General features: G+C 41.7%; 1 protein-coding gene across 4 annotated transcripts; it reads left to right on the forward strand.

The window, feature by feature from the left end:
• Window positions 1-9,665: 9,665 nt before the first annotated feature.
• rad50 (RAD50 homolog, double strand break repair protein) lies at window positions 9,666-170,002 on the forward strand. Of its 4 annotated transcripts, none has more exons than XM_072590429.1 (26): window positions 9,666-9,776; window positions 33,115-33,299; window positions 35,768-35,851; window positions 44,560-44,711; window positions 46,714-46,899; window positions 50,991-51,195; window positions 60,731-60,859; window positions 65,898-66,063; window positions 67,074-67,267; window positions 68,296-68,502; window positions 72,995-73,177; window positions 78,086-78,243; window positions 100,749-100,924; window positions 102,895-103,132; window positions 103,331-103,520; window positions 109,344-109,470; window positions 119,701-119,894; window positions 121,027-121,137; window positions 121,585-121,677; window positions 121,765-121,878; window positions 133,238-133,365; window positions 136,017-136,241; window positions 149,759-149,844; window positions 152,970-153,112; window positions 158,684-158,817; window positions 169,425-170,002. In XM_072590429.1, exons 2-26 carry the CDS (start codon window positions 33,171-33,173, stop codon window positions 169,609-169,611), a joined length of 3,939 nt encoding a protein of 1,312 aa, XP_072446530.1. In that variant the 5' UTR covers window positions 9,666-9,776; window positions 33,115-33,170; the 3' UTR covers window positions 169,612-170,002. The 4 variants fall into 4 exon arrangements, with proteins under 4 accessions (XP_072446530.1, XP_072446531.1, XP_072446528.1 ...); XM_072590430.1 differs by having other exon boundaries at window positions 9,684-9,776; window positions 33,095-33,299; XM_072590427.1 differs by lacking the exon at window positions 9,666-9,776 and adding an exon at window positions 9,980-9,996 and having other exon boundaries at window positions 33,095-33,299.
• Window positions 170,003-288,358: the final 118,356 nt, after the last annotated feature.

Consider the following 288,358-nt stretch of genomic DNA (forward strand, 5'->3'; position numbering starts at 1 on the left):
CAAACCAACGGAACACCCATGGGATTTCCAGTAACAGGGTTCTTAGCAGAGGCAGTAATGCAGAGACTTGAATAAACATTCAACCATTCAACCCAAACTTTGGGTCCACTACGTGGATGACACCTTTGTCATCACTAAACAAAACAAATTAGACGAAACCTTCAAGACCATCAATAAAACCCTTACTGGCATAAAATTCACTAAAGAGGAGGAAGACAACAACAAACTGCTGTTCGTAGATGTCACAGTAGAGCAAATAGTCAATGAGCAACTTCAAACTAGCGTCTACAGGAAAACAATGCATACGGACCAAATATTGTACTAGAGAAGCAATCATCTCAACATCCACAAAGGAAGCTTCATCAGAACATTATTTTAATGAGCCAACACACATTGCAGCACAGAGGAACTATGCAGAGCAGAGAAAATCAGAGCAGAGGAATGGGTACCCAATGAACACAGTCCACCGATTTCTCAGCAACAAACCCAAACAAGCAAGCAAAACATGTCCAGAAATCCTAGTCACTCTCCCCTACATCAAAGACATCTCAGAAATGACTGACAGACTATTCAGACCCCTTGGCATCATGGTACCCCACAAATCCATCAACACACTAAAACAGCAGCTAATGAACTTGAAAGACCCTATACAGACAACAAGCAAAACTAATGTCATTTACAAAATACTGTGCAAGAACTATAACAAACACTACATTGGACAAACAGGCAGAAAACTAACCACCAGGATACATGAACACCAACCTGCCTCAAAACAACATAACTCTCTCTCACTCGTATCCTTACATACTGATAAGGAAGAACACCACTTCGACTGGGACAACACATCCATCTTAGGATAAGCCAAACAGAGACACATACGAGAATTCCTAGAAGTATAGCATTCCAACTGGAACTCTATCAACAAACACACTGAGTTAGACCCCATCTACCACCCCCTGAGAAAAAGAACAGGAAATGACATCACCACAGGAAATAACAACACCAACCCAAAGAAACCCAAACATATAAGTAGAAAGCAGGAATCATGTACAGTGCTTCACCTGAGGCCCACTGAAGATGTTACCTAGTAGGGTGATGAAACATCTGGAAATGAACCTTCCAGCTCAGTGAGTAAACCTATATCCAGCTTATGGACTAAAATATCAATGTGCCGCACACAGATTATACCTGCATGTAACATAAATTTGAACACATATAGCCCAAAGATAATGAACAAAGATTCTTTGCTCCACTGGCATCATGGCAACATAAACAGGAAGGGAAATTAAGGATAAACAAGCATTATACCAGAAGAACCTGAGGGATGAGTTACCTCAGGTTAGTGCATTGTGGAGTTTAACAAGTAATTTACCTTCTAGTGAGAGAATGAGGAAGTTCCTGTTTCACACTCAGCATTCACGCTTGGCTCAATCTGCATTTCAATGCACTGAAGGTCTGACTGAGGGAAGTTCTTGGTGATGGCACTGCAGAAAGTCAGGATTAACATCAAGGCATGAAACATCTGCAGACAGCTCTGGTTCAGAAACTGACAAACACTAACTATTGTAATTCTCACAGAAAAACCTCAATCAAAATTTACAAAAAAACAGCCAGCTGTCGAATCTTCTCTTTGTATCTTCTTCTCCAGATTTTCCTCTGATGACTTTTCCTCAGTATTCTGCTTCACAGGTCTTTCATGTGGTCAGGTACCTTTCAGAGAGCTATTTGGCTAGCAGTCTATACTTGTTGATTTTCTTGGCAGTTTTCCCCCAACTGTTCAAAATGTCTGGTCTTATACCCCAAAACTTTGGATCATTTCAGTGGTTTGATGTCATCCAAAAAAATAAAATTCAATTTCGATTGGATTTTGTTATCTGGGGCACAATTTAAACTGATCGGCTGAATTTGAATTTATTTTTGTTCCATGGCAGCACAGCACCAGCAATCTGTGTTAACCAAATGTTACATTTTCACAATATTCAGGACACTCTGCACTTTCAATCAGTCCCTTCTAGCTTCCTGTCTCTACTCCTCCTTCATGACATAATGATGATGAGGATGTGCCAGTGTTGAACTGGGGTGGACAAAAGTTAAAATTCACACAACACCAGGTTATAGTCCAACAGGTTTATTTGGAAGTATTAGCTTTTGAGTGTTGCTCCTTCATCAGGTACAGCTACTTGATGAAGGAGCAGCACTCCGAAAGCTAGTACTTCCAAATAAACCTTTTGGACTACAACCTGTTGTTGAGTACTCTTAATAAATATCAATATAAATACACAAAGCACATGGAAGCATCATGTAGGTGACATTGGGCTGAGGAATTCCATTATGTGCGTACCCTGCCTTCTCATTAACCTTCTTCCCAATAAAAAAACACTCTTTTATTTCCAGTTATCACATAACTGGTTCCTTTTCTCTAAAAGCTGTTCCCTTTCTCAAGGTTACTATGTCCTTGGTTTTTGTTTCAGAAGGGTCATAAACCACTCCCTGTGCTGATTAGACTGTTTTGGTACAGAAATTAAAGGGTTTTTAGAGGCCTTTTTGATTTATATGTAAAAAAAGACACTTCAGGCCAAAGTGTTCATGTTTTAGAAGTGACCTGTATAATGAACGGGGAGTGGTTAGCTCTCTAGCTGAGCTGTTCAGTTCACTCCAGAACTAGTTGAAAGTTCAACAGTGAGCTGTGTAGAAATTCTCTCTCTCCTTCTGCTCTTCTGACTCAACCTGTAACATCTGTTCCTTTTTTTTACTGTGTTTTAAGGGGTTTGCTTATTTGAACTGTTATATATATTCAGAACAGCATAATTAGTTTGGATAGACTGAGTTCTGTAGGGGTTCTTTATTCTGTTCTTTGTGTTTCATTGTGTAATTTTGTGAATAAATTTTGTGTCTTGTAAAACCTGGTAGTCAACCTAGCTACCTCACTCCAGTTAATTTTCACTGTACACTTACTGAAACAAATTGCAAAGTTATGGCCTGGGCTGCCTGCTTAAGAATGTTTTGAGTGGCCTGGCCTAGTCCATAACAGATTGGGGGCTCCTTTGTGGGATTTTAAACAGTGAGTTGTAGGTGCTAATGTCTTTATTTTGGTTTTGGTTTGGTTGGGTAGACAAAGCTTGGGATAGTAATGGCTCTTTCAGTCGCCAAATGTTTTCTGGATGTGGATGCGGTGACTTTGGATGTTTTGCAAAAAGGTGAATAAGGCCAAGCTGCAGGAATTTGCAGACCAACTGGGATTGGATCTGCCTGATTCTGTGAGGAAAGGATAGATAATTACAGCAGTAACTCAGCACTTAAACTTGCTGGAGAAATCATCAGAATCTATAGAAATGGCAAGAAATCAATTGCAAATAAAGCAGCCTGAGTTGGAGGTGAGAGATAAGGAAATGGCAGTAGAAATGAGACAGTTTGAGTTCTGATTAAATGTAGAAGAGAGGGAAAAAGAGAGAGCAGAGAAAGAAAAAGAGAGAGCTTTTGAACTTCAGAAACTGACACTTAAAGAGGAAAGTCAGCTTAAAAGGCTGCAGATAAAAGGTGAAGGTAACCTTAGCGAAGAAGTAATGCAAAGTCATGTGAAAGAGCAGAGAGTTAAAATGACAAGGTTAGCAGCTGAAGTGACTGATAATTATGAGCTTGTCCATAAAACAGTATTTGGCTTCCAGAATGAATTTCAGTCATGAGGGATAGAAATTGGGGGCAAAGAGAAATCCTCATATGGAAAAGGAAAGGTAGATCTCAATGAAGATCGTAAGGATAACTTACCACAGGGTGAAAAAAGAAACCATTGAGGGGGGACAAAGAAATTAAAAAGCGTCGGTGTTTTATTTGTAATAAAGTGGGTTATACGAAATCGGAGAAAGCCAGATGTAGGAAAACCAGGCAAGTCTGGTAGTTTTGTTCGAATGGTAACAAAAGGCACAAGGGAAGTTAGACAACTGCCTCAGAGTTTACAAGATGATCAGAGGTTGGTTAAGGAGAAAGTGCCAGATCTGCTTAAGAAATATACATGCAATGTCAACTTTATTCACATAGGCCAGGAGTTGTAGGTAAGGAAGTTATAATATTAAGGGACACAGGATCCTCTCAGTCTCTAAAGCTGAAAGCTGAGGACATATGTACTCCTGAGGGACTATTGCCAGAAAAGGTATCGGTAACAGAATTCATGGTGAGACAAAAAGTGCTCAATTATGTAAAGTGAAGCTAGAGAGTCCAGACAAAAGTGGAGAATTTGTGGTAGGAGTACTGGACAAACTCTCAGCTCCATGAATACCAATTTGTCCTTGCAAATGATATAGCTTATTCACCAGTAGGCGTGCTGCCTACTCTAGTTGAGAAGCCAGTAGAGACGCAGGCAACTGAAGACATGGAGAGTGTTTATCCAGGAATTTTCCCTGACTGTGTGATCACAAGATCACAGAGGCACAAGGTGAAGCAGGAGGGATCAATAGGTACAGATAAGGAAGCTGACATAGTGTTACCCAAATCTTTTTTGATCAGAGAAGTGGCACAGAACAGGAGCAAATAGGTAAACATGCCAGTATCTTTAGCTCTACTAAGCTTGTCGAATTACAGCAGAAAGATGAGATCTTAAAACACTCATATCAAAAGACATTTACAGAGAAGGAGAGTGAATGCATTCCTGTGCATTATTACTTAACAAATGATGTCTTAATGAGGAAATGGAGGCCATCACACATTCAAGTAGATGAGAAATGGGCAGAAATTCATCAAATTGTTTTGTCAGTAGGGTATAGAAAAGAGATGCTGCGAGTGGTGCATGAGATACCACTTGGAGGTTAGAGGTGAGGAAAACACAGGCAAAAATACAAAGGCATTTGTACTGGCCTGGACTGCATAAGGATGTGGTTGAATTTTTCCAGATGTGTCATACATGTCAGCTAATTGGAAGACCACAGGCAGTAATAAAACCTGCACCTTCAATACTTATTCCAGCATTTGAGGAACCTTTTACAAATGTCTTGACTGATTGCTTAGGTCCCCTATTTCAAACAAAAAGTGGGAATAAGTATTTATTAACAATAATGGATGTGTCGACTAGATTTCCAGAGGCACATCACAGTTAAAAGGATTGTAGAAGAATTACTTAATTTGTTTTTACTAGATACGGACTACTAACAGAGATCTAGTCAGATCAGGGATCAAACTTCACATCCAAACTATTCACGGAGGTTATGGATAACTTGGGAATAAAGCAATTCAAATCTACTGCATACCATCCGGAATCACAGGGAGCACCAGAGAGATGGCACCAAACACCAAGGACTAGGTTGATGGCTTATGGTCAGGATTATTAAAATGATTGGGATAAGGGAGTTCCATTTGTACTTTTAGCGATCAGAAATGAATCAACAAAATTCACTCCATTTGAATTAATTTTTGGGCATGAAGTAAGAGGACCATTAAAATTTATTAAGGAGACCACCTATTTGGACTATGTGTAAAATTTTAGAGAACAATTAAATAGAGCTGGAGAGTTGGCTAGACAGCATTTAAAAGTATCACAATGAAACAGGAAGCAGAGAAGAAATCACAAATTTGCAATTTTGCAATTGGGGATAAGGTATTTGTGTAAGGTCCAGTATCAGTGAGCCTTTAAAAGCCAGGTTTAGTGTCAAATCGAGAGGAAATTGAGTGAAATGAACTACTTGATAAGGACTCCAGACAGGAAGCAATCTCACAGAGTGTGTCATGAGAATATGCTCATAGGTATTTTGACAGGGAAGGAAAGCAAGAAGAGAAGATGTTACTGATTACAACACAGAAGGAAGAACCAAGTTCAGAGGACATTCCTCAAATCAAATTGGACAATGAGAAAGTTGTCAAAAATTGGGATAAATTATTGAGTTACTTTTCACAAGAAAATCAAAATGACCTGAAAGAGTTATTACTATCACATGGGGGGATATGCGGAAATAAACTGGGAAGTACTTATGTAATTATGCATGAAGTAGAGATAGGAGATGCTGTTCTGATGAAGCAACATCCTGATAGGCACAACCCTCTAAAGTTGGCACAGGTTCAGAAGGAGATAGAGCTCATGCTCCAAGATGGAATGAAGTAAGTTACAGAGACTGGAGCTCACCCATAGTCATGGTGCCAAAGCCAGATGGTCCTCAACAGCTATGTGTGAACTATCGCAAAGTCAACGCTGTTACAAAGGCTGATGCATATCCAATTCCACGGTTGGAGGACTGTGTCAAAAAAATGAGACAAGCAACTTACATTTCAAAGTTGGACTTGCTCAGAGGCTTGCGGCAAGTACCTCTGTCAGAGAGAGCAGAGGCAGTTTAGGCTTTCATGACGCCAGATGGACTATATCAGTTCGTAATGATACCATTTGGTATGAAAAATGCTCCAGCTACATTTCAGAGACTGACTAATAAGTTCATTGCTAGATTACCCAACTATGTGGTGCATATTGATGAGCTGGTGATTCGTAGTCACTCATGGAAGGAACATTTGCAGCATTTATCGGACTTGTTTGATTGACTTCGGAAGGCAGGCTTGGTGGGTAAACCTAGCTAAAAGTGAATTTGCCAAAGCACCAGTCACCTTCCTGGGCCATGTTATTGGACCTGGACAAATGGCCTCATGGGATGTGACAACGAAAGTAATTGGGGAATTTCCCACACCATTGATGAAAAAAACAGTACTATGGTTCCTGGGGTTGAGTGGATTTTACTGAAAGTTTGTGCCAAACCTTAGCAATGTGGCTGCATCGCTCACCAAATTGTTAAAAAAGGACAAGAAGTTTCAGTGGACTGGCATTTGACAGCCTAAAACCAGTGTTAACCCCTGCCCCAGTATTAGCCACACCGGACTACACAAAGCCTTTCAACGTGGCTATCGTTGCCAGTGATATGGGTGTCAGTGTTGGTGCTCCTGCATAAGGATGATGAGGGAACAGAAAGACCCATCAGTTAATTTTCCAGGAAGTTGAACATCATAAACAGAAATATCCAATAGATGAGAAAGAGACTTTAAGCTTTACATCATTTCAGTGTTTATATTACCAGCAATGATTCTGAGACAATTGTATAAACTGATCATAGCCCATTGACATTTGTGGAAAAATTTAAGGACAAAAATGCCAGACTGTTTTAATGGAGCTTGTTGCTGCAATCATTCAAGTTGGCAATTGTGCATGGAGCAGATCGCGAAAATGTGATTGCCAATGTGTTATCAAGATTCAAATGGTTTCCAGAGTTGTGCAGTGGTGGGTGTGCCACAGTCTGAATTTCCATGTGGTTATACATATTTGCATGTTTATAGTTAGTATAGTGTACATGTGTTTAAAGTACTAACCGGGATTTTGAAGGGTTTTAAAAATGAGGCCATCTTTTGGTATTGATAGTTCATTTTTTTAATGGAGCAATGTCACAAAGCTGGTCTCTTTTTTAGCTGTTCCTTTTCTCAAGGATATTATGTCCTTGGTTTTTTTTTCAGAGGGGTCGTATTAGACTGGTGCCAATTAGACTGATTTGGTACAGAGATTAAAGGGTATTGAGAGGCCTATTTGTTAATCTGCAAACAGATGAGATTCCAGGCCAAAGTGGTCATGTTTTAGAAGTAATGAAAGGGGAGTGGTCAGCTCTGTAGCTGGACAGTTAATGTCAGTTCAGAACTAGTTGGGAGTTCAACAGTGAGCTGTTTAAAAACTCTCTCTCTCCTTCTGCCCTTCTAAATTTAACCTGTAAGCATCTTTTCCTTTTTTCTTAACTGTGTTTTAAGGGAGTTTGCTTATTGAGACTTTTGTATATTTGGAACAGCATAATTAAGTTTAGTTTGGATAGATAGACTGAGTTCTGTAGGGGTTCTTTATTCTGTTCTTTGTGTTTCATTGTGTAATTTTGTGAATAAATTATTTATCTGTTTTAAAACCTGGTCATCAACCTCACTAATTTACTCCGGGTACTTTCACTGAACACTTACTGAAACAAATTATGGTCTGGGCTGCCTGCTGAAGAACGTTTTGAGTGGTCCGGCCTAGTCCATAACACAGTCCATTCAATTGCTCCAGCTGCCCTCCCTCGCCATTGCCAGGTGCTAATAGAAGTCCCACAAAACTGCTCAGATCCCTGCTCAGTGCCCTCCATCACTGTCACCATCTGGAGGTCCCATTACAGTAGAAAGGATGCATCAATGAGACAAAGCATGAATTTTTATGAGCCAAATAGCATGCTCTTATTATTATCTTGAACAATTAATAGCATTTAACAAGGCATTTCCGTGAGTTTAACCAAACAAATAAAAAGTTTACTGTGTGTGAACCTCTTCATGAGATAGTTGCTGAGAATGTATGCAAGTGTTTAATTGGTTTGGTTAATTGGACTGTCAGCAAATTTCTGAATGAGAATGGAGCTAGAAATCTATCTTCCATTTCCCATTAATACTTATAGCCCAGAAGTGAACAGAGACACATCAATGTTTTAAAGACCACCTTTTTTAATCCATAATTGTGGACTAAAAGAGAAAAAAGACTGTTTTGAAACCAATGACCGTGAAATAATTTGTTACACTTTTAAAAGCAATTTACTGGAAATTATTGTGAGTAGTGTTTACATGACTGTCTTGCAGGAGAGATAAGACGTCATGGTGCCATGAAATGTATGCAGACTGAGATTTATCCAGCAACAGATTGTTGATTGGTTTGTGCAATTGTAACCATTTGTTAATGTTAAAGATCATCATTCTTGATAACAACTCTCTATATGGTTCCTGGGCAAGTGAGCAGATTGGAATTGTTTTACAATCGAGTGGGGATGAACCTCCTGACTTCTGTGGTACCAGTTCTGTGGCTCTACTCCTGCATCAGACTAACTAAAGCCTAAAAAAAGCCCATTAACTGCTGCAGGCTATTGCCATTCCCCACTAGCTCATAGACTTCACAATTAGCGTACCAGTCACCCCCTGCCTCCTGCAAGCTACTGAAAGAATTGAGAAAGGAGGTCAGACAACAGAAAGCCTTGGAAAACACAAGGAATATCGCAACAAATGCCGTAACACCAATATTTTTTGTTTGTGTCTGTGTGTAGCAGTTTTAAAAATGGTTTTCTTTTGGTTTTCTTCTACTGTTTCTCATTGCGTATCCTTTATCATTCTTACAGAAGGCACAGGCAATACGAAATGCCAGGAAAACTTGTGAATGCTGCACACTGGTCTCCCTTATTTTGTATATCTCAAAACAGATCTGCAGTATGGCCAGTGCAAGTATGATTTTATCTTTGTCGTTGTATGTCCCCCGACCCCGAGACATCAATTAAAATTGGAGATTCATCAGAGAGCAGAATTAGAGAAGCACGGCCAAAAATACAAGTCTCCACGTATCAGAGCTATTCTGGTTCATTGGTAATGCTGTTAGGCTTGGGTTCTAAACCCATCTGCTCCGGAGGTGTGTTACATCTGAAAAAGTTGAGTAGAAATTTCTCAGTGCAGATGTTGCAGCATTTTATTACAAGATTTTGCAATATCAATATTTGTAAAGAAGACGCTGCAAAAAGGTAGCCAATATGAATAGATAGGAAATTCTGCAACATTAACCTGAGAAATGGTAAGCGGGTTCGCTGTATTTGGGAGGTAAAAGTAGGTTGATTGACAGGGAGAGCCAGAACTGGAAGCGCCGCCCTCTTTCTCGGGTGGCACGCCTGCGCAGTGTGGCTGAATGTAGCAGTTTGAGCGGAATCAGCTGGACTTAGGGTTCCATTGGAGTGGGTGTAGCGGGTTTCGGACTGGTACTAACCTCTATGATTGGTGTAAGTTCTGGACTTTGGCTTTTTCTCTTCCTCTATAGCCCCTTTTCCCGCAGCCTGCTCTTCGCTCCCATCCCTGATGTTTTATCTTGTTGCCTGATATCAAGGATTCCATTTCCAATGTTGAACAACAGTGTCACTTTCACTTTACATTGCGCGTCTGAGCGGGAGTCGTTATCTCGCACATGGGTCACAGCTCCCTGCTAAAACATTTACTGTACAGGTAACGCTGACTTCCTGAAAACAGGTCAACTGAAATTCTGAGTAATTTTATACTTTAGCCGAGGGTTTGAGGGGAGATTTACAGCATCGCAGTTTGTTTTTTAGAAGAAGGCCTCCCGATGTGTATGCCGGGTTTGTTTTGAACGGGAATGTTTTTGAAAGAGAATTTATGAAAATGAATGGATTTGACACGATGCATCGATTTTAACGTCCTTAAAAATGCCACAGTACATCATGACCAATTCATCACTTGTGGTTTGTCGTAACTTTTTTTTTGCAAAGTGTGATTTAACAGATTACATTCAGAAAGCATGTAGTAACGAGGGGTAGTTTTTTGTTCAGCTTGTTTCCCGGAAGTGACCATTTATGATAAGGCTGGCAATTATTGCCCACCCATACTTACCCTAATTGGTGATCCGTTGTGCCTTTCAGTGCTGCACTGTTGAACGTCTGCAGCAGTAGTGGCTGATAAACAGGATGTTTAAGAAGGGCATCTCTTGGCTTTGGAGGGAGTACAATGTAGGTTTACAAGAATGCTGCCTAGACTTCAAGGGTTAAGATATAAAAAGAGATTATACAAGTTAAGCCTGTTTTCTAGAATTTAGAATTTTAAAGGGTGATCTGATCGAAGACTTCAAGACGTTAATAGGAAAACAGGGAGTAGATAAATACACTATTTCCACTGGTTGGGGATTTTAGAACAAGGTGATTCATAGAGTCATAGAGATGTACAGCATGGAAACAGACCCTTCGGTCCAACTCATCCACGCTGACCAGATATCCCAACCCAATCTAGTCCGACCTGCCAGCACCTGGCCCATATCCCTCCAAACCCTTCCTACTCATATACCTATCCAAATTTTCTTAAATGTTGCAATTGTACCAGCCTCCACCACATCCTCTGGCAGCTCATTCCATACACTTACCACCCTCTGCGTGAAAAGGTTGCCCCTTACATCTCTTTTATAGCTTTCCCCTCTCACTTTAAACCTATGCCCTCTAGTTCTGGACTCCCCGACCCCAGGGAAAAGACTTTGCCTATTTATCCTATCCATGCCCCTCATAATTTTGTAAACCTCTATAAGGTCACCCCTCAGCCTCCGATGCTCCAGGGAAAACAGCCCCAGCCTGTTCAGCCTCTCCCTATAGCTCAATTCCTCCAACCCTGGCAACATCCTTGTAAATCTTTTCTGAACCCTTTCAAGTTTCACAACATCTTTCCGATAGGAAGGAGACCAGAATTGCACACAATATTCCAACAGTGGCCTGACCAATGTCCTGTACAGCCGCAACATGACCTCCCAACTCCTGTACTCAATACTCTGACCAATAAAGGAAAGCATACCAAACGCCTTCTTCACTATCCTATCTACCTGCAACTCCACTTTCAATGAGCTATGAACCTGCACTCCAAGGTCTCTTTGTTCAGCAACACTCCCTCAGACCTTACCATTAAGTGTATAAGTCCTGCTAAGATTTGCTTTCCCAAAATGCAGCACCTCGCATTTATCTGAATTAAATTCCATCTGTCACTTCTCAGCCCATTGGCCCATCTGGTCCAGATCCTGTTGTAATCTGAGGTAACCCTCTTTGCTGTCCACTGCACTTCCAATTTTGGTGTCATCTGCAAACTTACAAACTGTACCTCTTATGCTCACATCCAAATCATTTATTTAAATGACAAAAAGTAGAGGACCCAACACCGATCCTTGTGGCACTCCACTGGTCACAGGCCTCCAGGCTGAAAAACAACCCTCCACCACCACCCTCTGTCTTCTACCTTTGAGCCAGTTCTGTATCCAAATGGCTAGTTCTCCCTGTATTCCATGAGATCTAACCTTGCTAATCAGTCTCCCATGAGGAACCTTGTCGAACGCCTTACTGAAGTCCATATAGATCACATCTACCGCTCTGTCCTCATCAATCCTCTTTGTTACTTCATCAAAAAACTCAATAAAGAGTTTGTGAGACATGATTTCCCAGGCACAAAGCCATGTTGACTATCCCGAATCAGTCCTTGCCTTTCCAAATACATGTACATCCTGTCCCTCAGGATTCCCTCCAACAACTTGCCCACCACCGAGGTCAGGCTCACTGGTCTATAGTTCCCTGGCTTGTCCTTACCGCCCTCCTTAAACAGTGGCACCACGTTTGCCACCCTCCAGTCTTCCGGCACTTCACCTGTGACTATCGATGATACAAATATCTCCGCAAAAGGCCCAGCAATCACTTCTCTAGCTTCCCACAGAGTTCTCTGGTACACCTGATCAGGTCCTGGGGATTTATCCACCTTTAACCGTTTCAAGACATCCAGCACTTCCTCCTCTGTAATCTGGACATTTTGCAAGATGTCACCATCTATTTACCAACAGTCTATATCTTCCATATCCTTTTCCACAGTAAATACTGATGCAAAATATTCATTTAGTTTTCTCCCCCATTTTCTGTGGCTCCACACAAAAGCTGCCTTGCTGATCTTTGAGGGGCCCTATTCTCTCCCCAGTTCCCCTTTTGTCCTTAATATATTTGTAAAAACCCTTTGGCTTCTCCTTAATTCTATTTACCATGCTATCTCATGTCCCCGTTTTGCCCTCCTGATTTCCCTCTTAAGTATACTCCTACTTTCTTTATACTCTTCTAAGGATTCACTCGATCTATCCTGTCGTTACCTGACATATGCTTCCTTCAATTTCTTAAGTCATCCAGCATTCCCTATACCTACCAGCCTTCCCTTTCACCCTGACAGGAATATACTTTTTCTGGATTCTTGCTACCTCATTTCTGAAGGCTTCCCATTTTCCAGCCGTCCCTTTACCTGCGAACATCTGCCTCCAATCAGCTTTTGAACGTTCTTGCCTAATACCATCAAAATTGGCCTTTCTCCAATTTAGAACGTCAACTTTTAGATCTGGTCTATCTTTTTACATCACTATTTTAAAATGAATAGAATTATGGTCGCTGGCCCTAAAGTGCTCCCCCACTGACACCTCAGTCACCTGCCCTGCCTTATTTCCCAAGAGTAGGTCAAGTTTTGCACCTTCTCTCGTCAGTACATCCACATACTGAATCAGAAAATTGTCTTGTACACACTTAAGAAATTCCTCTCCATCTAAACCTTTAACACTATGGCAGTCCCAATCCGTGTTTGGAAAGTTAAAATCCCCTACCATAACTACCGTATTATTCTTACAGATAGCTGAGATCTCCTTACAAGTTTGTTTCTCAATTTACCTCTGACTATTGGGGGGTCTGTAATACACTCCCAATAAGGTGATCATCCCTTTCTTATTTCTCAGTTCCACCCAAATAACTTCCCTGTATGTATTTCCAGGAATATCCTCCCTTAGCACAGCTGTAATGCTATGCCTTATCAAAAATGCCACTCCCCCTCCTCTTTTGCCTCCCTTTCTATCCTTCCTGTAGCATTTGTATCCTGGAACATTCCGCTGCCAGTCCTGAGCCATGTTTCCGTAATTGCTGTGATATCCCAGTCCCGTGTTCCTAAGCATGCCCTGAGTTCATCTGCCTTCCCTGTTAGGCCCCTTGCATTGAAATAAATGCAGTTTAATTTATTAGTCATACCTTGTCCCTGCCTGCCTTGACTGTTTGACTCATGTCAGTTCTCAGCTGTACCCGTCTCAGATCGATCTCTTTCCTCACTATCTCCCTGGATCTTACTAGTTTAAATCCTCCTAAGCAGTTCTAGCAAATTTCCCTGCCAGTATATTTGTCCACTTCCAACTTAGATGCAATCCGTCCATCTTGTACAGGTTGCTTCTACCCCAAAACAGATTCCAATGATCCAAAAACGTGAATCCTTCTCCCATACACCAGCTCCTCAGCCATGCATTCATCTGCTCTACCCTCCTATTCCTGTCCTCACTAGCTCGTAGCACTGGGAGTAATCCAGATATTACTACCCTTGAGGACCTCCTTTTTAAATTTCTACCTAACTCTCTGTAATCTCCCTTCAGAGTCTCAACCTTTTCCCTTTCAATGTCGTTGGTTCCAATGTGGACAATGACCTCCTGCTCGCCCCTCTCCCCGTGAGAACATTCTGTACCCTCTCTGAGACAATCTTGATCCTGGCACCAGGGAAACAACACACCATTCTGCTTTTTCTCTGCTGGCAACAGAAACGTCTGTCTGTACCTCTGACTACAGAATCCCCTAACACAATTGATCTCTTGGAAGCCGACATACCCCTTGTTGCATTAGAGCCAGTCTCAATACCAGAAACCTGGCTGTTCATGCTACGTTCTCCTGAGAATCCATCACTCCCTTCATTTTCCAAAGCAGCATTGCTGTGTAAAGTGAGTATATCCACAAAAGACTCCTGCTGTAGTTGCCTACCTCTCTTACCCTTCCTGGAGTTAACCCGTCTATGTGACTGTATCTGAGACTTCCCCCCCTTTCTATAACTGCCATCCATCACATACTGTTGCTGTTGCAAATTCCTCATTGCTTCTATCTGTCTCTCCAACTGATCCACTTGATCTGATAAGATTCGCATCCAACAGCATTTATGGCAGATATAATCCGCAGTAACCCTTAAACTCTCTTTAAATTCCCACATCTGACAAGAAGTACATATCACTGCAAAGGCCATTTTTGCTCCTTCACAATCTACAGACCCAGAAAATTACACTGTCTTATTCCTCTACAAACACTGCCCCAAGTTAAATTAATAGCTATGGCTTATATTTTAAGTTTAATCAAGAGACTTATCTCCAAAAACATATAATCAAGAAAGAATCCACTGTACCCACTACTGCAGCCTTTCTCTTGGACAGACTTAAAACAACAATTAACTTATCTGATTCTGTGCTGTGAACTTCGCCCAACAGTTCCTCCAAGATAAGTTGTGAATTTCACTGTTAATTTTCCCAGATGCACTCCGATATCCAGCGATACACGAATTCAAACAGCAAAGGCAGTAACTGTGCAGGTTTTCTCTCTCTCCCCTGCACTGTCCTCACCATGTGCTTCCTTTGCCTGCTCTTCTCCATTTTAAACTGCTGTTGTTTTGACTTTTTTTTTCCAAAGTTCCAAAACAATGCAACAGCATATAAACAGTAATTGCTGCTCCTGGAATTCGAGGAAATCACTTCCAAAACCTAAAATACCTCAAAAAAAGGAGCAGCTCTGACAGCCAGAAATTTTTCCTGTCCTCCTGTACTTGAAGAATTAGGGTCAGCCATTCAGGAGGGATGTTAGGAAGCACTTCTACGCAAAGCAAAGGGTGGTAGATGTTGAGAACCCTCTTCCATAAATGGCAGTGGATGCTGGATCATTCACTAATTTTAAATCCAACATAGACAAATTTTTGATAAGCAAAGGTATATGATAATGCATTATCTGGGCCGACATAACACTAATTGTTAAAGTTCACTTGAGGATATAACTTTAAGAATGTTCTGCGATTTACGTATGAAAGAACTGAAACCAACATGGTCATTCTAAAAGATGAGAGACTTAACAAACAATCCAGGTATTTTTCGATATATAACTTCAGTTACATCACACTGTAAACTTTGCTATAAATTCTGCATCTTATGACCTTATACTCCACAACCACCTGATGAACGAGCAGCGCTCCGAAAGCTAGTGTTTCCAAATAACTATAACCTGGTGTTATGTGATTTTTAATCAGGTTTGTGAAGTTAGGCCACAGGTCAGCCATGATCTCATTGAATGGTGGAACAGGTTCAAGGACCTGAATGGTCTACTTCTGTTCCAGTTTTGCTGCTCGTTGAGTATCGTCATTTTCAATCACATGAAGATCCCTGGCAGGAACAATCAACCCTGAGTAGATGTCTTTGTTGAATTGGTGGCAAGCAAACAGAGACTCCATTAATGGCAGGTGTAGTTAGTACCACTGATCAGTCATTTTTACAGCACTGTTCCACCTAACACAGCTATTTTTGCATTCTGTTACCTCATCTGTTGTTTCTGATATCTGTCTCCAATTGTTGAGCCTGGAGCTTGACTGGATACACTCCCTGACAAGTTGTATTGCAGATAAACTTTGAGGTTTAAAATTTCAATGGGATTTGTGCAGCAAAAAGCAAAATGTTTTGTGCTACTGTATAAAGTCAATAAGAGGAAACTGTTGGAAGTATCAGAAGGGTCCAGTACCAAAAAAAACAAATATTTAGGGTAAAGAAAAAGTGATAACATGAAGAATTTTCAGTGCAGCCAGTTGCTGAGATCTGCAATGTGCTGCCTAAAAGATTACTCGATGGAAACTGGACATTAACTTTCAGAAAGAGATTAGATAAGTACTTGAAAGGAATTTACTTAACACTGCTATTGAGACAGAGCAGAGGAGTATGATTAGTTGGATAAATCTGTCAAGGAGATTACACAGGCACATTGACCTTCAGTGGTATAATGATGCAAGTGACTCACAATGTGGAATAAGTTGATTATATTAAAAGGCAATAATGGAATTCTCAGAAGTCTGAGTTACAGGAGGAAACCTTAGAAGACTTTTCTAAAATAGTTGGAATAGTGAGGTTCAGTAATTCCTAACATATTTATGTTCTTTGTTTTGGGTTTAACAGATTTTGCAGTAATGATGCCAATTGTTGCTACTTGTCTTATCTACTTGTGACCATGGCTGTACCTTTGTGCCTTTGTGATTTGCCATTGCAGCACTTATGCTGGTTCGTTCACAACAAGCTGGTGAGGTGGGAGGTACAGAGAGCCAGGAGCCCATCTGTGGGGAAAGGAAACCAGATGAAAAAGAGGGGATAACAAATGTAGAGGAGAGAAATTGGTCTAGAGCAGGACTTTGAATTCACCTTTAATTAATAATAGTTTTCTATCAGTCTAGTTTTACATTATTTTGCTAAAAGACAAAAGCTATACCTTGGAAATGTACCAATGGTATTATCACTAGAGTGGAGTTAAGACCATCATCAAATGTGTTGTGATCTTTTTGAATGATGGGGCACATCCAAAGGGTGGAATTGCCTAACTGTCCCTGTGTCCTATGCATCTACGTTCCAGTGTGAAAATATTTGCTAATTTTCAGCTTGGAAGTGGAGGTGGCCAGTGGAAATCTATGATATACCACTCCATCTGTCTGTATGATGATGTATATCCAACTCCTAAGTCAGCACTAGGCCAACCAAAGCAGAAAATGCTTTAGGTAAGTCAGTCAGTAAGGTGCAGAGAAAAGACCTGGGCAGAACGGTGGCTCAGTGGTTAGCACTGCTGCCTCACAGCGCCAGGGAACCGGGTTCAATTCCAACCTCAGGTGACTGTCTGTGTGGAGTTTGCACATTCTCCCTGTGTCTGCATGGATTTCCTCCGGGTGCTCTGATTGCCTCCCACAGTCCAAAGATGTGCAGTTTAGGTGAATTGGCCATGCTAAATTGCCCATAGTGTACAGGGATGTGTAGGTTAGGTGTATTAGTCAGGGGTAAATATAGGGTGGGGGGGGGGGAATGGGCCTGGGTGGGTTACTTTTTGGAGTGCAGAATTGGGCTGAAGGGCCTGTTTCCACACTGTAGGGACTCTATGAAGACAAGTTTGAAATGTCAGAAATGAAAGGAAAAAGGATCTGGGGAAGGAAATGTAACAAGAAACATTGATGTCTTCTATTTTTGCATCAAAAGTTTTAAATGTGAAGAACGCCAAAGTCTATCTTGTTCATCTATTTCCTTGGTAACGCACACACAGAATGATAATAGCAAACAACTCTTCCGTTAATCTGCAACCAAACTAGAAATGACTTGAGAAACCCCAAAATGCACAGAACTTAGTGACCCACAGCTCCAAAGCCGCATGCCCTAAGTTACTCATATGTTGCATCCACAAATGTTATTTTCTGGAAAAGATGTGTCTACTTTGTATTTGAATGAATCAACACTAACTGCTCCTATTGTCTCTCTTAGGAAGGAGTCTGTCTCATTGATTGAATATTTGATTACTGAAATGTTGCTTTACACCAGGGTATTTCTGTGATATTTCCTCTTCTGGGCAAGTTGGAATAATCTTTCATTGTCAACACTATCTCTGTAATGTAATCCCTTTTAGAATCTGAAATACAAGCATTGCTTTACTTTATGCAGTGCTATTGAACAGTAGTGAGATCAATTTGTTATTGATTGGAATCTCCAAATCACATTCTTTCACTAGTTACACCTCACCCCACCACCATTTTCCTAAAGTACTAATTTGATTATCTGTTGAGGATTCTGAAGTGTTTTGATGAAACATTAACCAGACCTGTCAGGTGCGCACCTATTGTATGATCTTATCCAGTAAGGAAATCATACCATCGCTTCTCTCCTACTTATGAAAACATTTCCACATCCACTTTATCCAGGCCTCTTAGTATTCTGTTAGATGACGGTGATCTGATTGAAACTATCTAGACTTTGCATACAGACCCAAAGTCCTCAATCGCTCCTCATATGACAAGCCTTTCATCCCTGGGATCATTTTTGTAAACCTCCTCTGAACCCATTCCTGATGCTAGCATATCCTTCCTTAGAAACCCAAAATATAGGGGTCCAAATTACTCACAATATTCCAAATGTGTTCTGACCAGAACTTTATACAGTTTCAGTAGTACATCCCTGCTGTTGTATTCTAAACCTCTTGAAACCAGTTGTAACATTGAATTTGCCTACCTCACTGCCAGCTGAATCTACATGTTAACCTTAAGAGAATCCTGAATTAGGACTCCTAAGTCTTTTGTGCTTCACATTTCCAAAGCCTTTCCTGAATTACAAAATAGTCTTTTTTTTTCTATGAAAGTGCAAAACCTCTCACTTTCCCATATTTTATTCCATGTGCTTTCTTTGTCCACTTTCTTAGCCTGTACCAGTCTTTCTGAAGCCTCCCATTCCCTCAACACTACCTGTCTCTCCCTTTGGATACATATCAGATCTCCTTTGAGAAGATCAATTTGATATTGATCAAGCAGTTTTCTTTAACCATGTACACCTCACCTTACCTCCAATTGACTAAAATGCTCGTTTGATTATCTATTTAGGATTCTGAAGTGTTTTACTGAAACATCTGCCTATCTCATCAGATGCTCATTTATCGTGCATTCTGCTGGTAATTTTATTCTTCTCTATTACTGTTTGCATAAAAGTGGGCGGCACGGTGGCACAGTGGTTAGCACTGCTGCCTCACAGCGCCAGAGACCTGGGTTCAATTCCTGCCTCAGGCAACTGTCTGTGTGGAGTTTGCACATTTTCCCCGTGTCTGCGTGGGTTTCCTCCCACAGTCCAAAGATGTGCAAGTTAGGTGAATTGGCCATGCTAAATTGCCAATAATGTTAGGTGAAGGGTCAATAGGTCTGGGTGGGTTGCGCTTCGGCAGGTTGATGTGGACTTGTTGGGACGAAGGGCCTGTTTCCACACTAAGTAATCTAATCCAATCTAAAAAATTCAACATAAGCAGACCATTTCTCCCATCCAAGTCAGACCAGTGTTAATGCACCTGTTCGGACATCTTTGGAGATGGCCTTGAATCCAGATCTTATGGCCGAAAGATAGAAACAAGATTGCTGTGCTACAGCCAAGCTTCCCCGTAAATCCTATGGAATTAAAGGATTGAGTAGTAGCCACTCTGTTCACCTCAAACAATTACTATGGTAGCACACTCCACATTCTTGCTGCTCTCTGGGCTAAGCTATTCCTTCTGTGTACACTGACTATTTTTTGATGACACTGACATTGACAGTCTGCTCTTTTTCACTTCTGGAAATGTCCTCTCTGCTGTATCAAGATGTTTCCTAGTTTTTAAAAGCTCTCGTGGAAGAGGAAACCAAAAGATCCCGCTTGATCATTTTCAAACATTTTTTTGTTTTCCTCTGTGGCAAATGGCTGTGATGGGTTTCTTCAGTGCTTTCCACCAAAGATTCTTTATCAGTGGAAAATCAGCACCTTTAGTATGGACTTTAAGAAAATTGTTCCAAGTCTAGATACTTCCCATGTTAGCACTAGTTACATCACAGGATTATTACAGCAATTTCTATCCAAATAATAATCCAATGCTGTTTTGAATGTCTCAGCTGAACCTGGCTCCACCACATTTACTGGGCAGCGCTTTGCACCCCCTAACTGTTCACTGTGTGAAAGTGTTATTCTTACAGTACCCTTGCTTCGTTTCCGCATAACTTCAAGTCTTTGCTCTCCTGCCCGTGTTCTTATACATGCGGGGACTGCTTCTCCCATTCCACCCATGATTTTGAAGACCTCTATTATATCTCCTTTCAGCCTTTCAAAATTATGAGGGGCATGGATAGGATAAATAGACAAAGTCTTTTCCCTGGGGTCGGGAAGTCCAGAACTAGAGGGCATAGGTTTAGGGTGAGAGGGGAAAGATATAAAAGAGACCAAAGGGGCAACTTTTTCACGCAGAGGGTGGTACGTGTATGGAATGAGCTGCCAGAAGATGTGGTGGAGGCTGGTACAATTGCAACATTTAAGAGGCATTTGGATGGGTATATGAATAGGAAGGGTTTGGAGGGAAATGGGCCGGGTGCTGGCAGGTGGGACTAGATTGGGTTGGGATATCTGGTCGGCGTGGACGGGTTGGACTGAAGGGTCTGTTTCCATGCTGTACATCTCTATGACTCTCTCCAAGGAGTGTAGTCCTAATTTCTTCAGTCTATTCTCATATCTGGAATTGTTCATGTCAATTGCTTCTGCAATCTCTCCAATGCATTTTGAGTGGGAGCAGCGGCCGAGGAAAAACGAACCCGGGAGACTACAGCTAAGTGTACAGTCATGGCAGCGCAGGCGGTGGAATGTTCCTCCTGCAGGATGTTTGAGGTAGGGGTGACCACCGATACTCCTGCCGACTTCGTGTGCAGGAAATGCAGTCAGATCCTGATCCTCACCGAACGAGTTAGGGAACTGGAACTGGAGCTGGATGAGCTGAGGATTATTCGAGAGGCTGAGAGGGTGATCGATAGAAGCTACAGGGACATAGTTACACCGGAGAACAGAGGTAGCTGGGTAACAGTTAGAGGTGGGAAGGGGAAGAAGCAGGCAGTGCAGGGTTCCCCTGTGGTCGTACCCCTAAAAAATAAGTATGCAGCTTTGGAAACTGTTGGGGGGGACAGCCTTGCAGGTGTAAGCTGCAGTGAAGGGGTCTGTGGCTCTGAGATTCAGAAGGGAAAGGGGGAGAAGAGGAGAGCGCTAGTTATAGGGGACTCTCTAGTTAGAGGGACGGACAGGCGGTTCTGTGGACATGGGCGAGACTCTCGGATGGTTTGTTGCCTCCCGGGTGCTAGGGTCCGAGACGTCTCGGACCGTGTCTTCAGAATCCTTAAGGGGGAGGGTGTGCAGCCAGAAGTCGTGGTACACATTGGCACCAACGACATAGGTAGGAAGAGGGGTGGGGAGGTCATTCAAGAGCTCAAGGAGTTAGGCTGGAAGCTAAAAGCTAGGACAGACAGAGTCGTCATCTCTGGGTTGTTGCCGGTGCCACGTGACAGAGAGGCAAAGAATAGGGAGAGAGTGCAGTTGAACACGTGGCTGCAAGGATGGTGTAGGAGGGAGGGCTTCAGATATTTGGACAATTGGACTGCATTCTGGGGAAGGTGGGACCTGTATAAACAGGACGGGTTGCACCTGAACCAGAAGGGCACCAATATCCTGGGGGGTAGGTTTGCTAGCACTCTTCGGGGGGGTTTAAACTAATTTGGCAGGGGGATGGGATCCGGACTTGTAGTCCAGCAAGTAAGCTAGCTGTGTGTCAGGATGCCCAAGACTGTAGGGAGGCTGTGGAGAAGGTAGCACTGACAGGGACTACTTGCGGACACAGAGATGGGCTCAAGTGCGTATACTTCAATGCAAGGAGTATCAGAAATAAGGTGGGTGAACTTAAGGCGTGGATCGGTACCTGGGACTACGATGTTGTGGCCATCACGGAAACATGGATAGATGAGGGACAGGAATGGCTGTTGGAGGTTCCTGGTTACAGATGTTTCAGTAAGATTAGGGAGGGTGGTAAAAAAGGAGGGGGGGGGGGTGGCATTGCTAATTAGAAATGGTATAACGGCTGCAGAAAGGAAGTTTGAGGGGGATCTGCCTCTGGAGGTAGTATGGGCTGAAGTCAGAAATAGGAAAGGTGCAGTCACCTTGTTGGGTGTTTATTATAGGCCCCCCAATAGCAGCAGAGATGTGGAGAAACAGATTGGGAAACAGATTTTGGAAAGGTGCAGAAGTCACAGGGTCGTAGTCATGGGCGACTTCAACTTCCCAAATATTGATTGGAAGCTCTTTAGATCAAATAGATTGGATGGGGCGGTGTTTGTGCAGTGTGTCCAGGAAGCTTTTCTAACGCAGTATGTAGATTGTCCAACCAGAGGGGAGGCCATATTGGATTTGGTACTCGGTAATGAACCGGGACAAGTGGTGGGCTTGTTAGTGGGTGAACATTTTGGTGATGGTGACCACAATTCTGTGACTTTCACCTTGGTTATGGAGAGAGATAGGTGCGCACAACAAGGAAGTTTTTACAATTGGGGGAAGGGAAATTACGATGCTGTAAGACAGGATTTGAGGAGCATACGTTGGGAGCATAGGCTGTCAGGGAAGGATGTGGTGGAAATGTGGAACTTTTTCAAGGAGCAGATACGACGTGTCCTTGATATGTATGTACCGATCAGGCAGGAAAGAAATGGTCGTGTGAGGGAGCCTTGGTTGACGAGGGAGGTTGAATGTCTAGTAAAGAGGAAGAAGGAGGCTTACATAAGGTTGAGGAAACAAGGTTCAGACAGAGCAGTGGAGGGATACAGGATAGCCAGAAGGGACCTGAAGAAAGGGATTAGGAGAGCTAAGAGAGGGCATGAAAAATCCCTGGCGGATAGGATCAAGGATAACCCCAAGGCATTCTATGTGTATGTGAGAAACCTGAGAATGACGAGAACGAGGGTAGGTCCGATCAAGGACAGTGGTGGGAGACTGTGTATTGAGTCGGAAGAGATAGGAGAGGTCTTGAACAAGTACTTCTCTTCAGTATTTACGAACGAGAGGGACCGTATTGTTGAAGAGGAGAGTGTGAAACGGACTGATAAGCTAGAAGAGATACCTGTTAGGAAGGAAGATGTGTTGGACATTTTGAACAACTTGAGGATAGACAAGTCCCCCGGGCCTGACGGGATATATCCTAGGATTATGTGGGAAGCAAGAGAGGAAATTGCAGTACCGTTGGCAATGATCTTCTCGTCTTCACTGGCAACTGGGGTGGTACCAGGGGACTGGAGAGTAGCGAATGTTGTGCCCCTGTTCAAAAAAGGGAATAGGGATAACCCCGGGAATTACAGGCCAGTTAGTCTTACTTCTGTGGTAGGCAAAGTAATGGAAGGGGTACTGAGGGATAGGATTTACGAGTATCTGGAAAGACACTGCTTGATTAGGGACAGCCAGCACGGATTTGTGAAGGGTCGGTCTTGCCTTACAAGTCTTATTGAATTCTTCGAGGAGGTGACCACGCATGTGGATGAGGGTAGAGCAGTGGATGTAGTGTACATGGATTTTAGTAAGGCATTTGATAAGGTTCCCCATGGTAGGCTTATGCGGAAAGTCAGGAGGCATGGGATAGAGGGAAATTTGGCCAATTGGATAGAAAACTGGCTAACCGGTCGAAGTCAGAGAGTGGTGGTAGATGGTAAATATTCAGCATGGAGTCCAGTTACAAGTGGAGTTCCGCAGGGATCAGTTCTGGGTCCTCTGCTGTTTGTAATTTTTATTAATGACTTAGATGAGGGAGTCGAAGGGTGGGTCAGTAAATTTGCAGACGATACGAAGATTGGTGGAGTTGTGGACAGTGAGGAGGGCTGTTGTCGGCTGCAGAGGGACTTAGATATGATGCAGAGCTGGGCTGAGGAGTGGCAGATGGAGTTCAACCCTGCCAAGTGTGAGGTTGTCCATTTTGGAAGAACAAATAAGAATGCGGAATACAGGGTTAATGGTAGGGTACTTGGTCAGGTGGAGGAACAGAGGGATCTTGGGGTCTATGTACATAGATCTTTGAAGGTTGCCACTCAGGTGGATAGAGTTTGTAAGAAGGCCTATGGAGTATTATCGTTCATTAGCAGAGGGATTGAATTCAAGAGTCGTGAGGTGATGTTGCAGCTGTACAGGACTTTGGTTAGGCCACATTTGGAGTACTGTGTGCAGTTCTGGTCGCCTCACTTTAGGAAAGATGTGGAAGCTTTGGAGAGGGTGCAGAGAAGATTTACCAGGATGTTGCCTGGAATGGAGAGTAGGTCGTACGAGGATAGGTTGAGAGTTCTCGGCCTTTTCTCGTTGGAACGGCGAAGGATGAGGGGTGACTTGATAGAGGTTTATAAGATGATCAGAGGAATAGATAGAGTAGACAGTCAGAAACTTTTTCCCCGGGTACAACAGAGTGTTACAAGGGGACATAAATTTAAGGTGAAGGGTGGAAGGTATAGGGGAGATGTCAGGGGTGGGTTCTTTAACCAGAGAGTGGTGGGGGCATGGAATGCGCTGCCCGTGGGAGTGGTAGAGTCAGATTCATTGGCGACCTTTAAGCGGCATTTGGATAGGTACATGGATGGGTGCTTAATCTAGGATAGAAGTTCGGCACAACATCGTGGGCCGAAGGGCCTGTTCTGTGCTGTATTGTTCTATGTTCTATGTTCTAATGCATTTGCAGCCTTCCTATAAAATGGCACCCACAACTGAACACAGTACTCCGGCTGAGGACGAACAAGTTGCTTGTACAAATTCAACAACACCTTTTTGCTCTTATATTCTATGTCCTTCTTAATAAATCTGAGAACACTGCTTTATTAACTTTTCTCTCAAACAGTCCTGTTACGTTCAATGATCTGTGCACATATACACCCAGGACTCTCACTTCCTGCACTCCTTGTAGAATTAAACTCCCTATTTTATATTGTCTTTCAGTGTTCTTCCAAACAAAGTGCGTCACCTCACACTTCTCTGCTTTGACCATCATCTGCCACCTATCCACCCACTCTACCAGTTTCAGTGACCTTTTTAGCGATTCACTCTGTCCTCCTCGGTTTACGTTCATCCAAATTTAATGTTATCAGTAGACTTTGAAATTATCTCTTGTACACTAAGATCCAGTTAACGAAAACCAGGAGTCCCAATACCAACCTCTTGGGAACTCCACTACGAAATGCCATCCAGTCTGAAAAATATCTTTTGACTATTGCTCTCTCTTTCCTAGTTCTCAGCCAGTTTGTGTCCACTTTGCTACTGATCTTCTATATTATGACCTACAACTTTCCCCACAAGTCTGTTGTGTGACAATATGTCAAACATCTTCTGGAAATCTATGGATACCACTTCAGCAGTGGTTCTCGTGGAACTTTGCTGTTACCTCTTCAAAAAAAAGCTCCAGCAAGTTAGTTAAATATAATTCTCCTAATAAAAGTCCAAGCTGACTCTTGCTAATTAATCTACCTTTATCCATGTGACAATTAATTCTATCTTGAATAGTTGTTCATAGAAGTTTCTCCTACCAGCAAAGTTAGACTAACTGCTCTGTAACTGTTGGGGTTATCCTTGCAATCTTTCTTGAACAGTGTCATAATGTTTGCAATCTTTCAGTCTTCTGGCACCTCCCTCAGTCCAGGAAAGATGAAATGATTATGGCCCTACAATGTCTAATGTAACTTCCTTCAGAATGTTTGATTGCACCTCATCAGGTGTTTTTGACTTGCGGTGTCATCAATCTACCCAAGACTTGTTCCTTATTCATTTATCTCTTCCTCTATCACTGTGCTCTGGGCAGTATTATCTTCCTTTGTAAAGATAGAGCAAGGTATGCATTTAACACCTCACCATGCCCACTGCCTCCACGTGTAAATCCCCTTCTCTATCAATCTTACTCCTTCCTTTAACTACTTTTTCTTATATGCTTATAGCTTGACTTTGGGATTTCCCTTTATTAGTTGCTAGTCTTTTACAGTTCTTTGTTTCTCTTGTATGCTTTTTCATGTACTCCAAATGTTCGGTATTCCTGTTCGTTCTGCCTTGCATTGACATCAGCACACTTTATCTTTCTAATACTAACTTCTACCTCCTCCATCATCCAGGGAACGTTGGATTTGTTTGTCCTACCTTTTCCATGAGAGGGAATGTCCCTTGACTGTACCTAAACAAAGGTGGCCAATTGACCAGAAACACACTCTTCTCCCAACCTCTTCCTTCAATCAATTCTGCTCAGCTATACTTTTACCTCATTAATCAGCATTAGCATTTCGGATCCAGTGACCCTTCCTCAGAACTGAAGAAGTTCAGAAGAAGAGTCACTGGACCTGAAACGTTAACTCTGATTTCTCTTCACAGATGCTGCCAGACCTGCTGAGCTTTTCTAGCAATTTCTGTTTTTGTCCTCATTATAAATACTTTGGTCAGAATGACCCAGTTGAATTGTTGATTTAAGGTTATTTATTTGATTTAAAAAAAAATAAATACAAGGTAAAGGTTATCAGACTATTCAACCTGTATTCTCATTGTGACAATTGTTATTCTCACTCCTATTTTTCAGTAGTAATTGGTGCTTTCTGAATGCCTTTGCCGAGACTCCGATGTAGTTATGGATCTTTGTGGTCACAAAAGCATCAGTCCTCTCATCAGAACGTGGGCAGTGTTGTGAGGTGGGGCTAATCAGTAACTGGCATCATTGATATGCCGGCATCATTGATATGCCAACATCATTACATAAAAATTCCCTTTTCCTTGCCAAAACTATTCAGTATGCCCCTGTTATAACCATCAGATGGTGGGTGGGGGGTGGCACGGGGAAGGGGTGGGGGGAGGGAAAGAACAGCCAAATGACAGTTTATAATATCCTAGGACAAGCCAAACAGAGACATGCATGAGAATTCCTAGAAGCATGGCATTCCAACTGGAACTCTATCAACAAACGCATTAACTTGGACCCCATTTGTCACCCTTTGATATATAAAAAAGAAAATGACATCACCAATACAGGAAATGACACCGCCAACCCAAGGACACCTAAACACATAAATAGAAAGCGGACTATAATACCAGTGCTTCACTGGACGCTCACTGATGATGTTACCTGGTATGGTGGTGAAATGTCTGAAAACTACCTTCAGCTCAGTGAGCAAACTTATATCCACAAATCCAACAACTTACTGATTTTTAAAAAATAACTCTTTGTTCCTCTCGATTTTTCAAGCCCTCGGTTACCGAGTGTCCTGCAACTGGAAACAGTTTCTCCCTATGTAATCTGTGAAAACGCCTCAATTTTGAGCACCTCTATGAAATCTTCCTCTAATCCTCTTTATCCTCCCACAGATAATCTGATTTTTGCTAGTCTCTTCAACTAACAGGAAAATGTCATTGCTGGTGCCATCTGATTAATCGTCTCTGCACGCTTCCCAAGGCCTTAATGTTCTTTCTAAAGTTTAGAAGCCTAGACTCAGACTCCAATCCCAGCAAAACTACTATCAGTGTCTTGAAAATTCAACATAACGTTCTCAAAGGATATTTTTAAAAATAAAACATTATCAGCCTGTCCTTCCACCATCAAAGATGTAGCTTAAGCTGTTCCAGGTCTTTGTTAGTGTATCCATTTAAAATGTTTTTGTATTTAGTTTTTTTTAAATTCACTCATGGAATACTGACATGCCTGGCTGGGCCTGTATTTTCTTGCCTGTCTTGGGTTGCCCTTGAGAAGATGGGCGGTGAGCTACTGCCTTGAACTACTACAGTCCACGTGCTCATAAACAAAAACAAAGAGCTGGAAAAACCCAGCAGGTTTGTCAGCGTCTGTGGAGAGAAATCAGAGTTTTCGTTTCAGATCCAATATCCCTTTTTTAGAACACGTGATAGCTGGGGTAAGGTTGATATTCATGCACAAGGTGAGGTGGGGTGGGAGGGTAAATAATAGGTGGAAATAGAGTACTAAGAGAGAGAACAACAGATGGACAGGCGATTAGTAGCTGACAATGGGTATAAAGTCAGGGTTGGATCGGAGAGCACAGTGCAGTCAATTCAGAGTGATAGTCCTGATGAGGAATTATACCTGAAACGTCGACTCTCCTGCTCCTTGAATGCTGCTTGACTTACTATGCTTTTCCAGCGCCACACTTTTTGACTCTGAGGAGGAGAAAGTGAGGAGATCAGAGGGAAATATGTTTGAATGGGTAAAGTGAGGGACCGTGCAGAGAAATTGAGGCTACCAATGACATGTTGACAGTTTTCAATGGACAGGTCAAGTGCAAGTAAAAGGGGCTGGATGGAAGGATCTAATTGGAGGGAGAAGTTTGGAGGAAGCTGTAGGTGTCTATGGGATAGGAAGAGGACTCTTGCCCAAAGAAATGGATTCAGAGGCAAAGGTGACAGAAGGGGAGTTCAATGTCATGTTGTGTCTGAAATTCACTAAGGTGGGTGCTCTGAGATACAACTGAGACTTTCACTGAATACAGAGCCTTCTGCATCAGAATGGAAGGTCAGAAGTGGAAAAGAGTGGATGCTTATATTGCCACTTGACATTTTTTTCTTCCAGAGTACGCTATTTGACTTATGCCCATGTAAGATTTCATATATTCTCATTTCACTAGTTGCTGCTGCCCTGAAGATTATTACCCTTACCATGTCAACTCTTAACCAAGAGCATGAGCATCTCCTCCCAGTCAGAGAGAGATGGTTTTATGATATGGTGCTCCTCAACCTTCCATAAGCATGAGGTACAAGAGGAAGCGGACCTCCATGAGTTACCAATGTCACTATAGGATTGAACCAGCATCACCCTTATCACTTTGCCCCACAACGTTAGCTACCGAGCAAACTGAGCTAATCGATGCCCACCTTTGTGTCATTCAGCTTTGTGTCATTTGAAAGCTGAAATTCTTTGATCCATATCCAAATCAAGTTCCTCGTGTACATGATCAAACCCCTTCCTCAGTGCCTGCCTATGGAACCGACTGATCCCGCACGGACTACAGACTACATTCAGACCATCCTTCACCACAAAACTCTAGCCACCCGACACCTGGAGGAAGAGCGCCTCATCTTCCGCCTTGGGACCCTCCAACCACAAGGGATCAATGTTGATTTCATCAGTTTCCTCATTACTCCTCCACCCACCTTATCCCAGATCCAACTTTTTCAACTCGGCACCACCCTCTTGAACAGTCATACTTATCCATCTTCCTCCCCACTTATTCGCTCCACCCTCCTCTCCGACCTGTCACCATCATCCCCCCCACCTTCATCTACCTATACATTCTCAGCTACATCCCACCCCACTTCCAAGCCCCCCACTTCCCCCATCTATCTCTAAGCCCCCTTGGGCCAACCCCTCATTCCTAATGAAGAGCTCATGCTCAAAACGTCGACTGTCCTGCTCCTTGGATGTTGGCTGACGGTAAATGGAAAAGCCCTGGGGAAAATTGGTGTACAGAGAGATCTGGTTGTTCAGGTCCATTGTACCCTCAAGATGGCAACGCAGGTCAAAAGTGTGTTCAAGAAGGCATCTGGCACACTTTCCTTCATCAGACAGGGTATTGAGTACAAGAGTTGGCAGCACACATTACAGTTGTAAAGGACTTTGGTTCATCCACGTTTGGAATACTGTACTGCATACAGTTCTGGTCGCCACATTACCAAAAGGATGTGGATGCTTTGGAGAGGGTGCAGAGGAAGTTCGCCAGGATGTTGCCTGGTATCGAGGGTGCTAACTATGAAGAGAGGTTGAGTAGTTTAGGATTATTTTCATTAGAAAGGCGGAGGTTGAGGGGGGACCTGATCGAGGTCGACAAAATCATGAGAGGTATAGGCAGAGTGGATAGCAAGAAGATTTTTTTCCCAGAATGGGGGACTCAATTACCAGGGCTCATGAGTTCAAGGTGTGAAGGCAAAAGTTTTAGGGAGATATGGAAAGTTCTTTACGCAGAGGGTGGTGGGTGCCTGGAATGCATTGCCAGCAGAGGTGATAGAAGTGGGCACTATAGCATCATTTAAGATACTTCTAGACAGATACAGAAATGAGCAGGGAGCAGAGGGGTACAGATCCTTAGAAAATAGATGACAGGTTTAGATAGAGAATATGGATTGGTGTAGGCTTGGAAGGCTGAAGGGCCTGTTCCTGTGTTGTAATTTTCTTTGTTCTTTGTAGGCAAGATATAGCATAAAGGGGCATCACTTTGTTTGGTGTCCTGTCAGTAGTTGTAAGTACATCCTATCCTTCTAGTTATGTGCTTTCTGCTCTTTTAAACAAACCTGTAATCAGGTTAAGATTCTGAGTTTGCCTTTCATCTACAGTGTTAAAGATCTTCTGCAATTAAGTTCCCCAATTAATGAAAATAGCTTCACTTTTAAAGAATGAGATGTCAGTGAGTTTTAAACTCTTAACCTCATTTGGGTTTGGAGTGTCTCCTCAATGTTTTGAGGTGCAACAGTTTCTGAGGGTCACATGCTCTCCAGTAAATTGAATGACAAAGGTGTGAGATGAGAAATTCCTCCTTTTACACCCTACTGCATGTTTTAACACTGACTTTCACAGCTATGAATCAACTTAAGCCTTTTTTGACACATTTTGCCAAAGTTTTCACACATCAAGTATAGAGTATTGTGTGACCTGCAGTACAACTGAGAGTTCCTGGAGCTAAAAGGAAGGAAATGCACCTTTTCAATAAGAGAACTTTCTTTGAGTCCACCCACAAAGTTGTTTCCTCATAGCGAAGAAAGGCTGATGTTTCATTGTAAGGTCTTAGTTGGTCTAGTTGCTGGCTATGGGAAGACGATGGGAAATTTTCCCTCTGGTCAAGTATCAGTACTCTGCTGAGGTAAAAACAATGACTGCAGATGCTGGAAAGCAAATACTGGATTAGTGGTGCTGGAAGAGCACAGCAGTTCAGGCAGCATCCAACGAGCAGCGAAATCGACGTTTCGGACAAAAGCCCTGATGAAGGGCTTTTGTCCGAAACGTCGATTTCGCTGCTCGTTGGATGCTGCCTGAACTGCTGTGCTCTTCCAGCACCACTAATCCAGTATCAGTACTCTCCTGTCCACTGTCAGTGTAAATTTAAGTGTGTACTGTATATAGTGACTTTCCCCTTTCATGTGACATTTGGGGGGACGAAAACTAGTGACTGATGCAAATAGGTATTGGTTACAATGATGCTGTTAGATTCACATTGATGATGAATAGTGACTAAATGGACTTCCTAGCATTGAATGAGAAGACAGTCTGATGAGCCACAGAGGGGAATTATAATAGTTGTACATTTCCCAATAAGGTTTGTGTAAAACGTAATTAGCTAAATCTTTACTGTTGCGTGCACATGTTCTAGTTTCAGATCTGGGAATCCCTGGGAAATGTTTCCTTTGATCTAGGAGCTCCCTCTTTGTTTTCCCCAGCCGATATCAGCTAATGGATCATGTAGGACAGACTCCCTGGGCTTCCACTTACTCCAGTCAGTCAGTCAGTCGAATCATGCTTGATCTTTTGTAGCACCATCTACCAATGTGGTTGGACATTCCTTTAAAGTGCTTGCCAATTAATCTTATGTTTTTAAAAACTTGCAAATGACTGGTGTCCATCTCCCCTACCGTAGGGAAAAGTTGACTGCTGTTTACCTTATCAATGCCTCTCACAACTTAAATCCATCTATAAGGCCACTGTTCGGTCTCCTACGCACCAGGGAAAGGAGTCCCAGCCTAGCCAACTTCTCCTTCTAACACAAACCTCCCAGTCCTGGTAGCATCCTTTGTAAATCTTTTCTGCACTCTTTTTCTAGTTTAATAGTATCATTTTTTAATAGTAGGGCTATCAAAAAAATTAGAACTCTATGCACTACTCTGAATGTGGCTTTGCCAACGTCTTGTACAGCTGCAACAAGATTTTCCATCTTCTATACTTAGTGCTCTGATCAATGAAAGCTCGCATATTGAAAGCTGTCTTCACTGGTCTGTCTATCTGTGACTCCATTTTCAAGAAGCTATGAACCTGTAGCCCTAGATCTCTTTCTTCTGTAACACTGTCGAAAGCCTGACCATTGACTGTGTAAGTCCTAATGCAGTTTGCTTCACCAAAATGAAACACTTTGCATTTATCTAAATTAAACTCCATCTGCCATTCCTCAGCACATTGGGCCAGTTGATTAAGACCTCGAGCATTCCCAGATAACCTCCTTTATTTTTCACTATACCACACAAACTTACTAACCACACCCTAAATTCGCATCCAATGACATTCATTGCTGTTCAGGAGGGAGTTCGAAGATTTTGAGCAAGTGACGGTGAAGGAACAACAATCTTTTATGCAATCAGTGCCTGTTGAATCCTTCAATCATTTAACCATATGAATTCAATCCCTCCCTGAATCTGCATCCTCAAGGGGTTGCAAACCTGGAATGTGGAACCTGTCTTTTTTCAGCCCTTTCTTCCAAGATGGGGATGGATTCTATGACTTTTTGTGTTCTCTTTGTCTTTTGGTATCCTGACAATTTACTGGTGAATTGTTGTGGGAGGAGCTGGAGTTTTCTTTCCTTCTGAATACTGTCACTGATTTGCTCTCAAGGAAATGTTTTGACACCTTTTATAAAGTAGCATTTGGCCCAGTGTCTCTGAATATTGCTAAAGCCTTTTGCCCAAATTGAAAAAATGGTGCTTTAGTCAATTGTATTCAGTCCATTTTTCCCATCTATTTCATGGCTAGAATAATGGGCTAGATCAAAAGATTTAAAAGTAAGGGGTGTTCCATTTGAGATGGGAAAGAAAGGAAAACATTTCCCTTTGTGGATTGCTGGTCCTTGGAATTTCTTTCCCCAGTACATCTTCCAGTGGAGGCATAGCCATTGAATAATTTTAAGGCTCTGTTGCTTGGCAAAGGCATGGAAGGGTATAGGGACTTGGAGAATTGAGCTGAGGCCACATCAGATCAACTATTGGAAAAGGCTCTTGCGATCAATTGGACTGCCCCTAATTTGTATGTTCCCAATGTGAGGGAGCTTTGTGACATGTAGTATGCCTCAATTAACTGCACTACAGACCATATTGATACTCTCATCAAGAGAGGTCTCTTGGTGCTCATTTGAATGAAAATTGGCAACAAATTGTGGTTCTTTTTTTTCTGTCAAGTGAATTACCCCTCATTTTAGGTGCTGCATCATTTATTTACGAGATCAGAAGTGATAGAAAATTGAAGACCGCCAAGATGTCTAAAATTGAGAAGATGAGTATTCAAGGTGTGAGGAGCTTTGGGATAGATGACAAGAGCAAGCAGGTTATCGCCTTCTACACTCCATTAACTGTTCTGGTGGGACCAAATGGCGCTGGCAAAACGGTAAGTTCTACAGCAGGAATATAACAAATTGAATTTGGGCCACGCAACAAATGCAGGAATTTAATCCAATGTGAGTTATTCAAGCTGAAACAGGGTAGCCTAAACTGATGAAATAAGTGATCTCCTGGAGGGTAAACTAAAATCCAGCCTAGATTGGTAGATAACTGAATCCATGTCACATACCTTTCTTTTCCAGGGGTGAGAATGACCCTGCTTGCACTGAATTTACATTGTCACATTATGGTGCCAGCTACCAGTGAGTTGGGAATCCCCTCTTCAACCCGCAACAATAGTTGATGTGAGAAAAGAAAAATAGTGTAGTGCAGTCTATTCTTCATCTTCTGTACGACTTAGTTTACTGAAATTGGATAACGTGGAAATAAATAACTGAATTCTTTTGCATTTTGGACAGAGTTTCATGTTTTGAGCTGTTCCATTTTGTAACAAGCGTGCAGAATATGATTTGTTTGCTGTTCTGTGAGCTTGTTTAAAGTAATAGTCGAATGCCAAATTGAGATTTCCAGCATAAGGAATGTTGAATAGGAGTAGGCCATTCAGCCTCTCTAGCCTGTACTGCCATTCAGCCTCTCTAGCCTGTACTGCCATTCAGCCCCTCTAGCCTGTACTGTCATTCAATGGGATCATGGCTGATCTGTGGCTCAATTCCATATACCTGCCTTTTGGTTCGTATCCTTTAATACCCTTGCTTAATAGAAAAATTACCTATCTCAAATATAAAATTAACAATTGATCCAGCATCCACTTCAGTTTTTGGAAGTGTGTTCAAGCATCTACCACCCTTTGTATATAGAAGTGCTTTTCAACTTCGCTCTTGAAGAGTCTACCCCTAACTTTTAACTATGTCCCCTAGTTCTGGAATCCCTAACCAGTGAAAATAGGTTATCTTTATCTATCCTGTCTTTTCCTGTTAATATCTTGCAGATCTCAATCAGGTCACCCCTTAATCTTCTGAATTCCAGAGAAAATAGATTTAATTTGTGTAAGTTCTCCTCATTACTTAACTCTTGACATTCTTGCAAATGTACATTCTACCACCACCATGGTCCCTTTATTCTTCCCAAGGTCTGACACCCAGATCTGCTCTCAGTACTCTAAATGGACTCCAGTCAGGGTCTTCTGCAACTGCGGTATAATGTCAGGATCCTTGTACTCCAATTCTCTCCATATAAAGGCCAGTGTTCCATTTGATCTCTTGATTATTTTCCACACCTGCTCGTGACATTTTAAAGATCTATGTACCTGCACATTGTCTCCTGTAAGTGATGTTCTTAACTACTTACCAAAATACTTACTTTTTATCACTTGTTAGTACACCATTTCAGTGTTGCTGAGGAAAGGGACATCCTGTCAAAGCAGTCATTAGGGAGTTGTAGATTCATAGATAAGCCATGATCACATTGAATGGCAGAGCCAACCTGATGGGCAGAATGGGAGAAAGTGAGGACCGCAGATGCTCGAGATCAGAGCTGAAAATGCGTTGCTGGAAAAGCGCAGCAGGTCAGGCAGCATCCAAAGAGCAGGAGAATAGACGTTTCGGGCATGAGCCCGAAGAAGGGCTTATGCCTGAAACGTCGATTCTCCTGCTCCTTGGATGCTGCCTGACCTGCTGCGCTTTTCCAGCAACACATTTTCAGCTCTGATGGGCAGGATGGCCTACTTCTGCTCCTACCTCACAATATTACTACTTTAATTTTGCTTTCAGCAGGACCGATGCAAGAATGCCAAATTTCAAAGGCAGCCAGAATTTATATTGCATGAGAAAAGGACACTGATTGGTTGAGATGTTGGGAACTATTGCTAGGGAACTATTGCCCCCACAATTGTTTAATACAAAATGGTTCCTTTCTTTTCCACCAGACAGGTTCCTGAATATGAATGTCTGTAGCTTTTACTAAGAGGAAGTGAACTACGTTCTGGGAGTTCCTGGATTGAAGGCGTGCAGCAAATGGGAGCCATGTTGAGTGTAATAAGAGGATACGGTTGCAGAAGTTACTGAGAGGAAAATGAAGGCTGTAGATTTTGAGTGTTGGCAATGAACGAAAGAAGAAGTGATTGCAATTCAGTGGAAGCAGAGGAACTGAGGGGAGAGAGGAGAGCATTGGGGTCACTTAATCACTTTGACCATTGTTAAAGTAGGGGCTTCAGGATTGGATCAGTGTCAAGCCAGCAATTAAACACCCTTGGAAACCAATTTGTCCACAGAGCATGCAACCAAACCATTGTGGATTACAATAGTGATGTAATCAGTTAATTTCAACATAATTGAAGAGTTTCTGATGGAGAAACAAACCTGTAGACTTTCCTCTAAATAGCAGCACTTGTTTGACTCTTTTTGTCTTGAATGCTAATTTATCAGAAAAATACTTTGAAGAATTGTCTTAAAATGACTTCGTCTTATAGAATAAGACATTCATTTTATATTGTTTTACCCTTTTCAAATGTTGCAGACAATAATCGAGTGCCTGAAGTATATTTGTACAGGTGACTTCCCTCCTGGAACTAAAGGACAAACGTTTGTGCATGACCCAAAGGTAGGGTGGATTTATTAAGATGCATATAATATCTTTAATTGATTAGTTTATTTGAAGTATTCCTTTTTCATTTAATTATTTTTTCAGTTCAGACATTTAAGTAGAAATCGTATATTTCCACCTAATTCCAGACACACTCATTTCGAATCACAAACTACACTTCACAGCTGTAGTTAACCTTGTGGCAAATTACTTCCCTTCAATGTATTCATTTTGAAAAAAAAACTTAACCTGGATTATCGCATTGTTTTAAATGCTCTCTTGTTGTGGTTTTGAAATTCTCTGAAATTACCTGGTTATCAGCTGTGTTTGCTTTGATTTCGTTGGTGTTTAAGTAAGGCCGATATTAGGCTTGCTCTGTTTGATAGAGAGTGCAATTTGGGAATCCTGATGATGAAAGCTTTGATTCAAGACTGCTTTCCTTCTTATCATCAACCACAGCCCAACAGTTTGCTGATAACAGCGGAGACAAAAAATATATTGTTATTTTTAATCAGTTGTAGCTTGAGTGCTCGTTGTTGTGGTTCTGTTCGCCGAGCTGGAAATTTGTGTTGCAGACGTTTCGTCCCCTGTCTAGGTGACATCCTCAGTGCTTGGGAGCCTTCTGTGAAGTGCTAATCATGCCCTAATTCTCATCTCTCTGTAAAAATCATCCTGCAATTCGAAGAGCTACATTGTTTTTATGGAGGATCATAAGACGATTGTTTTTCTGATATACATTAAAATAACAATCATTGTACTAGCGTCATAAATTGATTTAAATCTACAGTATTCAGAGTATGTAGTATTCAAGTTTTACTGGAGTATTTTAAGCAATCCGATTTCAATTAAAATTGGATTGGTTCAGTTGTGAACAGCCTGTGCTAGAATTTTGCCAGTGACTTTACTTTCCATATTCAGCTTGAGCTAGTCTCTGACAGCTGAAGGTACACTGATCTTGCTATTGCATGTAACTGCAGTGATGAGGAGATTCCCTCCACGAGGGAATTGATTTGCGAAAGCATGAAGTGTGAAAGAAGGAAATAACCTGTATGATATCCTAAAATGCCCGCTGCAGATGTATTAGTTTTGAAGAGTCATGTGTGTGAACATGGCGTATTTCAGAAATGGCAAGCTCCCACGTGTAGCAAAGGTGATGAGTTAATATATTCTAATGTTGGTTCAGCCAAAATTGTGGAGGCATTATCTGCTCTGCTCAAAAGACAAGAACTTGGTTTAGTACCATAGCTCAAAGGTCAACAATGAGTCAGTCTATTCATATTGCACTGATGTAGCATCAGATTATACACTTTTGTGTTTGAATCGTAATCCAGGCCATGATCTTTTTTTGACTAGGTTCAGAGTACTTGCATTGATCAAACTGATGATAGAAGAAATTTTACTTAAGTTTTGGTATTCATTTTACTTCATTTGATGTCAAAGTCTTTTGTGCACATTAAAGATGTGATCTGTTTGCCAATAGTGTTATAGAACATAGAACATAGAACAACACAGCACAGAACAGGCCCTTCGGCCCACGATGTTGTGCCGAACTTCTAACCTAGATTAAGCACCCATCCAAATGCCGCATAAAGGTTGCCAATGATTCTGACTCTACCACTCCCACGGGCAGCGCATTCCATGCCCCCACCACTCTCTGGGTAAAGAACCCACCCCTGACATCTCCCCTATACCTTCCACCCTTCACCTTAAATTTATGTCCCCTTGTAACACTCTTTTGTACCCGGGGAAAAAGTTTCTGACTGTCTACTCTATCTATTCCTCTGATCATCTTATAAACCTCTATCAAGTCACCCCTCATCCTTCGCCGTTCCAACGAGAAAAGGCCGAGAACTCTCAACCTATTCTCGTACGACCTATTCTCCATTCCAGGAAACATCCTGGTAAATCTCCTCTGCACCCTCTCCAAAGCTTCCACATCTTTCCTAAAGTGAGGCGACCAGAACTGCACACAGTACTCCAACTGTGGCCTAACCAAAGTCCTGTACAGCTGCAACATCACCTCACGACTCTTGAATTCAATCCCTCTGCTAATGAACGATAATACTCCATAGGCCTTCTTACAAACTCTATCCACCTGAGTGGCAACTTTCAAAGATCTATGTACATAGACCCCAAGATCCCTCTGTTCCTCCACCTGACTAAGAACCCTACCATTAACCCTATATTCCGCATTCTTATTTGTTCTTCCAAAATGGACAACCTCACACTTGGCAGGGTTGAACTCCATCTGCCACTCCTCAGCCCAGCTCTGCAACATATCTAAGTCCCTTTGCAAACGACAAATGCTCTTATCACTGTCCACAACTCCACCTATCTTCGTATCATCTGCAAATTTACCCTTCGACTCCCTCATCTAAGTCATTAATAAAAATTACAAACAGCAGAGGACCCAGAACTGATCCCTGCGGAACTCCACTTGTAACCGGGCTCCAGGCTGAATATTTACCATCTACCACCACTCTCTGACTTCGACTGGTTAGCCAGTTTTCTATCCAATTGGCCAAATTTCCCTCTATCCCATGCCTCCTGACTTTCCGCATAAGCCTACCATGGGGAACCTTATCAAATGCCTTACTAAAATCCATGTACACTACATCCACTGCTCTACCTTCATCCACATGCTTGGTCACCTCCTCGAAGAATTCAATAAGACTTGTAAGGCAAGACCAACCCTTCACAATTCCGTGCTGGCTGTCCCTAATCAAGCAGTGTCTTTCCAGATACTCGTAAATCCTATCCCTCAGTACCCTTTCCATTACTTTGCCTACCACAGAAGTTAGACTAACTAGCCTGTAATTCCCGGGGTTATCCCTATTCCCTTTTTTGAACAGGGGCACAACATTCACTACTCTCCAGTCCCCTGGTACCAACCCCGTTGTCAGTGAAGACGAGAAGATCATTGCCAACGGTACTGCAATTTCCTCTCTTGCTTCCCACATAATCCTAGGATATATCCCGTCAGGCCCGGGGGACTTGTCTATCCTCAAGTTGTTCAAAATGTCCAACACATCTTCCTTCCTAACAAGTATCTCTTCTAGCTTACCAGTCCGTTTCACACTCTCCTCTTCAACAATATGGTCCCTCTCGTTCGTAAATACTGAAGAGAAGTATTTGTTCAAGACCTCTCCTATCTCTTCCGACTCAATACACAGTCTCCCACTACTGTCCTTGATCGGACCTACCCTCGTTCTCGTCATTCTCAGGTTTCTCACATACGCATAAAATGCCTTGGGGTTATCCTTGATCCTATCCGCCAAGGATTTTTCATGCCCTCTCTTAGCTCTCCTAATCCCTTTCTTCAGGTCCCTTCTGGCTATCCTGTATCCCTCCACTGCTCTGTCTGAACCCTGTTTCCTCAACCTTATGTAAGCATCCTTCTTCCTCTTTACTAGACATTCAACTTCGCTCGTCAACCAAGGCTCCCTCACACGACCATTTCTTTCCTGCCTGATAGGTACGTACATATCAAGGACACGTCGTATCTGCTTCTTGAAAAAGTTCCACATTTCCACCACATCCTTCCCTGACAGCCTATGCTCCCAACGTATGCTCCTCAAATCCTGTCTTACAGCATCGTAATTTCCCTTCCCCCAATTGTAAAATCTACCTTGTTGTGTGCACCTATCTCTCTCCGTAACCAAGGTGAAAGTCACAGAATTGTGGTCACCATCACCAAAATGTTCACCCACTAACAAGCCCACCACTTGTCCCGGTTCATTATCGAGTACCAAATCCAATATGGCCTCCCCTCTGGTTGGACAATCTACATACTGCGTTAGAAAAGCTTCCTGGACACACTGCACAAACACCGCCCCATCCAATCTACTTGATCTAAAGAGCTTCCAATCAATATTTGGGAAGTTGAAGTCGCCCATGACTACGACCCTGTGACATCTGCACCTTTCCAAAATCTGTTTCCCAATCTGTTTCTCCACATCTCTGCTGCTATTGGGGGGCCTATAGTAAACACCCAACAAGGTGACTGCACCTTTCCTATTTCTGACTTCAGCCCATACTACCTCCAGAGGCAGATCCCCCTCAAACTTCCTTTCTGCAGCCGTTATACCATTTCTAATTAGCAATGCCACCCCCCCTCCTTTTTTACCACCCTCCCTAATCTTACTGAAAGATCTGTAACCAGGAACCTCCAACAGCCATTCCTGTCCCTCATCTATCCACGTTTCCGTGATGGCCACAACATTGTAGTCCCAGGTACCGATCCACGCCTTAAGTTCACCCACCTTATTTCTGATACTCCTTGCGTTGAAGTATACGCACTTGATCCCATCTCCGTGTCCGCAAGTAGACCCTGTCAGTGCTACCTTCTCCACAGCCTCCCTACAGTCTTGGGCATCCTGACACACAGCTAGCTTACTTGCTGGACTACAAGTCCGGATCCCATCCCCCTGCCAAATTAGTTTAAACCCCCCCGAAGAGTGCTAGCAAACCTACCCCCCAGGATATTGGTGCCCTTCTGGTTCAGGTGCAACCCGTCCTGTTTGTACAGGTCCCACCTTCCCCAGAATGCAGTCCAATTGTCCAAATATCTGAAGCCCTCCCTCCTACACCATCTTCATAGCAGAATGGTGGTATCCAAAGCAGCTTGGGTCTCCATTCTTGGAAGCCTTTGTCCTTCCAGCTAATGTTTTATTTAACTTCATCAGGTTTCTGCATTCCTGGCCAGACTACCATTTATTGCCCATCCTTGATTCACCGCTAGGAGGCGGTGGTGAGCTGTTGCCTTGAATTGTTGTGGTTTGTGTGTGGATACATCACAGTGCTGTTGGAAGTGCATTCCAGGATTTTGACCCAGTAAAAATTACCATTTACAATCATGGCGGCCTAATCTTGATCAATAAAATGATGGAATGGTTGTCGAGAGTAATATCAAGTGGCTTTTCCAAAGCAAGTAACCTGCTCACTGAAACTTACTTTGAGCTTCTCCAGGACAACTCAATGTCTGACCTTTTTACTACAGCTTTGGTCCAAATGTGGACAAAATGTTGAGTTCCAAAAGTGAGATAAGAGTGACTGCCCTTGACTTCGCTGCCATATTAGGTCAAATGCTGCTTCAAGGAGTCAGTGGGATTCAGCAATACTGTCTGTTCATTGCAGTTATACTGAGCACAAAATAGTACTGGTTGCTGGAGGTCAATCATCTCAGCTCCAGCACAGCTCTGTAGGAATTCCTCAGGGCAGTGTCCTAGGCCCAACCATCTTCAGCTGGGGTGGCATGGTGGCACAGTGAGCTGCTGCCTCACAGCGCCAGGGACCCAGGTTCAATTCCCACCACTTTCTGGATTAGTGGTGCACAGCAGTTCAGGCAGCATCCAAGGAGCTTCGAAATCAGCGTTTCGGGCAAAGAAGGGCTTTTGCCCGAAACGTCGATTTCGAAGCTCCTTGGATGCTGCCTGAACTGCTGTGCTCTTCAAGCACCACTAATCCAGAATCTGGTTTCCAGCATCTGCAGTCATTGTTTTTACCTCAATTCCCACCACTGGTGACTGTCTTTGTGGAGTTTGCACATTCTCCCCATGTCTGCATGGATTTCCTCTGGGTTTCCTCCCACAATCCAAAGATGTGCAGGTTAGGTAAATTGGCCATGCTAAACTGCCCATAGTGTTCAGGCATGTGTAGGTTAGGTATATGAGTCAGGGGTAAATATAAGATAATAGGATAGGGTAGTAGGTCTGGATGGGTTGCTCTTTGGTGGGTCGGTGTGGACTTGTTGGGCTGAATGGGCCTGTTTCCACACTGTAGGGATTCTGTATTTCCAGCACCTTCATCAATGATCTTTCCACTATCCTAAGGTGAGTGGTGGGAATGTTTGACGATGGTTTCACTAAGTTCAACAACGTTCGCAACATCTTAGACATTGAAGCAGTCAATGTTGAATTGCAGCAAGAAATTGACAGCATCTGAGAGAAGAAATTGCTAATCATCTCTGTCTTAAATAGGCAATACCTCATTATGCGATTGTGTCCTCTGATCCTAGCCTCTCCCACAAGGGGAAATAACCCCTTTGTACCTACCTTGTCACACCCTCTAAATCTTTTATGTTTCATTAAGGTCTTCTTGCATTCTTCTAAATGCCAGTGAGTACAAATAAACCTCTCCTCATAAGAACAAAACCCTTCATGCCTCAAAACAACCCAGTGAACTGTCTCCCAATGCCAGTATATCTTTTCTTTGATGAAGCAATCAAAATTGTTCACTTTTGGGAAGAGTTTATACCCAAAGGGGTCTGAGTATCCTTGTTCTTAGATTACTGAATGCTAATGTGGAAGTGCAGCAAGAAATTAGAAAGGCAAAAGGTATGTTGGCCTTAATTGCAAATGTATTTGAGAACAAGTGCAAAGATGTCTTGCTTCAGTTATATACAACCTATGGAGACCCAACCTGAAATATTGTGTCCTTACCCAAAGGAAAAGATACTCTTTAAGATGGGGGGTAATGAAGGTTCACAGGCTGATCCCTAGGATGGTTGGGTTGACCTACAAGGAGAAACTAAGGAGATTGTGCTTATATTCTGTAGAATTAAGAATGAGGAAGAATCTAAGGTGATCACGCTGAAGTGTACAAAATCATTACAAAGTCTAAGAGGGCAGCTATCATGAAAGACATTTCTCCCGGATGCGGGTGGTTATAGAACTAAGGAATGCAATTTCAGAATAAAAATTGAATTGAGAGGTGGAGGAATCTCTTCACTCAGAATTGTCAAGCTTTGGAATCAACAACCCCAGAGGAAATTGCGGAGGCTTAGTCATTGAGTCACATGAAGACAGAGGTTGACAGATGTCTAGGTATTAAAGATATCAAGGGATTATGAGAATAAAACGAGAAATGGTATTGAAGTTGATCAGCTGTGATCTAGTTGAAGGAAGCCTGAGAGCCCAAATGGTTTACTCCTATTTCCATTTGTTCTAAAACTACTTTTGGTATTTAACCATGAATAGCTGTTAGTTGATCATGTAACCAGTTGCCTGGATCGTATTTTGCTTGCCCCTTTTAATTTTTGCTGGCTTCTGAATTTTCTAAACTGTAGAGCTGAAGTTCAGTATCTTTTGTGACAGTTGTGACTCATTTGGTAGCGCACTCATGTCTGGTTCCAAAAGTTCTTGGTTCAAATCTGATGTCAGGCGTTGTGTAGCGCAGTCCAGTTTGACACTTCTCTGCAACTCTGCATCATTGAAGATGTTGCTTTTCAAGTAAAATATTAAACCTGAGGCTGTGTGTGGACATAACAGCACTGACAGCATTGCTTTGAAGAAGAGTCAGGAAAGTTATCTCCAGTAACTTGGCTAATATTTATCAAAAACACAAAAACATTATTTCATCATGATGACGTTGCTGTTTTGGGGATTTGTTGTCTGCAATTCACTGCAGCAATTCTTACAGTAACAAGATTGACTTTATTTCTAAAGTAACTAAATTGTCTGCAGAGCACTTTGGGGCATCTAATTGTTTGTGAGGCACTACGTAATTTCAAGCCTTATTTAAAAGTTTTTGAATGAGAACCAAACGCCCCTCCTTCCCTTCAGTCCGGGGTCCCTGCTTTTGTTTGCAAGTCTATGAAATGGTAATGAACCTCATACAGATTTCAATTTTATGCATGTAACAATTATTAACAGACTTTATGCGTGTTGTGGTTCTGTTCGCCGAGCTGGGAATTTGTGTTGCAGACGTTTTGTCCCCTGTCTAGGTGACATCCTCAGTGCTTGGGAGCCTCCTGTGAAGCACTTCTGTGTTGTTTCCTCCGGCATTTATAGTGATTTGTATCTGCCGCTTGCGGTTGTCAGTTCCAGCTGTCCGCTGCAGTGGCCGGTATATTGGGTCCAGGTCGATGTGCTTATTGATTGAATCTGTGGATGAGTGCCATGCCTCTAGGAATTCCTTGGCTGTTCTCTGTTTGGCTTGTCCTATAATAGTAGTGTTGTCCCAGTCGAACTCATGTTGCTTGTCATCTGTGTGTGTGGCTACTAAGGATAGCTGGTCGTGTCGTTTAGTGGCTAGTTGGTGTTCATGGATGTGGATCGTTAGCTGTCTTCCTGTTTGTCCGATGTAGTGTTTTGTGCAGTCCTTGCGTGGGATTTTGTACACTACATTGGTTTTGCTCATGTAGTGTACCAATGTAGTGTACAAAACCCCATGCAAGGACTGCACAAAACACTACATAGGACAAACAGGAATACAGCTAACGATCCGCATCCATGAACACCAACTAGCCACTAAACGACACGACCAGCTATCCTTAGTAGCCACACATACAGATGACAAGCAACATGAGTTCGACTGGGACAACACTACTATTATAGGACAAGCCAAACAGAGAACAGCCAAGGAATTCCTAGAGGCATGGCACTCATCCACAGATTCAATCAATAAGCACATCGACCTGGACCCAACATACCGGCCACTACAGCGGACAGCTGGAACTGACAACCGGAAGCGGCAGATACAAATCACTATAAATGCCAAAGGAAACAACACAGAAGCGCTTCACAGGAGGCTCCCAAGCACTGAGGATGTCACCTAGACAGGGGACAAAACGTCTGCAACACAAATTCCCAGCTCGGCGAACAGAACCACAACAACGAGCACCCGAGCTGCAAATCTTCTCCCAAACTTTGAAGACTTTATGCATGTGTTTTTATTGGTATCTCTATTAGCTCTAACCATAAAATGAATGATTTTCTTTAATGAAGGTTGCCCATGAGACTGATGTGCGAGCACAAATCCGCCTACAATTTCGAGATGTGAATGGAGGAGTTGTGGCTGTGCAGAGGTCAATGCTTTGCACGCAAAAAGGAAAAAAGACTGAGTTTAAAACACTGGAGGGGGTGATCACACGAATGAAGTGAGTGCAACTGAACAAGAATAACTTGATTCAACCAGACGATCATTCATTCCAATTTATTTATTTATCTTTTGTACATTGCTGAAGACTTAAGAGGATGCAAACTGTAGTGATCCCAGACAAGGCTACCAAATTTACGTTACTAACTGGTTAAGTAGCAGTAATTTTTTGGTTTTGTTTAAAGTTAGACCACGTTTAATATATCAGGTGTGTACTACGAAAGTAAAGCTTAAAAACCTCATGGTCTTGAACAAGTAAAACTAACTTTGTCAGACAAGGTTAGGAAAGTAAAACAATCCACTGCAGTATATACAATAGTTACAGAGTGATCGAGAGAAATTCAGCATTTCTGGCAGTGTCTGAGGAGAGAGAAGCAAAGTTAAAGTTTCGAGTCCAGTATGACTCTGCACACATAATATGTATATACATTACATCTTTGTGTTTATATATCATAGAGTGTGTGTGTATATAAGTTAAACTCCAACATCCAATTTTCATATGAGGTAAAGATCAATTAACAGACAAATTGTGATTGACCACCCCTTGGGCGAATATTATTGAAAGCTACACCAAGACGTGATTTGCAGGAGCCTGTGTTGGACTGGGTTATAGTCCAACAAGTTTAACTGGAAGCACTGGCTTTCGGAGCACTGCTCCTTCCTCAGATGGTTGTGCCACAACCACCTGATGAAGGAGTAGCACTCCGAAAGCTAGTGCTTCCAAATAAACCTGTCAGACTATAACCTGGTGGTATGTGATTTTTAACTTTACACCAAGATACATCCTTTGAATTTCTTAGCAACATATCCAGACAAGAATGATCACTTTGAGCCACAAAAGAGCTTTTAAAGCTTTGTCTCCCTCAAGAGGAATTTTATCTTCTTTCTTCATTGCACTAGTTCAATCCTTAGTCGACAACATCCTCACCCAAAAGGCACACTCTTCCAGATCTACCTCTAATCTGTTGCCAGATCCAGTTTCTACTGATCTGACCTACTTCTGAGATTGCTCCCCTCCTGGTTACTCGATCTCTTCTGAAACTGCATCGCACTGAGCTTTACAGGGCTGAACTCCCATGTTGAATTATTAGCCCACCTTTACTCTAGCTCCATTGCTAATAACCACATTTTAACAACATGGAATCTTCTTTTCCGAGTCTCCCCCATTCACTTTTTAGAACTGGCTGTTAAACTGCCGTTCAATGACCCTTGAAGTGATTGGAGTGACCCATTAAAAACCTCAGTAACAGTCTGCCCTTGCTCCTAGGCAGAATTAAGTATAACCAGCATTGGAGTATCTTGTGTTGAAATGTTACAATTTTGACAGGCTACCAGTCAATACAGTACAAATGGATGTAAAAAGAAATAGATTATATCACACGTTGATGTCTAGATAGGCCTTTGGGCATTGTCAGATGAAAGAGACCACATCAAGGAGAGAGAAAGACTCTTCACTTCCCTCTGCTGGTTGGAGGATGACAGCCAATACTTTCAAGTTTTGACTGCCATTTCTATCTTTAATTTGGAAATTTAGGATTGTCCCTGTGTGGGGTCAGTTTCTTGCAAACTGCAAATGTTTTGGAGCATATCTGTGTTAAATGTGGAAGAACAGCAACTTAAGGAAGGGTAAATAGTATCCCTTACTATCCTGTTGGGAAGAGGAGGAAAATAATAATAGTCGTCACCATAGTCAGGAGCAAAACTGGTGTGGGATTTGAACCCTTGGCTGTTAGCATAATCCTGCATCACAAACTAGCTGTCTAGCTAACTGATTTTCCTCTCCTCCTCAACCCCTCCAGCCCATAAGCAGTGATTGTCCTTTACAATCCAGTTCGGAGTAAATAGTGAGGATCCCTAAAGTTCAGTTGCCTGTAGATGTCATGGTGCTCAGCCACTTTGGACTGAGAAATATGGATTTTTTTTGGGGTGGAAAGAGAAAGATGGTGTTCTGTACAGGAGGAGAGAGTAAGAAAAATCATTGAGAGTCTTTTTTGATTTTAAAGGCATGGGGAGAAGGTCAGCTTGAGCTCAAAATGCGCAGAGATGGACCGTGAGATGATCAGTGCATTGGGTGTCTCGAAAGCTGTGTTAAACAATGTCATTTTCTGTCATCAAGAAGACTCAAACTGGCCTTTGAGTGAAGGAAAAGCTCTGAAACAGAAATTTGATGAAATTTTCTCAGCCACCAGGTGAGTTATTTTCTGTTCCGATTTCCAGAGAAGACTTGCATGGCACCGTGGCTGGCTCTGTGGTACAGAATGGTGGGAAAAGAGTGGAAGGGCTATAGTCAGAAGGGATTCAATTGTAAGGGGACGAGATAGGCGGTTCTGTGGTCAACAACGAGATTCCTGAATGGTATGTTGCTTCCCAGGTGCACGGGTCAGGGATACCTCCGTGCATTCTGAAGGAGGAGGGTGAACAGCCAACTGTTGTGGTGCATATAGACACCAATGATATAGGTTAAAAAAGGGATGAGGTCCTAAAAGCAGAATTTAGGGAGTTAGGAGCCAAGTTTTAAAAAAAGTAGGACCCCAGAAGTAGTAATCTTAGGATTGCTACCAGTGCCACATGCTAGTCAGAGTCGAAGTGAAAGAATAGGCAGGATGAATGCGTGCCTTGAGACATGATGCAGGAGGGAGAGGTTCAGATTTTTGGGACATTGGGATCAGTTCTTGGGGAGGTGGGACTATTACAAGTTGGACAGTCTATACCTGGGCCAGACTGGAACCAATGTCCTACGGGGTGCTTTTGCTAACACTGTTGCGGAAGGTTTAAACTAATGTGGCATGGGGATGGGAACCAAATGAGGAGATTAGTGGACAGTAAAGAGTTAGGAACTAAAGCCTGTAAGGAACTAGATAATGATGTCAGTGTGACAATGGGGAAGACTAAGCAGGGAGCAGGCGATGAATGTAGAGGGACAGGTGGTCTTATGTTCATTTGTTTTAATGCGAGAAGTGTAGTAGGTAAGGCTTGGATTAGTACCTGGGAGTATGGTTTTATTGCTATTACTGAGACTTGGTTGAGGGAAGGACAACTAAATGCCCTAGAATATAGATGCTTTAAGCGGGATAGAGAGAGGTAGAAGGATGTCACAGCTGTGCTGAAGGAGGGCACTATGGAGGGCTTGTGCAGTGAGGCAATATGGGCAGAGCTTAGAAATACGAGGGGTGCAGTAACTATATTGGGGCTGTACTACAAGCCTCCCAACAGCAAGCGTGAGATAGAGGTACAAATATGTAAACAGATTATGAAGAGATGTAAGAGCAACAGCATAGTGGTGATGGGAGATTTTCATTCTCCCAACATTGACTGGGATTCACTTAGTGATAGAGGTCAAGATAGAGCAGAATTTGTAAGGAGCATCCTGAAAATACTTCAACCCGGGAAGGGGCCATACAGGACCTGGTATTGGGGAATGACTAGGTGGTTAAAGCTTCAGTAGGGGATTACTTGGGGAATAGTGATCACAATTCCATAAGTTTTAGAATGCTCATGGGCAAAGAGGTAGAGTGCTAAATTGGAAGAAGATCAACTATAGCAAAATTCAGCAGGAGCTGGGGGATGTGGATTGGGAGCAGCTGTTTGAAGGTAAATCCACATTTGATATATGGGAGGCTTTTGAAGAGCATTTGATTAGCATGCAGGACACACATGCCTTTGTGAAAGTGAAGGATAGAAAGGGCAAGATTAGGGAAACATGGATGAAAGGTGAAATTGTGAGACGAACTAAGAGGAAAAAGGAAGCATACATAATGTCCAGGTGACTGAAAACACAGGAAGCTTTTGTCCTACTTTCTTGATATTCTTCCAATCTAAAATGAGGAATTAAGAGGGCAAAAAGAGGTCATGAAATATGTTTGGTAAACAGAGTTAAGGGCTATAAAAGGAGCAAGAGAGTAACTAGACAAAGGGTTGGCCCATTCAAGGAGAAAGGAGGGAAGTTATGCCTGGAGTCAGAGAAAATGGGTGAGATTCTTAATGAGTACTTTGCGCTGGCAATTCACCGAGGAGAGGGACATGATGGTTGCTGAGGTTAGCGATAGATGTTTGATTACTCTGAGTCAGGTCAGCTTAAGGAGGGAGGAAGTGTTGGTATTCTAAAAAGCATTAAGGTGGACAAATTCCCAGGACTGGATGGGATTTATCCCAGGTTACTGAGGGCAATGAAAGTGAAAATAGGTGGGGCCTTAACCGATATCTTTGAGGCATCCTTGAACACTGATGAGGTCCCGGAGGATTGGACAATTCCTAATGTTGTCCACTTGTTTAAGAAGGGAGCAGGGATACTTCAGTAACTATAGACTGGTGAGCCTGACATCAGTGTTAAGGAAGCTGCTGGAGAAGATCCTGAGGGATAGGATCTATTTATATTTGGAAGAAAGTGGGCTTATCAGTGATAGGCAACATGGTTTTGTGCAGGGAAGGTTGTGCCTTACCAACTTAATAGAATCCTTTGAGGAAGTGGCAAAGTTGATTAATGAGGGAAGGGCTGTAGATGTCATATACATGGACTTCAGTAAGGCATTTGATAAGGTTCCCCATGGTAGGGTGATGGATAAAGTGAAGTCGCATGGGGTCCAGGATGTACTAGCTAGACGGATAGAGAACTGACTGGGCAACAGGAGACAGAGTAGTAGTATAAAGGAGTTTCTCAGTGGAGAACTGTGACCAATGGTGTTCAACAGGGATCGTGCTAGGACCACTGTTGTATATGATATACACAAGTGGTCTGATTTAGCAAGTTTGCCGATGACACTAAGATTGATAGAGTAGCAGATAGCTAAAGAAGCTGAAGGAAAATGCAGCAGAATATAGATAGATTGGAGAGTTGGGCAGAGAAATGGCAGGTGGTGTTCAATCCAGGCAAGTGTAAAGAGATGCATTTTGAAAGATCCAATTCAAGAGCGAACTGTACAGTAAATGGAAATGGGTGTTCAGGTCCATTGTACCCTGAATGTGGCAATGCAGGTCGATAGAGTGGTCAAGAAGGCATGCGGCATGCTTTTCTTCATCGGGGTGGGGGGAGGGGCGCATTGTGTACAAATGTGGCAGATTATGTTACAGTTGTGTAGGACTTTGGTACAGCCACATTTGGAATACTGTATACAGTTCTGGTTGCCAAATTACCAAAAGGATGTGGATGCTTTGAAGAGGGTGCAGAGGAGTTTCATTAGGATATTGCCTGGTATGGAGAACGCTAGCAATGAAGAAAGGTTGAGTAGATCAGAATTATTTTCATTAGAAATATGGAGGTTGAAGGGGAACCTGATTGAGATCGACAAAATCATGAGAGGTATATACAGGGAGGATAGCAAGAAGCGTTTTCCCAGAGTGGGGGACTCAATTACTCGGGGTCATGAGTTTAAAGTGAGAAGGGAAAAGTTTGAGAGATATGTGTGGAAAGGTCTTTACGCAGAGGGTGGTGGTTGCCTAGAATGCATTGTCAGCGGAGGTGGTAGAGGTGAGCATGATAGTGTCAGTTAAGATGCATCTAGACAGATACATGAATAGGCAGGGAGCAGAGGGGTACAGATCCTTTGAAAATAAGTAACAGGTTTAGATAGAGGATCTGGATCAGCGTAGGCTTGGAGGGCTGAAGGGCCTGTTCCTGTGCTGTAATTTTTTGTTCTTGTTCTTGTCCTTATTGGAATGGGTGGAATGTGGTTTTCCTGCGATGATGTGCGCAAGTGAAAGTCTAGACTCTTATTTTCTCAAGACCGTATTGAGCTTCTTGAAGGAGGCATATTGATCTACAAGTGTCAAGGAGGATCTGTCAGAATTCATATCTTCCCGTCACACTGGTATTATCCTAAATTTTGCTCCACATCAAAAATACTAATTTAGATCTATTCTTGATTTTTTTTTTTGTTAAAGTTTCAGTAACAAGGCTGTGCAATGTCTGATGAGAAACCTGACCTGAATATGCAAAGTATCTAAGATGTAATAACATGAATAAGAACCATTTAACTTCCAGCAGAAACTGCATATAAAGCAGTGAATTTCATTGTTATTGGTCCAAGTTAATTTTATTTTTAACAATGTTATATCACTAAATAGGTTTCTTTCTGAATGCTAAAGGAAAATGTGGCAGATGCTGGAAATCTGAAATAAATGTAAAAAATGTTAACTTGTAATGAAAATGCATCCTTTATCTCTGTTTGCGTGTTCGCTGTTGCAGTTTCAATCAGTGTTACCATGTTGAAGTTGTCTTCAGAGCTTTACTGTGAACAATGAGGTTAAATCCATGTATAGCCGCAATGTTGCCGTTCTGCTTTAGATATATTAAAGCCCTGGAAACGTTACGGCAAGTCCGTCTGAAACAGTCACAGTCAGTCCGGGAGTACCAAGCAGAGCTCAAGTACCTGAAACAGAACAAAGAGAAAGCCCACACGATTCGGGGTCAACTGGAAGACAAAGAAACCCAGCTGGCTGCTTCGAAGGAGAATGTCCACGCGATTGAAAATCAGATAGCCCCTTTGGAGGTAATACACTTTATATGTAATGGCTTTTCACCTTGTATATGTTGTGTAAAAATAAAGCAGGTAACTGTTGAAGCTTATTGTGATCTTGAATTACAGGCTTTGTCTTCCCTAGTTAGTGTGAAAGCAACTATAGTAGATGTTAATAATCAGTTCTCCTGTTTCTGACTGATGCAGTTGTCCTCCCTAATCCTTTTCTTTTTATATACTTGATTCCTATTTGGATCTCATACTGTGCTTAATTACTTCTGTTATCCACGATTGGGCCTTTTCTCCTGGTGTGTTTTTACACCAGAAGGCAGTCTTCTGAGTGACTTTCTTTTGTTCTGAATGTTTTATAGGACAATTTCACAAACACTTCAATATAAATAGAAGGTTATCTTCTTGTCCTAAGCTTTTTGCAGAGAGGTTCTTTTGTAACTGTATTCCAATCTTAAATATTTCTTCTTAAGAAGGAGGAGGAATATTTCAATCAGAATGTTGCCATGTTGAGGTTATCTTCAGACCTTATGATTCAACCCGATTGTTCATAGTAATGTGTAGCCACTATGTTGCCGTCCTGCTTCAGGTACATTAAAGCTTTGGAAATGTTACGGCATGTCTGACTGCAACAGTCACAGTCAGTCCGAGAGTACCAAGCAAAGCTCAAGTACCTGAAGCAGAACAAAGAGACAAAAATACTGCTTGTGCTAGAAGTAATTTCCATGAAAATGTGACATTTATGTCCTCTGTGCTGACCACCCAAGGTCTCAAACGGTCCTTCCAAATGGAGCAGCGACTTGTGTGGACTTGTTTCAGTTAAATCTACTGTATTTGCTGCTCACTCTGCAGTACCTTGTAAGTTGAGGAGACCAAACGCAGATCCGGTGATCACAGTGTGAAACACCTGCTTTTAGACCACAGTCATGACTCCAATTTTACAGTGCCTTGTTATTTTAATTTACCACCTTGCCCTCGCTCTGATATTTCTGCCCTGAGCAGATTGCAATGTTTAAAGGAAGCTCAACTTAAGCTTCAGGAACAGCCCCATATCTATGTTCGACAGCTTACAGCCTCCAGACTCGACACAGAGTTTAGACTGTAAACTCAGACCTCCCACTTTTGTTTTCCTTTTTTTTAATGTTTAACTTTTTTTCTGGCTCCTTTCCTTCCTGAATCATGTCAGTTGTGTCTTTTCTTGCCTCCATCTGGTTCATTTAATGTGATTTTAGGGAAGGAAATCTGATTTATAATAGTCTGCCAAATAAATCAGAAAGTAAGTGAGGACTGCAGATGCTGGAGATCAGTGTTGAAGAGTGTGGTGCTAGAAAGGCACAGCCAGTCAGGCAGCATCTGAAGAGCAGGAGAATCAATATTTCGGGCATAATTCCTGATGAAGGGCTCATGCCCAAAGTGTTGATTCTCCTGCTCCTCAGATGCTGCCTGACCGGCTGTGCTTTTCCAGCACCACACTCTTCAACTGTCTAGCAAGTCATTTGGCCCATGGGCCATTCGAGATGAGAAGTAAAATCCAGCCCTAATTTGTGAAATCCAGAGTCCCCTCCAGGCTGGGCAGTTGCTTGGAGGTTGTGTGCACATCATTCGAAGGGCCTGCGTGTTAGTTTCTGCTTCCAGACATGGCTGCCACGCTTGGACCTCAGAGCTCCGTGAAGTGGAGAAAACTAACTGGAGGGAACGTTGGGGTTAGACCTTTCATAAGCTACAACAAATACCCTATGCTTGTTGTTGCTGAATTGACCAATATTGAGTTTGTTTGTGTCACACGTGCCTAATATTTGCTTTTCCAATGTGAGTGCTTTCTCTTTCCTGTTCTGACAGTTGATGAACTGATATTGTCGTCAGTGAAGCAAAACCATTGTTTTTCAGTCCAGCCTTGACATTACAGTTTCTTATGAAGAATACTACAGAATGCTGAGTATAGACAAGCCATAAAATTATAATGAACCCAACAGGTAGCAGAAGTGTGGAATATTGACAGGTACTGTCAAGGTACATTAATTCACATTCAATACTATGTAGGGTTCCCATTGCTGGTCTCTAGAAAGCCTGGAATGGGGATTACAGCAGCATGTACAATGACTTCGCACCTGTTCCTGTTATTCCCATTCATTGAGGTGGGTACCACATCTCCCCTCTTGTGTTAACCCACAATCTGTCAGTTGCAACAAATATTTCCCATTTTCAAAGCATCTGGCTATCACACTACAGTTAAAATTCGTTGTGAGGCAGATTCAAAAATGAAGTGGAGTTAATTCCAACTTAATTGTGAAAGAGAGTCAAGTTGTAAGAGCCAAAAGAAACACGTACAGATACAGGTGACAAACTCTGAAAGAAAGGGGTAAGTTGCCCTAATACATCAAGGAAGGCAAAGACCGTTTCAGTCCACCTTTTTGATTTTAAAGATCTTTGAGTTGCAATAATGAAATCGCCCAAATGTAAATGTTGCACTGCTGCCTGGTTTCTTCTGTAATGGTGAAGCTGAATGTTCTGTATTTCTCAGTGAATTGTTCTGAGTTGTCTTTCATCAGTAAGTTTCTGAGTTTGAAGGAGATTGTGTGCCTGTGTTAGAGATGATGAGAAAGAAGAGCTTTTCAGTTTCTTTGCTATTATCAGTCTATGTTTCCTTTTGTTCCTGTTTGTTTATAGGTTCCCTTTAATATCCTGCTCCTCTCTGGATTTTGATTAGATTGCTTGTTTCATTTCAAGCTGGATAGTTGCAAACAACATTTCATCTCTTTATGATCAGCTATCATACAAGTTTGGGGAAAACAAGAACTGCAAATTGTTTGACACCTCTGAGTTTCGATGCCTCTGGTAGTAGTCGTTGAGGCAACTGGTTTCATATATTCCATGTGGGTTGCCTGAGGCTGTCAGGTGATCTCAGCTGCCATTTTAGGTCAGCAGTATCCTTTTTAAAACCACTTTTAGTCCGTGAAGATCTTAGGTAAAATGATGAAAGTTGAACATTAACGGTCCATTTTCACAGTAGTGATGACACCATCGCTCCCTCAGCTGGCAGTTCCAATGTCTATTGAAGGTGCAGCAGGTAGCTTCCTTTTGTGGCATGAACTCAGATTGAATGCTGCAACTTGTCCATGGTATCCATGTGAAAGTTTCCTTCATTTGGGAAGACGAGGCTTCCTGGTGGATGATCCAGTTAGATAATTCATGTGGTTCACGTTGGCAGGTTGCAACTGATCTCAGGTCATAGAAAATTACACCTCTTTAGTGCTTCTTCTTCCCCATTCACATGAGAATAAAAGCATTAATGAATGACCCACTTTGGAGAACAGTAAGGCACTTTAAAAGCAGGGTAAAAAGCAGGCCATGTCAGCGCTGTTCAAAATGCCACAGCATTGGAGTGCTTTCGACTGTAAGTAAGCCATTGCCACAACTTTGATCATCCAACTTGCTTTAGACTGCACCCACCACAACTTCACACCTTTCGAAGAGATTGAAATCAAATGTAACTGTAAAATGCAAAAGGCCCACAGAAAGCAAACATGTCAGGCTATTTCATGCTGAAAGTGTGCAAGTTAAATACGACAAGCTTGATGTTTATCGGGGGAGAGGCTATAAAATATTCATCATTTTAGCATTCGTTGAGTTTTGATGTAATCTAAAGCTGCTGGTGTGCAACGCTGCACTCCAAAATTCATTTTTTCAGGCCTTTTGGAATTGTGGCCAAATTCTTCATGACAATGGAGACCCCTTTCAAACTTAAAAATTACACAACACTAGATTATAGTCATACAGGTTTATTTGAAAGCGCTAGCTTTCTGAGCGCTCAGAAACCTAGTGCTTCCAAATAAACCTGTTTGACTATAACCTGGTGTTGTTGATTTTTAACTTTGTACACCCCAGTCCAACACCGGCATCTCCAAATCATGCCTTTCAAATTTAGCAGCGTCTCCCAGTAACAGGGCTGAGCTGCAGTAGCCTAAACACTCTAGTAAAGTTGCCTTTGGCCAATGGAACCATAGCACTTCAGTCTCATTAGAGAGAGATGGTGGTTTAACCTGAGGGTCACCATACTTCAGGAAAGAGGAGAGAGGTTGAGAAGAAGAGTATTTCATTGTAATCTCATTCAGTGCGGGAATTAAACTCATGCTGTTGGCATCTCTCTGCATCACAAACCAACCAACTGAGCTGGTTGGTGCTGATGCAGCTACTAGAACCAGTTTCTGGGGCCAGTTGATCAATTGGTTTTTCTGTTTCCCTGCCAGCACTTATGATACTGAATCCCAATTGTTGTGAGTTCCAAACCCCGCCCCATAGTAAGGAGCATAAACACTGGCTTTGAGTTTAGCATAGAGGCATGTTTCTACTGTAGGTTCTTTATCTTTCTGTTGTTGGACTTGGTGAAATTTGGATGGAGGCTTTAGTTGGAACTCGTGGTAGAGGGAGAATTTTTTGGGTTTAATCACAAAGACAGTTAGGCTCCATTTTAGATGTCGCTTGGAGTTGAACACCACTTACACTGGTGAAAGTACTGTGTCACCAGTAGTATCATGCCTTTCCAGCTAAAAAGAAAAATTCCACACTTATACATTGTTGTCCAGTGGTTGGAATTGGCTAGTGTGTCAATATTGTGTGTCTGCAATAACATTTGCATTAATTTTAATGTAAAATATCTCTATATATACACAACACATACAAGTAATGCCCTTCACATGTTTATATTTACCCTTATTCAGTAACCAAGGAAATAAGGAACTCTTAATGGTCAAATAAATGCTTGAACATTGCTTTTCACTTTTTCACTTTTTTTGAACGAATGCACTACAATATTCACATCATTGTGCATACTTTTTGCGCATGTATTGAATTTGTATTACCAGGAACGGTGCCCATCATTCATTTTCTATTTGTCAATTAGAAGAATGATTAGCTGCATCTGAATTTCCAGTTCACCTCAAATGAACAATATTGCATTCAGGTGTCATTCAAAAATGCTCCTGTTATTTATTTGAACTTGTACTGCAAAAATCAGTGGAATTATTATTCAAATTGAATGGTGCAGTGCAGCGAATGGGGTGCTACAATGGGATTGGCACTGTACCTTTCATTTTTTTAGTGTTGTGGACTAGACCAACCCCCTCAAAATATGCTCAGAGAGCCTTGACCCAACTTTTTCTTATTGTAAAGTTCATTATAAGGTGTTGTAATCCAGATGAAATTCAATTGCTCCAACCACTGTACTTGATCAAAGCATGCTTTATATTTACACTATATTTAAAATACAGACAAAATAGAAAAGAAAATAATTGGCTTAACTGTAACTGTATGGATCTGCTTAACAATATACTACCAATCAACAGTTCTAATACAGTAACATCCCATAAACACACCCTTGGCAAAGACAAATTCAGTAAAATAGATTGTCTGATGTGCAATTCTAGCAGCTTTTAGCTGTAACAGAGAGAGAGAGAAGTAAGAGTTTTCACATCTAGTTTCAAGACCCTAGTATCTGCAGAGAGCTAAAGTTAACAATCCTAGTTCTGTGGGAGCTTGACTCACCTATTCAGGCTGTTTCTGTTATAATTTTTAAAAAAAACAAGGTTTCACAAGCTGTTTGTTGGCTATGAGCAGAGTGCCTGTCACTTCTCTCTCAACCTTTTCTTCATTTAAAGAAAAGAATGAAATATGCTGCTTGAGGGCATACCGTCGTCACACAAGGTGTTTCTAATGCATTCACGTAGTGTGGGCTGTGCTAGCATTTATTGTCTGTGAGATGCTCGTAGTGAGCTACCTTTCTCAGTTGCTGCAGTATATTTGATGTGGGTGCATGCATATTAGGAGGAAATTTCTGAATTTGGACCCAGTGCCACTATGGAAAGGCAACATATTTCCAAGTCTGGGTAGTGACAGTCTTGGATGGGAATGTGAGCTGGTAGTGTTCCCTTGTACCTGGTGTCCTTTCTACGACCATGGAAACAGTTATACTGACCCACTTCCTCACATCCTGCTTCCTGCAAGATTGGATTCGATTCCATTCCATTCTCCTAGTTTCTCTGTCACCATTCCCCACCCACCATGGCGGACAGAGCCCTTAGCTCTTCCCTTTTCATTGCCCAGGGCCCCAGATGAACTAGCATTTTTCTTGTACTTCTGTACTTTTCTACCCTGTTCCACCCATACAAACACACACCACACCTTCACCCTTTCTTGTTTGGGTCTTGTCGACTTTGCTGTCAGCGTTTTCTATTTTTCATATCCTCATCTACACCCATTTTACGTCTCTATCATTCCTTCATCACTATTAGCACTCCTGTTTGTCTTGTGTCCATCTGGAGCATTGTGGTACTGGGTTTGATTTGCTGCTTCTGTCAAATTGGCACTCAGCCAAGGAAGCATCAGGTACATCACCGTTGGTGCATTAATCGACTGAACTAACCATTGTCAGAAGTCTGTTTTAACTCCTCTAGGCTCACAATCTGTTCCACTCGCTGCTGTTCCCTCTTTGTCTGGCAACATAAAATTTGCTATTTTCCAGCCCACCCCCACAGTTCTGAAGTGGAGACAATGTCTGATTCAAAACGTTGACTCTCTGTCTGTCTCCGCAGATGCTGAGTTTCTTCACTACTTTCTGTTTTGATACCTGCTGCCTTTGTCCTTCCAGATAGTGATGGTTGTGAGTTTGAAAGGTGCAGTTACAGGGGCTTTGGTGGATTTTTGCATCTTGTAGGTGGTACACCTGCTACTACTGAGCACCTGACCCTGTTGTATTCAAACTGCTGATAGCTTGCGTTGAGTTAACAGTTTTACTTACACTACAAAGGCTGTAAGCTGCACATATGCCTTTTTGAGAATGCATTTAAGAGGTGACATTAGGCTCCGTGCAGTTGGATGCATTTTTTCCTCACCCGTGTACACTAAGACCAGCTACACCTTTAAAAAGTGTAAGGAAAGAAACACATTCCACTCCTAAAACTTTGATTTTAAAAGAAAATGTGATGAGCTTGATTCATTTTGGTGCTATGAAATGTAAACTAGCTCTCTTTTGGTTAAAACATGTCGCCAAAAGAGAAACTATGTGCAATGATTGTATTTATTTTTGATAGTTCATAGCTAATTATCACTGATGTTAATCCTTTGAATAATTAATCCTTCTACAATGCTATTGATTCCTGAGCCAAGAAAATGACAAAGCGTGGAATACATTTCCCACCAACTTTGTGGAATATAAAAACTGAACGTGTTCAAAATATTTCATGCCAGGCTGAGTAGTTACTGTAGTGAAAGGATAGACTTGATGGGCTAAATACTCAATTTTCTCTCCTCCTTCATTACACGATCGCACTATTTTGGATTCCTTTATAAATCCTCACTGCCGTGAGCATCGAGGAGTTTCAGCAGGCTTTTGGCAATGGTTCGTGCACCAATGATGACGTACTTGATGTTTCTTTAACTGAACTTTAATTTGGCAGAAGCACCAAATCAGTCCCAGTGTCACTATGCTGTGCACGGCTGTGTATGCGGTAATGTATTGCAGTCAGGCCATCAATGCTGTAAAGTCTGTCTATTAGTAATTCTTTAGCCAGCTACTTGAATGTACAAGAGTATTCAAGGATTACTCACCCAACCTGTTTTTCCTTCTTTTCATTTGCAAAATGATTAAAACACTTTTCAAGAGAGACCTGATGTGTACAAAAGAGAGAAAAGTGGAGATATAGGGTGACGGGAATCTCAAACTATAGATTAATAAATTCTTTGCAAATTAATGTAGAATCTTTCATTTAAAGCTGCAAGTGTTTGAGAGCTACTTTGATGGAAAAAAGAAATTGGATGCTATTATAATGAACATCATGGCTATTAATTCCCGCCTCAGGCGACTGACTGTGTGGAGTTTGCATGTTCTCCCCGTGTCTGCGTGGGTTTCCTCCGGGTGCTCCGGTTTCCTCCCACAGTCCAAAGATGTGCAGGTCAGGTGAATTGGCCATGCTAAATTGCCCGTAGTGTTAGGTAAGGGGTAGATGTAGGGGTATGGGTGGGTTGCGCTTCGGCTGGGCGGTGTGGACTTGTTGGGCCGAAGGGCCTGTTTCCACACTGTAAATAATCTAATCTAATCTAATCTAATTGCTTAAATTTAAAATCGGGATTGAAATTGAAGGTGCAGGATAAAGAATAGTAACCACATAGTTTAAAATCTTCCAACCTTTTTACACATTTGATGGAAATATATTAGTTGTGATCTCAGTTTGGGTAGGTTGTGTATAGTGATCAGGTTTTATATTTAGAAGCATGTGTCTAAATAGCATAACATTTTTGAAAAAAGGCTGTTTCTAACTTACACCTGTTGAGTACAAATTTAAATATTGTGGTGTCAGGAAAACAAATCTTTCCTTGCATGTTGTAGCTTTAAGGTTAATGAAGGTTGATGATTATTGAGGGTATTGCTGAATTCTTCTAATGTTACTTCATTATAAATGTCAGTCTGCTGCCTAACCAACACTCCCAGGGACCCAGAAGTCTCTCACCATACTGTTTTGAGACAAACCAATACACAACCAATGAAGAGAAGTCTCCCCTTTTATGTATTCAAGGTACTTAATCACTTGTGTAAGTCCTTTTAATAAGATAATTAACATGTTATTAACATTGAGGAGTGAGGAGAAATCTCTTTACTCATAGAATTTTGGATCTTTAGAATTCCCTTCTTGCAGAGGGCTGGGGATTTTCGATTGTTGATCACATTAGACTAAGATTAGTACATTTATTCGAATCTGATTTCTTGCACATGGGGATAAGGTTGGCGAATAGAATTGGGGTGGAAGATCAGGCACAACCTTGCCAATTAGTGGAGTTTTACCTAGTTTTAATTATGTCCTTGTTGATGACTAGTCTAGCCGTGTAATCATCATGCTACTGTACCTATAGGATCTCTGGTGGTTCCTTTCCAATTATTGTAGGTAATTCCATTGGCTAAGAGCTCTCACGGCATAGAGGTAATATCCCTACCACTGGACCAGAAGATCCAGGTTCATGACCCACCTGCCTCAAAAGTGTTTCAAAACATAGAATCACTACAGTATGAATAGAGGCCATTTGGCTCATCAATTTGCACCAACTCTTCGAAGAGCACCCCCCCACCCCCATTCGTGTAACCCTGCATTTACCATAGCTAGCCACCTAGTCTGCACATCCTTGGTCACTACAGGGTAATTTAGCATGGCCAATCTACCTAACCTGCACATCTTTGGACTGTGGGAGGAAATCAGAGCACCCGGCAGAAACCCCCACACACACGTTGAGAACGTCCAAACTCTGTGCAGACAGTCATCCAAGGCTGGAATCGAACATGGATCCTTGGTGCTGCGAGGCAGTAGTGCTAACCACTGAGCCACCATGCCATCCTGAATCGGTGTCATTCTTTTGTTCTATATTTTAATTGAGAAGATTTAGGTACGGTCTCAAAAGTGAGCATTACTGCATGCCCAAATGGGTTGATTTAAACAACCTGTGCATTGGCTGGATATGACATATAATGGCCTTGTTTTAATTGCTTTGATGTGAACTGGACTGCTGGCTTTTGCAGGAACACTTGTCTCAAATTGACCGGAACCTGGGTAAAGTGATGAAGCTTGACAATGACATCAAAGCCCTTGAAAGCAGGAGAAAACAAATGGAGGAGGACAACCATGAACTGGAGGAGAAAATGGAGCAGGTTTGTTCCTGTTCTGCTTTTTAAAAAAAAGTGCCGATATTCTGTTGACTTTGATTTTGAGGAAGAAAATCGTCCCAAGTATGTTTGAATTCAACCAGTTTCCTAGGCTTGTTCTTCCTGGTGTGGTGTGGGGAGGACAGAGCTGGTTTTGTCTGCCAATCAGTGAGAGCAAGTCTCATCCCTAAGAGCTACCACCCAATCTGATTGGCTGCCAGCTCAAACTCGAATAATCCCAACAGCGTCAAAGCTGGGCGGTGGTTGCCACTGGGACTTTGAGCAGTTTGAGTAAGAAGTGTGGATGGATGTCAGAGCCAAGAATATAGAGCCTTTTGTAGGGCTGGAAGGGATCAGGCAGCCTGGGGTATGGGGTATGGTGTTTTAGAGACCAAGAAATTAAAAGCAGATGTGTGGGTGGTGTCCTGAAAGCTCCTAACCCCAACATTTCCAAAATATGTTTTCTGTGAACGTGCTGCCCACCTTGTTCTAAGAAACATGAGTAGGTCGGATTGTTCGAAGGCTCAGTTAGTTATCGATTATTGATTTAAGATGCGGGTAGCTGAACCCAGAACCTGTTAGCCGATACTGCTGGGATTGTGGGCCAGTTCATGAAGGAGGCATCACGGAACAAGGAGGGGCAGGGAGCATTAGGCAGTGGCACTTTGCTGTCCTCTTGACTGTGTTTAAAGAACCCTGTAACAGAAAAGCAAGTAAGGAAGAAATGGGAGGGGAAGTTGTTGTCTTTTCAGGGGGATGTCCTCCTTGGGCCAAGATCATCCTCCAATAAGTTGAACATCTATGAATCTGGCTCTGTACTGATCAATTTAATAGAGAGAAACTTGGCCAAAGAGATGAAAATAAAATTTTTGTTCGGAAATTCTACAGATTCTTGAAGCATTGTTTTGTTTATCAAGGCCACTGTGATTTGCTAAGAAAAGCCACCTTTTTACTCGTGAGGCCATTTTAACCAGCGGTATCTGACAAAAAGTACAGCACTGTCTCTGCTAATCGGAAACAGTGTGGCTGAAAAATGTTTGCTGTATCTAAAAATGCACAAAACCGCGCTGTTATATGTGTCAACATTTATAGCACGCATTTCTGCTGTGTTTACTGGTGGGGGGACAACTGAACTGATCTGTTTGTTACACACTAAACAAAGTAGAACAGTATTTTTGTATGCAGGAGGCTATAGGTAGATTAATAATGTGTATAATAAATAATTTATGTGCAGTGAAACTTGCTCGACATTCACCTGATATTTTAATGGGAACATTAGGTGCATATTGGACCATGTCAGTATTTGCATTTCTTGCAAGATTGAATGCATGAGAGTTTAATTGCGGTGCAATAATTTCACATCAGATATAGATCAAAGTAGATTTTTCACATCATGTAACAGTACTATTCCTTGAAACTGTTTCCTTGAATAGGAATAGTACTGTTACATGATGTGAAAACTCTAGTTAGATCTATATCTGGTGTGAAATAATTGCATTTCCAATAGTTTTTAACTTAATTGGCACTGTTGGGTGTAAAAACAGAAGGGTATTATTCATCTGGATAGAAACATAAGACCTTTATAAAATAATTGCCTTGCTAAGTGTTTTATTTGTGGTTGAAATACTTAGTTCATATCTAGGTTGATGCTGGGTTAAATTACTTAAGGTTAGATTGATATCATTGATTATAAGATCACATTACATGGATGCCATGAAGCAATTAAGAAATTGCTTTTTTTGTTGGAGAAGGACTACCTTGTTTCACTTTTTGAAGATGTCTGTTAGCTTCACCTCTCTTACCACCACCACCTTCTGGTCCACCAGTGCAAAGTGGTTAAAAGGACAACACATGATAATGTTTCCCAGTGTTATAGAACAGAATAGACCTTCAGTTCAACTGATCCATGCTGACCAAGTTTCCCAAACTAAATTTGTCTCACTTGCCTGCGTTTGGCCCATATGCCACCAAATATTTGCTTTTCATGTACGTATCTAGATGTCTTTGGAATGTTGTAACTGTACCTGCATCAAATGGTGGTTCATTTCACATCCGAGCGACCCTCTGTTGAAAATGTCCCTCAGATCCCTTTTAAATCTTTCCCGTCTCACCTTAAGAACATGCCCCGGGGATTTGAACTCACCAACCCTAGGAAAGAAACCTTGGCTATTCACCTTATCTATGCCATTCATGATTTTATAATCCTCTATAAGGTCATCCTCAACTTCCCATGCTCCAGGGAGGGAAGTCCCAGCTTATTGATCATGGTGCTTCTCCTCATCTGAGCACTTTAACCTGCACACTCAAGATTACTGGCATGAATATTAAGGAGAGACCAGGAGTAGGTCTGTTTGCTGCAGCAGTAAGACCGTTCTTTGCTCCTTAAATTAAATTACACCAGCAAAATTTGAAGAGCCTCTGATGACGAACTTTGTCACTGTCACTATATTATCAATAAGGCTAGTTGAAGTGACTTGCATAGGTGCATTTCAGGAGAAGCTAGATAGCCTTGGGATATGAAAAAGTAAGGAGTCATGCTGTAAACGGGTGAAAAGGTGCAGAGGTCGGCTTTTTAAAAGTTAGCTCTTGAGAACATGGTGGCTCAATGGTCAGCACTGCTGCATCAGCACCAGGAAACCGGATTTGAATCTAGCCTTGGATGACTGTATGGTGTATGCATGTTCCCCACCACCCCCAACCACTCCGTTGTGTCTCCCATGGGTTTCCTTTGGGTGCTCTGCTTTCCTGCCATATCCAAAGATACATAGGTTAGGTGGCTTTGCCATGGTAAGTTGCCCTGTAGTATAAAGGGATATGCAAGCTAGGTGAATGAGATTTAGATATGAGCATAGGAGGTATGGTTAGTAAGTTTGCAGATGAGACCAAATTTGAAGGTGTAGTGGACAGAGAAGAAGGTTGACTCAGAGTACAACAGGATCTTGATCAGATGAGCCAATAGCTGAGGAATGGCAGATGCAGTTTAATTTGGATAAATATGAGGTGCTGCATTTTGGGAAGGCAAATTGGGATTGGACTTGTGCAATTCACAGTACGGTCCTGGGGAGTGTTGCTGAACAAAGAGACCTTGGAGTGCACTTTTATAGTTCAGCGAAAGTGGAGTCGCTGATAGATAGGATAATGAAGAAGGCTTTTGCTATGCTTTCTTTTATTGATCAGAGTATTGAGAGTACAGGGGTTGGGAGGTCATGTTGCGTGTGTACAGGACATTGGTTAGGCCACTTTTGGAATGTTTTGTGTGATTCTGGTCTCCCTCCTATCAGAAGGATGTTGTGAAACTTGAAAGGGTTCAGAAAAGATTTACAAGCATGTTACCAGGGTTGGAGGATGTGAGCTATAGGGGGAGGCTGTTTACCCTGGAGCATCAGAGGCTGAGGGGTGATTTCTAAAATCATGAGGGACATGGGTAGGGTGAATAGCCAAGGTCTTTTCGCTGGGTTGGGAGAATCCAGAACTAGAGGACATCGGTTTAAGGTTAGAGGGGAAAAATTTAAAAGACCAAGGGGGAGCGTTTTCATGCAGAGGATGGTGTGTTAACGGAACAAACTGCCAGATAAAGTGGTGGAGGCTGGTACAGTCACAACATTTAAAAGGCATATAAATGAGTATATGACTAGGAAGGATTTTGAGAGATATGGACTAAATGCTTGCAGAAGATATCTGGTCAGCTTGGACGAGTTGGACCGAAGGGTCTGTTTCTTTGCTGTACATCTCTATAAATGGGTGTTGGCTGCATGGGATGCACTTCATAGGATCGCTGGAGAAATGATGGGCTGAATGGCCTCTTTCTGTCAAACAGAGTTCTGTGATTCTGTAGCATCATTCTCAAAACCAGGGTGTTTGGTGTCCATCTGTAGTTACCCTTAAAACAAAAGTAAACTGCCTCCATGTAGCCCATTCAGCGAGGTTAGATTGAAGCTTTTGGTCTGAATGGCCTTTTTGCTACCTACATTGTGCAGTAACTATCTCTAATCATTGAAACTGTCAGTTACTGTGTTTTCTCTCTTTAGTACTCACCTGCAAATATATTGTACTGTTGAAGAATTTATGTAGCTTTTGAGGAATCTGTATTGTATCAGACAGTTTAAGATCCATGAGCCTGGAGTGTCAAAAACACAGGATCCTTTGAGGGAAATCCATATTAGATGACTGAAATGTTTGCTATGAAGGAAATAAATAATCTGTACTGATAACAAATTTTATTTCAAATATATCCACTACAGCGGCCAGTCTCACTAGGAATACTGACTGAGGATGCAGCAAACTTGGAAGTTAAAGGCTGACTGTTGAAATTTTGTAAAATGCATGTTCCTGTTTGAATTAACACTGTGTGTCATTCTATGCTGTTTCTTTGAACGTTGTAATCTGTTAGTCAGCTCTTGCTCCCTGTACACCTTCATGTTTTTCCCTCTGCTAACTGACTCTTCAGAACATCAGAGGAGCTCTGATCTGTGCTCAATATCTTATGCAATGCCCTTTGTGCAAATGGTTTGTGTGCATGCAGAGCTCCTCCACTCCTTCTGTTTTGTCCCCCCCACTTTTTGCTCTTTTTCTATCCCCGCTTTGGTCACTCGGCAGCTCCCAACCTGGTCAGAAGACTCATCAAAGACTGTTGAACTTTAAACTTATTCCTTTATTTTCCTAGTTTAAACTGCAAAAGATTTCAATGTAAGCTGTTACCTATTTCTTTACTTTTCTACTATTGTGAAGTAATGCTGAACTTTTTAACTCATGTTTTTCTCATACTTTGAACATAAGCTGTTTTTGTTACCTAGGCACCTAAGATGGCACCATGTCTGGTGGCATTATACACTTTTCACTGTATTCTTGCACTCAAGTACACTTGACGATAAAATCTAAAAAAGAATCCAAACATATACACATCACTGTCTTACTATCCTTCTGGATATTGCACACACTTTAAAGTTGGAACAAGAGTTTTCCACATTTAAGTTGCATCACTCCTCTAGCAGTAAAGGAATTCTCACATTTAATAATGATCTATTACATTTGTCTTGAATTTCAGCTATTCCAGGGAACTGATGAGCAGCTTCGGGACAAGTACCTCAATCACCAGAGGACAGTGATTGAAAAAGAGAGACTACTGACTGATCGTCAGCGTGAACTTGATCGGGTAAACCAGAGGTGCCAGAAACTCAACCGACAGAAGTCCGAGATGCTGGTTGAACAGGGTACCAGAAAAGTCATTTTCACTTTTGTAGTTTGCACAAAATGTCTCAATTTTACAAATTCTACACTAAACTTATTCTGGATATGCGTACACATTATTGATTACCTCCAATAGTCAGTTTTGCACATTTTACTGTTTCACTTTTTGTATCATTGACATAAGCTTGCTAGTGAATTGCAAACCATCCTTTTGTCTTCCCTGATGTGGAATGCAGAAATCCTTTGTTATAATAGGAAATCAAGTTGTATTTCTGAGTGTCTCGATTGGAAAATAGGACAATTGACAACTCCTCTATTAAAGTACAATAGTGGTCTGTGCATTGTCGAAATCAAACCAGTAATTAGTTGCAATCTTGTGCACGTATTTAAATGATTGTTAGTTGATATATTGCCTGTTTCTTTCACTTGTTCCTTCCTGAGATTCAGATATTGGAGGTGAGGTTTGTTGCGCATCCGAAGTTACCTTTACACTTCATAGGGAAGTTGGGAGTCAACCACATTATTGTGGGTCTGGAATCACCATGTAGACCAGACCACTTAAAGATGGTAGATTTCTCTCTCAAAGGACATTGACAAACTAGATGGATTTTTAATGGCAATTACTGATTATGTTATTGTCCCTTACATGCAAACACTGCCAGCACTCCCATCTCATGAACGAATAATTTAATAATATAAATTTAGCAGTTGGTGGGAATTTAAAAACTAGTGTGTGGTGGGATTTGAATCCGTGTCCCCAGAACATTAGCCTTGGAGCCTCTGGATTACTGGTCAAGTGACATTACCACTAAATCATCATCTTTTCCATATATGAGGTGGCAGAGGAAGGAAATCAAGAATCAACTCCTAATGTTCTGATTACTGTTCATTTTAATTATAGATGCTTGAAAAATGTGCCTGTTGGTAAGTTCTCAATCAATGCAGTGACTTGCAAAGAGTTGCATGACTTTACTCCTGTAAGTAAATGATATTTTGAATACGTCTGATTCTCCTTCATTTTCCTTGTGTTTAGGACGACTTCAGCTCCAGGCAGATCGGCAGCAGGAGAACATCAAAAAACGCGATTCTTTAGTCCACTCTCTAGCAAGGCATCTTGAACTGGATGGTTATGAAAGGGCACCATTCAGCGATCGCCAGTATGATAGTTTCTGTCGTCAAATTGCAGCTAGATTAGGCAGTGAGGAAGAATCGGCCAGCCAACTGATGGTGAGAACTTTCTTTTTAAACAAAATTATATGGCTCACCTAACAGTTCTCTGGTTTGCACCGATGGTGTTAAATGGGACTGTTTTGGGAAAATGTTACACAACACCAGGTGATAGTCCAAAAGTTTTATTTGGAAACACTAGTTTTTGGAGCTCTGCTCCTTCATGACAAACTAGATGGATTTTTTATGGCAATTACTGATGATTTTATTGTCCCATATGAAGCTTGTTAGTGAATTGCAAACCATCCTTCTGTGTACCCTGATGATGAATGCAGAAATCCTTTGCTCCATCATGAAGGAGCCACGCTCCAAAAGCTAGTGCTTCCAAATAAACCTGTTGGACTATATTCTGGTGTTGTGAATTTTAATTTTGTCCACCCCAGTCCAGCACAGGCTCCTCCACATCATGGTGCAAATGTGAGCAAACCTGTGCTGTGATTGGCTTCTGGATCTGCTTTTGGAAGACAGGGTCCTAGTTTTATTGAACTTACCAACTGTATAACTGTATTCGGTTGTGGTCAGGCAGTTGAGCCCCCCACCAATTTGTAGACAACATTGAGCTAAGAAAGTACAAATTGAAAGCTTACAATTTTCTTCGAATCATTTCGCTTTAGAACAACCACAACCAAACTTATGTTTTTTAAAATTTAAGTTGAATGTCTTGCAGAATGTTTACTCTTTCACCCATTATCACTCAAGTAGATTATCTGCTTCATTATCATGCGCATCTATTGATTGCGTTACATTACATTAAATTACAAACAACTGCATTTGAAAAGTAAAACATTAGCTATGAATTGGCGAGGAGTCCCTTAACATTGTACAAAGTGTATTTTTTAACGTAAAATATGTTATAGTCTAATTTTGAGCCAGATTGTAAAATAGCGTTCAACCTGTGGACCTTTTAGGATTTTCAGATTTGCAGATGTGGCAAGGTATTTGTCTACAATTTGATCCTGAGTCCGTTGCTGCCTTCATACATCCAACATGAATTACTGCAAACATTCAAAACATGCTTGTTTTAATAGGGAGAATATGCAGCAAAAGAAGCAACCAAGCAGCGGCAGATTGATGAGCTTAGAGATACAAAGACAGGACTGGAGCGAACAATTGAACTTAAGTCGGGCATTCAGCGAAAGAGACAGGATGAGCTGAAGAACGTTAAGTTGGAACTCCAGCAACTGGAAGGGTCTTCCACTAGATTGCAAGAATTGGACCAGGAGCTCAACAAAGCGGTAAGGGAGCAAAGGAACTCCAACTTTCACATTGTTCCTTCCACTATATGCACTCCAACCATCCAGATAAACATTGTGGGGTTATAGATTCCTGAATTTAGCAATGCTTGAGGCAGGACTGTGGGAGTTTTACACTGCCAGCAATACCTTTGTTTCAATGAGACTTTAAGCTGAGGTCTTGTGTGGCATCTGAGGTACAAATAAGATTTCCTGGTACCACATTGAAAGTGAGCAGGGGAATTATCTCCTGTTCTGTGGACTATGTAGCCCTGAATCATATTATAAAAGCAGAACATCTGGTCGTTGTTATTATAGTTGTTTGATGGATTAATGCAGTCTGCAACTTTGCTGTATCCTCGATTGAAATAATGATTGCACTTCCCAAGTGCATAATTTGCACATCCAATTGTGGTGGAAGGTGCTATATAAACGCATTATTTTCTATATAGGATACAAATATGATCCTATGTGTGAATTCCCTTGCTGGTAGGAAGGCAGGTACAGACAGTGGCATGGTGATTTGAATGAGAGGTAGTTAAAATCCTGAAAAGAACAACCAAAAGATCTTGAATAGATGTGCAACAACTTTTGCCAAGAAACATTGTTGAATGAGAGGATTAATTTGACTGAACTGTTATCTGTTCATTATCTGATAGTTCCAGCTCAAGGATTTAAACAAACAGCAGACAGCAGTGTGGTAATCTGCTGATAATGATCAAAATTAATCAATGGGCAATCCATATATTTATGTTTTGAGTGTTGAACTATAATACTCCCACTTAGTACTGCCTCAGAAGTTTCTAAGTTGAACAATCTGTAATACTAATATCCAGATGCATTCGCTCCCTTGTGGTTATATGACTTACAAACTTGTTCTTCAGTCAAACATATGGCAAGCTTTACATTATGCAGTTATCTCTGGTGGAAGTCTGTATTCATAGCAAGAAGATTCAAATTGAATTACAACAAAGAACAGTACAGCACAGGAACAGGCCCTCTAAGACTCCTCCGACACATTTTGTCCTTGCATACTAAAAATGTCTTCACCTACAGGATGTGTAACCCTCTGTTCCCTTCCTATTCATGTGTTTGTCCAGGTGCTTCTTGAATGCTGCTATTGTGTTAGCATCCACCATCATCTCTGGCAGTGCACTCTGGGCACTCACCCTCGGTGTGAAAAACTTGCCTGACACCTCTATTTTAAAGTCCCCCCCCACTCTGGAACTGGTCTCCCCTAATAATTGATCCCTCCTCCCTGGGGAAAAGATCACACTTTCCACACTATCCATGCCATTTATAACCTGATAAACTTCTTTCTGGTTGCCCCCTCAACTCTTGCATCAAAGTGAAAACAAACCTGGTCTATCCAACCTTTCTCCATAGCTAAAGATCCCCCATACCAAGCAACATCCTGGCAAACCTTTTGTGTACCCTCTCCAAAGCATTCACATCATACTTCATCATTTCATAGTAATAGAAGCAGAAGTAGGCCATTTGGCCTGTTGAGCCTGCTCCACCATTCATTAAGGTCACGCTGATCTATCCATCGTGTCAATTTCTCCTACCTGCATTATTCCCATAATCCTTCGTTCCCCTAGAATGCAAAAACACATCCAGCTTTGTCTTGAGTATATTTAATGAAGCTGCCTCTACTGCTTCCTTGGGCAGAGAATTCCATATATTCAGTACTCTCTGGGAAAAGCAGTTCCTCCTCATCTTTGGCTGAAATCTACTCCCTACTAATTTTGAGGCCGTGTCCCCTCATCCTAGTCTCACCCACCAGCGGAAACAACTTTCCTGCCTCTAATTTATCGATCTCTTCCATAACTTTATGTCTCTGCATGATACCCTCTCATTCTTCTCAATTCCTAGCGAGTACAGTCCCAGGCGGCACAACCTCTCCCCATAGGGTAACCCCCTTATATCTGGAATCAGCTTGGTGAACCTCCTCTGCACCACCTCTAAAGCCAGTATATCCTTCCTCAAGTAAGGAGACCAGAGCTGCACACAATACTCGATGTGTGGCCTCACCAACACCTCGTACGATTGCAGCAGAAGCCGCCCCCCCTTCCCTGAAACCCACCCTCTTTTGAAAGCCAATATTCTGTTTGCCTTTCTGATTATCTGTTGCACCTGCAAATCAACTTGCAGCGATTCATGTACGAGCGCTCTTCAGTCCCTCTGCACAATATCATGTCGCAATCTTTCACCTTTTAAATAATATTCTGATCTACTACTTTTACTTCCAAAGTGGATAACCTCACTTTTACCAACATTCTTCTCCATCTGCCAGACCTTTGCACACTCACTTAACCTGTCTGAACCTCTCTGCAAACCGTCCACATCCTCTACACAGTTTGCTTTTCCATTCAAGTTAGTGTCATCAGCAAACTTGGATACGTTACACTCGGTCCCTTCTTCCAGATCATTTGTATATTATCATGAACAGTTGCGGGCCCAACACCGACCCCTGTTGCACCCTGCTCATCACTGATCTCCAACCAGAGAAACACCCATTTATCCCAACTCATTGCTTTCTGTTGGTTATCCAGTTCCTCGATTCCATGCTAATATATTCCCCACAACTCTGTGCATTCTTACCTTATGGAGGAGTCTTTTATGTGGCACTTTATCAAAAGCCTTCTGGAAATCCAAGTATACAACATCCTCTTGTTCTCCTCCCATCCTCCCATCAGCACTTGTTACATCTTCAAAGATTCCTGAATCCATGCTGCATCTGCCTGATGGAACCCTTTCCATCCAGATGTCTCACTGTTTCTTTTTTAATGATAGCCTCCAGCATTTTCCCAACTACAGATGTTAAGTACTGTGGTGACCAGAACTGTATGCAATATTCCAAGTGTGGCCTAAATAAAGTTCTTTAAAGCTGCAGCATAACTTGCCCTTCCTTATACTCAATACCCCTTCCAATGAAGACAAGCATGCCATGGACCTTTTTTTTTACTGCCTCATCTACCTGCGCTGCCACCTTCAGTGCTCTGTGGATCTGCACACCCAGATCCCTCTGCTTATCAATACTCCTAAGGGTTCTGCATTCACTGAATAATTTCCACCTGCACCTGACCTTCCAAAATGCATCACCTCACATGTGTCCGGATTAAACTCCATCTGCCATTTTTCTGCTCATACCTCCAACTGATCTATTTCCTGCTGTATCCTCTGGCAATCCTGCTCATTATCTGCAACTCCACCAATCTTTGTATTTTCTGCAAACTTACCAATTAGACCAGCTCCATTTTCCTCCAAATCCTTCATATAGACCACGAACAGCAGAGGTCCCAGCACTGATCCTTGTGGAACACAGCTAGTCACAATCTCCATTCTGAAAAGCATCCTTCCACCGCTACCCTCTGTTTCCTATTACTAAGCCAGTTCTATCTCCATCTTGCCAGCTCACCTTGATATCATGTGACTTCACCTTTTGTACCAATCTGCCATGAATGCTGACTGGATCAGACATCTCTCGTGCTATTTTGTTCAGGAAAACAATTAGAAAAAAGGTTTAATAAACCTTAGAAAGGTACTGACTGAGCAACTTGTTGTGTAGACCTTGTGGTGTGGTTTGAGGAGGCAGCAGGGTCCTTGGTGAGTTCATCACTAACAGAATGGCAAGGTGTAAGAGTTCAGTCAAGGCTTGACATTTACTGATCTTCCCTACAGCTGTGTGACTCAGGTTATTGACTAAGTGATATACTGACAGATTATTGCCTTTAAGCCAATTTTATTCCATGACGTTCATGTGAAGTGGGATGATTTATTGAAAGTGCAATATAAAAGTATGTTGTTAGAAAGAATTATCCTGACCTACCTCTGTCTGCCAAAGATCCTGAATAAATTTTCATTTTGACTAAGCTATGTCAGCTATAGCCTGTTGGACTAATGCCAGTGACCCTGATGTATGTAAGATTTGAGTACATACCTCTGTGTGTCCCACAAACATTACATTGAAAACGGCATCAACAGAGTTCAATGGAAATGTATCCGCCTGGAGGCTGGAAGGCAAGACTTGGAGCATCTCCACTGAAACATCTTTAACATGGTAGGGCTCACTGGAAATGACCGATGAATGTATGTTTTAGAGAGGGTTAGAATTTGAAGTGAAAAATGTGAAACAGCAGGGAAATAGTTAAAGCTGAGGAACGCAATATCTAGGTTTACACCTGTTTCGACACCCATTCATAGAATGCAACTGTCATTTATGGGAAAGGAAGTATAGAATTAAATAGTGACGCCAAAGTTGCAAATAATAGAAACAAAAACAGAAGTTGCTGGAAAAGCTCAGCAGATCTGGCATCATCGGTGTAGAGAAATCAGAATTAATGTTTTGGGTCCAGTGACCCTCCTTCAGAATGGCTTGCGGATAATAGTTTGCTTTCTGGTCCTTTTTCTAACATCTCCAGTGAACAGACTCCTAACTGTTTCTGGTGCCTTTGTGACTTCTCACTTGTTCCTGAATTTATTGGCTCTTCAGGAGCATGACCTCGACCGTGCAGAAAGAGGCAGCAATGTGGAGAGCCTGAAGGCTGAACTGGTGAATCTGCTAAATGAGAAGGGAGCACTAGACAAGTCCTTGAGGAAACTCGATCAGGAAATGGAGATGTTAAACTTGCACACTACGGCCAGAACTCAGATGGAAATGCTGAAAAAAGACAAGGTAAATGGATGTGTACCTTTTGTCCATCTGTTTCACTTTTGCTGTGTAGATATTTTTAATTAACCCCTGTTGTGGGTTGTAATGACTCACCTCTGGAGCAGATGGAGCTTAAACCCAAGACTCCTAGCTCAGACGTAGAGACATTACAGCTGCACCACAAGTGTTTTCTGCTTTGTATGGTTATTTAATTGTTCTACAGTTAACATTGTAGTAATCCAGGAATGTGTCTATCATGTGTCTGTAGAGCTATAGAAGATGGATGAGATCAGAAGCAAATATTTCTCATCAGTATTTACTGTAGAGAAAGACATGAAAGTTAGGGAACTCAGACGTAAATATTGATGTCTTGAAAATAATCTGTATTACAGAACAGGAGGTGTTGTTCTTAAAATGTATAAAGGTAGATAAATCCCCAGGATCTGCTCAAATGTATTCCAAGATATCGTGGGAGGCTAGGGAAGAAATCACTAGCAGAGATAGTTGGATCATTGATAGCCACAGGTGAGATGATGGAGGATGGTTAAAGTTGTGCCATTATTTAACAAAGGCTGCAAGGAAAACCCAAGGAACTACAGGCTGTCAGTAGTGTTTAAGTTGTTGGAGGAGATTTCAAAACATGGGATTTACATGCTTTTGAAAAGGCAAGGACAGAATAGGGATAGTCAGCATGGCTTTGACGGAAGGAAGTTATATCTCTCAAACTTTAAGGTTTTGAAGAGGTGACAAAAAAAATCGAAGGCAGAACTGTAGATGTTGTGAACAAGGGCTTTTGCAAGGTCTTCAACAATGTTCCACATGGTAGACTGGACAGGACTTAAACAGTTAATGGTAGGGCCCTAGGGAGTGTCATCGAACACAGAGACCTGGGAGTACAGGTGCATAGTTCCTTTAAAGTGGTGTCACAGGTAGACAGGGTGGTGAAGAATGCATTTAGCATGTTTGCTTTCATTGGTCCAAACACTGAGTACAAGAGTTTGGTTGTCATGTTACAAATGTGCAAGATATTGGTAAGATCACACTTAGAGTACTGAATACAATTCTGTTCGCCCTGCTGTAGGAAGGATGCTTATTAAATTGGGAAGAGTACAGAGAAGACTTAGAGGGAAGTTTCCAACTCTGGAGGGCTTGAGTTATAAGGAGAGGCTGGATGAGCTTTCTTCGCTGGAGCATAAAAAACTGAGGGGTGACCAATTAGAGGTTTATTCGCAACACGGTGGCTCAGTGGTTATCACTACTGCCTTACAGTGCCAGGGACTCCAGTTTAATTCCAACCTCGGGCTACTGTCTGTGTGGAGTTTGCATGTTCTTCCTGTCAGTTTCCCCCCATAGTCCAAAATGTGCACAACCATGCTAAATTGCCCTAAGTGTCCAAGGATGTGTAAGTTAGGTAGACCATGAATGGGATATAAAGAGTTGACAGGGATAGGGCAGGGGGGGTGACTCTAGGAGGGACGCTCTTCGGAGAGTCAGTTTTGGGCCTAATAATCTGTTTCCACACTGTAGGGATTCTATGAAAATCATGAGGGGCATGGATAAGGTGAATAGCCAAGGGCTTTTTTACTATGGCGGGAATGTCCAAAACTAGAGGGCATCGGCTTATGGTGAGAGGGGAAAAGTTTTAAAGGAACCTGAGGGGCAACATTTTCAACACAGGGTATGGTGCACATGTGCAGAATGAGTTACCAAAGGAAGTGGTAGAGGCAGGTACAGTTATAACTTATAAATGACATTTAGACAAGTACATGGATAGGAAAGGTTGAGTCGGGTATGGGCCAGACGCAAGCAGATGAGACTAATTACGTTTGGGAAACCATGTCTGCAATAATGTGTCAAAGGAACCTGTTGTGTTGTGAAACAGTTGAAACACATGTGACAGACAACTAAGAAACGTCATGGTCTTTGATCATCATCTGAATACTATTGTGGTTTCTGACACTCTCAGGTACTACTTGTATTGTTTGAATGACTTAACTTATATTAAATACAAAGGTTTGCTGAGCTCTGCATCAATCAGGGCATTTGCCCTTACAAATTTAAGGAGTGATTTCATTAATATTTTCAAGATATTAAGGTGAGCAAATAGGATCCAAAGAAACTGTTTCCACTTGTTTTTGAGTCCTTAACTATGCAACATTTATTTTTCTTTGAGCACTCCTGTGGTGCAGTATTTGTGTCCCTTCTTCTGAGCTAGGAGACCCAGGTTTAAGGCTCGCCAGTTCTAGTGGCGTGCATTAACACATCTGAACAGATTATTTCTAGCCAGACCCTTTGGGAGTGAAACAGGGGAAACATCATACAGCAGTTATAGATGTCTGGAACCTTTTCTGCAAATGACATTTGGTACTAGATCGATTTGTTAATTTTAAAACTGAGATTGATAGGAATGTGTCAATGAAAGGTATAAAGTGAGCTAAGAAAAGGTAAGTGTTTGGAATTCTATCTCAGAGGAGCCATGTTATGATTTTGTGGTGTAGCAGGCTGGAGATGAGAAATAAACATTGACTTAGATAGCAACAAGTATGAGCAAAAATCAAAGTTGCTGGAAAAGCTTAGCAGGTCTGGCAGCATCAGTGAAGAGAAATCAGAGTTAATGTTTCAGATCTGGTGACCCTTCCTCAGAACTGATGGTAGCTAGGAATAATGTTGGTTTAAATGCAGAAGACAGGAGGGGACAAGGAGTAAACAATACACAGGGACAGAGCCCCCAGAGAAAGAGAGAAAAGAATAGTCGGTCAGACAAAGGAACAGATAACGATCTGGCTGGGCGGGTGAATGGAAACTGTTAGTGGCCAACAATAGGTAGTGTGTAATGGCAGACTATGTGATAACAAGGCCTGGTGTGTGGGGTTGGGGGCCAGGACATAGGGAGTCCAGGCCTTAAAATTATTGAACTCTGAATTGAGTCTGGAGGGCTGCAGGGTCCCCAGTTGGAAAATTAGATGTTGTTCTTTCAGCTTACACTGAGCTTCACTGGAACACTGCAGCAAGCCTGAGACAGATGTTGGCCAGAGAATTGGGTGATTTGTTAAAGTAGCAGGCAACTGGAAGCTCAGGGCCTTTTTTGCGGGCAGAACATAGGTGTTCCTCTACATTGGGGAAACCAAGTGTAGACTGAGTGACCGCTTCACAGAACACACGTACATTCTGTCTGCAACAAAGACCCTGAGCTTCCAGTTGCCTGCTACTTTAACACACCATGGTGTTCTCTGGTCAACATCTCGGTCTCAGGCTTGCTGTAGTGCTCTAGCAAAGCTCAGTACAAACTGGAAGAACAATACCTTGTGCCCCACTTGGGGACCCTGCAGCCCTCCAGACTCCTATATTGAGTTCAATAATTTTAGAGCCTGAACTCTCCAATGTATCCCCCCCCCCTCCATCTGCACCAGGCCTTGTTATCACACAGTCTACCATTACACACTACCTATTGTTAGCCATTAATAGCTATCACACTTCTATCCACTCCTTTGGCTGTGCCAACTGTTCTTCTTTCTCTTCGAGGGGGCTCCATGTTTACTCCTTACCCCCCAACCCTGTCTTGCTATAAACCAACATTTTCCTAGCTACCATCAGTTCTAAGGAAGGGTCACCAGACCAGGGACATTAACTCTGATCTCTCTTCACAGATGCTGCCTGACCTGAGTTTTTCCAGCAATTTCTAATTTTGTTTCTGAATTATATCATTCGCAGTTCTTCTGTTTCTTTTTAAATCAAGCCTTGTTAGTAAGTGAAATTTACTGTTGTTGCAATACCTAAAGGTAAGCATATTTCCTTCAATAACATACTTTAAAAATAGAGAACCTTCAAGTTGAGTCACTCACTACTTTTGTGATTATGGGTCTGTTGAAAATCTCTCTCTGGACTCTAATTGATGCTAATCTCATAAATCGTCTGTTAAAAGAGCCGCAAAGAGTCAGACTTCTTCTCCTTTCATGGCCTCACTTCTGTCTTCACTTGGAATTCGGCTGTTAGTGAAATAGGTTATTTTAGTAGGTTTCCTGGGATATTGAAGATTTCAGCAGTTTAAATTGATGGAACTCAACAAAGAGCTGGAATGTTATTTTTCGGGGTCAATGGCTTTCTTGCTTGGTCTGCCAAGAACTCATGGTTTCTTCACTTTGGTTCACTAAGACCTGTCTTGGTGCATCCTTACTCAGTCTTTCCTCAGAGTCCCCTCTTTGTTTTAAGCTATCTCCCAGAGGCCAATGTACTCAAGTTGTTTTAATCAGAAATTGCTGGAAAAAAGCTTGGCAGATCAGGCAGCATCTGCGGAGAAAAAGCAGAATTAATAAAACTGGTCATTGGACCAAAATGTTAATTCTGCTTTCCCTCCACAGATGCTATCACACCTGCTAAGTTTTTCCAGCACTTTCAGATTTCCAGCATTCTCAGTTCTTTGGGGTTTTTTTTGCATTAGTTGTTTTAATCAGCGTTAAATTGGCAGGTGTGGAGGCCAGGCGAAAGTGAGGACTGCAGATCCTGGAGATTAGAGTCGAGAGTGCGGTGCTGGAAAAGCACAGCAAGTCAGGCAACATCCGAGGAGCAGGAAAATCGATGTTTCGGGCAAAAACCTTTCAAGCTTGAGTTGAGCACTGAGCTAAATTATTTTTTCTGTATTGATGCCCAAGCTTAAAAGTCTGGGATAAATTCTAGTGAAAAATAGTATGTTGATCAAAAAAGAATTGGGAAAAAGAATATTATTGACTTTTTTTAATTTCAGCAACTTGACGCCACGTTATTTGATCGGACCATTGAACCTTTTCCCCTTGTTTTACAGATGAACTGAATCTCCGAAGCTATGGCTTTTTAGTTATTCTCTCTGCATTACGTTTGCACAAATTACTACTGGTGAATTTTTTTTTAATGTTTCCTCATGCTTATGCAAACTGGAAATCCATTTGTTTCTGTCAGGCTGACAAAGAAGAACAGATCAGGAAGATTAAGTCAAGGCACAATGAGGAATTGGTTTTGCTGTTGGGGCATTTCCCAAACAAGAGACAACTGGAAGATTGGCTTCATACAAAAGCCACAGAGATCAATCAGACCAGAGATAAACTGTTTAAGATGAAGTAAGTACTGACATTTGAAGCTACAGTTAGTTTGCATTTGTCAAGTTGGGTGCAGATATCATGTAACTGTATAGGTTCATTATATATATCACAGTATTTCCCACTGTCTTGAAGGGTGGTTATATCTCATGGGCATATGTGACTATTTGCTTTGAATGTGACTTTGAATATTTGAGGTATAACTCTTATTCTCATTGAAATTGTCTTCAACTTGACAGTTCCACACCAGTTCAACCTTTGTTGAATCTAGAATCTAAATTGTGGGAGATGATAGCATAGTGTTAATGTCACTGGACTAGTGATCAAGAGACATGGGCTAATGTTCTGAGGACCTGGGTTCAAACTACAGCATCTGTTCAAAGTTGACTTCAATCAATAAAGATCTGGAATATGAAGCAAGTCTTATTGTTGGTGACCATGAAGCTATCATTGTTTCTTCTAAAAGCCTGTTTGCTTCATGAATGCCCCTACAGGGAGGGAAATCTGTCATCCTTACCTGGTCTGACCTACATGTGATTCCAGACTCGTAAGTGCCCCCTGAAATGGCCAAACAAACTAGTCGGTTCAGTCCAGTCCATAAAAGAACAAAAAAAATCTTGCAATTGTACAACTGCTAGTTCCATCATTAGCCAAATGCTAATGTCCAATTATTGCTGCTTCCAAAGCTCAAGTTTGTTTCCAACACAATATGTTTCTTTGGGACCATTTTGAAAAGATACTGGATTTTTTTTAAATCTGAAGCAAACTCTAGTTTGAGAAAGTACTTAAAGTAATTTATTAATGGGATTCCTACACTTCAAATGATGGGATTCATCAGGAAGCATTAAATGCTTCCTGCAATGATAATAGCAGATTTTTCTTCTTAAGTAATTTTCATTCTCTCAGTGGGTGAGGTGTTGCCTACCACTGTCCCATAAGAGCCCTCTAAAATCAACCTTGTAACAGGTGAGAGAGATTGATCACCTGGGAATATTAATCCCATCTCGTCTCTTCTGAAATGCATTTGTTGTCAAAGGTCATGAGTGCTGCCATTGTGTTTTATACAGCATTGTCAATCATGGCTGCCTTCCCTCGAATGAACTGCTGTAATTTCAACTCTTAAGTAGTCGGTGAATTGTTTAAACGCATTTCACAGGCCATCCAATGAGCTTAGGGCCTGATTGTTTCATTGAAAAATTGGAGTTCTGAACTGACCTCGAAAGCATGCCAATTGATGGCAGTGTCAAATCTGGTGGTTTTGGTGATGCATTCTTGAATTTTGACTACTTTAAAGTGTATTTGAAGATTTATTCTTTAATTATGTGGTATAATTCATCCTCTGGTGAAAACGAAGTGATCCATGGCCAAATGTCCTGGCCCTTGTGAAAAATATTGAGCAAAATGAGGAGTTGAGGAATTATTGCCTCAGATCTTGTATTTCAAAGGATCCTTTGATTATCCGCTCCCTCCCAAATAAACAATCTCTGGAAGCTTAACAGTGGAGAATGTTAGTGGAAAGCTGTACATTGTCAATATTTCGTATGTATTTCCAAAGCTGTTATATTAATAATTCCTGTATTTGACCAACGAAAAAGTTCCGCTGATGTTACTGGGGGAAATGGAGACCATATTGGAACTGTGACCTGAAGAAATGTAGTGGTATTGCAATCCTTTGCATTAAAATAAATGAAATGCAACTGTTGAGAAGATACTTCCAATTCTTCATGAAGTCCAGATAATTTTCTGTAGTGTAGTGAGACAGTTATTGTTTTGCAGAAGTAGAGGCTTAATGCCATGTAACGTGTTCTATATTACCAGGGCCACCAGTTTGCAGCGATGTGAATTAATTCGGTTTTTAACCTGGTGACATGTGAGACTTTGTGGATCAACTACCATAGAATTTGGGAACGATTCTGAGCTATGTCCACACAGAGAGGGTGGATGGTTGGATTTGGATGGGTACTTGGGTTTGGTAACAGTGGGGCAGTGGGAGTCTGGGAGTTTTATGGGAGACATGCCAGAAGGCTCATAAATTCTCAGTTCTGGAGAGGAATCATCATGGACTCAACATTCACCCTGTTTCTCTTTCCACAGATGCTGCCAGATCTGCAGTTTCTCCAGCACTTCAGGTGTTTGTTTTAGATTTCCAGCATTCATAGTATTTTGTTTTCACTTAGCTCGTGGTTCCCCACCCATGTCCTCCTGGGAGGTGAGGGTCTGAGGTTTAATGATAAAGTCATAGAGATGTACAGCACAGAAACAGACCCTTCGGTCCAACTCGTCCATGCCAACCGGAAAACTATCCTAATCTAGTCCATTTGCCAGCACTTGACCCGTATCCCTCTAAACACTTCCTATTCATATACCCATCCAGATGCTTTTTAAATGTTGTCATTGTACCAGCCTCCACCACTTCCTGTGTCTGCTCATTCCATACACTCACGGCCCTGTAGTTCTGGACTCCTCCGCCCCAAGGAAAAAAGCTCGTCTATTTATCCTATTTATGCCCTTCATGATTTTATAAACCTCTATAAGGTCACCCCTCAGCCTCCACCGCTCCAGGGAAAACAGCCCAGGCCAATTCAGCCTTTCCCTTTAGCTCAAATCCTCCAACCCTGGCAACATCCATGTAAATTTTTTCTGAACCCTTTCAAGTTTCACAACATCCTTCTGATAGGAGAGAGACCAGAATTGCATGCAATACTCCAAAGGTGGCCTAACCAATGTCCCATACAGCTGCAATATGACCTCCCAGCTCCTGTACTCAATACTCTGACCAATAAAGGAAAGCATACCAAATGCCTCCTTCACTATCCTATCTACCTCTGACTCCCCTTTCGAGGAACTATGAACCTGCACTCCAAGGTCTCTTTGTTCAGCAACACGCCTCAGTACCTTACCATTAAGTGTACAAGTCCTGCTCTGATTTGCCTTTCCAAAATGTAACACCTCACATTTAACTAAATTAAACGCCATCTGCCACTCCTCAGCCTATTGACCCATCTGATCAAGATCCCATTTTACTCTGAGGTAATCTTTTTCGCTGTCCACTACACCTCCAATTTTAGTGTCATCTGCAAACTTACTAACTATATCTCCTATATTCACATGCAAGTCATTTATATAAATGACAAAAAGCAGTGAACCCAGCACCGATCCCCATGGCACACCACTGTTCATAGGCCTCCAGTCTGAAAAACAACCCTCCACCACCACCACCCTCTGTCCTCTACCTTCAAGCCAGTTCTGTGTCCAAATAGCTACTTCTCCCTGTATTCCATAAGATCTAACCTTGCAAACAAGTATACTATGAGGAACCTTAAAGCATTGTGAGCAAGTTTGGCCCCCATACCTCAAGAAGGATGTACTGGTCCTGGAGCGGTTCCAGAGGAGGTTTATAAGAATGATTCCAGTAATGAAAGGCTTAACATATGAGAAACATTTGAGGACTCTTTCTACACTCGATGGAGTTTAGAATTTCTAATTGAAACTTATAGAATACTGAATGGCCTGGACAGAGTGGATATTAAGAAGATGTTTCCATTGATAGGAGAGGCTAGGACCCAAGAGCTCAACCTTAGAATAAAGGGAAGACTCTTTAGAACTGGGAAGACCCTTTAGAACAGAGATAAGGAGAAACATTTTCAGCCAGAGAGTGGTGAATTTATGGAAATCATTGCCACAAAGACTATGGAGGCCAGGTCATTGAGTATATTTAAGACAGAGATACGTTCTTGATTGTCAAGAAGATCAAAGGTTATGGGGAGAAAGCCAGAGAATGGGTTTGAAAAATGTATCAGCCACAATTGAATGGTGGAGCAGACTCGACGGGCCAAATGGCTTAATTTCTGCTCCTTTTGTCTCATGGTCAAAGACCATAAGACATAGGACCATGGTAGGCCATTCAATGAGATCATGGCTATCTGAAAACCTTGAAATTCCACTTTCCTGTCTTTTCTCCATAACGTTAATTTCCTTCCTTAATTAAAAGCTGTCTGTCTTAGCATTGAATACGTTATTGATTCAGTCTTAACAGCTCTCTGTGGTAAAGAATTTCACAGATATGCAAACCTCTTGAACGAAAAAATTCCTCCTCATCCCTGTCCTAAATGTGTGACTCCTTTTCTTGAGAATATGATCTGTGGTTCGAGACTCTCCCAAAAGAGGTAACAACCTTTCTGTAACTACCATCTCAAGTCCTCGAAGAATCTTGTGTTTTTCTGAAAAGTCACCTGTTATTCGTCTATATTCCAAAGATGTGAGCAAGCTTCTGGATTCTGGGCAACAATCTGATTACTTGAAAAGTATACAGGAGAGCATTTTATGTCAATATGTAGATGACTCTACAAGGAACTATGCAGTGCTAGATCTAATTCTAGGGAATGAAGCCAGACAGGTGCTCGAGGTGACAGTGGGGTGGGGGCATTTTAGTGATAGTGACTACAACACTATGTTATGTTTTTTGTGGAAAAAGAAGAAGATAGCCTGCAACAAAGGGTTCTGCATTGAGATAAGACAGACTATGTTAAAATAAGCTGAAAATGTGTTGCTGGAAAAGTGCAGCAGGTCAGGCAGCATCCAAGGAGCAGGAGAATCGACGTTTCGGGCATGAGCCCTTCTTCAGGAATAAGGCAGGATTTGGCTAAAATAGACTGGGAACACGCTACATGACAGTAAGTCTACAGCGGAAAAAGTGGAAGGCTTTCAAAAAGGGGAGTACAAGCCTTAGGATGAAATGTAGGAGCTTCAAGCCCAGAGAGTCATGGATGTCTGGGACGATATAAAAAGGAAAAGGGAGACATATAATCGATACAAAAGGAACAAAACAACAGAGGCACGAAGGAGAATAAGAAGTGCAGGGGGAATCTCAAGAAACCATTTAGGAGAGCAAAAAGGAAGGCATGAGAAAACATTGGTGTGAGAATTAGGGAGAATCCGAAAATATTCTCCAAGTGTATCAAGAGGACGATAATAAGCAGGGAAAGAATACAGCCCATTAAGGTGGGCAATCTTTTCATGAAACTGGAGAACGCAGTGTTAAAGGAGTACTTCACATCTGTCTTTACTCAGGAGAAGAGGTATGTAAGTACAGCATTTGAGATAAGAGACTGTGAAATTCTTGGAACAGATTTATGAGAGAACCGAGGATGTATTGGAGGTTTTAGGGAATTTAAGAGTGGACAAATCTCCAGGTCCAAATGAGTTGTATCTCAGGCTGTTGTGGGAGATGAAGGAGGAATTTAGGGAGCTAACCAAATTTTCAAATCGTCTGTGACCACGAGGGAGGTGCCAGATGACTGGCACTTTATAAGAAGTGTGGGAGGAGATAGGCCAGAGAGCTATAGACCAATAAGTCTAACATTAGTATCCCACTGGAGAAAATAGTGAAGGAGAAAAATAATCTCCATTTAGCAAAGCATGATTTGATTGGGGATAGTCGACATGGCTTTGAAAGAGTGAGGTGATGCATCTGGAGCAATGATCTGTCCCATATGGGAAAATTGCCAGGTCAGAAACAGATCACTGTAGGTCAGTGAGACATGAGTTTCATCCCTGTATTACCCGAAGGCCAGTGGAATTTTTTGAGATGACTAAGAGTTTGGATGAAGGTAGAGCAGTTTATGTAGTTTATATGGATTCCGACAAGGCCTTTGCCAAGATCCTACCTGGGAAACTGATAAAGAAGGTAAATGCTCATGGGATCCAGGGTAATTTGGCAAGATTGATCCAAAATTGGCATAGTGAAAGGAGTTAGATTAGATTAGATTACTTACAGTGTGGAAACAGGCCCTTCGGCCCAACAAGTCCACACCGACCCTCCAAAGAGCAACCCACCCAGACCCATTCCCCTACATTTACCCCTTCACCTAACACTACAGGCAATTTAGCATGGCCAATTCACCTAACCTGCACATATTTGGACTGTGGGAGGAAACCGGAGCACCTGGAGGAAACCCACGCAGACATTGGGAGAATGTGCAAATTCCACGCAGACAGTTGCCTGAGGCGGGAATTGAACCCAGTCTCTGATGCTGTGAGACAGCAGTGCTAACCACTGTGCCACCTGGAGGGTGGTGGTGAAGCTTGTTTATGTCAATGGAGCCAGATGTGCCACAGCATGCCACAGGGATCCGTGCTGGTTCCATTATTGTTTGTGATCCTCATAAATCAATTCAATGAGAATCTGGAAGGATGATAATTAAGTTTACGGATGACAAAGATTGACTGCCTGGTTGACAGAAGAGGAGGGTGTTAGGTGACAGGAAGTTATAAATGGATTGATCAAGTGGACCCTGATAAATATGAGGACTTTGGAAGGAGGAAGAAGACAAGGGTGTATTCCATGAAGAGCAAAAACACTAGGAAGGTCAGAAGAACAGAAGGATGTTAGGGTGCTTGTTCACACATTCGTGAAGGTGGCAAGATAGGTTAATAGGTCTGGTAAGAAGGCATATAGAACAATTTGCCAGAGGAGGTGGAGGAGCTTGGTACAATTACAACATTTGAAAGGCATCTGGATGGGCACATGAATGGGAAGAATTTAGAGGGATACAGGCCAAACACTGGCAAATGGGACAAGAACAGTTTAGGATGTCTGGTCAGCATGAACAAGTTGGACCAAAGGGTCTGTTTCTGTGTTGTATTACTCTATCACTGTACTTTCTATATTCCTCTAAGCTTCCTAAAGTATTACTTTCTTTGAAATGGTCATAGCTACGTTTTTCTATTTTATCTTACGCTGATGTTACTTGATAAACAGCAGACTTTAGATTTGGCAGTACCATCGTTTTTCTTTGTGGGGAACGTATCTAAACTGTTCCAGTAGAAAACCGTTTCAGTTGTCACTGTCCAAAGTGAATTGAAGATTGTTCTAGGGGAGAGTCTGCAGCAAGTTTTTATGGGGCAGTAATAATCTCCCTCCCTCTGGCCTTGAGACTGGGTTCAAATCCCCATTGGTATCAGAGGTGTGCTGTAACATGACTGAGCTCATTAATTAAAAATGAGTCTGCAGAGTCCTTGTGGGTAGGAGTAGTGTCACTACTTCTGAGCCAGGGCCCTAGGCTTAAATCCCAGGTATGTTATAACATCTGTGAACAAGTAGATTATAAATTTCTAGACAATCTGCAGAATAATAACTCTCCCATCATCATCTTAAAATTTGACTGTGATCTCTGAGCATCCTGTACAGGCTGTGAACATGATGAGGAATTGGATGTACATTCCTCAAAAGGAATAGCACAGGAAAGCTAATGATTAGATTAGATTACTTACAGTGTGGAAACAGGCCCTTCGGCCCAACAAGTCCACACCGACCCGCCGAAGCGCACCCACCCAGACCCATTCCCCTGCACCTAACACTACAGGCAATTTAGCATGGCCAATTCACCTAACCTGCACATTTTTGGACTGTGGGAGGAAGCCAGAGCACCCGGAGGAAACCCACACAGACACGGGGAGAATGTGCAAACTCCACACAGTCAGCTGCCTGAGGCGGGCATTGAACCCAGGTCTCTGGCACTGTGAGACAGCAGTGCTAACCACTGTGCCACCGTGCCTCCCTAATGAATTGGGGAAACCAGCAGAACATCACAGAAGTGCTACAGGACATGAAAGTAATTCTATCCTACTTCATTAGAATTTCACATAGCAATGAGAAAGGAATACCACAAGGCAAAGATAATTATGAAGTATTTAGTTAATCTGTTTGAGTGTACACACAAGGACAGTTTGACAAGAATGACACTTGCAGGTAATGGGCACCTGAAGCACGTATCTTAGGTGTCCCTAATTTGCATGTTTCACATTATCAAAGTAAATTTGAGTGACAAGTAGGTGTAGCAGAGGTACCATGACTTTAAGGTGTATACAATGTGTGTTTTTAAACAAGAATTACACATGAGCTTGTGATAATGGTCAGAAGTGTATATTATTGAATCCTGATCTCATTCCTTCATGTGCTTTGTGAGCAATGTGGATCTAAAAAAACTGTGTTACCAAGGGAATGTGCAGCATTGCTAGTCCAGCAGACAGAGAGAGGAGGAGAACCCTTTTAGCCTGTTAGGGGCATAATCTCAGTTACTATGGATAAGACGCCACACTCCCTAATGGTGAGTGACCTTCATTCCTGATGAAGGGCTCTTGCCCGATGCTGCCTGACCTGCTATGCTTTTCCAGCACCCCACCCAACCACACTTACTAATCTCATGTGTGATGATTGAGAAAGAAGAAAAGTAGGAGAAAGTGAGGACTGCAGATGCTGGAGATCAGAGCTGAAAATGTGTTTTCAGGAAGAAGGGCTCATGCCCAAAACGTCGCTTCTCCTGCTCCTTGGATGCTGCCTGACCTGCTGTGCTTTTCCAAAGAAGAAAAGTAGACAACCCAGAGGGAAAACTAGTTTAAAAGAAAAGTAAGACTTGGGACTGAATGTACTGGTCACACAGGAGTTCCATTTTGCGGTTTAGAGTAATTTGAGGACTTCAAAGGTCAGACTGGATCCCTGCCCTTTCCTCAGTCCTCAATGCCACTCAGAGCTGGTACATCTGAACCTTCACTCTGTGCTGACATGTGGAAGATAAATCGACTAACTTAAATCACTGAAAAATTGTTGCAAGATTAAATTTTTTCAATGTGAATAACTGATCACTGGAAACTCAAAACTGAGGTTAGATGCTGTTGATAGATCAAGATAGTTATGACATAATTTTAAGCCATTTTGAAGCTCACCCTGTCCCAAGGGAACCAAATTACTGTCACCAAAATAAAACAAAGTGCCAGAAAAGCTCAGCGGTTCTAACAGCATCTGTGGTGAGAAAAACTGAGTTAACATTTTGAGGTACAACATGGCCCTCCTCAAAAGCCAATTGTCAGAATCGTCACTGAGTTGGTTTAATGCTGTGTTTCTGTGGCTTTACTTTCAGGTTTGATCACTTTCCTCATTGGAAGCCCTCTTGACTGTTCCATTTTAATTTGAAATGACTTACAAGCTGCAATAGAAAACAAGTAGGTGGTGAGTTGAAGCCTTCTAAATTAGATACGCAGGAAAAGATCTGTAGTTCCATCAGGCTGGCCCCAGCCTTGATGATGGAAGTATCGTGACTGGAAGCTTCTACATCTGGAACCCCCCGCCAACCCAAACCCTGCAAAACCTGTGGCATTGGACATTCCCACAGTACCTCTAGGCAGCCATGTGATCAGTCAGGAGAAGGTGAAATAACTTGAGGGGTGGGGGAAATTACCCTGTGAAATCCCGACCTGAGCCCTCTCAGATAATTGAAACCAGTGGAGGGCGGTCACATGGGTCAGGTGTTATCTAGAAAGATACTTATCTTCTGTCCAAATCTTTTGTAATCATGTGCTTATCCAAATGAAACCACATTGAAGAAGGTGATATTTTTTAAGAAAATGCTTCTTTAATCTTGAAAAAGAGTAGAAAATATCATGGCAATTTGTATTTAAAATAAAATTGGTTTGGCCTCCATTGGAGTCTTATGTTCACTTATGAGCATCGCACCTTTGAAAGAGCATCACAGCAGTGGGAAGGATGCAGAAGGTCGAGTGACTATTCTCCTACTGGACCAAACAGCTGTTCTTTCAGTAGACTGGTGATGGTTTAACCTGAGGGTCACCACACCTGAGGCAAGGGCAGAGGTTGAGAAGGAGAGTCCTTCATGGTGTCCTTGGCCTGTGTGGGAATTGAACCCATGCCATTGGCGTCACTCTGCATCACAGACTAGAAGAGTGCCAATGATGAGGGAATTCAGATAGAAGGGGAGACCAGAGAAGCTGCACTTAGTCTCCTTTGAGCAAAGAAGGTTTGAAAGACCAGAAAATATGCTTAGTGTTCAAAGCTGTGGTAACCAATATTCACAGACTACTGATGACTGGGGACGACTCTGGGTGGGATCCCCTTCGAGGCTCAGTGCAGACTCAAGGGGCTGAATAGCCTCTCTGTACTAGGGACTCTGATTGAAATGAGGGCAGGTGGCAAAATACTTAAAAGAAGAATAATTTGCCAGGTTATGGGAATGAGCAGGAAGTGGAATTATTTGGATATTTCAAAAAGCCAGCATGTACACAGTGGGATGAATGGACAGCTTCTGTACTGTATCATTCTGTGATTTTAAGTGGGTTCTGTTGCAAGCTTTGATTCATTAACAAATTTAATTAAGGACTTTGTGACGTATGTAACTACAAGCTTACTTTGTGTACTTCGTGGAAAGGTTTGCTCAGTAACCCCAAGGTTGTTGGCTGAACAAGTTATTAGACCACTGTGAAATTCTAAATAGTGCACAAGTTTCTGTAGCTCTGTAATTTCTCTTGGGATTTTTAGATGGGGTGATTCCTTTGTGCAACTACTTAACTGATAGATTTTCTCACAAGCACTTGGGAACTATTTGCATCTTATCAAGTGTGAAATGGAAAGCAGGGCTGTACATGTTAGGGGTGCCAACCACAAAATGGCAGCAGAGTTCAAGAACCGTCTCCCTGCAAAGATTAAGTGATAAATAATGCTCTGTGCTTTACCCTGATGTATCTTCTTAGAATCGTGACAAATGAGGTGGAGGGGTTGGAAACAGCGATGACTGTGTATCCAGTGTTGTACATTTATTCTGAGATTATCAAAGTTAGCATCTTGCTAGAATGTGATAATTGACCTACTGCACTCGGCCGCTGTTGCTGTAACTCTTTCCGATTTATTTTCTGCCATGACTTTGAGGTATTTCAGATGTAATGGATACTTTCCAGAGAAATGTACAATCCCGCTCTGAGGGAAGCAAAGAAGTGATATGTGCATAGAGCTGTGACCAGCAATAAAGAGCAAATTCATGTTGGATTGGTTGCTTTTCTACAAAGAAAATTTGTAGAGGCAATGCATAAGACCATGTCAAATTTAAACTGTTTATTAAAATGCAGTTGTGATGAACTTATTTTTCACTATGTGACACACTTGAGGCGTCTTGCCACATTTGAAATTACAGATTATATTTGCTGTATCATATCAGTGCAATTAAGAAGGAATTTCCAGGGTTTTGACCCAGAAGGCGGAAGGATGTTGTGAAACCTGAAAAGGTTCAGAAAAGATTTACAAGGATGTTGCCAGTTTTGGAGCGTTTGAGCGACAGGGAGAAGCTGAATAGGCTGGGGCTGCTCTCCCTGGAGCTTCGGAGGCTGAGGGGTGACCTTATAGAGGTTTATAAAATCAAGAGGGGCGTGGATAGGATAAATAGACAAGGTATTTTCCCTGGAATGGGCAGTCCAGAACTAGAGGGCATAGGTTTAGTGTGAGAGGGTAAAGATATAAAAGGGGCCTAAGGGGCAACTTTTTCACACACAATGTGGTGCGTGTATAGAATGAGCTGCCAGAGGAAATAGTGGCGGCTGGTACAATTACAATATTTAAAAGGCATCTGAATGGGTCTATGAATAAGAAGGGTTTGGGGGGATATGGTCTGAGTGTTGGCAAATGGGTCTAGGTTAGGTTGGGATATCTGGTCAGTATGGACAAGTTGGACTAAAGAGTTTGTTTCTGTGCTGTACATCTCTATGACTCTAAATAGTGAGTGGCAATATAGTTCCAAGCCAGAATGGTATATGAGTTCGAGGGAAACTTGCAGATAGTGGTATTCCCACCTCCTCTGCAGCTCTTGTCCTCCTTAATGGATTAGGACTATGTTGTGGAAGGAGCCTTTGTGAAATGCTGGAGTGCATTTTGCTGCCACTCTGCACCAGTGATGGAACATGTGAACAAACATAGCTCAGCGTGTCTGCCCCACCATTCTGGATTATATCTGATCACTGTGTCACTGCCACTTTCCTGCAATATCTCTACTTTGCTCAGTGTTATCAGTCTCCAAAGGCATTGTGATTTCTCTCTCAAACTTGCTAAATGATAGGGCTTCCATAGCCCTTAAGAATTCCCCATTCAAAGATTCACCACCATAGAAATTTCTACTCTTCTTCGTATTAAATAACTTTCCTTTTATCCTGAAATTATGTCCCCTAGTTTGAGTCACCTGTCTGGGAAATTTCCTAAATATTTCCACCCTGCCACCCATAGAGAATTTTTGAGACTCTAGAAAATACAGGTTCTGTTTCATTCACCTCTCCTCAGAACATAATCCCACTACCTTGGGGATTAATTTAATGAAACCCTTTTATGGTGAGTATATCCTTCTTCAGAAAACAGTCTTATGACATAGTGGTATTGTCCTCATATATGGGCTAAAAAACATCGAGTTCAAGTCTCAGGTGCCCCAGAGGTGCCCATATAACTTGTTTTAACAGGTTGATTAAAATGACTATCTTTCTTTAAATAAGAATAACATTGCACATAATACAAATGGTGAAGGTAGTGGATAGGACAATAATCAAGCACATTGCTTTGTTTTTTTTTAATTGAATCATTCATGGGATGAGAGTGTTCCTGGCTAGGCCCAATGGGGAGTTAAGAGTCAACGACATTGCTGGAGGTCTGGGGTCATGGGTAGGCCAGACCAGATAAGGATGGCAGTTTCCTTTCCTGAAGGATATGGGTGAGCTTGATGGATTTTCCAGATAATCAGCAATGGATTCATGGTCGTCATTATACTCATAGTTCTAGATGTTTATTGAAGATATTCCAAATATTTATTGAACCTTGGCAGGATTTTCACCCAGGTTCCCAGAACATTACCTGGGTCTCTGAATCAACAGCCCACTGATACCACTAGGCCACTGATTTGGATGGTGTCGAGTTACTCGGGTGTCATTGGAGGTGCCTGGCTGAGTGCAGGTAGGGAGTGTTCCATTCCACTTCTGAGTTGATCTTTGTAGATGGTGGACAGGCTTTGACAAGTCTGGAGGTGAGTTATTAACTGCAGGATTCCTAACCTCTGACCTACTCTGGTAGCCACAGTATTTATATGGCAAATCTATCTCTGTTTCTGATCAATCGCAATCCCAAAGATGTTACAAATGTTTGCAAATGCCTGAGATGGGCTTTAGGTAAAGACACTGAAAATGAAATTTTCTGCAGTTCAGTTTCCTGTCTGTGAATGGGAACTGCACTGTTAAGACATTGAGATATTTGTTTGCTATTGGTGTGTGCATGACTACTCTGGAAGGTCTTTGCTTGTGTGTCACGATCTTTCCAGTTCATCTCTGCTCTGCGTACTCTTCAGGATCCTTTTCACAGGACTTTTGCCCCCATATCGAGACTGGCTCAAGTTCAAACTAAATGCTTTGTCAGCCTGTGTGCAGGAACAAAGAGGCCAGCTGATGGCAGTATTGAACAACGTGCAACACAAATGTCCCAGTGGCTACCCCTGCTGGCATTTAGTGCTCCCTGCATGAAGAAGGAAGTCAAATGAACAGGATAGAGTCATAAAGTAATACAGCATGGAAACAGATCCATTGGTCATTTCACACAGTTGTACCTATTGAGACAAAATGTGTTTATGTTCATTACCATGCTGAAATATTCCTGGTAACATTTTAAGTTATTGATTTAAGAGTTTCAAAAAATAGGCTAGGTGGTATATTGGAATAGACCAATGCTCTTCTATCTAAGTTCAGATCCTGCACAGACACATTGAACACATATTGCGTTTGACCCAATCCAAGTAGACATGGATCTGTGTGCGAAAAAAAATCATTATTGGCATGAATTGATAATGTCAGTTTAGACAGGCATCTAGTTGTGGGAAATGGGAAAGGTGGACACTCGTCCATTTATGCTGCCATTTTACGCTTAATTTCATGGCACTTAATCTTTGAGTTTTAAGTTTGGTTTATTATGGTCACATGTATTGAGATACAGTGGAGAGTGTTGTTTTGAGTGCCATACAGGCAAATTGTACCATACAAAGCGCATCAGGACAATAAGAGAGCGCAGAATACAGTGTTATAGTTGCAGAGAAGGGAGAGTGTGAGATCACCATTAACATGGAAGAGGTCCATGCAAAAGTCAATCAACAGCAGGGAAGAAGCTGCTTTTAAATCTGTTCATACATGTATTCAGAGTTTTATCTTTTACCAACAGAAGTGGGTGGGAGTGAGTATAACCAGGGGTGGGAGGGGTCTTTGATATTGGTTACTTTCCCAAGGCAGCAAGACGTATAGATGAAGTCAATGGATGGAAGGCTAGTTTGCATGATGCACTGGGCCATGTTCTCCACTTCTCTAGTTTCTTGCCGTCTTGGCAAGAGCAGTTGCCATACTATACTGTGGTGCATTCAGATAAGATGCTTTATGTGACACATGTATAAAAATTAGTAAGAGTTCTTGTAGACATGAGGTCTCCTTAGTCTCTTGAGGAAGTAGAGACGTGGTTGTGCTTTCTTGACCATCAGTTCGACGTGGGTGCACCAGGACAGATTGCTGGTGACCATCACTCCTAGGAGCTTTGTGTTTTTGACCTCAGCACCTTTGATGCAGACAGTGGCATGCCCTCCATTCCACTTCCTGAAGTCAATGACCAGCTCCTTTGTTTTGCTGACATTGGAGAGATTGGTGTCTTTGCACCATGCTGCTAAGCACTCCATCTCTTTCCTGTATTCTGTCTCATTGTTGTTGAGATTCAACCTACAATAATGGTGTCGTCAGCAAACTTGTAAATGGCGTTGGAGTGGAATTTGGCCACATAATTGACGGAGTGTGGTAGGGAGCTGTGGACAAAGCCATGCAGAGCACCCGTGTCGTGGATTATAGTGGAGGAGGTGTTATCCCCTATTCTTTACTGGTTGTGATTTATTTAGCAAAAGGTCAAGGATCTCCTTAGAGGGGGGATCTAAGACCTAGGTCTGAGTTTGAGTTTTTGGAATTATGGTGTTGAAAATATTGACTACAGCGCAAAGTAGGATCCTGATGTAGGTATCCTTGTTATCTAGTTATTCCAGGGCTGAGTGTAAGGCCATGGAGATGGTGTCTGCCATAGACCTATTTTGCTGGTAGGTGAATTGCAAGGAACGGAGGCAATCTGGGAGGCTGGAGTTCATACAAGTCATGACTAACATCTTGAAACATTTCATAATTATGGAGGTCAAAGCCACTGGGCTACAGGCATTGAGGCATGCTGCATGATTCTTCTTTGGCGCAGGGACGATGGTGGTCGTCTTGAAGCAGGTAGGGACTTCAGAACATGGTAAGGAGAGTAAAGATATCTGTGAATACCCCCAGTTGTGCCACACAGATCTGAGTACACAGGTCAGTCACTTTGTGGATTCACTCTCAAGGCCAAGCTAATATCTGTGATGTGGGTACTGCTGCATACAAGACTGTTGGGAAAGAGGGCATCGTTTCACATGAACCTTCTGTCAAACGAATATATTAAACCCTGATAGGATGAACTGTTGTCTGTGATTCTGCTAGGCTCTGCTTTGTAACCTGTTATGTCATGTAAACCTTGCCGCAAATGACAGGGTGTCCATGTGATTGGTCTGGGTCTTAAGCTTAGTTTGGTATCGCCTGTGATGATCTTACAAAGGTCAAACCTGGATTTCCTGATTAGGTCAGGTTTGCCCGACCTGCACACTTTAGACCCGGACTTCAGTAGGGAGTGGATCTCCTGGATCATCCATGGTTTCTGGTTGGGGAACATTCAGATTCACTTGCTTGGCACGCAGTCTTCCATTTACTTACTTATGAAGTCTGTATGGTAGTGGCTTACTTGTTTGGGGTGCGCTGAGTTTTTGAATTTGGATCATAGAGTGATAGAGATGTACAGCATGGAAACAGACCCTTCGGTCCAACCCATCCATGCCGACCAGATATCCCAACCCAATCAAGTCCCACCTGCCAGCGCCCGGCCCATATCCCTCCAAACCCTTCCTATTCATATACCCATCCAAATGCCTCTTAAATGTTGCAATTATACCAGCCTCCGCCACATCCTCTGGCAGCTCATTCCATACACGTACCACCCTCTGCTTGAAAAAGTTGCCCCTTAGGGTCTCTTTTATATCTTTCCCCTCTCACCCTAAACCTATGCCCTCTAGTTCTGGACTCTCTGACCCCAGGGATAAGACTTTGTCTATTTATCCTATCCGTGCCCCTCATAATTTTATAAACCTCTATAAGGTCACCCGTGAGCCTCTGACGCTCCAGGGAAAACAGCCCCAGCCTGTTCAGCCTCTCTCAGTAGCTCAGATCCTCCAACCCTGGCAATATCCTTGTAAATCCTTTCTGAACCTTTTCAAGTTTCACAACATCTTTCCGATAGGAAGGAGACCAGAATTGCACGCGATATTCCAACAGTGGCCTAACCAATGTCCTGTACAGCGCAATATGACCCCCCAACTCCTGTACTCCATACTCTGACCAATAAAGGAAAGCATACCAAACGTCTTCTTCACTATCCTATCTACCTGCCACTCCACTTTCAAGGAGCTATGAACCTGCACTCCAAGGTCTCTTTGTTCAGCAACACTCCCTAGGTCCTTACCATTAAGTGTATAAGTTCTGCTAAGATTTGCTTTTCCAAAATGCAGCACCTCGCATTTATCTGAATTAAACTCCATCTGCCACTTCTCAGCCCACTGGCCCATCTGGACCAGATCCTGTTGTAATCTGAGATAACCCTCTTCACTGTCCACTACACCTCCAATTTTTGTGTCATCTGCAAACTTACTAACTGTACCTCTTATGCTCGCATCCAAATCATTTATGTAAATGACAAAAAGAAGAGGACCCAGCACCGATCCTTGTGGCACTCCACTGGCCACAGGCCTCCAGTCTGAAAAACAACCCTCCATCACCACCCTCTGTCTTCTTCCTTTGAGCCAGTTCTGTATTCAAATGGCTAGTTGTCCCTGTATTCCATGAGATCTAACCTTGCTAATCGGTCTCCCATGCTGACCAACTCTTAAGCAGTCCCCGAAAAGCCCTTCCAATGCCTCAGAGCAGCACTACCCTACTTCCTGTACTGTGTCCCTCACAAGTCTCTCAGGCACATTTTTTCCAGTGTTTCTCAAAAGCCGCATAAATCACATCCACTGCCTCTGCCTGTCCAAGTGCTCAACATTACCTTGAAGATTGGTTATGTGGACAGCACAAACCTATCCTCCTGTGAGTCCAGGTGGGTGGACCCAGAGAGGCTTCCGCTTTTGTAAAGTGATTTCTTCCTAATTTTGCCTCCTGCAAATTTCCAAAATTGTCAACCATTCTAAACTTTAATTTGGAATCGTGGATTTTTTCTCTATTGAAAAAGGCGGTGTGTCATTCAATAGTCAATAATATTCAGAATCACATCAATAGATCTTTTGCTTTGTTTCTAACTACTCAGAATGTTCAAATATTAAATTATGTTTTTCCTTGTATTGCAATAATTGTCTTTGTTAAAGCCTTATTAGTGAAGAACATAAAATCTCTAACTTATAGACAGGAATACTTCTTCTTCACCATGACATACTGCAGGTTTCTGCCAAATGTTACTTTTTCCAAATTAAACTTTGCAGGTTAGATTGCAAAGAAAGCAAGTAATTAAGAAGGCTACCAAAAGATGATCCTAAGAAATAGGAATGAGATTTATCCATTCAGCCCCTCAAGCCTGCTCCACCATTCAATAGTAACATGGTTGATCAGATATTCTTCATGTCGTCTTTCCTGCATTTTCCCTACTGATTCCCCAACTGATCAAAGAAATATACACAAGGACTTGCCCCCAGAGCTGTCTGTGGCAAGGAATTTCAAAGACACTCCACCCTCAAGAAATTCCCTGTCATCTCAGTCTTAAATTGGTGTCCCTTTATTCTGAGACCATGTTCTCTGGTCTTCGAATCTTCCATGAAGAGAAACAACTTCAACATTTACCCTGTCAAGGCCCTTAATCCTGTATGCTTCAATGAGTTCACCTCATTCTTCTAAACTCCAGTGAGTAGAGTCCTAACCTGTTTACTCTTTGCTGATATGATATCTTCATACCAGGGATCAGACCTGGAATGCTGGACAATTACACTTCAATGAAAAGCTCTGAACCTCAGGAGCGATAGAAATAGGAGCGTGTAAGTGTAGGAGACAATAAAATTAGGGGGATTGATGCAATTCCCTGAAGCCGTAAATGAGAGTCCTGAAACCTGTACTACCTGCTTGGTGCCAGAGTTAAGGAAATATCCTCAGAGCTGGAGATGAATTGGAGTGGGGGTTGTCAAAGTCCATGTTGGTGCCAGCGACATTGAAGGGACTAGAAGAGATCCTGTTTAATCCAGTTGACCCTGTGCCAACTTGCTTGTGGTTTAGGTAGTAATCTTAAGATTACCTTTTTGATTCTGCCTTTTAATTTAGTCCCTAGCTGTGTTCATTCCCTCAGCAGAACCTCTTCCCTCCTCCAGATGTATGTTGATACCTTCATGGACCACCACAACTGGATGTTCACCCTCTCACTCCAAGTTAGTCTTCAGCCCAGGTGAGATATCCTGAACTCAGGTACCAGGAAGGCAGCACAGCCTTTGGGACTCTCGAACCTGGCCATAGAGAACAATGTCTATTCCTCTGACTATACTATCTCCAGTTACAAGTATAGATTCCCAACTCCTCCACACACCCCCACCCCCTCAAAATAGCTCCCTTTACCACCGTGCTGTGGTCAGTTTAGTCATTCTCCCGATAGCCCCCATTGTCATCCACACCGAGCAAATATCTGTTAGACAAGCTCAAAGGCTGAGGTTCCTTCAGCACTATCTCCCAGATGCCTCTACCTTCCTCACTCAGTCCCACATTCATCGTGCCACCCTCCTGTACCTGACCACTGATTGAATTCAAGGCAGTTAATCCAAGGGTTGGTGACTGCCTTTTGAAACAGTGTGCAGATAACTCTCTCCCACCCTGGTGTGTCATAGTTTTCAAAGCTCAGACTCCAGCACATCAACTCTGAGCCAGAGTTTCTCAAGCAATGAACAAACACATCGACCTGGACCCAATATACCGGCCACTACAGCGGACAGCTGGAACTGACAACCGGAAGCGGCAGAGACAGGCCACTATAAATGCCGGAGGAAATAGCACAGAAGCGCTTCACAGGAGGCACCCAAGCACTGAGGATGTCACCTAGACAGGGGATGAAACGTTTGCAAGACAAATTCCCAGCTCGGCGAACAGAACCACAACAACGAGCACCCGAGCTACAAATCTTCTCCCAAACAATGAACACTTGCTACAGATGTGGTCACTATGAACCACAATGGAGTCCACCAGCTCCCACGTGTGTTATAACGCATCCCTTTTAACTGCTTGGTTCTTACTTTAGTTCTTAAAATTTCCTCCTTTTTTTTGGTTTGTAATCTGTAAATATTTCTCCTATTTAGCCTCAAACTGAAGATAACAGTCAAATTAGCAGCTTTACTAACCAATGTGGTTTTCCTGTGATATCACTCTTTTGTGCTGGGTCCCTGATCCTGGACTTAAGGTTATCCCATTAAAACAAAATCCTGACAAACAATGAGTCAAAAAAAGCCGAGCAAGAACCACTTCCCTTCTGCACCAAATTCCGATACTGCCTCCAAAGTGCCTGAACCATATACTCTGACAGACTGTATCTCACTCCAGATGTGATCTTTCCTTCTTGACCATGTGAAGTTTTCTGATCACATGCTTTCAATAGGCCCTCTCTGAGGTAGAGCTGACTCTCACCAGTAAAGCTTCAATGACTATTTACACCTATTGAGGCCCTGTTCAGGGTTCAGATGATTGACTGATAACTATCCCCCAGTCAGCTACCTTATTAATCTATTAACTAAATTTTAAACTCTTATAATGGAGAAAGGAAAATTTACCTTTATTTGTCAGAGTATTGAGTGCAGGAGTTGGGAAGTCATGTTGCAGCGTACAGGATGTTGGTTCGGCCACTTTTAGAATATTGTATGCAATTCTGGTGTCCTTCCTATTGGAAGGATGTTGTGAAACTTGAAAGGGTTCAGAAAAGATTTACAAAGATGTTGCCTGGGTTGGAGGATTTGAGCCATAGAGAGAGGCTGAATGGGGTGGGGCTGTTTTCCCTGGAGCACAGAGGCTGAGGGGTGACCTTTATAGAGGTTTATAAAATCATGAAGGGCATGGATAGGGTACAGGCAACTTTTTCATGCAAAGGGTGGTGTGAGTATGGAATGGGCTGCCAGAGGAAGTGGTGGAGGCTGGTACAATTGCAACATTTAAAAGGCCTCTGGATGGGTATATGAATAGGAAGGGTTTGGAGGGATATGGTCCGGGTGCTGGCAGGGGGACTAGGTTGGGTTAGGATATCTGGTCAGCATGGACGAGTTGGACCAAAGAGTCGGTTTCCGTGCTGTACATCTCTATGACTCTATGACCAGTTCTGTTCCCACACTGCCTCCAAAGTCCCCAAATTATGTGCTCAGTCAGGTTGCATCTCACTCTAGATGTGATTTCTCCTCTTTCCCCCTGCCCCCCCCCCATCATGTGAAACTTGCTAATATTTGGAATAGTTTGTGAAAAACAATGCTGTGGATGCATCAGGGATCAGGCTATTTTGGATCAATAACGCAGGTATAATAAATGATCTGAGTAAAGTATCCTGGAGGAAACATAATATAGTAACATTTAGCATTCAGTCTGAGTGAGAAACTTGGGTCAGAAGCAACTGTGCTAAAATAAACAATGGAGGTATTTCGAAAAGGAGTGAAGACAGAGTTGACTCTAGTGGACAGGGAAAAGAGGTAGTGAGGACTGCAGATGCTAGAGAAGTCAGAGTCAAGAAAGTGTGGCTCTGGAAAAAGCACAGCAGGTCAGGCAGCATTTGAGGAGCAAGAGAATCGATGTTTCCAGATTAATACTTTGTCAGGGCCCTGCTGAAGGGTTAAACCTGAAACATCGATTCTCTTGCTCCTCAGGTGCTACCTGACCTCCTGTGCTTTTTCTTGTTCTACATTTTATCACCTCTGGATTGTGAAAGGTTTAACAGGAAAGTCGATTAAGGAAAAATGGAAAATGTTTAAGAAATAGTTATTAGCTCACAGCAAAGATGTGTCTGTGAGGAAGGGGGCAAGATAACCATGGTTAACCAGGTTTATAAATTATATATCACCATACTTTATAATCAAATCCAATTGATATTTAGTATCAAATTTAAACTAACAAAAACATACAATGTCGTGAGGATTAATGTTAAGACAGAAGATGCCAAAACTTCTAAAAACCAACCAAAGGTGACTAAATAATAATAAGGGTGGGAGGGGAAATCTTTGTGGTTAAACAATCAGGTATATAAAAAAAGAGTGTAAGAGTTTATTTAATTGTATAAAATGGGAGTGAGAGGCCAAAGTGAACATAGGCCCTTTAGAGAATGAGGAGGAAATAGTAATGGGGAGCCAAGAAATGGAAGAGTAGTTGACTTAGACTTTACATGATCTTCATAGTAGGAATCACTAATAGCAGTCCAAAAATGCTAAATAAAGGGCAAAGTAAGGGAGAAAGTAAATGCAATACCTAAAACTAAAGATAAAATACTAGGGAAGTTAATGAGCCAAAGACCAGTGAGTCTCCTGGACCTGATGCCGTGTATCCAAGGAAGTTAAAGGAAGTAGCTGCAGAGATAGTGGATCCACTCGTAATCTTCCAAGAATCCTTATTGTTGCAAAAAGTCCCAGAAGGTTGGAAAACTGCAAACAAAACACTCTCAATCCAAAAGTGAGGTAGACAAAAAGAGGTAACGCCTGTAGGCCAGTTAGCTTAATATCTGTTACTGGAAAACATTAGAGTCTGTTATAAAGAATGTAATAGCAGACTATTCTAACTATGTACCATAATCCAGCATTGTGAACATGACTTCATGAAGGAGAAATCCTATCTGATAAATCTGTTAGTATTCTTTGAAGACAGAGGAGAATCAGTAAAAGTAATATTGTTGGATTTCGAAATACATTTAATGAAGAACTGCATATGACACTTCTTAAAGAGATAAGAGTTATGGTGTTGGGTTATTACATTATTGTGGATAAATGATTGGTTAACCAATAAAAGAAAGAGGTTTGGATTAAGGAAGACATTTTGGGATGACACCTGTAACTGTGGAATGCCACAGGAATCCATGTTGGGCCACAATTATTTACAATGCGTGCCAGTGACTTGGAGGAGGGAGGTGAATGTACTATATCACCAAGTTGGCAGATGACACAAGAAGAGGAAGGGAGGCGACTAGTGAGGATGACCGTGTCTACTGAGGGTGTTAGACAGGTTAGGTGAGTGGGGAGAACTTGGCAAGTAGGACTTAGTGTGGGAAAATGAGTCTTGCACTTTGACAGGGAGAGTAGATGATCTGAATATTTTTAAACAGAGAAAAACTGCAAAAAGCTGAAGCACAGAGGGATTTGGAGTGTCCTTGTGCATAAATCACAAAAAGCTAGCTTTCAAATTCAGCAGATAATAGGGAAATAAATGGACTGTTGGCCTTTATTTCAAAGGGGATGGAGTATAAATATAGAGAAGGTTATGAACGCACCCGTTGGACGAGATCTAGAATATTGTGAACAGTTTTGACCACACTGAGACTGTAATTTCCTGTAAGGTTTAATGTGAACTTTACTTTCTGAAACTTTTAGTAAGGATTTGGCATCAGCAGATCAGAACAAAAATCACACAAGTAGTGCACTGAAAACAAAAGAACAGCAACTCTCTACCTACGAGGAAAAACTTTTCGACTTGTGCGGAGGCCAGGATTTTGAGAGTGACCTGTATAAACTTCAGGATGACATCGAAAAGACATCAAAGCAAAGAGGTGAGGCTAGAATCTGACTCTGTGCACCCTTGTTGATTGGCTTTCTGCATCAGAAGGAAATTGGGTGAATTTTCGGTAAGCTACATTTTTTAGCAGTTCTGACTGCCGTGCCACAATTTCTCACCAAATTGCATCTTTATTTCCCTTACTTCTTGCCCAACATCCATCCTTAGCATTTACACAGCAGCACCAAGGTCAGAAACTGTAATCAATGTAATCTGACCATCCTTTGTCCCTTCCTTTTCCACTTGGACACCTGGTGAGATGATTAAACCACCCAATCTTGTTCAGTGCTTCTCTTCTGCTCTTCACATTTTCAAGCTCACCTTATTTAGCTCCATTCATGCCTAACCAGTAGCAGTGAGATTATTTTGACCAGTAGCTCCCCTCAGACCAACTTCTTGAGCACTCCCCTCATCCCCTGCCCCCACCATCCTTGCACTAGTGCACCTTTTTATTTATTTTTGTTCATTGGTGGGAAGTGGACCTTGTGAGGTAAGCCAGCATTTATTGACCATTCATAATTGCCTTTGAGAAAGTGGTGGTGAACTGCTTTCTTGAGCTGTTGCAGTCCATTTGTTGCCGGTCTATTCCCATTTTCTTTTGAAGAAGAAGACTCACCTGTACATACAAATTCAATGCTGTGTTCCACATTTGTGGAGACATTTTGTTAAATGCTTGGCAGGCAGGAACACACAGCAAATGGAACTGGTTTAATTGTGCAAACTGGGCAGCATGGACAAGTTGGGCAGAAAGGCCTGTTCCCATGCTGGAGACCTCTAACACCCTATAACTTGCAGAACCTTGGCAAATTGCTTCAGTACAAGTTTGTTTTTAGTTCATTCATGGGATGTGAGTTTTGCTGGCCAGCGTTTTTTTTTGTCTGTCCCTAATTTAGGTATAAACAATGACTGCAGATGCTGGAAACCAGATTCTGGATTAGTGGTCCTGGAAAAGCACAGCAGTTCAGGCAGCATCCGAGGAGCAGTAAAATCAATGCATTAGGTATTCCTGATGAAGGGCTTTTGCCCGATATGTCGATTTTACTGCTCCTCGGATGCTATCTGAACTGCTGTGGTTTTCCAGCACCACTAATTGTGGGTGGCACAGTGGTTAGCACTGCTGCCTCACAGCGCCGGAGACCTGGGTTCAATTCCCGCCTCAGGCGACTGACTGTGTGGAGTTTGCACGTTCTCCCCGTGTCTGCGTGGGTTTCCTCCGGGTGCTCCGGTTTCCTCCCACAGTCCAAAGATGTGCAGGTCAGGTGAATTGGCCATGCTAAATTGCCCGTAGTGTTAGGTAAGGGGTAGATATAGATGTAGGGGTATGGGTGGGTTACGCTTCAGCGGGGCGGTGTGGAATTGTTGGGCCGAAGGGCCTGTTTCCACACTGTAAGTAATCAAATCTAATCTAATCTAATCTAATCTAATCCAGAGTCTGTCCCTAATTGCTCAGAGGGCAGTTAAGTGTCAGCCATCTTGCTGTGGGTCTGGAGCCACACAGAGGCCAGACTAGGTAAGAATGGCAGATTCTCTCCTTCAAGGGCATCAGTGAACCAGATGGGATTTTCAGCCAATGGAACTGACTCTTAATACCAGATTTTTATTGAATTCATATTCCAGTCTCCTCTGGCGGGATTTGAATACAGGTGCCCAGAACATTACTTGGGTCTCTAGATTACTAGTCCACCTTGCCGTCAGCTCCTTTCAAAGAAAGGTTACTCTTGAGGGGCTGCAAATAAAGATTTGATTTTAAATGTTGTATTTATAACATTACGAGTGTCAAGCTGTGCAAGGAGGCTTTGAGCGTTGGCCACGTCAACGTGCATTCTTTTCACTGCTGATCAAACGTGTCGCATGATGAGGGGAATTAACTTCTCTCTTGTTCAGCTGGTCTTCAGTCCACGCCCTACCTGAGAAAGCTAAACCCTGTTTTTTTTCCCCCTTTGCCTAATCTCTCCGTTTTCCCAGCTATGCTTTCTGGAGCGACGGCTGTCTACAGTCAATTTATTAGCCAGTTAACAGAGGAAACTGAGCCCTGCTGTCCTGTCTGTCAGCGCGTTTTCCCCTCCGAGGCTGAGTTACAGGACATCATCAATGATCTACAGTCAAAACTGCGGCTTGTCCCGGATAAACTTAAATCGGCTGAGTCTGAGCTGAAGAAGAAAGAGAAACGTCGTGATGAGATGATGGGACTGAAACCAATCAGGTATGAAACAAACCAGAGCTGGATTCACTGGTCTCCATTTCCATTTCTGACCTCCATGAATATTAATTTACTGGTTGCTTACTCGGTTCAACAATTAGAGTCCTTGTTTTTCGATCTAGATTTAATGCTCAGTCTGACAGGCTAATTTTTGTTGTGTCTTAAATAGTGAAGTGACCCCTTGGAGTTTTTGTTCTGTAGGGAAACTGTTATTGAACTTAAGGAAAAGGATTTGCCAGAACTACGCAATAAACTCCAGAGCATCAATCGAGATATTCAGCACCTGAAGAAGGATGTGGAGGAACAGGAGACTCTTCTTGCTGCCTTCCTGTCTGAGGAAGGCACTGCAAAAGCATGTCTGCAAGATATATCGCTCATGGAGAGATACCAGGTAACTGTTTGCAAATTATTTTCACAAGCTCATTGAAACATTCTGTGGATTCCAAGTGGAGTCTGTGGGATGACAGCATTTCTCAAAGGTCTTGCTGGGACTGCAGTACTTCAGCAATCCTGAAGCTTTCTGCATGTGTCGACTTGGTAGCATGTTGCTTCTCTTGCATGATATTGAAAACCTCTGTTGTCAGAACTCTGATGTCCTTTTGGTATTGGGCATTGTCTTTTGAAAGGTTGAGGTCCCCAGAGCTGTGAATATGGAGGAAGGTCACACAGACCAAGTCCAGCACACAACCTACATCACTTCCATCTGCAGAGCAGGTCATATGTATGTGCCTTACATGGTATACAATTACAGCAATATAACTGGAAATGAGTGACTCTTTGAGGTCATGTTCTTTGACAAGAAGAATAGGGGAGCTGAATACTATTTAAATCAAGAAAGACCACAGAAAGGAGGGATTTGTCCATGAATCTCAAAAAAACAGGCTTTCAGGTTCAATGGGTTGTAGTCGGTAAAGTGTGGTGCTGGAAAAAGCACAGCAGGTCAGGGCAGCATCTGAGGAGCAAGAGAGTCGACATTTTGGACAGAATCCTTCATCCGGACTGAAGGGTTATACCCAAAATGTCGACTCTCCTGCTCCTCAGATGCTGCCCTGACCTGCTGTGCTTTTTCCAGCACCACACCATATCGACTCTGACTTTCTCCAGCACTTACAGTTCTATCTCTCAGTGGGTTGTAGGGAAGACAAATGGAATGTTGACCTTTTTTTTCAAAGGGGATGGAACATTAAAGTCGGAAGGTTTTGCTAAAACTGTATAAGATTTGACAGATCATAGTTAGAATACTGTGATCTATTTTATTCTCTTTAGCTGAGAAAAGATATACTGGCATTGAAGGTTCACTAGATGTAACACCATGTATGAAGAAACCCTCTGATGAGGAGAGGTTGAGTAAATTTGATCAATACTTATATTGCAAGACTGTGCTCTGGAATTATATCACTCAGCTGAACTTCTGACCCATAATATGTCCACAGCTGACTAGGTCTTGATTTCTGAAATTGAGAAGAATGTGGGGCAGCCTTGTTGAAACATTCAAGATTCTTCTGAGACTTGAACTGGCAGATGCAGAGAGCTTCCTTCCCGATGTGACGGATTCCAGAGGGTGTAATCTCAGAATAAGATTACATCCATTTCAGACTGATGAAGAGGAATTTCTTCAGAAGGTTCTGAATTCTTTACTGCAGAGAGCAGTTGAGGCTGGGCCATTAAGACAGATTTTTAATCAGTAAAGGAATTGAGGATTATGGGGAAAAGGCAAGAAAGTGATGTTGGAAATTATTGGATCAGCCATAATCTCATTGAATGGCAGAGTTGACTCTGGGCTGGATGGCTTGCTTCTACTACATTGTATAGTCTTATTTTCTACTCACTCAGCTCACAATTCCAGCATTCTTTCTCAGTATGACATTCATGTTTTGAACAAATGCTCCAAGTAATATCTAAAGAGAGTTCAAAGGAAGCAGCTATTCATTTTTTGTTGGTGCAGTTTCACCCAGTTATGATGTTGAGTATTCTGCAAGAAATAGTTAATTATTTAACAATTAAATCAGCAGCATTATTCATTCAGTGTGAATGATATCATGGTGCTGAGCACACAGAAGTTGCAGAATTTGTAAGAACATCTACTGTTGAAAGACATGATTTAGAGATGCCGGTGTTGGACTGGGGTGTACAAAGTTAAAAATCACACAACACTAGGTCAAAGTCCAACAGGTTTAATTGGAAGCACTAGCTTTTGGAGCACTGCTCCTTCGTCAGAAATTGAACGAACCAGGCAATACATATATTGCAAGGCATGTGCTCTGGAATTACATCACTGAGCTGAATTTCTGACCCATAATATCTCTACAGCTGAGTAGGTCTTGATTTTTGAAATTCCTTCTCTGAATCTCCCTGCGTTCCACCTTGCCTCCTTGAATTCCCTGAAAATTACCTTGTTAACCCAGCCTTTGACCGCATCACCTGATGTCATCGTCTTTGATGTTTGTGTGATTACTGTGATGAGTGTATATATTGGAGGCAAATCAAAGAAAATTGTATTGAGTTTGTAGCCATTTGGAGACCACAGTCTTATCTAGACACATATGTCAGTGATACCCACTGATCTGCACACTCATGATTTCTCATTGTAGCTCCTCTTGAATTATTGCTTTGTCATGACTCCCATTTATTATCAAATGAGCCATGATCTCATTGAATAGCAGAGCAGACTCAGTGGGCTGAATTTCCTACATCTTATGATCCTATGGTTATGATGTTTATATTGCCTTTACAATAATTGGTGTAAGTGAATGGTCAGGTTAGATTCCTTTGTATTGTTTTGTCATTGTGTATTGTGGAACATTGCAGTTCTAGACATTGCACTCACCCACTCTGGGATTGTCCACAGCACATTTTAGTGGGTCATTTTTGGCAGAATGTTTGGATCAGATCACCTGCCTGTCCCTTCAGCTGACATGTGATATGCAGCCCTGGCTGAATTCCTGCAAGAGATTACAGAGGGCTGCTGTCTCATTAATAGGTGACTGGGGGTTTAAGCTGAGGGTCATCATGCCCAGGCGAGGGGAGAGGTTGAGAAGGAGAATCCTTCATGGTGACCTCAGCCTGTGTGAGAATTGAACCCATACCTTTAATGTCCCTTTGTTTTGCAAACCAGCTGTCCAGCCATCTGAGCTAACCAGTCCCCAAAGAGTAAAGAGGAGTGACTCTGTGGAATACAGTGCCTGCTGATGTAGTGACTATGGACTCCCTGCGTGTCATTGTGAAGGGGTTGGATAGGAAGGCTTATGTGAAGAGCACTCATCTAGTTCAGACTCGAGTGAATATTACCATTGGACTCTCGAATGATCCTCTCCTATAATTAGATTCTCCGCACACTCCTAAACCAAAGATGTGCTATTGAGAGTAATCAGCACCTGTGTATGCACTTGTGAAAATTCAAAGCAGGGCCTAGATTTTGTAACAATTCCATATTGTGCACTGTGGAAATTCTGCCCCTTGGTTACTCATTGTGAAAAGCAATATGTATTATGTTGCTTTTCATTTGAAGAGATGTTTTGGCCCTGGAATAGATAACAAAAAATGTTTTCTTAATGCTTTCTTAAAGAGGGATGTGCTGTGTCATCCACCTTTTAAAAGTCAAATCTTTTAGACAAGAAGCAAGATTAGTTTGAATTCTTTTCCCCTTTTGCTGTCCATTCTTCCAGTTTCTGTTGCATTTTTAACATTTTGTTGAAACTGAGCCCAGTCAGTATCTGATGAATTGATGTAGTTAACTTACAAAACATGACCACATGAGGGCACTATGTTGACACGCATCATTAAATTTGCCTGATCCGATGTCTTTATTTATGCTATCTCCTTTTGTAACTTTGCTACCTTACACAATTGTGCTCAGAAGATATTATAACCAAAGTCCTCTCAATAAGCTCGTCACTTAAGCAGATTCTTTTTGAACGATGTGGCTGGTTATGATCATTTGCGGGGAGATTGAAATTTGTGCCAGTATAATCTCCAGCTACTGTGTCAATGTTGTGTTCTTGAAGTGATCCTGACACCTGACTTTCTGACCTGCAAGCCAGGTTTTCTGAGGAGACCAAGGTGAAGGCCATTAATGTGTAGCTACGCATAATTCGCAACATTTCACAAATCATTGTACACAAAATGCTACAAATAATGAAAATCTAAGATAAGACCAAAAAAAAGGTTTTGGAAAAATGCAGGTCAGGCAACATCTGTGGAGACAGAAACAGAGTTAATAGCCTGAATTTTCATGAAGGCAGGAGGACTGCAGAATTGTTTAAAAATGGCAGGTGGGTCGCTGATACCATACCTGGGATGTCTGATTTTCAGTAGTGCCTTTTAGGGTGTATCCTGAGAATCTTGGCTGACATTCCAGAAATCCATTAGGCTGTTGAAACATCTGAGCTCCAAGAGAAATGTTGCTTGATTAACAGCTTTGGTTCTCTGATCTCTGCTGTCGATGCCGCAATGTCTATTAATACAAGGTTAAGAGATTTCACGTGCTTGCAATTTCTGCCATTAATACTTTCAAAGGTCTGGATGATTAACACTTTTATTGTCCAGTAGTAATGGGGCATTTTACAGCACAGTGGAAAGTAATTAATAATTTTTTTTTTACACAACCTATTATCATTTAGGATAAATTAACCTTCAGTGGGCATGGAGATGGTATGGTTTTATATAGCAGGGTATGGGGAGGAAAAACTGAGCATAGTGATGGGTACAGGGGCATTTCGCAGCATGTGAGGCATCAGGACAGGGTGTAACCTGGCACTGGGGATGTGAGGAGCAAAGAGGCTCTGAGTGGATGGAGGGGTATAAGCAAGCATTATGGGCATGAACATCCATGGGAAGGGATTGGGAGATATGGACTGGCATAGGCATATGCGATAGCCTCAATAAGACATAGAGGTTTGAGGGGTAGAGGTCCACCATTGTCATGGTCATGCCCAATCAAGCTCAGTATTTCAGGTTGATCTATGCTTCTAGTTATTTCCCATTCCGTTTCCTCCTTCATCCATTTGAATTAGCAAATGCAAGAACAGTTGCTATGGAGCTCAATGTGAAATTTGAACTGGTGATGGTTTTTAAATTTCATAAAAGCAAGTTTGAAGAAGTTTCCAGGATGGTTCAGTTGTGTGATGCCAGCTAGTACAGTCCTGGTGGTTGCTGGTTTGGAAGTCCTATATGGTTTTCAGTTTCTTTCCTATCAAAAAAAGTAGCAGTTTACCAGGTTTTCCACTCTGCTCACTGGCAGTGACCCTTGAACTAACTTGCAGTTGGGGGCACTTTAGAAACATAGACAATAGGAGTTAGAATAGGCCATTCAGTCCCTTGAGCCTGCTCCACCAGCCATTCAAAATGATCACGACCGATCATCCAAGTCTGTGCCCTGTTCCACCTTTTCTCCCCCATACTCTTCAAGCTTTTTAGCCTTAAGAACTGTATCTAACTCTTCCTGAAAACAATGTTTGGTCTCAGCTGCTTTCTGTGGCAGAGAATTCCATGGGCTCACGACACTGAGTGAAGACATTTTTCTCATCTGAGTTTTTAATGCCTCATATCTCACAGCGCTTTGACTAACCATTTAGACTAAACACAGAAGAGTGTGCACTTGCGAAAATAAAACCTTGCCAGTGTCTCTCTCACCCCTGATTTAGTGAGAGCCGTCACATATCAGGGTGTGGGGTTAACAAACAGCTTGAACTCAGCAAACGACTGACCAATGCCAAAGCACCTTGATGTTACAAAAGGTTTTTCAAAAAAAAATATGAAAAGTTTTTCTTTTCAGAAGGTTATAGGGGGTTAGGGTTTAGAGTCATACCGCACAGAAACAGACCCTTCAGTCCTACTCGTTCACGTCAACCAGACATCCCAATCTGACCCAGTGCCATTTACCCTTCCTATTCATATATTATCCAGATGCCTTTTAAATGTTGTAATTGTACCAGCCTCCACCATTTCCTCTGGCAGCTTGTTCATACATTCACCACCCTCTGTGTGAAGAAGTTACTTGAAAGCACAGAAGAATCCGATTCAGGAGTAATGGTCAAAATTGAATTGTATTTGAACCTGAAGGGAAAATAATGGCAGGGCTACAGAAAACAATGCAAGGGCATGGAATGAGTTGGATTGCTCTTTCAAAATGTCAGAAAAGGCTCAATGGACCAAATGGTCTTGTGATGCATGATTTGTTTCCATTGTAATGGTCATCCATGGGTTTTTTTGTCAGATGGAATTGAAAGACGTTGAACGAAAGATTGCCCAGCAGGCTGCCAAGCTTCAGGGAATAGATGTGAACCGAACCATGCAGCAGGTCAACCAGGAGAAGCAAGAGATGCAACTTCAAGTGGAGACCGGTAAGAAAGAGCAAAGGTGGTTGTGAATGTGCGAATGTTTGCATTTCCACACGGGGGTCACATACCTGCCTTCGACTCAGGTAGACAGCACCCTCCTTGTCATTTTCTGAACAAAGAGAAACCAAGTGCCCACTTACCCAAGTTCAAAGGCATTTTTGTAGGTCACCCTAAACATCAGCACCTTCCAATGTGTAGCAATGCTGGATGAGTTTAACTGGCTAGATTAGATTAGATTTCCTACAGTATGGAAACAGACCATTCAGCCCAACAAGTCCACACTCGCCCTCCGAAGAGTAACAAACTCAGATCCATTTACCGACATTTACCTCTGATTAATGCACCCAACACTATATGGACAATTTAGTGTGGCCAATTTAGCTAACCTGCACATCTTTGGACTGTGGGAGGAAACCCACACAGACACTGAGAGAATGTGTAAACTCCACACAGACAGTCGCCCAAGGCTGAAATCGAACACGCGTCCCTGGCGCTGTGAGGCAGCAGTACTAATCACTGAGCCACCATGCCGCCCCAAGACTATACACTCACCAGTTCATAGCGTGGGTAAGCTTTCTGTTCACCCGATTCACAAATAGGTCATTAGCTTGCAGAAATATATGCAGTTAAATGGCAAAAGTTCTAATCCAGAAATGAGTCTATCGTGCAGGTTACGTAAGTAACCAACCACCTTGGCCCACTTACTTATTATGTTGGCTTGCAGTATTGCAATCCTAAACAAAAGCAGTTGTGTGGCTGAGGTTTCAGATCACAAGGTTGGTAGGTTGGAATCTAAATCCTGGCTATCATCATCATACAATGTTGGAGACAGGTCTTCACCATAGATAGCACAACTACTCCCTAGGCCAGCCCCATAACTTCATGGGAAACCTCACTGAATTTAATTTATTGATTAATTGGTAACTGAGGAGGTCTTAGCCTTTGCCAAGCAAAATACCACAATTCCCACAAGTGGCAGAGTGAATCATACATTCCCTAAAGTGTGGAAACAGGCCCTTCTGCCCAACCCTCCACACCGACCCTCCAAAGAGTAACCCATTTCACTCTGACTAATGCACCAAACACTATGGGCAATTTAGTATGGCCAATTCACCAGGCCCACACATCTTTGGACTGTGGGAGGAAACCGGAGCACCCGGAGGAAACCCATGCAGGCATGGGGAGAATGTGCAAACTCCACACAGACAGCCACCTGAGGCTGGAATTGAACTTGGGACCCTGGTGCTGTGAGGCTGCAGTGCTAACCACTGAGCCACCGTGCCACCCTAATCTTTTAATTTGAGTTAAATATGAATCAGCAGTTTACAGTTGGGTCATCCTTCCATCAGAATCTCTGAAGCGGGGATGTTCACTCTCAATCTCGCAATGTTCCATCTCTTCAGATAGTGGTTGCAGTGGCAAGTAACATTTGTGCCACCTAAGTGTTAGACAAAGATTAACTCTAACAAGAGCAAAGCTAACCATTGTCCTTTGACGTTCAGTGGTTTTAAAGTCTCTGAAACCCCTAATATTAAGATCCTACGGGTAACTTTGCTTCTCAGCTGCACAGTTGTTCTGAGGGCCAACATGCTGATTACATCGCAATATATTGACTTCCACATTTGGAAGTCACTGCAGTACAAGGGCCTTTAATTTCTGAACAGAATAAAAAAATAATTAGCAGGAATATAGTTTTTGGGATTATCATTGGCCAGAAATTGAACTGGATCAGCCAAATAAATATGGTGGCTACAAGAACAGGTCAGATGCTAGGAATCTTGCATCGAATAACTCGCTTCCTGTCACCCCAGTACTTGTGTGCTATCTACCAGGCATACTTCAGGTGTGTCAAATTCAGTTCAGCACACTCTCCACTTGCCTGGATGAGTATAACTCCTACAACACTGGAAGCTTGACACCATCCAAGACAAAGCAGCTGCTTGATTAGCATCCCATTTACTGCCTTTTACTCTCCTCACCACCAATGCACAGTGATAGCAGTGTGTACCATCCAAAAGATGCACGGCAGAAACTTGCTGAGCTTTCAAATCTGTAACTTCAGCTTCCTGGAGGAACAAGGGTATCAGATACGCTGGAACTCTATATTATGCAATTCCCCTCCAAGTCACATTCCATCCTCACTTAGAACTGTATTGTCACTCTTGCTGGGTTAAAACCCTGGACCGCCCTAATGACATTGCATAATATGGATTGCAGCTGTCTCTACCACCATCTCGAGGGAAATTTGGTTGGGAACTAAATACTTACATCATTTGCTTAAAAAAAAGAAAAATGGAATAAGGCAGCAAGTCCTGTAAATTTGGTGCTTATTTAAAGGCAGAGCTTACGATGGTAAAATGAGTGTATCAGATATAGTTCTCTTGATTTGTGTGCAATTACCAGTCGCCAATTCCTCCTCTTTTCATCATTCACGCAATGTCAGTGTTGTTGACTGAACCAGTATTTTTTTTGCCCCATCCCAGTTGCCCTTGAGAAGGCGGTGGTGAGCTGCCTTCTTGAATTACATCAGCGCATTTGCAGGAGGTAGACCCACAATGCTGTTAGGGAGGGAATTCGAGGATTTTGATTAGTGAAAGTGAAGGAACGGCTATACATTTTCAAATCAGAATGGAAAGGGGCTTGGAGTAGAACTTGCAGTTGGTGGTGTGCACATGTATCTGCTGCCCTCGCACTTCTAGATGATAGTGGTTGTGGGTTTGGAAGGGCATGCAGTTTGATTTAATTTTCGATAACCATAAACTGGACAGTAACTAGTCATTGTAATTTTCTCCACATTATGATAAGTAGCTGGTATGCTGGATATGATTTAGTAAGATAAAACTGCTTTAATGTTAACTTTTTCAAGAGATCTTGCTGTGCAGCTGTTACACGTGTAGAGATAACCATGATGTGGGAATTTATTGAGAGCGTCAACTGGGGAAAGTCTTTTCTTTTATTATAAAAAGCAGCTCTATGGACAGGGAAAATGTGGCAAAAGGTATATTGTTGGATGTGTTTTAATTCAGTCTGTTGCTTGCATGGCATGACAACTTGAACAGTCTTCCACGTTAAAGGCAGTTGGATTTGAGTCTATTTTCATTTTTTAAAATATCTGCTAAGTTTCAGCTAGCAGCATTTGTGCCAAACATTATTGTGCTCAAGTCCTGCTTGAGGCATTCTCCGCTCGCTATCCACTGGCACTGAGCATCATTCAAGGTCATCCCTTCGGAGTAGGTTATTAAATGATGGTGGGGATTTCCAGTGTCCCATGGCATTGTTCAAGAAGATGATCGACATTCTCCCAGAACCTAAGCACCACCGAAAGAATCAACTGTAGTCACTTCTCTCATTTTCTGTTTGCTTTGTCAGATTGCCAGCTGTTATTACAAAGCAAGTAACTTGTGACTCATCTCTATGAATTGCTTAGGGATATCCTGTGGATGCAGTGTTGATAATGAAACAGACTATATTTCTAATTTAGATGAAGGGCAGATTAAACTGAACATTGAACCAAATTCCTGCTAGTGACTTGACATCCAAATGTTTCAAGTAGACATTTTGCACAGTGCGTTTTTATTCAAATAAATGCTTTATGTGATTTTAAAAAAGGCCCAGTTTGTTCACCTTCTGGATTGTAATGTACTTTGTAGGCTAAAGACGCATACATTGTCACGTGTTTGACTTTGCCTACTGTTGAATGATTCATTGCATGGCCATTGGGATTATGTATGCAAGTTTGTATCATTGTGTGTTTTGGAAATGAAAGCTAAATAGAAAGATGGCAAGATGAAAAAAACTTCTCTGTTGACCAGAGGAAGTTTGGTCTGTGTTGGAAATGAAGGCAGTCAATTTATGCATTGTATCAATACTTTCTAGTCCTGTGATATCTCTGATTGTGGCTTTGTATATCTTCCAAGGAAAATGCCACCACAAAGACTGAAATAATCTTTTTGGAACCTAAAACCACCTTCCTTACTATTAATATCTGACTGATCTTAGTGTCATCCACAAACTTTTGTATCAGCCTCTCCACATTTTCTTTGATCCCATTCATTTATGTACAGCTTCTGCTACCACACTGTCTTCTGCCAATGGACCTAATTTTGGATCAATGTTGCCAGTTTACCTTGGATCCCCATTTGCTTTTCCTTCCTTTATCAGTCTCCCATGTCGGGACTTTGCTGAAATCCATATAAATTAATCAATTGCACTACCCTCACCTACACACCTGATGCCACTTCAAAAAATTCAGTCGATTTGTGAGACATGATCTCCCTCTGAAAAAGGCATGCTGATTATTCCTGGTCAAGCCCTATCTCTCCATGTGGAAATTAATATTCTCCTTCAGAATTTTCTTCAATAGTTTTCCTGCCACTGATGTGAAACTCATTGGTCTGTAATTTCCTGGTACAACGCTATCACCCTTAAAAAGAACAAGGAACAGTACAGCACATGAACAGGCCCTTCAGCCCACCAAACCTGTGCCAACACATAACACCTTTCTAAACTAAAAACCTATTGCTTCTATATGGCCTGTATCCCTGCCTGTACATGTATCTGTCAAGATTTCACTTAAACATTGCTAATGTGACTGCTTCTACTACCTACTCTAACAGCACATTCCAGGCACTTAGCACTACTCTATATCACTTGCCCCTCACATCATCCTTAAACTTTCTCCCTTTTAAATTAAATCTCTGTCCTCTCGTAATTGACATTGGTGGGCGGCACGGTGGCGCAGTGGTTAGTACTGCTGCCTCACAGCGCCAGTGACCCGGGTTCAATTCCCGCCTCAGGCGACTGACTGTGTGGAGTTTGCACATCTCTCCGTGTCTGCATGGGTTTCCTCCGGGTGCTCCGGTTTCCTCCCACAGTCCAAAGATGTGCAGGTCAGGTGAATTGGCCATGCTAAATTGCCCGTAGTGTTAGGTAAGGGGTAGATGTAGGGGTATGGGTGGGTTGCGCTTCGGCGGGTCGGTGTGGACTTGTTGGGCCGAAGGACCTGTTTCCACACTGTAAGTAATCTAATCTAATTTCTACCCCAGGTAAAAGACTCCAGTTATCCATTTTATCCATGACTCTCACTAATTTGCAAATTTGGATGTTCGAGTGAAAATAAGCCAAGTTAGTCTCATCTCTCCTCATAGCTAATACCTTCCAAACCAGGCAATATCCTGATAAGTTTTTTCTGTGCTCTTTCCAAAACCTCCATATCCTTCTGGTAGTATTGTGAGCAGAATTGTACACAATGTTCCAAATGTGGCCTGACTAAATTGCTAAACAGCTGCAATGTGATTTTTGAGTGTTTCTGCTTTATACTGTTTTGACCACCTTTATCCACTTGCATTGCCACTTTCAGGGAACAGTGGACCTGTCCACCTCGATCCCTGTATATATTAATGTGTCTAAGGGTTCTGCCATTTATTGCATACTTCCCTCCTGCATTAGAACTTCCAAAATGCATCACCTCACATTTGTCAAGATTAAATTCCATCTGCCATTTTTTCACCCAAGTTTCCAGCCTGTCTATATCTTGCTGTATCCTTTGGCAATCCTCCTCACTATTTGCAGCTCCTCCAATCTTTGTGTCAGCTGCAAACCTACTAAACATAGCACCTACATTCTCTTTCAAATCACTTATACATATATATTTTACAAACAACAGAGATCCCAGCCCTGATCCCTGTGGAACACTACTGGTCACAAATCTCCAGTCAGAAAAACACACTCTACAGCTACTTTGTGTTCTGTGACAAAGCCAGTTCAGCATTCATCGTAACAGTTCACCCCAGATCCCATGTGACTTCCTCATGGCAGGCTGTCACAGAAGATGGACTTTGACAAAGGCCTTGGTAAAATTCATGTAGACAAGACCCCCACTGCTCTACCCTCATCAATCACCTTCGTCACTTTTGACAGTTCCTCAAAAACCTCATTCCAATTTGAGAGATATAACTGCCCCCACACAAAGTCATGTTTGCTTTTTACGAATAAGTCCATATTTTATCAAATGTGAATAGATCTTTTCCGTAAGAATCCTCTCCAAAAATTCCCCTCTCACTGACATAAAGCTCACTGACCTGTAATTTCCTGGATTATCCCAGTTGCCCTTCTTAAACCAAGAGAACAACATTGTTACTCTCCAGGCCTATGGGACCTTCCCTGTGACAAAAGAGAATACAAAGATTTTGTACAAGGGTGGTGCCAATAATTTTCATGCCCAGTCTTTGCTCATCTAATTGCTTCCTTGTGTTCCGCCCACACTTTCTATACTCCACAGGGCTTCCCTTTGCACTTGCTAAAGGCCGCTCTCTGCCTTTTTGTCCGGCCCTGAATATTCCTAGACATCCAGGGTTCTCTGGGCTTGCTGCTGCTACATTTCAGTCAAGAGTGTGGTGCTGGAAGAGCACAGCAGGTCAGGCAGCATTTGAGGAGCAGGAGAATTGAGGTTGTGAGCCGAGGGGGTGGTGAGACAAATGGGATGGGGGATGGGACTGGGGCAGGGTAGCTGGGAGTGTGATAGGTAGATGGAGGAGTTCCGACATTTCACCCTAAAGGGAATATGTTTGATTTGCGTCCTCCCCAATTCCCTTTTGAATGGCTCCCACTGTTCTGCTACAGACATTACCACAACCAGCTGTTCCCAGACCACCTTGCCTACATTCTACCTTATTTTAATAAAATCTGCCTTGCCCAAATCCAAAAAAAACACCCTTTTTACCGACCACCTTTCTCTTTTGCCATAACTAACTTAAATCGGACTGTTTTGTGGTCGCTTACACTAAAATGCACCCCCACTGCGACTTCAACTGACTGTTCAGCTTCCTTCCCCAAAGTTAGGGCCAGCATTGCACCAACCCGTTTAGGACCTTCTACATGTTTTCAAAAAATGTTTTCCTGAATGCATTTCAAGGGATCTGCAACCTCTCAACCCTTTAACCTCTGTCTATCCCAATAAATATTGGGAAACTTTAAACTTCCTAATATATTACATACCTAAGTGAATTGTCTATATATTTGCTCCTGTCTTACTCGCTGAATGACTGGGAGGCCCATAATGCGCTCCCAGCACTCTTATTGCTCCTTTTTTATTTCTATGCATAAAGCCTCATTTGACATTCCATCAATGATAGTTACTCTCCATGTTGCTGGATCTGGCTCCTTCCTTAAAAATGCAATACCACCTCCTCTTTTACACCCTCCCCATCTCACCTGACGATCCTATTCCCCAGAATGTTGAGTTGCCAAGCCCTTAACCACATCTCTGTAATGGCAACAATATCACACTTCTACATGTCAATCCATGCCCTTAACTCATCTGTGTTAACTATTATACTGTGAACATAAGAAACCTTCTAGCCTCATCTTACATCCTTGAATCTCAAACATAGCTGAACTCTCTCTGTCTCATTTCCTTTAATAAGGTATGCTGTGTCCCTATTGTACTAATGCTCTGTGAACCGTCTCACTGCTGAACTAGTTTGAATTCCTTCCAACAGCCCTAGTGAAACTACCCACAAGGATCTCATTCTAGATCAAGTGCACACTGCCATATCTACAGGTCCCAAGAAATAGTCTATAAGTGATCCAGGAATCTAAAACTCTCCTTCCTGCACCAGTGTTTGAGCCATGTATCCATCTTGCCTGATTCTCTTATTTCTGCACTTGCTAGCACATGGCACAGGGAGTAATTGCAACCTCTCGCAGTCCTGCTTTTTCATCTGCTGCTTAACTGTCTGAATTCTTAATGTGAGTTGGCACCAATTATGGCTTGAATTCAGGACATTCTGCCCCAGAAGCATGGGTCCTGCATGATTTGCAGGTTGCATTTGAATTAGATTAAGAATTGATTGCATTCTGGTGGGCAGAATGTATTGGCAGCTTATCAGTGTGGGGGCCAGATATTGATTGTGCACTGCAGACTTGAACTGCTTTTTTTTTAAACAATCTATATTACTGATCTATATTAATGTGTTGAGAGCCCAGTCTGCAAGCCTGCAGAGGATACAAAGGTTTGTGTGGGTGGTAGTACTTTGAACAAGAAAAATAGATGAGATTTAGATTTCGGCGCAATGAGGAAACAGTCGTGTATCTGGCAGTGGCCATTGAGAAGAGATAAACGTGTTACTTGGGTTGTGCTGATGGATAATCTTCACCATGTATAAACCAAGCAAAGTTCAGAGCGAAGGTCTGTTGAGAAGGAAATGGGCTGAGGTGTTCCAGTACCGTAATGACTAAAGATTTATAACCATTGTCAAGAAGCTTTTGTGAAAGAAAGCGAGCATTAACCTTATTGTGTAGAAGCTCCAAAATAAAACAAAGCCATCACATTACCCTATGTGTACGAAAGCAGTGGTTAGGCCCCATCTAGAACAAAGCGGGATTTTATGCTGCCTCTCATGGCGTGCTTGGACACACGGGGACTATTCACTCAGATGGAAGTGGGGTGTGCGAGCATCCCAATCGCTCCCTGCCTCCACCAGAGGCTCAGTTGACAATTAAGGTTTGTAAATGGCCAGTTCATGACCACGTAAGGCTTTCACCCAGCCGCTGCTGGTATTCAAAAGCACTCCGTGCCTCTTCGAGAGACCTGGCATCAAAAGGAGATCGACCCACCGAGAATGACTTCTCCCTGCCTGCCCCCAAAACCTTGGTGATGACCCCTGTCTCTGCACGAAACCCCTCCTGCCAACACCTACCTCAGGCCTGGATCACTCCTTGGTCAAGGGCCTTCTGTGATTGTTTACGGTAATGAATTTGGGAAGGGTAGATTTCTAATTTTGAAATCAATCCAGGAAAAGGACATTTGGTGGCCACATAAAGAACCTTAACGTGGGCCTTACAGGTAGAGTCATTGAGGGCATCAGAGGCCTCCATAAAAGCCCTCCCAGACTGAGGGAAATATAGATTTCTTGAATAAGATTTGGAGGAGGATTGTTAGTATGTCATTATAAAGACCCTAAATAGTAAAGGTACAATTTAGACTTAGAGAGCTGGTACTTTTAAACTTCACTAACATTTGATTGTGATATTTAAGATAAATCCATAATGTTTAGAAGCAAACTAGGTTAAATTCTCATTGAAGCTAGCATTGCAGTGTGTAAAAAATAGATGGGGTTTTGGGGAGTTGCTCACTGTGGTTAATTGCCAGAGGGAAGTTTCCTAGATGCCGTTCTCTTATCCAACGCCTTTGACACCCTAAACTAACCAACAGATTTTACCTCTTCTATATTTGCAATGCCTAAGAAATTTATTACGCCAGCTGAACTTTTCCTGCATCTTGTTTTCACATCAGTATGGCATGCTTGTACTGCTGATCGGGCAATACTTCAACTTTAAAGTTCTTTTCCATGGCTTCAGACTCCATGACCTCTCCCCTCCCTAGCTGTGTAATCACCCCCAGTTCAGCAACCTTCCAGATTCTCAGCGTCCCTTCAGTTCTGGCCTACTCTACACCATTCCAGTCCACTTGCTTTGCTCTGCCATTGGTGGCTGTTCCTTCAGCTACCTCAGCACTTCCTTTCTGGAATCTGTTCCTTAAACATCTCCACTGAGGTACTATTCTCTGAATAAGTTACTCCTTGGGATTTGTCTCTTTGCCAGTCTTAAAACCACCTCTCACTGCTCAGTTGGATTTTGTTTAATAATATTCATGTTGTACCTTGGGATGTTCTATTCCGTGCAATGCACTTTTATAAGTATAAGTTTAGATTACCTTCAGTGTGGCCATTCGGCCCAACAAGTCTACACCGACCCTCTGAATAGTAACCCACCTAGACCCATCTCCCTCTGACTAATGCATCTAACATTATGGGCAATTTTTGCATGGCCAGTTCACCTAACCTGCATATCTTTGGATTGTAGGAGGAAACCGGAGCACCTGGACAATACTCAGATACTGGGAGAATGTGCAGACTTGACACAGACAGTCTCCCATGGCAGGAATCGAACTTGGGTCCCTGGTGCTCTGAGGCAGCAGTGCTAACCACTGAGCCCCCTTGCTACCCAAAGTCGTTGATTTCACACTAGAATTGCTTAACTGATAATTCTGCAAGGCAGGCGTCTGCTCTGAGGACTTCCTGATAGGTGAGCCTGTCAGATGGAACACAAATCAGTTTCAAAGCGAAACTGTTATTTGAATATTCATATAAAGGCCTGATGAAAGTCCGCAGCTCTTGTTGGAGCCATGACCTTTGACATGTGTGTACTGTGATATTGCTGTTTCCATTGTAGTGTGTAATAAAATAGAACTGAAGCGGAAAATGATTCAAGATCACCAAGAGCAGATCCAGCTTCTGAAGAGCATTGTCAATGAGGTCCGGGCAGAAAAACTCCAAATCGCCAGCAACATGCAGCGACGTCAGCAGCTGGAAGAGCAGAGTGCTGAATTTTCCACAGAGGTTCAGTCCCTACACCGAGAAATAAAAGTACGTAGTTTTTCACTTGGTTCATATCTTTCATGAGCAAACAATTTAGCCCTCAATTAGATATCCTGCAGTCTCCATTACAATGCACCCACTTGTTGCATGCTCAGATGCTATTGTACATTGTCCAACTTGTCTCAGTTCTTAACACTTGAGGTGGGCTTTCATGGAATCCATCCGTGAAAATTAAAAGCTGAGGTTCAGTAGCATTTTTTTACACATGCGTTTAAAAATATGGTGGAAATCATTTGTAGAACCAGACCTCTTGGAAGCAACACTGAGAGGTTCCCTGTAGATATCTGCAGTTCAAACATCACATAAGTAAATGTATCTGCTCTGGCTAGGTTCAGAGACTTCCATACGTGTTTCTTTATTCCACCCCATCATCTGGACACTCCTCCTGATTTTGTTGTCAACTCCCAATGAAAAGTAGATGGGGGCGGAGTTGCACTTGGCTTTTGATAACCCTCTGTCCTGTTCTGCCAAGGGCCCCCAACCCGAAATGGTCTGTCACCTTGCATGAAGTTTTTTTTTGGGAGAGGTGATGGTCTAGTGGTATTGTCAATGGATTGTTAATCCAGAGACTTGGATAATGTTTTGGGGACCCAGGATTGAATCCTGCCACGGCAGATAGTGAAATTTGAATTCACTATAAATCTGGACTTAAGGGTCTAATGATGACCATGAATTCATTGTTGGAAAACCCCATCTGGTTCAGTAATGCCTTTCCAGGAAGGAAACTGCCATCCTTACATGCGACTCCAGACCCACAGCAATGTGGTTGACTTTTAAGCTGCTCTCTGGGCAATTAACGATGGGCAATAAATGTTGCCTAGCCAATGACGCCCTCATCCCACAACCTAAAAAAAAAAGTCTGACCAGTCAGGGACATGAGAACTACTGGTGCCTATAGCATAGCATCTTACCTATGTGGCTATCGGGAGGTCACATTGGAGCGAGGTATTGAGCATAACCTCAACTGAGAAACCATTTAATCAACTTAGTTACAGCAGAGACCCTCGGGAAATGCATGAATCCAAATTAAAATTGGAATAAGTAAACAGTGTACGATTTTTATCCAGTCAAGTATGAAACTAAGGAGATGTTCATTAAATATGAGTTTGCTCTCTTGCAGGAATCTAAGGAACAGCTACCTCCACTAGCTGCAGCTCTGGATAAACTACAGCAAGAAAGGCAAGATCTGATAGAAAGGAAAAATACGAGCTACAAGGAGATACAAGATAAGGTCAGGCATAACATGCTTGAATTCCAACCAGAAGGTTTTGAATTGCAGTTCCAGAAATGGTATGAAATATGCATACATCTGTTTGGTGGCTATTTGTGGAGAAGGTTTGGCACAGATACAGGCCATTTGGCCTGACTGGTCAAGGCATCTCATGCACCTCCCCTCACTATTCCAATCTCAAACATAAGGTTCTACTCCTTTTTCCATTGAGTTTGACAAGTTCCCACTTAAATGTACCAATTCTACGTGTCACAGTTGCAAGATCCTCACTAGGGTTTTTTTTAATGCACTGGTACTAAAGGAACAAACATTGACAAATTTTAATTATGCCTTTCATCAGCTGATTGTGTCTTTTTTTGAAGAAAATACAAGCATCCCTTTTGATAGAAGAAGCAGTGCCAATACATTTGACAGCATACTCTTAAATTGTAACTGTCTTTTGTCTAGATAAATGAAATAAAAGAAAAAATCAAAAATATTGATGCTTATGCAAGAGAAATTGAGAAGTACATCAAGGACAGAAGAGATGAACACAAAGAGGTAAACTCAGTGGTTTACAGGTGAGCAGTTGTTGTCTGAAGTGTTCTTGATTTGTTTTAAATCTGTGCATTTCTGTTACTTTCCAAGCAAAAAGAGTCCGAGCTTCAAGATACCATTACTCAGCTCAGTGAAGCTGAAAAGCAACGAGACAAGATCCATAAAGATATGGAGGCTACACGGAAGGACATCGATACGCAGAAAGTAAGGGAAGCGATTCACTTTTGCAAACTGCTTCTGAAACAATGTGACCTGTGTAACTTGAACTCATGTCCAAAGACAAAATTATTGTGAATGCTGGAGATCTTACAAAAAACAGAAGCAGTTTTGGTGCAACTCAATAGGTCTGGCAGCATCAGTAAAGAGAGAAACAGAGTTAACATAGAAAGTGGAGCAGGAGTAGGCCAGCTGACCCTCTGAGACTGTAATACCATTTAATACGATCATGGCTGCTCCTCTATCTCAAAGCTACCTCTCCATATCCCTTGATGCCTTTAATATCTAAAAATCACTCTTTGGAACACTGTCAATGATACAGTCTTCTGTGTTATAGAATCATAGAGGTATATAGTACAGAAACACGCTCTTCGGTCCATCTCTTCCATACCGACCAGGTTTCTCAAACTAAACTAGTCTCAGTTACCTGTGTTTGGCCCATATCCCTCTAAACATTTCCTATTCACGTATCTGTTCAAATGTCTTCTAAATGTGGTCACTGTACCTGCACCTATCACTTCCTCAGGCAGTTAATTCCATAATCGAACCATCCTGTGTGAAAACGTCACCCTTCAGGTCTCTTTTAAAACTTTCCTCTGTCACTTAAAACAATACCCTCTAGTCTCAAACTCCCCTACCGAAGGGAAAGGACTTTGGCTATTCACCTTATCTATGCCTGTCATGATTTTATTAGCTGCTCGCACATTCCACAAGATGACCATCCTCTGTGTAAAAGAAATGCACTACTCTGTATCCTGAGATTATGTCCCCAGGTGATACATGCTCCCTGAATCTAGTCTGTCTAGCCTTGATCGAATTTTTAAAATGTTTATGGTTTAGATCACTGACCTTTCATCAGTTTATAGTTTCTTTAGAGCAACAATATATCCCAAAATGATGGCATTTGGAACTGAGAATAAATGAGAAGATCCTGGGGAAAAGATAGTAGGAAACATGGCCAATTGATATGGTCAATGGCACAGGTTTCAAGTAAGCTTTTGAAGGAGTGATGTGCTAATGATGAAGAGTTGGGAAATAATGTTAGGAGCAAGATGATTGTTAGCAGAAGATAGCACAATGGAAACCGGATTCAGTTAATGTGAGCAAGCATATTTGTTTGGAAGAGTTGCAGGGCTAAGGCAAAATAAAGGAGAATTATGATCAAATCAATGGGGTGGGTTCAGGGAATAATTAAGGATTATAAGGACAGGTGATAAAGGAGCAGGACATTGTAAACATGGGATACAAGCTATGAAATTGTGGATTTTTTAAAAAAATACAGACTCGCGCTTTTGTACCTCCGTTCACCCCTTCAGGATGTCTGTGTTTTTCTGCTAATGATATATTTATCGCTTAAATTGTTACAGCCACAGAAGTTCCATTGGTTTGGCTTTGATCTTGTTTAGTTGATGTGTTTTTGATGCAGTCAATGAAGCATGTCCTCCAAATGTTCGGAATAGATGGAGTGAACCAGCTCTTTTCAACAGCGAGATCCTTCCTGTACAGGTCTTTGGCATTTTACACAGATGTTGTTGGGTTCAAACTGCTCATTGCCCTGCCCGAAACCCAAGTCTTCACCCTTCACCACCTCCTTTCCCCAACACATGACTTGACCTGCAATTGCAAGCTCAACTTCAGTTGAAATAGAGAAGGTTGCCTTCATTTGGTGCTACTCAAGATATCCAAGAATTGTGACAAGATTAGGGCTAAATGAACTAGTAGTACATTGTATCAGCGTATGTTTATTGTAAGATTGTACCTTGAAACCATTATCCAGTCTGATAACTCTGTGCTGATATCAAAAAGGAGGATTTCCAGTGGTAAAGTTAAAAACTAGAATATCTTACATATTTGTTTTAAGGAAAGAATTAGCGTGGATCACATTGTCAGATATCTAACAAGAATTCTGATTAAAATTATGTTTTGAAGTGAGTAGTGGGACTATATTGCGTTTTATCATGAGGCTTCTCTCTCTTCCCTTTTTTCACTCTGTCAGGTCTTCGTTCAATCTGCAAAGCTTCACATAATCTTTCTTGAATATCTTGGATCTCGATTAAAGATAAATGAAACTGTTCCTAGTCCACATCAAGACTTGTGCTGAATTATCTGTCTAATGCTTGCTAAGTGCTTTGCAAATCTCAAAGACCTGTAACAGAGCCTCATAAACACAAATCCATTTTTATGACAAAATACAATCCTGTTACATAAAATCTAATTTAAAAGTCAATGCTTTAAAAAGAATGTGAAGTACAAAGTAACTCCCATGTCGTAGTGGTAATCATCTCATGATAGTAGGAGAAAAGTCTTCGTTCAGAAAGTGGTTAGAATATAGAATGCACCACCACAGACTGGTTGAATATTGAATAAATAGAATAGATTTTTTACAGAGAAGCTACAGAAGGAAAGAAGGAATAAAAGGATAAATTGCTCAGGTTAGATGTAAAAGAATGGGAGGAGGTGACCTAGTGCTAGACTATTAATCCAGAAACCTGGGTAATGTACTAAGGATAAGGTTCAAATCTCGCTACAGCAAGTGGAGGAATTTGGATTCAATAAAAATCTGAAATTAAGAATCTAATGATTACCATGAAATCATGATCAACTGTTGGAATAAAAAACATCTAGTTTGCTAATATCCTTCAGAGAAGAAGGTTTATTGTTGTTGCCTGGCCTTCAGACTCTCAGCAATGTGTTTTACTCTTAGCTGCCTTTTAACTCCCCAGTAAGGGATGGACAGTAAAGGTTGACCACAACCAGTGAGTAAAAAGTATTTCAAAAAAAGTAGTTGCAAAGACCATCAGGGCCAAATTACCTACTCATGTTCTTTAATCATAGAATCACAGAATCCCTACAGTGTCGAAACAGGCCATTCGCCTCATCAGGTCTATACTGACCCTCTGAAGACATACTTTCCCTACGCTATCCCTGTAACTCTGCATTACCTATGGCTAATCCGCCTGTACATCCCTGGTCTCTATGGGCAATTTAGCGTGGCCAGTCCACCTAACTTGCACACCTTTGGACTGTGGGAGGAGACAGACACAGGGAGAATGTGAAAACTCCACACAGACAGTCCCCCAAGGGTGGAATCGAACACACGTCCCTGGTCACCAAGTCGTATATATATGTACCCACTAATTATTTCTGTATAAAATGTAATTGGAAGTTTTGGCCACATTCCTTGAAGAAGATGAAAATGGCTTTGTTGAATCTATATTCCTCTAAACTCAGCTTCACATGTTCTTGTCAAAATAAATTTCTTTGAAAAATATAAAAACTCTGCAGCATGGGGCATGTGGCAGTGCAGTGGCTGCCACTGGGTTTCAGAACTGCAAGCCACCTGGTAGGCTGTCATTCATGGTATTAGATACTTGAGAGTATACCCAATTTGTAATTATTTAAGATTGATTGCATTAATTAGGTTGCACATTCCTTACTGAGTGCAGAGGTTCTTATTACCTAATTTATAACCAGTTTCTTGCTGTGGCATATGAGCAGGGTACAATGATATTGATATCCATGTAGCATCTGCTAACTAGGAAAGAAATAGTTGGACAAAATTGCCAAGTGGTAGCGCACAGCAAACCTGTTGTATAGAGCAAATGCAAAATTTATATTTTGCAGTGACTTTAATTTGAGATGGGATAGCCACAACCTGAGAAATGTAAATCCCTTTTTAAAGCAGTGTGTTCTTATTGTAATGTAATAAGAGAAATGAGAACAGAACAAAGAAGCTGCTTTATAGTGAGCTAGCAGTACCATCACTAAATAACCTACCAATGCTCTAAGCTTTGAACTTCTGGAGGTTGGATGGTGATATCTTTGTCATCCAGTAAATGAAAGAAAATGGTAACGTGTGAACATGGATAGACCATTGAATTCCTGATGACCCTAATTCCTGATGAAAGGCTTATGCCCGAAATGTGGATTCTCCTCCTCGGATGTTGCCTGACCTGCTGTGCTTTTCCAGCACCACACTCTTGACTCTGATCCCCAGCATCTGCAATCCTCACTTTCTCCTGGACCATTCAATAGACCATCTCATCATTATGGCCAAAACTTCAGTAGAAGACTAATAAATTGATAAACAGATCACCAATAGTGCATCTAGCACCTAGCAATAACCTGAAGAGAGACAGAGTGAGAGATATATTACAACATACAAAAACACAGAGCAGTTTTAATGTCATTAACTGTCCCAAAGTGTTCAAAGGGATGTTACCTGACCAAAGTACAACAACACCCAATCGCGTAAGGAGATAATGAGTCAGCTAACCAAAAACTTGGTTAAAGAGCTAGATTTTGAGACATGTCATTAAGAGCAAGAGTGGAGCAGAGAGGCTGATTGATATAGAAAAGGAATTCCTGAGTTTGATATAGAAAAGGAATTCCTAGGCTGTTACATAATTATGGAATGATTAAGGTTAGGGGTAATCAAGAGGGCAGAAGGAAATGAGTGCAGCTATCTCAGGGGGTTGTTGGGCAGGAAGAGGTTGCTTTACTTTACAGGAGCTGATGTTGGTCAGTGAGTACAGGGATAATGGGGAAATTGACTTGCCACACAAGTAGGAGAGTTTCGGATCACCTTGAGTGCAGAAGGTAGAATGTGAGAGATGAGCTCGAATGTGTGAGAGATATCGGAGCTGTAAATGGAGCATGAATAGCAACAAATGACCAATCCAGAAGTGCCCTTTTGGACTCTGGAATATGTTGGAGATGCTGCAATCTCCTATTGGTTTCTGTCATTATTTGGTTGGTATCTGGTATGAAAGACCACTGCTACTGCCTTATCTTTAAAGCTGAATTTCAAGTTATGACCTTTTAGGTATTAAAAAAGGGAAGGGGTTGATACTGACTGGACTGGTAAAGTTGCTATAGTCCTACTGGACCATTGAGCCGCTGTCTCATTGGAGAGTATTGACTGGTGGTGGTTTAACCTGAGGCTCACCATGTTTCAGTCAAGGGGAGAGGTTGTGAAGGTGGGAACCTTCATGGTGACCTCAGTTGGTGCAGGAATTGAACCCACGCTATTGGTGTCGCTCCCCTTCACAAACCAGCCGTCCAGCTAACTGACAGAGACTAGAACATAATGCTCTCAGGTCACAGGTTCACATCCAACAGCTGGCAATATTTAAATTCAGTCAATAGAATGGAATATAAAGCTGGTGATCATGACAAATATCCATCTGTTGTAATTTTTCTTCGATCAAGCTCCCTAGTATTTTTTTTAAGGGATGGAAATCTGCCATCCTTCCCCATGCTGGTCTGGATGTGATGCCAGATCCTCAGCAGCATTGTTAACTCATAACTGCCCTTGGAATGGCCAATAAGCACTCTGTTCAGGGGAATTAGGGATGGGCAATAAATGGTGTGATGCTTGTATCCTGTAAAAGAATAAAGATTTAAAAAATCAATTTTCAAACTTCTGCTGAAATTCTCAGTGTAAGAGGTAATGATGTGACTTTAGGCTGGCCTTAGGCTTTACAAGACCTGCTATTATAGTTTAGAAAACATTTTACTGTTGCAAAATGTGGAAATTACATTCATCCTTTCAAGCTTCACTTTCAGTAAGCAAATTGATGGGACTTTTGAAGATTCATTGTACTTTATCTGTGTGGCTAGATAGATCTCGCTGATAAGTGTTTCTTTATGACACTTTTATTTAACTCACTATGGCAGAACTCGGAGGTTTTATCAACAAAGCAAATCCTTCAAGATGCAAGATAAAAGATTTTTTCTGTGTTTAAAACAAATTGAGTGGGCCTGGGATTGAAGGGGAGAGAAAGGGGTTATACGTTCCTGCAAGTAGCTTATTATCAGTTTCCAAAATAATTCAATTGGAAATTCAAAAAGTTATGGCTGACAGTCATCTGTTTATTTGAAAAGTAAGGCAGGTCAAGATTTCATATTTATTTGAGAGAGCAGCAATTTTGTGTGACCCAAAAATAAGAATGTATTTCTGTTTTGCTTCATTATCCAGTAACTACCTGCACTTCCTGCTTCAAGTCAGGGTAAAACTGCTACACTAACCAACAGACAACTAAAATCAAGCTTAAAGTGTCTTCTTTACCAACTGGCTGCACTGCTGGGATGCCTCCATTTCTCACACTTACTGTCCATATTTGTCAGTTTGAACATAGCCATTAACAAATCTGAATTAGAGAATGCTTTAGGATTGTGAACTCTACTCCACAATGGTCAAGACTGCGTTGCTGGAAAAGCACAGCAGGTCAGGCAGCATCCAAGGAGCAAAAGAATGGATGTTTCAGGCATAAGCCCTTCATCAGGAATGAAGTTTGTGGGCCGGGGGCTGAGAGATAAATGGGAAGGGGTGGGGGGCGGTGGGGAAAGGTAGCTGAGAAAGCAAATAGGTGAATGAAGGTGAGGGAGAAGGTGGTGGGGCAGAGGGTGATGGACATGTCAGGAGGACGGTGCTGAGTTGGAGGCTTTGAACTGGGATAATGTGGGGGTAGGGCGGAAGAAATGAGGAAGCTGTTAAAATCCACATTTTTCCCGTGTGGTCCCAAGGTCCCAAAGCGGAATATGAGACGTTCTTCCTCCAGACGTCTGGTGGTAACGGTTTGACAGTGGAGGAGGCCCAGGACATGCATGTCCTTGACAGAGTGGGATAGGGAGTTGAAGTTCAGCCATGGGGTGGTGGGGTTGGTAGGTGCAGGTGTCCCATAGATGTTCTCCAGCATCTGCAGTCCTAACTTTCTCCCAATCTAATCCATGAGGGAGTGATGTGATTGGGAAGCTTGCCTCTGAGAAAAGTGGCCAAGATTCCATTTGACAGGAGAAGCAATGATTAACGTACCCTTATCTCAGTCGAGAATATGGTGATGGAAAAGCACAGCTGATCAGGCAGCATCCGAGGAGGAGGAGGAGCATTGACATTTTGAGCATAAGCTCTCATTTCTGATGAAGAGCTTATGCTCGAAACGTCAATTCTCCTGCTCCTTGGATGCTGACTGACCAGCTGTGCTTTTCCATCACCACATTATTCGACTCTGATCTCCAGCATCTGCAGTCCTTTACTTTCTCCCTTTCCCTTATCTTAATGTAGACAAGTGCTCACAATCTAGCACACCGCACTGGGGAAATCACCTGCAGTTTTTGTGACCACTTTTCAAGGCACCTCCACATAGTCGGCAAACAGGACCCAGAATTTCACAGCCTGCCATCTTAATTCACTGCCTTGCTCTCTCAGGCTGATGTCTCTGTCCTCATGAGCCTTTCCACGGAAGCCCCAGGTACATTTGAGGGATATCTTTCGTAGCAGCCCTGCAGATTCCAATTTGAGTTCGACAAATTCAGACAGTACTCTCAAAGCCTGTTTTGTTTTCTTTGCATTTTTGATTTTTCTTCTCTCTTGCCTTTCTTCTTGCAGTCAACAGCACCTTCTGATGTAGGTGCATCCTTGCCTCATCTCCATTTTCTTGATCCCGGAGGACGAAGTCAGACTCACTGGGCCAAATGACCTTTTTCCACACTGTAGGGATTCTACAATTATATCCGAGTGGCACGGTTGCTCAGTGGTTAGCACTGCTGCTCACAATGCCAGGGACCCAGGTTGGATTCCAGCCTCGGGCGACTGTCTGTGTGGAGTTTGTACGTTCTCCCCGTGTCTGCGTGGGTTTCATCCAGGTGCTCTGGTTTCTTCCCACATCCAAGGATATGCAGGTTAGGTGGGTTAACCATGCTAAATTGCCCATAGTGCTCAGGAATGTTTGGGCTAGCTGTGGTAAATGTGGGTTACGGAATACAAGTTTTGAGAAGATTTGTAGCTCAGGTTGAGGTTCTGGATGTAGATTTGTTCGCTGAGCTGGAAGGTTCATTTCTAGACATTTTGTCACCCTACGAGGTAACATCTTCAGTGAGCCTCCAGGCAAATTCCTGCGTTCAATTTATATGTTTGGGTTTCTTTGGGTTGGTGATGTAATTTCCTATTCTTAGGATAGATGTGTTGTCTCAGTCGAAGTGGTGTCCTTCCTTATCTATATGTAAGGATACTAGTGAGAGAGGGTCATGTCGTTTTGTGGCTAGTTGATGTTCATGTATCCTGGTGGCTAGTTTTTTCGTGTTCGTCCAATGTAGTGTTGTTACAGTTTTTGCATGGTATTTTGTAAATGACATTAGTTTTGCTTGTTGTCTGTATAGGGTCTTTCAAGTTCATTAGCTGCTGTTTTAGTGTGTTGGTAGGTTTGTGGGCTACCATGATGCCAAGGGGGTCTAAGTAGTCTGGCAGTCATTCCCGAGATGTCTTTGATGTAGAGGAGAGTGGCTAGGGTTTCTGGACACTTTTTGTCTGCTTGTTTGGGTTTGTTGCTGAGAAATCAGCGGACTGTGTTCATTGGGTACCCATTCTTTTTGAATACACTGTACAGGTGATTTTCCTCTGCTCTGTGTAGTTCCTCTGTGCTGCTCATTGAAATAATGTTCTGATGCAGCCTCATTTGTGGATGTTAGGATAATTGCTTCTGTAGTTCAATATTTGGTCCGTATGTGTTGTTTTCCTGCAGACGCTGGTTTGAAGTTGCCCATTGGCTGTTCACTCTACTGCGACATCTAGGACTGGCAGTTTGTTGCTTTCCTCCTCTTTAGTGAATTTTATTCCAGTAATGGTATTATTGATGGTCTTGAAGGTTTTCTCTAATTGTTTCGTTTAGTGATGACAAAGGTGTCATCCTCATAGCGAACCCAAAGCTTGGGTTGGATGGTTGGCAAAGCTGTTTGTTAGAGTCTCTGTATTACTGCCTCTGCTATGGGGATATGGTAGGGGGTTGGCTCTGGCTCTTCAGGGTGTCTGTGCAGACTTGATGGGCCAAATGGCCACTTTCTGCACTGTAGGGATTCTATTATTCTTCAACTTCTCCTGTCATCCACCTTTGCCACCTCTATTCTGGACCTTCTTTTAGTTCCTGTCGCACCAATCCCTTGGTCAAAACCTGTTACATTTCTACATTTTCAGGCATATGACTGTCATCGGAATTGGTTGTGGTTATCTGTGCAGCTGTTTCTGTAACCTTCTGCTTATTGCCAGGAATTTCTGGTTTTATTTAGTTTTTCACTAGATTCACATCTAAGCTTCAGACAAAGAGATGAATGATATTCCGTTTGGCAACTGCCCAATCAGGCAATGAATCTGCGGCCTCATTTCAGTGTGCGCTGCTGATGTAATTTTGCAATGTCTATTTTATGAACACTTTCTTGGAGTAAGTGCCCAAAACCTTTACTGACTTGCACCTCCTTTCCAGAAGATACTGATCGATGCAAGCTTCATAAATCAGACAGGTTAGGTTGTCTGATTCAGTGTAAACAGCCAATGTGTAGCAGAGCTCAGTTCTGGTCTGGCTGTCATGCAAAGCTTCGAACAGAAATCTAAGCTGAATGAGTGAGTCTGCAGGCATTCTTTGACCCCAGTCCAGCAGTGACTGCAACCTTGTGTAATGCTATAATCATTCTAAATGGCATTACCTAATCCGATTGAAACACGAGGCCGAGTTGTGTATCACTGCCTGCGTTTGATCCAGCTTAGCAGCTGGGGAGTCTGGGTGCTAACTCCATCATGGAAGTTAATGATGTTTGGCTGCATCTGCTTTGGGTTGTATTCTGAAGTGCTGTATTTAGCTGGCAAAGCTATAGTGCTTCACACAAAGCAAAGTGTGTGAACTCCTTCACTCTCTGCAAATGTTGATGTAGCCAAAATCATAAGAAATAAGAGCAGGAGTGCATGTGACTGAGGGTGGTGGGGGCAGGAGTGCATGTGACTGAGGGTGGTGGGGGCAGGAGTGCACGTGACGGTAGTGGAGGGGGAAGGAATGCACGTGACGGAGTTGATGATGGGTGCAGAGATGCACATGACGGGGTTGGTGGGTGTAGAGGTGCACATGACAGGCATGAGTGCACGGGGCGGGGCACGGGTGCACGTGACGATGGGGTGGGTGCAGGAATGCACGTGACAATGGGGGGCAGTGGGTGCAGGAGTGCTTATGACGGAGGGGGCATAGGAGTGCACATGACGGGGGGGGCGCAGGGGTACACGTGACGGGGGTGGGCGCAGGGGTGCACGTGACGGGGGGGGTGCAGGGGTGCATGTGATGGGGGGGCGCAAGGGTGCACGTGACAGTGGGGGGGCGGTGGATACAGAAGTGCTTATGACGGAGGGGGCACAGGAGTACACATGGCAGGGGTGCATGTGACCGGGGGGCGAAGGGGTGCACGTGACAGGAGCACAAGGATCGAGCGTTTAGCCCCTTGACCCTTCTCCAGAAAAAAGTTCATGGCTGATCTGATTGGAACCTCAAATCCCCTTCCCTACCTGACCCCGATGACTCATAATACCCTTGGTTACTAAAAAGCTGCCTTATAAATATTCAAGGACTCTCCTGAAAAGATGGTAGAAGCAGAGGTCCAAAAACTCAGCCTGCTGAGATGAGCATCGAGTCTGTTTTAAATGAATGAACCCTGATTTTTAAGCAGTGACCTTTCGTCCTAGGCTCTCCCATAAGGCAAAACATCCTCTTCCCGTCTACCCCCTCAAGCCCCTCAGGATCTTACATGTTTCAACCAAGTCCCTCCTGTTGTTCTAAACTCAGATGAATACAAACTCAGCCTGTCCAACATTTCCTCATAATACAACCCATTCATTCCAGATATCAGTTTGGTAAGCCCTCTATGAACTCTTCTTTCCTTACATCAGGTAACAAATACAATGCAAGGTTTGCCAGATGTGCTCTCACCAGTGCCCTGTATAACTGAAGTATAACTTTCCTACTTCTGGATTCTGTTGCCCTTGCAGTAAATGATCAAAATCTATTAGCTTTTTTAGTCACTTGGCTGTACCTGCTTAACTTTTTCCACATTATGCTGCAATTGCCACACTTTTGCCCATTCATTTAACCTTTTTTTTTGAGCTTTTTATGTGCTGTGGGTATCTTATTTTCAACTTCGTGTCATCAGCAAACTGGATCATCAAACCTTCTGTCCTCTCAACCAAAAATTGTTACTGGTTTGAATAGGCCATTGGGCCCCTTGAGTCTTCCTGCCACTTGTTAAGGTGATTGGATTGTGGCCTTTTTTTCCCCACCTTTTCCGTATTCTCCCACCCTAATCTCTGACATCCTTGTCAGTTAAAAACCAACATTCAGCCTTGATTGTATTTATTGAGCCAGTCTCCACTGCTTGTCTGGGAAGAGAATTCTTAAAAAAGAGTGACCCCCTCAAGTAAGTTTCTCTTCACTTTGCAAGTGTACGTTTGTAGTTTTTGTATGTTTTTATATGTCAACCTGGTGAATGAAGGCTGCACAAAATGATCATGGTTGTGTTATATTGCTGCCTCTTACAGCTTGAGGAGCGCTGGTTGCAGGATAACTTGACATTACGGAAGAGAATGGAAGAATTGAATGTCGTGGAGAGCAAGAGGAAGGAGCTTTTAAAAGAGATGGGAGAGATGAAAGTAATGCATCTCAGAAAGTACGACAAAGCTTAAAATACACAGTACAGTCAGTGATGCTGTAACATGATGCTTGCGTTTTAGTGTAATCCCACATTATAGAAGAATTGCAATTTAGAAATAGAGTTTAAAGTGTTGGCAATGGAATCGCGTTTTAAAACATACATTTTAAAAGTTTGTTCTTTAGAAACAACCTTCCCAGTTCGTCGATCGCATTACTATGAATTTGCATTGACGCAATATGAGTTATAGCAGAACAACCTGTGTTTCCGCATATGTTGAATTGTTGCTGACAATATTTAATGCCAGGGATCTTCAAAGCATCCTTAAATTATGGTCAGAGCTTTATGTGAGTAGGCTGCCCCTGAGTAAATGGGAGCTGGTGTTTCTTTTTGGAGAGCATGTAAATAACAATTGAGCTTTAAAGCTGGATGGGTGCAGCTCCAACAACACTCAAGAAAATACCATCCGGGATAAAGTAACTGGCTTGATTGGTATCCCATCCACCACCTTAAACACTCAGTCTTCACCATGACCACACAGTGGCAGCACTGTGTATCATTTACAAGATGCACTGCAGGAACTTGGTCTATAAGAGCACCAACAAAGCCCATGACTTTGACCACCTAGAAGAATGAGAGTTGCAGATCCATGGGAATACCATTACCTGCAAGTTCGCCCACCCCAACACCATTCTGATTTGGCAATGTGCAGGGGTTCCCTGATTTCCGAGCGTTTGATCAATGACCGCTTATCCTTTCAAATGCGATCTCATATACGATTATAACTTTAAAGACCTGGCATACAAACATTTCTTGTGCTTACTAATGGCTACTTTATATTGTCCTGTGACTCGCAATTGAACACCAGAACAGAACCTGTTTGCAACCCATGGACTTCCTGTATCACTGTTCCTTCAGTGTCACTGGGTCAAAATCCTGGAACTCCCTCCCCTAACAGCTCAAGGATGTATCTACACCTCAAGAACTGCAGAGGTTCAAACAGACAATTTATCAATGCCTTCAGAAGAGCAATTAGGAATATAGCTTCCCACCACAAAGGTTGTCCCAGGATTGTCTCCAAAAGTGTGACTCCTGTTTGTTAGCGAAGATCTGGGTCCTAGTGTTAACTTTTTTTTTGGTCAACAGTTTTTTACCCTGGCAGACACAACTGAAAGCAACAAAAGTTGAATCTGTTTTAAAACAACGATAAAATGCAAAAAAGCTTAAGAGATATTTTGTCAGCCTCGCCTTTCACTGACAGGATTCTCTTTATCATGAAGACTGTGCCTGTTCAATCTTCCACTGCAGCCAATCAATCATAAGTAAAAAAAAATTCTTCAGGAAATATAAAATTTCTCCAGAAGTTGAGGCAATTGTGCCTCCAAGATGGAAGATGATGTTGGGATTCCTAGGGATAATTTTGAGATTTTTTTTTGTTTCCAAAAATTAGCAAGTTGGACTTGCTTAATGGGGACAAGAACAAATAGAACAGTATTTTGTTTTGTATATTTTTTTCCTGGATTCTAGGGAGCCCATGAGGAATTGTCAATTTTTAATAAAAAAGTGAAGCCGTATGTGACATTATAATTAGCTCTCAGAAATCGTTAAGAAGGAGCTTGCAGTCATATTGTCAGTTTCCCATCCTTGTAACATTCCAAAAAACAGAACAAATATTTGAGTTTTGGAGTGCAGTCATTGCTTTGCGTTGGCAGAATTTGCCAGCTGATTTGTGCACAGCAAGCTCACAGAAATATTGACATGGATGTAATGGGAGCTACCTGGCTTTTTACACGTTTTACCTTGTACTTGCATCTGAGATTGCTCAGGGTCAAAGGTTAACATCTCACAGGAAATTAGACTCCTCCAGCAGGGTAGCACCCCTTCAGAACTGCACTAACATTTCGGCCTAACCTGCATACTGAAATCTTAGACTGATGTTTCCATCCATTAGGTTGGATTCAGACAAATATACACATGCTGCATGTGAGCAAACCCTGGTAGAAACAATTCGCATTAAGAGAGAAGCTTTTTCTAAATTGTGATGGGATGAAGACATCTCTGGCATTTGTTGCCAACGTTAATTGCCCTTGAAATGAGTGGCTTACTAGGACCTTACCAGAGGGCAATTCGGGCCACATTACTTATGGTCTAGAATCGCATGTAGGCCAGTCTAGGTAAGGATGGCAGATTTCCTTCCCTAAGTGACATTAGTGATCCAGGTGGGTTTCTACAGCAGTTGACAATAATTTGACAGTCTCCATTACTTAGGTTTATATTTATATTTAAGTATTTGTCATATATTTAGGAATATATATTTATATTATGTTTACAATTTTTCAGATGTTTTAGTAATGGAGTTCAAGTTCCACCATTGTCAGATTTGAATTAGTGTTGACAGAGCATTAGCCTGGACCCCTGGATTGCTAGTCCAGTGATATTATCACTCTGCCTCCATCTCCGTACCTCTCTGTACATCTCTGCAGCCTCATGAACCAATAAATAGCTCCATTTTCCGTTTCTTCCGATTAAAATCGTTCATTTATTTATTCCTGAAATCTGATGTAGATAGCCATTCAGCACTTTGATATGTTCCTGCCCACTCAGATTCATAAAAGTGTTATTTTTTTTCCATTCGTTTTGTACAACAAGTGTTTTTTTTAAACTGGCAGTGAGCGGAAACAGCTGGAAGAACGACTGGACGACTTCAAGAAAAATCGCAACCTGGCTCAAGGGCGGCAGAAAGGTTTTGAGGAGGAAATACTTCATTTCAGAAGGGAGCTGAGAGAACCTCAGTATAGAGACGCTGAGGAAAAGTTCCGAGAAATGATGATCGTAATGAGAACGACGGAACTGGCTAACAAAGACCTGGATATTTATTACAAGGCACTAGACCAGTAAGTAAAATCCTGTATTCCAGAATCTCCCAGACTTGCATGTTCTGTCCAGTGAAGGAAGTGTAATTATGAACCTTCTACCTCAGCTCATAGTTTATAATATTATATGATGTGCTGTTCTTGCTTAGGTTAATGATATCCTAGTTTTCGAAAGAGACTTTGGAGAAAGTCCTGGAAAGGATATGATTCCACTCCTGTTTCAATATTTATTTCAGCAACAACTTGCATTTATGAAGCACCTTTCCAGGTCGTGAAATGAACCGAGTCATCAGCAGAGATGGCTATTTCAATGCAGTGGCCTGGAATTGCACCTTCCGGGATACAGATTTGAGGGCTCATTAAACTGGCCCCCTTTTAAAATTGTTGCTGATACATTTTTGCTGCTGTCATGAATGATCTTTATGTAGCTTTATCATTTATGCTACTTTCAACTTCCAAGATTTTCCGGTACCAGTTTTGTCTGTGTAACATTGAAAAATCATCACCCCTGAGGGATGAACTGTCATGGGTGGGGTGGATGCTGCAGTTTTAGAACCAGGGGACAGCTTCAGAATAAGAGGAAGCCACTTAGGACTGAATTAAGGAGAAATCGAGGGTGGCAAATCTATACTGGCTCAGTCGTTGTGTATATTTGAGAGAGAGATTGACTGATAGATTTCCAAAGGTTAATGATACCAAGGAATATTGGCATAGTGCGGGCAAATGGCATTGGGTTAGAAGAGCCACCTGTGATCCTATTGAATGCTGGAGCAGGCTCAAGGCACCAATGAATGACGACTGCTCCTGTTCTCTGCATTCCTGTCTTAGTGGGAATTTGGACTGGAGGAGGTTACGGTGATAGTGAGAGATTTGAAACCATGCGCAAGATTGGAAAATAAAAACACTTTTATTTTGCTGTCCAACTTTCTGACATATGGCATGACCAATACTTCAGAAAGAAATCTTTCACCCAGTCCGACCTGGTTTTAACATTGAGGACAATGGCAAAATGAGAATAAACTGTTAGTGCAGCCCATGTCATATTTGCTCAATGATTCCTAAATCCAATTAATTTAGGTTGGGCGTGAAGCATGTTGGCCTTCCAACAAGTTACATTTAAATGTTAGTTCTGTGCAATGTTCTAACATTAAAAAAGCATGCAAAAATTAAGGAGGTTTCCAGAGAAATCAAAAACAAGAAAGGAAATTTAGCAGGTTAGGCAGCATCTGTGGAGAGAGAAAAAGAGAGAGACAGTTAATGTTTTGAGTCCATTCACTCTGTGGCAGAACATGTCTTTCCTTTTTGAGTTATTTCCTAAGTCTGCAGTTTTTGTGGTCATCAGCAGAAACATAACATTCAGGCAGAAGACCTGGCCATTCTCATTTTGGCTGCAAAGCGATCAGGGTTCACACAGCAAGAGAGTATTGAGATTTTCCTTACTGACATCGGAGATTGTGACGTGGTGGATTTGTGTGAACGGAAATGCTTTGTCACTGATGCCACTGAAGGTTTACTTTAATCAGTGGAGATGGTACGGCAGGAAAAAAGAAACCATTGTGGTGATTGTAAGGTCCCGCAGGAAGAAATGAAAGATTTCTTATAAATTTTTTTTAACTCTATCACATTTGTCACCTGGTCTTTCTCATCATGATCATGCAGATATGCTTCTCAAATTCAGCATAATTCAGAACAGGAAAGTACACGACTAGATATGTCACATGGTGCTAATCAATTCATCTGCGTAGGCAACCACACGAAATCATAGAATGGCACAGAACTGAAGGAGACAATTTGTTATGTTGGCTTTTTAGATAAAGCTGTCCAATTAGACTGCAATTTTCCTGCAAATGTTCTCCTGTGCCTCTTCTGCACTGTTTGGTAGCCTGTAGTATATATCCAGCAGCATAACCCCTCCTTTAATGTTCCTTTATTCTAATAAACTAGGATCTTTCTTTGACCGTCAACTCAATCATCCCACTTTAGCTCTCCAATGTAGTCATCAGTAAATTCTGCCTTCACCAGCCACTCACCTCCAAGTCACTCCCTCTTTAAACTTGTACATGGTCTCTAAACCTGTGTTAGACTACTTCATGTTTGTCTACTATGCATTCCCTCCTGTTTCCAAATCTATATGCAAGCTTTTTGTCTCTTCTAATCTCTCTGCACTTTTATTCCTGGTGGCTTTTCCCTGACAGGCCAACTTAAACTGCATCCCTGGTTAATCTCTCATGTCACAGGTTAATCTTCCTACAAAGATATTAAAGTCAAAAAGTGTGTTGCTGGAAAAGCGCAGCCAGTCAGGCAGCATCCAAGGAGCAGGAGAGTCGACATTTTGAGCATAAGCATTTCATCAGGAATTCTGCATTCCTGATGAAGAGCTAGTTATGCTCGAAATGTCGACTCGCCTGCTCCTCGGATGCTGCCTGACTGGCTATGCTTTTCCAGCACACAGTGTGTGCAGTGATCACTTTCGCCTACAACAATGTTACCCCAGGGATGCTGAGATGCAACTTGTTTAACTTGAGCAACTCCTTCCTGTCCCAGTCAAATTCCAATGCTTCAAGCATCTGAAGTCTATCCTCCTGCATCAATTCTGTAGAAACATGTTTTACCCTACCTACTCTTGTATTCAGTAGGTCATGCCATAGAGTCATAGAGATGTACAGCATGGAAACAGACCCTTCAGTCCAACTTGTAACTAACCTGCCAATTATTATATTTCAGGTCTTGTACCTTCATTACCCTCCCAGCTCCTGAAACTGAATACAGGATCTCTACACATGCCCTTCTTCTGTCATCAGTTCCCATGTGGACAATGACTTCTGGATATTCCCTTGTACCCTTCCACACACAACATAGCCAGCACACTCTCAGAATACAGCATCTTCCAAACTTGTAAACACTACCATCTAGAAGGACAAGGGCAGCAGATATTTAGGAACACCACAACCTGCAAGTTCCCCTTCAAGCCACTCAGCATCCTGTCTTGAAAATATATTGTTGTTCCTTCATTGTCGCTAGGTCAAAACCCTGGAGTTCCCTCCCTAATGGCATTGTGGATCTACTTACACCAAATGGTTTGCAGTAGATCATGAAGGCAGCTCACCACCACCTTCACAAGGGATTAATCTAGAGATTAGCAGTAAATATGAGATCAGCCAGCCATGAAAACATAATCAAAAAGTGCATGGTTCTTCTGCACCCTCTGAATTTATTAATGGGTGCGTTGCTGGTGCAAATTGATGTGTTCCTACAAACAGCAGTGACTAACCATGAAAAGATGTTCATTGGCCATGTAGCATTTTGGACTGTCCTGAGGCCATCAAAGGCAGTCAATTAGTACAAATCCATCTTGCAGCCTCTTTTCTCTCGCATTGCCTGGAATCAGTCCAGTTCATAAAACAACAATGTTGGGTTTACCACTTGATTGACATAAGCATTTGCAGTTTGGTGAAGTGCTCCATTAAAACAGATTGCTGGTGTCTATCAGACACCCTGGGCATGTTGCGATTCACTGGAGTGTTCAGCAATGTGAGCAGACAAGATGGAGATGCCCTATAAAGGCTGTGGTAATATCCGCATTATTGAGGCCTGGACCTGGGCAGTGAGGAGTCCACTGGCAGCCAAGACTACCCACGCCCTAACCTCCTGAGACCTTTCTTTCGCTGCCCATATCAACCCTCACCTGGATGATCCCCCTCTCACTTTCTGCCCTCTGCAAGAATCTTTTATAATTATAAAGGATTCTCCCTTATTCTTTCAGAGTATCCAGCTGGTTCATTCTCTCCTGGTAGATGTGACTTCGCAGTGCTCATGTCATTTCTGTAGCTTTTCTACACCTTTTACAATCTTTTTTTGAATGCCTTTGTGTAATCCAGTGATCAGCACTGCACACATTAGGCTCAACCATAGAAGCCTCACACACTGGTCCAATCCTCTGTTGACTCCGCAATGCTGCCTCTCCAACTCCACCCCACCCTCCCCGCCCCCAAAACTATGTCCCCACAGATTTTCTGCAGTTAGTAGATAATGAGAAAAAGTAGGTGTTGATGTTACTCATCTTCCTTGTCACAGGAGCTAAAACTGATCATAATGCCCCAACTTGTTTGAGATCTTTGCTGCTAATTTTCTGGGAGAGGAACCTGAGGATTTGACAAGGTGGTGCACAATACATTGATCCAGCCATTGACCATTAGAAATCACTGACTAAACGCAGGTGTGGCTGTGGTGACAGTTGTTTAGTCACCCAGTTCAGGTGCATTATTGCAACAGGTGACCCAGAAGGTCAGAGTGCACCAGCATATGCCATATGAATGAGTATTGCTATCACGTGCTCAATAATTCTGTCAAACACAACTTATTTTACTGTTCAGGAATACAGTTAGCCGCATATGGTTGCTGACTAATGTATTGGACAACATTGTGTTGAATCATAGGAGAATTATGAAAATGCACTCTTTTGTACAAGATTCCACAAATTACATTGAGTATTGAGAATGATACTGTCAACTGTTGAGAGAGAGAGAGAGAGAGAGAAAGGCAATGCGAAGATAATGTTTTGTACTTTTAAAACCGAGTAAAACACATTTGAAAGAAAATTGTGTTTTTCAAGATTCCTAACTGAGGAAACACATTTTAAAATGGACTTTGTATATTTTTGAAAACTCAATTGATTATTCACAGCAATTTTGAGTCAAGGTTTGATTAATCAGTGAGATCTGTCAAAACAGGAAATGATAGCTGGTTTATGTAATTTTTTTCAAATTTAAAGAACTGATAAAGCATCCTGATCATTAATCTTGTATTAAAATCTGCATTTAAACAGTTGTGAAATGCTGAATGATCAGAAATTATGCATCCATTGATGGCACGAGAAGGCAAAGTCATCAATTTAAGTTTAAAAAAAGCTTCCTTTTCCTATTCATAATAGGTTTAATGGCAGGTCTCCTTTCCCAAGAGGATTTCAGGATTTAGGGAGCATATCTTTAAGGAAACAGATTTTTTAAAAAGACATGAGAGGCAAATTTCTAACACAGAGGGTGGTTCGCATGTGAAATGAACTTCCTGATGAAGTGGTGGATGTGGGCACAGTTACAGTTTTGAAAGACATTTGGATATGTAAATGAAGAGGAAAGATTTGGAGGGAAATGGGCCAAGAGCAGGCAGGTGGGACTAGTTTAGTTTGGGATTATGTTCAACATGGCCTGGTTGGACCAAAGGGTCCATTTCCATGCTGCATGATTCTATAATCTTGAGTCCAAGTCTGGAGCAGCTTCTTTTTGAAAGGCAGAGTAGACTTGGGGGCCTACTCCTGCTTCTTTTGTTCTTGTGTTGTATAAAAGATAGCACAGTTACCAAAGATTACATATATGCATATTATTAGATCTTTTTTATTCAAAATCTGTAAAGACATTTTTATTAATTTATGATGAATAAATCTCCTATACTGTTTCCAAACTGGGATCATGGAAGAACCTGAACTGATGCAAATGATGTTGAATGGTACAAATTCAAAAATTAGTAAGTTTAAATAAAATTATACATTAATACATTTAGTACTAAGGCTAGAGTCTCCCATTGAAATCCAGTGGGTAATTGTGACTTGAATGAATTCCAAGCACAGTCTTCAGGTCAAATATTAAGCAAGCATTATTTGTTTGTCTACTGACAACCACGTGCACACTGATCAGTTCAACTGGTTTCAGACTAGATACCCTGCAGTATGGAAACACGCCCTTCGACCCAACAAGTCCACACCAACCCTCCGAAGAGCAACCCACCCAGACCCATTCTCCCACCTATTTACCCCTGACTAATGCATCTAACACTATGGGCGATTTAGCATGGCCAGTTCACCTGGCCTGCACATCTTTGGATTGTGGGAGGAAACCGGAGCATCCAGAGGAAACCCACGCAGAACTGGGAGAATGTATAAACTCCATGTCGACGGTCGCCTGAGGCAGGAATCGAACCCACTTCCCTGGCGCTGTCAGGCAAGAGTGCTAGCCACTGAGCCACCATGCTGCCCACAAACTTACTTTTACTTACCTTAGTTCCATGTATCTCAATACCTTTACATAGCAAAAAATTATTGATCTCAGTTATTATATTACCAATTGACCCGCAGATCAACTGCTTTTCAGTTTCACTGTTTTACATGCAAAAGCTTTTAGTGCCTCTGTGTCTCTGAACTGAATTTAAAGGTTGTGATCCTTGTTCTGGCTGCCCCAGTAAAGAAAATCGTTTCTCTGCATCTCCCCTTTCAAATCCTTGACACTATTGTCATTGTCCTTTAATGAAAGGCCATGTTGCATCTTGTTTTAATTTGGGACTAATCAACAAGGCAATTCTGTTCAAAATATAAACAATCTTTTCCAAGTGAAGGGCAAACAAATGAAGGGGTTACGTGAGAAAAAAACTTTGTCACACAGCAGGTTGTTAGGATAAGGGGTGTGCAGCCTTGAAAGGCGGGCTCAATTGAGGCATTGAAAGAGTTTTTATTAGATTACTTAGTGTGGAAACAGGCCCTTCGGCCCAACAAGTCCACAACGACCCGCTGAAGCACAACCCATCCAGACCCATTCACCTACATTTACCCCTTCGCCTAACACTGCGAGCAATTTAGCATGGCCAATTCACCTGACCTGCACATCTTTGGATTGTGGGAGGAAACCGGAGCACCCGGAGGAAACCCACGCAGACACGGGGAGAATGTGCAAACTCCACACAGTCAGTCACCTGAGGCGGGAATTGAACCCGGTCTCTGGCGCTGTGAGGTAGCAGTGCTAACCACTGCCACTGTGCCGCCCATTAAAAATTTTCTTTTTTGCAAGGTTACTTGGATGTTAATGGTGTGTAGTGATATGGAGAATGGTTTAGGTAAGTGAGCCAGTGCAGGCACAGTGAAGGCCACCTTCTGTAATAAATCAATGTTTCTGCAGAAACCATCTAAGTGACAGCTGAATTTATGTTCACAGTGACTCAAATACTGATCTTGGAAAGTTAGCATTTAAAGTTCATCTGCAATATCTCTGAAGGAAATTGCAGTTGTATCTAAAATTGTATGAATGTCAGAGAGAATAAGACATTGGTAGTTGCTGTACTTGCAGCGTAACTCTAGTATTTCAAAGATAATTTGTTTTTATATGTTTGTCCAAGAAAAGCATCTTTGTTTTTGGCTTTGCAATAGATATGCAGGTTGTGCTGAATACTGTTTGTTTACCTTTTGTACTGTTAAATGACTTTATCTAGTGATTCATGCATTAACCATAGATTGCAAAGGATGAGATGATCAAAGCAGGTAATGTGTGGTATTTTATCAGGAGTTCTTTATTTGATCTCTTGTGTGTCACTTCATTTACTTTTTTATTTGAAAGGTAATTGCCTGATCTGCTTTGCTATTGGTGTAGGATAATCTTATTTGTAATGTTCCATTCATTCTTGTGGTTTGGGCAATGTTGGCAGGGCTGGCTTTTGTTACCAAAAAACAAAATGCTGGAAAATCTCAGCAGGTCTGGCAGCATTTGTAAGGAGAGAAAAGAGCTGACGTTTCGAGTCTAACTGACCTTTGTCAAAGCTGGCATTTGTTATCCATTCCTAATTGCCCTTGAAGTAACCAGCACGAGCAGCATGGTGGCACAGTGGTGGCACTGCTGCCTCATAGCGCCAGAAACCGGGGTTCAATTCCCGCCTCAGGCAACTGTCTAAGTGGAGTTTGCCCATTCTCCCCATGTCTGCGTGTGTTTCCTCCCACAGTCCAAAGATGTGCAGGTCAGGTGAATTGGCCATGGTAAATTGCCCGTAGTGTTAGGTGAAGGGGTAAATGTAGAGGAATAGATCTGGGTGGGTTGCTCTTCGGAGGGTCGGTGTGGACTTGTTGGGCCGAAGAGCCTGTTTCCACACTAATTAATCTAATCTAGTCTAACCAGTTTTGCTAGTGCACCTGAGCAACAGTTAAGAGTCACTCACGTGGTTGTGGGTCTGTAGTCACTTTTATGCAGATTGGGTAAGGTTGGCAGATTTCCTTCCCCAAAGGGCAAACAAAGAAAATAGGAGCGGGAGTAGGCCATTTGGCCTATTGAGCCTCCTCTGCTACTCACGATGATAATGGCTGGAACTCCACTCCATACTTTTGTTCTCTTCCCATACTTGGTGAAGCTTTATCGACAATCAGGCAAGTGGAGGGTATTCCAATACACTCTTGATTTGTGTCTTGTTGCTGGTAGGCAAGCACTGGGGCTACAGAAGGTGGGTTAATCATCATAGACATCCTAGCCTTTGACCTCCTCTTACAGCCATGTTATTTATGTGACTGTCTTAGTTCATTTTCTGGTCGTCCAAGATGATGATAGTGGGGGATTCAGTGCTGGTATTGTCACTAAACATCAAGGGTATACGATTAGATTCTGGCTTGCTGGAGCTGGTCATTGTCTTGAACTTATGTGGTGCAAATGTTACTTTCCACTTATCATTCCAAACCCTGGGTATGTCCAGGTTTTGTTTCATATGGATACGACCTGCTTCAGTATCTGAGAAATAGTAAATGATGCTGAATATCATGCGATTATCCATGAACGTCCCCACTTCTGAGTTTATGAAGTTTGATTGTGTTTGCCAAGCTGGGAATTTGTGTTGCAGACATTTCGTCCCCTGTCTAGGTGACATCCTCAGTGCTTGGGAGCCTCCTGTGAAGCGCTTCTGTGATCTTTTCTTCGGCATTTATAGTGGTTTGAATCTGCTGCTTCCGGTATAAATGCTGGAGAAAAGATCACAGGAGGCTCCCAAGCACTGAGGATGTCACCTAGACAGGGGACGAAACATCTGCAACACGAATTCCCAGCTCAGTGAACACAACCACAACAACGAGCTACAAATCTTCACACAAATTATGAAGTTTGAGATTGAGACACTACAGTGAGGAGTTCCTGCAGTCACACATCCTCAGGCTGAGATGATTGATCTCCAACAACCATGACCAATCCTTTGTGCTGTCTCTTACAGTTGCAACTGTCAGTTTTCCGCCAATTCCTATTGGGTCCAGATTTTTTAGAAATCCTTAATCTCGCATTGCCAAGATGTCACCCCACCTGTGGAGTTCAGCAGTCTATCTATAACCTGGAGCAAGTTTAATACTGAGGTCCGTAATCCTGGCAGAAACAAAACTGAGCAACAGTGAATAGGTTATTGCTTCATTGTCCTGTTGACAATCCATTCCGTTCCTTTGGTGATGATTGAGACTGTCAAGGAATACTCTTAAAAGTGTAGGATTTGTCTTGCATGACTGATTACACAAAGGCATCCCATTGTGAAAATGGCATCTATCAGGTGAGCGTACAGTTCCGACTGCTTTTCGATCGGGACTGTTTGTTTACAAATATTTGAAGGAATTTAATGTACAGTTTCGTACCAGTGAGTGTGCTGTTCAATGTCAGCAATAGATAGAGAGCTTTATTCATTGTCAGCATGTGAATTGGGTCGTGGGCAAATTGGAGAGGTAATGGCAAAGAGTGGCAGTTGAGTTGACACTGAGTTGGCAGAGTGGCTGCACCTGGTGGGAGATATAGCAAGTATGAGGATTGATGGAGGATGTTAAAATGGGTATAGGTTGACATAGGAATCTATCAAAGACATACAAATGGACTGTAAAAGCTTCAAAGGTAAATTCTGAAAAACATGCATTAAGATGAATGTGGGTTCATTATAAGTAGTTAGGAGAATTTATAATGAGGAATAGAAAAATGGTAAAGAACCAATATGATTACCTTATGTCTGTCTAAGTTGAGGAAGTTTCAACAAATCTCCCAGTATTAGAGATCCAAGTGACGAGGGAGAGTGAGGAATTAAAGGAAATAAGTATAAGTAACAAGGTTGTACTGGAGAAATTAATCGCGCTGTAATTTGATAGATTCCCCAGAAGTAAGTGGTTATAGTGATAATGGGCTGAGTGTCAATACATCCCCCAGTAAAAGTCGGCTGTAGAGATAGTTGATGCATTGGTAATCATCTGCAGAAATTCCATTGATTCTGGACTGAATCCTGCGGACTGGAAGCTTGCAAATATCAAACCAATATATTTTTAAAAAAGCAAGGGAAAAAAACAGGAAACTACAAACCTTCAGTCAGTTTTGGGAAAAATGCTGAAGTCAATTATAAATGGCATGATAAATGGACATTTGGATAAAAATGATGTGGTTGAGTACAGTCAGCATGGAAATGAAAATTTATTTTTAAAAGGCCTGTTGGAATTTTCTGAAAATCTTCCTAACAAAATTGTTAAAGGAGAATTTGATGATATAGTATATTTGGATTTTCAGAAGGCTTTTGATACAGCATCCAACAGGAGGTACTGTCAAGTACTGTGGCTGGAATGTTAGAGTCATACAGCACGGAAATAGACCCTTCGGTCCAACCAGTCCACGCCGAACATGTTCCCAAACGAAACTAGTCCCACCCGCCTGTGCTCGGCCCATATCCCTGCAAACATTTCTTATTCGTGTACTCATCTAAATGTCTTTTAAATGTTGTAGCTGTACTGGCAAGCACCACTTCCTTTGGAAGTTCATTCCACACACAAACCACTCTCTGTAAAAACAAAATGTCGCCCCTCAAGTCCTCTTCTCACCTTAAAAATATACCCCCTAGTCTTGAAACTCTATCCTAGGGAAGGACACCTTCAATTCACCTTATCAATGCCTCTTATGATTTTATAAACCTCTATAAGATTACCCCTCAACCTCCTACACTCCAGTCGAAAAAGAAGCCCAGCTTCTCCTTTATAACTCAAACCTTCCATTCCTGGCAATGCCCTGGTAAATCTTTTCTGAACCCTCTCCAGCTTAAAAGTAGTCTTCCAATAACAGAGTGACGAGAATCTCCCAGTAATAGAGATCCAAGTGACGAGGGAGAGTGAGGAATTAAAGGAAATGAGTATTAGTAACAAGGTTGTACTGGAGAAATTAATCGCGCTGTAATTTGATAATTTGACAGAGTTGGCCTCACCAATGTTCTGTACACCCTTGACATGACGTCCCAACTCTGTTAGTCAAAAGTCTGAGGAATGAAGGCAAGCATGCTAAATGCATTCTTAAACAACCTGTCTACCTGTGACACAAACTTCAAAGAATTATATTGTCAAGGTCTACAGTCGTTTGCAGTATCTGGTGCTTCGAGCTGTTTCTTTCAGTTCTCCAAGGTGCCCTTCAATAAACTGTGGATATTACCCCAACTCCAATCCTTTATCTTTAAAGACCATGTACTTAATCTGTCTCCAAAACCCACCACTGCATCTCCAGTCTCCTTAGGCATGTCTTATCAGCCAGATATCCTCCTAGTATGGTATAAAAGTAAAGTGGTATTTTACAAAAGCAATGTTTCAGTCACTTCATATACACACAGCTCCTGTATGAGACTACTTCCATTGTAAAACTGTCACTGCATCAACACTAATCTACAGTTACACTTCTAGAGCCACTGCCTGAATTTTCCTGCTTTATTTTTCACAATGCGTTGTTAGATTTTACGAGGCCCGCCAGTTTTCAAAGGTTTAGAGCATAATAGGAACAAAGTACCTTCAAGGAATGAAGAGTAACAACCTTTTTTTCAAAAGAAAAGTTGCAATGTCAGATATTCTTTGTGCATAATTAAGTTTGGAAAAGTTGTATGACTCATTTCTGTCAGCTCTCAAAAACTACTTGAGTTTGGTTAAGAAGAAAACACATTGATTGCATCTTTTTGTTTGAATCAGATAAATATTCTGTCGACGATGTCAGGTTATTATGTTCAGTATTTTGAGTCATCTCACAACCTCCAAAGAGCTGAACAGTAAATGCAGGAAGTGTTAACACCTTTTAATCATGCGAGCTGCATCCACTAAAAGGTGGCCTTTGCATGATTTTCATTCTTTTGTTCATGAAAGTGGCACATCCTGATCTTAAGTTATTTCAAAACCAATCCTGTATCGGTGTGCAAAAAGCACTGCCAGGAATGTAAAGTGAATAAGAATGTACAAAATCGGAGTGGAAGACCCCTGCCTGCACCTTGCCAAGTGTAGCAGCATCGGAAAGATGTCTTCTATAATCATCTCAATTGTCCTTTTTTTAGAACCAATTTCCTTGCCTCAAGACTTTCCCTCTAATTTCCCAGTACAATTGCTTCCACTGAACCTGCAACCACTTCCTCACCTCTGACTGCCTACATCATACATTTGTCAAATTTTGCATAAATGAGCATGTTCAATCTAGATGGTATTTACTCAATCCTCTTTCACTTGTAAATGACAGTGACTATTCCATGCTATCAGGGAACTGCCGCTCCAGCTGAAAGCTATGAAACTGAAAGTTTGCCAACTTAGGCAAACCATCACTGTGCATGAATATATTGCATTAGGTCATTCATTGCCTGTTGGTCTAGATGGTAGACTTTATGGAAACACAAATTTCTATTGCTCATATGCATTGTCAGTCTAAAAACATGGTCCATACGAGATGAATCAAACTTACCTTTTGCTTTAAAAATGTTTGAATGCATTGTCAGTGAAGCCTGCCAGGCACAGTTCAAAGTCTTAATTATTCAGTAATTTGAATGTGTGATGCATGGCTCATACAGTAGATCAGTGATGACTCTATCCATGTTTCTATAACTAATGAGGCTGATTGCCCTTCAGGAAATAATTCATTTGAATGCAAGAGCTTCAAGCTTAGGATTAGTTTAGAGGCCATACAGTGTCACTTGCCTCTCCACCTGCCCTTTATCTGCCTTCATATTTGGGGATTGTAGTTTTCAATTCACTCATGGAAATTGTAAAGGAAGGTTATAGCGATTGGTCAAACATTCATTGGGAAGAAAGGATACTTCAGACTGACCTATTGGAATCCAGCTCGATAGTATTCTCAGTTTCTGAAGCAAGTGGGAATGGGTCATTTTTATGCAGATCCTGTTGTGTTGCTTGAGCAGCATGAGTGGGCTGATGCGCTGTAACAGCACGTTCAATCCATTTTTGTGGGTGGTTATGTAAATCTGAAGTGGGATTGAAACTCAACACTGAAGTTTAAAAGTGTTAGTTTCAGCACTAAGTACATTTTCAGTGTAGTAAGTGATTTGCTATGTATCAGGGCCACTAGAATGTTAGCATATAGAAATAACAATTTCATCTTGCAGCAGTTGTAACAGAACAGGGGTAGTATGGTGGCTTCCTGGTGTCTAGCACTGCTATGGACCCAGGTTTGACTCCAGGTGTCTGTGTGGAGTTTACACATTCTCACTGTATCTATGTGGACTTCCTCGGGTGCTCTGGTTTCTTCCCGCACTCCAAAGATGTGCAAGTTAGATGGATTAGCCATAGGAAATGCAAGGTTGTAGGGCATGGGTCTAGGTGGGATGCTCTTCAGAGGGACAGTGTGGAATCAGTGGGCTGAATGGCCTGCTTCCACACTGTAAGCATTCTATGATTCTAGAAGGACAAGTTTGAGGGCTACAAATAAAGTTTGGTTGGTTCCTGTGGTAATAATTTTGCTTTCCTCTCGTTTTCATTTCTCCTTCAGAGCTATAATGCGATTCCACAGCATGAAGATGGAAGAAATCAACAAAATTATCCGTGACCTGTGGCGAAGCACTTATAGAGGTCAAGGTACAACCTATAAGATGCCCTGCAGGTGGCGCTCATGGTTTCTTTTCCTAACATTGAATCTCAAAAAAAAATCGACAGGGAAGACAAATAAACATGATTTTTGTCTATGGTCAAGAGAAAAAATTAAAAGAATTTGAACTCTTTTGAGGTGAAAGGAAGAGTTCAGCATACTTTTAAACCCAGCCAGAGACACTGATGAGTTACTTTTTATGCCTCACTGAGATACACACTGGAGATAAAACTCTGCTAGACTCCAGTGTCACAAAAGTTAAATATTTTAGAAAAGCACTCAAATTTCCCCAATTTATCTTTCGTTTAGACCTAGTTTAAAAGAAAGCCCATACCACCTTTCTGTCCTTGACAAGAACTTACTTGAAATGAATAGATTCTACCTACAAGAGACAACTATAAGATGTCATAGGGTCATAGAGATGTACAGCATGGAAACAGACCCTTCGGTCCAACCTGTCCATGCCAACCAGATATCCCAACCCAATCTAGTCCCACCTGCCAGCGCCCGGCCCATATCCCTCCAAACCCTTCCGATTCATATACCCATCCAAATGCCTCTTAAATATTACAATTGTACCAGCCTCCACCACATCCTCTGGCAGCTCATTCCATACACATACCACCCTCTGCGTGAAAAAGTTGCCCATTAGGTCTCTTTTATATCTTTACCCTCTCACCCTAAACCTATGCCCTCTAGTTCTGGACTCCCTGATCCCAGGGACTTTGTCTATTTATCCTATCCATGCCCCTCATAATTTTGTAAACCTCTATAAGGTCACCCCTCAGCCTCCGACGCTCCAGGGAAAACAGCCCCAACCTGTTCAGCCTCTTCCTGTAGCTCAGATGCACCAACCCTGGCAACATCCTTGTAAATCTTTTCTGAACCCTTTCAAGTTTCACAACATCTTTCCGATGGGAAGGAGACCAGAATTGCACGCAATATTCCAACAGTGGCCTGACCAATGTCCTGTACAGCCGCAGCATTCAATACTCAATGTATACTCCTGTACTCAATACTGTGACCAATAAAGGAAAGCATACCAAACACTGCCTTCACTATCCTATCTACCTGCGACTCCACTTTCAAGGAGCTATGAATCTGCACTCCAAGGTCTCTTTGTTCAGCAACACTCCCTAGGACTTTACCATTAAGTGTATAAGTCCTGCTAAGATTTGCTTTCCCAAAATGCAGCACCTCGCATTTACCTAAATTATACTCCACCTGCCACTTCTCAGCCCATTGGCCCATCTGGTCCAGATCCTATTGTAATCTGCGGTAACCCTCTTCGCTGTCCATAACACCTCCAATTTTGGTGTCATCTGCAAACTTACTAACTATACTTCTTATGCTCTCATCCAAATCATTTATGTAAACAACAAAAATATAGAGGGCCCAGCACCGATCCTTGTGGCACTCCACTGGTCACAGGCCTCCAGTCTGAAAAACAACCCTCCACCACCACCCTCTGTCTTCTACCTTTGAGCCAGTTCTGTATCCAAATGGCCAGTTCTCCCTGTATTCCATGAGATCTAACCTTGCTAATCAGTCTCCCATGGGGAACCTTGTTGAACGCCTTACTGAAGTGTATTTAGATCACATCTAGCACTCTGCCCTCATCAATCCTCTTTGTTACTTCTTCAAAAAACTCAATCAAGTTTGTGAGACATGATTTCCCATGCACAAAGCCGTGTTGACTATCCCGAATTAGTCCTTGCATTTCCAAATACATGTACATCCTGTCCCTCAGGATTCCCTCCAACAACTTGCCCACCACCGAGGTCAGGCTCACCGGTCTATAGTTCACTGGCTTATCTTTACCGCCTTTCTTAAACAGTGGCACCACGTTTGCCAACCTCCAGTCTTTCGGCACCTCACCTGTGACTATCGATGATACAAATATCTCAGCAAGAGGCCCAGCAATCACTTCTCTAGCTTCCCACAGAGTTCTCGGGTCTGATCAGGTCCTGAGGATTTATCCACTTTTAACCGTTTCAAGACATCCAGCACTTCCTCCTCTGTAATATGGACATTTTGCAAGATGTCACCATCTATTTCCCGACAGTCTATATCTTCCATATCCTTTTCCACAGTAAATATATTAGTCAACATATTACTCTACTTGATATTCTAGCCCCCTTATCAAACTGCTCCCTGCTTTCATGCATAAACAGACAAAACAAAATTGTTGTGATGAGTGAAGGGGAAAACTGGGAAGTTCAATGGTCACTGTTTACATGATTTGCCGAGATGGTCTTCATGCTTGGTTGGACTTGTTGCTCCTAGATCTTTCCGTATCCACGAATTTTGATTTACTTCCAAGAGGTTCAGAGTGACTGGTTCGCAATTTATGGGTCAGAAGCAGAGCTTAAAGCAACTGGTGAGGGGACATATATCTCCTTCATGCTTTAAGTGTGTTTCACTGCAGAGTCAAAGACAGCAGCTTCCTTTTCTCCATGGTTTAAAGATGCCCATGTCTTGATTGGCCAGCAAGACATCTTGTCATGAGGTCCTCAGGGAGGGCAACTTGCCAGTGTTCTCTCAAGTGCCTGATGGGCAGCAGATATGATGCGCCTTCCTTCTAAGAGTTAGCAAAGTTGTCTTGCTCCTTTTTCAGGCAGCACATGAGCTACTCTTCAAAACCAGAAGGTTCTATCATGACCCTCTTACATTCACTGACTACCATCATCTGTTTCCTGCTATACCAGCTGCCATTCTTAATCTCAACTGATCCTCAACAAACCAGAAGTGAGCACTGGCAAGAACAGGATTTATTGCAAATTAATCATTTTGCTTGAGAAGGTGGTCATAGTCATCTGCCATCTTGAGCCACCACAGTTATAAATAATTAGTTGCAATATAAATGTAGAGCTTTCACTTAGATTTAATACACTAATTTGATCAGCTTTAGATACCGGGACTAAATATTTTATAACCGAGCAGTACTTTTATGTAACACAATTTTCAAAGAATAATTCATATTTTTCTCTCCACATTTTACATTTGTGGTCCTTAACCACGGTGTCTCTCACACTGCTTTGAATAGTAAGGACACAATGTGATCTTTGACTTTTCTTTGGGTAACCAAGGCCAGATTTGGGCTTTCTTTCAATAGATATTGAATATATTGAGATCCGTTCTGATGCTGATGAAAATGTGTCGGCCAGTGACAAAAGGAGGAATTATAATTACCGTGTAGTAATGGTGAAGGGAGACACAGCACTGGACATGAGAGGAAGGTACAGCGCTGGACAAAAGGTATGTCATTGATTTTTGTCTGTATTACTGCATCTTTGTGTTACAGGTACTTCAGAACATGTAGGTCATTCTGTGAAACAAAGGTCAATAATCTCATGTTTCCTGTCTGAGGTGTTGAATGGGCAATACCTGATGGATTAGCTAAACAAGTTTTCTGTCAAAAGTGCAGTGAGGATGTTCTGATTTTTGTTTCCTCAAAGTTTTTGTCTTGCACTTTTTAAAAATTCATAAGATACAATCATAGCATCCCTAGAGTGTGGGAGTAGGCCATTCGGCCCATCGAGTCCACATGGACCCTCAGAATAACATCCCGCCCAGACCTACCTTTTTACCCTCGCTCTGTACCCTGTATTTCCCATGGCTCGCCCACAGAAGCCTGCACATCTCGGGACAGTATGGGCAATTTAGCATGGCCAGTCCACCAAACCTGCATATCTTTGGACTGTGGGAAGAAACTGGAGCACCCAGAGGAAACTTGTGCAGACAAGGGGAGCATGTGCAACTGCATACAGACAGTCGCCCGAGGGTGAAATCGAACCCCAAGTTCTATCTTTGTTGTGAGCATCAGTTTCTTCCCAGCAATCTTTCTTTTTAATACTACTGCTATCATCTTTCCAACAACATTTGTTTCTTTCATATGGTCTTTCTTCCTTATTGGCTAGCTTCTTATGTGCATTTTTTTTAATCAGACAAAAAGACAAGGTGTGAAGTAACTTTTTCACTTGTGGAATATAAGTGTTACTGGCTGGCCAGCATTTATTTCCTCTCTTGTTGCCCTTGGTGAGCTGCCTACATGAAATGCTGCAAGCTACCCCCACACGCAGACCCCCACACGCAGACCCCCACACGCAGACCCCCACACGCAGACCCCCACACGCAGACCCCCACACGCAGACCCCCACACACACACAGACACACACACCTCCAGTTTCCTCCCACAGTCCAAAGATGTGCAACTCAGGTGAATTGGCCATGCTAACTCGCCCGTAGTGTTGGGTACATGAGTCACAAGGAAATGGGACTGGGTGGGTTACTCTTCGGAGGGTCTGTGTGGACTTGTTGGGCTGAAGGACCAGTTTCCACACAGTAGGGAATAAACAAACCTGGTGGACTATAACCTAGTATTGTGCGATTTTTTTTATTATTAACTTCATCCACCCCAGTCCAACACCAGCACCCCTACATATAAAACATAGAACAATATAGCACAATACAGGACCTTCGGCCCTCGATGTAGCACTGACCTGTGAAACCGATCTGAAGCCTATCTAACCTACACTATTCCATTATTATCCATATATTTATCCATCATGGTTCCAATTTTGGCACTAGCCCTCAGATACTAGTAAGGATAACTTCTCAGGGTCGGCAAGGCTGTTTCTGCCGTTGTTTGTTCCAGTGTCTGGGTTAATGCCAGATGATCCTTTCAGTTTCATTTCTGAGATTTTGTAGCTATTGATACATCTGAATGGCTTGCTAGGCCATTTCAATGGGCAGTTGCAAGTCGTCCACATAACTTATGTCTGGAGTCTCACGTGGGCCAGACTAGGGTGAGGATGACAGATTTCTTTACCGAAGGAAATTATTCACCCCAATGGGTTTTTCGGCAATGACAGTTTCAGCCCTATTCTTTCTCTGGCTATTCCTTTCCCCTTGTGATACTTGTAGAACACCTCAGGATTCCTCCTAATCTTGCCTGCCAGTGATTTGTTTTTTCATGTCCCCTTTTTGATCTCCTAATTGCTATCCTCGTGATTGAATTACAGAATGTTGGCTTGCAGGTGCAGCAGGTAATTAAGATGGTAAAAGGATATTGTTGGAGGGATTGAGTTTGAAAACAGGGAGGGTGTGCTGCAGCTGTATAGGGTGCTGCTGAGGCCACATCTGGTGAATAGTTTTGGTCTCCTCATTCGAGAAAAGAAGTAGTGGCACTGGAGTGGATGCAGAGGGAGGTTCGCTAGGTTAATTCCGAAGTTGAGAAGATTGGCTTTTAAGGAGAGATTGAGTAGACTGGGACTACACTGATTGGAATTTAGAATAATGAGGGGGATCTTGTGGAAACATATAAAATTACAAAGGATTAGATAATATGGAAGCAGGGAGGCTGTTTCCCTTGGCAGGTGAAACTAGAACTAGGGGGCATCACCTCAAAATAAGGGGTGCAGATTTCTGATTGAATTGAGGAGAAATGCCTTTAACCAAAGTTGTGAATCTTTGGAATTCCCTGCCCCTTGAAAGCAGTTCAGGCCACCTCATTGAATGTTTTTAAGGGCAACGATAGATGTTTGAATAGTAAAGGAATTAAGGGTTATGGTGAACGGGCAGATAAGTGGAGGCTGAGTTCACAAAATGAACAGCCATGGTCTTATGTTCTGAAGACCCTCCTGGACTTACTGTACTCCACTGGGGCTTTCCATGATTTGCTCTCTTTGCTTCCAGTTCTGTATATTCCTCGACATCCAGGCCTGTCTTGGCTTGTTGCTCCTATATTTCACCCTAAAGGGAATATTTTGGGTCTATACTTGCCACTCCACCCACCCACCACCCCCCCCCCCCCCCCCCCCCCCCGCCATTTCTTTTCAAACACCTTTCACTGTTCTGCTGTAGACTTACCCACAAGTAGCTGTTCCTCGTCACCTTTGGCCAGATCCTTCCTTGTCTTAATAATGATATGGAGGTGCTGATTTTGGAGTGGGGTGGACAAAGTCAGAAGTCACACAACAGCAGCTTATAGACCAACAGGTTCATTTGAAATATAAGCTTTCGGAGCGCTGTTCCTTCGTCCGTGAAGTAACATGTGACTTCTGACTTTGTCCACCCCACTCCAAAATCAGCACCTCCATATCATTATTTTAACCCCCACCCCACCACCAATCCAAAAAGCATTTTGGCAGACTATTTCTTTCCTTTTCCAGAACAAAGTTAAAATCTATGGTGTTGTGGTCACTATAATTAAAATGCTCCCACTGCCACCTCGAACACTTGTTCAGCTTTATTCCCCAGAATTAAGTACAGCCCTGCACCATAGATCCTTGTTAGGATCTTCCACGTGTTGATATAAAAAGCTGTCCTGAATATATTTCAAGTAATTTGCCCCTTCTAAACCCTTTAGACTATGTTTATCCCAATTAAAGTTGATAATTGAAATTCCCTCATACAGTTAATCGATTATACACCTCAGTGAATTGTCAACACATCTGCTGCTCTATTGCCCACTGCTTGTGGCCTATAGTACACTCCTATCAGTATGACTGTCCCCTTTTAACATTTGCTACCCTTTTCAAGATATATGTTCTCCTCACTGCAGTAACTGACCCCTTCATTCATCAGATAACACCAGCTCCACTTTTACACACTTTCCTTGTCTTGCCTGAAGATTCCACACCCTGGCATGTTGATTTGCCAATCCTGTCCCTCCGTCAACCACATCACTGTGATGGCAACGACATTGCAATCCCTCGAGTCAACCACACCCTTAACTCATCTGTTTTACCTATAATACGCCTGTCACGAAAATAGAGACCATCTAGCCTCACCTTACTTGCTTGAGACTTAAATGTCTGTTCTCCCTGTGCCTGGGTTCCTTTTCTGAGGAAAAAGTGAGGACTGCAGATGCTGGAGATCAGAGCTTACAAATGTGTTGCTGAAAAAGCGCAGCAGGTCAGGCGGCATCAAAGGAGTAGAAGAAGAAGGGCTAATGCCCGAAACGACGATTCTCCTGTTCCTTTGATGCTGCCTGACCTGCTGCGCTTTTCCAGCAAAACATTTTTAAGCTTCCTTTTCTAAGGTATGCTGTATCTCTATTGAACTAACACACTGTGTCCCCTTCCCCTGCTAAACTAGTTTAAACTCCTCCCAACAGCACTTGCAAACCGTCCCACAAGAATGTTGGTCCCTCAATAGTCAAATTGTGATTGATAATCATAAAAAGCAATTTGGTTCACTTCTGCCCTTTTAAGAAGGGTATCTGCCATCTTGAACTGATCTGGTCTATGGGTGACGCCAGGTCCACAGTAATTTGGTTGACTCACAACTGTCCTCTGAAATGACTGAACACTATGTTCAAAGGATGGGCAACAAACACCTTGCTCCTAAAACACTCGTTCCCCAGAAAGAATTGTTTTTAAAATACCCAGAAACCAGGGGTTAACAGGCCAAATATTTAGCTTCTTTTAAACCCAGACTGGCATTTCTCAAACACTTCCTTTGAGAAGCAAGAATACAGAAATTTATTAAAGTGACGGACTCACTTATTGCTATGTTTTCTGTGCTGTATTTCTTATTTAATAATTAAACTTTAGTTTGAAGTTAACAAAATTGCTGTTCGGATTTTCTTGTGCGTTTTGCTGAAGGTACGTTCAGATCAAATTGGCTGAAGCATGTATTGGTACAAGTTCTACAGAATAGAGATTGAGGGCTGAATATGATGTGTCAAACTGATAATGGCATTGCTCTAATAACTGGATTGACACCATTAACAAGTAATGAATTAAAAGTGTTCAGAAAACTAGCTTAATGAAGCGTTAAGTTTCTTATTGTAATTATTAGAATCAAAATGCTTTAAAAAATGAGAAATAAACGAAGGTGAAATATTCATTTCTTGTCACAATCGCCTTGCTGAAGTTAATTTTAATAAAGTAGTAAATAGATATTGTAAAGTGTGTAAAGCACCCTGACCAACAGGTTCATGCCAGTGTTTATACCCAATCAAGCTGAGAGAAAAGTGTTGAGTAGGATTTGATACTATAGTCTCTGACTTACAGTCATTTTAAAAATGTTTCTTGGGATGTGAGCATCTCAATATTTATTGCTCATCCCTAATTGCCCTAGAGAAGGTGTTGTTGAGTTGGCACCTTAAATCACTGCAGTCCATCAGCTGTAGAGAGACACAGTGACGCAAGTAAGGGAATTCCAATGTGAGTACCCAGTAACCCACAACTAACATCCATATGGTGGTTACTTCATTGTCGAGACTAGACAGTCAAGTAAATCTTTCAAAAACACAAGCTACTTCAACCCCAACAAAAATTGCAAAAGTAAAATACTACAGATGATGGAAGTTTGAAAGAAGAATCTTCCAAAGAGTTAGACTGGTTCAGAACATTAGCTCTTTTTCTCTGTCTGTAGATACTACCATGTCTACTGGATTTCTCCAGGATGGTATGTGTTTGGAACTCTCTTCCACAAATTGCAATGGAAGAGAGTTCCAAACCTGAATTGTAAATCTGAGATTTTTTCTTTTTCTTTAGCAAAGGTATTGAGGGATATAGGCCAAAAGCAGATATATGTAGTTAGACCAACAGATCAGCCATGATGTCATTAAATAGTGGAATAGGCTTGAAGGGCTGAATGGTCTGCTCCTGTTTTTATGTTCCTATTTTCTGACTTACTAGTGGCGTTACGTATTCATTAATATCATTGTAAGATTAGTTTATCCAGTAGTACAAGTTTAATGTAAATTGCTGATAGTTTTGCACCAAATCAGATAGTTAAAGGCATTCGTAGGAAACTGTTCAGCCCATCATCTCTGTGCTGGTCTATTTAATGATCTCTTGTCATACGCCGTTTCAGGTCCTTGCCTCACTCATTATCCGTCTGGCTCTGGCTGAGACCTTCTGCCTGAATTGTGGAATCCTTGCACTGGATGAACCAACCACAAACTTAGACCGAGAGAACATTGAATCCTTGGCTCACGCCCTGGTCGAGTAAGTTTTCCAAATTCTGTGACCTCTTGGAAAAATTTAATTTGCAGGGACCTGAGGCACTCTGTATCATGTTGAACTTGCATATCACTTCGTCAATTCATTATCTTTCCTTCCATATGCTAATTAACTGTGTAACTGCATCACCCAGTACTCAGCCACACTGCCCAGGACTCCACTGAAGTGTCTTTTGAGATTGTGTGCTGAAAGTTCTAACATGAGACTTGAACCCAAGATCTTTGGGTTCAGAAGCAGGGCCACTGAGCCAAAACTGACGCTTTCAGTTTGGATGTTTCCATCTTTTTTTATTTTCAAATTTCATGTGAACCAGTCTTCGAAACCACTCTTACAGTCCCCCATTATCTCGAGCTTCTCAGGTTGCTTACCAAACATCCAATTTTGGGTGAACTGCAATTTCCTCTGACTAATCGTTGATAAGATGAGAGTCATTATCTTAGAATGTCGGACAATACCCTTGCCAGCAATTCTATCGCTTTCCCTGGGCACTGTGTCAGGTTAAACCTGACGGTGACCCTGTACTGAGGTTTCGATTGCTTGCCCTGTTTTATTGCACTGAGGCTGCCCAATTCCACTTTCACAGCATCATTCACTATCATACCCCGGTCTGTCCACTGCTGAAAACCCTCATCTGTGTCATAGTGCCCTCCAAGCACAGCAATTCTGATGCCTCTTAAGCTGGCCTCCTTCATCTCACCCATTCAAGATCACAGCATTTTTCCAGCACAGCAGAAGGCCATTTGGATTGCTGTATTTGCCAACTGTCCAAGTGAGCATCTCCCTCCCCAACTCTTATCCATTTATCATAATCGTAGTCTCAGAATGAGAGGTAAGCCATTCAGAACTGCGATGAGGAAGAGTTTCTTCACTCTGAGTTGTGGACCTATGGAATTCTCTCCCACAGGAAGCTGTTGGGGCCAGTTCATTAGATATGTCCAGAAGGGAGCTGGACGTGGCCCTTGCAGCTACAGGGATCAAGGCGTGTGGGGAGACAGAAGGAATGGGACATTGAGATTGCCTGATCAGCCATAATCATATTGAATAGCAGTGCAGGCTGAAAGGGCCAAATGGCCTACTCCTGCAGAGATTTTCTATGTTTCTAATCAAATTCCCTTTTGAGTACCTCAGTTGAGCTTATCTCCACCACAATTTCAGGCAGTGCATTGGCTATATGAAGAAGTCTCTCTTAGTGTTTTTATTTGGAGTACTGTATGCAGTTCTGGTCACCTCACTTTAGGAAAGATGTGGAAGCTTTGGAGAGTGTGCAGAGAAGATTTACCAGGATGTTGCCCGGAATGGAGAATAGGTCGTACGAGGATAGGTTGAGAGTGCTAGGCCTTTTCTCATTGGAACGGCGCAGGATGAGGGGTGACTTGATAGAGGTTTATAAGATGATCAGAGGAATAGATAGAGTAGACAGTCAGAAACTTTTTTCCCGGGTACAACAGTGTGTTACAAGGGGACATAAATTTAAGGTGAAGGGTGGAAGGTATAGGGGGGATATCAGGGGTAGGTTCTTTACCCAGAGAGTGGTGGGGGCATGGAATGCGCTGCCTGTGGGAGTGGCAGAGTCAGAATCATTGGTGACCTTTAAGCGGCAATTGGATAGGTACATGGATGGGTGCTTAAGCTAGGACAAATGTTCAGCACAACATCGTGGGCCGAAGGGCCTGTTCTGTGCTGTATTGTTCTATGTTCTATTGCTTGTCTTGTTCATTACCTTAAATCTGTGCTCCCTCATTCTTGATCCTTTTATCAATGTGAACAGCTTTTGCCTTTCTGCTCTGTCCAAACTCCTCATGATCTGAGTACATTGATAAAATCTTCATCTCAATGTACTCTTGTCTAAGCTTCTCCAGTCTTTCTGTGCAACTGAAGTTGTTGATCACTGGGACTTTCTAAACTCTCTCTTTCTCTCACATCTTTTCCAAACTGTGGTACCCCAGAGCTAGATCTAAACACCCCAATTGAGACCAACCCACATCTGACAAGTGGAAGCAAAACACTGTGGAGGCTGGGAATGTGAAATAAAAACAGAAAAGTACTGGAGAAATCAATCAGATGTGTGGAGAGAGAAACAAAGTTAACCATTGAGTCCAATGGTTTCTTCAGATTTAGAGTTCTGAAGAAGAGTCGTTAGACTTGAAGCATTAAGTTGTTTCTGTCTATACAGATACAGCCAGACCTGCTGAGTTTCTCTGGCAGTTTTCTGTTCTGACATCACACAAGTTCCAGGCAAAGCCCATTTCCAAAAAGAGAGGATTTAATCACTTCCCCTAACTAGTTATTTATTTCTGATGATGTGAAGATCTTCGGCAGATTTGTAGCCACATGGATCATTCACTTCGTCTACTCTCCTGACATCTTTCAGGGATATTCAGAAGCAGCTTATTCCCCTTGCATAAGAACAGGAGCAGGCCATTCAGCCCCTCAAGCCAGTTCCACCATTCACTGCGATCATGGCTGATCTGTGGCCTAACTTTGTATAACGGCCTTTGGCCCTTATCCCTTGATACGTTTGTTTAGCAAAAATGAGTCTATCTCAGATTTAAAATTAACAACTGATCTAGCATCAGTTCCTGATTGTGAACGAGTGTTCCAAACCTCTACCACCCTTTGTGTGTAGAAATGCTTCCTTACAGCGCACCTGAATGGCCTGTCCCTAATTCTCAGACTATGCCCCCTAATTCCAGAATCCCCAGCCGATAGGAATAGTTTCTCTTTATTTTCTTGTTAATATCTTGAAGATTTCAATCAGATTACCTTTTAACCTTCTAAATTCTAGAGAAAACAGGCCTAGTTTGTATAATGTCTCCTCATAACTTCTGAAGTCCAGGTATCGCTCTTGGGAGCTATGTTTTACTTTCTTCAGAACCAGTACATCCATAATAAGATGTATTTCTTTCAAAGATTAATCTAGTTTATTCATCATTGACGTGCAAGATTTACAATGAGATTTTTACCAAACAGCTACTGATTAGATTGAATTCGAGCACCTTTCCCCTTACTAAGTTGTGCCAGTTTGATGGTAACATGTGTGAAGGATGCTTATAAAGAAACTTGGATTATCTAGTTGATAAGATAATATTCAGGGAGGCTATTCACAATATATATGAACGAGGGAGATTACTTGGTGACGGAATAAAATTAAACATTTCCTACTTTGCTGATGACACGAAGCTCAATGAGGTCATGAGAAGGATGCTGAGAGGCTTTAAGGTGATTTCGACAAATTGATTGTGTGAACAAACACGTCAGATGCAGTATAATATGAATAAATGTAAAGTCGTACACTTCAGTGCGAAAAACAGAAATACAGAGTATTATTTAAATGGTGTTATATTGGGAAATGTGCGTGTGTAATGGTGTCTTGGAAATACCAGACAATAAAAGACAGACATCCGCAGTAAACAATCAGAAAGTTTGATTGCATGTTGGCCTCGTTATCGAGAGGATTCAAGTGCCCGAGCAGGAATGCCTTACTGCAGTTGTACAGGGCCATGGTGAGATCACACCTGGAGTATGGTGTGCATTTGTGGCCTCTCTGCCAATGAGAGGCTATTCTTCTTCAGTGAGAGAGAGTGCAGTAGAGGTTCACTCGGCTGGTGTCTGGGGTAGCAGGAAGCTCATAAGAGGACAGATTGGTTCAACCAGCCTTGTATTCACTAGAATGTAAAAGAATGAGAAGGGATCTGATGGAAATGTATGAAATGATAAAATGTCTCAAAAGACAAGCTGCAGAGGTGGATGTTTCCCCTTGTTGGGCAGTCTAGAACCAGGGATCACTGTCTCAGGATATGGGAAATGGGGTAGGCCATTTAGATCTGAGACAAAGAAATAATTCTGCACTCAAAAGGGAGGCCATCAGCCTCGAACACCAGATTATTAACCGAGAAACTCAACTAATGTTGGAGAAACCCAGGTTCAAATCCCATCATGGCTTTTATTGAATTCAAATTCCAAAGTTTTAATTCAATTTTTAAAAATCTAGAATTAAGAATCTACTGAGGGCTATGAAACCATTGTGGACTGTCAGAAAAACTCATCTGGCTCATTTCAAGGAACGAAATCTGCTATCCTCACCTAGTCCGGCCTACATGTGACACCAGACCTACAACAATTTGGTTGATTCTCAACTGCTGTCTGAAATGGTCCAGTGAGCCACTCGGTTATATCAACCACTACAAAGTCTTGACATAAAACTGGACTGACCAGAAGTGAGATGAGAGTGACAGCCCTTGATGTCAAAGCTGCATTCAACTGAGTGTGGCAAAACTGGAATCAATAGATATCAGAGGATAAAATCTCTGCTCATAGGTGTACCTGACACATAGAAAGATGACTGTGGTTGTTGAAGGTCAATCATCTCAGCTCTAGGTGTCTCTGCAGGTGTTCCTGAGGGTAGCATTCTATGCCCAATCATCAGCTGCTTCATCAATGACTTTCTGTCCAGCACAAGGTCAGAAGTGGGTGCCAACAATTGCACAATGTTCAGCACCATTCGTGACTTCTCATACTGAAGCAGTCCATGTTCAAATGTAACAAGATCTGGACAATATCCAGACTTATGCTGACAAATGGCAAGTAACTTTTGCACCACACAAATGTCAGGCAACAATCCTCTCCAATAATCACTGCCCCATGACATTCAACAGTATTGCCATCACTGAATCCCCCACTAATAACATCCTTGGGTTACCATGACCAGAAGCTCAACTGGACATGCCATATCAATACACTGGCTACAAGTCAGAGGCTAGGTAAGTAACACACCTGACTCCCCAAAACCTGTCCACCATGTGGACAAGGCAGGAGTGAATGGAATACTTCCCACTTGTCTGGATGAGTGCAGCCTTAACAGCACTCAAGAAACTTGACACGATCCAGGACAAAGCAGTCTACTTGATTGACGTCACATCCACAAGCATCCACTCCCTCCACCGCAGACACTCAGTAACAGCAGCTTGTGCTATCTACAAGATGCACTGCAGAAGTTCACCAAAGATCCTTTTACAGCACCTTCTAAACCTGTGACCACTTCCATCGAGAAGGACAAGGACAGCAGATGCATGGGAAGACCACTAACCACAAGTTCACCTCCAAACCACTCACCATCCTAACTTAGAAACATATCATTGTTCCTTCACTTTCATTGTGTCAAAATCCTGGAATTCCCAGTCTAAGAGCATTGTGGGTTAGCCTACAGCAACAATTCAAGAAGGCAGCTCACCATCATCTTCTGAAGGGAATAGAGATAGGCAATAAATGCTGGCCAGCCAGTGACGCCCATGCCACATAGGAATAATAAACAATAGTGAACTTGTGAAATTTAATACTAGAGAAGGCTATTAGGGCCTGTTACTGAGTATGTTCAAGAAAGAGATTGATAAATCTTTAGATATTAAAGCCATCAAGAGACCTGGAAATAGAGTGGGAATATTCTGTTGAGATAGAGGATCGACTGTGATCATGTTGAACAGCGAGGTAAAAACAATGACTGGAGATGCTGGAAACCAGATTCTGGATTAATGGTGCTGGAAGAGCACAGCAGTTCAGGCAGCATCCGAGGAGCTTCGAAATCAACGTTTCCTGATGAAGGGCTTTTGCCCGAAACGTTGATTTCGAAGCTCCTTGGATGCTGCCTGAACTGCTGTGCTCTTCCAGCACCACTAATCCAGAATCATGTTGAACAGTGGCCTACTCCTGCTTCAAGTTTCATTCTTAAAATAATATGTATCTTCCCCATCTACCCATCCTGGTAAGAGTACATGTCTAGTGTGGTGTCCAATGTTTTGGTTCCATTTATCTTCAGATCAGGTCGATATATTTTATATCAGTGCTATTTCATCCAGAACTGACCAAATTAATTAAACTAGTTTACAAAGAATAATCATTCAGTAAAAAAGGAACTCCTTACAAGATGCACATTTGTACTCTGACAGCAAATTACATCTTTGGTCACAGGCAGTATTATTTTTGTCGTTTTGCAGGTGTCTTGCATTGTGCAATTTATTTCAAACTCTGGTGGTTAGATTAACCCAAGCAAAATGAAAGTTCAGTCTTAATTCAGGATATTCGACAATTGTACTAATACTAATGAATGTACTTTTATGATTTAGAAGATTGAACACACATTTTTATTACTCATATTAAAGGTCCTCAAAAGGTCACTCAGACTTTTAAGCACAATTTTATTGGCTGTCTCATCATCCTCATATTTTCTAATCCGCAATTTGAGGTGTTCCTTCTGAACATATTGCATTGCTGACATTAATTCTAAATTGTGAAGGTGTCTGTCATCAGAGGAGAGGGATGGTAGCCACTACTCAGTATACTGGGAGAATTCTTCCATTCATTCACTGAATTAATTCATAAACAGCCAGTTTAAAGTTGAGCCTTGGTCATATACGGTAGGATTTGTCACAAGTTGCATTAGAACAGGCATGGTCATGCATCCACAATGTAAAACATAGAAAATAGGAACAGGAGTAGGCTATTTGGTCCTTCAAGTCTGCCCCACCTTTCAATATGACCATGGCTGATCATCCAGCTTACGAGGCGGAGGTGGGGTACTGCAGATGCTGGAGATTAGAGTCATGATTAGAGTGGTGCTGGAAAAGCACAGCAGGTCAGACAGCATCTGAGGAGCAGATGAATCAACGTTTTGGGCAAAAGCCCCTCATCAGGAATGAAGCCCTTCATACATCTCATTACCCTACTTTCTCCCTATATTCTTTGATCCCTTTATATTAAGAATTATATCTAATCCCCCCTTGAAAACATTCCATGTTTTGGCCTCAATTGCTTTCTGTGTTCGAGAATTCCACAGGCTCACCAGTCTTTGGGAAGAAACTTTTCCTCATCTCAATCTTAAATCGCCTATCCTATATCTTATAACCCCTGGTTCTAGACTCTTTGGTCATCAGGAATATCTTTCCTATGTCTACCCTGTCTCGTTGTGTTAGAATTTTGAAGATTTCTAAGAGATTCCCACTTATTCTTCTGAACTCATGTTTGAATTTTTAGCTTGTTCTGAAGAAGGGTCACAGAACTCTGTTAATTCTGCTTTCTTTCGACAGGTGCAACCAGATCTGCTGAGTTTCTCCAGCAATTTCTGTTTTTGTTTGAATCCTTTATCACCTTGTTCCTTCACAATTTAAAATTAATTTTACAAATGTAACCTTTGACGTGAGAAAACTTTGCATGTGGGGTACATATATTGTATTTGTTTGTAATTCATATTATTATCTTCAAATTGCCCTGTTGTCTCACTCCTCGTGGTATCTGTAATCTCTTCTAGCCCTGAAATGCTTTGAGATCACTGAATTGCGTCGTTGTCCTGCTCTCTCCTCTTCTAAATTCCCTCTGTAAACCTGTCTCTTTGGAAAAGCTGCTGATCATCTCTCTCAATACCACCTTGTGTGGCTGTTCTGAAAGTGCCTAGGACCATTTTGTTCCATTAAAAATGCCACTGAAGACTAGTTAGCATATATTGTATGTGATATGTACATACTGAGGGTATCAGTTCTGAAGAAGGGTCACTGGACCCTAAATGTTAACTCTGCTTTCTCTCCACAGATGCTGAGGTTTCCCACCAATTCCTGGTTTTGTTTCTGATTTCCAGCAACCGCAGTTCTTCACCTTTTTTTTTTGTAGCAGAGTCAATAGAGTCTTCGGGGTGGTTGTCAGTGTCTTCTTGCAAATGGTCACATGCTCTTGGGAGTGAGCCAATGGCAAAAGTGGCAAATTTTCAGTCATGGTGGCAGAAGAGCTGGAACTTTGTGAGAGACAGCAATTGTTTGTTGTTGTATTGCTCATTGAAATTACAAATGGGACGGTCCTAGAGCAAAATGCAGGAAATCAAGTTGTGGAAAAAATAGTATGTTCTTGAGTAGATGACCACTTCAAATGTTACCTCTTACGAACTTCATGAATCACTTGAGAAGCCTCCTCTCGAAGGTTGAGAAACACATATCCTTTGATCTTTCAATTAGGCTTCTTAACAACTGAGGCCACACTTTTGCTAAACTATCTCCAGAACCTAAATGTCTCCATTGTGTCCTCCCTGCTTATTGTGGACACTAACTTCAGGATGTGCAGTCTAATCAGCACACCATACAATATAGTTTAGAATGCTTCTATCTCCAACTGTATAGAACTGTCAAAAGTAACATTGCATTGGCTTTCAATGGGGAGATGGTGGCATAGCAGTCATGTCGTTAAACTAGTAATCCAGAGGCTCAGAGCAGAAATCCAGAGGGCAACATCATTTCTCTGAGGGCATGGGTTTAAATGCTATGATAGCATTTGTAAAATGCGATTTCAATGAGTAAATCTAGAAGACAAGGCCCATCTCAGTCATGGTGACCAGGGAATCATCGTTGATTGTCATTTTAAAAACAAAATCTAGTTCACCAGTCCACATCAACTTTTTTTGAATTCATTCACAGGATCGGGGTTTTAGATTAGATTAGATTAATTACAGGTGGAAACAGGCCCTTCGGCCCAACAAGTTCACACCAACCCGCCGAAGCGTAACCCACCCAGACCCATTCACCTACATTTACCTCTTCACCTAACAATACGGGCAATTTAGCATGGCCAGTTCACCTAACCTGCACATTTTTTGGATTGTGGGAGGAAACCGGAGCACCCGGAGAAAACCCACGCAGATACGGGGAGAATGTGCAAACTCCACACAGAGTCACCTGAGGCAGGAATTGAACCTGGGTCTCAGACGCTGTGAAACATCAGTGCTAACCACTGTGCCACCGTGTCCCACCGTGTCACAGACTAGGCTAACATTTACTAATTACAGAGGGCAGTGAAAAGTTAACCACATTGCTGTGTGGTCTGGAGTAACATAGAGCCCAGATCAGTTCAGGATGGCCAGATTCCTTCTCCAAAGTGTATTTGTGAACCAGATTGTTTTTTCCAACAATCAGCCGTGGATTCATGGCCATTCTTAATTCCGAATATTTATTGAATTCAAATTCCACCATCCGACGTGCAGGATTTGTACCCAGGTCCCCACATCATTGCCTGGGTCTCTGGATTAACAGTCAAGTGAGAATATCATGAGGCCATTGCCTCCCCACTAACTCTTAACTGCTTTCTGAAATGGCCTGGCAAGCCACTAAGTTCAAGGGCAATTAGTGACGGCTAACAAATGTTGGCCTTACCAGCAACGTCCACGTACCATGAAAGAATAAAGAAAATGGTGCTTTGCATCAAGTCTGAAATCCCTCGAACTTATCCAGATCGATGCTGTGTTGAACATGATCTGTGGGTTGTGATGCCTCTTCTTCCTTGCCCTGTGCAATTCCTTGTGCTGGTCTGCATTAAATTCCATCTGCAGATTTCACATTTATGTGGTTTTTGCCTCCTTCAATTCTACTCCCTGACTTAATTTGCTCTACTCTGCAATCTTGATCAATGTGTGTTTTGATTTTGTGACTGTAATGTATCCTACAATTCAGGCATCCTCCTAAATGCTACTTCTGCCTCATCAACTGCTCAATAAATAACTTGCTTCTGTACAAAGCTGGTAATTGTGTACCAGAGATAAGGAAACCCACATCAGTTGCCATGGTGCCAGCCAATCACTGTGGTGCCTCTGCGACAATGGCTATAGTAGCAAAATAAATTTTGAGCAGCAAGTTTCAGCCACCAAAGAGCTGCATTGAAGTGATGAGTGACTAATGAGATGTCCTGAGTTTACATTTCAGTTCAGTTACATTATGTTGTTATTCCTCATCCCCTTGCTGAAAGCTATGCAAACTGTTCTACTCTTAAAATTTATCTTCACTGAGTACAGAACAAAAATTAATAATGACTGTTTAGAATGCACCTCCATGGGTTCAGGATGCCCTAAATTTCTTTCCAACTAATGAATTGCAGTGTTGATTTTTGTAGCGAACCTGGAAGCTAACATTTTACTGATAACAAATGGTCAGATAGACTGTTTTATGAGCAGGTTTCATGGCCCAGTGGGTAACTTCCCTACCTCTGAGCCAGAAACTCTGGATTCAAGTCCCACTGCAGGACCTGACAGCCAAGGAAGATATATTCAAAGTGTGACCAAATAACAACCTGTTATTCTTTTGGCATCCAGTATGGTCTTCAGAACCCTGAAATGTTAACTCTCCTTCTGTCTTCACCGATGCTGCAAGACCTACAGAGTTTTGCCAGCAATTTGTTTTTTATGTCAGGTCTGCAGAATTTTACATTTGACCTGTTCTTGTGATATTGGTGATAAGATCGAGAGAGAAGCCTGGAATCTGTTTTTGAAATAGTGGCTGGGAATCTTTTGTATCCATCTGAAAATAGGATCAGGAGCAGCATTGACCTCCTGTATGAAAGGTGACAGCTCAGACAGTGCAGCAGTTACTTAGTGCTGCAGTGAAATGCTAATGTCCATTGTCTACTCAGGTAGACAGTCGAACCTGAGTGCACACAACCGAGATTTGAGACCGCTTCTTCTGAGTTGAGCTTTTCCTGTCCTTGCAAGGAAGAAGTAGTGGAAGGTAACATGTATTAACTGATGAGCCCCTCTGTCTTTTATTTATTTATAAAATGCCACTGTTTTGCAGAATAATAAAGTGTCGCTCAAATCAACGAAACTTCCAGCTCCTGGTGATCACTCATGACGAGGACTTTGTGGAGCTACTCAGTCGTTCTCAATACATTGAAAGCTTCTACAGAGTCAAAAAGAACATCGACCAGTGTTCAGAAATCGTGAAGTGCAGTGTCAGCTCCCTGAACACTCATGGTCCATGAATGTGTGCATGAATTTTACTGTTCCTGTAAAAATATTCTTGTCTCGATAACATTTTGTGGTGACCTATAACTGAAGCTATATTTTTCATCACTTCTCACAGCATTCTGTGTGATCAAAAGATTAATTTTGTGCTTATTGATGGAACTTCAGTGTACTGCCTACAAAATGATCAGTGTTTCAATCTGTTCAGAAATACATGAGGTTTTGTTCACACTACTCCATTTTCCTCCGACATTTAGAAACCGGAGATCAACATGTGTGGGATTCCTGCCCATGGGAAGGTGAATGGAGCCAGGTAGAAATCCAACTTTTTTGGATTGTAGGTGGTTTGTGATGATTTGAATGTTAAGACACTTTTTCTTCAATAAAAGGTGAATGGAGTAAACAGCATAGTTCACAATCAGGTTGTTATTCCGGGTCAGTCTCGCCTAACAGCTGAAGAGCCCCATTTTGCATTCACAGCAAAAGGAAGTTTCTTTCCTCACCCTGCCTCAAATATCTCACTGCTGTACTGTATTCCTCATTCCATCTTACATAATGCTTGTCTTTTTTCTCCTAGTCCAAAGGAGAATGAGTTACAGTCTCCAGCGTTAAGTTTGATTAGTACCTGAGTAAAGCATATAAATCATAAGCATTGAGCCACAAAACTGCCTCAGCAATATGTTCTTGGTAAAGGTAAAGTCACCATAATCCTAGCAGACCAGAGGGCTGCTCTCTCTCATCAGAGAGAAATGACACTGTCTCAGGCGATGGGAGAGTTTGGGAAAAGAATGACAGTGAAGAGTGAGTGTGACTGTGAGGAAGTTTTTGTGATGGTGAGAGTAAGAGGAGAGACTTTGAGGAAGTGGCTGTGACCATGAGTGAGAGCATGAAAGTAGGTAGTGAGTGTGACTATGATGGGGTAAGTGAAATGGAGAGGGAGTGAGCATGACAGTGGTGGAGTCAAGTGAGGGAGTAAGGGTGATAGGGAGTGACAGTGAGGTCTGTTGTGGAAATTTCAGCCTGTGTAGGGAATTGAACCCATACTGTTGGCATCACTGCCTCACAACTAATTGATCTCCGCTCACTTGGCTGGTTTGCAACACAATGTGGGCCAGCATTGTGGGCTCCATTTTGCACTGGCTGAGGTTACCGTGAAGGACCCTCTTTCTCTCGCCTCACCTGAGGCATGGTGAACACCGCCCCCCCTCCCCCCCCCCCCCCCAGGTTAAACCGCCACCAGTCATATCCCTCTAAAGAGAGCACAGCCCTAAATTCTTGGTTTAAAAACTTACTGATATCTAAAAGGTTAAATCTACCCATGACAGGTCTGATGGGCCAAATGGCCTCTTATGTTGCATTATTTTGTGATTCTTCCACATGTAATGATTTAAGCAGCAAGTTTCCAAGGCAATCTTTAGCTTGTTATGAGCCTACTTGCAGGTTATCAGAATAGTCTCTGGATCCAAATGGCATGAATCTTAAAAGACTAAACTTGTAGTTTAGACTAATTTTTATTGCAAAAGACAAAAGCTTAAATCTTCTAAAATGTATAAACAATATTTTTAGGAGGTCTTTTTGAATATGTGATCAAGAAACATAAATTCTTTTTGTTGATGTCAAACTATTTGAGACTACATCATTTTAAATTAATGACCTTCTTCAGATAAGATTAAAATACAAGTTGAAGAATGCAAGCCTTACTCACTCATGTGATCTGGTATCAAAATACTTCACAGCATCTATTTCATTTTCAACCCTGGGATTGTTCTTGTACAGGTTATAGCTTTGAGCTTATGAGAATAAAATTGACTCTTCCAATATCAGTATGTTACCTCAGACACAAAAAAACTTTGGCCTTTACAGTATTCTTTGGTTTCTTTAGGGTATTCCACACTTAAGTCTAATATTCCTGGAATCTGGGAGCTGTGTCATTGGATCTTGAGTTTAATGTTTGTTATGTGTTCGAACCACAGTCTGGCTGGGATTATAACCCGTCCTCTGCTTCAAGTATTATGTTTCGCGATTAATGCACAAGTTATATTTAGGCTACTCATTGGAAGGACCAGTGTTGGACTGGAGTGGACCAAGTTAAAAATCACACAACACCAGGTTATGGTCCAACAGGTTTATTTGGAGGCACTTGCTTTCGAAACACTGCTGCTTCATTTGGTGGTTGTGGAGCAAAATCATAAGGCATAGAATTTATAGCAACAGGATTGCAGTGTCATGGAATGTAATATTAAACAAATTTAGCTTAAGTCTTTCATCTTTTAGAATAATCATGTTAGTTTCGTTCCTTCATATGTAAGTCCCAGAACTTCTTTAAAGTTACATTCTCAAGATAGCTTTTAACAATAGGTGCCATCTCAGCTCATTGCAAGGTGTGAAGTTAAAGTCTGTCTGTGTCCCAATGTTAGGTCAGACTATTTCTATTTCTAAAGTGGGATTTACAGAATCTTATGTGTATTTATGCATTTTTTGAGCAAAGTAAACATGTTATTCTGCAAGTACAAATTCATCCCACACTCTGTGTGTCTGTGTGTGTGTGTGTGTGTGTGTGTGTGAGAGAGAGAGAGAGAGAGAGACCAAGTGAGTCTGTGCATGTGGGTGTCTGTGAGAGTGTGTGTATATGTAAAGGCAGTTTCATACCTTTACCCAAATGCACTGCTCACTTCCCACTGTGTAGAGGGCACATGAAGGAATGTTATTGTATATTCGGTTTTAGAAGCATAGTGGTATACAGCACAGAAGCAGACTTAAACCAATCTATACTGACCATGATCCCAAACTAAACTAGTCCCACCTATCTGGCTCAAAGTAAAAGGTATCACCTTGGGAGTCAGTGCTATATCCAGGCTATGAGCAAATAAATTTTAAGCTCAGAAATCCATTGATCCCACAGCCTGGTGAATTTCTTGATGAAGAAAGAAACTGGAGCTGATTAATTGATTCCCTATCACATGCCAATTTTGTTTTTATGCCTTTGAGGTATGCAGAGATGACACAAACAATTCTATGTCTAACCAGGAGGGTTTTTTTGCAATAGTTAATATCTTTTGAGTCATATGTTTCCAGCTGACTTAGTTTCTCTTAATAACCAAACCTAGGTTTGACATTACAGCAGAAGACAGACAAGAGGTACGCAGAATCTAACACTGTTCAAATAAATACTAAACACTATTTCAAGAGCATGTTTCCTGAAGAATTTAATAAGTATTAAGTTTTATTTTAAATGTAAGAAACAGAATTGTCTCTTTGTGAATCATCAAGATAACCTGTTGTCAATGCCCTTTGACCATTGTATTTCAACCATAAGTCCAGACTTGTGAGAAAAATGTAGTACATGATATGCAAAGGTCAGTTACAACATGGATAAAAAATTGTTCAAGTGATTAGAAACCGTAATGGCAATGGATATTTTTGAGGCTAGAGGAAGGTTTGTTGTGTACTTCCCCAGAGGTTACTATTGGGACCATTGCTTTTCCTGAAATTTATTAATGATCTAGATTTTGGTATTCAGAGGACAATTTCCGAGTTTGTGAATGTTATGAAACTTGGAAACACTGTAAATGTGAGGAGGGTCGTGTATAACTTCAAGAGGACATAGAGGAGTCGGCAGATAGAATCAATGCAGAGTAGTGTGAGGTGATACACATTGGTTGGAAGAACATTGAAAGACAATATAACGTAAGTTAAAAATCACACAACACCAGGTTATAGTCCAACAAGTTTATTTGGAAGCACTTGCTTTTGGAGTGCTGCTCCTTCTCCTGATGAAGGAGCAGTGCTCTGAAAGCTAGTGCTTCCAAATAAACCTGGTGGACTATAACCTGGTGTTGTGATTTTTAACTTCGTACATCCCAGTCCAGCACAAGCATCTCCAAATATAACAAGGTATACAGTTCTAAAGGCAGTGCATGAGCAGAGGGACCTGGTTGTATATGTGCACATATTGAGGTTGGTAGGACAGGTGGGGAAAGTAGTTAATAAAGCTTATGGTATCCTGGGCTTTATTAATAGGGGCATAGAGAAAGACTGTGATGCTGAGATTGTATAAGGCACTTGTTAGAATGCAGTGAGAATGTTGTGTATAGCTCTGGGCTCCACATTATTGGAAGGATGAGAATGCATTGAAGCAGTTTGGAAGAATAGATAAAGGGATGAGAACCTTCAATAATCAGGAAAGATTTGAGAAATAGGACTGTTCTCTTTACAGAGAAGAAGGTTAAAAGGAGATTAGATAGAGATTTTAGCATCATGGGGGAGGTGTGTGAAGTAGGTAAGGAGAAATTGTTTCTACCTGCAAAAGGAACAAGAATAAGAGGGCATCATTTTAATGTGATAGGAGGAAAACCTTTTTTTTTTGAAGCAATGAATGGTTTGGATCTGGAATGCACTACCTGGAAGTATGAAGAGGTGAAGCTCAAAGGAGCCATTCAAGAAATGTCAGGTGATTATTTAAATAGAAACAATGAGCAAGAATATGGAATAGGTTTTAGGATGAGTGTGGCAGATTTAAAATGGAGAGGAGGAGAAATTGCTTCTCTTAAAAGGTTGTGGATCTCTGGAATTCACCCTAGAGTATGGTGGATACTGGAGCATTGAGTAAATTTAAGGAGGCGATAGACATTTTTATTTCGTAATGGGTTGAAGTGTAATGCAGGCAGGAAAGTGACTTGAGGGAGATGAAATCAGCTATGATCGTGTTAAATGGCAGAGCAGCCTTAATGTGCTGAATTATCTACTTCTGCTCCTACTACTTATGAAAAGACGGGAGAATGTCACAATGCTCGTTCAGAGAACCAGTACAGACATGGACTGAATTGCAGCCTTCTGTACTGTAGCACTTCATTAATTTTGTGATCCCGCCAGTATTTCTTACAGCATTTCATCAAATGTTGCATGGTTTCTTTCACAGGAGCCATTGCTGGATGAGCTCTCTGCAGCAGTATGCATGACTATAATATTAAAGTTCTGACACGTGTCCCATCATTCATATTTACAAATTCACCTCCATTATCCATTGGCAGTTTTGTTGGTGACCACAAGCCTGTGCTGACCTTAATTTCTATGACTTTGTCCACTACAGACTATCCTTATTATTTATCCTGTGGATAACCCTGGTCACCATATCAGTTAAATGTAATAGACATTCCAATCTTCAGATCCATGCCTACTATTTCACTAAATTGCCAGGCTGAAGGACCACTAACAACTGGGAATAGTGGTGTCTTACAGTATTTAATACATATGTCACATTGAGTTGTGACCTGTTCTTCACAGGGTTTGTATTCTTTATCCATAACGTTGGCATTCTTTAACAACAATTTTATTTTTTTGTGACAAAGGATGAGTAAATGATTCAGGCAATTTCTATTTAATCATCATCTTATCAGCCAGGCTCCAGTCTGCAGCAATTATTAACTCTTTGGATCTCTTTTTTTAATTCACTCATGGGACATGGGTGTCATTTCCTAGTCAGCATTTATTGATCATCCCTAGTTGCACTTGAGAAGTGGTGAACTGCTTTCTTGAACTGATGCAGCCCATATTACACTTACAGAGGAATTCTAGGATTTTGACCCAGTGACAGTGAAGGAACAGTGGTGTATTTCCAAGTCAGGATGGTGAATAGCTTGGAGGGGAGCTTGTAGATGGTGGTGTTCCTGTTTATCTGCTGCCCTTGTACTTCTAAATGAAAAAGAGTGTGCATTTGAAAGGTGTTAAGTCTAAGGATCTTTGGTGAATTTCTGCAGTGCATCTTGTAGATAGTTGCATAGTGCGTACTGAGCATCAGTAGTGAAGGGAGTGGATGTGTGGTGCCAATTGAGCAGGCTGCTTTGTTTTGGGTGGTGTCAGGGTTCTTACATGTTGTTGGAGCTGCAGCCATCTAAGCAAGTGGGGAATATTCCATCGTACTCCTGATTTGTGCCTTATAGATGGTGGATAAACACTGGGGAGTCAGGAGATGATTTACTCTTTGCTGTATTCCTAGCTTCTGACCTGCTCTTGTAGCCATTGTATTTTTATGGTGAGTCCAGTTCAGTTTCAGGTCAATGATAACCTCCCATGATGACGATGAGTTCCCCTACATGTTGATAATAGGGGAATTCAGTGGTGATAATACCTTTTGAATGTCAAGCATTTGTGGTTAGGTTGTCCCTTATTGGAGATGATCGTTGCCTGGTATTTGTGTGATGCAAATGTTATTTACGTGTTGTCAGCCCAAGCCTGGAGATTGGTCAGATCCTGTTGAACATGGACTTCTTCAGTATTTGAGGAGTGCTGAACATTGTGCAATCATCAGCAAACATCCCCACTCCTGACCCTATGGTGGAGGGAAGGTCACTGATGAAGCAGCTGAAGATGGTTGGGCCTAAGATACTACCCTGAGGATCTCCTGCAAAGATGTCCTGGAGCTGAGATGACTGAACTCCAATACCATAGCTATCTTCCTATGTGCCAGGTATGATTCTAACCAACGGATATTTTTCCCCTGATTGGTGAGAAATTCCCAGTTGCCTCAACAGAATATAATAACGTCCAAGTCCTGTAGGTTTACTGTTGTACCAAATACTTTATTAATCTCCATGTCTGAACAGCATTTTCATTTTTTCAGAAGACATACTCAGCAATTTTGGCATGTCCTGCTGGAATTAATGCAGCCCTGCAATTACACAGGAGAGAACCAATCTCTTTAAAGGTGGTAACTCTAATCCCTTCCCCAACCCCCCACCCCAACCTTCGCCCACCCACCAAATTGAAACAAGCAGGGCTTTCACATCCTTTGACTACTTTTCATCTTCTTTGTCCAGGGTTTTAAAGAACATTTCAGCCAATCACATCCATGTGCAGCTGAGTTACAGCCACTATTTTGAATGACAGAATGAAATGAATCAGCAACTAAGATGAGATGGGTTAAGTCTTTGGTGACTAACACAATATTTTCTTGCTGGTCAGCCTTACACACCCATTTGTGAGCCCTGTTTTAAGTTATTTCAAATACTTAATATCTGATTCTCAGATGGTCCCTGGCACAGTGATATTTAGACTCACAATGGAAGCACCACAGAATCATACAGTATAGAAGAGGTCCTTTGACCCATCAAGTCAGTACTGCCAAAAATCTGCTATTACTTACAGTAAACCACTTTCCCTCACTAGGCCCATAGGCTTGAATGTTATGGCATTTCAAGTGCTCATCCAACTATGTTTTAAGGGTTGTGAGGTTTCCTGCCTCAACTACCCTCCCAGACTTCTGTCATGCTCTGGGTGAAAATATTTTTCTTCACATCCCCTCTAAACCTCCTCCCTTTAAATTTAAAATTATACCCTATTTCATTAATTCTTCAACTAAGCTGTTTCTATACACCCTATCCTTGCCCCTTATAATCTCATACACCTCTATCAGGTCCTCCCTCCGTTTAGTCTACTCAAAAGAAAATGACCTGAGCTTATCCAGTCTCTTCATAGCTAAACTCTTCCATCAAAGCAAATTACTGGTGAATCTCCTCTGTACCCTCTCCTCCAGTGCAATCACATTCTTCCCCTGTGTGGTGACCAGAACTGCACACAGGACTCCAGCTGTGGCCTGACATAAGTTCTGTATAGCTCCAACATGACCTCCCTAACATGTCTATCATAAATATATAATATATAAGGGACAGGGATACAGTGCAGGAAGGTGGAGTAAAATAGATCGGATCTTGAATCATTGAGCATGCTCAGAAGGCCTGATCCAGCTCCCAATTTCATTTTCATACATGTATTTTCACTCCAAAATCTCTTTTAACTTCAACTATTTATAGCTCTGATTTATCCCCTTTATATCTGAAATGAATGAACTCAGTTACACACATTAAAATGCCACAGTTTTGCCCATTCACTTAAATTATCAGCATTTCCATGCAATTTTATATTACCTAAAATGCCACCTATCTGTGTCATCATCAAACTTGGAAATGTGGCTTTTTATCTCATCATCTAAGTTGCTAATGAATTGTTAAGGTCTTGAAAGCTTTACAGGGCATCCACTAGTTAAATCCTGCTAATAGGAATCCTGCCCATTACTCTAACTCCACATGTCCTGTTGCTCAGCCAATTTCCGAACCAGACTTGTATTTTCAATTCCATAAGGTTTGGATAACTTGTGGTAGCTTTATCAAATACTTCTTGAAGATTCACATTATCAACATCAATGGACACTCTTTGTCCATTACTTTAGCCACCTTGGATCTACTCTTCACTAATGATTTCACCAACCTACCTAATAACCATGGTATAAGCTGCTAAATGCGCATTGTCACTTTACTGAATACAAAATGATATATTCACCTATTAGCTCTGTCAACATCAACTCAAAAGGCTATGATTCTAGTGGATACTTACCATAGAAACCAGTGCAATGTGATCACAAGAATTTTTTGTTGTACTTTTTTATACTTAACTGCTCAATTTAATCTTGCCAAGATTCTCCACTTCCTTTTGTTAGAACATTAGATGCAAACTAAATGTAAAGAGTATGTGAAGTGGCTAATTATATCATTTCAATTCGAAGCTCATGGGTTCTGTCTTCAGATGGATCTGTCAGAGGTGACACCCCAGCTCTGCCTCAAAATACCACCACTGTCCAGGCATTTGAGGGACTGCAGGGAGAGAACTCAAGGCAATTGGTTTTACAGACAGTACTACCTTGCAAGCTCATTTCAACTGATCGTGTTCTCAGCACTGGGTGTGTCTAGGCACTTATCGACAAGAAACCAAACTGAACTATTGCAATCAGACTGCTGAAACTACAAGAATTTTTTGTGTAAAATGTTATGAGGCAACTGGAGATAGCTATCTCTAATTCGTCACTCCAAGTTTCCATTAGTATTATGTCTGGCATGGGTACATTTAGTTTTAAAGAGAACTGAAATGCTAGATGTATGTACAATGGAGCTAAGATGTAATTTAAATATTTTACCACTTTCGTGTGTATTCTTCTAATCTTTTCTTTCAGACGTATTTATCTATCTCTTCTTGAAAAACATCTATGCTTGAATTATTTAATGTAGCAACAAATTTTGCAATCTAGGTAACCACCTTCCGGTTAAAGATGTTCTTCTCACATTTTTTTAAATTCAGTTTATCAATCTTGCATTTATGGTCCCTGGTTCTGAACTGCCCTGTAAGCATATTCCACAGATATTATGAATGGTCCCTCGCAGACGAGGATGACTCTCTTCATCCTCAGGCTAAGTCCATAGGTGACTGTACAGACTGATGCAGTCTCCGCAGGCTTTGTTACACTCTGGGCAGACTGTGGTCATGGGAAAAGAGTTGGGGGTGGGGGGGGGGTGGCGCGGGGAGGAGGTATTGATGTGGCAGTGCACTCCTTTCACTGTTTGCGCCTGGCTTTCGCTTTTTCTTGACGGCAAGTCTCGAGGTGCCTACGTCTTCCTGGATGCTCCTCTTCCAGTTTGGATGGTCTTAGGCCAGTGATTCCCAGTTATCTGTTGGAATGTCACACTCCACCAGCAAGGCCTTGAGGATATCAATGAAGTGTTTCTTCTGACTACCTGGGAATTGCCTGCCGTTTCAAGGCTGGAAGGACTTGCTTGGTGAGTCTCATGTCAGTCATGTGGATGATGTGCCCAGCCCATCACAGCCAATCAAGGGTGGTCAGTGCCTCGAGGATGCTGGTATTGGTGCATCTTTTTTCCCAGCGGATTTGCGGGATCTTGCGTAAGGCAGCATTGGTGGTACATGCTCCCCCCAGCAACTTGACGTGTCCGTGTTTCAGAACTATACGGGAGGGCTGGAACCACCACAACTCTGTAAACCATAAGCTTAGCGTTGGGTCTGATGTTGTTGTTCTCGAACACCTTTTTCCCTTAGGTGGCCGGAGGCTGCAGTAGCACACTTGAGGTTGTGCTGGATCTCCTCATCAATAGCTGCTTTGGTCAATAGGACACTCCTGAGGTATTGGAAGTGGTCAACATTCTCTAAGGCCTCCCTATAAACCTTGATGATCAGGGATTTGCTCCACAATGCTGGGTCAGGTTGGTAGAGGATTTTCATCTTGCAGGTGTTCAGGGTAAGATCTGTGCTCTCATACGCCTCTGTAAAGGTGCTGACAGTGGTCTGGAGGACTTTCCTTGCAATTGGACATGGTCAAGCATCATCTGCACACTGCAGCTCAATGACACTAGTTGGGATCCATGATGTGGAGGAGCCAGCGTTGGACTGGGTGGACAAAGTTAAAAATCACACAACACCAGGTTATAATCCAAAAGGTTTATTTGGAAGGTACTTTGGAAGTACCTTCATCAGGTAGCTAGTGGGGTAGGATCATAGGACACAGAATTCATAGTAAAAGGTCAAAGTGTCATTCAACTAATGCGATGTATTGAATAAACCTAAATTGCTTTTAAGTCTTCATCGGTTAGAATGAGCTGCAGGTTTCGATTCATTAATTTGTAAACCCCAGAACCTCTTTAAGGTTGCATTCCCGAGATAACTTGATGTTTTATAAAAATTAGTGACATATCAGCTGAGACTATGCATTAAAGCTGTGATGTTAGAGTCTGTCTGTATGCCAACCTTGAGTCAGACTGGTTCTTTTTCCAGAGTAGGAATTTATAAAATGTCACCTGAACTGACTGCCTATAGATTGTGTTTATTTTGTTCAAAATAGAATGTATCTGCAAATGCAAATTCTTCCCATTGACTTATATGTGTGTGTGTGTGTGTGTGTGTGTGTGTTTGTGCATGTGAGGAAGTGTGTGTGTGTGTGTGTGTGTATGTGTATGGGAGTGAGTGTGTATGATTGATTATGCGTGCTGTAAATGCCTGTGATAGCCTCTACTCAGTGACTCTACATTGTTGCATATACTGAAATCCACCTTGGAAGATGGTCACCCAAAGATCCGAGGCTAAATGCCCTTGACCACTGAAGTGTTCCCTGGGTGGGAGGGAACATCACTGTGTAGCAATTGTTGTGCGGTAACCATTCATTCTTTGTAGCATCTGCTCAGTCTCACCAATGTACCATGCCTCGGGGCATCCTTGCCTGCAGCATATGAGATAGATAACGTAGGCTGATTCACATGAATACCTGCCACATACATGGTGGGTGGTTTCCCCACATGTAATGGTGGTATCTGTGTCAACACTCTGACACATCTTGCAGTGGCTGCCATGACAGGGTTGTCTGGTATTGCGGTCAATGTTCATAGCAAATTGCCCAGCCTTCAAGACAACATTGGTCTGTTTAACACTTAGTGGTTATTTAAAGTCAAGAAGTGGAGGCATAGGGAAGGTCTTGGTGAGCTGCTCATCCTCATTGATAATGTGTTGCTGGCTGCGAAGAACATAGCGTAGTTTCTCCACTCCCAGGAAGTATTGGACAGCGAAGGGTACCCTATCGGTCAAATCCCATGTCTGTCTCCTGAGGAGGTCATTAAAGTTTCTCACTGTTGCAAGTTGGAACTGGCGATCAATGAGTTGAGCATTGTATCATGTCCTTATGAGGGCATCCTTCAACACCTTCCTCCTCATCTGAACAGATCCTGGGTATGCATAGGACTTGTCTGTAGGGGATGGCTGTTTTAATATGTTTAGGGTGGAAGCTTGGGAGGTGCAGCATGGTGAGGTCATCCTTGGGCTTGTGGTAGAGTGAGGTACTGAGACATCCATCCTTGATGGAGATGCGTGTGTCCAGTAATGAAACTGATTCTGAAATGTAGTCCATGGTAAGTCTGATGGTGGGATGAAACTTGTTGATATCACTGAGTTGTTGTTTCAGTGATTCCTTGCCCTGCATCCAGAGGAAGAAAATGTTGTCAATATATCTGATATATAGTGTTGGTTGGAGGTCTTTTGCAGCAACAAAGTCTTATGCATGAAAGAACTTGTGGATGAAAATATTGGTATATTGGGTGCAAACTTGGTCCCCATGGCTGTTCCGTGTGTCTGGGTGAAGAACTGGTTGTCAAAGGTGAAGATGTTGGGGTTGAGGATGAAGTGGATGAGTTATAGGATGGTGCTTGAAGATTGGCAGTTGTTGCTATTGAGTGCTGAGGCTGTTGCCACAATACCGTCATCATCAAGAATGCTGGTGTAGAGTGCTGACACATCCACTGTGACAAGGAATGTTCCCAGTTCAACTGGTTCGTGGGTGCTGAGCTTATGTACAAAATCTGTGGTATCGCAACAGAAGCTGGATGTCCCATGTACAATGGGTTTCAAGATGCCCTCAACATAGCCAGAGAGGTTCTCACACGGGGTCCCATTGCCTGATACGATGGGGTGTGTTGGCTTTGTGTATTTTCAGAAGACAGTAGAAGTCATCTACGCGAGAAGTACATGGGATGAGAGTATGTAGGGTACTCTGAGGACTGGATCAAAAGTCTTATTCAATCTGTTTATATCATGGGTATGTTCTTTGGTCGGACCCACTGGTAGTTGCCTATAGTGTTCCTGGTTGTTCACTTGTCGGTAGGCTTCATTGCAGTAGCCCATTCTGTTCTGAATGACGCTGGCTCCTCCTTTGTCTGTTGATTTGATGACAATTTTGCAACTGGTTTTTGAGAGCATGGATGGCATTGCATTGTGATCAGGTATTGTTTTGCTTTACCTTGTGAATGTAGCTGATGAATCTGGCATGTACACATTTCCTGACGATTTGAGCATATATGTCAAGCCCAGGGCAGCGACCGTCTGGAGGGGTCCAGTCAACTCCTCCTTTGGTCCTCCACTACAGATCTCTGACAACTGTTCCGGTTCATCAGTTGTCTCACTGGGCTCGCTGCTGGAAGAATCTTGGAAGAATTCCTAGAGTCTTATTCATCTGATGAATTCCTCCAAGTCTGCAGCAAGACCAATAGAATCCATTTTGGTGGTGGTGCAGAAGTTGAGCCTATGGCTGAGAACTTCAATCGCTTCCGGTTGCAACGTGTGGTCTGACAATTTGATCAATTTCTCTGTGTTGGTACCATTTTCAACTGTGGTGTCAAGGGAGGCTTGGTTACTGCTGGTGGTGATGCTAAATTTCTCTAGTTCCTTGTTCTTGGTGTGAATGTAGGTGATGTGGTTCCGTCACCTCTTCTGCTTGGCAGTGTCTTGTAACTGTACTGCTATATCTTGAGTGCAAGCTGAGAATATGGGTTCTATCTCAATTTCAAGGTTATGGTGCCTGCTGTAGAGTTGATGCACAAGATGACGGAGGAGTTTGAGAGAGGTGTCATGGCAAAGTGTCTCAGCGTAGTCTGTTTTGTACGCATGCACACACTCACTCCGACACACGCACACATACGCCCACACTTACGTTCATGTGCACACCCTCTCACAGGCATATACTCCGTCACACTCACACATACACTCTATCAAGCACACCTGTACACACATATACAATCTCTCTCACACATATTCACTCTTTTTTTTCTCTCTCCCTCACTCACTCACTCACACATGTTCTCACACACGTTCTCACTCTCCCTCTCTCACACACACACACACAATCATGTTAGTCAATGAGGTGAACTTGCATTTGCGGACACATTGTGGGCTTTTTGAACAAAATACAATCTGTCGGCAGTCGGTCCATGTAACATATTATAAATTTCTACTTTGGAAATAGAACCAGTCTGACTCAAGGTTGGGATACAGACAGACTCTAACCTACACCTTTAATGCATTATCTGAGCTGAGATGTCACCATTTTTATATAACCTTATGTTATCTCAGGAATGTGACTTAAAAGAAGTTCTGGGATTTACTTATTAGTGCACCCATTCTAAGTGATTAAGACTTAAATGCAATCTAGATTTGTTCGATACTTCGCATCAGTTGTATGACACTTTGATCTTTTACTATAATTTCTGTGTCCTATGATCCTGTCCCACTAGCTACCTGACAAAGGAGCAGCACTCTGAAAGCTTGTACTTCTAAATAAACCTGTTGGATGATAATCTGGTGTTGTGTGATGTTTAATTGTTTGGGGTGACTTTGGTTTTGGCTTGAAGGCAGCGGAGATTGAATGATTTCCTGCTGGTTCTGTAAGTTAGCTCCACTCTAGCAGGGAGGTTTTTGACCGTGAAGTGAAGCATTGCACTGAGGTAGATTGAGAACAGTGTTGGAGTGATGACACAGCCCTGCTTGATACAGGTGCAAACAGGGAATAGGTCGGTAGTGGAGCCATTTGTCACTCCCAGGGTGAACTGCCCTGCAAGTGTATTCCAGAGTATCCACTCTATCAAGTCCCCTCACAATTCAAAAGACCTCTTCAGCCTTCACTTCATCAGGGAAAGTAAGATTAAAATTTAGATCAGTTTTAATGACCAGCATTGGAAAGCATTTTCCAGATAATTAAGTACTTTTGAAATGTAAAGCATCTGAAATATAGCAACCAGTTTGTCAACAGCAAACTCCAATAAATAATAATGAAAGAATGACTAATTAATTTGGTATAATGATGTGGATAGAGGGTGAAAGATTGGCTAGGATGCATATAATAACTCCCCTCCTCTTCATCATAATAATGCAACAATCTCACAGGGGCACCTTTCATCTAAAAGCCGGCAAGTCGGGGCAGCATGGTGGCTCAGTAGTTAGCACTGCTGCCTCGCAGTGTTAGGAACCCAGGTTCGATTCCAGCCTCTGGCGACTGTGTGGAATTTGCATTCTTGCCTGTCTGCATGGGTTTCCTCCCACAGTCCAAAGATGTGCAGATTAGGTGAATTTGCCATACTAAATTGTCCATAGTGTTCAGGGATGTGTAGGTTCGGTGCATTAGTCAGGGGTAAATGTAGAGTAATGGAGGTTGGGTTTGGATGGGATACTCTTCGGAGGATTGGTGTGGACCTGTTGGGCCAAAAGGGCCTGTTTCCACACTGTAGGGATTCTAAGATTCTGTAGGGATTCTAAGAAGTCAGCAGTGAAATATTTCCTCAATACTCCACCAGCTCTGCAGCGGATCCCGAATGCTGAAATTGTGGCAAAACTAGCACCACCTTTTGATTCCATCCTGATAGTTTTCATGCCTCAGTTCTCATATTATTCAAGCAAATCTATATCTTCTCTATATCCTCTTTGTAAAAGAGAGACCAGACTGTATAGAAGTATTCCAAGCATTGTTTAACATACTGAGGGAAGCAAAGGTAAAAATTATGAATGCACTAGCTATAAACATTTTGAACATAGAATATAGAAAAGTACAGCACAGAACAGGCCCTTTGGACCATGATGTTATGCCGAGGTTTAATCCTAATGTAAAATATAGTAACTTAACCTGCACACCCCTCAACTCAGTGCTATCCATGTGTATGTCCAGCAGTCGCTTAAATGTCCCCAATGACTCTGTTTCCACCACCACAGTTAGCAACGCATTCCATGCATTCACAACTCTCTGCATAAAGAACCTACCTCTGACGTCTCCTTTATACCTTCCTCCTAATAAGTTCAAACAATGATTCCTCGTACCAGTCGATCCTGCCTTAGGGAGAAGTCTCTGGCTATTGACTCTATCTATTCCACTCATTATTTTGTCCACCTCGATCAGATCTCCTCTCTTCCTCCTTCTCTCCAGAGAGAAAAGTCTGAGCTTATTCAACCTTTCTTCATAAGGCAAGCCCTCCAGTCCAGGCAGCATCCTGGTAAACCTTCTTTGCACCCTCTCCAAAGCCTCTGAATCTTTCCTGTAGTAGGGCGACCAGAACTAGACACAATATTCCAAGTGTGGTCTCACCAGGGGCTTGTAGAACTGCAGCAAAACCTCGCAACTCTTAAACTCTGTCCCCCTGTTAATGTAAGCCAAAACACCATATGCTTTCTTAACAACCCTATCCACTTGGGTGGCAACTTTGAGGGATCTATGTACTTGCACACTCAGATCCCTCTGTTCCTCTACAAGCCAACACCTATCGACAACACCTCCAACATTTGTGTCATCTGCAAATTTACTAACCCACCCCTCAACCTCCTCATCCAAGTCATTGAAATAAACAACAGAGTGCAGAGGCCCAAGAACAGAGCCCTGCGGGACCCCACTCAACACTGACCTCCAGGCAGAATGCTTTCCATCTACAACCACTCTCTGCCTTCTGTTAGCCAGCCAATTCTGAATCCAGACAGCCTAATCTCCCTTATCCCATACTTCCTGACCCTATGAATGAGCCTACCATGGGGAACCTTATCAAATGCCTTGCTGAAGTCCATATACAACACATCCACTGCTCTACCATCATCGACCTGTCTTGATACCTCCTCAAAGAACTCAATAAGATTTGTGAGGCATGACCTGCCCCTCACAAAGCCACGCTGACTGCCTTTAATCACACTATGCTTTGCCAAATAGTCATAAATCCTATCCCTCAGAATTCTTTCCAAAACTTTGCTGACCACAGACATAAGACTGACTGGTCTGTAATTGCCAGGGATTTCTCTATTACCCTTCTTGAAAAGAGGAACAACATTCGCCTCCTTCCAATCCTCCGATACGACTCCCGTGGAGAGTGAGGAGGCAAATATCCTGGCCAGCGGCTTAGCAACCTCCTTTCTTGCTTCCTGGAGCAGCCTAGGATAAATCTGGTCTGACCCTAGGGACTTAACAATCTTAATGTTTTCCAAAATTTTTAGCACATCAACTTCATCAATCTTGATCTGGTCAAGACTGTATCCCAGCTCCTCTAAGTTTTCACTTACAACAAGTTCCCTTTCCTTCGTGAAAACTGAAGCAAAAAACTCATTTCGGGCTTCCCCTATCTGCTCAGATTCAATGCACGAGTTCCCTCCGCTATCCCTGATCTGCCCTACCTTCTCCCTGATCATTCTCCTATTCCTCACGTATGAGTAAAATGCCTTTGGGTTCTCCCTATTCCTTCTTGCCAAGCCTTTTTCATGCCCACTCCTGGCTCTCTTCAGTCCACTTCTGAGCTCCTTCCTATCATGCCTGTAATCCTCTAAAGCTGTGCTAGATCCTTGCCTCCTCCACCTTATGTAAGCTGCCTTCTTCTTTTTGACAAGAAGTTCCCCTGTTCTCATCATCCAAGGTTCCTTAATCTTACCCCTTCTTACCTGTCTCAGAGGAACAAATGTGTGCAACACTAGCAACAACTGCTCCTTAAATAGTCTCCACATGTCTGCTGTGCCCTTTCTGTGGAACAATTGCTCCCAGTCTGTACTTCCCAACTCCTGTCTGATAGTGTTGTAATTTCCTTTTCCCCAATTAAATATCTTCCCTTGGTAACTTCTCCTTTCATTTTCCAAGGCTATGCTAAATGTGAGGCAGTTGTGATCATTTTCACCAAAGTGCTCTCCCACTGTGAGATCTGACACCTGTCCTGGCTCGTTGCATAGCACCAAATCCAAAATGGCCTCTCCCCTCATGGGTCTGTCTATATACTGAGTAAGGAAACCCTCCTGAACACACCTGATAAAAACGGCTCCATCCAAACCAGCTGCACTTAAGAGGTTCCAGTCGATATTGGGAAAGTTGAAGTCACCCATAACAACAACCCTGCTACTTCTGTATTTTTCCAGAGTCTCCCCGCCTATGAGATTTTCAACCTCTCTACTGCTATTAGGTGGTCTGTAGAAAATCCCCATTGCGGTTCCTAACTTCCACCCATACTGACTCAGCAGACAAAACTTCCTCAACAACCTTCATTTCTGTAGTTGTGATGCACTCTCTCTTTGGGTACAGGTCCAGTGGCAAATGATGTGAAAACCAAATATATTACACCCTGGTTCAAAGTAGGGCATAAGAATAAACCAAACAAATTTTAGGCTTGTCAGCTGTGATTGGAAAGCTTTTAAAAGCAACTGTTTAGAAGAAAATTAACAGTCACTTGGACAAACATGGATTAATTAAGAAAAGTCAGTGTTGATTTATTGGGGGAAAATCATGTGATACTAGAAATTTTCAATGAGCTAACAAAGAGTGTCAGTGAAGGTAATATGTGGATGATGTGTAAATGGACTTGCAAACAACATTTGCTGAAGTGCCACATAACTGGGTTATCAGCAAACTTAGAGCTTATGGATCATAATGGAAAAATGCCAGGAAGAATCAATTGGCTGAATGACAAGAAATGGAGTTGGAGTCATTAGTTGTTCTTCAAACAAGAGGAAGGTTCATGGTGGGATTCTCCAATGGTCAGTTTGGGATCCCTACACTTCCTGACATTTATTAATGACCTTAATGTGGCAATGGGAACAGTAACACTAGGCTCCAGCTATCATGTTGAGGCTAACGGGGTTATGGCTGATGAATTCCTGGTGACACCTGGAATTTGTTGGGTTTCTTGGTTGGATCATCTGGAGGAGCCTTGTGACAGCTGGTAACTGAAACGAAAACAGAAATTGCTAGTCTGGCAGCATCTGTGCAGAGAAAGCAGAGTTAATGTTTCAAGACTCCATCAGGACTGGTAACTGTTGTGTCTGAGATTTGAAGAAGAGTAGTCTCATTCTTCAATGCATATGAGTTTAATTCTTCCATTGTGCTTTCTAACTCTAGTAGGAGAAGACATTTGAGTTTTGGAATTTTTACATCAAATCATTTCCAGGAGCTAACACTAAAGGGCACTCTCACCAAAAGAGTTGTTTGCTCCCAAGTCAGAACCAACAAATCCTGAAGACACTTGCGGGATCAGGTAGTGTCTTTAAGGAGAATAGAACAGTAAACATACTGGGCACAAGTTCCTTTACAAATCTCGGTATTTCCATCACGTGCTATTTCATTTTCAAATTTCCAGCATCTGCTGCTGATTGTTGCTTTTCCTTTCTTCTTGTGACCTAATCATGTGAAACCAGAGGTTTTCATTGTTCAAAGTGAAACTAAAGCGTGTTGTAGTTTGTAGTAAACATTTGAACAAAAACATTTTTTTTTCTTTTAAAAAGCTGTACTCTGAAGTAAGGGATTTCAAATGGAATCACAGAATTTTCTTGGCACAGAAGGAGGCGATTCGGCCCATCATGCCCATACCAGCTCCACTACCTAGCCCCATCTCCCATCTTTTCAACATATCCCTGCACACCATTTGTATCCAATTCCCTCTTGAATGCCTCAATCAAGCCTTCCTCCAACACATCTCCAGGCAGAGGGTATTTCACACCCTAACTACCCAATGTGAGGATAAGCTTTTTTTGCCTGTAGTCATAGAGCCATACAGCACAGAAATAGATCCTTCGGTCCAACTTGTCCATGCTGGCCAAGTTTCCCAAATTAAACCAGTGCCACTTGACTGCATTTGGCCGATATCCTTCTAAACCTTTCCGATTCATGCACCTATGTCTACCACTTCTTCTTGAAGTTCAATTCACGTATGAACCACCTTCTGTGTGAAAAAGTTGCCCGTCAGGTTCTTTTTAAATTTTTCTCCTCTCACTTTATATGCCCTCTAGTTTTGAACTCTCCCACCCTATGGAAAAGACCTTGGCTATTGACCCTATCCATGCTCCTCATGATTTTATAAACCTCTATCAGGTCACTCTCCAACCTCCAATGCGCCAGTGAAAAATGTCCCAGCCTATCCAACTTCTCCTCATAACTCTAACCCTCCAGTCTTAGCAACATGCTTGTAAGTTTTTTCAGCACCCTCTCCAATTTAATAATGTCCTTCCTACAGCATCGCCCTTCCTTCATTTGCACATCATTTTAAATACATGCCCTCTCATTCCATTTTTATGAGCAGGAACAGCTTCTCTCTGTCTACTCTGTGCAGACCATTCATGGTTTTGACAACCTCTGTCAAATACTCTCGTTCTTCTTATCTCCAAGTCGAATAGTCCCAACTTCTTCAGTCTGTCCTCATAACTGAAATTTTGTCATTCCCGCAATTATTCTTGAAAATGACCTCTACACTCCAATGCATTCACACACACACTGTAATGTGGGGTCTGCAACTGTTCACAATATTCCAGATCGTCTAACAAGTATCTTGTACAAGTTCAGCATCACTTCCTTGCCCCTTGAACACTATGCCCCTGGTGAAAAAGCCAAGAGCACTGTATGCTTTACTAAATGCTCCCTCCAATTATCCTGCCACCTTCAATGATCTGTGCACATATACACCCAGCTCACTCTTCACCTGCAGGCACTTTAGAATTGTACCCTGTATCACCTCAAATTTCTCTGCACTGAACCTTCTCATCTGCCATCTGTCTGCGCACTCCACCAACTTGTCGACATGCTTTTGGAGTTCCACATTTTCTCCTCACAGGTAATGATTTTTCCAGTGTTTCATGTCATCTGCAATCTTCAAAATTGTTCCCCAGCTACCAGGATCCAGATCTTTCACATATTTCAGGAAAAGCAAGGGCCCCGATACTGATCCTGGGCAACTTCACTATAGACCTTCCTTCACCTCAAAAAATATCCATTCACCATCAAACTCTACTTCTTATCACTCAGCCAATTTTGCATCTACCTTGCTGCTGTTCCTATTATACAATGATCTATAACTTTCCCCACAAGTCTGTTGTGTGGCACTGCATCAAATGGAAATCCATTTGTAACACATTGACAGCTATTTTTACTTTGAAGCAGACAATCTCTCATGTTCTCAGTTTTACTCAGAACTAACTCCTACCTTTTAATAAAATCAAAGAATTGTGGATGCTGAAGATCTGAAATAAAACAGAAAGGGCTTGAGAAACTCAGCAAGCCTGGCAGCATCTATGACAGTTCTTTGGAACTCAAACTGCTGATTGTTTATTACATTAAACAGTTTTGTTGTTTCCCTTTCTTCTGGGATCCCAAGGCTAATCAAGGCAGCATGGTTGCTCAGTGATTAGCACTGCTGCCTCACAGCGTCAGGGACCCGGGTTCGATTCTAACCTCGGGCGACTGTCTGTGTGGAGCTAGCACATTCTCCAAAGATTGTGCAGATTAGGTGAATTGGAAGTGCTAAATTGCCCATAGTGTTCAGGGATATGTAGGTTAGGTGCATTAGTCAGGGATGAATATAGGATAATAGGGTAGGGGGATAGGTCCGGGTGGGTTACTCTTCAGAGGGTTGGTGTGGACTTGTTGGGCCAAAGAGCCTGTTTCCACACTGTAGGGATTCTGTATAAGGATGCACATTTGTCAGCTTTGAGGAAATCCAGTCTTCTTTGTGGCAAATCCTTCTGTCAAACAGTCTCACAGTTGCTACCCTAATGCCTGTTTGGGGCATGGTGCCAGGAGTGAGTTGCAACACTTTAGAATCCTGCAATACACTCAACATTGTAGCCCATCTGATATTTTCATTCAGCTGGATTATTAGTACCCAATTCTGGGCGCAATCTTTAGAAAAGACATCAAGACATTAGAGACATTGCAAAAAAGATTCATGACAATGGTTGCTGAAACGAAAAACTGAATCAGGTAGATTAGTGAAGTTAGAACTTAAAAAAGAGAAGACTTAGAGGAGATTTATTAGAGAAATTCCAGATCATGAGAGTCTGCACAGGCTTGATATGGAGAAATGTTTCACACTGATGAAAGGATTGAACAGAGAAGGTTTTAAAGTATTGGTAACAGAAACAATGGCAATATAAAGAAAGCATTTTTGTGTAGTAAGTGGTGAAGATTTGGAACGTGCTGCCTGACTGTGGTGGAGGAAGTTCAGTTGAGGCACTGAAGAGAATGTTGGATTATTCACTGAAAAGGAAGAATGCTGAGGTTTACAGGAAGAAGGCAGTAGAATGTTAATCGATGAAGTCCTCATTCTGAGAGCTGATACATATAAGTTGGGCAAGTGGCCTCCTTTCTATGCTGTGAGAAAGTGAGGATGCAAATGCTGGAGATCAGAGTCAAATAATGTGATGCTGGAAAAGTACAGGCAGTCAGGCAGCATCTGAGGAACAGGAGAATCGACATTTCAAGCATAAGTTCTTCGGGAATTCTGAGATGCTGTGTGATTGTGTAAGGTGCATCTCCTTATACATTTATACAAGCTAATCCTTTAAGTGTCAATTCAACAATACCAAGTGTTATAGACGTTTATAATTTATTTTCATAATTGAGTTCTAAAGTCGAGGTAAGTGGATTTCTGGTTTTCATTTCTGTGAAGATAACTTGTTATTTTTAAAGGTCAGAAATTCAATTTTCTTTATCAATAGGTAAAAACATCTCCAAGAAATCATGGGAGTTAAGATAAATTACTAGACATGCTACTTGTTGAGATGTTTCCTGGTGAGTCTGAAGTGTTTACAGAGGAAGCTGAATTTTTACAATCTAGATCATGAGGCCAGAGGCTGGAAACAGTTTCAGTTCAGATCCATGCCAGCAGAAAGACATCTTAAGCTGTTTCAGCAGTTCAAATAGATAGAGCTGATAAAAGTCCAGAGCTTTCTTAGGTGTTCAGTGAGGAAAAGCCTGTCAGTTAGCTTGTTCCTGCATGTCTCATGGAGATACAGAAAGAATGACATCTGGGGAATGTGCAGAAAGTCGCAAAACATTTGCAACTTCTTCGGTTGAGTCAGAAACTAATGCTTGAAGGTTGGAGTTGAGTGTCCGTGAAGGATTTTGCAGAGGAAATGGGTTGAATCTTCCGTTTTGCTGTTTATAAGACCTTTTCAAATGTCACATGTGCATAGATTTTAAAAAATATTTGTGTACTATAGATATGTTTTATTAAAAGTACATCGGCAACCACATCTTCAGTGATTGACCACCATGATAATCAGATTGCAAAAATTAAAAGAGTTATGGTCTATCACTCTGTCTGGGATTACCATCAGCCGAGACCATAAGTTACACACAACAAAGCTACGTTCTACGTGAAATATGTTTTTGTAAATCCATTGCTGTTTTACATCAACATGTGTTACTTCATTCATAATGTTATAGTTTGCATTGGACAAGTTGTGTTTTTGCAACACTAGAAATATATATAAAGCAGTTTATTAAAAATGATATTGTCTGTGTCTGTAGTGAGGCCTTCATATAGCTTGCATATCCAGCATATTTATGAGGATTGATAGTGAAGTATCCAGTAAGCTTGAATTCCATACTCCAGCCTGTTGTTGTAGGAAAGCTTCAGGATGCATGTGAAAAGTCTTCCTTAGAGCTGTCCAAGTCTGCAATGGAAGCTGGGTAATGACTCCAGCAGCAGGGTTTGTAAAGCAATGCTTCATAATGATCCTGAAGCTCTGGCATCTTGGACTGGTTACTGGAGGCTATTTCCACAATCTATCACACTTCCAAAACTAAGAGGTAGGGGACACCAGTTGTTTGGAGAGTTTAGTCTGATTCATGGCCTTAATCGGCACTTTAACTGATTAATCGGCCACTAATCAGATCTCCATGCAAATGGCCAGGAATTAGGATAGTGGCAGGAATACGCTGTTCTGGTGGGAAATTCTGTAACATTCAGCACCATTTAGGTTAGACAGTGTAAGGGTGGCAGATTACCTTTGCTAAAGAATATCACTAAACCAGATGCCTTTTTGCAAGAACTAATGATAGTTTCTTGGTCACCATTAGTGAGATACGCTGTCATCCATATTTTGTTAATTAGTTAAATGTGGAATTCAACCAGTAGCTCTGATGGAATTTCAGCACATGTTGCCAGAGCATTCACCTAGGTCTCTAGACTACCAGCCCAATGACGTTACCACTGCACTGCTGCCTCTTCAATGTGTACTGCATTATTATATTCTGTTGATTTTTTGAGACATAAGATGGTTATGATTCAGCAAATCCACTATTCTTCTTGTCTGAACACTAACAGTTAAGAATCAGTGTGAGCAAGGAAGTTGCAAAGGAAAGATTTCACCAGCTCTTGTCTAATTTTGTCATTTATATTCTTTCTAACTGAAATTGCAAGACTAATCTGAAATGTAGACCTTGGTTTCATCTAAATCCTGCGACAATGAGAGCTGTGGTTAGCACATCCAAGATTGTAGTGCCTGAGGGCAACCAGCTTAAGTCATATTTGATCTTCAGATGAATATCGTTGCTGAATAATTGCACCTTAGCCTAGTATTGATGAAACCATCTTAATAGATCATAAGACCATAAGATACAGAATTAAAACATTTGGCCCATTGAGCTTGCTTCACCATTCAATCATGACTGATATGTTTCTCAATCCTATTCTCCTGCCTTCTCACTGTTATATTTGATCCCCTGAGTAATCAAAAACATCAAGCAAGGTGTGTCACAAAGCTGGTCCCTTTTTTTCTAAAAGCTGTTTCTTTTTTCAAGGATACTTTATCCTTGAGTTTTTTTTCAGAGAGTTCATAAACATCTCCCAGTGCCCATAAGACTCGTTTGGGACAGAGATGAAAGGGTATTGAGAGGCCTTTTTGTTTGTATGTAAACAGATGAGACTTCAGGCCAAAGTAGTCATGTTTTAGAAGTGACCTGTATAATGAAAGGGGAGTGGTCAGCTCTAGCTAAGCAGTTCAGTTCAGTCCAGAACTAGGTAGGAGTTCAGCTGTGTGGAAACATGCTCTCTCCCTTTCTGCCCTTTTAACTTCAACCTGTAAGCATCTGTTTCATTTTTTAAAAACTTTCTTAAGGGAGTTTGTTTATTAGGACTGTTGTGTATATTTGGAACAGCATAATTAAGGCTAGTTTGGATAGACTGAGTTCTGTAGGGATTCTTTATTCTGTTCTTTGTGTTTCATTGTGTAACTTTGCGAATAAATTTTGTGTGTCTTAAAACCTGGTAGTCAACCTCGCTAACTTACTGTGGGTAATTTTCACTGTATACTTGCCGAAACAAAGTGTAAAGTTATGGTTTGGGCTGCCTGCAGAAGAACGTTTTGAGTGGTCTGGCCTAATCCATAACAGATTGAGGGCTCTTTGCGGGATTCTAAACAGTGAGTGGTAGGTGCTAGTGTCTTTATTTCGGGTGTTGGTTTGATTGTGTAGACAAGGTTTGGGATAGTAATGGCTCTTTCAGTCGCCAAATGTTTTCTGGAAGTGGATGCGGTGACTTTGGAAGATTTGCAAAAGGTGAATAAGACCAAGCTGCAGGAATTAGCAGACCAACTGGGATTGGATTTGCCTGCTTCTGTGATGAAAGGAGAGATAATTACAGCATTAGCTCAACATTTAAACTCACTGGTGAAACCACCAGAATCTATAGAAATGGCAAGAATTCAATTGCAAATGAAGCAACTTGAGATAGAGACAAGAGATAAGGAAAGGGCAGCAGAAATGAAACAGTTTGAGTTATGATTAAAAGCAGAAGAGAGGGAAAAAGAGCAGCAGAAGAGAGAAAAAGAGAGCTTTTGAACTTCAAAAACTGACACTTAAAAAGGAAAGGAAGCTTAAAAAACTGGAAATAAAGGCTGGGGGTAGGCTCAGTGAGGAAGAGAGTGAGGAGGAGCAAGCCCCTGCTAATCAGAAGCCCAGTGAGAAACTGTTTAAGTTTGTTCAGGCATTGCCTAAATTTGATGAGAAGGAAGTGGAAGCTTTTTCATCTTATTTGAAAAGGTGGCAAAAACAAATGCAGTGGCCACTGGCAATGTGGGTTTTGTTGATCCAAACGGAATGTGTAGGTAGGGCGAGTGAGATATTCACATCACTATCAGAGGAGGTACCTGGGGAGGTGAAAAAGCCATTTTAAGTGCAAATAAGCTTGTACCAGAAGCGTATAGACAACGTTTCAGAAATCTAAGGAGGAACCCAGGTCAAGTCTTTATTGAGTTTGAAAGGATCAAACAGAGTAATTTTGACAGATGGATAAGAGCTTTAAAAATCGAGGGAACCTATGATGCCGGGGTAATTATTTTGGAGGAATTCAAAAATTCACTGCCTGAAGTAGTGCAAACCCATGTGGAAGATCAGAGAGTTAAAACAGCAAGGTTAGCAGCTGAAGTGGCTGATAATTATGAGCTTGTCCATAAAACACTGTTTGGCTTCCAGAATCAATTTCAGTCATGAGGGATAGAAATTGGGGCAAAGAGAAATCCTCACATGGAAAGGGAAAAGTAGATTTCGATGAAGATCATAAGGACAACTTACCACAGGATAAAAAAGAAACCATTGAAGGGGATAAAGAAGTTAAAAAGCTCCAATGTTTTCATTGTAATAAAATGGGCCAATGATATCACCATCTTGGTGGACTAGGAGAAAGCCAGATGTAGGAAAATCAGGCAAGTCTGGAAGTTTTGTTGGATTAGTAACAAAAAGCACAAGGGAAGTTAGACAACTGCCTCAGAGTGTACAAGATGATCAGAGGTTGGTTAAGGAGGAAGTGCCAGATCTGCTTAAAAAATATACATGCAATGGTAAAGTTTATTCACAAAGGCCAGGAGCAGTAGGTAAGGAGGTTACAATATTAAGGGACACAGGGTCCTCTCAGCCTCTCATGCAGAAGGATGGGGAGATATGTACTCCTGAGGGACTATTCCCAGAAAAGGTACTGGCAACAGGAATTCATGGTGAGACAAAAAGTGCTCAATTATGTAAAGTGAGTCTAGAGAGTCCAGAGAAAAGTAGAGAATTTGTTGGGGGAGTACTGGCCAAACTCTCAGCTCCAGGAATACAATTTGTCCTTGCAAATGATATAGCTGACTCACTTGTAGGCGTACTGCCTACTATAGTTGAAAAGCCTGTGGAGATGCAAGCAACTGAAGAAATGAAGGATCTTTATTCAGGAATTTTCCCTGATTGTGTGGTCACAAGATCAAAGAGGGACAGGCTAAAGCAGGAGAGACCGAAAGTCACAGAAAAAGAGGCTAACATAACTTTATCCAATACTTATTTTGATCAGTTAGGTGGGACAGAGCAGGAGCAACTAGATAAACATGCAAGTATCTTTAGATCTGCTAAGCTTATCAAATTACAACAGAAACATGAGATCTTAAAACAGTTGTATCAAAAGGCATTAACAAAAGAGAGTGAATGCATTCCTGTGTGTTATTACTTAACAAATGATATCTTAATGAGGAAATGGAGACCATCACACATTCAAGCAGATGAGAAATGGGCAAAGATTCATCAAATTGTTTTGCCAGTAGGGTATAGAAAGGAGGTGCTGCGAGTGGCGCATGAGATATCACTTGGAGGTCATTTAGGGGTGAGGAAAACAAAGTAAAATACAAAGACATTTTTACTGGTCTGGGCTACACAAGGATTTAGTTGAATTTTGCCAACATGTCATACACGTCAGCTAATCAGAAAACCACAGGCAGTAATAAAACCTGCACCTTTAATACCTATTCCAGCATTTGTGGAACCTTTTTCGCTTGATTAGTTACATAGGTCCCCTACATCAAACAAAAAGTGGGAATAAGTATTTATTAACAATAATGCATATATCGACTAGATTTCCAGAGGCAATCCCATTATGTAACACCACAGCTAAAAGGGTTGTCGAAGAATTACTTAATGTTTTAACTAGATACAGTCAGATCAGGGTCAAACTTCACATCCAAACTATTCAAGGAGGTTATGGATAACTTGGGAATAAAGCTATTCAAATCTACTGCATACCATCCAGAATCGCAGAGAGCACTAGAGAGATGGCATCAAACACTAAAGACCATGTTGAGGACTTATGGTCAGGATTATCCAGATGATTGGGATAAGGGAGTTCCATTTGTACATTTTGCAATCAGAGATGTACCGAATGAATCAACCAAATTCAGTCCATTTGAATTAATTTTTAGACATGAAGGAAGAGGTCCATTAAAATTGATGAAGGAGAAATTAATAAGTCAGAATTCAGAGACCACCCATTTGCACTATGTGTCAAATTTTAGAGAACGATTAAATAGAGCTGGAGAGTTGGCTAGACAGCATTTTAAAGTATCACAGCATACAATGAAACAAGAAGCAGACACGAAATCATAAATTCACAATTTTTCAATGGGGGATAAGGTATTGGTGTTATTTCCAATCACAGGTGAGCCTTTAAAAGCAAGGTTTAGTGGATCTTATCAAATCGTGAAGAAAGTGAGTGAGTTGAACTACTTGATAAGGACTCCAGACAGGAAGAAATCTCACAGAGTGTGTCATGTGAATATGCTCAAAGGTATTTTGATAGGGAAGGAAAGCAAGAAGAGAAGCTGTTACTGATTACAGCACAGAAGGAAGAACCAAGTTCAGAGGATTCTGAATTGGACATTCCTCGAATCAAATTGGGCAATGAGGAAGTTATCAAAAATTCTGATAAATTATTGAGTTACCTTCCACAAGAAAATCAAAATGACCTGAAGGAGTTATTACTGTCACATAGAGAGATATACAGGAATAAACTTGGAAGTACTAACCTCATTGTACATGAAGTAGAGATAGGAGATGTTGTTCCAATTAAGCAACATCATAATAGGCATAACCCTCTAAAGTTGGCACAGGTTCAGAAGGAGATAGAGCTCATACTCCAAGATGACATAATCGAAGTGAGTTACAGTGACTGGAGCTCAATCATAGTCATGGTGCCAAAGTGAGAAGGTACCCAACGGTTGTGTGTGGACTATCGCAAAGTCAACACTGTTACAAAGACTGATGCATATCCAATTCCACGGTTGGAGGACATGTCAAAAAAGTGGGACAAGCAACTTACCTTTCTTAGTTGGACTTGTTCAGAGGCTACTGGCAAGTACTTCTGTCAGAGAGATCAGAGGCAATTCCGGCTTCCGTCACGCTGAAAGGACTATATTAACTCAAAATCATGCCATCTGGTGTGAAAAATGCTCCAACCACATTTCAGAGACTGACTAATAAGGTCATTGCCAGGTTCCATAATTTTAGCTGTTTACATTGATGACCTGGTGGTTTTCAGTCACTCATGGAAGGAACATTTACAGCATTTATTGGACTCATTCAATCGACTTCAGAAGGCAGGCTTGGTGGTAAACCTAGCTAATAGTGAATTTGCCAAAGCCCAAATCACGTTACTGAGCCATGTTATTGGACATGGACAAATGCCGCACGGCATGTGAAAACGAAAGTAATTGGGGAATTTGCCACACTGTCGATGAGAAAAGCACTACTACGGTTCCTGGGATTGAGTGGATTTTACCGAAAGTTTGTGCCGAACTTTACAGTGTGGCTGCTCCACTCACTGAATTGTTAAAAAAAAGGGCAAGATGTTCAATGGACAGCAGACTGTCAAAAGGCTTCAATAGCCTAAAAACTGTGTTAACCGCTGCCCCAGTATTAACCAGACTGGATTACATGAAGCCTTTCAAGTTGACTGTTGATACCAGTGATGTGGGTGTCGGTGCGGTGCTCCTTCACGAGGAATGATGAGAAAATAGAAAAACCCATCGGGTATTTTTCCAGGAATTCAAACGTTCATCAACAGAAATATTCAATGGCGGAGAAAGAGACTTTAAGCTTGGTGTTGGCATTACAACATTTCAGTGTTTATATTACCAGCAATGCATCTGAAACAATCTTATACACTGATCACAACTCATTGACATTTGTGGGAAATCTTAAGGACAACAATGCCAGACTGCTTAGCTGGAGCTTGTTGTTGCAGCCATTCAATTTGACAATTGTTCATGTGGCAAGTCACGAAAACCTGATTGACAATGCGTTATCGAGACTCGAATGAGATACGGAGGTGATCGGTGGTGGGTGTACCATGGCCTGAATTCGCATGTGGTTGTGCATGTTTATATGAGTATCATTAGTATAGTGTATGTGTGTTTAGTTTACTAACCAGTTTGTTTTTGAAGGATTTTAAAATTGAAGCCATCTTTTGGTGTCGATGGTTCTTTTCTTTAAGGGGGGCTGTCACAAAGCTGGTCCGTTTTTTCTAAAAGCTGTTCCTTTTCTCAAAGAAACTGTGTCCTTGATTTTTTTTCAAAGGGGTCATAAACATTTCCCAGTTGCAATTAGACTATTTTGCTACAGAGATTAAAGGGTATTGAGAGACCTTTTTGTTTATATATAAACAGAAGAGACTTCAGGCCAAAGTGGTCATGTTTTAGAAGTGACCTGTATAATGAAAGGGGAGTGGTCAGCTCTCTAGCAGAGCAGTTCAGTCCAGAACTAGTTAGGAGTTCAACAGTGAGCTGTGTGGAAAGTCTCTCTCTCTTTCTCTTTCTTTCCTTCTAACTTCAACCTGTAAACATCTGTTCCATTATTTTTTACTGTGTTTTAACGGGGTCTGCTAATTGGGACTGTTGTGTATATTCAGAACAGCATAATTAAGTCTAGTTTGGATAGACTGAGTTCTGTAGGGATTTTTTATTCTGTTCTTTGTGTTTCATTGTGTAATTTTGTGAATAAATTCTTGTCTGTTTTAAAACCTGGTAGTCAACCTAGCTACCTTACTCCAGGTAATTTTCACTGTACACTTAGCAAAACAAATTGCAAAGTTATGATTTGTGTTGCCTGATCAAGAATGGTTTGAGTGGTCTGGCCTTGTCCTTAACAGGTGCCTCCAGGCGCCGGCAGGAATTACTACATTTTAAAGTTTAGCTGTCCTCCACTGTGTTGGAATCTTCATGAAATTTCTGTAAGACCAATCGAGCTCACCCATGGAAAACAACTGCAGAGGTTCTACCTCAAAACCTCTCTGAGGAAGAGAATTCCAGATCCTAATTGCTCTCTGGATTAAGTACTTTCTCATATCTCTCCTGGTCTTATTGATCATATGTTTGAATCTAATTCCTTTTAATGAAGATATCAACAGTTATGCTTTCATTTAAAATAATGCGCTGAATTAACCTTTTCTATTCTATTAAAATCTTATTTAACTTATACAAACATTTGTTCCTTTATAATATTGTTATTTAAGCAGATAATGAGCAAACTTAAACATATATTTTAAAAATTTAACAGAAGTAAATTCAGGAAATGTTAGACATTTAAAAGGACAGGGTTCAGGTACATAATCCTTTGAAGTTTGCATCAAAGAGAGATGGGATGGTTAAAATGGTATTTGGCACGCTTGCCTTCATTGCTCAGTCCTTTCAGTATAGGAGTTGGGAAGTCATGCTGAGGTTGTATAGGATATTAGTGAGGCCTTTTCTGGCATACTGTGTCCACTTCTGGTCACCCTGTTACAGGAAGAATATTATTAAGCTACAGAGGATTCAGAAGAGATTTACCAGGCTGTTGCCAGGCATGGAAGCTTTTACGAATAAAGAAAGGCTGGATAGGCTGGGACGTTATATACTGGAGAATAGGAGATTGAAAATTAATCTTATAGATGTTTATAAAATCATGAGGGATATAGATAGAGTTAATGGTCTTTTCCCTAGGATGAGAAATTCCAAGATTTGGGACATATTTTTAAGGTGAGAGGAGAGAGATTTAAAAAAGACATGAGGGGCAATTTATTTACACAGAGGGTGGTTCACACGTGGAATGAACTTTCTGAGGAAGTGGTGGCTGTGGGCACAGTTACAACATTTAAAAGACACTTAGGTGACTACATGAATAGGAAAGGTTTGGAGGGACATAGGATAGGTAGAGGCAGGTGGAGCTAGTTTAGTTTGGAATTATGTTCAGCATGGACTGGTTGGCCTGAAAAGTCTGTTTTCATGCTGTATGACTCTATGTCTCTATGATAGGGATTCAGTAATTAAGTGGCAATTTTAGTGACAAGGTCTATAAAGACCACAGCCAGAGGACTCCATCTTGGCTGCAAAAGGTGAAAACCCCTAGAAAATGTATTTGGCCACTATTTTGATCATTAAAAAAGTCAGGAAATAGTGTATAGCATTACAATGAAAACTGATCATTAAGAATAAAATGACTAGAGCTTAATACAGCTAGTAATAAAGGGAATGATACTCAGGATCTATTAAAGACTACAGTAACTCAATTTAAAATAATTCATGACTATAAGAACGCAAGCCCATGTAACAGAAGATTACAAACAGCATTGTGAGGCTGCAAATTGAAAGCAGCTTTATAGCAAAGACAATAGGAAAAGATACAGTGCTTCTGAGCAGTTAGCTCAGTTGGCTGGATGGTTGGTTTGTAATTCAGAGTTTCACCAGCAGCATGGGTTCAATGGGTACCAGCTGAGGGCACCATGAAATCCCATCTTCTTGATCTCATCCCTCACCTGAGGCATGCTCACCTATAGGTTAAATCAGTACCAGTTCTCTTTCTCTGTCTTTCCCCCACCTCTGTCTCATAAGAGAGTGGGAGTCTCACAATTTTACCTTTACTTTATTACTAAATAAAAAAGAGAATACAACACATTCCAAATGTCTGGAAAGTGTTTGATAATTATTTCAATTTAAAAAGAAATGAAATTTGTGTATGGTAAAAATTTAATAGAATTATTTTCCAAGATAGTTCATAGACTATTTTATTACTGACCTTTAGTGGAAAATTGTGAATGTGGAGCTTTGAAATTAAAGAAGACAGAATTGTTGTTGGAATCCTTGATGAAACCTTGTCTGATTTCTTACCATCCAAGGAAGACTTAGAATTGACAAAGCTAATCAAATCACTCTGGAAGCAGGATCCAGAAAGTCTTTTAGACAGATCCTGAGAGGAGAACCTCTACAAAAACCAAAGTTTATTGACATTATAAAGCATGAACACTCTGGAGAGGCATATGACAAGCCTGCACAAAAAAGCATGCCAATCAGCTGATTTGAAAAACCAAGTGTCATACTGCAGACAACTCACAGGCATAGACTATGTCCAGCCGTTACTAAGAAATGCAACATTTTCAAAACCTTATGTTATTTCTCAATGAGGTGCAGAAGTAAGACACGGTTTCAGAACAGCATGGTGGTCACGTACAATAGGTCTATAAAATAGAATATCTACCACCATTAGAAAATATGCTTGCATTTGGCAAGATATCCATGGCATTCCACGGAGAACTAGTTATTGCAAATCAGCAAGAAGAAATAGAACCCTGAAACAAAAACCTAAATTGCTAACAAAACTCAAAGGTCTAGCAGCATCTGTGGGGAGAAAGTGGAGTTAATGTTTCAAGTCCGGTGAATCCACCGTTCTTGGTTGTTTTGTTTCTAGACAGAACCCTATCGATGTCTCTGGGCATCTTGTTGATCTTGTGCTTAAAGCAGGAGCAAATGTTACTGTTCTATTAGTTCAGCTGAAGAAGCAGAGATTACAACCTGCAGAAAGAAGACTACAAGGTGCAAGTGAAATAACTAAAAGGACGTAAGGAGATGCCTGGCAACTACAGTCTTGTGAGTCTGACATTGGCAATGGGTAAGAATTTGGAGGTGATTCTGAAAGATAGGACTTATATGCATTTGGAGAGGCAAAGACCCAATAAGGATAGTGAGCATGGCTTTGTGTGAGAGAAACTTGATTGAGTTTTTTGAGGAGGTAACCAAAAAGACTGTTGATGGCAGAGCGGTAGACATTGTTTACATGGACTTAGGTAAAGCCTTTGACAAGGTACTCCATGGTAGACTAATTAGTAAAGTTAGTTCACATGGGATGCGGAGAGAGTTTGCCAATTGTATACAAAATTGGCTTGACAGTAGGAGACAGAGGGTGATGGGGGAGGGTTCTTTTTTCAGAGTTGTGGTCAGTGACCAGCAGTGGTTCCACAGGGATCAGTGCTGGGTCCACTTTTGCTTATCATTTATATCAATGATTTGGATGTGAATTTAGGAGATACGGTTAGTGACTTTGTGGATGACACCAAAATTGGTGGTATAGCAGATAGTAAAGAAGGTTATCAAAGATTACAAAGTGATCTGGATCAATTGGGTCAATGGGCTGAGGAGTGGCAGCTGGAATTTAATTTGGATAAATGTCAGGCATTGCACTTTGTGAAAACAAACAAGGGTGGGACTTATACAATTAATGATAGGGCCCTGGCTAATGTAGAACAGAGAGACCTAGGTGGTCCGGTACATAATTGTTTGAAATTTGCATCACATGTAGAGTGTGATCAAGAAGATGTTCAGTCTGCTTGCTTTCATTAATCATTTTACTTGCCTTTATTGCTTAGACCTTTGAGTATAGGAGTTGGGCTGCCATGCTAAGGTTATACAGGGCATTAGTGAGTCTTCTGGAGTACTGTGTGCAGTTTTGGTTATCCTGCTATAGGAAGGATATTATTAAATTGAAGAGGGTTCAAAAAAGATTTATCAGGATGTTGCTGGGAATGGAGGGTTTGACTAAGGGTCATATTTTTAAGGTGAGAGGAGAAAGATTTAAAAAGGATGTAAGGGACAACTTTTTCACACAGAGAGAGGTTCATGTGTGGAATGAACTGCCAGAGGAAGTGGTGGATGTAGGCACAGTTACAACATTTAAAATAAATTTGGATAAGTACACAAATAGGAAAGGTTTAGAGGGGAGAAAAGGCCAAACACGGGCAAATGTGACTACTTTGGTTTGGGAACATAGTTAATGTGGACTGAAGGGTCCGTGTGCTGTGTGATTCTATGACTCTGTGACTTATGGCAGAACCCAAACAGAAGGAAGAATCAGGTGAGATCATTATGTCAGCATCAGAGACCTGATAAATATTGTCAACTTTGAGGAAATCAAAGACTTTACAAAACTAGCTTAACTTTTCAATCCACTGTCTTGTCAAACAGAACAGTCAATGTCTGTGGTGGAGAGTGTTCGGCAGGTCAGGCTAATATTCCCAGATTCAGATGATTGTCAAGAATAAGAGAAAATTGTCTGGTATTAGCGTCCAAGGTAATACAGAAAAAGAGACAACCTCTTCCAGCGGAAGGTGGTTAGCCTGATCTAGAAATCCAGGATGCCACAAGGAAGAAAGCTTGTATTACAATTGGAATAGTTGTCCTGTAGGAAGGAATTTCAGGAGGAAAAGGAGCCTCTAGATAAGGTAATGGCCAGCAACAACATCTACAAAGAACATCATGCTCCATGAAGTATATCCAAGAGGTAAGAAAATAATCCACCAGTGGAGAAATTATCAGAAACAGCATGAATATCCTCAAGCAAGACACCCACCATTCTTCCAAGTCTCAAGAGAATGCGCTCTGGGAAAAGTATGAAATGTCCAGATCACCTACGTTTATGAAGACAAAGATTTGGGGTGAGTTGAGGTTGTGCTAAATGTAATATAGCTATTAACATAATTGTATAATGGTTTAATTACAAGAATGTTTACAGAAAAGGTTCCAGGCATGAGTTATGACAACACTTTTGAGAAATTGAGCTGATTTCTTTTGAGAAAGGAAAGCTAAGAGAGGATTTTCCAGAAGTGTTCAAAAACATGAGGGATCTGTTCAGATTCAAGCAGGAGAAACTGTTCCATTCATGAAAGGATCGAGAAGGAGAGGATATAAATCTAAAGTAACTTGTAAAAGATGCAAATATGACATGAGGAAAACCTTTCCAAACAGTGAGAAGTTAGGGTCTGGAACACATTACCTGGAAGTGTGGTGGAGGCAGATTAATTTCAGGCATCCAAGAAGCCCTTAGATGATTAGTTTAGTAAACACGATAGGGAGGATGCTCTATTGGCAAGAAAGTTTGGTTGTTGGGGTAGGGGGTGATGTAGAACAAAGATGTTGTTTAAGATAGTGGTTCTGAGTGGATTCATGTCCATTTTCATTCGCTGCACCCATTCTACTGAGGTCATTCTGAGGTCTACTGAGGTTAGCACTGCTGCCTCACAGCGCCAGAGACTCGGGTTCAATTCCCACCTCAGGCGACTGACTGTGTGGAGTTTGCATGTTCTTCCCATGTCTGCGTGGGTTTCCTCCGGGTGCTCCGGTTTCCTCCCACAGTCCAAAGATGTGCAGGTCAGGTGAATTGGCCATGCTAAATTGCCCGTAGTGTTAGGTAAGGGGTAAATGTAGGGGTATGGGTGGGTTGCGCTTCGGCGGGGCGGTGTGGACTTGTTGGGCCGAAGGGCCTGTTTCCACACTGTAAGCAATCTAATCTAATCTAATCATTCACTGCCTGTGGGTCGAGACAAGCAGTTGAATTTTACCGGCAGTCAACTACGTGTCAATTGTAGTGAGGTTTATAGAGGGTTTCTCTCCCCAAGGCCTCAGGGACTTTCTCACACTATTTCCCCAAACTCAACTCATTACCGACGCACCATATCCCTATGGCGTCCCAATCATCATGTCCTGTCATTCACTGTAGGCTTCTCTATCCCAGGATCTCTGGTACCTTCTCTGAATCACAACTATTCATCCAGTTAAGCATTTGGCCATTCATAGTTGCCCTTCAGTGGGCAAGGAACCACAAATTAACTATTCTCAAGCACAGAGTGGATTAGCAGACTCTCCATTGTATATACAAATGTGTACTTTAACATCTACTGCCATTTAAGAACTAAGTTACTCAGCTTAGTGATTAATCGTCTCATCCCATCTTACAACCCTTTCTAGGTCAGCGCTACTTTTTCCCCAGTGCCCAATGTATGAGACAATAACATACAGGAAAGACTGCAAATATAACATTCACTTTGCTTAAATCAAAACAAAACACTGCATTTGTCTCTGGGAATAAAAACATGTATAGTCTCTTTCAGATATTCCTTGAAACCTACGTCTTTGATCATTCTTTTACAAATCTGTGCTATTATTACCTTTCGAAGGTTTGTGTCGAAAGTGTTTCTATTTTATGCTTTTGTTAGATGCATTGCAAGACTTTTCTACATGAAAAGTAAATGTCTATATGCATGCAGTCGTAATTGCTGTCTCACAATATTTCTAACAGGAATTGGTTGGGCCTGTACTCATTGAGTAGAAGAATGAGAGGTGATCTGGATGAAAAGTACAAGATTCGTGGCGTACTTGACAGAGTAGATGCAGAAAGATTATTACCCTTTGCGGAAGAGGGGTCTCAGAGATGAGACAGATTGAAACAGAGATGAGGAGGAATTTCTTCTCTCAGCGGTTGTGGAATTATTTACCACAAAGGGCTGTTGAGGCTGTGTAAGTCTACTCAAGGTTCAGATACAGAATTTTAATCAGTAAGGGAATCAACAGTTATGGGGGAAATGGCAAGAAACTGGAGTTGAGGATTATCAGATCTGCCACATTCTCATTGAATGGCAGAGCAAAATCTGTTGGCTGAATGGCCTAAGTTTGATAGTCTTCTGGTCTAACAGCTCCATTAAGTGAAATCATTGCTCTGAATTGGTGGAGAATTGAGATGGATAAGTCATCAACTCTAAATGCTACTCATGAAATCGTCTGGAACTCATAAAAGGTCTTGATATCAGAAATTAAATTTATCTGCAAGTGGCTAGATATACTCAGATAGGTGACTGACTCAAGCAGAGCAGGAAATCCCAATGGTTGATCATTCTTTTGTGCTGATCTTAGCTGATCATAATTGAGCCAATGATGAAAGTTCTAGTTAATCTCCGTTGACCTAAAGCTGTATTTGGGTAAGTGTGATTCACTTGTGATCTAACCAACAGATCTCAAAGAGTCTGCTAAAGAGGGTGATTAAAACTGTAAGATTTCAAGATCTATATACCCAATATGGAGCTAAGATTTGCGCGATCACTTCATCCAGCTCAACAGCATTAATGGCCCCAATCTATCCCCTCACTCCCAACCAGTTCCCCTCCCTTTGGGTCATTCCCCACCCTCCCAAAGACAACCCTCCCACTCCTCTGGAATATAACTGTTGAATTCAGGTCCTGGTCACTCTCACGCTTCATGGTGCTACCTGAACCTTTGTAAATGATACCTGAATCCTCATGTCTTTCATTACAAGGAAATGTTTTGAACCAGAGAGTCTGCTTTATTAATTGGTCTCAGCCGGTGCAATGGCCAACTTCTTCAGTTGGCATCAGTGCCACTGGGTGAGCAAAAGGGAAGTCCAATGGTTCACTTGCTTTTGATGACATTTGGATATAGCATGCACACGGCCTCAATTCACCACAGTCCAGATGTCTCCCATTGTCAGTTCTTTGAAGTTTCCACTGCATGTTGACTAAGGCGGTTAAGAAGGTATTTAGCACGCCTGCCTTCATTGCTCAGACCATTGAATAGAGGAGTTGGGACATCACATTGAGATTGTACAGGATGTTGCTGAGACCTCTTCTGGAGTACTGTGTCCAGTTCTGGTCAATCTGTTATAGGAAGGATATTATTAAGCTGGAGAAGGTTCAGAAAGAATTATCATGATTGTGCTGGGAATGGAGAGTTTGAGTTATAAAGAAAGGCTGGATAGGCTGGGACATTCTTCACCGGAGCATAGGAGGTTGAGGGGTAATCTGATAGAGGTTTATAAAATCATGAGGGGTATAAATAAGGTGAATGGCAGGTGTCTTTTCCCGAGGAAAGGGATTTTAAGATTAGGTGGCATACTTTTAAGGTGAGAGGAGAAAGATTTATAAAAAGACATGAAGGTCAATCTTTTTGCACAGAGAGTAGCTCATGTGTGAAATGAACTTTCAGAGGAAATAATGGATGTCGTGCAGTTACAATGATTAAAAGACATTTGGATAAACACATGAATAAGAAATGTTTGGAGGTTTATGGGCCAAGTGCAAACAGATGGAGCTAGCTGAATTTGGGATTATGGTTGGCATGGACCGTCCAGACCAATGATTCTGTTTTATGTGCTGTATGACTCTATGGCACTTTGACAAGGATCTGCTTGTTGATTCTTCCAAGTGAATGGTTCAATGCCTCAATGTGACATAAGGTAAAGAATATAATTGAGAGCAATTAGATATGTGTAAAAATGAATTTGCTTATCTATCTCATACCATCAGAAACTTAATGGCTTGAGAAGATCATCTTGGGTAGAAGTCTAAACAAGGTGTCTGTCAACCACACATTTTTTATTATTCATTCATAGGCTTCACTTTCAAAACCAGCATTCATTGCCTGTCCTGTAACCACTGACCAACTTGCTAGACCATTTCTGAGGACCCCACAGTTAAGAGCTAATTGCATCACTGTGGATCTGGATACACAGATGGGTCAGACTAAATAAGGATAGCTAATTTCCATCACTGAGAGACATCCATCAACTTGTTGGGTTTTGATGGTAATCTAACGAACACCATTAGTTGCTACTAGCATTTTTATGCCAGATTTATTTAATCTGTTGAATTTAAATTTACCGAAGCCAGGGTGAGATTCAGAGTTAATGCCCCGGAATTATTAGTCCAGGACATTGGATTCCGAGCTCAGTAACATAGTCACAATGCTATGACAACCCATAGAAGTCACTGGAGTTGACATTTCAGATGCTGCTCACTTTGAACTTATAGCCAAGGTGAATTTGTACCCAATTCTCTTTCAGTTACAAAGAAATAATTAAATTATGTCATAGGATTAACAGACAATGCAGTTTTAGATGCATTACAGGCCACAAGGAGGCAATCTAGTGAGGATGCAGACCACAATAGAAACAAAGCTATCCATGCCTTTGAAGATTAAAACATTTACTTTGATTGATAGTTTATCAATAATACCAAAGACCTTTCCTATCTATAATAAAACAAAGAAATGTGCAAACTGGAAGTGTGGCATAAAAACTGAAAATTCTGGAGAAACTCAGTGGATCTAGCAGCATCCATGGAGAGAAAGCAGGTTAACATTTCAGGTCTGGTGACCCTTTTTCAGAACTCCTGTCCCATCCTTTCCTATCTATCAACATAGGAGAAAGAATCCCTTGAGTTTTAATTTAAAGGTATTATGGCAGCAAGAAAAAAGGCACAACGTCAATAGGCAATTTAGACACTGATTTTCCATCAAGGCTAAAAAGGCAAAGCAATGTATTAGCTTATTGTTGTGATGGCAAACAATTTACCATAATTATGTTGAGATGTTATTAATACCAGAGTTCAGGGGAGACGGTAGAATAGCCCTCCCCTTCCTGCTGTGTGCACAAACCTCTGGCCCATTAGGTAGATATTTAAAAAGAGAAGACAAACTCTGATCAAAGTTGTAAAGAAAATTTAAGAGTGTAGTCAAGACTTAGTTTTCATCCACACTTGCTAACTAACTTCTGGTCCAACAATGTCTCACTTTTAAATTTACCATCCATGTTTGCAAATCTTTTCCACCTTCTTTAACTATGTAACCTTCTCCAGTCCCACAACCATCAGGAAAAGAATCTGTGATCATCTAATTGTAGTTTTTTGCTCGTCCCTTACTTTACCCATTCCTCCAACAGTCACTGCCTTTAGTTACCTAAACCTTAAGCTCTATAATTCATCCTAAATCTCTTTCCTACCCTTGTCTCCTTGAAGGCACTTCTTAAAATCTACCTCTTTGATTAGTCTTTTGGTCACCTGTCGTAATTGTTGTATGTATATCTTACTTTGAAGATACATGTTTTATGCATTCTTGTTGTGATTCTTGCAGTTACTACACTGTATGTCTCTAGAAGCTACACACACTGGACATCAGTCTATTTGCTGTATTATCTGCTTCATAGCTTATAGTATGTTTTACTGTATTAAATAAACTGATCTATAGAATTAATCAATCCCTAATGAGCAAATAATTGTCATATCGTTTTGAATTTATGGCATGATCTGCATGCAAAACGTAACTTTCGCTGTACTTAGGTAAGTGACCCATAATAAATCGAATCAAATAACATTGCATGGTGAACAAAAGTGGAAAGAAACATAGTAATGAGACTGATTGTGTTTGCACAGTCAAGAAGCAAGTTATTGTGCATGAGAAAAATGGTCAACAATGTTAAATCATGCTAAAGTATATGATACATGACTCAAAGACATTGTTCTTCACTCAGTCAGAGTGTGTTGAAAATATAACTTGCTGGTAAGCAAACAAATCCCTGTCAAGGAGTCAGTTTAATTCAGTGAAAAACACAAATGATTAGGGTATGTGCCAGATTGATAGCATTCAAGGAAATGCCAAAGGATATTTTCAGAGGTCCTAAAATGTTCTGTGGTTTAAATTGAGACGCAACAAAACTACAAACAGACCTCAAAATGTTTAAGCAGGATTCATAGAGGCTTGGAATACTTACCACAGAAAGAGGTCCTTTGGCTTCACGCCAGTGCCAGTCATGAAGCATTATATAGTGATATTCCATTTCCAACACTTGGCCTGAAGTTCTGCATGCTATAGCTTTTCAAATATTACAAGTAAATACTTCTTAAACATTTTCATAGTTTCCATCTTGACCACCATTACAGGCAGTGAGTTCCAGATACCCACCATCCTCCAGGTGAAGAAGGTTTTTCTTAAATCCTCGCTAAACTTCCTGGTCTTTCCCTTAAAACTATGTCCCCTGGTTACTGATTCTTCCAGTAAAAGGGAAAAGTTCCTTCCTATCTACGCTGTCTATGTGCCTCACAGTTTTAAAAACCACGATCAGGTCCCTCAGCTTTCTCAACTCCAAGGTAAACACCAGGCGATCTCAATAGCTGAAGTGCTCCAGGTGGGCCACATCCTGGTGAATTTCCTCTGAAGCATCTTCAGTGTAATTACAAATATCCTTGATTTTGGACACACTGGCCTGAGGTTCTCTGGTTTATTCCTACTACTCTGAGATTTACTAACTCCCTTGAGAGCTATAGACACTGTTTCAGGGTCTATGGTTCAATCCCAATAATGTGATTGCCTGTTTTTTGTTTTCAACTTATATACACATGGCTTTCATCGAGAAAGCTATTAAGTAATTGAGGTGGTGTGGTGGATCAGTGCACAGCATTGCTACATTACAGCACTAGAGACCCAGGTTCAATTCCAGCCTTGGATGACTGTGTGGAGCTTGCATACTCACCCTGTGTCTGTGTAGGTTTCTGCCAGGTGATACAGTTTCCTCCCATAGTCCAAAGATGTACAGGTTCGGTGAATTGGCCACATTAAGTCACCTAATGGTGTTGAAGGATGTGCAGACTAGGTGGGTAAGCCATGGTAAATGTGATGTTACAGGAGTAGGGTGAGGGTCTGGGTCTGGATGGAATCCTCTTTGGAAGGTTGGCCTAAACTTGATGTGCTGCTGAATGACCTTTCTCTGTACTGTAGGGATTCTATGATAATATCTTTACGAAATGCAGTAACTGAGATCTTGATTAACACCATCTCCACTTTTACACAACCCTCTCCTATCTCTCCTAAAGGATACATAACCAGAAAATGAGCTGTTAGTCCTGCCCCATTTGCAAATATGTCACAGGGATAACATTGAGATCACCTCCCATGCGTTACTCAGCACCTTCAACTCATCTGACTTACTCATATTACTCATAAAACTTCTTGCATCAAAGTAAATGTTATTCAACCTTACCATACGTCATTTTGCCCCTAATCTCACTGCACACACTGTGCCTGAATTTGATTTTTCTGCATTTTTCTACGCAGTATTGCACTACCACTCCCTATCTTAGTCTATTCCACAAATTATTTTACAGCCCCACCAACCACAAGGATGTTAGTCCTGTTTTGCTTCAACTCGCAGTCTTATACAAGTCTCACTTTCCCCAGAAACAGACCCAGTGATGCAGGAATCTGAAGCTTTCTCTCCTGTACCAACTTTTCTGCTTCTCATTCATCTGTCCTATCCGCATATTCCTATACTCACCAGCACATGGCCCTGGGAGTAATCCAGAAATTATAACTCTCAAGCTCCAGTTTCCTGCTACCTAGCTCTATAAATTCTTGTTGCATAGCCCTCTTTCAACCTATGTTGTTGGTAGCAATGTGTAAAATGATCTCTGATTGCTGTCCTGCCCTTTTAGAGAAAAAAGTAACCATTATCTAATCAATGTGTTCAGACACACCCTTGGAACAGGTGGGACTTGAACCCATGCTCCTTGGCTCAGAGGTAGGGACACTACCATTGTGCCACAATAACTCCCTTTCAGGATGCTCTACAGCTGATCACTGATATCTGCAGTTGTGTCCTTCACTACTGGTCAAAATCTAACCTGTAGATTCATTGAAAATCTACATTTTTCAGAGTAAGGGCAGAAAACAAGCCATTAAGACCGGCTTAGTAATTGGAAACAAAGGTCTACACAGAATTAACATATCGGGGTTAACAGCCAAAGAGGTAAAAAAATTTTCAAAGATATGGACCTCATTAGAAGATTAATTCAGAGTCAGTTTAAATTTCTGTTCTTACTGACTAGAATTCATATAATTTAGCCAGAGTCTCCAGATTCCATAGAGCTTTGTGCGCAGATGCAGAGAAAATTGCTCATTTTGTGATATTTCACTTTCTCCACCACCAATGCTCAGGAGCAGAAATTCACCAAAGCTTCTTTGCCAGCACCTTCCAAAGCCACAAACACTTCCATCTAGAAGAACAAGGGTAACAGATACATAGAAACAATAACACCTGCAAATTTGTCACCAAGCCACTCACCATCCTGACTTAGAAATATATGTGATACATGTATAAAATTATCAGAGACATAGGGTACGGGAAGGAGTTTTTCCTCTTTGTTGGCAGAGATTCAAAGTAAGGAGCAGAAGAATCTATTAACCCCTGCCTTTATAAATATTTAATCTGAGGCTAAGTGTTCTAGAGCTGCAGAACCCTCTGAGAGAAAACAATTCTACTCATGTTACTGCTAAAAAGGCAACTCCTAAGTTCAAAACAATTCACCCACAAACCTTTTACAGAATACAACCTAATATGATCTAATAAACCTCTGCTGAACCATCTCAATAGCATTTACACCTTTCCTTACAAAAGGAAACCAAAACTGTTCAAGGTATTCAATATGTAGTTTCGTCAAGACCCTGTACAACTTGAAGCATTTCTGTATCACCTTCTAGCAGCTGTTCAGGAAGGCAGCTCATCACTACCTTCTCACAAGCAGTTAGGGGCAGGCAATAGATGCTGGCCAGCCAGTGATACTCACAAGTGAATAAGTTCACATTTCCTTACGTTATTTCCCATCTGTCAAATGTCTTCTTCACAGCTTACTTTCCTATTTATCATGGTGTTATCTGTGAATTTAGCTGCTCTGCTTCTTTGCCATCAGTCTCCTCATCTAAACCATAGGTGTTCATTGTGAAAGGTTGAGACCCCACTACAGATCCCTGCAAGACTCATTTATCATATTGTGCCAAACAGACAAAGGCCTACCTCGACATACTCATTATTTCCTGCTAGGTATCCATGCTAATATGGTAAAAAAAAAACAATGACTGCAGATGCTGGAAACCAGATTCTGGATTAGTGGTGCTGGAAGAGCACAGCAGTTCAGGCAGCATCCAAGGAGCTTCGAAGCTCCTTGGATGCTGCCTGAACTGCTGTGCTCTTCCAGCACCACTAATCCAGAATCCATGCTAATATGGTATCCCTGCTATCATGAGTTTTCATTTCCTGCAATAACCTTTGATTTAGCAACAAATGCCTTAGGGAAATCCAAATATGGAACTTCTCCCAATAGTCCAGTCTCCTCCTTATCCATAACACACTCTGTCTTTCAAAGGACTCCAAAGAATTTATGAAATGTGATTTCCCTTTGACAGGACAACACTGACACTTCCCAATTACCTTGAGATGTTCGCACCTCGCAGCTGTAATCTTTTTAATGATCAATTCTAACACTTTCCCCAGAGAGACGTCAGTCTAACTGAAGCATAGTTTCCTGTTTACTGCCTCCCTCCCTTCATGAATAGAAGGGTTTAATATGTTTAAAACCAAAAAAAAGTACAGATGGCAGAAATCAGAAACTGAAAGAAAAACTGCTGGAAAAGCTTGGCAGGTCCGGCAGCATAGAGCCATAGAGATGTACAGCATGGAAACAGACCCTTTGGTCCAACCCGTCCAACCAGATATCCCAACCCAATCTAGTCCCATTTACCAGCACCCGGCCCATATCCCTCCAAACCCTTCCTATTCACTTACCCATCCAAATGCCTCCACCACATCCTCTGGCAGCTCATTCCATACACATACCACCCTCTGTGTGATTAAGTTGCTCCTTAGGTCTCTTTTATATCTTTCCCCTTTCACCCTAAACCTATGCCCTCTAGTTCAGGAGTCCCCGACCCCAGGGAAAAGACTGCCTATTTACCCTATCCATGCCCCTCATAATTTTGTAAACCTCTTTAAGGTCACCCCTCAGCCTCCAACGCTCCAGGGAAAACAGCCCCAGTCTATTCAGCCTCTCCCTATAGCTCAAATCCTCCAATCCTGGCCACATCTTTGTAAATCTTTTCTGAACCCTTTCAAGTTTCACAACATCTTTCCGATAGGAAGGAGACCAGAATTGCACACAATATTCCAACAGTGGCCTAACCAATGTCCTGTATAGCCACAACATGATCTCCTAACTCCTGTATTCAATACTCTGACCAATAAAGGAAAGCATATCAAATGCCTTCTTCACTGTCCAATATACCTGCAACTCCACTCACCTGCACTCCAAGGTCTCTTTGTTCAGCAACACTCCCTAGGACCTTACCATTAAGTGTATAAATCCTGCAAAGATTTGCTTTCCCAAAATGCAGCACCTCATATTTATCTGAATTAAACTCCATCTGCCACTTCTCAGCCCATTGGCCCATCTGATCAAGATCCTGTTGAAATCTGAGCTAGCCTTCTTCACTGTCCACTACACCTCCAATTTTGGTGTCATCTGCAAACGTACTAACTACACCTTTTGTTTTGAGACCAGTGACCCTACTTCAGTACTGGTGGTAGAGTGGAAAAAATAAATTTATGCAAAAGATGGGGGTAGGTGTGGAAGGGAAGAAGTTAAGGAGTATACTATAGATGGAGATAGAGCCCAGAGAGAGAGAAGAACAGTTGGACAAACAAAGGAGTGGATAACCATTAGCCTAAGAATGAATGATGATTAATAGGGACTATTAGTGGTTAACAAAGATAACATTTAATAGCATACCATGTGCTAATCATGTGGTAGTGGCTGAGACATGGCAGAGTTCAGGCCCTAAAATTGTTGGACTTGATATTGAGTCCAGAGGGCTACAGGGTCCCTAAGTATACAATGAGGTGTTGTTTTACCAGCTTGCACTGAGCTTCGCTGGAGCACTGCAGCAAGCCTGAGACAGAGATGTTGGCCAAGGAACAGGTGATGTATTAAAGTAGCAGGCAACTGGAAGCAAAGGGTATTTTCTTTTTGTGGACAGAACATGGGTGTTCTGCCAAGCGGTCATCCAGTCGACGCTTTGTTTCCTCAGTGTAGATCAGATCACAAAGTGAGCAGCAAATGCAGTTGACTAGGTTGTATAAAGTGCAGTTAAAGCACCTGGAATCTGTGTTTGGGCCCTTGGATACTGAGGACGGAGGAAGTAAACTGGCAGATGTGAAACCTTCTGTGATTGCAGGGGAAGGGGCTTTGGGGGGGGCGCTGTGTGTAAGGAGAGGAGGGGGTGTGGGTGTGGTGGATGGTGTGGAGAGTGCAGGAGGAGCAGACCAGGCTGTCCCAGAGGGCATGGCCCCAGCAGAAGGTGGACAAGGGAGGGAAGGGGAGAGGAATATATGTTTGGTGGTGGCATCCTGTTGGAGGTGGCAGAAATGGCAGCTAATAATCTTCTGGATGTAGCTGCTGGTGGGGTGGTGGTAAGGAGACCCTATCACTTTTACAGGATGGAAGAGAGGGATTGTGGGCTGAAGTGTGGGAGATGGGTCAGACTTGGCTGAGGACCCTGTCAACAACAGTGCTGGGGAATTCTCGAATAAGGAAGAAAGTGGAGATGGCGGAGGCTCCCTTGCCAAAGTTGGCATCACCAGAACAGATGCAAAGGAGTCAGAGGAAGTGGGAGGATGGAATAGAGACTTTACAGGAAGCAGGGTGTGAGGATATATGTCGAGGTAACTGTGGGAGTCGGTGGGTTTGTGGTGGATATTGGTGGCCAGCCCTATCCCCAGAAATGGAAACAATGATGTTGAAGAAGACAAGGGAGAAGTCAGCGATGGACCAGGTGAAGGTGAGAGCAAGGTGGAAATTGGCAGCAAATTGATAATCTTTTCCAATTCCAAATGAGAGAGGGAAGCAGCATCGATGAAATCATCAATGTATCAGAGAAAGAGTTGTGGGTGGTAGTCGGAATAGGACTGGAACAAGGAATGTTCCACATACCCCACGAAGAGACATAACTGCTGCCCGTGCAGGTACCCAAGGCAACTCCTTTGACTTGAAGAAAGTGAGAGGAGTTAAAAAAGAAGTTGTACAGAGTGAGGATGAGCTCAGCCAGGCAGAGGAGACTGGTGTTGAATAGGGACAGTTCAGACCTTTGCTTCAGGAAGAAGCAGAGAGCCCTGAGACCATCCTGGTGGGAGATGTGTAACGGGATTTCATCTCTGTTGTATTTTTATCTTTATAGAAGGCATATGTTTTTTCTGTGCATTCTGAAATATTCCCTTAAAAGTCTACTACTGCCCATCAATTGATCTATCTCCGAGGCTGGTGTGCAGTACATCTGGGAGAAAGTGAGGACTGCAGATGCTGGGGATCAGAGCTTAAAAATGTGTTGCTGGAAAAGCGCAGCAGGTCAGGCAGCATCAAAGAAGAAGGAGAATCGACATTTCGGGCGAGTTTATGCCCGAAACATCGATTCTCCTTCTCCTTTGATGCTGTCAGACCTGCTGCGCTTTTCCAGCAACACATTTTTAAATGCAGTACATCTGAGCTAGTTCAGTTTTTATGCCAAAATAGTTGTCCATATTTAGACCTAAAATACAAGTCTTAGACCCAATCTTCTCCCTTCAAATTTTATGTATAATTTAATCATAGTCTGATCACTGCTACTTAAAGGTGCCTTTATTCTGAGGTCATTAATTAATGCCATCTCAGTACATAGTACCAAATCTAATATAAACTGCTTCTTGATCAGTTCCAGAATATGCTGCTCTAAGAAACTGTCTCAAAAGGATTCTATGAACACTCCAGTTGAGATATTACTGCCCATCTAAATTTTCCAGATTATATGTAAATTAAAATCACTAATGATTACTACCATTCCCAAACACCCAATATTGCTTCTTATAAAATTTGCTTCACATTGTGGCTAGAAGACCTGCAAATGTCTTTTTACCCTAATTTTCATCATCTCCACCCAAATCAATCCTACATCCCAATGAACCAAGGCCATTTCTAAATATTGCAAAATGTCATTCTTAATTAATAATGATTCCCCTCTACCTTTACCTACCTTCATATTCTTCTTCAATGTCATATACCTCCTCAATGGTCAGAACCCAATACTTGTCATTCTGAATCCAAATCTCCAGAATGGCTATTAGATCATATTTATTTACTTCAGTACACCCTAACAATTGATTTACTTTGTTAAGAATGGAATATTCATTCAGATACAAGGCCTTTAGAATTCTTTTTGTTATCTGTTATTTGATAGTTGGTGAATGCCTAGATTTCTTTTTCTCTGCCCCTTCCAACCATTCTGTAACCTTCATTTCCCACATTATTATTTGCCTCTCTTGCTTTCACTGTGCTTTTTGATATCCCACATCTTTCCACATTTTATCCCTTGCCCCAACTATTTGGTTTAAAACCCCTCCAATTCTTTCATAATGCAGTTCGCAGGACTCCTGGTCCCTGCACATTTCAGGTGCAAACCATCCCAATGGTATGGCCCTCACTTTCCCTAAAACTGGTGCCAGTGACCTATGAACCAGAATCCAGTTCTCTCATACCAGTCTTTAAGCCACATGTTCACCCACCCCCCCCTAGTTTCATGTACATTATGGGCATTTGCATTTGGGCCAAGATATTATCACCTTTGAAGCTTCAGTTTTTTTTTAAATTTAGTGCTCAGCTCCACCTTCTCTCTGCAAATTCTCTTTCCTAGTTCTACAATGTCATTGGTACCAGTTGCACCATGACCACTGGATCCTCCCCCTTCCACTACAAGTTCCTTTCCAGCCTTGCACAAAAGTTGGCATTGAATAGGCAACACAGCCAAGGGGACTTTCAAACCTATTGGACAATTGCAGAGGTTAATGTTCCCCACTATCTGAATCCCCTTACCTGCCTCACCCACAGTAATACTTGCTGTCCTGACATGTGACCAAACAAAAGACCTTATCTTGAGATGTGACTGCTTCCTGGTACAAATTCAGGTAACTTTCCACATTTCCCATGTGTCATTGTATCTATGACTGAATAGCCTCCAGCTCTCTGTGCCGCAGTTGCTTGAACTCCAAATACTTATTATAGCTGTGTTTGCTCTGGGTCAGTGGTCCAGGAGCTCCCATATGCTGCAGCTGTGACACATCACTTGTCCTCCCATCCTTGAGAGTTTTAATTAGTTAATGGTGTTATTCTCTTATTTATGTTCCCTTTCATATGTTTTATGAACTTACTGTCAATTTATATACTACGTTAAAACTTAAGAATAAAAACCACTTACCAGAGACTCACCAAACATCTCACTCTTTCCTCTGTAGCAGAGCAAGAACTAAATCCAATCAGTTCCAATGAATTTAGCTCAGTCTCCAACTGTTTGCTTTGGGGTCCATTTCTCACCTGCCTCTCAGGTGAAAACTATGTCTTGTCATAGGATCCTCCAAGAGGTGAGGCTGACCTCCTGTCTCAGGTTCCTCACCTTTCCTGATCCTTGGAAAAACCAAATAGATAGGCATTTAGAGAAGTGATAGTTAAGGTATAAGCTAATCTCTTTCCTTTGGAGGTAAAAGCAATCATTTCCAAAGTGAGCAATGGATCAAACACAGTAATAAATAAAAGAAAAGAAGAATGTTAACAAATGTTTTATTGTGTGCAGCTTTGGAATCCACATCACAGAAGGGGTATGATTGCATTGGAGATGATGCGGAGGAAATTTACCAAGAGGTTGCCAGGGCTGGAGAGTTTTAGGTATAAAGAAAGATTGGATAGATTGGGATGGTTTTCCTTGGAGCAGAGGGGATTGAGGGCGCACATAATTGAGCTGCCTAAAATTAGGAGAGACCTAGTTCGGGCAGGTAAGAAGATACTTTTCGCCTTAGAGCTGGGGAGGGTGGGGGGAGGGAGTGGTGATGAGGGGCACAGAATACAGGAAAGGGGCAAGTGTTTTAGTGGATATCCAAGGAAAAATCTGGAATTAGAGCATCTGGAATTCATTGCCTTTAAGAGTGGTGCAGGCAAAACTCCTGAGAAATCTTGTTTCCTTCTTGAATGTCTCTCACTGCTCTGATACAAATTTACCTAAAGGTATCTGCTACTAGTCCAATCTGGCCAAATCACATCTGATCTTATTAAAATTGGCTTGTCCTTTTCTATGATAATCTTGAATCTAATGGAGTTATGATCGCTATCTGCAAAGGCTGACTTTGCTTTTCATGATTTATATTAATGACCAGGACAGTTTGTAAATGATGCAAAACTTAGTAACATTTTAAACTGTTAAGCTAATAGTTTTGACCTTCAAAATGACATTGACAAGTTAGTGGAGTACACAGGTAGAGGGCAGATGACAGTTCACTGTGCAGAAAAATGCAAGGATACAGAATGGAAGGACAATACAAAATAAAGGATACTTCACTAAAGGATTTGCAGAAGCAGAGAGACATGGGCATAGGTGTGCATATGTCATTAAAGGTGACAAGACATGTGAAGAGAGTACATTATAAAGCATACAGTACGCCAAGTTTTATTAATCGAGGCATGGGGTACAAGAGCAAAGAGGTTATACTGAACTTGTATGTGATGCTCATTTTACCTCAGTTGGAGTATTGTTTACAGTTCTGGGTGTTACACTTCAGGAAAGATTTTAATTACGTAGATTGCAGCAGTAGTTTAAAAGAACGGTTCCAGGGATGAAAGTCTTCACAATGGTGATGGGTTGGAGAAATTGGCAGGAGAAGACTAGGAGGAGATTTGACAGAAGTTAAAAAGCAGGGTATAACTCACACAGTTAATGGTAGGGCATTTGGGAGTATTGCTGAAGAAAGAGACCTAGGGATGTAGGTGCATATTTCCTTGAAAATGGAGTCGCATGTAGACAGGGTGGTGAAGAAGGTGTTTGACATGCTTTCCTTCATTGGTCAGAACATTGTAAGAGGTGGGACATCATGTTGCAGATGTGTAAGACTTTGATGAGGCCACTTTTCTAAAATTGTGTATAATTCTGGTGGCCCTTCTATCGGAAGAATGTTGTTAAAGTTGAAAGGGTACAGAAAAGAGTTACGAGGGTGTTACAGGACTGGAGGATTTGAGATATAGGGAGAGGTTGAATGTACTGGGGCTTTTTTTCCCTAGAGTGTCAGATGCTGAGGAGTGACCTTACAGAGGTTTATATTATCATGAGAGGCATGGATAGGGTGAATAGCCAAGGTCTTTTCCTTATGGTAGGAGAGTCCAAAACTAGAGGGCATAGTTTTAAGGTGAGAGGGGAAAGATTTTAAAATGGTCTGAGGGGCAACTTTTTCATGCAGAGGGTCGTGAATGTGTGGAATGAGCTGCCAGAGGAACTGGTGGAGGTGGGTACAATTACAACATTTAAAAGGCAACTGGGTGGGTATATGAATATGAAGGGTTTAGAGGGATATGGGCCAAATGCTAACAAATGGGACTAGGTCAGATTCTGATAACTGTATGGAATGGACAGTTGGACTGAAGGGTCTGTTTCCATGCTGTATGACTCTATCACTCTGTTACAAAATCACAAGAGGTGCGGACAAAATATACAGGGAGATAGTGTCTTTACATGCTAAAGGAGCAAGAATGAGATGGTACAGTTTTAAAGCAGCTTTCAAAAGAAGCAAGTATGATGGAGGCAGGCTCAATCAAAGTATTCAAGAAGACATTAGATGATTATTTGAATAGAAATAATGTGCAGGGTTCCAGGGAAAGGGCAGGAGAATGGCACTACGTGACAATGCCCATTGGAGAACCAGTACAGACATAGTGAGCCAAAAAGCCTCCTTCTGCACCATAACAATTCTGTGACTCTGCAAATCTGTTCCTCTTGTAGCCTCTTGTTCATCTCCCCTCAATTATCCTCAAGCAGTAGAGGGTTGTCCAGATTATCCATGGAAGGATAAAATCCAGAGCCTCATCACTTGAGTTGGTTACCAAGATTGCAGTTGATTAGGATGCAGTCAACGAGGAGGTGGGAGGTGAGGTCATGGAGTGAATAGTATATTCCAGTAGAAGCCACACAATTTCAGATAAGTACATGGCTGTTTTGTTTAAAGTCCTGTGTCAGTGGGAGCACTTCATTAGCTGCCAGGGATGGGTAACAATGCCAACCTTTTCTGCAATGCTCATATCCCATACGCGAAATCAAAGAGAAGCACTGGGGGCCATTTGAGTTCTTTTGCTTTCAACATTCCAACAAATAATCCTCAGACTTTCCAAAGGTGGATATTTGTATTGAGCAGTGCTACATTGCTGTTGCATAGAACAGGGCAAATAAAACAATTGAGGGAGTGAGGTCTCTGCTTCCTCTAGTGGTGAGCTGTGCTGGCTGCAGAGACTTGGTGAATCAAATAACTAGGAGTGTGGAGACAGCTTTTAACTAATTCGGGACGCGGGGATGTGAAGGGTTTGAGAGGGAGGATACGTATGCTTACAAACAAAAGGATATACAAAACACATTGCAGGACAACTGTTTTGGCGATGAGACCCAGCACAGGGCAGGAAGGAGCAGAGAGCACAAGCGTAAAATGACAGCAGCAAATCAACTCAAAGGGGGAAAATCATAACAAAACAAAATTAATGGATAGGGAGACATTATTGAAATGTAGGCAATTCTGAGAGGTTTGATAGGGTAGATGTGGAGGTGCTGTTTCCTCTTGTGGGAGAGTCTAAAACCAAATGGTGTAATCTCAGAAGAAGGAATTACATGTTTAAAACAGATGAGGAAGAACTTCTTTTCTCGGACAGTAACGAATCTATGGAATTCTTTACCACTGAAGGCTGTCAAGGTTGAGTCATTAAGTATATAAAATCTTAGCAGAAGTTACACACTTAATGGTAAGGTCCTAGGGAGTGTTGCTGAACAAAGAGACCTTGGAGTGCAGGTTCATAGCTCCTTGAAAGTGGAGTCGCAGGTAGATAGGATAGTGAAGAAGGTGTTTGGTATGCTTTCCTTTATTGATCAGAGTATTGAGTACAGGAGTTGGGAGGTCATGTTGCGGCTGTACAGGACATTAGTTAGGCCACTGTTGGAAGATGTTGTGAAACTTGAAAGGTTTCAGAAAAGATTTACAAGGATGTTGCCAGGGTTAGAGGATTTGAGCTATAGGGAGAAGCTGAACAGGCTGGGGCTGTTTTCCCTAGAACGTCAGAGGCTGAGGGGTGACCTTATAGGGGTTTACAAAATTATGAGTGGCATTGATAGGGTAAATAGGCAAAGTCTTTTCCCTGGGGTTAGGGAGTCCTGAACTAGAGGGCATAGGTTTAGGGTGAGAGGGGAAAGATATAAAAGAGACCTAAGGACCAACTTTTTCACCCAGAGAGTGGTACGGGTATGGAATGAGCTGCAGAGGAAGTGGTGGAGGCTGGTACAATTGCAACATTTAAGAGGCATTTGTATGGGTATATGAATAGGAAGGGTTTGGAGGGATATGGGCCGAGTACTGGCAGGTGGGACTAGATTGGGTTGGGATATCTGGTCGGCATGGACAGATTGGACCGAAGGGTCTGTTTCCATGCTGTACATCTCTATGACTCTATGACTGTATAAAATTCTGAGATAGATATATTTTTAAGCAGGATGGAATCAAGGATTATGGGGAATTAGCAGGAGAGTGGAGTTGAGGAATTACCAGATTGGCCATGTTCTCATTGAATGCCTTGCAAGTATGATGGGCTGAATAGCCTACTTTTGTTCCTACATCCATAATAATCCATTTTATAATCCATTTATAATCCATTTTATAATCCATTTGTTACAATCATTGGGGTTAAGGATACTGAGAATGCTGTTTGGAAGGAAAGTTCCAGATTTTGACCCAGCGAAAATAGTTGGGATAGATACATAGGATTAAGTTAGAAGCCAAGTATATAAAAAAAATACATTTTGAGAAGATTTAAACTGCATGTCTTATTTTATCATAATGGAGAGATTTAAGACTGTATAAATATGGTAGCATTCTAGTATCACTGAGGCTGTTCAATAATAGACATGAACTTAATATACCAGTAAAAACCCAGGTAACATTCATCAAAGTTGAGTTAAGAGTTTCAAGAGTCTTTAAACCAGCACAACAATGTGAACAGGCAAGTTCTCATGAATTCAATGATTTCTAATAAATTGCAGTCTTCAATCACACCCACAATGGAAAAGTATGGAATCGCTTACAACAAATTCGAAGTTTATGCATGCACCTGAGAATGTGCAGACTCCAGAAGATGCTGTTGGTTTCAGATGAGCAATGGTAAAATCCATTAGAGGATTTCATAATGATATTATGACAAAGTAAAGAGTGATACAATGCTCCCTAGGCTGACACATTAATGGTCACTGATTTAAAGTCAGCAGAAAAATGTTTAGAGGAGACCTGAACAGAAATCTTATGCGTTAGAAGGTTGTCAGGATTTGTAATGGTCTTTCTGAAAAGCACATAGCTCTTCTTCAAGCTATTTCCAAAAATAATTTTAAAAGAGACTTGGAGAGGATGATGAAGTACTCCTAGAGTTATGGACAAGCGCGGGAGATGTGAGAGAAAGCATGACTGATTTATTAAAGAGTCAGCACCAGCTTGATAAGCCAAATGGATTCCTACTACACTGTACGATATGAAGATTCTGTGAAAAAGTAGTCCTTCTTTAGTAGCACTGTCCGTGTTATTTTGAAGTCACCTCAATGCTGAGTTAAAAAGCAACTTTGCAGCAAGATAGCAATGGAAGGATGTTAAGTGGCTGATCATGGAAGATAATTATTATCTTCAACTATTTTCAACGAAATATGCCTTTTGTAATCAGATGAGCGTTGATGGCTTCAGAACTTTTTCTTATCTTCAAATGTATCGTTAAGATCCATATATGGTCTGACTGCTATAGTTATTCAGGTTGAGCAATATTGTAGTTGGTGCGTCATGGTCAAAAAGAGGAAATTCCATGAATAAGTGCATTTTTGTTCTCACAGATGCAGATCAGAATACCTCATCCAATTTGAACCTAAATAGCATGTTCAATTCTTGCCTGCATTTTCACTCCAGTTTCCATTAAATGCTGAGTGGATTCTGCTCACCAAGATTCCTTGAATGCTGGACCATTCCCTCATCATCTGCTTATTCCCACGAATCAAATAATGTAGCGAAACATAGTGGGTAGGTCTGGTGGCCCAATTGGTAGCAACCCTGCTTCAGAGCCACAGGTTCAGGGTTCGAATCTCATTCCAAACTTGATCATGCAAGATGCCTTTCTAACATGTGAAACAAGTTGGTTATCAACATGAAAATCCTTCAAACTCATCAATGGCAGGTGGTAAGAGAGGCAGAGACATCTGGTCAGCATAACTAATTGCCAATCTCTGGGTTGTGCCTTCAGGCTAGCAAGCAACGGCACAGTGGTTAGCACTGCTGCCTCACAGCGCCAGAGACCAGGGTTCAATTCCTACCTCAGGCGACTGACTGTGTGGAGTTTGCACATTCTCCCCGTGTCTGTGTGGATTTCCTCCGGGTGTTCCGGTTTCCTCCCACAGTCCAAAAAAGATGTGTGAGTTATGTGAATTGGCCATGCTAAATTGCCCGTCGTGTTAGGTGTAGGGGAATGGGTCTGGGTGAATTGCGCTTCGGCGGGTCGGTGTGGATTTGTTGGGCTGAAGGGCCTGTTTCCACACTGTAAGTAATCTAATCCAGGACTAACAAACCACTGAAAATGGACGTATGCTTGTATTTTGCCCATCTCATGCATCATTAAATCTGGGAATTCTTCTAAGTCTAAAACATAAATCAGTACAAGGATTGTCAACTTTGATTCAATGTCAGTAACTGCAGAATTCTACTGAAGCTGTCACCTTCAATTAAGGTTTTCTGTCTCCATTGCCCAATGACACTATGTTTCTGAGCAGGATTTTTTGTCCCAGTCAAGGGAATTTCCTAGCAGCCATAATCAGGGTTATGTCAAGTCATATTTCTGGCAGGATCACATACAGTCACAGCACGGAAACAGACTCTTTGGTCTAACTCGTCCATACTGACCAGATAACCTAAATTAATCTAGTCCCACTTGCCAGCATTTGGACCCTATCCCTCTAAATTGTTCCTATTCATGTACCCATCCAGATGCCTTTTAATTCTGTAATTGTACCAATCTCCACCACACCGTGGGCGGCACGGTGGCACAGTGGTTAGCACTGCTGCCTCACAGCGCCGGAGACCCGGGTTCAATTCCCGCCTCAGGCGACTGACTGTGTGGAGTTTGCACGTTCTCCCCGTGTCTGCGTGGGTTTCCTCCGGGTGCTCCGGTTTCCTCCCACACTCCAAAAAAATGTGCCGGTCAGGTGAATTGGCTAAGCTAAATTGCCCGTAATGTTAGGGAGGGGTAGATGTAGATGTAGGGGTATGGGTGGGTTACGCTTGGGCGGTGTGGACTTGTTGGGCCGAAGGGCCTGTTTCCACACTGTAAGTAATCCTCTGGCAGCTCATTCCATACATGTACCACTTTCTGCATGACAAAGTTGCCCCTTAGGTCGCTTTTATATCTTTCCCCTCTCACCTTATACTCTTTAGTTTTGGGCTCCCCTACCCTGAGAAAAAGTTGTTGGCTATTTATCCAATCCATGCCCCTCATGATTTTCTCAACTTCTATAAGGTCACCTTTCAGCCCCCAATGCTCCAGGGAAAACAACCCCAGCCTATTCAGCCTCTCCCTATATCTCAAACCCTCCAACCCTGGCAACATCCTTTTTAGTCTTTTCTGAACCCTTTCAAGTTTAATAGCATCTTTCATATAGCAGGGAGACCAGAACTGTACACAGTATTCCAAAAGTATCCTAACCAATGTCCAGTAAGTCTGCAATATGACATTCCAATTCCTTTACTCAATGAACTGACCAATAAAGGAAAGCATACCAAATGCCTTCTTCACTATCCTGTCTACCTCTGACTCCACCTTCAAGGAATATGCCCCTGCACCTCAAGGTCTCTTTGTTCAGCAATGCTCCCCAGGACCCTGCCGTTATGCATCTAAGTCCTGCCCTAATTTGCCTTATCAAACTGTAACTTCTCACATTTTTGTAAATTAAATTCCATCTGCCACTCCTTGGCCCATTGGCCCATCTGATCAAGGTCCCGTTATACTCTGAGATACTCTTCCTCACTGTCAACTACACCATTAGCTTTTGAGTGTCATCTGCAAACGTACTAACTATTCCTCCTAAATCACAGCCAAATCATTTATACAAATGTTGATTAGACTTTGTTCTTGAGCTTTCAGTTTAAACTACGTATTTTCTTCTTTAACTTACTGGACTCATGAACTGATAACATTGCATTATGGGCAATGGGGTGCCTGGAACCTTGGTATGTCACTTCAGCTGGTAGCTTTAAAGTGTGAACAAGAACGAGAGCAATAATGCAGATGAAAATAAGATAAATTAGAGTCATAACAGGATAAAGAAGTAAAGACGGGGATGCAAGACTGCATTAACTGAGAGAATAAAGAATATGAAAGGAAAAAATAAGGTAAATATGTTATATTCCTTTTTTTAAGTATCCAACAAAGGCTGCAGAAACTCAGCAAGTCTGGTAGAATGGGGTGGCACGGTGGCTCAGTGGTTAGCACTACTGCCTCCCAGCCCTAGGGACCCGCGTTTGATTCCAGCCTTGGGTGACTGTCTGTATAGCGTTTGCACATTCTCCCCCTATCTGTGCATTTTTCTTCCGGGTGCTCCAGTTTCCTCCCACAATCCAAAGATGTGCAGGTTAGGTGGATTGGCCATGCTAAATTGCCCATAGTGTTAGGTGTATTAGTGAGGGGTAGGATGGGTTACTCTTCGGAGGGTTGGTGTGGACTTGTTGGGCCAAAGGGTCTGTTTCCACACTGTAGGGAATCTAATCAAGAATCTGTGGAGAGATAAACGGAATTAACACTTTGAGTCTGATATGCCTCATTTTTAGGAAAAGGCTAGAAAATGATGTTTTTTGTGCTGTTAACAGAGGGAAAGAGGAGTGAGTGGAATAGATTATGAGGGTCCACAGAACAAAAGGCAAGGAAGTGCAAATGGTAATAAGGGAGTGATCGAGATGGAAAATGGGTGTAAATGATAGTTATGAAAAGGAGCAAATAGGTCCACTCCACTGAGAGCAAACAAGACATTAACAAAACATGGATAGTAGTAGGGGGTGATGAGGGGTGTGGTATATATGAAGGACAGAGGTCATGCTTTTAGCTGTGGCACTCACTGTTGAGTGCTAGAGTCTATAAAGTCCCTAAGTCTAAAGTAAGATGTTGTTACTCGATTTGTGTTGAGCTTCATTGGATAGAAATATCTGCATGGAGGTAACAGGTTTTTTTGAAAATGGCAAGCAACTGGAAGATCAGGGTCCTTCTTATGGACAAAGTGAAGATGTTCAACAATGTTGTCAACCAGTCTGCATTTGATCTTGCCAATGTAAAGGAGGCCACATTGCAAGCTGAAAATACAGTAGAATAGCTTGAATGATGTATAAGTACAATGCTGCTTCACCAGGGAGGTGTGTTTGGAGCCTTGGACAGTGAGAAGGGGGGGAGAAGAAAGGGCTGGTGCGATTACATCTGTGTTTGCATGAGAAGATGCTGGGAGTGGTGGATAAGTGGCTGAAGACCCTGTCAACCATGTTGGGAAAGTGAGATGGACTAAAGAAAATGTTGTTCATAGTGAGAATCAGTTCAACCAGATAAAGGAGAATGAAGACTATTCTTTTCAAGGCAGAAACGGAGACCTTTCAGACTACCCTGTTTGTGGATGGATGTGTAGAGAGATTATACATCGATAATTTCAATTGTTTGTTTACTGGGCCAGAGAGGTTGTTTTGCAGTGCACAAATAACTCCTCCTTAAAAAGTCAACCGTTAAGTGACAATCCTAAGTTTTTAACGGGCAATTAATATATTGGCTAAATAAAGTACTTTCATGTAACTCAGGGGGCAGTTGAGCGCAAACTGCCATTTTCACAAAGTTAGTGGTAGAACAATGTAAATTTTCCAGCAGCATTTTTGTTTTGCAATATACAGGGTATTTCTTCCCTGCTTTTAAGATACTTGACGATTGCAACATTAATAACAATGAACACTATTAACCTTTGGCTACTTTACCAACTAAAGTGGAGCTAGTATCTTAAAAAAAATCCACAAAACTTTCAACAGCATAAAACTCATCACTTTCCACCTCACTTCAGTTTCGAAGAAGAATCACTGGACTTGAAATGTTAACTCTGTTTCTCTCTCCAGAGATACTTCCAAAGCTGGGGAGTGTTGCCGAACAAAGAGATCTTTGGGTACAAGTTCATAGTTCCTTGAAAGTGAAGTCACAGGTAGACAGGATAGTGAAGAAGTCTTTGGTATGCTTGCCTTTATTGGTCAGTGCATTGAGTATAGGAGTTGGGAGGTTATGTTGCGGCTGTACAGGACATTGTTTCAGTCACTTTTGGATTACTGCATTCAATTCTGGTCTCCCAGCTACAGGAAAGATGTTGTGAAACTTGAAAGGGTTCAGAAAAGATTTACAAGGATGTTGCCTGGGTTGGAGGGAAAAGCTGAATAGGCTTGGGTTATTTTCCCTGGAGGCTGAGGGGTGACTTATAGAAGTTCATAAAATCATGAGGGGCATGGATAGGATGAACAGTCAAGGTCTTTTCCCTGGGATAGGGGAGTCCAAAACTAGAGGGCATAAGAGTTTAAGGTGAGAGGGGAAAGATTTAAAAGGGAACTAAGGGACAATGTTTTCACACAGAGGGTAGTGCATGTATGGAACGGGCTGCCAGAGGAAATAGTGGAGGCTGGTACAATTATAACATTTGAAAGACATTTGGATGGGTATATGAATAGGAAGGGTTTGGGGATTAGGGTCAAATGATGGCAAATGAGACTAGATTAATTTAGGATATCTGGCCAGCATGGACAAGTTGGACTGAAGGGTGTGTTTCCATCTTGTACATCCCTATGACCTGCTGAGTTTGCATCTCAAGATCATCAACACAGTGACAGTCATTGAAATTCTCCAGACACCTTAATCCTAATTAACAGTTCATAGACTTGAGGACCAGCGTTTCCTCTAACTGGTCAATTCTGTGCCATGCTATGAGATGGGATACTGGTTGGTGGCATGGCATTCCATATTGACTTGGCAGAAACAATAATGTGGACCCATACATTATACCTCTATTCTGTTGGATGACATTAAAGAAAGGCTTTGGCCCAATATATTAATATCCTTCAAACTAAAAGGTGATAGATGAAAATAAGCAGCACACTGGAATCCTATGAATTGTAATTCAGAGAAGTTCAGATCATACAAAAAGAAAGAACTATTGTGTGAATTCTCATTTGATATAACAACTCTTCGTCTGCAAACAGAACCTCTCGAAGAGTTGTTATATTAAATGAGAACATTGCAGGCAAGACCAGCTTTGTTACTCATCCCTAGCTGTCCTTGAGAAAATGGAATGAAATGCTTCTTTGAGTGCTGTAGTTTCAGGCTGTAGAGAGAACCACAGCAGTGTTAGGGAGGGAGTTCTGAGCTAACAACAGTGAAGGCAATAGAGTTCCTAGTTCAGGTGGTATGTAGAGAGGAAGTTGTAGTAATGCTGCTACAATGTGCCTGTTGCTCTTGTTCTTCTAAGCCATACAAACATAAATAATAGGAGCAGAAGTAAGCATTTGGCCCTTTGAACCTGGTCCACCATTCTTATAATCATAGCCAATCATCCAACTCAATTGCCCGATCCTGCTTTCCCCCATATCCTTTGATCCCTTAAGCCCCAGTGCTATATCCAACTCCTCCTTGAAGCCATACAATGTTTTGGCCTCAACTGCTTCCTGTGGTGATGAATTCCATATGCCTCTGGGTGAAGAACGTTTTCCTCATCTAAGTCTTAAATGGTCTATCCCATATCCATATACTGTGACCCTTAGTTCTAGACTCCCTCACCATCATCAAGAACATCCTTCCTGCATCTAACCCAACTAGTGCTGTTAGAATTTTATAGGTTTCTGTGAGATTCCCCCCACATTCTTCTGAACTCCAGTGAATATAATCCTCACTGATGCAACCTCCCCTCATACATCAGTCCTGCCATCACAGGAATCAGTATGGTAAACCTTCGCTGCACCCCCTCCATTGCCAGAACTTCCTTCCTCAGATTAGGAGGTCAAAACTACATACAATACTCCAGGTGTGATCTCACCAAAGTCATGTATAATTGCAACAGTCCTCTCACCATGAAGGCCAACATTCCTTACTGACTACCTGCTGCTCTGCATGCTTATCTTCAGTAATGGTGTACAAAGACACCAAGGTTTTAATGTGCATTCTCCTCTTTCAATTTACAGGTATTCAGATAATAATCCACCTTCCCGATTTTGCTCCCAAAATTGATGACCTCACATTCATCCACATGATTCTGCATTTGCCATGCATTTTTCCACTCACTCAGCTTGTCAAATCTCACATTGAGCATCTCTACATCCTCGCCACAGCTCATTCTCATAACCAGCTTTATATCATCTGCAGATTTGGAGATATATTATATAGAGTTTCCTCATCCTAATCATTAATATTTATTGTGAATGATTGGAATCCAAATGCTAATCCCTGTGGTATCCCACTAGTCATTGCCTGCAATTCAGAAAAAGATACATTTACTCTTACACTTTGTTTTCTGTCTGCCAACCAATTTTCTATCTATCTCAACATGCTATCCTCAATCACATGTGCTTTAATTTTACATACTAATCTCTTATGTTGGACTTTTGTGAAAAGGCTTCTGAAGGTCCAAATAAATCACATCCACTGTCTCCACCTCATAAACTCAACAAGTCACATCCTCAAAGAAATCCAAGAGAGTCATAGAGTACTACAGCACAGAGATAGGCCCTTAGTCCCAAACTGGTCCATGCTGACCGAAATGTTGATCCACGCTTACCCCATTTCCCTGCACTTTGCCCATATCCTTTTAATCCTTTCCTATCCATGTATTTACCAAAATGCCTTTTAAATGTTGTTAATGTACCCGCTTCAATTACTTCTGCTGGCAGCTCATTCCATATGCATACCACCCTCTGTGTAAAAAAGTTGCCCCTCAGGTTCCCTTTTGCTCTCTCCCCTCTAACCTTAAACTGATGCCCTCTAGTCTTCGATTCCCCAACCCTAGGAACATGACTGTGCACAATCACCCTATCCATGTCTCTTACGATCTTATATACCTCTATAAGTTCCCCCCTCAGTCTCCAATGCTCTAAAGAAAGAAGTCCTAGCTTGTCTAAACTCTCCCTGTAACTCATACCATTGAGTCCTGGAAACATTCTTGTAAATTTCTTCCGCAGTCTTTCCAATTTAATATCACTCTTCCTGTAGCAAGGTGACTGAAGCTGAACACAATAGTCTAAGTGCAACCTCACCAACATAACTTCCCAACTTTTATACTCAGTCCCTGAATGATGAAGGCCAGTATGTCAAAGGCCTTCTTCACTGCCCTGTCTACCTGTGACTCACACAGAACTGTGAACTTGAACTCCAAGATCTCTCTATTCCACTACACTCTTTAAGGTCCTACCATTCACCATGAAACTCCTATCTTGATTTGACTTTCCAAAATGCAAGATCTCACACTTATCTATACTAAACTCCATTTGCCATTTCTGGGCCCACTTCCCCAGTTGATCAAGGTCCTGCTACATTTTCTGATAATCTTCCGCACTGGCCATGATACCATCTATTTTAGTGTCATCAGCAAACTTACTAATCATGCCTTGTATATTCTCATCCAAATCATTGATATAGATAACAAACAGTAATGGGCCCAGCACCGACCCCTGAGGCACTCCACTAGTCGCAGACCTCCAGTCCGACAAGCATCCTTCCACTATTACCCTCTGCTTCCTACCATCAAGCCAATTTTGTATCTAATTTGCCAGTTCACCCTGGAATCCATGTGATCTAACCTCCCAGAGCAGCCTACCATGTAGAACCTTATCAAAGACCTTATTGAAATCCATACGGAGTACATCTACTCCTCTGCCCTTGTCAACCTTCCTGGTCACTTCTTCAAAGAACTCGAACAAATTTGTGAGGCATGATCTCCCACACTCAAAGTCACGCTCACTACTCCTAAACAAACTCTGACTTTCCAAATGCATGTATATTTTATACCTCAGAATCGTCTCAAGTAAATTACTCACCACAGATATTATGCTTACTGGTCTATAGTTTTCAGGCTTTTCTTTGCAGCCCCTCTTGAATAATGGCACATTATTTGCTACTGTCTAGGCTTCCGGGACCTCATCCTTGGCTAACGATGATGCAAAAATATCAGTCAGGGCCCCCACAATTTCTTCTCTAGCCTCTTGCAGTGTTCATGGATATATTTGGTCAGGACCAGGAGGTTTATCCACCTTCATACATTCTAATAAATTTAACTCCTCCTCTACTGTGATATGTACTGTCCCCAAGATATCACCACCAACTTCCCCACGTTCCCAAGTCTTCATATCTTTCTCCATGGTAAACACAGAGGAGAAATATTCATAAAGAACCTCACACACCTCCTGCAGTTCTGTACATACATGTCGATTTTGGTCCTTGAGGGGCTGTATTCTCTCTCTAGTTATTCTTTATCCTTTAATATACTTAAAGTGGATCTTTGGATTCACCCTAATCTTGTCAGCCAAGGCTATCGAGTACCCCTTTTTCACCCTCCTGATTTCCTTCTTCAGTGAATCCTGTTCTCCCTGCATACCTGCATGGATTCCCTTGATCCTGGCTGATTTTAATTGAGCCATGCCTCCTTTTTTTCTGGTCAAAGCCTCAACATCTCTTGTCATCCAAGTTCCCTAACCCTGCCAACCTTGCCCTTCACCCTAACAGGAACATACAGACCTTGAACTCTAACAAATTTGTGACTCACCTTTAAAGGCCTCCCACTTGCCAGACATCCCTTTATTTGCAAATAAATTACTCCAACCAACCTCTGCAAGCTCCTGTCTAACTCCATCAAAATACGCCTTGCCCCAATTTAGAACTTGACCCTGTGGACCAGTTTAGTCCCACTCTATAACTATTTTAAAATTAATAGAATTATAGTCACTGGTGCCGAAGTGCTTCCCCACTGTCACCTCCGTCACCAGTCCTGCCCTATTTCCCGAAAGTAAGTCAAATTTTGCCCCTTCCTGAGTAGGACCCTCTGTATACTGCTTCACAAAACTTTCCTGAACACATTTAACAAATTCCACCCCATCGAAGCCCTTAATAATGCTCTGGCAGTCCCAGTGTACATGACGAAAATTTAAATTCCCTACTATGACATCCCCACTGCTCCTGCAAGTCTTCCTAGTAGATTTGTCAAACATAATTTTGCTCTCATAAATCCATGCGGACTTCATCTGACCTTGCCACTGTTTCCCAACTCAATGATTATATCTTTTATAATGGAGTCTAGCATTTCCCCCACTGTGGATATCTGACTGCTAATTGATCTGTAATTCCGGTTTTCCTCTCTGATTATGATTTAAGTAGAGGGTTTACATTAGCTAACCTCTTTATGAACTGTCCTAGAGTCTATAGAATCTTGAAAGATGACACCAGTGCATCCGTTACTTCTAGGGCCACTTCCTTAAGCACTCTGGGATATTGATTATCGGGCCCTGGGGATTTACCACCCTTCAATCCCATCAATTTACCTAACACCATTTCCCTACTAAAACTCCTTTGCTTCAGTTCCTCTCTCTCATGAAACCCTGTGTTCACCAACAATTCTGCTGTGTCTTTTGCATTCTCCTTTGTGAACATGAACTGAAGTACATATTTGGTTGGTCAGCCATTCCATTGTTTCCCATTATAAATTTCTTTCTTTTTCTGATTGTAAGGGACCCACATTTATCTTCCACCAACACTATCTCTTCACATACTGTAGAAACTTTCAAAGTCATTTTTTATGTTCCCAGCAATTTCACTCTCGTGCTCTCCTTTCCTGTTCTTAATCAATTGCTCCTTTGCTCAAATCCACACTTCTCAGGCCTGTTGTTTTTTTTTTCTGGACAATTCTTATCCTCTTCCTTACAACTAATAGAAGCATAGAATCCCCACAGTGTGGAATCAGGCTATTCAGCCCATCAAGAACACACCTACCCTCCTAAGAGGCTCCCATCCAGTCCCTGTAACCCTGCATTTCCCATGGCTAATCCGCCTAACCTACACATCCATGGAGACTATTGGCAATTTAGCATGGCCAATCCACCTAATCTGCACATATTTTGACAATATTAATATTATCACTAATTGCAAGTTTTGAGAAGATTTGTAGCTCAGGTTGAGGTTCTGGATGTAGGTTTGCTCACTGAGCTGGAAGGTTTGTTTTCAGACGTTTTGTCGTAATACTAGGTAACATCATCAGTGAGCCTCTGGATGAAGCACTGGTTGTATGGCCCACTTTCTATTTCTGTTTAGGTTTCCATGGGGGTTGGTGATGTTATTTCCTGTGGTGATGTAATTTCTGTTCTTTTTCTCAGAGAGTAGTAAATGGGATCCCAGTCAATGTGTTTATTGATAGAGTTCCAGTTGGAATGCCATGCTTCTAGGAATTCTTGTGCATATCTCTGTTTAGCTTGTCCTAGGATGGATGTGTTATTCCAGTCTGTATAAGGATACTAGTGAAAGTGGGTCATGTCTTTTTGTGGCTAGTTGTTGTTTATATATCCTGGTGACCAGTTTTCTGCCCGTTTGTCCAATGTAGTGTTTGTTACAGTTCTTGCAAGGTATTTTGTAAATTACATTAGTTTTGCTTGTTGTTTGTATAGAGTCTTTCAGGTTTATTGGCTGCTGTTTTAGTGTGTTGCTGGGTTTGTGGGCTACCACAAGATGCCAAGAGGTCTGTGTAGTCTGGCAGTAATTTCTGAAATGTCTTTGATGTTGGGAAGTGTGGCTAGGGTTTCTGGATGTGTTTTGTCTGCTTGTTACTCTATCACTATCACTAGAGCTATCACTAATTTCCATTGTAAGCCATTGTTTGGTCATCTTTTCTGTTTTAATTTTGCAGTAAAGAGGAATGAGCAATTCTTGCAATTCATCTATGTGCTCTTTGAATGTTTGACATTGCCTTTCAGTTAACATCCCTTTAAGCAATGTCTCCCAATATATTATACCCAATTCAAGCCTCATACTTCTGTAATTTTATCTATTTAGATTCAAGACCTTATTCTCAGAATCAACTACATCACTCTCCATCTTGATAAGCAATTCCATCACATTATGGTTGCTCATCCCAAGGGGCCTCACACAACTAGTTTGCCAATTATTTATTTCTCATTATACAATAGCCAGTCTAAGGTGGTATATTCTCTACTTAATTCCTCACTGTATTTTCCACAAAAACATTCTTATACGCTCCAGGAATTCCTCCTCTATGGTAGTGCTACTAATTTGATTTGCCCAATTTATATGCAGATTAAAGTCACTAATAATGACAGATGTTCCTTTATTGCAGTGTCTCTAAACTCCTGTTTAATACCATTCCTAACATCACCCCAACAGTTTGGGGATTTATATATTATCCCCACTAATGTTTTTGCCCCTTTGTGTTTCTCATACAGATTCCACATTGTTGAAGCTAATAACCTATCTCACTACTGTGTTAATTTCCTCCATACCTACCAATGTAACTCCACCGCATGTTCCTTTTTGCCTGCCCTTCTTAAGTACTGAATACTCTTGGATATTCAGTTCCCATCCCTGGTCACCCTGCAGCCATATCTCTGTATTTCCAATTATGTCATACTTGTTTCCATCAATTTGCGCAATTAATTCCTCCACTTCATTATAAATTCTGAGTGCATTAAGACACACAATCTTCAGCTTTGACTTTTTAACATTACTTGTCCTGTTCCCGTTGTATGGCCCTGTTTAGTCCTGGTCCTTGATTTCTCTGCCTGTCACTTTTCTTATTCCCATTTTTGCCTTTTGTTCTTGTGCATGATTCCCTTTCCTTTGACTCCTTGCATAGGTTCCCATCCTCTTGCCACTTTAGTTTAAATCCTCCCCAATCACTCAGTAAATACTCCTCCTGGGGTATCAGTCTTGGTTCCTGCCCAGGCATAACCCATCCACATTGTACAGGTCCCATCTCCCTCAGAACAGGTCCCAATAACTGGGAAAGACCACTGCCTTGAAAGGAGATTTGGTGTATTGCTGCAGTCCATTTTGCAGGTGGTACACAATGTAGCAGTAATGTGCATGTGTTGGAGGGAAATTAATGCAAAACTTAATACAACTGTGACAGATCTAACAAGCTTCTCTATGCTGAATAGTGTCAAGCTTCTTGGGTGTTGTGGAAAGCTCCTCCAGGTGAAGTGGAGAGTATTCCTTCATGTTCCTGACTTGAATCTTATAGATGATGGACAGTCTTTGAGAAGTCATCACATCTTATGGGTTGGCATCAACATTTGGCCAGAATAAAATCAATGGTACAAATCATCGAGGGTGAATCAAAGTGAGGTTTTGCTGATCCTAATTTGTGTTGCACCAAGCAGATCGATTCTGCTAACTGAAAACCCAGCTCTTCATGCTTATTATTCTCTTTGTCACTAATTCAGCTACCTCTGCGGATTGCTAAAAACACGTACAATTACCATAGACTAGAACACACACCAACAGCGGCTATAGGATTTGCAAGTGTGGGCTGATCGTCTTTTTGAAGCACATATTGATCCCAAACTGATAATAGTCATTCAGTTGCACTTTTAGACTGAATATCCACTTACATTTTCAATATGAATGCTACTTCCTATTTCTACAGTTAGCAATATCTTGACAGAATCATTTTAAAAATGACAAAAATAGGTTGAAATACTCATTTTGTGTTTGTGTGGAAGGGCAATCACTAGGAATTTGTTTGAAACGCTGATGGTTGGTATCTCTTTGCCACATCTTCTTCCTCCACCTTTCCTCACCCCCACCTTGCTATCTATTTTGATGAAGACAAAGGGTTTCCTTCCTCTTAGATTTTACCTATTCTTGCAAATTTGCTATCTCAATGGTTAAGGAATTTGTGACGCTTCAGTGACCTCCCCAGTATTTCCTCTTCATCAATCTACTGGCTATAAAAAGTCAACGGTTCACCTTCAGACAGATAACTAGCATTGACTGATTAGCTCAGAACGTTATCATGTCTAAGGTACTGAAGACAGTGATTCTTCTCTTCATCTTAGCCAGCATAGAGTGCAAGGTTCAACTTGAATCTTTGAAGGAAATCATAAGCATTCTGAAAAAACAAAATATAAATGAGGTATGTACAGATTTGTTGAATACATGTTAAATGAATAAAACTACTTGTGCAACTCTGTTGAGAAAGTTACTAACTAAGAATTAGTCATTTTGTAAATTGGAACCAGAGTTTTCATGAAAGCTGAGTTGTTTTGGTTACAATAGAAAACATATCAATGGCAAAAAAATGTATTTTACTTGCTCATGAGTATTCTACATAAGGAAACTGACTATAATGTGCAAAGTTATGAAATGTTAATTTACCAATTGTTATTTTGTTTTTCTGAAGATGTCTTGTGGTGACACCATGGTCCCTGAAGTAAAGTTCAATTCCATGGTAAGAACTGTCTTCTATTACTTAATATAACAATACTCATTATATTTCTTTTGTTAGCTTATTTTGAGCTCTGTACTCTGAGCATTAACATGTACAAAGTTATACTTGTCTCAGATATTTCACATATGGCATCTGATTTGTCATTTATACTGCTGCCTTCTTAAATTTTGATTAAAGTTTAATTGGCATATTCCTGAAACAGTTTATCTTCACTACATATCCTGACCACCGCAGTACATAAATCCCCAACTCAAGGCATTGTCCCATTCTGTTACAACAGGAATTCTCATTCCTTAAAAGCAATGAGTCTGGTAATAATATTCTCAACATTCTCTGTCAAGCTACAGGTCATGGTTATATACAGCAACCAGTTAATGGTTTCTGAAAATGTACCAGATCTGAAGCAAGAATATCAATTATCTGTTCTACAATAGTCCCTTGAATTGTTGCGATGTTTTCTACAGTGCAAAATGTCTGCTCAGCGAGTATACTGAATGCTATGGCTCAAGCCATGGGATCCATTGCAGCAGCCTTATTGCTGCCATGCAAATATTCCAAGACCAAACAGTGGCTGAATTCTGGCCTGCTTGTATTGCCATCTAAACGTGATGGTGAGCTGCCATCTTGAGCCACTAAAGTCCAATTGGTGTAGGTATACCCCACTATACTGTTAGAAAAGGAGGTCCAGAAATTTGTCCTCAGCAACTCTGAAGGATTAGTGATATACTTCCAAATCAGGACTTACTGGATTAAGCTTACTGGATTGAGTCCATGACAGTATAAATTATTACTCTGTCCTTACTAGAATCAGATCTGTTCTGTGAACACACTTTCTGCAGCCTTAGGAAATAACAGAGGGTGAAATTGTGCAATGGGGGATGGGTCTATGTGGTTCAGCAATTATTTATTTCCCAGACCTGCTTCAGTTCTGGTCCAATCCTATCTTAAAGAGGCATCAATGAAGACATACTTTTTACTTTATAGTTGATGCATATCTGTCAGCGTTCAAGCTCACATTGTGTCTGCATGTGAGGACTTAAGTCAGAGTACAGAGTTTCTGAATGGCGGTGTTCAGTGATTTTCCAGAAAATCTGTTGATCCAGTTACTTAGTAATCTAGAAAGTTATCCTGGCCTTTCTACTAAACTAATATGTCAATATAAGGACACGAGAGACAGGAACAGGAATAGGAAATTTACAATCTAAAAAGCATCTAGAAAAATTAATTTGATGTTGCCTGTTTACGTTCATGGGCCTTTGCTATGAAAATAAAGGGGCTGTGCCAAACTTGAAATTCTTGGACCAAACTTTCAAAGTCCCAATCTGAACTGAAGTGGAATTAGGGGCAGAAAATGATGGGAACCTGGACCCTGCTCCTCAACTGTCAACTCCTTTTCTGTATGCAGCAGTTTTCACTGGGACAGGGGATGGAGAAGTTTGTGACCACAATTGCCTGTTGTTTAAAGGTACAGGCAACAATTTAAAGATGAAGGGCTTTTGCCCAAAACGTCGATTTTCCTGCTCCTCGGATGCTGCCTGATGTGCTGTGCTTTTCCAGCACCACTCTAATCTAGACTCTGGTTTCCAGCATCTGCAGTCTTTGTTTTTACCTAACAATTTAAAGATGGCCTGTTCAAGGCCTCCCATCACTTTCATGGAGGCAAGTATTAAACAGAACCCCTCCTGATTTAGGTTTATGAATGAAGCCATAAACAACAGTGTGGAAGGATGTTTTCTGTTTTACTGTTCAATAGGAAATGATACAATCTAAGATGTACCTATGCCAGCCACAGTCAGATTTGGCAGGGCTTTGGAAGGGAGAATGTTTCTTTTCCGTGACTTAATCTGTGTTTTTTTTTTATTTTTGAAAGTTCAATAGATATCTGAAGAAACCACTGCATACTACCCACTCGCCAAAGGTGAGTACATGAGAAAACAAGCGCATTAAGAGAAGGTGTTGTGGATGGGTGTAGGGCATAAAGTGGAGGTGAAGGAGTTATGGGTGGTGAGGTTGGGCATTGGGATTAAGGGTGTGAAGAGGAAAGAAGAGGATAAGGGTAGAATGCCATAAAACTCATCCACATTGCTTTATTTCTTGTTTCCCACCTCCGATGTTTTCAACCACAAAAGATGGGCCTTGAAACCAGATTGGATCAGCCTTGGCGTAATTCGGTTTCTAAGCCATTTTGGCCTTTGGCCTGTCCCTAAAGGCCGTGGATCTGACTCCAGCCCATTCCTTTCTCCATAAACATGACAAGGTGGTCTACTCCAGGATGGAGATAGGACCAAAGAGCCAGGAAAATTCTCAACTTTCAGTATGAAAATCAACAAAATTCTGGAACCTTTTGTCCAGCAAACAACTAACTTAATGAAATGGCATTAATAATACAGAAAGAACTGATGTGAGTTGAAAATAAGCTCGTTCGTTTTTATAGGACTGACACCATCACCCAGCCTTGACAATTCAATTTCAGTTTGTTTCTTTTCCTGAATCAATTAACCAAAGCAATTTCAAAATATCTTCTCCCTCTAGTTTCATTTCCCACCTAATAATGTATCTGAAGTGTTCTGCAAAGCTGCTAAAGCCCTGGAGAATGTTCCAACTACCTGTCAATCCATACGTGAGCTCAGAGTGCAATTATTTAAACTGGGTGAGGTGAGTCTTAATCTTAAGATGCTGCAATAAAGTGCCATTTGAAATGGTTTAAATTGAGCATTTAAATTAACAAAGTTTCACATAACCGATCCTGTGGCAAAGCTGATTGTGTTGTGAGAAGGTTTTCCAGAGTTTGGCCTCACGTTCCTTGCCCAAATTTTGTTTGTGCAATTCCATTGAAAAAATATCATTTTTTCCAAAAAATATACTTTTGTCATGAAATTAGCAAAAGTACATTAAAAAAAGTATTGTGCCTCAAAAATTACTGGAAAACTACCAACAAAAATATACTTGGCTCCATCCAGCATGTTCCACTCTGTAGGTACATCAACACAATCATAGTCCGTATCTTATATACAATCTGAAGCCAAATCATTTTAAACCATTTACAATTCATGTCAACATAAAGGTGGAGGGACAGTCTGTCAATGCTTAGCTCCAGTCTTGGGCTTATGCTCAAAACATCGATTCTCCTGCTTCTTAGATGCTGCCTGACCTGCTGTGCTTTCCCAGTGCCATACTTTTTTGCTCCAAATCTTGAAAGAGGCATTGGAACCACTCCCTTCGGCACATTGTAACCTAGACTTTGGATTCAGGAAGTCTAAAATATGTTCACTGTGAAATAACAAAGCCAAAGCAAACAATCATCTAATTCCCTGAGTTTTATTATGTACTGTCCACTGTACAAGGCAAGAAGTATTTTTGGTCTAATTTCAGTTGAGCAGACATTTGGCAGTTGTCAAGGAGTTCAATGGTATTCAATTGAATGCTGATAAAAGCATGCTATTTGGTAGAAGAGTTTAGTTAGCACCAGACTGATTACATAGAAATAGCATTATTCAAAAGATTTCTAAAGATTCGATATCAAATACACTAAACTGCTAGAAACCAAATCCACTTACACTCTGACCACCATCAGCTGTAACCTAAAAAGAAGCAAAATCCTCTATGTTTAATGTTATTAATCTAATCACCTGCTTGCAACTCACTGGTGGCACATTGTAAATGGCACTGGGCATTTGCACAGAATAATTTTGTTTTAGATCTTGTGCCTCCTTCTAAGTTAATTGAAGAGTGTGTGCATTAGAATGCAGTGTACTGTATTTAGAAATTACATAAAATTGTCTAGCCTTGACTTATTTCAAGACGTGATGTGGAGGTGCCAATGTTGGACTGGGATGGACAAAGTCAGAAGGCACACAACACCAGGTTAAGTCCAACAGGTTTATTTGAAATCACAAGCTTTCAGAGAGCTGCCTTTGGAGTGAAGTCTTCACCTGATGAAGGAGCAGCACTCTGAAAGTTTGTGAATTCTAATAAACCTGTTGGAACATAACCTGGTGTTGTGTGACTTCTGACTATTTCAAGATACAATTTCAATCGAAAACTACTTAAAAACCAATAAGAGTTACAGTTCACTTTAGCCTGATACACAAACTTGTTTTTCTCTAGATACAGAAGATGAAAATTCTTTGAAATGCTTCCTTTAATTTGCTAAATTATTATTTTCATTACAGAATAGTAATTGCACAGTTGATGAAGATAATGAAGTTGAGCTGAAATCTTTTCTGCATAAGCTAAGGAAGTTCTCCCAACATATAAATCGCTCTCAATGATCCTTCACAGTTTCTGAATGGTTAGACCAATGGATTAAGGTGCTTGGTATTTGACAAGAGCACAACTAAACTGCAATTTAAATATTTATTTATTTATTTCTCAACTGTGTTATATAAAAGATGAAAATTGCTGAATGTCATACCTAATTGATACATTACTACAAATGATATATTTTGTTGGACTATAGTAATTTAAATGAAGAATATATATAGCTCTGGTTTTAATACAGGAAGCTTTGGAAGAAATAGGATGTGTTAGAAATTTGCTGTGGAGAGCTCAGTGAAAGGTCCAGACAATTAAATTCCTGGTCATCATTTCTATATGTGTTGCATTGTTTTCTGTCAGAAGCCAATGGAAATGTACGTATTTTAGTCTGAATGTTCATCACTGTGATGTAGATTTGCTTAAAAATCTTTAGTTTTCTTCACAAATCATTTTGAAGCATCAATAAACCAGCTATTCATCATGAGATTTTCTGTATTTAAGTTTAACAGCTATTATATGTAACTAAAGAATATGTCAATCAATAAATTCTCTTTTATTTAATTAGTTAACAGTGTGCATTTTTATTGATTTATTTTTCCATTTACAAATGAAGATCTTGTTTGGATTAATTATAATAATGTAAAATAGTTCAGAAAACCATTCATTTGTAATAACCATCATGAAATGACTAGAATAAAATTAGACAGGAGATTAAAATTGACTTACCTGTGAAAAACGACAAAATAAATGCAGGCCAGTCAACCCTGTAACATGCTTCTCACTAATGTCCTGGAGCTTGTGTCAAATTTTGGTGATCTTTCCCAGACTCGTCAGACAGCAGCCTGGCATAATGGTAGGAGGCAACTGCAGGTAAAGCACTTGTTGTAGTTCATGGCTAGTGTCTGTGATGGCACTGCTAGCACCAAAGAATAAGTTTGTGACTCCCGACAATCATTACCCCACTGCCAGACCACTGCTGCTCACAGCCACCCTTCTTGCCTCTCAACCATTCCCTCTCTCGTTCAATCTTTTAATTCCCCTGTCTGCCACTCCACAGCCAATCCTCCAACCTTCACTTGCCTTGCTCCCAGCATACAAACTGGCCAAGTTGCTTGGTGAGGCAGGTCAGGAGCAAGGTGCCAATGGGAAGGCCACAAAAGCAGTGAATGACAGTCAGAGATCAAAGCAGTGAGCAGTGTGACAATGGGGTGGTGAGTGAGTGGCAGAGAATATGTAGCGGAATATGTGGCAGAAAATAGAAGGCGGGTACACAATGATAGCATCAGTAGAATTGCACGTACACCTATGGACACAGTGCAGCAGATCGTTCTCTTCAGTGTGCCACTGGGGGTACAGTGACATAGATAGTGATACCAAATCATAACTTGCAGCCATTATCCCACACTCTTCTATCACCATCCTGGGCTATATCCTTCCCACTGGCATGGCAGACCGTCAGAAGTAATCACACCGTGGTGTGCAATCAGGAGGGAATGGTCTGGAGTGCTCGACATTGATTTGAAGTCTCAGGGCAGATCATAGATGGAAAGGAAACCTCCTACTGATTATCATTCACTGAGGGCTGCCTCAGCTGATAAGTCAGTTTTCTGCTGGTGAATAGTATTCAGAAGAGGCACTGAAGATGGCTGGGGCACTGAGTGCAATGGGGCATTCTTCACCAAATTGGATCACTACTGGCTGGGTTGGACAAGTCCAATAGGACGATTTTTTTTTTGTTCATGGTTCTGTGGCACTCTTGGCAAGGCCAGTATTTATGTCCAACTCCTAATTACCCTGGACAAAATAGTGGTACTTCCTGAGACTTATTGTCATTATGGGTTTCTCTGAGGTCATGTTTTTTTCCCTTGAATTCTCTTATTCACTGAGGCTGCCAAGCCTTTACGCTTGTATAACTGTGTTGGAAATGTGTGTGCTAGATCTACCCACACGTCTAGTCAAGTAGGTCTAGTATTGACCAAATAATGTGAAGAATTACACAAATACATCATGTTTGCGTAAAGTAGCACAGATGCATCCCAGCTTGCTACTTGTGTGCTCTAACCAGCTGTAAAGTGATGGAAGCTGTCACTAACAGTGCTATTTACTCACTTATTACCATTGCTCACTCTGCACCAGATTTCCAATCCACTCTTCAGTTCTGCATATTAGAGACTTGGTCTGTTATTGAATGTCATCAAAACAAAACACTGATCGCAACCTAGACTTGGTGAGGCAAACAATAAACCTTGCATATATGTTAAAGGACAGACACTGCAATAAGTTGAGCACCTTGCTTCAGCAACCTCCCATAGAAGGCCATATCTGATGAAAACATCCAACATCGGATTGGATGCATCTGCTCAGCTTTCTATAAAATATTGCATCAAGTCTTTGGCAAGAAGGAAACATGTTACTGGATTTGAAAAGTTGACTCTGCTTTCTTTCCACAGACCTGCTGAGTTTTTTCAGCAATTTCTATTTCTGTTTCAGATTTCCAGCATCTGCAGTTCTTTGTTTAACAAACCAAAGCTGCCATCACTACATTATTTCACTGCAGTGAGAACGGGATTGTTTAATAGATGCCATTGAGGGACAGTTGATGACTCTGAAATAATCTCCGTGTTGGTGTTAATATTGGGTTCCAGCAGGACCACTCAGCTCCAGAACTCATCTTAGGTTTAGTCCAAACAAAGAACAAACAGCTGAAAACCAAAGCTGATGTCCCTTGAAATTACGGCAGCATTTTGACTTTATGTGATGACAAGGAATCCCCGTAAAACTGAAGTTGATCGGAATCGGGAGAAACGGTCTATTGGCCAGAATCATAATAAGTACAAAAGAAGATGGCTGACATCATTGGAAGCCAATTTCATTGCATCAACCTCATTACCCTAAAATGAACTGGACTAGCTATATGAATACTATGGGTACAAGAACAAGTCAAAAGTTGGACATCGTTCCAGGCTCCTAACTAAATCATCCATCATTCTCGACCAAATTTCTGATACACCACATTCCTTAAACCCTCACACACAACAACCTCCCACACTCCCTAATCACCCAGCAACATTAAGGATGTACCTGTACCAAATGAACTGCAGTAGTTCAAGAAGTCAGCTCACCACCACTTTCTTAAAGGAAGAAAGGGGTGGGCAATAAGTCTTGGCCAAGCCAATGATACTCACATCCCATGAATAAGCAAAAAAAGACTTTGATTATAAGCCTAGCAGAAATGTACTTATAATGCTAATTGATTTTTCAGAGAACCAAAATTGGGAAACATAAAATTAAAGCATACACTTAAGAGAAAATAATATTAATGAAGAAGCAACAGATGGCACCAACCATAAGTTTTAATCAATTGGAGGTGGTAAAATGTTGAAAAGGCTGAGTTTTAGCTTAGAGAAAAAATGTTGAAGGAAAGGTTGATAAACTGGAAATTACAGTGATTAAGATTGGATTAGAAAGTAACCAATGTAAACCTTTTAAGCTATAAAGGAAGAGAGAGAGATAAAGAGGAACATTTTATAATCATTGGCATCAAGTTAGTGAATACACCATTAGGCATTACATTTATGGGAATTTTGAAATACCTGGAGTTAACCAAAGCTAGACAGCTCGAATGTAGTGGAGACTAAATTTAGGGAAATAACAAAAACTCCAAAGAACTAGTTGAGTGGGCACCATGGTCAGCATGGACTAGTTTGGGCCAAAAGGCCTTTTTCCATGCTGTCTTGCTTTATGACTCTATGACTCTAACTGCAGATGCTGGAAATCAGAAACAAAACCAGAAATTCCTGGAAAAGCTCAGCAGTTCTGGCAGCATCTGTCGAGAGAAAGCAGAGTTAACATTTCAGCTTCAGTTCTGAAGAAGGATCATTAGACCTGAAATGTTAACTCTGCTTTCTTTCCACACATGCTTTTTTACATCATGGACGTTGGGAAGATGTTTTCATTTGTAAGAGAGACTAGGACCTGAGGACACAGCCTTAGAGTAAGGGAAGACCTTCTAAAATTGAGATAAGGAGAAACTTCTTCAGCCAGTGAGTGGTGAATCTGTGGAAGTTACTGCCACAGAAGGCCGTGGAGGCAAGGTCATTGAGTATAGTTAAGACTGAGATAGTTAGGTTCTTGATTGCCAAGGAGATCAAAGGTTACGGGGAGAAAGTGAGAGAATGAAGTTGAGAAACCTGTCAGCCATGATTGTATGGCGGAGCAGACTCAATGGACTGAATGGCCAAATTTCTGCTCCTATGTCTCATGGTCTTATGATTTTATGCTGCCAGACCAGCTGAAATTTTTCCAGCAATTCTCATTCTTGTTATTAATTTTTCAGAGGTTTTCCTGAAAATGTTCAATAGGTAGATAAAAGAGTTACATTGATTTGGCAAAACTGCTACACAAATGAACATAGAGTCGCAGGTAGACAGGGTGGTGAAGAAGGCATTTAGTATGCTTGTCTTTATTGGTCAGTGCATTGAGTATAAGAGGTGAGAGGTCATGTTGCAGCTGTACAGGACATTGGTTAGGCCACTTTTGGAATACTACATTCAGTTCTGATCTCCCTGCTATAGAAAAGATGTTGCAAAATTTGAAAGGCTTCAGAACAGATTTACAAGGATGTTGCTAGGGTTGGAGGGTTTGAGCTACAGGGAGAGATTGAATAGACTCGGGCTATTTTCCTTGGAGCATCGGAGGCTGAGGGGTGACCTTATAGAGGTTTATAAAATTATGAAGAGCATGGACAGGATAAATAGACAAGGCCTTTTCACTGGGGTTGGGAAGTCCAAAACTGGGATGGTATAGGTTTAAGATGAGAGAGGAAAGATTTTAAAGGGACTGAGGGGCAACTTTTTAATGCTGAGTGTCGTGCATGTATGGAATGAGGTGCCAGAGGAGGTGATGGAGGCTGATACTGTTACAACGTTAAAAGTCTTCCTGATGGGTGTATGAGTAGGAAGGGTTTAGTGGCATACGGGCCAAATGCTGACAATGAGACTAGATTAATTTAGGATATCTGGTTGGCATGGGCGAATTAGACCGAAGTGTCTGTTTCCATGTTATACAACTCTATGACTATATTTTAAATGATAATTTCTTGATCTCACTGACATGTTTATTGTATCTTTAATAAGGGTTGCCATAACTTTATCCAAAATAGATATCAAACTCAATGGTCTATAGTTTATTGATTCAATTTTGTTATTTTGTTGAAGGAGGATTATGTCCTGCTTTACTCCAGTTTTGAGACATCCCTCCATCTATAGTTGTTTCCACAGGTTTGTGCCAAAATTCCCACAGTTTCCTGCCTTATTTCCTGAAGGGACTTCAGATACAAATAATCACCTTTCTAGATCAAATACATAGGGCATTGAGTATATTGGAAAGTTATGTTGCAGTTGTTGAGGCCGCAACTGGGGTATTGTGCTCAGTTTTGGTCACGTTGCTATAGGAAGGATACCATTGAACTGGAAAGAGTGCAGAAGAAATTTACAAGGATGTTGCCAGGACTCAAGGGTCTGAGTTACATGGAGAGGTTTAGACAAGCAAGGACTTTTCTCTTTAGAGCATGGGAGACTGAGGGGGGAATCTTATAGAAGTGTATAACATCATGAGAGGCATAAATAGGTTAAATGCACTTAGTCTTTTTCCCAGAGTTGGAGAATGAAGGATTAGAGGGCATCAGTTTAAGGTGAGAGGGAAAAGAATAAGAGGAACCTGAGGTGCAACTTCTTTACACAGAGGGTAGTGCGCATATGGAATGAGCTACCAGTGGAAGTGGTTGAGGCGGGTACATTAACAACATTTAAAAGGCATTTGGACAAATGCATTGTCTAGGAAAGGTTTAGAAGGATATGGGCCAAGTACAGGGAAATGGGGTTAATGTGAATAGACATTATGGTCAGCATGGACCAGTTTGGGCCAAAGGGCCTGTCAACATGCTGTAAGACTCTATGACGTAGGACTCCTCCTCGTCAAAGATTGAAGAAAAACAATTTTTGCAGCCTACACAATATCAGTTTCACTGTCCTCACACAATCCACTTTATGATTATACTTCACTTACACTACCGCTTTCAAGCTGACAGTTTACCTCACCATCTTGAGTCTTCTTTGTTCCGTTCTGATGTACCCATGAGAGTTGAAAATGCCTTAATTTGGGGCATCTTCCTGAATGCCTTTAAATAACTTCATTTCATTCCATATGAGTTGCTTGGTAAACCTGTTCACACAGGGTGGAATGCTTTTAAGATTGGTTTCTTTACTTTACATGGATGCAAATTAGTCCATTACATTAAATGAATGGCACAGTTTTCTATTCCCCATACCACAGTCAGAACTACCAGACTTACAATGGTAAGGATGGTCACCCTGGAGGTGTAACATTGACAGGGATACTTTCATGCATAAAAAGGACACCAAGTAAAGGGTGTACACTCTCATTATGAGCCAAATGTGTGTCATTCACGTACTGATTCTAGCTGTTCCACAGATACCCAGGGTGACTAGTAGAGTTACTGTGCAAAACAAAATATTAGAATATGAAGAAAAGTTCATAAGTTTTTTTGTAAGGGTCTCCACAGGATCAAAGCAACAGGAGGAGGTCACTCAGCTGTGCTGTCGGATTTGGAAAAAGAGTAGTGAAGAAGGCATTTTGTACGCTTGTCTTTATTGGTCGCTTCATTGAGTATAGGAGTTGGAATGTAATGTTGCAGCTGTACAGGTTATTGGTTAGGCCACTTTTGGAACACTGCATTCATTTCTGACCTCCCCACTATAGAAGAGATGTTGCAAAACTTGAAAGGACCCTCCCAGCCAGGAATGGATGGCAAAATCATTTCTGCCTCAAATGTGCTCCAATCCGTATGTCTTGTCTCTGCAGAAGCAATGATTAGAGCCATTAAAAGGGAGTAACTAGAGGTACAGAAAGATTAAATTGGATAGTCTTTTAAAATGGGGATGGGTATCATAGAATTGCAGGAAGAGACCATTTAGCCCAACAAGTTCTGTACCAACCTACGGAAGAACATCCCTCCCATTCCTCAGCCCCCTACCCTATCCCTGCAACCCTACATTTATCATGGCCAATTCACCTATCCCTGGACACTATGGGACAATTTTAGTATAGTCAATCCACCTAACCTGCACACCTTTGTAAAAAGAGGGTATAAACAGGGTGGTGGTATAACCATTTTAATTCAGGAGTCAATTACTGCAGTAATGAGTGATGATGTCATGGAAAGGTCCTCAAACAAGGTAGAACTTAGAAATGTTTAGGGGAAGCCACTTTACTGAGAGTATATTATGGGCCCCCAATGACTCAGAGGGAAATACAGGAGTAAATATGCAAACAGTTTGGAGAGGACTGTGAGAGTAATAATCAGATAACTATATTACAGGATCTCAATTTGCCCAACATAAATTGGGATAGTAATAGCATTAAGGGTTTAGAGGGAGCAGATTTCTTGGTGTATCTAGGGGAGTTTTTTGTATCAATGTGCAGAAGATCCGACATGGTGCTAGATCTGCTTCGAGGGAAAAAAGCCGGACAAGTGTGGCAGTGGGGGAGCATTTTAGCAATAGCGACCACAAGGTAGTACAGTTCAAATTTGTTATGGACAAGGAAAAAGACAGCTTGCAAAAATTAGTTTTGGATTGGGGGAAGGCAGACTTTATTAAAACAAAGGACGATCTGGCCAAAGCAGACTGGGAACAGCTGCTTGCGGGTAAGTCTATAGTTGTGTAGTGGGGCGCATTTAAAAAGAAGCTGGGGAAAGTACAAGTCCAACATATATCCTTTAATGGGAAATGTAGGAGCAATAAATTCAGAGAACCATGGATGTCAAGAATAATTCAGAAAAGACAGGAAGAAGAAGTGCAGCACGGTGGTTCAGTGGTTAGCACTGGTGCCTCATAGCGTCAGGTACCTTGGTTTGATTCCAGCCTCGGGCGACTGTATGTGTGGAGTTGGCACATTCTCCTCATGTCTGCATGGGTTTCCTCCCACAGTCAAAAGAAGTGTAGGTCAGGTCAGTTGGCCCATAGTATTCAGGGATGTATAGGTGAGCTGCATTAGTCAGGGGACCTGTAGAGTAATAGTGTAGGAGAATGGGTCTGGGTGGGTTACCTTTCAGGGGGTCAGTATGGACTGGTTGGACCTAATGGCCTGTTTCCACACTATAAGGATTCTATGATCTAAGAGAAAAGGCTTTTTGCAAGTCCAAAGGGAGCAATTCAACTACAGCCAGAGAAGAATATGGGAAGTGCTAGAGGGTACATAAGACAGCAGTTGGAAGACCAAAAAAGGGGCATGAGAAAGGACTTGTGAACGGGATCAGGGAGAATCATAAGGTATTTTACAAATACACTAAAGAGAAGAGGTTAACCAGGGAAAGAGTAGGGACCATTAGGGACCAAGAGGGCAACCTGTGCATGTGCAGCCACAGGATATAGAAAGGTTATTAAATGAATACTTGGCTTCAATCTTCAGTCTGGAAAAGGAGTACATAAGTATAGAATTCAGGAAAAGGACTATGAGGAACTTGCATGGTTTAGCATAGGAAATGAAGTGGCTTTGGCAGCTCTTTCAGGCTCAAGAACAAACTAATCCCTTCACCCAGATGAACTGCACCTGAGGCTCCTGTGAGGTAAGAAATTGCAGGGACTTTGACACAACTTTTTTAAATCTCTCTGGCCTTGAGGATGATGCCAGAATACTGAAATTTAGCTAACACGGTTGTACTTTTCAAGAAAGGTAATAGATATAAGCCAGGAAATTATGGATCAGTGAGTCTCAAACCAGTGTGAGGGAAACTATTGGAGAAAATGCTGAAGGAGTGAATTAATATCCACTTAGAATGGGTTAATTAGGGAGAGTCAGCATGGCTTTGTCAGAAGGAGGTCACGCCAAACAAATTTGTTAGTAATTTTCAATAACGTTCTCAAGATGTGTTGATGAGGGAAGTTCAATTGATGTGGTTTATATGGACTTTAGCAAAGCTCTTGACAAAGTCCCACGTGGCAGACTGATTGAGAAGATTAGAGCATGTTGAATTGAAGGAAACATGGGGAGTTGGATCAGACACTGGCTTAGTAATAGGACACAAAAGGTCGTGGGAGAAGGCTGTTCAAATGACGGGAGGCCAGTGTCCAGCTGTCCTCCACAAGGGTCAGTACTGGGACCCTTACTATTTGGTATGTACATAAATGATACAGTTGAAAATGTTGAGGACTATTTAAGCAAGTTTGCAGATGACACCAAGATTGGTAGGATGGTTAACAGTGAAGAAGATGGTTGTAGATTGTAGGAAGAAAGAGATGGATTGGTTGGTTGGGCAGAGCAGAAACAGATGGTATTCAACCCTAATAAGTGCAAGGTGACGCAAGTTGGAAGAAACAACAAAATGAGGGAATATTTAATGAATATCAGGGCACTGGGTGGCTTGGAGGAACAGCAAGATTTTGGGATAATTATTCACAGATCCCTGAAGTTAGCAGTGCACATAAATACGATAGTTAAGAAGGCATATGGGGACACTTGCTTTCATCAGTCGTGGCGTAGAGTATAAGAGCAAGGAGGCAATGTTGAAGTTGTACAAAGCATTGGTCAGACACAGCTGGAGTACTGAGTATAGTTCCAGTCACCTCACTATAGGATGGATGTGATAGCAGGAGAAGAGGTGCAGAGGACGTTTACCACATTGTTGGAACAATTGAACAATGAGAGACTAGATAGGTTTGGAATATTTTTCTTTAAAGTAGAGAAGACTGAGGAAGGAGCGTGATTAAGATTTATAAGATTATGAGCAGTACAGACAGGAGTAGAGAGCAGCTGCTTCTCTTGTTTGAGGGGTCAATTATGAAAGGGCATAGTTTTAGGGTAAGGGGCAGGAGATTCAGACGGGATTTGAGAGGTTGGTAAGAATCCAGAATACATTGCCAGCGAAGGTAATGTATTTCAGAAATCTGACAATCTTTATAAAATATTTGGATGAGCACTTGAAAAATCATAACATTCAATGATATTAGACAAGTGCAGGAAATTGGGATTAATGCACCTTTAGTCGTAGTTATGTCAGTGCAGGCTTGATGGGCCTTTTCTGTGCTGTATGACTCCATTTTTAGACAGTGGAAGGAAATCAGACCACCGGCTGAAAATCCACACACATACAGGGTGAACATGTAAGCTCCACACAGACAGTCACCCAAAGTTGGAATTGCACCTGGGTTCCTGGCACTGTGAGGTAGCAGTGCTAACTACTGAGCCACCATGCTGCCCAATGTCAGATACTATTGCTGTCCATTCTGTGTGAGACAGCCAGGATTCTTGGAATGGTTTGCACATGTTCATGTACATGATTTCTGTGTAGCCAACATTTAACACGTTATTGATTGCCAGGAGACATCATCAGGGGGCCCCAAATGAAAACTTGAAGCTAGCCTGCACTCCTTAACGTGAACCTGTCCCTCTTGAAGGGGAGAAACATCCTGACTGCACCACTTGGCAGATCTCATTGAAGACATCCTTCTTGAAGTCATACTGTTTCTCCCTTGAATTCAGCTTAGAGAATTGTTCCCTGAACACCGTGTATGCAGGCATAGCCTCCTGCGGAAAACCTTTTGTCTTATCCTCCTCCTCCTTCTTGTTCTGGCAATTCATCCTGTTACACGGGGCCCAGGTTCATTCTCCCAGACATGCTCAATTCTAGAGGAAGTTTTCCTAATGTAGATTGTCTGTGACCAACTGCCTTTTGTGGAAGACTTTATGTCAACAGAAAAGTGTATCAGCACCTACACACTACTCTCTGTGAAATTTTGAAATTTGAGAAACCCAAGAACCATAAACAAGTAGGGTTATGGCAGCACCCATAATAAAATCTAGCCTGCAAGTAGTTAGTGACTTCTTAAATTGTAATGCCAGAGGTTCCTTTTGCTGAAACTTTTATCTGTAAAAAAATTAAGAGAGGGCACTGCCTAATCATTGGGCTCCAAAATTGCAGCATTGGTGCCAACCTATTAATGCCTGCTCTTCTTAGATGTGATAGGCATTCATGGTGCACCCTCTAGTATCTGCATTAAGGTGGTATATAGCATGCTTCACATTATAACGCACGTCGACTGCATATATCATTTTGTGCTTCTAAAGACATCTTAGCGCTCAAGAAATGTTCACGAGTGAAACTATTTTCCCACATTAATTGTCTTCCTGGTGAAAACAGGGGAATGAATGAATGGATGGACTGGCAGCTGCAGAAATACATGGCAGATGAAGGGACAAAGGTTTAGCAGCTAGGGGATTCTAGCTGCTATAACTTGGGGGAGCAATTTTACGCATGTGTTAGCAAATATAAATATGTAAAATGTGATCATTTCTCATTGCTACAATCTACAAACACTTATGTTATTGATGATATCAAGAAATTATGTTGAAATGTATGAATATATAAATAACCCTGACAGGAAAACATTTTTCTGAAGAAGGGTCACTGGACCCAGAATGTTAACTCTGCTTTCTTTCCAAAGATGCTGCCAGACCTGTCGAGTTTCTCCAGCAATTTTTGCTTTTGTTTTGGACTTCCAGCATCTATACTTCTTTGGTTTCATTTTAATAAAACTGATGGTTAGTTTTCACTCTATTCCCTTACAAGGCGGGACATGCTGTATAAATTGATGATTAGCAGAGTTTACACCCATGATCAGATAGTGCACTGATTTAAAATGCAAGGCAAGATCCAGTGACATTGTACAGAACTCCCATAACCATTTTAGGACCGGCTGAAACAAATGCCGTACATGCTCTGACCAGAATGAACTAGAGGCATAACTGAGAAGGAGCCCCCAGGTAGTTCTTTCTTATTATTGTGTGGTGATCCTAGCTCTTATTAACACCCAACTCCGCCCCCACCCCCACTCCCACTTTTATCATGCAACCTCCAAACATGGACATTATTTTAATAATCATATTCCCCTACCTCCATTATGCCCACTCGCAAAACAATGCCCATACCAATCACTACTTCTACAGCCTTTAGCTTTTGAGACAAGGCAACAGCTTCCAATGCTTCATTGGTTGTGCCATTTGATCAAGGCAAGCAATCTTCAAACTAACTATAACTGTACAAAAAGTAGACTTTAATCCAAAAAAACTGAATGTTATACCCAAAAGACTCAAAACTGAATCATCAATTTAACTTTTGCTGATTTCTTTGTAAAACCACAGCAATAAAGCCACTGTATCTTTTCATGGTTGCATAGCAACCGAAAAGGAAGCAGTTCCGTCCTATTTAGTCATCAATCATCTATTGGATTGTATATTGTTATCTGATTTATTAACAGCCTATTGCTGTAGAATGGCCATTTCCTTTGGGTTAGTTGACACCAAAAATTTTTATCAGCAAGTTTATTTGTAGCATGGAGGAGATAATGTAATTAACCAAAAGCTTGTAAAATAGATGAAGCTGATAGTCACAATAACTTGCTAAACGAAGTGGTGCCAAATCCATTTTAGGCCGATGAATAAAATGATTGACTGTAAACTGATAACGTATCTCTCAATCCACTTGATTTTTTTTTAGAATTGAAGAAGGGCCTGTACTGTGCTGTAATGTTTTAATTAGGTAGGTACCCTTTCAATTTCATCTATTTAATGTTCTCCAACCCCACCTTATGTTTTGAAGTGTTACAGTTCTCATGAAGAAGTGTTTCTCAAGCTTTAATCCAAAAAAACTGAATGTTATACCCAAAAGACTCAAAACTGAATCATCAATTTAACTTTTGCTGATTTCTTTGTAAAACCACAGCATTACTCTCATTGGTCAGTAAACACAAGATGGACTGTACTGCAGTACTACAATATGGAAAAATTCATAATGAGGGGTGAGTGGCAACAAAGATGCAATTAAGAATTGACATCAGCCACTAATTCAAGATGAGTGGGTCGATTGTATTGTTTAAATAATTTTTAAAAAGCTGTGATCCAGGATAGTTAGATAGAATTTCACAGGTCCGATAATACCTCAGTTTTAAAATTCTCGTCCTTGTGCGCAAATTCCTCACGGCTTTACCAACTCCTGTCTTTGTAATCTCCTGTATTTTGTGCCTTTCCAAGCTTTTTCTATTCCTCCATTCTCCTGCATCCTCGGTTTTAACTGCTTCACTGTTGATTTTGCTTTTCAAGAATGTATTTTATTAATAAAATTTGTGGAAATACATTAAAACATATTTCCAATTTAATGCTACATAAAGTTCAATAAAATTTAACTTTTCTCCACGCATTTCTCTGAGGTATTGCAATACTCTTGATACGTACAATATATATGACATGTTGGGCATACAGACTGAGGGCAAAACGTTTCAAATTAAATATTACAGGAAGTGCAATTGTATTCATCTTTTCTCCCAACAACATGATCTACTATGAAGTGCCTCAGTATAATTTTTATTTGTTGATATTTATAATATACATTCCATGTCAGGCACATAGCCCTAGATGTTTTAACAATTTCCAAATCCTTGCTGTACTATGGCTGAAAGGCCTTAGACATCGAAAGTTCCCTGCACAGCTTTCCTGCTCACCACCTCAAGGCTTAGTGTATTACTCAAGCCATTGTCCTGGACCCTGGAATGTGTCAGTGTGCACCACCCTCACAAGAACAAGTCATGTACTAGAACAGGCAGGCTAAAGAGAGCCCTTCAATGAGTTGGTGATCCACTGACTATTGTTGATATTTCTTTGATTTAATTTTATTTATTTTTGTCACATGTACCTAGGTACAGTGAATAGTTGTGTTTTGCATACAGGACAGGTAAATCATAACATACAAGGAAATAAGGATGATAGAATCCCTACAGTGTGGAAACAGGCCCTTCAGCCCAACAAGTCAACACCAACTCTCCAAAGTGTATCCCACCCAAACCCATTCTCCATTACTCTACATTCATCCCTGACCGATGCAACTAACCTACACATTCCTGAACACTATGGTCACCCCCTCAACTTGCTGCGTTCCAGTGAAAACAAATCCAGTCCATCCAACCTTTCTTCATTGCTAAAATCCCTCATACCAGGCAACATCCTAGAAAGCCCTTCCTGTACTCTCTCAAAAGCATCCGCATCCTTCTGGTCATGTGGTGACCAAAACTGTATGCAATATTCCAAGTGTGGCCTAACTAAAGTTCTATAAAGCTGCAGCATAATTTGTCTATCCTTATACTCAATGCCCTTTCCAATGAAGGCAAGCATGCCATAAGCCTTTTTTACTCCCTTAGGAGAAAGTGAGGACTGCAGATGCTGGAGATCAGATTACTCCCTTGTCTACCTGCACTGTCACCTTCAGGGATCTGTTGATCTGCACACCCGGATCCCTCTGTATGTCAATACTCCGAAGAGTTCTGCCAATTCACTGTATAATTTCCACCTGTAGTTGACCTTCAAAAATGCATCACCTCACACTTGTCTGAATTAAACCCATTTGCCATTTTTCTGCCCATGCCTCCAACTGATCTATATCCTCCTGTATCCTCTGCTAATCCATCTCACTATGCGTAACTCCACCAATTTTTGTATCTTTTTATGTGTGTTTAAGCTTCTGTATCTTCTGCCTCATGGAAGAGGTTGGTTGAGAGTATTACTGGGTTAGAAGGAGTCTTTGGTGATGTTGGCAGCTTAGAGCCATAGAGCCATAGAGATGTACGGCATGCCGACCAGATATCCCAACCCAATCTAGTCCCTCCTGCCAGCACGCGGCCCATATCCCTCCAAATCCTTTCTATTCATATACCCATACAAATGCCTCTTAAATGTTGCAATTGTACCAGCCTCCACCACTTCCTCTGGCAGCTCATTCCATACACGTACCACCCTCTGCGTGAAAAAGTTGCCCCTTATGTCTCTTTTATATCTTTCCCCTCTCACCCTAAACCTATGCCCTCTAGTTCTGGACTTCCTGACCCCAGGGAAAAGACTTTGCCTATTTACCATATCCATGCCCCTTATAATTTTGTAAACCTCTATAACGTCACCCCTCAGCCTCCGACGCTCCAGGGAAAGCAGCCCCCAGCCTGTTCAGCCTCTCCCTATAGCTCAAATCCTCCAACCCTGGCAACATTCTTGTAAATCTTTTCTGAACCCTTGCAAGTTTTACAACATCTTTCTGATAGGAAGGAGACCAGAATTGCACACAATATTCCAATAGTGGCCTTACCAATGTCCTGTACAGCCGCAAAATGATCTCCCAACTCCTGTACTCAATACTCTGACCCAATAAAGGAAAGCATACCAAACGCCTTCTTCACTGTCCTATCTACCTGTGACTCCACTTTCAAGGAGCTATGAACCTGCACTCCAAGGTCTCTTTGTTCAGCAACACTCCCTCGGACCTCACCATTAACTGTATAAGTCCTGCTAAGATTTGCTTTCCCAAAATGCAGCACCTCACATTTATCTGAATTAAACTCCATCTGCCACTTCTCAGCCCATTGGCCCATCTGGTCAAGATCCTGTTGTAATCTGAGGTAACCCTCTTCGCTGTCCACTACACTTCCAATTTTGGTGTCATCTGCAAACTTACAAACTGTACCTCTTATGCTCACATCCAAATCATTTATGTAAATGACAAAACGTAGAAGATCCAGCACCGATCCTTGTGGCACTCCACTGGTCACAGGCCTCCAGTCTGAAAAACAACCCTCCATCACCACCCTCTGTCTTCTACTTTTTTTCCACAGCAACGAGAAGTGTAGATAGACAATAGTTAATAGGTGCAGGAGTAGGCTATTTTGCCATTTGAGCCAGCACCACCCTTCATTATGATAATGGCTGATCATCCACAATCGGTATCCTGTTCCTGCCTTATCCCCATAACCCTTGATTCCACTATCTTTAAGAACTCTATCCATCTCTTTCTTGAAAGTAACCAGAGACTTGGCCTCCACTGCTTTTTGGGGCAGAGCATTCCATATATTCACCACTCTCTGGGTGAAGTAGTTTCTCCTCAACTCTGTTCTAAATGGCCTACCCCTTATTTTTAAACTGTGTCCTTGGTTCTGACTCACTCATCAGCAGAAACATGCTTCCTGCCTCCAGAGTGTCCAATCTTTTAATAATCTTATACGTCTCAGTCAGATCCCCTCTCATCCTTCTAAACTCAAGTGTATACAAGCCCAGTCACTCCAATCTTTCAACATTTGATTGCCTTGCCATTCCAGGAATTGACCTCGTGAACCTACGCTGCACTCCCTCAATCACCATAATGTCCTTCCTCAAATTTGGAGACCAAAACTGCGCACAATACTCCAGGTGCAGTCTCACCAGGGCCCTGTACAGCTGCAGAAGGACCTCTTTGCTTCTATACTCAATTCCTCTTGTTATAAAGGCCAGCATGCTGTTAACTTTCTTCACTGCCTGCTGTACCTGCATGCTTGCTTTCATTGACAGATGTACAAGAACACCTAGATCTCGCTGTACCTACCCTTTACCTAACTTGACTCCATTTAGATAGTAATCTGCCTTCCTGTTCTTGCCACCAAAATAGATAAGCACACATTTATCCACATTAAACTGCATCTGCCATGCATCCGTCCACTCACCTAGCCTGTCCAAGTCACCCTGAATTCTCATAACATCCTCCTCACATTTCACCCTGCCACCCAGTTTTGTGTCACCAGCAAATTTGCTAATATTACTTTTAATGCCTTCATCTATATCATTAATGTATATAATAAACAGCTGCATCCCAGTACCGAACCTTGTGGTACCCCAGCCTGCTATTCCGAAAGGGACCCATTTATCACTACTCTTTGCTTCCTGTCAGCCAGCCAATTTTCAATCCAAGTCAGTATTTTGTCCCCCAATACAAAGTGCCCTAATTTTGCTCACTAATCTCCCATGTGAGACTTTATTGAAGGCTTTCTGAAAGTCCAGGTATATTACATCCACTGGGTCTCCCTTGTCCATCTTCATAGTTACATGCTCAAAAAATTCCAGAAGATTAGTCAAGCACGATTTCCCTTTTGTAAATCCATGCTGACTCTGACCTATCCTGTTACTGCTATCCAAATGAGTCGTAATTTCATCTTTTATAATTGACTCCAGCATCTTTCCCACTACTGACATCAGGCTAACCAGTCTATAATTCCCTGTTTTCTCTCTCCCTCCTTTCTTGAAAAGTGGGACAACATTATCCACGCTCCAATCCACAGGAACTGATCCTGAATCTATAGAGCATTCGAAAATGATTACCAATACATCCATGATCTCTCGAGTCAGCTCCTTAACTATCAGGTCTCGGGGACTTATCAGCCTTCAGACATAGCAGTCTATCCAACACCATTTCCTGCCTAATATAAATTCCTTTCAGTTCATCCATTATCCCAGGTCCTTCAGCCACTATTACATCTAGGAAATTGCTTGTGTCTTCCCTAGTGAAGACAGATTCAAAGCACCTATTCAACTCTTCTGCCATTTCCTTTGTTCTCCATAATAAGTTCACCCGTTTCTGTCATCAAGGACACAATTTTAGTCTGAACCATTTTTTTTTCTTTTCACATACCTAAAAAAGCTTTTACTAGCCTTCTTTATATTTTTTGACCAGTTTGCCTTCATAACTTTTTTTTCTCCATGTATTGCCTTTTAAGTTATCCTCTGCTGCTCTTTAAATGTTTCCCAGTCCTCAGGCTTCCTACTTATCTTTGCTATGCTATACTTCTCTTTTATCTTTATACAGTCCTTAACTTCCCTCGTCAGCCATGGCCTCTCCTGCCTCCCCTTTGGATCCTTCTTCCTCTTTGGAATGAACTGATCTTGCACCTTCTGCATTATATCCAGAAATACCTGCTATTGTTGTTCCAATGCCATCCCTGATAGGGTATTGAACCATTGAACTTTGGCCAGCTCCTCCCTCAGAGCTTCATAGTTCCCTTTGTTCAACTGCAATACTGACATTTCTGATTCTCCCTTCTCCCTCTCAAATTGGAGATTAAAACTTATCATATTATGGTCACTACCTCCTAATGGCTTCTTTACTTCAAGGTCCCTGATCAAATCTGGTTTGTTGCACAACACCAGGCCCAGAATTGCCTTCTCCCTGGTAGGATCCAGTACAAACTTGTTCTAAGAATCCATCTCGAAGGCACTCCACGGATGGAGTCCATGGATGGCAGGTTGGCTTTTGTGATGATCTGGACTGTAGTTTCTTGTGGTCCTGGACAGAGGAGATGCTGTGCCAAGCTGAAATGCATCCAGATAGTATGCCTTCTATTGTGCTTCTGTAAAGGTTGGTGAGGGTCCTTAAAGACATGCCAAATATCCTTAGCCTCTTGAGGAAGAAAAGGCGCTGTTGTGCCTCCTTGACTGTTGCATCTACATGGGTGATAATGGTCAGATTGATGGTTATTGTCACTCCTAGGAACATGATGCTCTCAACCCTCTCCACCTCAGCTTCATTGATTTAGATAAGGGTGTTCCTCCTCCTGTCTTCCTAAAGTCAATGATCAGTTCTTTTCCTTTGCTGACATTGAGGGAGAGAGTTTGTTATCATTGCACCATGACATCAAGCCCTCTATCTCCTTCCTGTATTCTGACTCATCACTGTTTGATATGCAACCTACAACAGTGGTATCCTCAGCGATATTTGGCCACACAGTTGTGAGTGTACAGGGAATACAGTAGGGGGCTGAGTACACAGCCTTGCAGGGCACCAGTGTTGAGGTTTATGGTGGAGGAGGTGCTGTTGTCTATCTTCACTGATTGTGATCTGTGGATCAGAAGTTAAGGATCCAGTTGCAGAGGGTGGAGCTGAGACCAAGGTAGGAGAAAGTGAGGACTGCAGATGCTGGAGATCAGAGCTTAAAAATGTGTTGCTGGAAAAGCGCAGCAGGTCAGGCAGCATCAAAGGAGAAGGAGAATCGACATTTCGGGCATAAGCCCTTCTTCAGGAATGAGTCATTCCTGAAGAAGGGCTTATGCCCGAAACATCGATTCTCCTTCTCCTTGGATGCTGCCTGACCTGAGACCAAGGTATCAGAGTTTTGAGATTAACTTGGTTGGGATTATAATGTTGAAGGTGGAGCTGCAGTTGATAAGTAGGAGCCTGACATAGGTATCTTTATTATCCAAATAGACGTGAGTGTAGGGCTAGGGAAATGGCATCCGGTGGGGAATTGTTATGCAGGTAGGCAAATTGCAAGGGATCAAGGCAGGCTGACAGGTTCAAGTTGATATGAGCCATGACTAACCTCTCAAAGCATTTCATAATTATGGAGGTCACTGCCACCAGGCAGCATTCATTGAGGAATGTTGCATGTGTTTTCTTTGGCACTGGGATAGTGGTGACCTTCTTGAAGCAGGTGGGGATTTCAGATTGTACCAAGGAGAGTTTAAGGATGTCAGCAAAATCCTGATCTGCACAGGATCTGAGTGCACGACCAGGAACTCAGCCTGGGCCAGTCGCTTTCCTCGGGTTTACTCTCTAGCAGTGACTGAGGGAACAGGTGCGCCCCGAGCTGTCGGGGTAGGTACCACTGGCATTCTGCTCAAACTAAGCATAAAAGGCATTGAATGCATCAAAGAGGGATGTGTTTTCATCCGCTATTTTGTATCCCGTTATGTCGTGTAGGTTTTGACACAGGTGGCCAGTGTCCATGTGGTTAGTTTGGACCTCTAACTTCGTCTGGTTTTGCCCCTTGGCATCTGTCAGTATGCATGCCTCGAAATAGCCCATGGAGGCTATATACAGATATGCATTCAACTACCAAGGTCCTAGACCTAGGGAATTTCTTGCTGCTCAACCTCTTCATTCTCTCCTTTTAGATGTTGGTCAAAATGCACATCCTTCATCAAGTGATTGGTCACCTGCCCCATTATTGCCTTATCAGTCTTAAGTTCAAAGTTTGTCTGATAACTCTTCCATGAAGTTCCTTGTGCTATTTTATTGCACGAATCGAGGTCAGTCCACAGCAAAACCCAGAACAACCAAGCCTCGGCCAAATGGTTAAAATATTTTATCAATTTCTCCGCCAGCAAGTCATTGCAGTTGTGGCCTGTATGCTGACTCAAGACCGCTAGAGTTCCACCGGATCTAAACTGAGTACAAGAACTCATAGGCCAGTATCCAAGAGAGTGTGCATATTGGAGAGTCTACCTACATTTGGTTTGGAACAGGTACATTTATTAGCAACATCCAAATCAGAACAAATCAAAACAAACATCTGTTTAAACGGTCAGCCAGTTCTAATTGAGGTCCATACTGGTTTGATTGTTTTAGTAATTGCAGAACCAGTCTTTACAAAAATTCATTCTGGACTCTAACCATTAAATTTGCCCAAGGCCACAGTTACACTGAAAATCTATACCGAGGAACATTTACAGATTAAGAGTACAACTTCAGTTCTGGGCATTTATGAGAAGCAGCTGGTTCAGTTGCCACTAATTGTAGTAAAAGGCTGAGACGCAAGCCTATTGGGGCAACTTTGGTTGAAAAAGATTCACCGAGATTGACTCTGTATGTTTCAATGAGAAAATGGCTACCCGAGTGAAGTGCTAATTAAATATCCGGAAGATTTTCAGGAAAGTCTAGGGACTAGCAAAGGAACTAAAGCCACCTTGCATGTTGACGAGGCCTGCCCAGTGCCACTTACCTTTATAGACAAAGGTAGAGGCAGAAATCAGGAGGTTGGAAAGTGAAGGAATCATCAAACCAATCCAGTGTACAGAATGGGCAGCAACTGGTCATACCAACTATGACGCCCAAAAGATCGGGTCACTTTTGTCGGCTTTAAACAAATGGCAATCCACTTTTCATGGTTGGATAAATACCCAACCCCTCACATGGGGATTTATACACAAAACTGGCAGGACGGCTGTCCTTTACAATGCTGGACATGAGACATGAATACTTATAATTCCCAGAACCAAGCTACAATTAATGCCCATAAGGTTTTGTACCAATATATGAAACTGTCATTTGGTGTATAATCAACATTTACAATTTGTCAGTGGACTATGGAAAGCATTTTACAAGGTCTACCCCAGGTTGGCATGCTAATAACAAGGAAGACTAATAAGGAGCACTTCAAGAACTTGGGCAGAGACCTTAGACATTTCTCCAAGGCAGGTTTATGCCTTAGAGGGGAAAAATGTGTGTTCCTGGCACTCCAAGTAGCCTACTTGAGCCACAGAGTCAACAAGATGAGGTTACACCCATTGAATGATAAAGTGAGGGTTATGAAAGGTGCCCTGGCTTCCACATTTGTACTGGAGCTTAGGTCATCCCTTAGGCGGGGATTTTTACAGAAAGTTCTTGCATAACCTGGCTTCCATCCTGGCACCTTTGCACCAACTCTTAAAAAACGGTCAGCCTTGGAAATGGTCATGTAGCTAAGCCATAGCTTTCAGGGAAGTGAAGAAACAGCCATCATCTTCTAATGCGTTGGCACATTATGATCCTAAGTGAAACCTGGTGTTGACATGTGATGCCTGTCTGCACGGTGTCTGGGTTGTATGAGCTCATAAGGTGGCACAATTGAGAGGAATGCCCAATATCGTATGCATCCAGGACTTTGGCTAATACAGAGAGTAAATAAACCTAGATAGAGAAGGAAGGTTTGACAGTCGTATTTGGGGTCAGGAAGTTCCACCAATAATTTTACAGACATAAATGTGTAATAATAACGGACTTCAAACCCCTGCTAGGTCTACTTAAAGAAGACAAGGCAGTACCACCCATAGCTTCAGGTTTATTTCAGCGGTGAGGTCTAATAGTTAGTGCATGTAATTACAAGTTGGAACACCATCCGGGAGGCCAACTGGCAAATGCAGATGCTTTAAGATGCCTCCTACAGCACTGGTGGTACTGTCACTGGAAGTGTCCATTATGGTTTAAATTTTCTGGACACACTTCCAGTCACAGCTGACAATATCAGACTTTGCAGAAAGATCCATTCCTGGCAAAACTGAAACAGCTGATGGTGATGGGGAAGCCAAAAGGCCATCATAACCAGAATTGAAAATATTTTGGAATTAGAGAGATCAGATCACAGTGGAGGACAGCATACTATTCCAGGGAACAACAGCGATTGTCCCAATCAAAGTTTGCCACCAGATACTCCACCAGGGTCATCCAGAACTTTCCAAAATGAAGATGTCTATTAGAAATTATTTCTGGTGGCCTGGATTGAAAGTAGATATAGTTGCGTTGGTGGGGCAGTGCCAACAAGGACAAAAAGTAACACCATCCTCATGACCTGCCCTACCTGCCAATCTTCCTTCCCACCTATCCGCCTTAACCTCCTCTCTGACCTATCACTTTCATCCCACCTCCATCTGCCTATTGCACTCATAACTACCTTCTCCCCAGCCCCCAACCCCCCTCCCAATTATCTCTCTACCCTGGAGGCTCCCTGCCTCATTTCTGATGAAGAGTTTTTGCCTAAAACGTCGTTTTTCCTACTCCTCGGATGCTGCCTGACCAGCTGTGCTTTTCCAGCACCACTCTAATCTAGACTCAAAAATTATCACCAGCAACTCCCCCACATTCGTGGGAAGAGCCGGGTAAACCATGACCTCGGTTACTCATCAACTATGCAGGTCCTTTCATGGGCTCAATGTTCTTAGTCATTGTGGACACCCACTCAAGTGGCTGGACATGCAGTTCAGTCGTCATACATGGGGACGACGATCGACAAACCGCACTCATGTTGTGCAGTACACTGAAAATGTTGGTCACGGATAGGAGCCCTTTGTTTACCAGCAGAGAATTTGAGTATTTCCTAAAGTCAAATGGTATTAGTCATATATGGAGTGCTCCATACCATCCATCATCTAATGGTCTGACAGGTAGAGTAGTCCAAACTTTGAAGGCAGGCTTAAGGAAATAGCCAGGAGAAAGTGAGGAGTCCAGATGCTGGAGATCAGAGTTGCCATTGGGTAGTGCTGAAAAACATAGTCAGTCAGGCTGCATCCAAGGAGCAGGAGAGTCGACGTTTTGAGTATGACATTCCTGATGAAGAACTTATGCTCAAAATATTGACTTTCCTGTTCCTTGGATACTACCTGACCAGCTGTACATTTACAGTGCCACATTTTTTGACTCTTAAAGAAACAGCCTTCACTAGATACCAAACCGTTCCCGTTCCTAGTTAGTTATAGGACGACCCAACATGTAACTACGGACACAGTTCCGGCAGAGTTGCCGTTGGGAAGGAGAGTACACACCAGGTTAAATCTTATCTTAGCAAGTTTTGAGAAGATTTGTAGCTCAGGTTGAGGTTTTGGATGTAGGTTTGCTCGCTGGGCTTTATGATTCATTTCCAGATGTTTCATCACCCTACTAGGTAACATGTTCAGTGGGCCTCAGGAGAAGCACTGCTGATAATTCCTGCTTTCTATTTATATAGAAAAAAACCCAAAGAAACCCAAACATATAAATACAAAGCAGGAAGTTTCAGCATTGCTTCGCCTGAGGCCCACTGAACATGTTACCTAGTAGGGTGACGAAACGTCTGGAAATGAACCTTCCTGCTCAGCGAGCAAACCTACACCTAAATCTTATCTTCCCACACCTGGGGGAGAGGGTGAAATGGCATCAGGAAAGCCAATGCTAGATACAATGCTCCGCTACGTGAGACAGTTTATTTCAGGTATGAAGTTTGGTGCAAGAATTACTGAAATGAGCCTGCATGGGTAAGAGGTGAACTCAGGTCCAGTCACCTTTAAGTTTCAGTGGGTTAGACTAGGCTGCATTGCAGGACTATTCACTTGCTGTCTTAGTGTTTGCGCACTTTAGTGCCTACATGCATACCCACTACATGACATGCCATGCTTTACCTGTTATGATTCTCAGACAACCAATCAGTTTACTTTGCTGTTCAGCAGCCCTTCATCACTGGGACAGATACCTTGCTGTAAGGCAGTATGTCACGCCAATCACACCCCTGTCCTCGGTACCGGCCACCAGAGTGGCAAACACACTACTTGTGCAGCCCGCAGATAGGCATGTCTCAAAGTCTTAGGGGAGTAATCCTCACAAAGTATCCCTTGAGGCACCTGTCAGTCAGGGAGTCACAGCACAGCAAGTCCAGATACCCATGATCAGTCAGAGTCATCATCACATCTTCATCAGGGTGAGGGTGAGGAGCGCACCAACTTTCTTGAGTCTCTCTGTCCTATTATGGGCTGATTTCTCCCAGAATGAGAGACAGATGGGTACTTGGTGAGATGAAAGTAGCTGGCATGACTGTTACTTTTGCAATAGGTTTTAAGATGCCCTGAGAATGCGAGTAGGCAACAGGGAGGGTCTGTATGGTTGAGATATTGGGTATTGAAGTGGGTGAGACTGAGAGTGGAAAGGTATTGTAGGCATTTATGACAGCAGTAGAGCATGAACCTCAGTGGGAGCTGGGTCCAAAAGCAGAGATAGAGTGAGTGTGACATTTTGCAGAGAAGATGGAAGCATTTACACTAGCAGGATAGAGAAGGACATTGATCTTCTTCCTAGAATGATGGTTATTCATCCAAATGGTTAAGATTGCACTGACCTGGGGGCATGCAAGAATAGGCTGGCATTATCTGATGTCATGGCCCCCTCTCCTGGTCCTGGGAGCCCTGCTGTGCACCACCATATCCAGAAGGATCTCAGAGAACCAGCTGACTATGTCTGGGGCAAATCTCTGGAAATGTACTAGGCGCATCTGGACTGACCGTGCCTCTCTAGATGAGCAACAGCCTTTTAAAGTTAGCACCAATGCCAGGGATTTCAGGTCACCCTGGCAATGGGGAGTGCTTCCAAGAATGGCATTGGGTAAAATGGAATCAGAATGAGATATTAACAGATGCCATGGGGGTGGGGTAAATTGTTAATAAGGCGGATTTGGAAAGTTATGTGAGAGATCTCGTTATACCCTCACGGCTGGAAATCCCTTAAAAAACACTCAACACATCTCGCACTTCACCAAAAGACTCACGCCCAAGTTGTTTAAAGCACTTTAACATGCCATCCCAGAGTTCGTGAGAGACTTTGAGCCCGTAAACATATTTGCCACCCATGACGTAAAAATAATTTTGGAGATCTTAAGAAAGGAATCAAAACAAGTTGACATCTATTCAGGTGTTTCAGTGATGGAAACAAACAGCAGAAAAATTGAATAATCTTGAAACATGCTATCAAAGAATATTGATTCCATCACTGTTCTGCAATGAGTTGCAGATAAGGAGACGATAATTTGCCTAGTGCTGCATTTCTGAGTGTCAATATCAAAAGGAGTCACAACATGGTAATTTCCCCCAGTGTATGATCCGAGGCCTGGTACAATGCTGGAAACTTTGTCAGTCACTTGGTTTTCCTGATGCTTTAACATCGCAGGGTTTAAAAATGCAATCCAATTTCAACGAAAGGTCAAAGACAATGCCTTAAAAGTCAGCAACAATAAAATCTCAAGGTGCAGAAGGAGGCTATCTGAAGCACCATGCCTACGCAAACTCTATGACTGAGCAGTCCAATAAGAAATTCTATAGAAATCTTGCAAACATGAAAGAGAGGAGCAAAGCAAGTCCGGAAGCAGTAATCTGCAAACTCTCAGCTGAGGTTTCAAGAGCCTCCAGACATAAAGAAGGCCCTCAGAGACAATGGGATGGATTTTACGTTTAGTTGATAGGGTGAGGGTGACAGAACGGAAATCGAGTCAGCCACTTGCATCTGCCCAAACACTCACCATCTCAACTCATCCAATCAAGTGTCTGGCGGCCAATTACTGATTGTCTACAAAGAAGGTGGCCAATTAGAGCAGGGAGGGGTGGGATCTCTGTGGCCAATCAGGCCATCATATAGTTGATGGGTAAAACCATGAACAGGAAGTTAGTCACAGCTATGAGTTTAAAGCCCCCACCCTCTGAATCTCTCTGTTTTGTTTTTTTTAAATCAAAGGCTTGATAAAGCTAAAGTAAGAAAAAAAATGATGTTGACACCACCATCCTCCCCAGCGGAAGCTATCTGCTTCCCTCATTAGCCAAATTCCCAGTGGTAACCTTTTCTCCTACCGTTGTTCCTCTTTATCATTGCTGTTGTCTAACTCGTCCAGATCCAATCATCTCCATCCTGTCCAAAAAGAGCAGTGTCACTATATGCAGCATCCTTTGACCATAGTTTATCTGATGACAAAGTATATTTTGCAACAACTTGGAAAACAATTTGTTCGTCATAGTGTCATAGAGATGAACAGCATGGAAACAGACCCTTTGGTCCAACCTGTCCATGCTGACCAGATATCCCAACCCAATCTAGTCCCACCTGCCAGCACCTGGCCCATATCCCTCCAAATCCTTCCTATTCATATACCCATCCAAATGCCTCTTAAATGTTGCAATTGTACCAGCCTCCACCACATCCTCTGGCAGCTCATTCCATACACGTACCAACCTCTGCGTGAAAAAGTTGCCCCTTAGGGTCTCTTTTATATCCTTCCCCTCTCACCCTAAACCTATGCCCTCTAGTTCTGGACTCTCTGACCCCAGGGATAAGACTTTGTCTATTTATCCTATCCATGCCTCTCATAATTTTGTAAACCTCCATAAGGTCACCCCTCAGCCTCCAACGCTCCACAGAAAACAGCCCCAGCCTGTTCAGCCTCTCCCTATAGCTCAAATCTTCCAACGCTGGCAACATCCTTGTAAATCTTTTCTGAACCCTTTCAAGTTTCACAACATCTTTCCGACAGGAAGGAGACCAGAATTGCACGCAATATTCCAACAGTGGCCTAACCAATGTCCTGTACAACTGCAACATGACCTCCCAACCCCTGTACTCAATACTCTGACCAATAAAGGAAAGCATACCAAACGCCTTCTTTACTATCCTATTTATCCACGACTCCACTTTCAAGGAGCTATGAACCTGCACTCCAAGGTCTCTTTGTTCAGCAACACTCCCTCGGACCTCACCATTAAGTGTATAAGTCCTGCTAAGATTTGCTTTCCCAAAATGCAGCACCTCACTTTAACTGAATTAAACTCCATCTGCCACTTCTCAGCCCATTGGCCCATCTGGTCAAGATCCTGTTGTAATCTGAGGTAACCCTCTTCGCTGTCCACTACACCTCCAATTTTGGTGTCATCTGCAAACTTACTAAATGTACCTTTTATGCTCGCATCCAAATCATTTATGTAAATGACAAAAAGTAGAGGACCCAGCACCGATCCTTGTGGCACTCCACTGGCCACAGGCCTCCAGTCTGAAAAACAACCCTCCACCCTCTGTTTTCTACCTTTGAGCTAGTTCTGTATCCAAATGGCTAGTTCCCCCTGTATTCCATGAGATCTACCCTTGCTAATCAGTCTCGCATGGGGAACTTTGTCAAACGCCTTCCTGAAGTCCATATAGATCATATCTACTGCTCTGCTCTCATCAATCTTCTTTGTTACTTCTTCAAATTGTTTGGAATGAAGAAGGTGCTCCTTCAATTAAAGAGTACCAGAGAATTGAGTTTAGTTATTCTTTCAAACTCCACTGTCCAACATCTTTTCTCATTCCTTCAGAGTCATCTGATGCCCCCTATCTTTCAAATGTATGAATTAGGACCAGGAATAGAGCACTCAGCCCTTTGAACTTGCGCTGCCAGTAAGATCACAGTTTGCTCCACATTACTCCACTCCCCCACACCCCACCCCCCCAATTAATCCTTTATCTTCTTGCTTATCAAGAATCCATCTACCTCTGCCTCAAAATATTCAAAGACTGATTCCATGGTATATTGAGGAAGAGCATCAAGTTAAAGTGCTATAATTCTTTGCCAATCCCTCCATAATTCTGCACCAGCACTGCTTCAGCATTCCTCTCAGACCAATTCTTCTGTTTCTTCAATTCTGCCCCTCTCTTACAACATGAGCAGTGTCTGGGACTTCTGTCAACTTATCCCTGTTCATTGGAGACCCCTGTCAAAACCTACCACTTTATCACTTCTCTCTTACTATTTAAAGCTTCCTCAAAATTACTGTGACCAAGCTTTCTAATAAGTGTTCTTCAGCAACCATTGGCTATCGCTTTTTCATCCATGAAGCACCTCAAAATATTTAATAATATTAAAATGTTCCAATCCCTGTAGATACTGATAACATTTACAAAATAAATTCAAACTGGCAGTCAATAGCTGGAAGGATCACATGACAAGATCTCATGTCATAAGGATTTTAGTTATCTTACTTAAGATTTTAAGGTTTATAGAGACTAAAAATATTTTAACTAAATGTGACCACTCAGGAGGAGGTGAAAGATCTAGTGGTAATATCGTTGTGACTGTTAATCCAGAGACCAAGCTAATATTATGGGGACTCAGGTTCAAACCTTGACATAGCAGATGGTGGAATTTGAATTCAATTTTTAAAAACTGCAGTTAAGAGCACAATGATGACCAAAACACCACTGCTGATTATTAGGACAACCTGTCTGGCTCACTTATGTCCTTCAGGAAACTGTCACCCTTACTTGATCTGGCCTACATGTGATTCTGGATCAATAGCAAACTTTTTGACTCTTAATTGCCCTTTGGGAAATTCGGGAGGGGCAATAAATGCAGGCCGAGACAGAAATGGCCTCATCCTACGAATGAATGACTACTATTTTTGAGAACTTAAACTTTGAACTGCCGAACAGAACATTTTCCATTTAATTTCAGCATAACCAAAATCCCACTTCATAGACATGAACTCTGAACTATTGGCTCGCTGGGCACTCTTAAGTCAAACCTTTGTTTTTTTCAACAGATTCAGACACAGTTAGATGTTTTTCCAACTTTATTGGACTTGTTCCAAACCTCTTTGTTTTCAGCAATTTGATCATCACCACTAAATTGCAATCTCACCACCACCCCCTGACATTCAATTGTGTTATCACCAATGAATTCACCACTATCAACATTCTGGGAGTTACCATTGGCCAGAAGTTCAGTTGGACTCGGCACATAAACACAGTGGCTATAAGGGCAGCATAGAGGCTAGGAATACTGATGTGAGTAAGTCACCTCTTGACTCCCCAAAGCCTGTCCATCATCTACAAGGCACAAGTCAGAAGTGTGATGGAATATTCCCCACCTACCTGATTGGGTGCAGCTCCAACAACACTCAAGAAGCTTGAAACCATCCAAGACAAAGCAACCCACTTGATTGACACCACATCCACAAACAAACATTGTCTCCACCATTGTCGCTCAATAGTAGAAGTGTGTACTATCTACGAGATGTAATGCACAAATTCACCAATGATCCTTTGACAGCACCTTCCAAAACCATGGTCACCTCCATTAGAAGGACCAGGGCACTATTCCAAGGCAACAACATCATTTGCAAGTTCCCCTCCAAACCATTCACCATCCTGACACGGCAATATATTGCCAATCCTTGACTATCACTGGGCCACATTCCTGGAATTCTCTTCATAATGGGTATTGGGTGTCAAACTACAGCACATGTCCTATTTAAGAAGGTAGCTCACTCCCACCATCTCAAGAGCAACTAGCAACGGGCAATAAATGCTGGCCAGTCTGCGATGCCCATGTCCCACAAATGAATAAACAAAGTTCAAAGATTTTGTGGAAAAGCCCGAAGGCTACATATGGCTATCCATATGGTCATTTCCTGAAAGGTCAACACAATTAATCATCAACTTGGACACCACTTGGACAATAACAGAACCACTGACTGGAATACAGTTTAACTTCATTCTACATTATAGAACAGGTAAGTAATTTCCATAAATGCCCTGCATCAATATGGTTTTATTGACTAAATATTCTGGGAGAGATATGTATACATTTTGCTTGGGTTTGAGCTGACCCCATATCTCTGAGAATAAAAAGTCTTAATTTCTGTACCAAATAAAAAATGGAATTACTTCAAACTCAAATATAAAGCTACCATCATCTATTATGTTCTGATTTAAATCTGTTACATTACATAATATTAGTTGTCACAAGCTTTATCACTGGTCCAGTAGTTTCTGGAGAAACACTAGCTACAATGACAAATGCCATTGGCTTAGCTTCAATTAACAGCAAGTTGTCCTTGAATGATCTGCCGAATACTAAAATAGCAGAATTGTCTCCTTAAATCAACTGCTTACTATCTTTGGAGATGGAGAGGCATCTCTTCTCTCAGAGAATTGTAAATCTGTGGAATGGTTCACAACAAAGGGCTGTTGAGGCTAACTGAGACTAACAGTTTTTTTAATTAGTAAAGGAATCAAGAATTCTGGGGAAATGGTAGCAAAGCAAACCTGATAATTATCAATTAAAAATCACACAATACCAGGTTATAGTCTAACAGGTTTACTTGGAAATACAAGCTTTTGGAATGCTGCTCCTTTGTTAGGTGGGGCAGGGTCATAGGGCACAGAATTTATGGTAAAAGATCAAAGTGTCGTACAACTGATGCAATGTATTGAACAAATCTAGATTGCTGGTAAGTCTTTAATCACTTAGAATGGGGTTGCAGGTATCGATCCATTAATATGTAAATCACAGAACTTCTTTCAAGTCACATTCACGAGATAACTTAAGGTTTCATAAAATAAAGGTGACAGCTCAGCTTTAAAGGTGTGATGTTAGAGTCTGCCTGTATCCCAAGCTTGAGTCAGACTGGTTCTATTTCCAAAGTAGGAATTTATAAAATGTCACATGGACTGACTGCCTACAGATTATGGTTTTATGGTCTTTTGCTACTCTGAGAGGCAGCTCAGTCACATTGTAATTAGTGTTTTCTTCACTATTGTTTCTTTTACCTCTCCAGCTTCTCTGTGGTTTTGCAAACAGGTTTTGCTGTCACAAACATTTTGATGGGATGGTCCATTACTATCAACCACGAGAGCCACTTCCTTCACTTTGGAAGCTTCACCATCTTCTATGTTGGACCTGATTCCTGAACTCTATAGTAGTTAAAGCTGATCCACCGTCAGATCTGTCTGGTACTCTCTGATCACATAACCAAAGCTCTTCTCTGTCCAGTTCAGATTTTCTGACTTCCCTTTTGTTTTGAAATTGTAAGTTTTACATTTCCCTTTTTATTTCTGTTACACCTTCTTCACCTTACAGTTTAAGCTTTTTCCTTTTCTATTACTTCTTAAAATTTTTGCCTTTCTGCTTCCAATTCTAGTTGTTTCATTTACAACTAAAACAGTCAATTAAATTTGCACTTTATCTGAATTGTCTTTCTCTTCCTTAAGGTTCAAATTGAGAATTATTTCTGACTTCTTTGAATCTACTTTTAAATCTTTTTCTAACTTTTTTGCCACTTTTTATTCAGATTAACGTTTTAGCTACTAAGGACATTAAAGACAGGCCCTCTCTCTCAAGGAATGTTTCACCAATAGCTGCATCCATATTCAATATTTGCTAAATGTGGTCACAGTAACTTGTGAAATCTTGCTCATTTAAATTCTGGACAAAGTCAAAGTCAATGTGTTAGCCTCAGCCTGTGGACTTGGAATCCCACAGGAGCTCCAAGTTTAGTGATGAACCCAACAAAGATTGCTAAGTATAAAAATTGGAGCTTGAATATGTAGTTGACAGTTGAAAGCATGACACAATCAGATTGTCTATTTTAAGACTTTGCCGTAACAAATAAACTAAAAGCACTATTGGCCAAACATTTGTAGGTGACCAATACTTCAAAGTATTGCACTTTTACATGACTGAAAATATACTTCTTTATTGTACTTTGCACTATTCCTTAAGTAGACACTGTTATTTAAGTCATCATTAATTTTGCTGGGAAACATTTAACATCAGAATTTTTTTTCGTGGTGAGACATTTCTGAGTGATCCTCCATCTAGAGCAAGCTGGATAAATTTCCAGCTTCATTTTAAACCCTCACCAATCTGGTCTTTTCATTCCAACTAAAAGCCTTTACTTCAATTTCTGTGTCATGAATCTTAGAAATTTCTGTTCTATCGCTATTGTTGGTTATAGCTACTGTTTCTGTTGGTTCCTGGCAGACTAACTTTCTGAGAAGTTCAGAGATATTTTAAGAAGCCCTCTTTCTCTGAAAATCTAACTACTGAAAATATGAATCACAGAGACCTCATATCCAGATAGAAATGTTGATTAGCTATCCTTGAAACACTAATTCTCTTCTATCCCAAAAGTAAATACGCAGCTTAGAGCACAGTATTTATAACATGAATCCTCTACGCCTTCCTAGCGATCATTGAAAAAGAGACATGCTATGAAAGCTTTTCATATTGTACTCATCAGGACAGATATGGGAAAGCATAATTTATTAATGATCAACTGATTATGTTATGTGAGGTGGGTATGGATTGCTTGATGCATTGATTTGGTGAATGTCAAGTAATCAGCACACTCTCTCATACATTAAATATTGCTCCTGTCTGTAATGATTGGAACAAGGGCCAGGTGGCTCTCTTTGACTATGAGATTCTTGATTGGCCCACTTTAAAAACACCAATCAGTGAGCCCTGGCTGACAAATATAAGCTGGAGATTCACCTTGTGTCTTTCACTGTGTCTCACACCTGCACACACACAACATGGGTGCTGGGGAAAAAATAAGCACTACCGCAGTTAGGCAGTAGTGTGGGGGTAAAAAGAAATAAGCTGGAGATCCACCTTGTGTCTTTCACTGTGTCTCACACCTGCGCACACACAACAGGGGTGCTGGAGGAAAATATGGCACTACCGTGATTAGGCGGTAGTGGGGGGGGGGTTACAAAAAAAAGAGAAAAAAAGAAGAAAAAAAGAAATAAACAAGAATGTCAAAAAAATAAGCAGGAGATTCACCTTGTGTCTTTCACTGTGTCTCACACCTGCACACACACACACAACATGGATGTTGGGGAAAAAAATAAGCACTACCACAGTTAGGTGGTAGTGTGGGGGTAAAAAAAATAAAAAAAAATAAACAGGAGTGCCAGAGGTTCTGTGCTCTCTAATAAAAGAGAAAAAAAAAGAAAAACCAAAATAAGCAGGAGATTACTCAGAGAGTCTCCACAGACTAGGGATTGGCTTTGAGTTGATTGGTCAGATCCCACCCCCCCCCAAAACACAGGAGATTCAGAGAGTCTCCTGATTCTAGAAACTGACTCTGATGTGGCTGATCAGAGACCATGTACATAATACATAACCGAACAAGGCTCTGTGCAGTGATTTCACTTTTATTAAAGTTTGACATTTTGCTTCTATTGTCATGAGGACAATATGGAAATCTTAGATCTGCCTCTCTTTTGGGGAAACGTTCAAGCAGCCGCTTTGCCAAGTGACTGCTTTCCTGGTACTTCAGAGATGAGTAGTTCAATCATTGTAAGCACTGATGCTACTGCCCTTATCTCCAAATGACCACATTGCACCTTCTTCCCAGCAAATAACCCAGGACCTCCTTTAATCTTGAGCCGTAATGTCACCCAAACCTGGTGTTATGATTCGGAGATGCCGGTGTTGGACTGGGGTGTACAAAGTTAAAAATCACACAACACCAGGTTAAGTCCAACAGGTTTAATTGGAAACACACTAGCTTTCGGAGTGCCGCTCCTAAAATTGCCTAAAATTGTCTAAAATTCAGCTGATGAAGGAGCGTCGCTCCGAAAGCTAGTGTGCTTCCAATTAAACCTGTTGGACTATAACCTGGTATTGTGTGATTTTTAACTTTAAACCTGGTGTTAGGCAGACTTCAGAACAGGTTACAAGATTCTCTTCACCCTATTCTAAAGATGCAAAACATGACAATTAAATTAACCTCATCTTTGTAACAAAGTATATTATATCTATGCAAATGTTCGTATTCCCTTTTATTTTAATCTATTTAAAACTAACTTGCATTAGGAATAGCATTTTACAGATTATGGATTGCAAGGTTTCAGCAGAAAATGACATTTATAACTCAGAGGGAGATATTTGCAATGAAGACTGATAATTGTGTCCTGCTAAGCATCAAGCAAAATCTGAATTCAAAACACAGAATTCTCAAATATCAAATCAAGGTTTCTCTGATGTTAATATATTAAATATATGCCTTGTCATTTCAGGACTCTGAATGTAAAGTTGGATTTGTGGGATAACAGTATTTGATCAAATTTAAATGCATTTGAACAGTCTCAAACCAAATCAAAATGGAATTGACTCCCTGATGTGCCAGAAGCCATTATTTTACCATCAACTGGCTACATCATTTAAAAAGGCTGAAAATGGCTAAAGTAAGTAATAGAAATATATAATGGACCATGAACAACATGCAGCCACAATATCTTCAAGCTTTTGACAGGCATTAGTTGATTTGGCTTCCCAGGAGACAATTGACTAGAGATTGATCCTTTGTCAATGTCATTAAGCTTCACTTTCTATTATTCCAAACAAATTTGGTGCATATAATACTAGGAGTAGTTTGATTTTAAAACTGCCACACGAAGGGGAAGACCAATAATATCCTCATAAATCAATTGCCTTTTATGCAAAATAGGAACCCAAACATGGGTTAGAGCTCAGAAAGTTCCAACTGAGAGCACACTCAGAGACCAACTAGCATTCATTTATTTACATTGTAAGTCACACAATTGTAGTTAGACATTATTATATCATTTACAATAATGAATAAGCGACTAATCTGAAATAATAACATCCAATACACACTGGCTCCCCCTGTTGGATCATTGACTACCTACACTATTGAGACATTCTAGCATGGTGTATTGTCTCCTGTATCCCTGTTTTTAATAAATAAACAGGGGTGGCTCACAATCCAGGTTCCTGCTTTAATATTATTTTTGTCCTTTGTAACCTTCATTAATGTTGGTCATGGACCATTACAGCTGTCCTCTATTTTTAGCATTTCTCATTTGCTGGTACAGGTTTGCATTGTGAGTCTTCTTGCATTTTCAACTTCAAAAGATTAAAACATAGTGGGAAGTTTTCTTAGTTGTCAGTGCCAAAGAGTTAGTGCCAAATCATTGACCAAAATGCACAAAATTATGACTTGATTTGTTTTCTACGCAGTATGTGCTATGGATCAGATTGCTTTACTGGATACTTCTCAATGTAGTTTAACTGGATGCAAGGATGCATGTATCAATGTTGATATGGAGTACACTGTGTAAAGGTGACAGTCAATTCACTCTGCTAATTGCACTATGAAATCCATGAAGGTTTTGCCATGGGATGAGGCTGGGGAGAAGGTAGCTAAGAGTGCAATAGTTGGACGGAGGTGGGGTAAAGGTGATAGGTCGGAGCTGATAGGTGGGAAGGAAGATTGTCAGGTAGGATAGGTCATGAGGACAGTGCTGAGCTGGAAGGTTGGAACTGGGGTAAGGTGGGGGGAGAAGCAATGAGGAAACTGGTGAAGTGCGCATTGATGTCCTGGGGTTGAAGTGTTCCGAAGCGGAAGATAAACCGTTCTTCCTCTAGGCTTTGGGTGTTGAGGGAGTGGCGATGGAAGAGGCCCAGGACCTGCATGTCCTCAGCAGAGTGGGAGAGGGAGTTGAAATGTTCAGCCATGGGGCGGTGGGGTTGATTGGTGCGGGTGTCCTGGAGATGTTCTCTAAAGTGCTCTGCGAGAAGGCATCCTGTTTCCCCAATGGAGAGGAGACCGCATCAGGAGCAATGGGTGTAATAAATGACATATTGTATCCGTTGCTCCCGATGCAGTCTCCTCTACATTGGGGAGACTGGACGCGTTCTCACAGAACGCCTTAGAGATCATCTCGGGGATATCCACACCAATCAACCTCACTGCCCCATGGCCGAATGTTTCAATTCCCCCTCCCACTCTGCCAAGGACATGCAGGTCCTGGGCCTCCTCCACTGCTACTCCCTCACCACCCAACGCCTGGAGGAAGAATGCCTTATCCTCCACCTCGGGACCCTTCAATCTCAGGGTATCAATGTGGACTTCACCAGTTTCCCCATTTCCCCTCCCCCCACCTTACCCCAGTTCCAACCTTCCAGCTCAGCACCGTCCTATCACCTTTACCCCAACCTCCATCCACCTATTGCAGTCTTAGCTACCTTCTCCCCAGCCCCATCCCCCTCCCATTTATCTCTCCACCCCAAGGCTCCCAGCCTCATTCCTGATGAAGGTCTCCAGCCTGAAACGTAGATTCTCCTGCTCCTCGGATGCTGTCTGACCTGCTGTGCTTTTCCAGCAACACACTCTCGATTACAGCAACAATACAGCAGCCAACAGTTTGCAGATGAGTTCCATTATTGAGTCTATCCACAAGTTGATTTGTCTGCAAGTCGGAACATGATGCAGGACAATATAAAATAGCCATTCGTAACTACAGGAAATGTGTGTCTGTCTAATCTTTAAAGTTAATATTAGTACACCCCTAATTTCATTCATAAGTCAGACTGCACAATGAATGTTTAAAAAAACCCAGCCTTCCAAGTCAACACTGCAAAGAAATGAATAAATCCATGCCCATCGCATCAGAAAAACTAATTTTTATTGCTTTTAGTGAGCTGCACAGTTTGCTTTGAAAATTAAGCTGATAGCACTTTATTTTGCTTGCATTCCAATTATATAGTATAGACTGAGCATTACATAACGGAATCATTTTCCTCACTCTTTACTGTTATCTCCACTTCCTGTGTCTGTGGAAGGAGTTCAACTACCTGTGGATCTCAGAACATTTCCAAAGCCTTTACTTTATGAAAAGCTACTGAGTACATGCAGAAGAAGCTATGTCTAGTTCCAGAAGATGTCCACTCCAAATGCCCTTTGGTTTATGTTATGTTTAAAAATTAATCTATTGATGTGCACTTACAACCATGCAGAACTATCTATTACAATGTACTGCATTGAAGCATTTGGCTTTTGCTTTTGCAGCTCAGGACTGGTTGCAGCTATTTCAGCAACCAACATTTCAGTAATGAAAACTCTAGTGAGTTCTAGAGAGCAGGTGTGAAGTAAAGGATTAATGCAGACACTCAGGGAAGTAATGACGTAATCATGACATGCAGAACACTCAGAGAGAGGGGTAGATGGGAATGGGGATCAAATTATTTTCAAATCTTAGAAAGTATTACATGTGATTGCCAACGTTGTTAGCATCATGTGTAAATACACAGTCTATCAGGCAGCTGAACCCTACAAATCAGTAGGGTCCATCTTCACTCCCCAGGCATGGAAACTGAAAAGAAAATAGTTGTATTACTTTCTTCTCCTAGCCACTTGACCGTGCATGTTCTTTGAGATGCTCAGAGTCATTGAGTCATAGAGATGTATAGCATGGAAATAGACCCTTCGGTCCAACTCTTCTATGCATGTACCACCCTCTGTGAAAAGGTTGCCACTTAAGTCCCTTTTAAATCTTTACCCTCGCATCTTAAACATACGCCCTCTAGTGCTGGAATTTCCTAACCTGGAGTAAAGATTTTAACTATTCACCCAATCTATGCCCCTCAAGAGCTTATAAACTTTCAGCAAGGATTTTCCATGACATTATTGAATAGCAGAGCAAGATCAAAGACCTGTATGGCCTAATTTGTAAATATGCAAGATCCTGAGAATGAGAATGTTGCTAGAGGTGGACTCTAGTAATGTAACTCAGTGTAAATAAAGAGTGGCAGTGACTCACTCATGCCTATTTTCAGATTACCAGGAGAGTGGAACAGATAAGGATTACAGACTGAATCAATACGAAGCAAACTGGAACAGACTGAACCTAAGGGCAGACTGGACCCTTGTGCAGAGCTCTCGTCCTTCCATTTGTCACCACCATCCCAAACCAGCAGTCATCAACATCCACTGAAGAGAAACATTGCTGTTGTTTCACCTGCGTCAGGAAATGTTATCACAATCCCATTGTGTTTTCAATTCCTGGAGTTAGTCCTTCCTTTTATTGTTACACGAGGCAACATCAGTTTCAAAGGCATACTTATTTTAGAAGAATATTACATCTGATTGTATTGTTGTTGGCATCATATATAAATGCACAGTCTATAGGGGAGCTAACCTGAACAGAATACTAGGAGTGCACCTTCACTCCCCAGGCATGGAAATGGAAAAGAAAATAATCTTTATTATTTTCTTACCCACTTAACAGTTTGTGATGTCTGTGGCTTTAAATTGATGAGATGTCTAACTCAGTATGGTCCCCATGTCCAAGCTCATAGCTCATGAAAGGAAAATCATGACTGACTAAATTATTAGCGTTTTTGAAGAGATCTGAATCAGAGTGGAGTGAATAGAGGGTAACCAAGAGATGTGCTAAAATTTCACAAGTTATTTAACAAGGAACTTCATCAAAGTTTAAGTCATTGTAAACTCTGATTAAACATACGCACCATCTTGGTTGTAGTTAATCTTGATTAATTACAAATATAAACGATTCAACCCTTCAATACAATCGAGGCTAAACTGTTTGTGTTTTTAATTCCACATTCCCACCCTCTCCCAATAACCCTGGGTTTATTTCACATATTATCCACCTCTATCTTAAAAAAGTCAATGATCTTGTTTCCACTACCTTCCAAGGTCCAAAGACTCATAACCTTCTGAAAGAAAAAATTCTTATCATCTCTGTCCTAAACATTTTAAAACAGGACCCAATTTCTGGACAGACCAATAAGAGGAAACACGCTCTCCACGTTCTTCTGTCATGACCAGTCACGATCTTAAACACTTCAATCAAATCACCATACACTCTTTGAAACTCCAGTCTAACAATCCCTGGATAAAAGCAAATTACTGCGGATGCTGGAATCTGAAACCAAAAGAGAAAATCTCAGCAGGTCTGGCAGCATCTGTAAGGAGAGAAAAGAGCTGAAGTTTCGAGTCTAACTGACCCTTTGTCAGCTTTGTGGGCGGCATGTTGGCACAGTGGTTAGCACTGTTGCCTCACAGCACCAGAGACCCGGGTTCAATTCCCGCCTCAGGCGACTGACTGTGTGGAGTTTGTACATTCTCCCCATGTCTGCGTGGGTTTCCTCCGGGTGCTCCGGTTTCCTCTCACAATCCAAAAAATGTGTAGGTTAGGTGAATTGGCCATGCTAAATTGCCCGTAGTGTTAGGTGAAGGGGTAAATGTAGGGGAATGGGTCTGGGTGGGTTACGCTTCAGCGGGTCTGTGTGGACTTGTTGGGCCGAAGGGCCTGTTTCTACACTGTAAGTAACCTAATCTTGACAAAGGGTCAGTTAGATTTGAAACGTCAGCTCTTTTCTCTCCTTACAGATGCTGCCAAACCTGCTGAGATTTTCCAGCATTTTCTCTTTTGCTAACAATCCCAGACTTTACAACCGATTGTCATAAGCCAACCCATTCGTTCCAGGTATCAATCTAGTAAATCTCTTCTGAGGCGTATCTAATTCATTTACATCCTTCCACAAATAAGCAGACCAAAATTACACACATTAAGTAATTGATAACAGCAACAAATCATGCTTATATCAGAATCAATAAAATGCCATTGGGAGAAAGCTTGCAGTAATGGATTTCTTACTGATTTCGCCCCCAGGAGTCAGTCTTAATTCTCTTTCACCTCTCAGAGGACATTTTTATGAAAAATGCACAGTCCTTTTCTGAGAAGTTGCTCTGCCTTGATGCACCATTTGCACATCTAACCTGGTATTGCCCATTGTTTGGGCAATAAGCATTTCCAATAAGGTTGACTGGGTCAAATGCAGAAACATCAACAAAGGAATTCTTGTGGTCCCCCCAAGTGCTATAAGGAGGTCTATTTGCTACAGATGTCGTATCAATTCTGCATTTGTTTTCTGTACCTAAAATACTCACTGTGATTTTAGAAAACAAGAACGTTAGAATCTCCATAAGTTTGCATAAGTATTAACTTAATCAGGACACCAGTGTGTAACTCCCTCTGCTGGTTAATAGTTCAAAATTCAGTTGTGACTATTGTTCAATGGAGGAATTCACTTTGCGTAATGTTGCTCCTTCCCATATTTAAATGCTTGTACACTTTTAAATGTTGTTTTTCCAGTGTTGAACTTCAGAAGATTTTGGTTCATCCTGATATCCAATTGGATAGTATCTAATCATGAGTTCAATGTGTAAGTAGTTTAATATGCGGTGGGGAAAAGACTAACAATTAAACACAAGCGTATAACGAAGCGTTGGCTGTTGGAAGTGCTGTCACTGATAAACAGTGATTGCATGGATGGAAAATCTGACATACATGGCAGATGTTAAAATATCTGATGATCAAAGTATTGTCCTCTGTAGTGAATGAAGTGGGAATATTTATAAATGTATGTATGGTATGATAAAACAATAAGAATTCTCATGAGTTGTAACCCTCTACTGCCTTGGAATTTTCTCTTTTCAAATGAAGAGAAAAGTCACCTTTTTTTCCTGGTCTCGGTATGGAAATGGAAATAACTGCACAAAGGCCAGTATCCTGTCACTAAGTCACTTGTCATTTACACACAGAGTTCTTGACACTGATCCAGCTTCCTCAGGGCCAGCTGTCAGAATTAACTCTTTTTTTTCTGTCAGCCAGAATTCCCTGGTTGGATCAGATTTACAGCCCCAGTTAGGGACTTATTTCTATGAGGAGCACTTGGCTGACCTCATTATGATCTCTACATCCATCCCCCTTTGAGTCTGAGGACATAGGCCAGTTCTTTTAATTGTAGTTCCTCAGGGGCATTTTAGCACCGGGTCAGGTTCCTGCAACACTGCCTCTGATATGAGCAACACAGTAGCAGGTCTTAAAGTCTGGAGTGTCTCAGAAGAAATGAATTCTTTTCTTCAGGCAGCTAAGGTATCAAGGTGATGGTATCTGCTCTGTCCATCTTAGGTTCTGAGTTATCTTCAACACTTGATGGAGAGGGAGAACCCATGGATTCCAGAGCAGTCACAAAGGCTGTTGGGGAGCTGGCTGCTCCCCATTTTGCTCTGCACTGTTTGCGCGTTTGCTGCCTTCATATGGTCCACCTTTTAGTTCAGGACTGTCATATCTACCCAAACTTCATAGGTCACTGGGCCTGACCTCTCATCAACCTTGCCTGCAACCCATCCATAGTCATTCCTGTGGTTCCTACATCACACTTCTTCCCCTGAAGTAAATTGTCTCTTTTGCTTAGTAGAGTCTTGTGTCCGGCCTTGGTGTTCCTGATGTCTGTCTCACCCTCCCCTCCCAAGGCTAAGAAGATCAGATTTAACCTGGTGCAGAATCTTCTCCCCATAGGCAACTCTGCTGGAGCTATCCTGTAGTTGCATGAGGGGTGACTCCATAATCAATTAGGAACTGAGACAGTTTAGTACCTAGTGAAGTTGTAGACTGTTTCTTTAAGCCTGTTTTCAAAATTTGCACTTCTCTTTCTGCCAGCCCATTGAATGGTGGGTGGTATGGAGCTGTCCTTATATGACCAATATTATGTCTTTAGGAAATATTCAATTCCTGCTTGGTAAACAATGGCCCATTATCCATAACTAACATATCCGCAGGTCCATGTATTGCAAAACATGTATGTAGTTTTTCTATCACCGTCCCCGTGTTTGATGAATGAACTCTGTGCATGTCAAGTCATTTTGAGTGGGTGTCCACATGACTAGGAACATTGTGCCCATGAAGGGCCTGCATAGCTGTTGTTACTAAATCCAAGGTTTGTCTACCATTCCCACCAATGTGGTGGTCTGCTGGCAATAAGTTTTGTCCCAATAATATGCCCATGTCTGTATATAATCCTGAGATCAAACATAACAAAAATGAAGGTGTTAGCGAGAAGTTAACTCTGGACGACCCTGATGGAGTCCAGCCAGTTTCTGGTGGCGACATTTTCTCGGGACAATCAATATATCATTCTCTACTGTAATCTGGTCTCTCAAGGTCCAAAAAGGTTTCGATTCTCATTGTGTTCCTGTTTTGCCAGGACCAGATTTTTCTACATGCAATGTCTGATATTGTCAGAGTTAAAAATCACACAACACCAGGTTATAGTCCAACATATTTATTTGGAAGCACTAGCATTCAAAGCGCTGCTTCTTCATCAGGACACAACCACCTGATGAAGGAGCAATGCTCTGAAAGCTAGTGTTTGCAAATAAACCTGCTGGACTATAATCTGGTGTCGTGTGATTTTTAACTTTGTACATCCCAGTGCAACACCAGCTCCTCCAAATCATGATATTGTCAGTCATGATTGGAAATGTGTCCAGAAAATTTAAAACCATTATGGACTCTTTCAAGTGGCAGTACCACTAGGGGTGTATCTACCAGTGGGAAGTAGCTCAAATCCATCCCCATTTACTACTTGGCCTCGCCAATGGTGTTCCAACTTGTAATTATATTAACTTAGAATTAGAGTCCACTGTTGAATTCCACCTGAAGAAATGGGAGCACTGCCTTGCTCTCTTTAAGCAGACCTAGCAGTGGGTTGTGGTCCAGTCTTATTACAAATGTATTGTTGGAACTTCCTGACCCTAAATATGGCTGCTAAACCGCCCTTCTCTATGTGGGCAATTTATACTCTACATTAGCCAAAGTTCTGGATACATACGCTGTTGGGCGTTTCTCTCCATTGAGCCACATTCAAGCTAATACTACCCAAGCACTGTGCAGGACAACATTGCATGTCAATACCAAACCTCGCTTGGGATCATAGTGTGCCATCATCTTGGAGAATGATATCTATTTCTCCACTTCCCTGAAAGTGATGGCTTAGTTATGCAAACATTTCCACTGCAGACTCTAAGACTTGGTGCAAAAATGCCAGGATGGAGACCAGGTTATGTATGAACTGTCTTTAATAATTCACCAGTCCAAGGAAAGACCCAAGCTTCGTGTAAATGTGAGAGCCTTTGATTGCTCTCACTTTATCTTCCAGTGGGTATAACTTGGTCTTGTTGACTTTGTAGCACAAGTAAGTCACATGGGGTGCCTGGAACACAGTTTTCCCTTCTCAGGCGTATGCCCACTGGGACGAAATGTCTAAGGATAATGTCCAAGTTCTCAAAGTGCACTTTATTAGTCTTCCCTGCTATTAGTGTGTCATCTACCTAAATGCTGACATGGTGTAGACCTTGTGAAATGTTCCCCATTGTTCACTGAAAAACTGTACATGCTGACAATACCCCAAATGGCAGTCTCATATATTGGTACAAAATCTTATGAGTATTAATTATAGCGTACTTCTGAGAATCCTCATTTAACCACAATTGCAGATACACATGGCTCATATCCAGCTTCACAAAGGACAGTCCTGCTGCCAGCTTTGCAGATAAATCCTCTATGCAAGGGATTGGGTATTTATCCAACTACAAGTAACGTTTTGCTGTTTGTTTAAAACCCCCACAAAGATGAACCAACCTTTTGGGCTTCACAATCAGTACAATTGGTGCTGCCCATTCTGCAAACTGGATTGGTTTGATGATTCCTTTACCTTCCAGCTTCTGATTTCTGCCTTAACTTTTGCCCATAAGGCAAACTGGGCGGGCCTTACAGAATCATGGAGTTGTTTCCTGGTCAACTTGCAAGTTGGCCTTTGCTCCTTTGATAGTCCCTAGACCTTCCTAAAAAATTAAGCAGAGGTGGGTATTGCAGGTGCTGGAGACTGGAGTCAAGATTAGAGCAGGGCTGGAAAAGCACAGCAGGTCAGGCAGCATTTGAGGAGGACGAAAATCAACGTTTCAGACAAAACCTCTTGATGAAGTGCTTTTGCCCGAAATGCCGATTTTCCTGCTCCTCGGATGCTGCCTGACTGCTGCGTTTTTCCAGCACCACTCTAATCTTCCTGAAAAACTCCCAGATATTTAGTTAGGACTTCACTCAGGCAGCCATGTTCTCATCGAAAAATGTTCAGTCAATCAAGGTGAATCTATCCCACCAATTTCATCACATCAAGCTTGGACCCAAGACTTTTACTATTAATCAGTGGTAAGGATCAAGATTAGAGTGGTGCTGGAAGAGCACAGTAGGTCAGGCAACATCCGAGGAGCAGGAAAATCGACATTTCAGGGAGCCTCCAGGGTGGAGAGATAAATGGGAGGGGGATGGGGCTGGGGAGAAGGCAGCTAAGAGTGCAGCAGGTGGATGGAGGTGGGGATGAAGATGATAGGTCAGAGAGGAGGGTGGGAAGGAAGATTGTCAGGTATGACAGGTCATGAGGATGGTGCTGAGCTGGCAGGTTAGAACTGGAGTAAGGTGGTGGGAGGGGGCTTCTCCACCCTCAAGGCTCCCTACCTCATTCCTGATGAAGGGCTTTTGCCCGAAACATCGATTTTCCTGCTCCTCAGATACTGCCTGACCTGTGCTTTTCCAGCACTACTCTAACCTTGATTCTGATCTCCAACATCTGCAGTCCTCACTTTCGCCTATAATCAGTGGTAACTGAGGCAATTGCTTCTCATAAGACACCAGAACTGAAGATGTGCCATTAATCTGTAAAGGTTCCCTTGTATATGTTCTCAGCCTAGCCAAGGTCTTGCGAAGTTTGTTAAAGGCTTGTTCTGCAATGACTGAAATAAATGCCAGTATTGAGCTCCATTAGACCCGAGTGACCATTTAATCAGACATTTATTTTGAATGTTTCTGATCTGGATGTTGCTGAGCAATTTACCTCTGCCAGACCAGATGTAGGTGGACTTTCCAGGATGTACACTCTCCAGGATATTGGCCTACAGGTTCTCTTAGGAGAAAGTGAGGACTGCAGATGCTGGAGATCAGAACTGAAAATGTGTTGCTGGAAAAGCGTAGCAGGTCAGGCAGGTCAGGTCAGGATGCTACGAGTTCTCTTATTCAATTTAGGTTTAGAGAGACTCATTTGCTGTCTTGAGTCCACATACCAGTAACAACAACTCCAGATCCTGAAGAAAAAGTTTAACCACTTGGCAGAGGCTTTGCTTGGTTTTGGGTTTTGCTGTGGGCTGACCTATAGTTGCTTTGATCAGGAAATGTTCTGAGTGAGACTATACAATTCCCTTTACTCAAGTGGTTTGCCCCAAGCTCAGTTGGACTGGAAAGGGTGTCCACTTCTATTTGAACATCCTGCACCTTATATGCTCCATTTACCATATATTCCAGATAAAGCCAGTGCCTGTTTGAAGTCCAGTTGGGCTACAGCTAGAAGGCTCCTTTGCATGGCTACCTGAATAATACCAACTACCAAACGGTCTCTGAGCAACTCACAATCAATAAAATGAAAGTCACATGCCTCTGCCCAGTGTTTAGCTACCGAGTGAAAAATCCCAGTAGAGATTCCCCTGGTCTCAGATTGCTGAGTAAATAGCATCTCAGAGTAAACAGCATCCTCAGAATTAGAGGACGATTGGGGTCATCATATTCCTTAACTAAATCTGTCAACACTTGAAACATTTTAGTGTCTGGTGACTCAGGAAATGTTAAGTTCCCAATAACTGAAAAAGTTACAGGCCTACAAGCTGTCAGGAGAATTATTTGTTGCTTTTCATCAATGACATTTGCCTGGAAAAATAATGCATTCTTTCTAGAGACTGGGCCCAGTCTTCGATGGCAGGATGGAATCAGTCAAGCTTCCTAAATAACAGCATAATTCCAGAAATGCTTACCCCAAGTCAAAGTTGCAAGTGAATTTCTTCAGGAGCATACCTTTCTCTCATTGCCACTAAAATAGCTCCACAGAGGCTGGTATCCCATCACCAAGTCCCCCTTTATTTACATGTGGAGAGTCCTCAATACTGATCCAGCTTCCTCAGAGACAGCTATCAGAGTGAACAGAACCACTGACTCTCCTATTTATAGGCCTACGCCGACGACGTGCTCCTCACTTTCACCGACCCGGCTGACCTGGGGAGGATGCACGAGTGCCAAGCCGTGTACTCGGCAGCGTCTTCCACCAGGATCAACTGGGCCAAATGTTCTGGACTACTGGTCGGTCCGTGGTGGGTGGACTCTCTGCCGGAGGAGTTATGGGGGTTCAGCTGGAGTACCACCCATCTCCTCTAACTGGGGGTCTACCTCAGCCCGGCTGAGGAATCCTGGCCGGCCAACTGGCAGGAGCTGGAGGCCAAAGTTTCAGCTCGCCTAGGCCGCTGGACAGGACTGCTCCGAGTGCTATCTTACAGGAGTCGAGTGCTGGTCATAAACCAGCTGGTGGCCGCCATGCTGTGGTACCGGCTGGTCAC

The sequence above is a fragment of the Chiloscyllium punctatum genome, chromosome 20 (assembly GCF_047496795.1).
Source record: "Chiloscyllium punctatum isolate Juve2018m chromosome 20, sChiPun1.3, whole genome shotgun sequence".
NCBI lineage: Eukaryota > Metazoa > Chordata > Chondrichthyes > Orectolobiformes > Hemiscylliidae > Chiloscyllium > Chiloscyllium punctatum.

What these genes read in the sequence shown, in the direction of transcription:
- rad50 (XM_072590429.1), top strand. Translation starts at nt 33,171, where the DNA reads ATGTCTAAAATTGAGAAGATGAGTATTCAAGGTGTGAGGAGCTTTGGG. An exon ending in AAAGACATCAAAGCAAAGAG is followed by an intron (nt 100,925 to 102,894) that starts GTGAGGCTAGAA and finishes CCGTTTTCCCAG; the next exon opens with CTATGCTTTCTGGAGCGACG. An exon ending in GAAGAGATGAACACAAAGAG is followed by an intron (nt 121,678 to 121,764) that starts GTAAACTCAGTG and finishes TTACTTTCCAAG; the next exon opens with CAAAAAGAGTCCGAGCTTCA.